Consider the following 288358-nt stretch of genomic DNA (forward strand, 5'->3'; position numbering starts at 1 on the left):
TATACCATGGGCAGTTTAGCAACAGGTATAATAGTAACTGCACTGGGATTTATATCCACAAGGTAGCGCTCCATACAGTTATAATATTGCAGATACAAAAAAAAAAAAAAAAAAAAAACTCTTCTTTCTGTGCTGCCAAGTTGTTCACTGTACACAGTTATGTAACATATTATATTTGTTCGGGGAATAGAAAATATAGCCCCTCATAGAGTATAACTGTGTTTAATTATGAGTAGGTTATATTTTAAAGCAGTGAAGTTCTAAAAATAATATGGATAAAATGCTAGAGAACCAGAGCTTCAATTAATGCTGAGTCACGAAAACTGTCAGCCTTGCGTCTACCGTGCCTTTTGAAAACTACACAGGGATTTGTGTTCTCTATCTGTCTGTCAAAAAAATAGCTTCCATTTGACTATCTGTTGCTCTCTCTCTCACACACACACCTACCTGATCCATCGAAAGCTTCGTAGTTATACATCTTGGAAACGTAATTAAGAATTCACATTTTTGTATTCTTTGACCTGGTTATTATCAATTACAACGCAAAGGAAATGAAGGTCAAGCTATTTAGGTTTAATCGTTTTTTAAAAGAATGAGAACAAAACTGATCCACCTTGCCAGTGTCCCTAACAGGTATCTGTAGGTTTCTATAATGAATTAATAACAACCCGAAACTTCACAATCGGTGTGGCATCACTCGGTTTCGTCGACAGGTGTTCAATTAGCCTACTTCATCTGCATATTTCCGTAGTTAACTCCGAAGATTGACATGCATTTTATAAATCAGTGTATTTAAATGTAAATCCTGCATCACGTATATCGATCGATCGATAGATTGATACATATACAATGCGTGTGGTAATGTATTTTCCAAAGTGGGTGAAAATGACTGATAAATTGGTAAAAACAGCAATATACAAGCTTGAGGTATGGAGCGCTCTGTGCCCAGTCCATAGCTCAACATCAGCTGTTCAGTCAGCTGGCACTGCGCCTATTGTCAGTAGAACTCCCCCTCCGTTCTAGAAGGCGGAAGGAGAGGACGGCTAAACCCGTGCACATGCGCAGTAGGGTTGTTTTTCAGAAAATCTCGCTTAAAGTGAGTCGAGAGAGAGGATCAGCCTGTCTTTGTACAGAGACCATAGATCCGTGTGGTGCGTAATAACAGCATCCAGTGCTGTTATTTAGCCTTCCGATCTCGATGAACTGTTTGCGGTGAAAGCACTGATCCTGCCTGTAGCTTTGGCACGGCAGAGGCATCGATCAGTGTGTCAAGATCACCTTTGTTTTCTTATGATTTCCCCCCCCCCATAGCATTTTATTATTATTCTCATCACTGTTTTTCTATTTTCTTACGACCATGGTGCTCGGGAAGGTGAAGAGTTTCACGGTGAGCTACGACTGTCTCAATGACAGCAATGTGGCTGTGTTCTCGAGCGGGGACGCGGTGTCGGGACGGGTTCTGATCGAGGTCACGGGGGAAATCCGCGTGAAATCGCTCAAAATCCACGCCAAAGGATTTGCAAAAGTTCGCTGGACTGAATCGAGAAATGCTGGATCCAACACTGCCTATACTCAAAATTACACCGAAGAAGTGGAATACTTAAACCATAAAGACATCTTAATCGGACACGAAAGAGGTAAGGGGAACACACATTTCCATTTGAAAAAGAAATGTCATGCAATAGGACTGTAAAATGTTGTCATGTCAAGATGCTGTGTTCTGGGCTCTTAAGAGGATGCTAGCTCACTTGCATTTCTTCCATGCTGTAGAGCAATGGCATTTTGCAGATTTTTTAAGAATTATTATTAGTGTTATTAATGTCTTCCAAAAATATGATAGGTCTGTCAGTAAAAACATCATAGCTTGTCTATTTCCTAAGGATTTTCTAATGAACAAGATCAACTGAATACTTGTGGTCCCTTCCACAGTCGAGTACCAATATTGTCACATCAACTACTACCACCGTCCTAACCTCCTATTCACAAATGAACCAAAAAGATGTGGAAACCTTGGAATTATAGACACCATGAACGAAGTTCAGTACAGAAGTCTTTGTCTGTGTTTCAAGACAAAGAACAACTAAATACACTTAATACAGTGAAAGATATCAAGCAAATGTGAATCTTGGAGTTGCATTTAAATCATCTTGGAAGTTTACATCTTAAAAAAAAACTTCAATTCATTAATGTTTTCGACACTGTAATGTTTTTAATAATTAATTAAAAACATGAAAACAATACTTGGTATTACAGAAAGACTAACCATATAACTGTTATTATATAGACGATATGCTTTCTACTTGTTAATGCGGTATAAGTAAAATACAATAAAAAGTAAAGACATTTGAAACACAAATACTTGACACAATGCGTCGTGAACAAATAAATTGGCTATACATTCTTTCTTCGTATATTTTCTTTGTTACATGTCATGTAAATTGTTTTTTCAAAGATGATTTCCTTAAGTTTCCACCCTTTTGTTAAAAGCGGTTCAATCCTGTTCAGAAACTGGTTGTTGAGAGAGGGGGGTGAAGGGCTCGCTGTTCTCTTCTCTGATTGGCTGAGAGCAGCCTTATGTCTTCAATGACCTCATGCCTTTGCAGAGAGAGACTGAAAAAAACATGCAACTTTGTAGCGCATCTGTCAGTGGAGGCTAATTTTCTGTTTTAGAAGTCTTTAGTCGCATATTTTTAGATGAGCTGCATATACGTCAGCATATTTGCACCTGCGACTCAAAATAGCCTCCTTAAATCCACACGGAAAAGGCTTCTATGATAAGTCTGGCATTAATAAATAAATATGCCATTCATTCATTATATATAGTCTTGAATCCATTATAAAGAGGCAGATATGAAACTAAATTTAATAATTTCATGATTGGTTTAGGATTAGTCTACATTTGATTGTTTTGAAACAATGTAATTAGGTAACTACCGGCGACATCGAACGTTTATATATATATATATATATATATATATATATATATATATATATAAATTGAAATATTCACCATTAATATTTTGTATATGATTTGTTCTGGACACTGAAGATCCAGCCCCATCTTCTTCGTGCTTGCAGATGTCTTGTATATATTTATATACTGAGAAATCTGCGCACGCAGTTTTTGTAATGCAAAGAAAAGTTGACTTGGAAGATTTTGTTCACTTTACACCCTCATCCTAGCTTAGTTACTGTCGCCCCGCCTCCCTACACTGCCATTGGTGGAGCCGGTTTGTTAGTCTGTTGCCAAGGTACTGCCAGACGCTGATTGGTCTAAGAAAACTCGGCTGCTTAGGTGGACGGAACATTGCACATTGGATTGCCTAGTTTTTACTGACGAGACTGCCTTCAACTTTGTTATTATAATAATTATACTTATTATAGTTATTGTTATTATTATTATTGTTATTATTCACTGTGACAGACTTCACACTCAAGCCGTTTTGCAGTGCTTAGTTAATGTTAATATTGTAAAACACTACATCGAACAGATAGGACCTACTCAAATTTACATCACTTTTTTGTGCCCTGCAAATGGACTATCCAGATGCAATTTGAGAGAAAAAAGATTTACCACACTTTGTTCAGTATGTGCCTTATTATATCATGCTGCTTCTGTCAGATTGCAACAATACACATACATAGTCTATATATCAATTCATTTATTTAAATATTCTATTTTTTATTTTCAAATGTCAGTTTTTTTTTTTTACTTTGTATGCATTTTTTTTTTTTTTGTTTGGCTTAATTATTATTTTAATTCCGTAATTGTATCCGACTTTCCTGTGTAAGTTTTGCTTTTCGCAAAATAATGATAATAAAATGAGATTCAATGAATTCAATCGCTTTGGTCTCTGTGTCTTTTTTTTTTTTCTTTCTCTGAACTAACGGTGTCCTTTCTTGCTGCTTAGGGATATCTAAAGTTGTTTCATATTGCTGCTCCTTTCAATTGCGACCTCCATGCTACAGTACGCGGGACTGGTCAGTAGGGGGCGCTCAGGTTAGGCTGCGCTGCTGCGTGACTGCAGCAGTGTAATGTATATGCATATGAGAGCGGCTGAGGAAAGCTGCTCACTCCGGTTTCGGCCGGTCCTCGCCTGCTCGAGTCTGCCTGTGATTGACAGCTCAGCGCTTGTTTACCACAGTTGTTCCGCTGCTGAGATTGTGTGGGATTGCTGAGGTGGCAAGAAAAGAACTTGAGCGTTGGGAAAAATAAAATAGAGCACGTATTATATTTGCCACAGGGATTATACAAACTACATCTATTTTCTGAAGGTTATGACATTTATGATTGTAAACCAGATTGATTTCATTTTAAATTTTATTTTTCTATTCCTCCTCCCTGTGAAATGAAAGAACAAAGGGTATCCTGTACAGATTGTTGTAAAAGCATGGGTTTTTTATTGTATTAATTTTACTGCATTCAAAAATCATTTTTTTTCCTTTTTTTTATGGAGGGGTTTGGGTTATTGCACTAAAATTAGAGGTTTCATTTGCAATGCGCAAATCCAGAACAGGCAAAAACAAGAACATTATGATGTCATTGAAAGGGAATAAGGGCAACTTGTTTACTACAATGTTTCACCCCTTCCCCCTCTCAGTGGTCCTAGGGGTTTCTGTGGTTTAAGGTGGAGCTTCTTGTTTTAAAAGGCATTTACTTGGAGGATAATGCTTGTTTTCCTTGCTTACTGACACACAAATTCGGGTTGCAAATATCCGTTTTGTTTAATTGTTTGTTTAACAGCGTATGTATTGCATTTTTTTGTACAATGTAAATAATTCAAAGTGTTGGTCTAACAAGGAAATGCTGGTCACGAAAAAAACCTTTGCTCACCTGTTCAGTTTTGCATTTGCAGCAGTTTTTCTTTCATATTGCGCTTAAATGAATAACGACATAATCTGTAATGCAATTTTGTCTCTCCCTTAATGTAGAAATGTATAAAGATTTACAGCAAGCTTCATATCATTTCACAGGTATGGTATACATGTATTTGGAAATCTGTTTTCCTTTATTTCAGATGAAGATAACTCAGAAGAAAGTCTCACCACAATCCATTCAGGAAGGCACGAGTATGCATTTAGTCTTGAGCTTCCACAAACGTGAGTGTAATTCTTCATATTATTATATTACTCGAAATAGATTTCAATGGTTTCCATTATACAATGTACACATCAAACGTTTAATTATGTTTAAATGATTGTACAATAAATGTTACAAGGTTGCATGTCTTTATATGGGAAACAACAATTTAGTTATATTTAAAATCTTTTTTTTTTTCTTCTTCTCTCACAGACCACTGGCTACCTCATTTGAAGGCAAACATGGTAGTGTACGTTACTGGGTGAAAGCTGAGTTGCACAGACCTTGGCTTCTACCAATGAAAATCAAGAAGGAATTTACTGTTTTTGAACATATTGATATCAACACTCCTTCATTGCTGGTAAGAGAATTCATGCATGCAGTGAGTGTATCCTACTGCATCCTATTGATTTAGTCCTTTGTTGTGGTACCGCAAAGGATAAGAGAACCGCCAATGAAAAACATGCCTGAGATGGAAATGTTAGTGTACCAGCCATTGAGATTTGATTAACGGCAATAGGAAACCGTTTTTTTTACACACATATATATATATATATATATATATATATATAATGTATGGATGTGTGTGTGTGTGTGTATGTATGTGTATATATATATATACTCTTATTTTGCACGTCACCTCTAGGTTGCACAAATCCTGTGCTCTACATCACACTTCTGAATATCCTATTGTACAACCCTCATTATTTAGCTACAACTAACCCAACTGAGTATATGTATTGTTTTATGTGGAACAAAGCTGATGTTTGGGAGACATTACATTTTCAATTGAAGGAATCATTTTATTTAATCCTGTAAGATTTTAATTAAAGATGTTTGATGTTTTCAAGAGATAAGCATTTTAACAGTAGTATAATTAACCTTTATACTTTTTGGGAGTTTGAAGTTAATATGCTTTTTGTGTTTGCTTTCTCAGTCACCACAGGCAGGCACGAAAGACAAGACTCTTTGTTGCTGGTTCTGCACCTCAGGCCCCATCTCCTTAAGTGCCAAAATTGAAAGAAAGGGCTATACACCAGGTAAATCCCTAAAAGACATCAAACCCCATTCAAAATAATGGGAAGTTATGATTCCACTTTCTGAAACAATTACAAGTAAAAATGAGAAGCAAATGATGATAGTAATCTAAAAAATCATTTATAATAGTAATTTAAATGCTCTTACAAAGAATTCAGATAAAACAAAAACATGTGAATGGTGGTCTTTCTTTGTCTATTGAAAATATATTGTTAAATTATTTGATATATATGTATACACACACCTATATATGCTAATTCAATCCCCAAGAGGATGTTTTAAAAATTGTGTAATATGTGCTGAAATAACAAGTACATAAAAGGTTCTGCTGGGCATCCTATAATTTGGATGACAGACTGTACAAAGTAGGCTAACCATTGTATGAGATGATCTGTTTTAAAACAAAAGCAATGAAAAGTATGCATTTATTGTGTCCCTTGCAGGAGAATCAATTCAGATCTTTGCTGAAATTGAGAACTGCTCTTCACGCATGGTAGTACCAAAGGCAGCGATTTACCAAACGCAGACCTTTTATGCCAAAGGGAAAATGAAGGAAGTCAAACAACTAGTTGCCAATCTGCGGGGAGAATCCCTGTCTTCTGGTAAAACAGAAACATGGAGTGGAAAAATGTTGAAAATCCCCCCGGTGTCCCCCTCCATCCTTGACTGCAGCATTATCCGAGTGGAATACTCACTGATGGTGAGTTTTTAATACAACGGCACAATCTGCTGGATTTTTGTATATGTGTACATGGGTGTTTATTTATCCATGTTACATTAAATGTTGTACAAAAGATTGTACAATTATTGAATAAGTAAGGCATTCATGTTCTGCTTCACTGGAAGATGTATTCATCAGAAGGAGATCAGTCTGAGATGTTCTCTAAATGTGTTTGGTAAAAGAATAAGCTAATAACACCTGGAGAAATCTAGGTCATAAATCCCTCATAAACTCTTTACCTAGTGAATTCATTACTTACTTCTGACTAAGGTGGTTCAAAGCACAACTTAGAAAGAAACCCCAGAGCTTGCTTACTCACACAATTGCTAGCTGTACAGAAGCCAGTGAATAGCATTTGAACAAAATATGTTCCATTAGAAAAACTTTGAATTTCTTTCTAAATTTGTTCCGTATATGTATATAGAACACAAGTGCTCCAGTGGCTTAAGTGGTGTTCTGTTTGTTCTGCAGGTGTATGTGGATATCCCGGGGGCTATGAACCTATTCCTGAACCTGCCCCTGGTCATTGGTACTATTCCCCTGCACCCCTTTGGGAGCCGGACCTCCAGTGTGAGCAGCCATTGCAGTATGAACATGAACTGGCTTGGTATGGCCCTTCCTGAGAGACCTGAAGGTACGGAGGGAGGCTGTTGTTTCTTCTGCAAAAGCGGAGTAATGTCAAGGTGTACAAAGACTTTAGTTTGCTGGATGCACTGTGAGGTCCTAGCATTTGTGTGCTGCCAGATTGTCGATCACCAAACTGCGTGATGATAAACATGCAAAGGACACGTTAATGATCACAAAGCATCATCGTATTTTTTTGGCCTTATTTAGGATATACAATTTGTCACCAAATCAAGTAATAACAAAAACAATTGGAGTCATTTAAGAAAAATGGAATGCACAGTGCAGGAATAATACCCACAGACAGTCAGTTGAGAGATTGTAAATATCATCATCATTATTGTTATTGTTTTTCTATTTCACTTATTGCAAAGGAAAGGAGTCCAAATAGGTTTTATAGCCCTTCGTAGCTTAAGTCGCATTTTAAGACAAGCTTGTTAATAACGACTCAAGTTCATTAGCTGGAACTGACTACCTTTTTTTTTCTGTATGCAAAACTTTGGTCACGATGTAGTGCAGAAGCAATGATGAAATATTTATATACTTATGTGTTGATTGATTTTGTTTCCTTAGCACCACCAAGCTATGCTGAAATTGTTACAGAAGAACAGAGACAGAACAGTATGGAGATTCCTGCTTCACGGGATGAGTTTGAGAGAGCTCTTGAGGGACCTCTGTTTGCATATATCCAAGAGTTCCGCTTCCAGCCTCCACCCGTCTACTCTGAGGTTAGTATACCATGATCTGTGCAATCAATGGTGCCAACGTGTGTCTTTGTATAAATCACATCAACTTTAGCATGAAATTGACGTGTGCTTTTACCATTTTCAATTAAACATTTGAGATAAAGTGTTTTGCATAATATTTTATACTAAATTAACCACAGCTATCCATTTTAATAATTTAGTGATATAGGAATTTAAATATTAAATACAATGAGGGTGTCTGCTAATATTATTATTAATGCTACAAGAGATTTAATATAATACATTAATAATTGAAACTGGCCTCCTGAGTTTTTAAGTTTTTACAAACTGTTTATGAGTATTTTAAAAATATGTAATTTTGTATTTTTTCTTTGGTTTTATCAGGTTGATCCCAACCCAGATCAAGGCAATGGAAATGAGGTGGGGCGGCCAGACTCTTGTCCTTCGCGTTGAAGGACACTTCCCTGCCCATTGCAGGTGGGCTGTAGTTTTTGTTTTTTTCATAATGGCGTCCTGGCTCTGTTGTGGACAGAGATCAAGGAGACGACATCCGCCCCAGCACAGAAGAGACTGTCAGATTCCTTCCTGCCTGGCGGTGGATGAATATAATACATACCTGTGATTATCGTATTGATGCCTAAGGCCTAAATGTCACAAGACTTCTCTGCCTGTCTAGAACATTTTTTGCTTTCTGTAACAGTGGCACATACAGTACGTGACTCTTTTATGGAGCAGATCATGTAGAGGGGAAAAAAGAAGCGAAATGGTGACCTAACAGCCATTCATGGCATTAAGGAGCATTCAGATTCAGAGGGAAGAATTGTGTCCTCCAGCCTCATTTGGGATTTTGCACATTTTCGCTTGTGTTGCGTGTTTCTACTTTTACTCACAACGTTTCATGTATGCTGGACTTGAGACTGCAGGCTTTACTCCTAGATTCTCTCCTTCTCTGCACAACTACGAACAAGATTATAGTACAGAATTTAAGAATCTGCAATGGAAAAAAGAAAAGAAAGGAAAAAAAAAATGCACTGACCTTGTTAAGTTGTTCTTTTTGTATTTGAGATTCCTTCACACATGTAGCCTGGACTTTACCTACATTGCACACCATTTATTTTCCTCTCAGGCTGAATTTTCATGGCCTCTTCAGTTTGGGCCTAATTGTGACTTTTTTTTTTTTTTTTTTTCCTCAAACATCAAATGCCTTTTAAGCCAATCTGTGTTTTATTTTGCAACCTTTGTAGTAGAACAGCAACAGATCATAAACGATACTTTAATTGAAAAAGGAAAAGAAAAATGGAGATGACAGTGGAAGACATTTAAAACGACTACACTTCATTTCATTTGTTGCCTTTCTACTATAACAGCAGAGTAGTGTTGTTCCATACTGCCTAAACACTCAATCTCAGGTCATTCATTCTCTCACTTTGCCAAACGGTTGGAAAAGCTAATGTGTTGTTTCAATTGCACTGCTAAAAATTGAGAGAGAGAAAAACAAAACATCAAAGAAACAAACAAACAAACAAGGGGATATGTATAGGTGCAAGGCAGCTTTTAAAGACTAATAACATTCCCTTTTTGTCCTGCTGCACTTGCAGAATCCATTGACCAACTTTTTCCAGTCTAGTGAAGCCAACAAATACAAATAAAAAAGTGGAAAGGTGCTGATACAGTTGCCAGTTAGGGCACAGAGGCCAAAGTGGTCTGGTTAGCTGTATGTAGACTGAGTGCTGCTAAACTAGTCCTCAGACAGGACTCAACACAACACGTTTAAATGAGTAAATAAATGTGTTCATTACAAGTTAATTGAAAAGTAATTTTAATACAGCCAGATGGAGGAAAGGGGATTCTGTTAACAGTGCTGGTTTAGCAGAGCCTTAACTTAGAAGCACTTTTTTATATTTATATCTATATAGATATATAGATAAATGTAAGCTGATGGACTGGTAAAAAGTTTGGTAATCATACAAAAAATGTTTTTTTTTTTTTTTAATTCTCAGTAATACACCAGTTTTTAAAATGAAATGCGTGCATTTTAAAAATCGGTTTACAAACCTAGGTAAAACTGATGGCATGGACTGAGAACCAGCATACAACTATAATGATCCTGCTTTAAACAATGTAAACCAGGGGACTTAATGGGGGAAAAAAATATAATACAGAAGTGATCTTATCTGAGTGGCCTTGAAAAAGAACTGACCTGATTTATTATTTTCATAAAATAAGTATAATTTGCAGCCAAGTTCGGTGTTATGTTGTTGCGCTGAATGTTCGTTTTATGTTCATTGGGACAAAAAGGGAAAGAATGAGTCCTTCAAAGCAAGACAGTTTCCTTCTGACAATCCCTGATTAGCTTATTTTTTTCTTGTTCTTTTCTTTCCTTTCTTCTATATTTTGCCATTATACTTTTATTTTACATGACTGGGGTATTTGGTGACTTAGGGCATTTGGTGTTTGTTTTCCAGCCAGACAACCCCATTACTTTTTTTTTCTTCTTTTTGTTTTCCTTTACTTTTCCAAACATAGGGAACAATTGCTGTAGTGCTACAGCAAACGCCTTCAAAGGGTATAAAAGTTGAGAGATCATGGAATTGACCAATTGGACAATTTTGTATGTTGGTGATCAGAATGTTCGATGTTTGTAAAGCTAAGTAAATGCAAAAACAAACAATGTTTATGAACTTTTTTTTTTTTTTACATTGGTCAATACCATAGTCCATTACATGCGGCTTACATTATAGTCCAGTGTTTAAGCTAAATTCCTGATTTCTACGTCGGGAACCAAAATGTTTGAAATAGGGGAGTGGGATCCAAAATGTTTTAGAAACACAGTGCAATATTACGTTTGTTTTAACAATTTATTTTGTGACTGTTTGTACAGTTTCTCATTCTTTTTTTTTTTATTATTTTATTTTTTTTTTATTTTTTTTTATTTTTTAGTTTGGTGCTGTTAATTGTCTGTAGATTCTGTTACGAAAGACATGTTCTGAATGATTTTGATCTTGTCTGGTTCTTCCTTGTGTAAAATAAACAAGGCTTTTTTGTTAAAAAAAATATATATATAATAGTGGTGGTGTTTTTTATACTGAGCTGAGGTGCCTGATCCCAGAGGTCTGTCTATTACTCTTGGTTTACAAAGCCTGAACATAATTGAGAAATTGTGACGCTACCAGTGAAAGACAATTCCATGTTTTGCAGCCATGGTTACCTATGTTTACTGTGACACTTAGTTGTCAATGTTAATATAAGTCAGTTGTTCCGTATACAGTTGTCTTAACTGTGTGTCTAGGGAGGCAGGTGCAGATCTCTAAACGCAGTAAATAAGTTATGTATGACAAGGCTTTTGTTGAGTCCTTTATTTACAGTGTTTAAAGCCTGAACTTAGGTAAATGTAAGCCCAAAATGCTGCCTTTTCGCCTATCTAGCCTAAGCTGCTTTTTCAATTCCTTGATTTAATGGATTTTCATTTTGGTTGGGCTTTGTTTTCAGTCATCTCTGACAAGACCAAGGCAAGTCCATGGGACAAGAAAGTACTTGTTATCACCGATCGAAGCAGCTTCTGCTTACAGGATGAAAAGAGGATCTAGAGTTTACTAGGTTTGTTAGGTTTCTGTTTACAGGTTCTTTCTAATGTAGCAGAGCTCAACATACAAATGAGAAGGCAGGAAATAATACATTCATATTTTGTTTTTGAATTCCTTTTAAATGTATCACTCAGTTTTAAAGGCATCCTTCAGTTTATATACCTCAGTTTATGAGGCCGATTTGACTTCTGTAAACCCCACCTCCAGGGAAGAGATGATGTTTCCTTGACCCACGCTCCATTCTACAGACATTCCCACCGTTCTGAGCTCAGGGGAAGACACCTGTTCTACTGAGGTGTGTCTCTTTAACCTATTTCTCCGTTATAGAGTGATTTTGGTGTGATCCTCATCATTTAAATATTATTTGACTAAATTGTATATATTTTTAAACTAATGGCACTGGAGCTGTGTACTTTATTGCTTGGGTGTTCATTTTAAATATAGTATCTTGAAACTATGCAGTACTGGCATTTCATTAAAAAGGATTCTGGCTCGACGTGTGTGTGTGTGTGTGTGTCGGTGTGATAATACTGAATTTTCAAAGGCTCACCTATGGAGAGTCCTATTTTGTGCAACAGTGTCCCTGTGGTCATTCACTTGCAATTGCACTGCATTCATGTAAGCTGGCTGATTGGGTCACATCGGTTTAAGTGAATACTCTCATAATATGCTGCTGGAACTGGGGAATTTATTGGGGTAATTGTAAACCATTATTTCATGTGGAGTTTTGATGGTATGTTACATTGTGCTACTTAAATTTTTCACTTAAATGTTCCACTTTAAATTAAAATGTGATGTGACATACATTTAGGTAAACCCTTAGAAGAGAGGATTTGAGACTGAATTCTGGTAATCCATGTGTATACACCTGTGTGTCAGTTTATGGAATTTTGTTCTTAACACCAGTAACCCATACATTTGGAGATTCGGGGGGATTAAAAGGAAGTGGGGGGCATTTCCTTAACTAATTCATAATCCTGTTTTGACTGTGTAGAATAGATAATATAATGACATAGAAACCTAAAGAGATGTTTCTAAGTATTCCCTGCCAATATTTGACATGTGGGCAGTATCTTTGTTTGCCCACATTTTTATGACTGGAGTTACAGAAACTCAATCTGCATTGATCATACTGATAACAATTTCACATTGTGTCTTATGTCCTACAAGGGAAACTTAATAATTGCCTTGAAATGTCACCTTACACAACCATGCTCTCTGCTGTAGGAGGTTCTCACTTTAGTATATAGGATCCTAATCAGTTAACATACCACTTGTTTCTTTCCCATCTCTCTATAACTTCCATCCTGTTACAAATAGATTCTACTAAAAACTGAAATTCATAATAAAAATCACTATTATCATCTTGTGCCTTTCAGCTACTCCAAGTGTCCATTTCAAGTTGTAGTTTTTAGTAAACCATTTTTACTGATTTGGGTCTTCTAGATCTTGAACTTGATGCTACCACCCATGCTTGCCTCCACAAAGCAGTGTTACCATGTGTTGTAGAGATGGCCATCTGCAGGTCTTGATGGGCACAGTGTCCTCTGGTTTTCATTCCATCTCAGCTCTTACTTTTTCAATTGAATTAATGATTTGAATGTGAAATCCACCTGACATTTCCCAGTTATTTATCAGCTGCTAATTGAAAGTTACATCAAAAGCCTGCAGAAACAGGACCCTTGAGAACTGGAGTTGCCCGCCATTGGGGTAATGCCTGTCAGAAGGTAAGTGATCATGAGGCTGTAGGACCTGGTGTCCTGAGCCAGATTTCAAGCACGTTCTCTAGGTTGAGTGTTGAGTTAATTGAGTTATTTTATATAGCCGTAAATTACACAAGCTGCTAGACGAAACTACAAGCATCACCCGGTGGAATTCTCTGGTTTAAATGCACTTGCAGGAAGAATTGGCATAGGATACTACATTCTGTAGGATACATCTGCAATGCTTACCTAAGAAAAGAAACTGGCATACATTTTTGAAAGAGGACATTCACAGTCAGGATATGTCTGGATATTTGGTTACTGCACAGACTTGCCATCTGAATTCAATTCATTCTTCTCATGATGTCATGAACTACTGACCATTCTCAAAAGACTCATAGCTTTGTTCCTCTGGGTCTACAGTCAAAGGAGGTTTATAAGAATGAAATGTAAGCAGCATTTTTTTTAAACGGAGGTCTTTGTGCCCCTAAATTCCTGTCCACTGCAAGTTTCATCTGAGCGAGTAAATTGGGTTAAATTGCATAAATTAATTGCTTAAATTAAGCAATTTGCACCCTAATTAGGAGCTCTGGCAGAATGTTAAACCCGATGACTGTGTGGCCACCATGAAGCAGGTAAATTGGTGATGGTATAGACCTTAACACTCAGGAAGTTTACATTATTAAGATCCTTCAATTTCAGTTAGTCAGTGTGTGATGAGGAAGGGAAGGAGACAGACAGTGTGAGGGGTAATAATTTAATTCTGAGTAATGTAATGTAATATAACTGAAGTCACTTCAGACTTGCCTCGTTCAGCACCTTGCTTTTAAATGTAATGGGGCTCATAGCTATTATTATTATTTATTTCTTAGCAGATGCCCTTATCCAGGGTGAACATAGTGTATGAGTTCATAACGCTGATGAAATGGAATGTACAAATGTAGGTTTCAGATCCATAGTACACAGTGATCAAATGTTTTTCTTTTCAGGTAAATGGGTAGATTTAATGTGGGGAAGCAATAAAAAAGGCAAACAAAAGGGTATATTGTAAAACGTGTAGAATTTAAAACAAGGGCAGTAATGTTCAGACTGTACAATGCACTAGTTAGACCTCATCTGGATACTGTGGACAGTTCTGGTCTCCACACTTCAAGAAAGATATTGCTGCTCTAGAGGCAGTTCAGAGGAGAGCAACCAGACTCATTCCAGGTCTGAAGGGAATGTCCTACTGAGAGACTGAGGAACTGAACCTTTTCACCCTGAAACAGAGGAGACTATGTGGGAACTTGATTCAATTCTTCAAAATCATGAAAGGCATCAACCACATCAAACCAGAGGAGCTTTTCCAGATCAGCAGGGACACACGCACCCGGGACACAAATGAAAATTGGTCTTCTAGGCATTCAAGACGGAAAACACAAGACACTTCTTCAAACAGAGAGGTGTCACAATCTGGAACAAACTCCCCAGCGATGTGGTTGAAGCTGAAAATGTGGTAACAATCAAACATAGACTGGATAGTTTCTTATGATCACTTACTTATTAATGGACACCAAACGAGCACGATGGGTTGAATGGCCTCCTCTCGTTTGTAAACTTTCTTAAGAGCATTCTGTTTCTTCCAAAGGTATTCCATGCCATTTTCACTCTTCTTTTGATTTCTTACATAATATGTCCATCTGCGCTGATTTGTTGTGCAATGTGACAAATCTTTCGACTTCTTCAAAAATCTGGTGATCTACTTTTAATTTTCTTAGATTTAACAAAGCTGTTAAACATGACTGGTTTATACGTTTATTTTATATATATATATATATATATATATATATATATATATATATATATATTTTTTTTTTTTTCACTGATCCTGAGTTTTAGGGCTGAAACTAGAGTGCATAAAGGAGAGATGTTTTGTTTTGAACTCTGTGCTGTGAAAGTCTTGTGGGATTTTGCCAGCATACCAAACATTTATCATTCAAACCCCAAAGCCCAAGCGTGGTCACTGTGGTCTGTTTGTCACCCAGTAATACAGCAGAAAATGTGTTACTGTATGTACATTAATCATGCCATTTATGGGTTTTGTAAAAATTATTATTACAAACTGCAACATTTTACAGTTAAATTGATTTGGTTTTAGTGCCTTATATGAAGGGGTATTTTTGTTGTAGTTGCTTTTTTACACAGTGCAGAGTTTGGGTAATTATAGCCTAGATTTTGAAGATAATCAGCTATTATTATTATTATTATTATTATTATTATTATTATTATTATTATTATTAATTGAGTTGTTGAGTTATTAATAATAATAATTTAAAGGGATATTTTTATTTAAGGGGATGGCACAACGGTTAGCACTTCTGCCTCACAGTTCCTGGGATCCGGGTTCGATTCATATACGATCAAGCCAATGTCTCATCCAGGGTGTACCCTCCACCCTGAGCATCACAGCATTACAGTTGTAGTTGCAATACAGCTGCCCACCACTACATTATTCTGTGTCCTATTACAGTACTGACAAAAAGCGCACGTTTTACAAAGAGCATCCTGGTCACAGCACATTAACCCTGTAGAGACCAAACCACTGTCTTTACTCTTTATTATTTACTCTTTAAAACAACTAGGATGACTAAAAAAAGAAAAGAACAATAATTTTTTGTGAAGTGTCCTTTATTGAAACATTGTATGGAAAAGATTGCTTTCCTGAGGAAGAGAAAACTATACACTTAGGGTTATATAAAGTATGGAAACACTTGTATACTAATATTTTAAAAATAATGTTTTTATTGTACTTGCTCCAACTCTGCCATCCTCATGGTCTTTGTTTTGCTGTGATGTTGTGTAACTCCCTGCCTTACACCCCGAGCCTGCCGAGCTAGTCTTCAACTCACCGTGACCCTATACTGGATGTAAGGAAAAATGCAATTGCTGAAGCTGGGCAAATTCCACCATGATAAATTCCACAGTTTAAAGTCGACTCACCAAACGTTCTTGGGTATTGTCCTAAGGTAAATGCAGATGGCTGAGCAAAGGTGGGGTCCCTGGTATCAATAGGAACAGAAGGTTGATAAGGACACAGCATATCAAAAGCTATTGATAAGGACGAGTAAGGAGACAGTCTGTCTCTGTTGGGAGGGATGAGTTAATCAATGCTGAGAAAGGTATGGGTGAGGGGAACGGGTGAGCTGTTACCCTGGAATCTGGGAGAGCGGGGTGAGGGCTCCATTGTCACTTGGTATGCTAATAGGCAGCTGCCATTGGATACTCTGGTGGGTGGGGTGGTCACTCTGGAAGGTGGAGTTGGACAGGGGCTGACTTGTCCATAAAGTCTTTGTATTAGTTTTGCCTTGCTGTACCCGGTATACTTGTATGCTGTGATCTATATTCTGGACTCTGTAATAAATCACATTGAACCTGAATTGTCTTAGTTACAGTCACTGCTACAGGAGATTCCATTTTCTTACACTGGATGAAGTGGTTATTGAAATAGAAAATCATTGCATTCATTGCTAAGGGTAAGACAGACCCTGTTATTATTATTATTTTTATTATTTTTATTTCTTGGCAGACGCCCTTATCCAGGGCAACTTACAACATAAGTGCAAAAATACAGAGAAGTACAAGGCATCAATCATTACAAATTAAACTTAGCTAAAACATAGCAATTCAAAATAATACATTTTACAAATTACAATTACAATTTATACAAGTACAGTAAGGGACTTCCTACATCCTGGAGGGTGAAACCTAAGTGCTGTCAAGATGTAGGGTTACAGACGAGGGCTACGGGAAAGGGAGCAAGGAGGAAAACAATCAAGAATGTGAGGAGCATAATAAGCTGAAGTGCTATCTAGCCGGGATAGAGGACTAATATTACAAGTGCTGTTGGAAGAGATGTGTCTTGAGTAAGCGCCAGAATGAGGTCAAGGACTCAGCTGTTTTGACTTCGGTGGGCAGGTCGTTCCACCATTTAGGGGTCAGGGATGAGAAGGAGCGGGCTCTGGAGGAAGGAGAGTGGAGAGGAGGCAGAGTTAGCCTTCTGGCACTGGAGGAGCACAGTGATCTGGAGGGGATGTATGGAGAGATGAGAGACTGAAGGTAACTTGGTGCAGTGTGGTTGAGACAGCGGTAGGTGAGGGTCAGTGTCTTGAACTGAATGCGTGTCGGTATCGGGAGCCAGTGGAGGGAGTGGAGCAGTGGAGTAGTGTGTGCGAAACGTGGCAGAGAGACACCAGATGAGCCGCAGAGTTCTGGATGAGCTGGAGTGGGCGGGTAGTGGATGCAGGCAGGCCGGCCAGGAGGGAGTTGCAGTAGTCCAGGCGGGAGATGACCAGTGACTGGACGAGTAGATGAGTTGAGTTGTCGGTGAGGAAGGGACGGATCCGGCGTATGTTGCTCAGGAAGAATCTGCAGGTGCACGTCAGCGTGGTGATGTGCTGGGAGAAGGAGAGCACAGGATCGAGGGTGACTCCTAGATTTTTAGCGGAAGAAGAAGGAGAGAGTGTGGTGGATTCCAAGGGGATCGAGATGGGGAGGTCAGCAGAAGGTGAGGAAGAGTGGGGGAAAAAGAGGAGATCTGATTTGGGGAGGGTGAGCTTGAGGTGGTGCGAGTGCATCCAGGCGGAAATGGCAGACAAGCAGGAAGAGATGCGTGAGGGGATGAGAGGGTCAGAAGAGGGAAGAGACAGGAAGATCTGGGCATCATCAGCGTAGAAGTGGTAGGAGAAGCCATGGGAAGCGATGAGGGGGCCCAGGGAGCGAGTGTAGAGAGAGAACAGGAGCAGGCCCAGGACGGAGCCTTGGGGAACACCTGTGAGGAGAGGTTGGGGGGTGGATGAGGAGCCTCGCCATGTCACTTGGTAGGACCGGTCGCTGAGGTAGGAGGAGAACCAGGTGAGAGCAGTCCCAGAGATCCCAAGGTCAGCAGTCCCCTGTGCTCTTGTAGGTTTTTGGCAGTCTGTTTCACTGGCCATTAAGTAATGAAACCTCACACTGTGAAACCCCAGAACAGCACCCCTTTGGACTTTAAACATCCACCAAGGTTTTGATTAACACTTTTAAGTGTTAAGAGTTGTTTATATGCTATAATTGAACAGAATTATGAGATATTTTACTAATACACACAACACATCTGGACTCATAAACAAGTCATTTTTTAAATGTCAGTGTATGTCCTTTAATGTAGTATACTGTAGATCTATCTACATCCATATATTGTATTAGGTGTGTGTGTGTATTATACTATTGTTACAAGCGAATACAAAAATCATGACAAATGTGTTATTTCAAAGCCAGTAATTTGAAACTGAGTCAATCAAGTGCAAGGTACTTACAGTGGCTATCAGAGTAGTACGTGGTGTTGATAAACATCTATTTTAACATGACACTATTTAACTGTAAAAGTGCTGTATATTAAAATATTCCTCTTGGAAAACATAGCCTGGGGGCTCAAAAATTTTGGAGATCCCTAAAGATCATAAAAATAGACTAGATAGGATCCTTGCATCACTTAGTTATTAATGGACACCAAACGAGCATGATGGGTTGAATGGCCTCCTCTCATTTGTAAACTTTCTTATGTTCTTATAAGTGGAAGATTTATGAGGCTCTTTCCTAAGCTGTGAGCGGTATCAAGCTGTTTGAGCCTGGAGACCAAAAAGACTCCGAGCTTGTTTTTTGTGATGAGTCAGCGAGTTCCACAATATTGACTGAATTGTTTGCCTTTCTCCACTCTTCCTTTCTCCATCCCCTGACACCTAAATATACAGACTATTGTATTCTTAACTTTCACTGGAGTAAAAAGGGAGGGGCAGTGAGTGAGAACATGACTGTGCTGCTTTGGACTGGACTGGTTTCCCCAGATGTTTCCCCTCAGTTACTCATTCCCCTTCACTCTGGTGTGTGTAACAGGAAGCCGTGGGTTGATTTACATTCTACAAGTCTCTGTAATAACTTCAGAAATAATCCCTTTAGGTTCCCGATTGTGTCTTTATATTTCTTTAGGGAGCAAATCTTTCACAGTGCCGTAACTAAAACACATGCTTGACTAGTTTATTTTATATATTTTTTATCTTTCACAAGAATTAAAATGGGGTGTGATTTTTCTGGGTACAAAATTATAAATGCTAATAATTTATGTTTATCGATTTCAAGGGTGAATGTGGCATTATTTTTCACCAGTTACAATAAAAAAGGAACTAATTTAACTGAAAGGAAAATGTGCCATTTGCATCATTCAAAGGTGGGTCTGTTTTGTTCCCAGATTGTAAAGAACATCTCACATCTGATGCTCAGTATCAATGTTGTACGAATGACATAATGAATTGTTGGGTCTGCTAAGAAATACTATGCCCCAAAACAATCCTTTTGGTTTACAAGCTCAATGATTGTGGAAGCATATCTGTGTATGTAAAATAACACATTCACAATGAAGGGTCTGTTGAAGCACAAAGATGCATTTAATGCATTGTAAGGCTGAAAGATTGTTATTCAAAATGTATGGAAAGTACAACGAAACTGTGTGTGTTTGTTTAGACTCTCAGTAGCTATGACTTGTACTGTAGTGAACTGTAAATCTATTTTTGTGTTTCTAAATACGTTTAATGTGAGTCTGCATACCATGTATCTGTTGTTATTCAATGATAGTCAAAACCTTGTATATTTGCAATTATTCAGATATTAATAAATACATATACATTAACTCACAAATACATATAAAGTAAAAACAACAAACCAGTTAATATGAGAAATGTCAGGATAACACATAAGCCAGCAAAGATGTGCACACAAGGACTGGTCAATTTTGAAAAACTGCAGCAGCTTTCAGATCTGCCATAGGTTTAAATGATCCTAGCAAGAATGATTGAATGAGGGGACACAGAGCTACATGGGTTTAAAACTTCACAGAGAATGGCCAATTGTTATCTTTTCAGTATTTTTACAAAATATATGCAACAGAAACATAGCTCCCCCCTAACATCAGAAACATCACCTCCAGGTGTCTTCAGAGTTTGTTAGCTGTTTAAAGAGGAATTTTGTTTTCCAGACAATCTGCATAACGGTTTAACTGAAACTCATACCATCATCTCTATAGGATTCTTTTCTGAGGGAAAAGTCTCAAGTGTGCGAAAATTATTTATTTGGGACATATTTAATGTGAAACTAATTAAGTTGGATTCTACTAATCAAATATTAACCTTCTGTGAGTTACAGAAAAGGAAATGGAAACCCTATTCTTCTCTGCTCCTCAGAGACCTGTGAGGTCAGTCTCGTTTGGCAGCAGGCAGCCTGGTGTGTCTTAAGCAGTTTTCTTCTGGTCTTCTGCCTTTTTCTTCTCCTTCTCTCCTGGTTTATTTGTTCAGTTCCAAACAATCATATTTGCACAACTCATGCCATGAGCTCAGATCATGATCAGACCATATAACACTATGGATCCCTTAGACTAGCACTAATACTTCAGAACATGGGTCTCTTTCTGCCTAGGCCTAAGGTCATAGGTTGAATAGAGAATTCAATGAACTCCAAATGTTTACCTGAGTTCATACTGTATAGGTATATTAAATGTTTAAACAAGAGGTAGCAAGGAGAATACAGGCTTGCATGAATAAAGAATCATCCATGGTAGAGAAATATGACACATCATAAGTCTAAATTTAGGGGGGGTGTTGGGGACATCATATTGCCTATAGGTTGTCGACAACACCCCTCCGCCCCCGTGCTTGACAGCTCTGTGGCCAGCTCGAAATGCATATTTTACAACAATGTCAAACATTGAACTCTACGGTTTATATATTCCTATATTCATATTCAAATACATGAACAATCAAGTATTTTCAGCTGTGCACCCCCAGATACCCTGTGAAACCCATTGTTCCCTAATTATTCTGTCAAACCAAAACACAAGAGAAGATTTTGATCTATCCACAGAGAACACCAACTACACTTTATTGAGAAAAAGCAGATGCAACATTTCCTGCTTTATCTATTTGCTCTCATAGTAACAATTTGCATGTGTGACCATCCTATAACAATATTGCCTTTACAAATGAGCTAGCAGCTGTAGAAGATAAATTTAATGAATGTTTAATGAATATACAGATGTGGACATAATTTCAAACATCTCCAATATGTAAAAGAACATTTAATATAAGGTATGAGCTGCCTGATCACCTTCAATGATGAAAATGAACAAAACGCTTTTGTATATTAAATAAAATAAGTCACATTGTATAATTGTGCATAATATAGTTTACAAATATCTGGTGTGTGTGTGTACTTAAGTATGACTAGCATTGTTTTGTGAAAAACAATAACTTTCCGAGAGCAAAAACAATTTTTGGTTTGTGAGAAACATTTCTGGTCATATATTCTTAATTCTCTTGTGTTCCATATCAGTGGTTCCCAAACTTTTTCACACTGTGGCCTGACGTTTTGTGAAAGTATTAAGGTATCGTGGACCACCACAATATGAACTATACAGCCAACATAATTGTATATAAAACATACACATGCACTCACACAAAGAACAAAGTATAATTCCCAATTAAAATGCAATACCAATACAAAACACAAAATTTTTTGATTGATTTTTACATTTGTATATGAGAATAAAATGATAGGGTGCAGGATGATGCTACTGTACAGAGTACCAATTGTTGTAAAGACTGGCAACAATCCATAGTTTGCTGTTTGGAAACCACTGTTCTAGATTATTATTATTATTATTATTATTATTATTATTATTATTATTATTATTATTATTATTATTTCTTGGCAGACGCCCTTTTCCAGGACGCCATTATACACTGCTGTTTCGGTGTCTATATTGTTCCTTGGTTCTTTCTCTATGGGTTTTCATTGCATTTTTTTATTTTTGATAATAGAAATTTCTGGAGCTCATACATAAATGTGGTTTTGGCTTTAGCTTCATTGACTTGTAATATTGGGCTAGCCGAGAAGCTGAATATTTTTGTTGCAATATATATACTTTTTAATTTATTATTTTAATTTTGGGCTACCAAGTTTTTATTTGTTTATTTAATTAGTTGATCAAAGTTTTGTTAATCTATCTTTCCTGGAGAGTCCTCTGCCTATATCTGTCTCTCTCACTCCCATCTACATTGAGTCTGAGGCATCCACGTAACAATTCTGTTTATTTAAATGTAGAGATAGATACAATAGGAAAGTTACACACCACTAAAAAAAAAATCAGCTCTTCAGACATTTTGCTATCCGTTTATCTGTCATTTTTTAAAAACAGCAGGTATTCCTTCTGTTTTAAGAAGCTGCATATAGTAACGTCATGCATTGATACAATTAGTTGTTGAATTAGAGAGAAGATACTATAAACCAGAGTCAATAAACTTTATTACAGCATCTAAAAGGTTTATTTTTTCCCCTGCTTTGCAACATGGTTTCCAGTCCTCAGGGGGTTCAGCTTGGACTGTCACTATAGTTGCATTGAAAATGTACTGATCCAAAGGATTCAACTGATGGGTTTGCTTTATTAGTCTTCAGAGGAACATGATTCAAAGTAAATTTAAAAAGTGCAAAGTTAAAAACTTTTGCATCTGTGACACTTAAACTATGAACTAAGTTTTGCTCAATGGGGTTCATTTGGCACCATGATATTTATCCATAAACCACATCCTTAACAATCAGCTGGTGTCCACTGTCAGTAATACCACTTGTAACTGAGTCTATTAACACTTCTCCTTCTAACACAAGCTTCAAGCTAAAGGTCGTTTCAGATGCCCAAGTCAAAATGAAAATGTATTTTGTATAGACAAAATTATAAGAATTGATTAGCTGGGTGTATAGCACTTTGTGGCGTTGTGAAATAAAATGTATATTAGGAAGCCCTTTGGCTTTTACATGGAATCTGATTTAATTCTGTCCGTCCTTAAAATTCAACAATAATACATTTAATGCAATCCCAAAGCTGGATATGCCAGGAAACATACAGATTATTAGTTGACAAATTAGTCGACATACAGAATCAGTCCCATACATATACATAAAATTGTGGCTTATTTTTTCCCTGCACAAATACACCTCCACAATTTTATGTATAAATCAATGGTTTGGCAGCAGTACAAGTTTTTTTATGTAAAATGACCTTAATATGAATTAGAGAGCAGCAATAAAAGAGAATATGTATGCAGTCAACAGCAGACTGGGACCGAAAGCAGAATGTTTTCCACACTGTAGGTTTGAGTGTGTTATCTTTACAGTAAAAGGTGTGGCACATTTTACAATGCATTGCACCATATTATGTCTGCATTGTAAATACCTGTAATATGCTTTTATCCTTACAGTACCCTGTCAACAGTTAACCTTTATTGCAGATGACAAAATGTGACTTGATTATCATAAATGCAGACAGTAATTAAAATGCATGCCTGTAAAACAATATCTTAAAATGCCAGGAAACAAGAGTCAACTGAATGAATCTAATTGTGTTTTTTTTTTTTCCCTCACACAAAAGGAAGCTTAGAATTAGCAATCTCTACACTTTTGAGCCAGGAATGGGTATGGTAATATTCTCTCTGCTCCTGAGTGACCATGAACAATCTTTTTTTAATCTCTGACACAGATTTCTATGAGAGACAGTTCAATGACTAATTCACATTAAATGGTTGAAAATAACAGCTTGAATATGCCTTTTTTCTATATACAATTTTACACTGCTGTTATATAATTCATAACAAATAATTGAATACACAAAACAGTACTGTGGCAAACATTTTGTCATGGTTATAAGCTGTAACTGTTACTTCACTGTTAGGAATTTGAAATTTCTTTACTGTCTTACGATTTCTTCAGGTGTCATCCAGTACCAAAAACACATACATTAAATTAATGAAAATACAATAGTTTTAGTTTGCATATGTTGGAAACACTTTACAACAATGGGCACCAATTCTTAAATGATATATGAATCCCACAGGAAAAACAAATGAATGAGTTCTGATGTTGATCACATATATAAGCTGTAACCCTAAACCTAGTCTATTACTCTATCCCTACCTCTGACCCTAACCTTGTTATACACATAAGTGCAGAAGGTATTAATGTGTTCTTCCTGTGGTATTCAAACATCATTAAGAATTGGTACCCATTATCACAAGTGTGACCCATTCTTTGGTTCATACAACAATTCAGAATAGCTGACAGAGATTACTAACAGGAATGTCTATGGTTCTTTTTCATCCTCTTTCCTCTTTATGTTGTGAATTCAGTTCCCCTGAGGAACGGATTTCCTTTTTTAGGCACAGGCTGAATCATGTCTGCCCAGAGTATTGTCTGTCCTATTGCTCCTGAGTCATGGCAATCCTTGACCCAGCACTTATTGCAGCCAGTAACAGGTGCTGCTCTTCTGACTAGCCTGATACTCACTCAGTCTAAAATGTAGCTGCATCAAGTTCCTAGGCCCCCAACTCATATACAACCCCCACTAGCAGACACACACACACACACACACACACACACACACACACACAAATACACATTCGACAGATATTGCAACCAAAGCAAACTACAAAAAGCTCAGAGTGACATGCATAACTTCTAAAGTCTGCACTGCTTACAAATTATAGTGCCTTCTGGGGCTGAATGGATCTCTAATGGCCGTGTTCCTGGGTGTGTAGAGGACACTACTACTATGTATGTACTCAATTTTGTTACTTACATTGATGTACTGTGCAAAGCAGCAGAAGAAAATGTAAACTTACAACACCAAACAATTACTCACACGGGCAAGCAACCCAGAATTACGGTAAGTCAATTTTCTTTCAACTGATGCGTCACAAGGAGTTTATTTTAAAAATACTTTTAGAAGTCTCTTCGGCGGCATCAAATGCAGGGAAACAATGTGAAAGGCATTTGGGTTCACAGCGTAATGAAAAACAGATACACAAACAGGGTATGCTATGGTTGCCAGTAGTTTAAGATTTTGTAAGGATTTAGTGATTCAGAAGGCAATGCAGATGACACTTACAAGTAAAATACAATAACATTTCTTACAACATCAATGAATACAGCACAAAACATCTCCATATATTTATTCAATTTCATTGGACCTCTATGACATTATACCTGACCTTTATACTGGAGGTTTTCAGAGGTATAAATACTATTTTCCACAGCCTAGGCCCTTTCTTTACTCCTGTTATGTGTTAGATCTGTATTTTAACAGAACCGTAATATATTTCTGAAAGTAGATCAGTATAATATCTTCTTTCCTTAAATTAAATCTATAACTTAAATCTGAACCATTGAATGTGGTTACAACAACTCACAGTCCCATGAAGGAAACTTAACTGAACATTTCCCTGAATAGGTTCTTTATATAGCTACAAACCATTTCCTACCAATTAGGTCACTGGCATGGCCATTGTCCTTGGATATCCTAGATGATAAGATTCTATGATATTGCATCACATATGGAGTGAACATTTCTTAAAGGAAAACTTAGATAAATACAGTATTTTGAATGACCAGATGTCACAGATGTCTTGGTGAAAGCAAAATTCAAAGCTTGGATATTCCTACAGAATCAAATTGTTAACATTTTAGTACGAATGCAAAGATGGTCCACCACTACTGTGTCTGTGAATCTTTTCTGAATTCCATTAAATATGGAATATGTGTGGCAAATAAATGTCAAGTATATCTACATTGATGACTAAATGCTCTATTTGAACCTTTATCAGTCATGTAAGTTCCATTAAGTTTTTTCTATTATGATTGTATGTTGTAAAGCATTTCTCATTGCTCATATCATTATGCAGTATAACCACATTCCAATTCTCATTGCACTTCATAATGTTTCCACCTACTACATTTTTCAGGAAAGGCTTGTTGTACTGTGGAAGATAGAACGTGTCGTACAGATGTTTATTTTCTGGCTCAAATTCTTGGAAAACAAAAGATGTAGTCAGGAATTATTTTATTGTTTATTTTCTCCAGTATGGTAAACAAGAATAATACAACTTTAATTTGAGTAAATACCAGTTTCTATGTTTATTCATTAAATTAATTTTATTCTAACTTATTCAATACCCCATTTTACTTGACCTTGACTTGACAAGTTTTATTTTAGGAACAAAAAAAAAAAAAATAGGGCACACAGGTGAAAATGTATTTTTTATATGATGAAACACAAGCATAATGTGCTGCATGCTTTACAACTTTGGTTTCTGTTTTGCCATGCACGCTTTCTCCAGTCTTCAGTTCTGCATGTGTACAGCAGCTGTTCCAGCTGAAGCTCATAAAATCCCCTGTGGACGGCCTTAAAATAGAACAGGAATTCCTATCTGGGGAAAGAACAAAAGTAAAACCTCGCTGTGGGCTGAGTCTCCAAAGAGACATGGCATTAATAATGTAATTCCTCAGGTTCACAATCCTACAAGCGATATGGGAGATATTTGGATTATTTTAATTAATTTGTGACAATCAATCGTTCACTTAATTGAAAACCTTTTGTGTCTCCCTCTTGGTTGTGTTGATGATCCTTCATTGTATGATGTTCTTCAGATTCTAATGTTTTCACAGTGTTTCCACAAGGCCCATGTACAGCATTAATCCTACAGTGCACAATGCCAAAATTGACAATATATTTGACTAATGCAAAATATATATAATCATGAGATTATTTTCTGTTGAAACTACAGCTTCTTTCAGAAAAAGCAGTTCAGTTATTACATAATGAAGTCTTATTGAGCCCAATACTGAGTTCTATACTGACTTACCATGAACAGCCACTGCCCAAAACCCTATGCAAATCCATTTAAAAAACAAACATTGTCATCTTTAAAATGGGAAATGTAAACGTACAGGGGATACAAAGACATACAGATATAAAGAAGAGCCAATCTTTATCTAGGGGAGAGAGCGCACTCTCCATTGTTATTAGCAATGATTGATAAAGAAGTAGCAGGGATGACCAGAAATGATCTTTCTTTTCTGTTTTCCACTTTTTCTTCTGCTCACCTGCTATATAGTGCACGGATCCTCAGGCAGTAATCAAAGAGAAATGAAGTCATTTCTCGGCAGTAGGTGTATAGCAACTGAGATTTGGTAAGGGAAGAACCCAAAAAGACTATAACACTGCAAAACCACAGTGAATGAATTCCAGAAAGTGGAGGCGTACAGTAGGTAGGTGTTTTAATTTCAGTTTTGTGCCAGCACCCATCTGTAGAATCTTATACTGTACCTCCACATAAGAGCAAAACACGTTGGGTACAATCTGTCCATCTTTATTCATTTAACCCAGAATAGGCAGTTTGCCTGGATTGAAAATAACAAACATCTCAAAAATATGTACATGTAACCCATATGTATATAGACAGTACAACAGTTTCTTATGTTTCTTAAATGCAGTTTTTTCCAGGTGCTCTGGTGTACTTCCACATCACAAAGACATGCTGCTTAGGTTGACTGGATATTCAAAATTATAGAATATATATATGTATAGTCTTGTTTGATGTTTTCCTTACTTAAAAATATGATATTACACAGATCGTCACCAGCTCAGTGTTAACAGTAAACACAGATAGTCATCTCATTTCAGGGTAACAGTAACTGTAACAGAAACACTGAGGTTGTGACGGCATAATGATGGTGAAATATCAGATGGGAAACCACAATGACTTTATGGTTAGTGTTTCTTAAGATCCCTTAGCAACAGAATGAGCTTTAATGGCACTGGGAAATGTCACTGTTGGACAGATCTTCCTGTTTAATATCAGATTGATGAAGACCATTACTAGGCACAAACACACTACTACAGACTTTCTTTACTTTTTGAATTACTTTGAAAACGAGCTGAACCGACAACAAAAAAAGTTAAAAAACAATTTTCAAGTTAAAAACATTTATGTTGGTCGCCTCAGATTTAACTACCTTGAGTCACTAACATCAGTAATCACCAATTTCTTTCTAATTGTTTGTGCTTGGTCACTTGGTCGATTTTTGAAAGTGAATGCTTTGTTTGTACCCACATATTTTGTGAGTTTATTTTACATCTGCTCTTTGTTCTCAGATGCTGTAGGCACCTAGATCCTGGCCAGCATCATAAAGATGTGTAATAACCTGGTAAAAGAACTTGATTGCAACAGCTGTCCATTAAGGCCCACTCATAAAAAGCTTTGCATCATACCTATTGGAGTGAGAACTATTTTAATAACACATAAACATCTTGAATGTTATCCTGAAAATCCTGCTATCCTAAAATGTATTATATATGCACTTTAGTAGCTATACAAACATTTTGAATGTTTGTGTCAGAGTACGTCTTATCTTGAGTTCAATCTTTTCATTTACAACAAATTCCATTATGCAAGGGCACAAGCATATCTTTGTGACAGCATTTTCTGGTGTGGTGTGGGAGATATTTGATTTTGAGACATTTCAAACATTCTCTTTTGAGTGAGGCACCTAGACTTCAGAACTTATATGGTGATATTTATTTCACAATGAGGGTTTTTGTTTACCATTTCCATCAAAGAAGTAGTGTTGGCCCAATTATTCACAGATATAGCTCACCAGGCAACCTCTGGGCCTGTAAGGGAAAATCATTCTGAGGTTTATGTGCTCTTTTAATATCACATAGTGTAGGCTGAAGCAGTTGTATGCTTTGTAGTCAAACATAGAGAATATCAAATAATATATTAGACATACGATGGACGTAGATACACATAGTTAAATATGTCTGTGTGTGCGTTTGTGTGCATGCACCTTGGCACTTGATATGTCTAAATACATACATACTTAAATGCATACACAATTACAATACCAGACAAAGATATATGGCTATTGGAAAATGTTTACTTATGCTTCTAAACTTTTGGATGTGATTAGCTAGAATCACGTTTTACTTGTGTTTTAATGAAATCTCACCACATCCAATGTAATATCTTTACATAACTTTTAAATATATTTTTACATGTTCGAATCACTATTAGTACTGGTAGCCTAATAGCATTTATAATTTAGTTGTTCTATAATTGTTACTGTTTTGTCACTCTTTGCTTTTTTTTTTTTTCTTCACCCAACCACAGAATATCATGACAGACACAAGTGTACAGTGCCCACAGTGCTGATGAGATCAACACACTGACGGAAAAATAGTGGCTGGGGCTTTTTCTTTTCCTTTTCCCCCATCAGCCACTGAACTGCCACACAGTTGAAGACCTGGCTGTTTGTACTGTAATCTCTCTCCAACTGCCACACTAAACTCACTGCACCCTAAACGACACGATGACTCAGTGCTGATTAATGCAATCCTTGGGCAATGGGCTTTCCCAGTCCTCTTCAGCTCAGCTAATGAACCGAGCAACAGCCAATAGCCTCCGAGTCCATAAGCCACACCTTTGGCTTTATTCTCTTGCCAACCTCCCCTCCTCCATCCGCAGCGCCCTTGCCAGATTGCCCACGACATTGTATTGTGGAGGTCAGTGGCGGTGCTCATTAGTTACGCCTAATTGTGCTTTTACAGGAAACTGACGAAGATCTTTTTTAAGCCTTTAGTATCTATAGTCGCTGCTACATTAACCTGTTAACATCTCGCTGCCCTGATAATATACGTACGTGTTTGCCACACAGCAAATTAAAATGCTTGTCAGAAAGACACCTCCTTTGCCTGTGCCTAGTCTACTTTGCAATATACCAAGCGCCCCGACAATTGCAATTAAATGGTTAGTACTGCTGCTACAGCTACTACAATCCCACTACCATTGGGACCACTACGTATATAGAATAATAATATTGTAGTGGGATTGTAGCCCTTGTAATTGCAGAAGTAATTTGTGTTGGTTAATGAGATGCCCTCTATGTGTGATGTGTTCCTTTTCTACTTGCAAAATGATTTTGTGTAGAACTAATGTATTAAATGGATATAGCTGGGGGCTGCAGTAATATAACTCTACCTATAATAAAGTCGATCTGCTTTGCCTAATCCAGGTCAATATGCGATTGACTGCTGGTAAATCGGGACAGCAGCATAATACATTGTTGTGCTAGCTTTTTAATTACTGGTAAGCCGATTAATTATGAGATGTGGATGATCTGCCTGATAGCCTGCCACTCGCAGTGGTATATGTATATGGTTCCATAAACTTCTGCATCTTTGGCGACACATACAGTGATGAATGATTACACAAAAGCACTTATTTATACAGCCACCCACAAGCAGGGGGTATTAGCAGCAGATGTTGAAATAAGACTGGATATTCAAATATTTAGTTATTCATTAATGAATGCATTCATAGACATTAGTCCATTGTTTCTTAACTCTGGTCCCTTAGTGTCCAAAACAACAAGAACAAGAACAATAATAATTATAATCAAAATAATTAATAATACATAGTATAGTTCCCAGCCAGTCTCCTATCAAAAGCATCTGTTATGTACTGTTGCTCATGACACTCAATTCTAATAGCTGAGTGAACCTGCTTTTTTCAACAATTAAATAAATACCTAATTTGTCCTCTATTATTTTCCAATTGTAGAATACATGTTCTAGAAAGCAGTTTCTTTTCAAGCCATCCTTTCAAATGAAAGTGCCACGAGCCCCTCAGGGTTTAATTAGAGATGTGCTGTCTCAAATATTAATAGTGCTCGTCTGAGGAGAGATTCTTCTGCTCCAGAGTGGTGTAAGAGCCTAACTGCAGCAAGTGATAAACAAAACTGGTTTGGACTGGATTGGGTACTACAGCCATGTAACTCTGTGTACTTCATAACACAGATAGTTGTGAGTACTGGAATGCTTTATCAGTGCTTTGCATGTCATTAACACCCTGCAGTTGAACCCCTGCCTCCAGATAGAATTCCCAAGACTGAGAGGAGGTAGAAATGTGAAAGAAGACATCACACTGCATTTTGTTGATGGCTTTTATTAGATATACACTCACCTAAAGGATTATTAGGAACACCTGTTCAATTTCTCATTAATGCAATTATCTAACCAACCAATCACATGGCAGTTGCTTCAATGCATTTAGGGGTGTGTTCCTGGTCAAGACAATCTCCTGAACTCCAAACTGAATGTCTGAATGGGAAAGAAAGGTGATTTAAGCAATTTTGAGCGTGGCATGGTTGTTGGTGCCAAGACGGGCCGGTCTGAGTATTTCACAATCTGCTCATTTACTGGGATTTTCATGCACAACCATTTCTAGGGTTTACAAAGAATGGTGTGAAAAGGGAAAAACATCCAGCATGCGGCAGTCCTGTGGGCGAAAATGCCTTGTTGATGCTAGAGGTCAGAGGAGAATGGGCCGACTGATTCAAGCTGATAGAAGAGCAACTTTGACTGAAATAACCACTCGTTACAACCGAGGTATGCAGCAAAGCATTTGTGAAGCCACAACACGTACAACCTTGAGGCGGATGGGCTACAACAGCAGAAGACCCCACTGGGTACCATTCATCTCCACTACAAATAGGAAAAAGAGGCTACAATTTGCACAAGCTCACCAAAATTGGACAGTTGAAGACTGGAAAAATGTTGCCTGGTCTGATGAGTCTCGATTTCTGTTGAGACATTCAGATGGTAGAGTCATAATTTGGCGTAAACAGAATGAGAACATGGATCCATCATGCCTTGTTACCACTTTGCAGGCTGGTGGTGGTGGTGTAATGGTGTGGGGGATGTTTTCTTGGCACACTTTAGGCCCCTTAGTGCCAACTGGGAATCGTTTAAATGCCACAGCCTACCTGAGCATTGTTTCTGACCATGTCCATCCCTTTATGACCACCATGTACCCATCCTCTGATGGCTACTTCCAGCAGGATAATGCACCATGTCACAAAGGTCGAATCATTTCAAATTGGTTTCTTGAACATGACAATGAGTTCACTGTACTAAACTGGCCCCCACAGTCACCAGATCTCAACCCAATAGAGCATCTTTGGGATGTGGTGGAACGGGAGCTTCGTGCCCTGGATGTGCATCCCACAAATCTCCATCAACTGCAAGATGCTATCCTATCAATATGGGCCAACATTTCTAAAGAATGCTTTGAGCACCTTGTTGAATCAATGCCACGTAGAATTAAGGCAGTTCTGAAGGCGAAAGGGGGTCAAACACAGTATTAGTATGGTGTTCCTAATAATCCTTTAGGTGAGTGTATATTGCCTATAGAAAGTTTTTTTTTTTTTTTTAATGAAGTTGCCTAATAGCCTGGAATTCAAATTAATTAATTCATTTTCATTGATCTGCACATCCTGCTCCTCAACTTTCAAGTGAATTAAAATATTCTACAAATGTGTAGAAAATGAATAAAAAATAAAAAATGAAATAGCTTGGTTTCATACACAACCACCACCCTTGTAATAGCAATCCTACATTACCATATGATTCTGAATTTTGCAGTGCTGTGTAGTTTTGCCTTTGATTTCTATATATCAGTTTGAAACTTCGAGAATTTGAAACATTGTGTATTCAAAACATTTAGACTGCACTGTATGGCGCATTGCTGTATCGGATATATCAGATCATTTGTCTTTTCATTTCTGTTCCCATCATTTTTTTGCCATTTCCTTTAACTGCATACATACTGTATTCTGAGTACTTCTGCTTTTGATATTCACTTCTGCTTTACAAAGGGACATTTCATAACAAGCAATTTCAGTTTCATTATTACAAAGACGAAATTTGAACTGTTATTGGTGAAATTAGTTTAATTCCGATGTTTACTGATGTAGTTATATCACCCTTATATTTCTTCATTATTATCTTAGAATTAGAAGGTGCAAATGACCTTTAAATACATTTTAATTAAATATTATGAAAAGGACTGTACATACCTCATTTTAATCAAACTTGAACATTGAAGACCATCTTATCATGCTGGCTAATTCATGTCGCTGCTATTACACTGCAAACCACAAAGGTTGAATCAAAAACATAATCAACACATTTACCTGATTATGAAACATAAATAGCTTCAAGAACAACAGAAAAGACCAGAAAAAAGAGAGTGAATAATCAAAAAGCTTATGGCGGCATGTTTAATGAAAAACAGGCAATGCAAATGGTAAAATAAGATTATCAGGGTGTTAAAGCAAGTAAAACTGGGGTAAAACAAGAGAAACCCATTCACCCTGTTTTTGTTCATGAATTGATTGGAGCCACGTTGAAGGTTAAATTTGATTTCTGTGGCTTTTTACATTGTTTCTTTTAATTTGCTATGCAGGGAAGAAAATGTTTTCACCCAAGTCACAGCAATGCCTGTGTAGAATTAGCTAGACAGCTATTTTCACATAACATATTCCAATGACGTTTGCTATATTCAGACTTCAGAGACCGTCTTGGGTTTCATGACGATCCAAGACTGCTGGGAGAGGGTACATGGTCCAAAACATGCCATCTGAGTAATGAGTCATCTGGATTTGATTCCTGTGACCTTTGATGACTGGCAGAGAATGCCAAAAGGTTATGAAACTGGGCAAGTAATGTGTTTCATATTAAATTGCTTTCAAAGTGGTTTGTGATTCTGAATGTCCAAAAGAATGATGGATTTGTTGTTCCGGATACGATAGATATATATTTTCCTTTGGTCATGGTATCTCTTAATGCAGTTACTGACATCAAAATTAATTGCTTTTGCTTAACAGTTACTTAACCTCACCACACAGAGTAATCCAACAGTTATGAGGGAGGTATTAATTACATCAAATGTCAGGTCCTATTCTGCTGCTAGTGACGTCCCCTCCTGTCCTGTCCAGCCAGTCTAGCTCCTATCCAGGTCAGTTCTTTCCCTCCAGCAAAGCTCTGGGCATCGGCCAGGAGACAGCTATGCTGTTCTCTGTCTCTGAAAGCTGTTATGTAGTTTTGAATGCACTGTGGGCTAAGCTTAGACCAAACACATTCCTCCGGGTGTCCCAGATGGATTCAAACTCAGCCTTCTGAGTCTATTAAACAATAGAACCCAGCACTCTGAACTATTGCAATATATATATATTTTTGGTGTAACCATTGAGAATTTTGCTTTCTCTTCTCAGTATTGAATAGCTACTCAAACAGATGCTTAACTCTTAGTGCAAATCACATGGCTCTAAACATGCTGACTCATACCTCTTTTCCACTGGCATATACGACGTGACCCAGAACCAGGCTGGCACGGTATGGTACCAGTGCTAGGTGGAGGAGTTAACTGAACTCATCATCATGTAGCTTCAGTCTAATTTTTCATAAGGTGTTTAAAGAATTGAAATCTCCAAGAAGCTTGTCTTGCCTCTCTTCATAGTCGGCATGTCACCAAGCCAGTTTAATTTTACCAGAGAGTCTGCCTATTTTATACTTAAGGATAAAAAGTAGATTTTTTTTCAAACTCACTAATCATTCGTCATCTCTACATTTCAATAGCAGGAAACCCTCCCATCCCCTGCATGCAGTCTAGCCTTGTCACAACCTTCAAATTTCCCCTTAAACTGTCATTTACAATACATCTGAAAAGCATGGTCCTCTTAATGTGTTTTCATGGTATGCACTACCATGAACATGCTTTTAAGTGATGCACGATAATGAAGGTATTATAGCTGCACAATTGGTGCAGTAGGGGTGTAATTCTTGGTGTGATAATGTTGCAAGTGAAGGTGACAGACTGACAGCAATGCTGGACATTCCCACAGTCAGGTTTAAATAATTAAAACCGAAAGTATTGGTCTTAACACTGTGATATTATGGTGTGTTGGTTTGTTTTTCCAGGGATATATAGACCAGAAAAAAGCACATGTGTTTGTATAGACTTCAAAAGTGTTGACTCAGTATTGATAAGGACATATACAATTAAATCTACACCAAGAGATACATGAAGATGATTTCTTATATTCCTGCACAAATTAATATTGTGCATATCCCAGACACCACATGGCAGATCAATATGTAACTGTCCAAAAATCTATTTTTAAACTGTGCCTTAATAACTCACACTAAGTACTTGATGACAACTGTTCTCTTGTGGTTTCTCATCTTTGGAAAGTGTACAGACTGTAAACCACAAACCTGTCTAAACTGAACTCACAAATAGTCTATGGTCAGTGGTGGTAAGGAAATTCATAATACAAAAATGCAAACAAATGTGTCTTAAAGAAACATAATATATTATGATACTTATTTATACAGTATCAGCAAAAAGAGTAGCTGCTTACAACCCCGTTTTATATACTTTGTTCGTTTGTTCGTTCATGCATTCTTGATTTTGAAAGCATATTAGGAGATTATAATAGATGACACATAAACAGAAATGAAAGTTGTTATTTTATTTTAATGTTGTGTGGGCTGAGACAGTTCCTGCAAGAAATACACAGTAGCCACTTGCCATATTTTACACCTAACTGTTTGATGTATTTTGATGTGTAAATGCTAAATGTTCCTCTTTTGCTGTATTTTACAGCACAACTTGAGTTGTGGTATGAACATAAATCATTCTGATATTCAATAGACCACCTTAAAAATAATAATTTGGTGTTGTGTTTTTTATCTGGGAGACATTATACCCCTGTGTTATTTGATGCTTAATTTATTTATTCTTTTCATTAAATTAATGTTTTATTTTCCAGTGACACCACTTCAACAACTCTCACAATCTATTTGTTTATTGCTGTATTAAATGGTTAAATCAAAACACAGATATTGTAATGTAATCAGCTATTTCAGTTAGACCAAATTAATAATTCACTTTGACCCTCTCCAGCAGCTGTTGAGTCAGGCATCACCAATAATGAGGTGAGATGTTGAGTGGTTGTAAACTGACACATGAGTAATGAGCAGGTCCCAAGGGCATTCATTTACCTACACCACATTTACTGTAGTATTAAGGATTCAAACACATCTGCAAATTAAAAGAATTACACGTCTCACTTGTACTCCTAAGCCAAGAATTTACAGTGCGAGAAACAAACATTTAAAGTTTAGTTAAACTTCACAGTTCACCACACATGTGAATGCCTTTTAACTTTCTACCCCTGCTGTTGTCGGTTGTTACTTTTTGCCTCGGTCTAATATTTAACAGGTAACTATACACCGATGAGCCATAACATTATGACCACCTGCCTAATATTGTGTAGGTCCCCCTTTTGACTTCAAAACAGCGCTGACCCGTCAAGGCATGGACTCCACTAGACCTCTGAAGGTGTGCTGTGGTATCTGGCACCAAGACGTTAGCAGCAGATACTTTAAGTCCTGTAAGTTGTGAGGTGGGGCCTCCATGGATCAGACTTGTTTGTCCAGCACATCCCACAGATGCTCGATTGGATTGAGATCTGGGGAATTTGGAGGCCAAGTCAACACCATTAATTCGTGATTCATCAGACCAGGCCACCTTCTTCCATTGCTCCGTGGTCCAGTTCTGATGCTCACGTGCCCATTGTAGGTGCTTTCGGCAGTGAACAGGGGACAGCATGGGGACCCTGACTGGTCTGTGGCTATGCAGCCCCATACGCAACAAACTGTGATTTCTATCAGAACCAGCATTAACTTTTTCAGCAATTTGAGCTACAGTAACTCGTCTGTTGGATCGGACCACATGGGCCAGCCTTCGCTCCCCACGTGCATCAGTGAGCCTTGGCCGCCCATGACCCTGTCACCGGTTCACCGCTTTTCCTTCCTTGGACCACTTTTGATAGGTACTTACCACTGCAGACCGGGAACACCCCACAAGAGCTGCAGTTTTGGAGATGCTCTGACCCAGTGGTCTAGCCATCACAATTTGGCTCTTGCTCAGATCCTTACTCTTGCCCATTTTTCCTGCTTTTAACACATCAGCTTTGAGGACAAAATGTTCACTTGCTGCCTAATATATCCCACCCACTGACAGGTGCCATGATAACGAGATTATCAGAGTTATTCACTTCACCTGTCAGTAGTCATAATGTTATGGCTGTTCGGTGTATACACATATATATATTATGTATTAAACAATGGTATTTTTCCATCCTTAATGCAACTACATGTTCAATGTTACTGTTTATGATTGCTTTGTAAAGGTCTTTTTTTGTTTTTGTTTACAATATTCCCTGCAACACAAATTAAAATCGAATGAAGACAGTTTCAATACTTTCTGCTCATTGAGGACAGCAGAAAGACAGATTTCCACTAATTCCTAACCTTTTTAGGCCACAGTGCGTGCAGTGTGCCAGATTACTTTCCAAGTGATGTAACCAGGCTGAAATTTCCCAGCATTTGCACAAATCCCCCCTCTTATTTAAACTGTAATCACTCAACACGTCATTTCTCACTAGTCTTCTAACACAGTGCAGATTTATGTGAATTACTATCCTCTGTTGTACTCGCTTTTCAAGACAATGCCAGCAGAAGAAAGTTTTAAAACAAAAATAAGCAGAAAGGATACAAAATACCCATTTAAAATGGAAGGTTTGAAAGGCTGATAGTTTACCATTAGATGAGAGGATGTCACTGTTGGGGGCAGGAATGTAGTTAGGTCCATAAATATTTGGACAGAGACACAATTGTCATAATTTTGGCTCTGCACACCATCACAATGGATTTGAAAGGAAACAATCAATATGTGCTATAAGTGTAGACTTTCAAATTTAATTGAAGGGTAGTTACATCCAAATTGGGTGAACGATGTAGGAATTACACCCATTTTTATATGTGGTCCCCCCAATGACTGTCTGAAGTCTGGAACCCATAGACATCACCAGATGCTGGGATTCTTCCCTGGTGATGCTCTGCCAGGCCTGTACTGCAGCTGTCTTTAGTTCCTGCTTGTTCTTGGGGCGTTTTGCCTTCAGCTGTACCTTAGAAATCAAAACAAACCAATCAGAGAGAGAGAGCAAAAACATTAGGTGTGGCCAAATCAACTATTTGGTACATTCTTAAAAAAAGAAAACACTGGTGAGCTCAGGAACACCAAAAGGCCATGGAAAACGACTGTGGTGGAAGAAAAAACCCTTCATAACAGTTGGCCAGATGAAGAACACCCTCCAGGAGGTAGGCATATCTGTTGATTCAACAATCAAGAGAAGACTTCACCAGAGTAAATACAGAGGGTTTACCACAAGATGTAAATAGGAAACAGGAAGAACAGATTAGAGTTTGCCAAAAAATATCTAAAGAACTCTGTACAGTTCTGGAACAACATCCTATGGACAGATGAGACAAAGATCAACTTGTACCAGAATGATGGGAAGAGAAGAATATGGAGAAGGGAAGGAACTGCTCATGATCCGAAGCATAGCACCTCATCTGTGAAGCATGTTATGGCATGGGCATGTATGGCTGCCAAGGGAACTGGTTCCCTTGTATTTATTGATGATGTGACTGCTGACAAAAGCAGCAGGATGAATTCTGAAGTGTTTAGAGCTATATTATCCATTCAGATTCAGCCAAATGCTTCAAAACTCATTGGATGGCATTTCACAGTGCAGATGGACAATGACCCGAAGCATACTGCGAAAGCAACCCAAGACTTTTTTAAGGCAAAGAAGTGGAATGTTCTGCAATGGCCAAGTCAATGACCTGACCTGAATCCAATTGAGCAGCATTTCACTTGCTCAAGGCAAAACGCCCCAAGAACAAGCAGGAACTAAAGACATCTGCAGTACAGGCCTGGCAGAGCATCACCAGGGAAGAAACCTGCTCTATGGGTTCCAGACTTCAGGCAGTGATTGACTGCAAAGGATTTGCAGCCAAGTATTGAAACTCACAATTTAATTCACGATTATGTTAGTTTGTCCAATTATTTTTGAGCCACTAAAACTGGGGGGACCACATATAAAAATGGGTGTAATTCCTACATCGTTCACCCAATTACCCTCAAATTAAATATGAAAGTCTACACTAAAAGCACACCTTGATTGTTTCCTTTCAAATCCATTGTGGTGGTGTACAGAGACAAAATTATGACAATTGTGTCACTGTTCAAATATTTATTGACCTAACTGTATATGTATGGGTAGGGAACTTGGACAAGTATCATTATCTGATTGTTCTAAAGAGAATCCATTCAAAACTGATTTATTAAAACAATGAAGATTTACCTTTTCCAGCTTGGAATCCATCCATATTACTGTGACTATGTTCTACTAAGCCTCATCTACACATGGACACAACATGGGTTTCAGTAAGGTTTGAGCTTCAGTCAATATGTTCAATATTGCAGTAAATAATTACTCCTTTAGAGCTCTGTCTAACCATCTGGTCAGCATAAGAATAGTGTACACATTTTGTATAGCACAAAAACTACTGAAAACTTCTCATTTCTAAGATCTATAGTTTCATTCATTTATTATAGATTTGAAAACAGTATTTGCTCAATGAGAACTGTAGTTGAATTGGCTTGTTCTCACTGGCAGAAAGGATACTTTTGAGAGATTAGGTCAGAGACTAATCTGTAATTGAAAACAAAATCAATATCCTGTCTCTCATACCTTGTCTTTAACTATTCCAGAAACCCACCTTATCCTATGGCAGACAAATCTGTTCTGGACTGTATTTCAGACATGTATCTTTTGTTATTAATAAACAAATTCCCTTTGCTAATAAAAATCTAACATTTAATATCAACTGAACCCGAAGACATCAATAGGGAGTTACAAGGAATGTTGTTTATGAATTAAACTAACCTTCACATTTGTGATTTTGAACTCAAATCATATATAAATATTTATATGATTATATATATATATATATATATATATATATATATATATATATATATATATATATATATAGTTTCTATCCTTGTTTTAACTGAAAATGTGCCTGTGACCCATGTGCATGAATTCTCTGGAATATATAGTTCATAAGATAAAATCAAATGAAAACGTTCTTTGCAAAACAGTTCTTGAATTATTTATTGACAATGTTACACAAACTCAACATTGTTAATGAAGTATACCATACTATATAACCTATAAATGCTACATAAAATTTACATCCAGTCAAGGTAAAACTGCCTTCATCTTCATTGAGGACTGTCATGATTTAATTTAATTTAGTTACAAAAATCATCAACTTTCACGGTTCAAAATCTTAATGATTTTTTTTTTTTTAATTGTATACTATCCAAATAACATAATGTTTTAGTGCAAAAGCAGTACAAGTATAAAAATACTGATTTTTAAATTTTTAAAATTAAAAAACAAAGAAACAAAATAACTGGTTAGAGGTGTGTATCTGCTATGGGTATCCTTCTCAGCTCTACAATCTGGGAGTTTGCCACACTGACACCATCCTGACTCCCATGACATGATTCATTGTCACTGATATTAAGGCCGGATCCTGCAAAGACAGATGAAAGTTCATAAATCATTCTGTGAAGCAATATAAGCTTTGTTTCCAGCTTCATCTAAAGAAAACAAACATATTAAAACATTTAAAAAAATTAAAATACCAAAACCAATGTTATCATGAAATATATGGCATTCTCAGGTGCTGGCACAGAAGCAGCCTCAGGGAAATACAAGGAATATCTGTTAGTCTTCTGTGCTTACTGAAGCCTAACCTAGCAGACACTTTTAGCAAACTAAGTGCTGCATTGCATATTCCATATACCTTAGGGCCAGATTTAATACAAAGTTAGACTCACCTGCTAATAGAAAACCACATGTATTTGAAAAGTTATATTTTTGAGTAGAAAAATAAGTATCTGACTAAATATTAAGCAGCCATTGAGTACAGAATTGTAATTCTCTTTAAGCATGTGGCTCAATGTTTTGTTATACTCTTTGTTTTAAAACCACTATTTCATAATTAATTTTCTTCAGTGCATTCCCTAAAGGAAATGCTAACTACAGGTCCCTTCTGCTGAGGGTGCCTACATTATTGCTATTCTCAGTCAGTACTGAAGTCCAGCATTCTTGAACCCTGCCCAATTCTAAAGCACATTTGTTGGGAGCGTAAGGTGACCACGATGTTTGTTCCTGCAGGAAATTACAGAAACTGTTGACAGCTCTTCTTCTGTCTGAAATGTATAGTATCAACTTCTCATCTGCTCAATGTGTTTAGAAGTAGGCCGTCCTGATTCCTTACATGAATTACTCTAACTGCAACACAGCTGTTCTTTAAAGTGTAGGAGGAAGTAGCAAATGTGAGTGTGTATATCTCAGCAACCCCCTCACAGCCCTCCTCCTCCCCTTTAGCTAACATGGCATTGTGAAGTATTCAATTTTCTAATTTTTCCCTCAATATTGAATGATAGAAAGGGGATATTTAAGCTTCAGGGTTTGGCTGTGGAATTGTACACAATGGGATTAATTAACTGGGTTGTGCTTTGTAACTGGGAATGAAATTCTTATGTTGTATGAAGGAAAACAAATGATCAGGGTGAGGCACACAACTAAAAGTTATTGCAGAAGTATTCCCAAAGTCCAGTCTAGGGTTTTGTGGTTTAATCTTACAGTATGTCTATATAGGAAGTAATGTAATGGATTCACATTATTTAAAAAAAAGTTAAACAATTCTTCTTTTCATTGAATCTAAGCTCTTAATTAAATGGTGCAGTTAGTTATTCAATTAAGTGGAATACTTTAACCCTTTTCCAGGGTCAAGGACAGGTAATGACTCAGTATAGTTTAGTGAAACCTGCTCAAAGTTGTCCCTGGAAGACTGCAATCGAGGAACACTGATGTCTCTTTATTGTTTGCCTGTTTTGTCAATTTCAGTTTTGCATTGTTCTGGACCAATGTCCTCCAGACCTGGTCTCAGGGAACTTCAGTCAAGATTAACATAATCTGTAACCACTTTCTGACGATGCACATGAAAACACCTGTCATGGATGGGAAAAATGATTACACAATGGAATGTGATGCCAGCTGCAAAAGGAGCATAGCATGATTTAACTGATAATTGGATTGTGCCATGCTACACTTAACCCCCACCTGGTTAGCTTGTTATGTCAAACACCAGTGTTTCTGCAAATTACAGGGATTTTATAATAACCCAAAGTGGACACATTAAAGTGTGCTGATGTTTTCACCACTGTAGACAGTTGCAGACAACTGCATCACTGAAATCACACACCTGCCATAGAAACAACAGACTGCAACATTCCCAAGCATTGAATCTTAGGTCAAAGTAATAATTGTATTCTTCTTGCATTGTTAACATCAGCATGCTAGATGTGTTTTCACATACACTGCACTGTATTCTAATACAACATTTGTTCAAATTAGTTATATATCATAGTGGTGAAGGTTATTTGTCTTAAAACATATTAAGGGTTGACTATAGAGTACGCCTGTAACCCTTATAAATCTAGTGAGAATTAAATTAGCTAAACCTCTCGAGTCATCCATGGAAAATGCCAACCAGTTTAGACTGACGCCACTTGTTTATGTTGTTTTGTTTTTTTCCTTGACAAGAGAAAACAATTAAACTACTTAAATAACAAGCATATGAGCTGAGGAAGAAAAACATATTTTTTTCCCATAGGTTTTTAGTTCCTTTATGTATTGCTGCTATAATGAAATCCAACAGCATCTTAAAGCCATATAGGTGATTCACATTCAGGGATTCATATTTCTACATGGGCTTCACACTTACCGGTCTTTAAGGCAAATATAAGGTCATCAAACTCTTGGGATTCTTCATCTGCCACCAGCGAGGTGTTGATGAAGGCACCCTGTGTGTTCAAGGCATTCCCATTCTGAGGGCTTTGTTTGAATACACTGCTGGCCTGGCTGCTAGGCCTCAGAGACGCTCTCTCCCAGTCTGCAGGCACCTAAACAAACAAACACACACAAAAACATACATGGTATAAATATTTCACCACATATTTCTACTATTCTACTACAATAGTTGAAAGGAAGAGTGTAAAGTTTAAAACTGTGTAAATGACCTGCTTTACTTTTACTGGACACCATTTACAAAATGAGGGTACAAAAAAAATAAAATGATTAGACAGAAAATAGAGGAACATCTTAATGAAAACCATATTCTTGGAGATAGTCAACATGGGTTAAGATGAGGCAGATCGTGTCTTACTAATTTATTTGAGTTTTTTGAACATGCAACTGCAGCTGTAGATCATGTGAAAGCATATGATATGATATACTGAGATTTTCAGAAAGCTTTTGACAAGGTTCTGCACCAAAGACTGATCCTCAAATTGGAAGCTGTAGGCATTCAGGGTAATGTAAGTAGATGGATTATGAGCTGGTTGATTTATAGGAAACAGAGGGTGTCGATTAGAGGAAGCAATATAAAAGGCAAACAGAATGTTAGGGTATATTGTCAAAATAAGAGAACTGAGAATTGAGAACAAGGGCAGTAATGTTCAGACTGTACAATGCACTAGTTAGAGCTCATCTGGATACTGTGTACAGTTCTGGGCTCCACACTTCAAGAAAGATATTGCTGCTCTAGAGGCAGTTCAGAGGAGAGCAACCAGACTTATTCCAGGTCTGAAGGGAATGTCCTACTGAGAGACTATGGGACCTGAACCTTTTCACCCTGGAACAGAGGAGATTACGTGGGGACTTGATTCAAGTCTTCAAAATCATGAAAGGCATCGACCACATCAAACCAGAGGAGCTTTTCCAGATTAGCAGGGACAAGGTACACAAATGGAAATTGGGCTTCAAGGCATTCAAGACAGAAAACAGGAGAAACTTCTTCACACAGAGAGTTGCTACAATCTGGAACAAACTCCCCAGTGATGTGGTTGAAGCTGACAATTTGGGAACATTTAAAAATAGATCGGATAGGATCCTTGAATCACTTAGTTATTGATGGATACCAAACGAGCACGATGGGTCCAATTACCTCCTCTTGTTTGTAAACTTTTTATGTTCTTATGTTCTTAATAGTTTTCTGATTGGTCAGCCCATCAATAATTTTACCAATAAATCTACTGATTAGCAGCAGAGTTGATTTATGTTCTTGCTCTTTGAGCTAATCTGCTTGGGTTTGACATCAAAACATATTTAGTTTGTACACTCTTGAGGTATGTTCTGTCCTTGCTGATCATCTCTTTCACAGAGAGTGAAGGAGACCAAGTGACACAAGATTGGTGTACCTCAGTCAACCAAATAGGTTTAGAGCTCAGCAAAACATAACCATTCCTTTGGTGATGACTATGGCTAGGCATAGGCATTTCTAATTCACACCAAACTATAATATGTCATGTTACATGGTTGATGGAGCCATTACAGTGATACTGTGGCAGATCACCAAGTGCACAAGAACAAGGGCAGGAACATAAAAGACACAGTATATATATATATATATATATATATATACAGTATAGTACATGATCTCCACCTTCTCAGAGGCTCATTCAAATTAACAACACTCTGAAAGACGGCAGTCGCTTTCTGGGGAGACAGACGCCATACAGCTAGACATGTAATCCAGATCAAACATTCCTCCCCGAGCGGATCAGCTTAATCGAAGTCAGATCCTCATTACAAAGTGGCAGCCACATGCTTGCCCTAACATTTTTCCACTGACTTCTTGCTATATGTTTAAGAAAAAAACGAATCAAAAAACATCCCTTTATTTTATCCCCTTCTTTAAAAGGCCCAGCAATACACAGAGAGAAAAGGAAAAAAAACATCCCCATTAAAAAGAAAGAAAATTGTTAAATTGCAAATTGAGCACTCCAACTGATTATTTTCCCAATTTTCTGTAACCAATTAGGTAAAACAAAGACAAAGTATATATTTAGGATTATCTGAGATTGTACACAGGGTTTGGAAATGATAATGTGTAGTATATGTGGAAAAAGGTTGAAAATCCATAAGATGGTTTGCATCTTAAACATACAAAATCATTGTGTTTGACACATAAAATATCTTAAGGGTGATATATTGATTTTTACTATTGATTCTTTTGTTGTCTCCTTGTCGTTCCTTTGACTGATGTATACATTTAAGTATGATTTGGATTTTATTTTATAGGAACCTTCTAACGACAGCACCTAAAACAGATCAAAGCTGTCCCATCAGCCCTTACAACCACCCTCACAGCGACAGTTTCGTGATGGTGCTGCTCATTGAAAAACTTTTGGTCTAATTGGTTATCAGAGTTCTTAATCTTTACTGAAAGTCCAGTTAGGCAAATCGTGCGTTTGCTTTGTTTCAGCTTATTTGTCACGTCCCACTTAGGAGTTGAAAAGGTTTTTTAGTCAGTAAAAGACTTCTGATCTGAAGGACAGAGTACTAAATCCTAAGATGTGCTCTCATGAATATAACAGGATTAGTGGATTTCATTGTGGAACAGGGCTGTGCCAGGGCAAAACATGAAATCTCTCTTGTGTTGGGTCTGGTACAAACACCTACCCTGCTGTGCAAATAGGAGCCTCCAGGCCACAAATGGAAAAATGAGTTTCATTACAGCTGAGGTGGGGTGGGGGTCAGTAAGCCGCTACAGTATACTCTCAGTTTGAAATTTCTGGCAAAAGAAAACCAACTGTCACCAAATACAGAACTTCCCTGCTGTTTAACTGTATTCAGCTCTGGCCAGCTCTGGCCTGGCTTTGCTAAGTGTAATTGGGGGCACATAGGGACTGCCAAACATGTTTTAACCCTGACCTGTGCCAAACGTCAGAACCCACAGAAAGTGGGTGCATTAAAACAATTTATCCTGAGGCTGAAAAATAAATCTAGTTCTTGCATTCTGATAACGAATATTTAAAGAGTACATTTGGACTATGTCATAGCCAGCAATGATGGTGAATGTCCATGGAACAGCACACCCTTGGCTGAGTGCTGTCATAGTTGGGCGCTTGACTCCGCTAGGGACTCTTTGGCTTGTCACATGGCAATGCCTCCTGTAGCTAAACAGGTATCTGTGAGCTCTGCATTGATAACAGTGCAATCTACTCCTGTCCTTCTCAGGATGCTATAGCTCTGCCATGGAATCTGTGAGTAAAAACAAGCAGATATCATGGAGGTGACTATTTCAGAGGATACATGGGAACTGTCTACATCCCCCCCACAATAAATAGTACTGGTTAGATTGATAGATTAATCCAATTGTGACAGGTCACTCCTGTCAAGGCCCAGCTATTAGACATCAGCTGGGTTGCTTCTCATCAGCGTTGACAGCTCTGTCTCATTCAGGTGCTTTGCACGAGTTATTTACGTGCAGCTGTGGTGCTGATTCAGATGGCAATCAGTGCTCTCACCACAGCTGTGCTTCACCTTATTTAACCTCTCTGTTGTGTCTTCCAGAGTTCCCACACCACCTCGGCCAGTGTTATTCCTTGGAATGTGACAGAGATTCCCCATGCCTGTTCCTTTGCATTTCTTTTGTTAGTTTGGTGTTTTTTTGTGTGAACTCTCCCTGGGAGTTTGAAGACTTCTGTGTAAGGAGGATATCATTTTTTTATTTTGATTGTGAAGGTGCTGAATAATAAAAGCCTATCAACTAAGACCGAACCCTCTGTGTCCTCCACTCCCTGTTATACCAATAAAAAATAAAGAGTCACTTACAGGTATATACCCACAGGACAGTGCAAAGATAGTCAAAATAATTAATGCCATGGGGTAGATCGGATTTCTTCAAATCCAGTCCGCTGTAGACCCAGAAGGTTTTATGGTTCTCTTTAATCCATCACCTGCATTTGAGCTAGGAGGTTGAATTGGTTTAATTAAGTTCAATTAGCTAATTTGAAGCTCAAGTGGACTGAAAAACAATAGTTTTGGTCCCAAAGACCCAAGCTGAAGAACATTGGTGTCGGGGTTCGCTATGTAAGACATGGCATCGCTGCACTCTGACATTACCTCCTCCATGGCGCTGATGAGATTCTGGGTGGATTTGCTGATCTCTCCCCCCACCGTTGGGGTACCGCTGCCTTGGAAGGCGGAGCCTGGGCTGCTGTGGCCATTCATCTCCACTGTGTAACTGGATTTCACCGGCCAGCAAAACTGATTATGCATTATAAAATAGACAACAAAGACATAGAGACCCTGAAAAAAACAAAGATGCACAGTAGTCAGTCACACAACAGAAAGTATGATGAATGCAATTACTTCAGGGCACAACAGTAATCATGAAAAAAACTCTGTAATTTTATGTCTATAGATTTTTGTGTTCAATTCACAATTCACTCCATCACAAAGTTTACTGCTGAGCTGTAGATTATGTTGCTAAGGAGAACTTTTACATGTCTGATTTACAGTTGAGCCTTAACTTGACCTGTGATCTTCTACGGCTTATGTATTGTTTAGATGTAGGTGACATTTTCATTTTTTGTTTGGCCTCTTTTTCCCTTGAAGGCTCTTGTTCCTCAACAGGAGAGATACAAACTGAAAACAGGGATTCATCCATTTGTACCAGTGTGTGTTCTCCAACACATGGGATATCGGAGGAAGCCATGACACCTTTAAAGGCTCAGTTGTCCAGGCTCCTGTTGCCTTTTTACCTGCAAGACCCAGTGAAAGGGAAATTTGAAATGTAATCTAGTCAAGGTCAGATGAGGAGCAAGTACAGTAAGATTGATTAGGCTCAGTGAACAGTGAACAAAAAAATGTGTTTCTGTAGTCTGTACTTGTGACACTGTCACTAAGATGTTAACATCTTTCATTACGTTTTGTCCACTGCTAATAGGCTGTTAAGATTTAGGCTGATAGGCTGATAAGTTTTCTGTACTCTAAGATGGAAAATATCACACCATACATTTAATTTTTTTTTTTTTAACGAGTATTAAAAAGAAACATAGGTTTGGTTGATGCATGAGATGCATCCATGGAAAGTAGTGAGGCAGGGGGTTGATTAATTGTTGTAGCAATTCTCACATCCATTTGGAGTATAGGTCAATGTGTTTTGGAGCCAGGATTAATTCAGCTTTGTTGTTTGTCACACAGTTTGTCTCCCAGTTCTGTGTCATGCAGTCATGAGTGTGATTCAGCTCATACAGAGAGCATATGCAAAATTATGAAAATCTATACTATATGGATGCACTTAATGGTGTCTTAGTCCTTTGCTTAATCAGACTGCATGTGCAGGTCTAACTTTTATCTCAGCAGAAAACACGGTAAAACTTGCACTTCTATTATGTTTGAAATGTCACTATATAAATATAAATCTAACCATTTTAGAAACTTCCCCTAGAAAACTCCACACCTTGATTCCTATAGGAAATGTCTTTGCCATGAGGTCCCCATAACAAGGTCTGATGGGTAGGAAGGGGTTATACAAAGGAGTTGAATGTACACAACTGTCACCTACCATGTGATCTGATTAACAGCTGACTATGGACAACCTTTATTAACAATCTGATACAGTTGAAACAGAGACGCATTCTGTGATGGTACTCCGTGGCACAAATGCATCAACCAGAGCTGCAAATCCAGCACAATACTTTTGCTTATTGCTTAATGTTATGTAACTGTTTTCATTTGATGCTGGGTACTTTTTTCCCAGTTGTATCTCAGTGTAAGAATCCCATAGGCAGTGTAATGTAATCAGGTAACACATAATTCACTTTTAAAACATTTAATAGGGAGAAAATGAAAAGGGTCCTCTTGACAGATGTACAGTATACTGTGTTGCATTTATTATGTGTAGTTTTCTTAAGCTGAAAGGAGATCCACAATTTCGTTTTTTGATGTTTCCCCACACAAAAGCCTTTTCAAAACCCAATTGTGAATTTTTCAAGTGGCTGCTATTACTCTGTAATGCTTAATTCTATTTATATTTATTTTCTTACTTAAATATCAGTATATGTGTTCAGGATTGCTCACTGTTTTTATTTAAACTGGTGTTTGGGATGCAAACCTATTTTTTCCAGAAAATAATAATAAAAAAAACATATGAAAGGGCTTTTCAAAGCTTCCTGTGTGGGTGTGTGCAGAGGTAGTTAATTAGCATTGCACTGCAATAACAACAAATGAACTGGTGAGACAATGTCTATGTCTCAAATAAAACCAAGTACTGTTTTGCCTATTATCTCCTTATTTCTCTCCTTCATTTCATGCATTGGAGATGTACATCAAAGCTAAATACAGAATTCCAGCACCACCAAGAAAGTTAATGACTCAAGTACCCTTCAAATCAGGACAAATGAGTACTTACAGGGCATCAGAAGTACCCTTGTGTTCCAAGGACTGGGACACACATACAGCATAAACACTGGCCAGTCCAGAGACAGATTCTGTTTGATTTTAATAGAGTCTGATTTGAAATGCAGTCATGTGCCCCAGTAAAATTCTTCCCCCAGTCAGTTCCTGTGTCTCAGCTTCAAGAGAAGGCTTGAACTGATGTGCTGGAATGGTAAGTGGAAGTGTGCTGTGTAACTACCTAACAGAAATTAACAGCTGAAGAGAATTAGTCTATCTAGTTCTAGTTAATGAAACCCATTGAGAGCAGATTCAGCATCAATAATATATAACAGATTTCTATCAAGAAAATGGTTAATGCACAGAATTGTCAAGCCACATTATTGTGGTGAAAACTTTGGGGTCTTTCAAAATTCTGCTTGTTGTGGAATCATCTGACTTTGTGTGGGAAACATGACCATTATGCTGTCGCCATAAATCTTACATATGCATAGTCACAGACAAAAGTATTTGCATCCCTCAATTAAAAAAACTGAAAAATTATTCACCTGTAATATCACTCTTCAGGATGAATTGTTGTTCTAAACCTTCTACAGTAGGTATAGTATGCATAATAATGAAGTTCAGATATCCAACGTTTCATGATTAAAAAAAAAAGTTCTTACAGCATGTGGAAAATTAGTTGGATCATTTAAATACCCCATGGTTTGAATGCTTGCTGTTATTTTTACCACAATTACTGGCAAAAGAGGAATATACTAATTGCCTGTTGAGATAAATAGCACAGCAGCAATTTGATTATTTTCACATTTGTCACGCAAAATTCATGTTGATAAAATACAGATGTTTAATCTAACATATGGAGGGCAGATCTGGTACCGGTGAGCAGATTCTGCAAAGCTGGCTGAAAAGGTGGCACTGGCACAAACCTCTACTGCAGCAAATGTATCTTTCAATGGACACCTAGGTGAACAATCTTGTCTTGTTTTCTTCTTAGATCTCACATATGAAAACATCTGTATTTGTTTACAAATTTCTCTTGGCAAGCCACAGGAAATACCAACAATAAACATTGAATTACAGTCAACATGGAAAAACTTACTAGAAGAAGGAAAATATTCTATATAAATAACGGAAAAGACAGGGGCACTGTGAAACACAAACACTCCAATAAGTTGTTAGACTTAACAAGACAATGTGTTATATACTACTGTAAATGCAAAGAATGACAAGTACAATTTATTTGTTATGTGTCCATATATTTATAAAAGTTAATAGTTTGGCAGATGCTCAATTCCTTGACACAATGTCAAGAACATTATTTATTCATTGCCTATGTCAGTTTCTTTTTCATTTTAAAACTCCTTTCTTGCTAGTGTTTCTGTTCTTCTGATCATGGGTTAAGACATTTGTGTAGCTCCTTTATTTTAATAGAAACTGTGGTTTCTTAGCTGTGTTTAAAATGGTAGTCTAATTTTATGAACTTGTTATTTGTTTCCCTGCTGACACGGAGACTAGGAATTATCCTTTGCATTTCTGCAATTGTGGTTTGGTTTGTTCGGCGCTATATGTGAAACCTCTGATAATGACGTAATGACACCAAACAGACTGAGATCTCTAGAAAGGGATGGTCTTTGTTAGTTTAAAAGCAAACTTTGTATGTATGTATCTAAACTGAAAAAAGAAAAGAAAAAAGTTTGTTTGCAAGTAAACCATGTTTTGAATGATTTCCAAGTTCACTAGATGTGAAAGTACCCTAAATCATTATGAAGGTACATTTAGGTTTGGATTTGTAATATATATATAATATATAATATATATAACACAAAGAGGTCATTATGTTATATAGATAAAGGCTGTCCAGGTGGTGAACAAAAACATGTACATCTATCTGTGTGTAGTTATTACTTCTGATTTAAACCACAGTAGAGGCTCAAGGGCTTTTCAGGCGCTGAGTTACTTATGGGCTTACACTAATGCCAGCACTATCTCCTACCCAGCACGTTCTGAAGCAGGACAGATGTGTCAAACTCTGCCTGGGCAAATGGTTACAATCTAGGTCAAATGTGTTTATGCATAGCTAATCAATAACAATGGACACTGTATCCGTTTGAGATTCAATTCAATTAATGGGATGTTGTGTTTTTACAGGATTATTTTCTAATTTGGTATTCGTTTCTTTGCTTTTATGGAATTGATTCTGCACCCCGCCTGTCTCAATTGCAAACACTTTTGTCACTGGCAAAGGAAGCAACTACTGCAGGATATTTACACGTGGACTTCCTGCACAGTGAAGGTCTGCCGTGGAGTTGATAGGAAATGGGTTATTTCCGTATTGGTGGATATATTGGCTTTGGCGGAAACAGTCTGTGTATCCTTAGCTCTCATGTATAAAATGTCCAATATAGGAAAAGAGTCAAGAATAGGCATTTTAAGGAAACAATTGACTTTTTGTATTCTTTAAAAGCCCCCCTGAGGTCTGTATCCTCACAAATTCCAGCAGTGCCAGAACACGTCACAGCACTCTTGCAAAGTTGTCTATATGCACCACGTGTACAGGCATAACACAGTAACTTTGCAAACAATCAAATTATATTCAAATTAAGGTGAAAAACAAACCAACAAACAAAGAAAAAAATATATTTGGCCACCATGTGGACCCCATATGGAAGACTCATATAATTACAAATTATATACAATGTTTTCATGTGTTTTTAATATATTTACACTAAATATCAATATAAAAATATTTACAATTATTAAGAGAATAAGAATTAGAAAAAAACTGACTTCAGTAATGCAGTCATTGCTATATCAACAATTTATTTGACTTCAAACAATATTTCAATCTTCCTCATGGAAGTGGAACACAATTGTAATGTCTACTGTAATATATTTTACACAGCAGCGTTACATATCATTGCTGATGGAAATGACGCAGCTGGGAAGATGAACATCTTTCACAAACGTGTAAAAACAATCTACATTCTGTGAATGACTCAAGACATTCCACGTGCTTTACAGACACTGTTTCATGCAAGAGAAGATTGATGCAATATTTTTCTTTCTTTTGAAATATAGATCGCCCTAATCTTTTTCAACACCACGAAAGCATATCAATAAATACAAAATACTTAACCATAGCACATCCATGTGTATTTTCCTGTCTTTATTGTAAAGTTTTTATTTTAACAATGGAAAATGAGCTCTGAAACATATTTTTGGTATTCTCAATTAATTCAATACCGCAACATTTAGTTTTTCCCTAGAACTGTTCCATTCTATGCTGCATGTAGTTTGTGATTTTAAGCTCAGGCAGTCCACAAGTACTTGGTTATCTTTCAAGTTGGAAGCACTGCCCAAGGGGGAGGGTTTTCTGCACACTTCTGTAGGAACATCACTCTATCAAAGCTGCCATTGGCCCCTGTGGACGCCACTCAGAACAGGTCCCTTCCCACTTCCTGTTCTAAAAAATGTGATATCTGTGCAGGTTTGTCCTCTTTTGCCATTTGCTGGACCCGAGAACGTGAGCTCTCTGTGTATGTGTTTGCAATAGACATTCAAACTGCGTATTTCGGCTGGTTGGCTTCACTTCATAGTGTTGTTCACTACCATTTTTTCACTACACATCGTCTCTGTCTTGTGTGTGTTTAGTTATTATTGATAGCTAATCTGATTCTGTTATGTCCGCGCACTGGAGGTCTGGCTTTCATTTTCGGTTCACAAGAAGTACCTTTAACAATAATAGTCGTGTTTATATAGTGACTTATATATTCCGACTGCTTGATGTGTTGGTTTTTTGTTCACAGGACCTTTTCCTCCACAGCCAAAGCGCTAGCAGCGGCAGTAAAATCCGAGGCCTGGCTGCCTGGCCTGAGCCTCGGTGTGTTGTAAGATATCTCGCCTGTGTGAGGTGCTCCTCCGCCGGCTTGCGCCAGCACTACAGCCCACAACTGTGGCTGTAGGGCATCTCGCTCTCTCAGTTCGCTGAGAATGAGCACTGCTAGCCCTCCTGGTCCGTGCGTGCCTCGATTTTAGATCCCGCTACAGCTGGTGGTCTACTACCCTCGGCCCCGCGGACCCCAGGCCCCGCGTCACCCGGTGTCCCCGGAAACCCAGACACACGGTGTGGTTAAGCCTACGGGCCTACATGGCGTTTGTATCCAGCACCTGGTGCTTGGTATACACAGTGTTCAGTCCGGCAACAGCAAGGTTGTGTGTGGTTGGTGTCGCAGCGCCCCCGTGTATATAAATGTTGCCGGGTGGAGACCCACTACAGCCCACTAAGAAAAAGCTCTGCTACACCTTCTTCCCCCGTGGCAGCCGCGCCCCCCCCGACTGACGTTCCAGCGGTGGTTGCTTATATCAACAGGTAAGGGGGTCTCCGGTCACGCAGACTGTACTGTCTAGCACGCCGTCTGCTTCTGTGGGTGCAGCCACGGCTCCGCTCCATCAAAGCAGTTCACCTCCCCGGCCTATCCAACACGGCGGCAGACCTCTTCGTCTCTGTGAGGCCCCCCGGTTTCGGAATTGCACCTCCACCCACAATTATAGAGACGGTTCGGCAGAGCGGAATTGGATCTCTTTGGTCTCTCGAGGTGACATTATTCCTAGCACTGGTGGACGTTTAGCACCTGGTGCCAAGATAGAGGTCAAGACCCAATTAATTGAACCATTGGGGTCATATTTCAATTTTTACAGGAGCTGTTGGACCAGGGTAAGTCCCAGTCCACGCTCAAAGTGTATCTGGCAGCCATCTCCGCATGTCATGTCTGGATTGATGGTGAGCCCCCTGGGTCTCATTTCCTGGCTGCGCAGTTTCTGAAGGGAGCTCAACGGCTGCGGCCTCCTCGCCCACCTTCACTGCCCACATGGCGCCTTGATGTAGTGCTAGATGCACTTTCCTAAGCAGACCACTGAACTCAGCTGGGCTGAAGCAAGTGTCACTCCATTTCATGTCAACAAGCCTATTGAGTTGATGGCTTTTCATCCTCCTCCCTTTGCTTCGGGAGAGTTGGCTTCACCTGCTCTGTCCTGTGCGGGCCCTCATGTGCTATTTGGAACGAAGGTCATGCATCTGGCTTGTACCCCGCTATGTATATATAACCTGTGTATACAGCAGGACTGGCTCTGCTCTAGCCTGTGTAGAATGAAGCTCACTGCCGCTGTTCCCAACTGATGGCACTCGTGTTGTTCGCTGCCTCGCTGTGTACATAGTTCCTTGGTCAGCAGGTCTGTGGCCCGCTCTGGCTGTGTGCCATAGAGCAAGAGACCACTGCTGCTGTCCTCAGCGGTAAGCACTTGAGTGGGCTCTCATGTTCTGCTATATACATAGTTCATTGTCAGCACAGTAGAGCTACAGCAGGCATCAACTGCTCCTGTGTTCCGTGGGTGGTGCATGAGTTGGTTCCTGTGCCCCATGGTGTATAAAGTTCATTTGTACGACATTTTAAGTTGTCAGCACAGTGGAGCTCTACACTGTTCAGCTGCCACGTGATATATATTGTTGTTTTCAGTTCATCTACTCTGTTGAGTAGCCGGCTGTGTATCATGTTGTGTTTCAGTGGGTCAGTGGGATCTATTGGATCAGGGGTCCACTGCCATGATAATGCGTGGAGGCCGCACAAGTTTAATGATTGTCCGCGTAGATTATGGCCTCGCTCCTAGCTGCACTAGTAGAGCAGACGGCCTTGCTATTGTAAGCGGAGGGCGTAAGAGTTAACCTCTATAGCCCTGCATTGTATATGCTGATTCTAGACAGTTCCCAGTAAGAGCATGACTGCGGTCCTTGCTCCTGGGCGGCTCAGGTGCGGCCCTATGGGGCCCCTGGGATTACTGTCTGGAGTTGTGTTGCTGAGGCCCCCTAGCGGTCACCTGGGGGCAGGCTGCCTTATCAGCTCGCTGCCTCCTCCTCTGCGACGGTTTTGTTCTACAGTAACCCCTCCCCCTTGGGCAGTGCTTCCAACTTGAAAGGTAACGATCGGCTGTGAATGCAACCCCAGTTATCTAAAAAAGGAAGCACTGCCCAAGGGTTGCAAGGTCACGCGGGAGTCCTAGCTCCCGGCAAAACAGGACGAACCTGTGCTGATATCATGTTTTATAGAACAGGAAATGGGAAGGGACCTGTTCTGAGTGACGAGCGCAGGGGCCAATGGCAGCTTTGATAGAGTGATGTTTTCAATCAGGTTCTTACGGAAGTGCACAGAAACCCCTCCCCCTTGGGCAGTGCTTCCTTTTTCAGATAACCGGGGTTGCATCCGCAAACTATCGATATGTCACTGGTTTGAATTAATCAGCTGAGAAGATTTGATTCTTACAGTTACAGATCTTGTTTTTAATTTAGCTATCAGCTATCATTTCTAAAACATTCATCATTGTAAGCTAATCTTCCATTGCAGTCGAACATTTATATACTCCTGATTTTTTTAAGGAGAAATTAAACCTCACTATCATTTCCAAAAACACCTATAATATTCTTATGATGCTAAGAAATAAAGGCACATATTTACCACATTTAAACAGGTTTGTTTACATAGAGTCTTGACAGACTGTTGCAAAACTGTAACAGATCAGAGTTTCTCACCTGGAGAACACTTGATGAGAGCCTGCTTTACAAGTCTGCTTGGCCTTAATAATCTTCTCAATGTTTGATTAAAGTTCTCATTGGGTCACTTAAATGAACATGGAGAAATTGAGGGATTTGCTATGGAATGATAGATACAAAAAAACATTTCCAATGTAGAATGTAGTGTGCTTTTTGTCTTTATAATAAGCGCAAGTGAAAGGGTTTTCTAGGCTAGGATGGGCTGGGTTAGGCTGGGTGGAGGGGGGTGCAGGATTGTATGTAAGGTTTTCTATCTGTATATTTTGTTTTCACCTCTTGTGGTTTTTCAAGGAATGTTTTGCAGGATGCCAGTTTCCAAGAACAGAGCTAAACAGCTATTACTAACATTGAGTCATTGATAGGTTTAATGGGCCACAACTCTCTACAGCATTTTCATGGATAATGATTTTTTTTTCCACTGTGTCACAGCAGCTTCAGAGTTCACGTACTTTAAGCATACAGTGTTTTCTGTTATATAGTTGTCATGGAATCATTTGACGTTCTTGGTATCCGGTGATAGAGTACACACTCTGCTGGAAACGCCTGCTTCACACAGAGATGTTAACATCCTCTCAATGAAACCATTTGACCAGCTCCCAAGTCACTTTTCTCCTGACAACAGAATAGCCTTCAGTGGTGCGTCACAAAGTGAAAAATTTGATTTTGAAAAATAAAAAATAACAATGAACACTCCAAGAACAAATGAGGTCGGAAAAAGAGTGAGTCATTTCCCCACAGCTCTCCTTTTCCACATTTTCCATTCTCTCTCTTGGAAACATTTACTGTAAAATTGTAAAACTGCAAAGAGTTATTAGTGATTGTACCACATTGCATTTTACATTTAACTTCACAACCTCACCACACTCTCACACACAAACCACACATAAAACAAACAAACAAAAACCTGCATTCAGGATTTGGGGTTGAGGATTTCTTATTCTATCTCTGTCACTCGACAAGTTCAATCACACAAGTGAGGGATGCCTCACACTGCTCTTCTGCATTTGAGTGTCATGGGATCCTTGATTGTGTTCGCTGTCTAGTCATTTGGCCTGTCGCTCAGGGTAGTAGCGGTATCGACCAACGTGTCAATCAAGAGAACCTGTTCTTTTAACCACTTTAGCTATAATATGATTCTTTGCCCTATCATGCATACTAACACAGCAGGCCTGGTCTGAAAGCAATGACAGATGACTAATGGGATGAACAACTTTTTTCTCACTCTTTGTTCTTTGTCCTTTATCCAGCATCTAATCTTATCCACAGATGCTTAGAGAGCAAGGCTAAAAAAAATGGAGGATCATTATTAACTTAAATTAAATAAATAAATTAACTCATCCTCCCTCTCTCTCTCTCTCCACATCACCCAGCAAATAGAAATAGCAGAAAGCCACTGCAATGTTTGTAATAGACACTGGAAACTAATACTATTACCAAAAACAATAACAAGAAAACAAAAAAAGAGGTAAGAAAATTGGTTCGCTTACCAACAAGCAGTTGAAGATTACAAATAACACCAGCATCCACAGCTGTTTGTAAGCCATGTGCAGGCCACCCCACAGCCACACCAGAGAAATGAGGGCAAACAGGTACAGCACCAATGGGACCTCTGTGAAATATAATAACCAAAATTGTCACAGTCCAGCAGCATCACTTTAACACGGGAGAGGGTTACACAGACAAATGTTAACCCCCTTTACCTTATGCTATGCCTGAGTGCAAAAAGAATAGTGAAAAGTATAGGCCACAAACTTCAGGTCAGCTAAAGTAGGTAAGGAAAATAAAATAAAATAAAATAAACCTTTATCTGACTCCATCTAAGTCTGAATGGCACACAACAACCGTAATCAAGAACAAAGTATAAAATGCTACCAATATGACATCTGTTCTCCCCTTATACAACCGGCAAAGCTTAAGGTAATTGCAAATATTAGTATTTTGGTATGGCAAGGGCTGTTTAAAATCTATGGAGAGGCTAGGCATTACTGTTTTTCTCTTAAATTATTTATTTAAGCATGTGAAATGTTAATGCAAAACAGTAGAGTGACTAGTAAGTCTTCATGTGTTCATATTTTTTACTAAAATGTATTTCTTACAATTAACATGTTCCACAATATCTGAATCAAATGATTGCATTATTTTATTAAAGTGCTGAAATATTAGAACTGAGTGGCAGGTTAATTTGTAATGAGTGCATAACATTTAAAAATTTGGGAACATTTAAAAATAGACTGGATATTAATGGACACCAAACGAGCACGATGGGTCGAATGGCCTCCTCTCGTTTGTAAACTTTCTTATGTTCTTATAAATCAAGGCACTTTGAATAGACTTCAGACTTTTACTTTGTCAAATTCACAAAATAGTTTAAAAAGACCAACGGTAAAAAATTAAATAAAGGAAAGATTTGCAACCTAAAAGCAGAGCTGCTAGGTTTCTAATTCCTTCGCTTGCTTTCCATAAATGGGCCGACTCAGTTTTTCCAGACTTCAGAGGAACCTTATGCAACCTTATGGAGCAACTTTATTGCTCCTACTCAGGCAAAGCACAAATGTTTATTTAACATTGGACAAATCAAAGGTGGTTGCAAAAGTGCCAATTCATCATGATACCGTAATCAGCATCTGCAGAACTGGCAGTTGACATTCCCAGTGGCTTGAGGGGGGTTCTTCATGGGCTTGAACTGGAGCTGATCCCAGTTTCTGGGAAACAAACACTAAGTGGTTCTGGCACATATCAGGGCAGGGAAAAGACTTGATCGCTTGCTTCTTCTTTAAAGCAAACTGTTAGCACCAAGCCATGTAAAAAACAGCACACTCAGCTATAGTATCCTGTGGTAAATGCAGTAGGTCTCCCAGAATATAAACTATTCACCAATTAAAAAAATATATGCACATTTCAACTTGAATGGATCACATTAATACAGGCAGACATATCAATCTAAGGATTTTACAAGTACTTCCTTTAAGGGAATAATTTACAAATAGAGGCCATCTGTTCTCCTTGTTATCAGTCTTATGATTAAGACACACAGTTTCAGTTAGGTCCATAAATATTTGGACAGTGACACAATTGTCATCATTTTGGCTCTGTACACCACCACAATGGAATTGAAAGGAAATAATCATTATGTTCTTTAAATGTAGACTTTCATCTTTAATTTAAGGGTAGTTTCATCCAAATTGGGTGTAGGAATTACACCCATTTTTATATGTGGTCCCCCCACTTTTAGGGGCTCATAAGTATTTGGACAAACTAACATAATCATGAATTAAATTGTGAGTTTCAATACTTGGTTGCAAATCCTTTGCAGTCAATGACTGCCTGAAGTCTGAACCCATAGACATCAGCAGATGCTGGGTTTCTTCCCTGGTGATGCTCTGCCAGGCCTGCACCGCAGCTGTCTTTAGTTCCTGCTTGTTCTTGAGGCATTTTGCCTTCAGTTTTGCCTTCAGTAAGTGAAATGCTGCTCAATTGGATTCAGGTCAGATGATTAACTTGGCCATTGCAGAACATTCCACTTCTTCACCTTAAAAAAGTCTTGCGTTGCTTTTGCAGTATGGTTTGCACATTGGGTCTGGGAACAGTATCTGTATGTTAAGATGAGTAAAGGAACAAACATGTACTTGTATATTCTAGCATACAATAGGGTGAGTCATCAAGGTACATAATGACATTTCTAATAAGTTACTGTATGATTTAGACATTGATATTTGGCTCCAGTGAGGCTGAATAAAAATGTTCCAGTCCTGGTAAGAACAGCGAGAAATCACAGTTAAGTTTCTCAGATTTAAAATTATTACCAGCAGTCACAGGTTCTTACATCCTCCCCTCAATACAACTGAACTGGCATGAGTTTTCTAAGGAGGCGATCCAAAACAATGGGTGGATGGGATTTTAATGGTTTAACTTAAACAGTGGATATGTGAAACTAAACCCCACTGGTTCTCTCAATAAGAGATTTAATCTGAAACATGTTTCCCTGTTTTTTCATAACCTTTTCACTTTTCTATCCCCTCTCCCTGTGTTTCTTTTGCAGACTGTGTTGGCTAAGAAGATTACAGATAAATGAAATACGCATTAAATTCTGCATCAGGCCTAACTCCAAAGCTAGCTGCTCTTTGTAGACCTTAGCCATAAAGCTAAGCAATGCAATTATATGAAACCACACATGATAAACTCTTATTTGTACCATCCAAGTCTCAGCTTCACTGGTGCTAAAACTACAGACAGATCCTGTCCAGTGTCTTGTGAGTGGTATTTAACATAGATAAAAGGCTTAAAATTAGCTAACAGGGCAAATCAGAACTATTTGCAGATAACACTGTGGAGAAATAATGATCACTATGCACCATTTTGTTTGGATTATTTCAAACTTTGAATCTTGACCATGCCCTGCTATGGTCAATTAGAATGTGTTCTAAAACAGCTATGCCACAACTGATATCAAAAACAAGATTTAAATAAAGAACACACTGGACTAGAAAAGCCAATCTAGGTATATTCTAGATACAGAAAGAGGAAACCTTGGATAATCATTTTTATTGTATTAGTATATACAAAAAAGAAAGCCAATATTTCAGTCAATGCATACTTTTATACACTTGGGGTACTATACTACATATAGTAATATAGTTTCTATTATATTAGTGAAGATATGTTATAATTAGGATCAATCCTTTTTAGTGTAACATGCCTGAAAAAAGTCAGCTTTGGTGTCACTCTCTCTCTCCCTGTTTTTCCATAACTCTAAGCGAATTCCATGTTGTGGTTTGGGACAGATTCCAATACCAGCAGGTTTCCCTAGACATAAACACTTCACCCACACAAAATAAGCCATTTGGTGTTGGTTTGGAACTACACAAAATATCAAAGTACAACACTTGAGGCAGTTCAGAGGAGAGCAACCAGACTTATTCCAGGTCTGAAGGGAATGTCCTACTGAGAGACTGAGGGGCTGAACCTTTTCACCCTGGAACAGAGGAGACTACGTGGGGACTTGATTCAAGTCTTCAAAATCATGAAAGGCATCGACCACATCAAACCAGAGGAGCTTTTCCAGATCTGCAGGGACACACGGACCCGGGGACAAAAATGGAAATTGGGCTTCAAGGCATTCAAGACAGAAAACAGGAGACACTTCTTCACACAGAGAGGCGTCACAATCTGATCAAACTCCCCAGCGATGTGGTTGAAGCTGAAAATGTGGGAAAATTCAAAAATAGACTTGATAGGATCCTTGGATCACTTAATTATTAATGGACACCAAATGAGCACGATGGGTCGAATGGCCTCCTCTCAATTGTAAACTTTCTTATGTTCTTATGTTCTTTACAAGAGCCAAGCTTATGTATGTACAGTAATACAAAAGCATAGACAATTCAGTAGGTTCTTCTAGTGTCATTCAGAGAAGGGGTTTATATAAAAACAGGCCACTGCTTAATTTGATTTAAACCTTTCTTGACTAAATTGTTTAGGTAAAACATTACGGCAAGACAGAGGTATGATTTACAAAGAATTAGGACTACTCACCAGCAGATTTCAAAACTAGCAAACACACACATCCTAAAATAATGATAAAACTAGTACTGCCAATCTGCACACACACACAAAACCTAAATAGATCAATCAATGGTGTATAATTATGCCATTTAAAACAGCATCTTACAAAAAAACCTTCATCACTAAACTGATGAACGATGACAGCATAGGTAATCAAAATACAAAAAAATACAACTGGTGTAAATGTGATTCCTGCAATTTGTGTCAGACTGTTCCCCTGGCAAAGAGGGATTTGTGGCTTTTTCACAACCATTTAACTGAATGCAACAGAGCTGAACTGCTAAAAAAAAGGAAAAAAATATATATAAAAAGAGATGCTTTGGTTCAGCTCACAATGGTTGATGTAATAATCTTCCAACATGTCTAAAGTCTTTATTTCAGCCTTATGTCTGCCTTATTTAGCATGTCCAAAAACTGACTTCATCCATTTCTCATGCCAGTCACACTGCCCAGTTAAGGACTGCTGCACGTAGCTTGTTAAGTTGTGGCTGCAAGCCAGACCAGGACACACTTGAGCTGCTAAAACTGAACACAACTAGGACAACCGCTCACTCTTCGCAAATCCTTATTTAATCACCCTCACGTTAATCTAAAAACCACTGAAGGATAAAATTCAGGGGGATCTGAATGCCTCTATTCTTTAATGTGATGTATCTTCTGAATCGCTCACTCTAGTGAACATAAAGGGGTTCTTTAATAACTCTCCGTCTTCTTACTTACTTGCTTATACACCATTGGCAACACTGTTATAATACATTCAATATAAAAATAGTAAGATCCAAAAGGTTTTTTGGAAAAATTAAGCTGACGTTCACATTTTCTTTCCTTGTTAACTATGAAAATCTGCATTTCCTGGGGACATGAAATTAAGTTTCTTAACTTAAGTAAAACAGACTACAGAAAGGTGTACTCTTTGTGTTACTTTGTGTTTGAAATCAAAAGGAGAGTGTGTTTCAGAAGAAAGTCTTGTCTCACTAACAAGGAGTACATTTCTGCTGCAAATATGATGAGAACAAATTGTGAACCACCTATGTTTCTAGTTCCTTTCACAAACCTCAGTGTGGTTTTATCAAGATCACAGACCTAGCCTGTTGTCTTGCATATGACAGCTCTTGCGTGCAGTCAAGCTAAATCCTCCATCCATTACATCTATGATACCAGACTTAGGGCTAGACCAAATACAACTCTTGACCTACCCGCAACAAATAAATTACAAACTAGTACCCTACTGTGTTTGTACTTTGCAGTTCAGGTATAGATCAACTTTTATTTTGGTCTAGCCCTTAATCAGGAAGTGAGCTAAAGGTGAACTCAGAAGAGTTTTCCATTTTCACTATATTTCCTGCATCCAAGATACTTGCAAAAACGATAGGCTGCGTATGCAACCCCGGTTATCTGAAAAAGGAAGCACTGCCCAAGGGGGAGGGGTTTCTGTGCACTTCCGTAGGAACCCGATCAAAATGTCACTCGTCCCCTGAGCCGTCCTGGAGCGAGGACTGTAGTCACGCTCTACCGGGAACTGTCTGCAATCAGCATATACAAAGTGGGGCTACAGAGGTTAACTCTTACGTCCACTGCTTACAAGAGCAAGGCCGGCTGCTCTACTAGTGCAGCTAGGAGCGAGGCCGTAATTTACTTGCACAATGTCTGGCGCGGGCAATCAAGCACTTGTGCGGCCTCCGCGCAATATCTTGGCAGTGGACCCCTGATCCAATAGGAGCGGGTCATAGACCCAATGAGATAAATACAATATAATACATAGCTGGCTAGTCAACAGATTAGCTGAGCTGAACAATATACAATATATACATATCGCGTGACAGCAAGACCTTCATGCTGTCAGCGCGCAGAACAAGAGCATCCAACTCAACTGAATAGTACAGAGTGGAACAGCTCCATTGTGCTGACAATTTAGATTTCGTACAAACGAACTATATACACCACGGGGCGCAGGAACGAACTCATGTACCACCCATGGAACACAGGAGCAGTTGACACCTGCTGGTTAGACCGGCTAACGCAGGGCAACATTAGCTCTACTTTAAGAAAGGAACTATATACACAGCGAGGCAGCTAAACTCAAGCGCCATCAGCTGGGAACAGCGGCAGTGAACTCCATTCTAAAATTTCGGAACGGAGCCACAGTCCTGATGTTTAACATATAATACATATACACTCACCTAAAGGATTATTAGGAACACCATACTAATACTGTGTTTGACCCCCTTTCGCCTTCAGAACTGCCTTAATTCCATGTGGCATTGATTCAACAAGGTGCTGAAAGCATTCTTTAGAAATGTTGGCCCATATTGATAGGATAGCATCTTGCAGTTGATGGAGATTTGTGGGATACACATCCAGGGCACGAAGCTCCCGTTCTACCACATCCCAAAGATGCTCTATTGGGTTGAGATCTGGTGACTGTGGGGGCCAGTTTAGTACAGTGAACTCATTGTCATGTTCAAGAAACCAATTTGAAATGATTCGACCTTTGTGATATGGTGCATTATCCTGCTGGAAGTAGCCATCAGAGGATGGGTACATGGTGGTCATAAAGGGATGGACATGGTCAGAAACAATGCTCAGGTAGGCCGTGGCATTTAAACGATGCCCAATTGGCACTAAGGGGCCTAAAATGTGCCAAGAAAACATCCCCCACACCATTACACCACCACCACCAGCCTGCACAGTGGTAACAAGGCATGATGGATCCATGTTTTCATTCTGTTTACGCCAAATTCTGACTCTACCATCTGAATGTCTCAACAGAAATCGAGACTCATCAGACCAGGCAACATTTTTCCAGTCTTCAACTGTCCAATTTTGGTGAGCTTGTGCAAATTGTAGCCTCTTTTTCCTATTTGTAGTGGAGATGAGTGGTACCCGGTGGGGTCTTCTGCTGTTGTAGCCCATCCGCCTCAAGGTTGTACGTGTTGTGGCTTCACAAATGCTTTGCTGCATACCTCGGTTGTAACGACTGGTTATTTCAGTCAAAGTTGCTCTTCTATCAGCTTGAATCAGTCGGCCCATTCTCCTCTGACCTCTAGCATCAACAAGGCATTTTCACCCACAGGACTGCTGCATACTGGATGTTTTTCCCTTTTCACACCATTCTTTGTAAACCCTAGAAATGGTTGTGCGTGAAAATCCCAGTAACTGAGCAGATTGTGAAATACTCAGACCGGCCCGTCTGGCACCAACAACCATGCCACGCTCAAAATTGCTTAAATCACCTTTCTTTCCCATTCAGACATTCAGTTTGGAGTTCAGGAGATTGTCTTGACCAGGACCACACCCCTAAATGCATTGAAGCAACTGCCACGTGATTGGTTGGTTAGATAATTGCATTAATGAGAAATTGAACAGGTGTTCCTAATAATCCTTTAGGTGAGTGTATACACATACAGTGAGGGAAAAAAGTATTTGATCCCCTGCTGATTTTGTATGTTTGCCCACTGACAAAGAAATGATCAGTCTATAATTTTAATGGTAGGTGTATTTTAACAGTGAGAGACAGAATAACAACAACAAAATAAAAAAAAACGCATTTCAAAAAAGTTATACATTGATTTGCATGTTAATGAGTGAAATAAGTATTTGATCCCCTATCAATCAGCAAGATTTCTGGCTCCCAGGTGTCTTTTATACAGGTAACGAGCTGAGATTAGGAGCACTCTCTTAAAGGGGGTGCTCCTAATATCAGCTCGTTTCCTGTATAAAAGACACCTGTCCACAGAAGCAATCAATCAATCAGATTCCAAACTCTCCACCATGGCCAAGACCAAAGAGCTGTCCAAGGATGTCAGGGACAAGATTGTAGACCTACACAAGGCTGGAATGGGCTACAAGACCATCGCCAAGCAGCTTGGTGAAATGGTGACAACAGTTGGTGCGATTATTCGCAAATGGAAGAAACACAAATTAACTGTCAGTCTCCCTCGGTCTGGGGCTCCATGCAAGATCTCACCTCGTGGAGTATCAATGATCATGAGAACGGTGAGGAATCAGCCCAGAACTAAACGGGAGGATCTTGTTAATGATCTCAAGGCAGCTGGGACCATAGTCACCAAGAAAACAATTGGTAACACACTACGCCGTGAAGGACTGAAATCCTGCAGTGCCCGCAAGGTCCCCCTGCTCAAGAAAGCACATGTACAGGCCCGTCTGACGTTTGCCAATGAACATCTGAATGATTCAGAGGAGAACTGGGTGAAAGTGTTGTGGTCAGATGAGACCAAAATCGAGCTCTTTGGCATCAACTCAACTCGCCGTGTTTGGAGGAGGAGGAATGACCCCAAGAACACCATCCCCACCGTCAAACATGGAGGTGGAAACATTATGCTAAGGGGACAGGACAACTGCACCACATCAAAGGGATGATGGACGGGGCCATGTACCATCAAATCTTGGGTGAGAACCTCCTTCCCTCAGCCAGGGCATTGAAAATGGGTTGTGGATGGGTATTCCAGCATGACAATGACCCAAAACACACAGCCAAGGCAACAAAGGAGTGGCTCAAGAAGAAGCACATTAAGGTCCTGGAGTGGCCTAGCCAGTCTCCAGACCTTAATCCCATAGAAAATCTGTGGAGGGAACTGAAGGTTCGAATTGCCAAACGTCAGCCTCGAAAACTTAATGACTTGGAGAGGATCTGCAAAGAGGAGTGGGACAAAATCCCTCCTGAGATGTGTGCAAACCTGGTGGCCAACTACAAGAAACGTCTGACCTCTGTGATTGCCAACAAGGGTTTTGCCACCAAGTACTAAGTCGAAGGGGTCAAATATTTATTTCCCTCATTAACATGCAAATCAATTTATAACTTTTTTGAAATGTGTTTTTCTGGATGTTTTTGTTGTTATTCTGTCTCTCACTGTTAAAATACACCTACCATTAAAATTATAGACTGATCATTTCTTTGTCATTGGGCAAACGTACAAAATCAGCAGGGGATCAAATACTTTTTTCCCTCACTGTATATACATCACCAGGTCACCGGGGCACCGGGGTCCCGGTGGACTCGTAGGCCACGGTAATGGTGTCCACAATCCAATGCGAGAGGTGCTGCTTTGAAAACGCCTGGCCCTGTGTCCGCGCTGCATAAGACACAAACAGTTGGTCTGAGTGCCGAATATCCTTATTGCGTTCCAAATAGCACCTGAGGGCCCGCACAGGGCAGAGCAGGTGAAGCTGACTCTCTTGCTCTGAATCGAAGGGATGAGGATGAAAAGCCATCAACTCAATAGGCCTGTTGACATGAAATGGAGATGGCACTTTCAGGAGGAAAGCAGGGTTAGGCCGTAGCGTGACCCTGGAGCCTTCTCCTGCAAAAGAGACACACGATGGGTGTACGGACAGGGCGTGTAACTCGCTCACGTGTTTTGCAGAGGTGATTGCCAGCAAAAACGCAGTCTTAAGTGACACCAGCTTCAGCTCAGCTGAGTTCAGTGGCTCAAATGGCGCTTGGGAAAGTGCGTCCAGCACTACATCAAGGCGCCATGCGGGCAGTGAAAGGGTTCGAGGAGGCCGTAGCCGTCGAGCTCCCTTTAAAAACTGCGGGGTGGGTGATGCGCCATGTTGCTCGAGGGCTCCGCCAGCTGAGCCAAGTACAAGGCTTTGATAGAGTGACGTTTCGATCGGGTTCCTATGGAAGTGCGTAGAAACCCCTCCCCCTTGGGCAGTGCCTCCGACTTGAAAGATTACCTGCTTATTTTCATTACAACATTAATATTAATGAGAAAAACAAGCATGTCATGTTTCCAATAAAACCTCAGATGAGCTAAAACAAGTCACATGCTCAAATTATATGTATATATCTTTAAAACAAATGTTTTTTTAAGTAACCACAACAAAGGATATTTATGAACAGCTGCTTTAGTTCTTTCTAAAGCGTGTTGATTTATTTTGTCATTGAGCTCACATATAGTTCACATGTAGCTCACATGCTTATCCTTAATATAAGATCCCGATCATTGAGTTTTTGTGGGGACACAAGGGTGTCATCTTATAAACAGAACAAACCCAAACACCTAGATTCCTTGAGGTCAAGACTCATTGATCAAATTCCAACAGTAACTATAGGTATAACTATAATTATACTACTACTACTACTACTACTACTACTACTAATAATAATAATAATGATATACAAGGATACTATTGCAAATGTGGATATTAAAGCTATGCTGTCCTAAGATCTGTATCCATCTGAGATTAAGTAATGCTGCTATCCAATACAGCGCTATTTTAAATCTCTCAATTTATATGATGACTAAGACAATTCATGGCATTTGCTAACTAGAGGACATCCATTGTCCATTTCACTGCCAACAAGCTGACAAGAAACTGTAAAGGGATGGAAGATCCGACTCAAATGGAGTGCACTGAGTCATAACCATGAAAAAACACAATCCTTATTAAGATAAACGCCTGCTCTGGTACTCCAGTGCTCCAGAATTCCTTTAATTCAGTGCCTGCAATACTGACAGCATGGGTCAGCTGTAAGTGTCCCCTAGCCAAGCAAATCAGCACACACAAACCAGTAATAACTGTTTTTCTTCTAGTGCCTTCAAGACTGCAGAAGGCTTGTTCTGCAGTGACAACAACAGCAAAAGGTAAACCTGAGGTAAAACTATATATAAAGGTAACACCTCCCTCAGAAACCCAAAATATAAAAGTTAAAACAGTCACATGCATTTCAAATTCAGACTGCGATCAACAGGGGGCTTGATTTTTTAAATGTAGTTTCTTTAGCTCTTTAATTTATATCAGCTGAAAAGGATCTGGATATTTGTTCTCACTCTGTTGCTTAATTTGAGATAGAAAGTGTTGCATAAATAAACTGTAAACTTGGAATTTTTAACAGTTAATCAGTCTTCTTGACACTCATGAACCACTTTTAAATCCCTAAGGGGTGCTGAGCATTTTTTAAGCAAGTTTTAAAACTACTTAGGCAGAATGTGTATGAAAATGCAGCTTTGCTTTCTGAAACAGAAGATTCTGTCCTAGTTGGACATTTAGAGCTTTAGTTCATTTGTAAGACTGCTCTTTGTACTAGGGAGAAGAAGTTGGTTAGGGAATGTATTACACTGACTGTTATATAGTAACAGTATCCAAATGTGATCCCATTGTTTGAAGGGAATTATCGGTAAGTCAGTATGAATATTGGGTGATAAAATCTATGTAAACCTCATAATTTAGGATAGCTTTGAATATTTTACGTGAATTATTTCTGCAGCTGATTAATAATTCTATGGACAGGGTTTCTATAAGTGTATTATTAAACAACATGTTTACAAAATATTTATGAAATGGGTACACAGCTGGTCTGCACTGGTCTGCACCAGAATATAAACCCTGAGCTAGGGTGTAACGGGGAGCTCCAGTCTCCCCCATTTCACTGTGATCCTGCTGGCTGCCTGGTACGATGCTGAGGTAAGAACAGACACAGCACAGATGGTCAACAACGGGTGTCCAAAGCTCCAGGGTCTCTCTCTGCAGTCACTTACTTTTCTGTTTAATCTGAGGATCATGGCCTCTCCAATCTGATTCCCGATTAGTGAGTTTCTCCTTCATCGCCAGATAGTAAGAAGAAGAAAATGTTCCAGTGGCTACAATGATGATATTGATGGTGGACCTTTGTGTTTAAAGACCACAGCTTGAATGTTTTGAGACATTGAGCAGTCCTGGGCAGTTTTTTGTTGTTATAGCTTCTACTCTGGGAGTAATTTTCTTTGGTTGTAACAACACCAATTCACATAAAATACACGAAGAGCAATTCATCAGGGAAAATGTAAAGGATCCTTCAACAAATAGATACTAACTAAAATTAATTTCATACAGCATGTCCACTAATGTTTAACAGGGTGTGAAATATTAGATCTGTGATTCTGTGCCACATGTATATCAGTTATTAATACCGACTTAAAAAGGGGATGTATACAGTGGCTCTCAGAAGTATTCACCCCTCTTGGACTTTTCCACATTTCATTGTGTTACAACATGAAATCAGAATGGATTTAATCAGGAGTTTTTGCCACTGATCAACACAGAAAATGTCCATAATGTCAAAGTGAAAAACATAATAAATTAATTAGAGCACCAATTTGCTGCCACCACCATGCTTCACGGTAGGGATGGTGTTCTCAGGATGATATGAGGTGTTAGGCTTGCACCAAACATAGCGCTTAGCATTGAGGCCAAAAAGCTCTATTTTGGTCTCATCAGACCATAGAGTCTTCCTCCACTTGGTCTCAGAGTCTCCCACATGCCTTCTGTTAAACTCTAGCTGAGATTTTATGTGAGTTTTTTTCAACAATGGCTTTCATTTTGCCACTCTCCCATAAAGGCCACTTTTGTGAAACACCCAGACTATCGTTGCAGCATGCACAGTGTGCAAGAGTTGCCATAGGCCTCTTGGTGGCCTCCCTGACTAGTGCCCTTCTCGCTTGAATACTCAGTTTTTAAAGAAAGACAGTTCTAGTCAGATTCACAGTTGTGCCATATTCTCTCCAATTCATAATAACAGACTTTACTGTGCTCCGGGGGATATTCAATGCCTTGGAAATGTTCTTATATCCTATCCCTGATTAGTGCTTTTGAACCTTATTCTGGATTTGATTTGAATATTCCTTCATCTTCATGATGTAGTTTTTGTTAGGAATTGTACTAACCAACTGTGGAACCTCCCAGAGACAGGTGTATTTAACCTGGAATCATGTGACACCTTAATTTTACAGAGGTGGACTCCATTCAACTAATTACGTGACTTCTAAAGACGATTGCATTCACCACAGCTCACTCAGGTGTGTCATAGCAAAGGGGGTGATTACCTATGCATTCAATTATTTTCTGTTTTGTATTTGTAATTCATTTAGGACAATTTAGAATGATTATATTTTTCACTTTGACATTATGGACATTTTCTGTGTTGATCAGTGGCAAAAACTCCTGATTAAATCGCACCACAGGTCCACATTAATGAAAAATATATGGTCTCTCTCTCTAAATACAGCTTTATTATACATTTTGTAAATATATGCACAATGCACACATATATAGCATAACAAATATTTCACCAACTTTTGAAAAACATTTATTTGGGTGCAGACATGAAACCAGGCCTTGAACGTTTATTTGTTTACTCGATAGGTGTTTTGCATGGAGTTTGCAAAACACATCAAGATCCTTAATACATGTGAGGTACAGTCTAAATTCTTAGTAATAAGAATATACTTAATTACAAATACAGCTTTTTGAAAGTAACTTTATACTTGTTGACACCGATCTAAAAATATATTTATAATCCAATCAATATTTAAAAAACTCATACAATTTACTAGTGGAATCAGGCTTGTGATGATATTATTGAAGTTGTTGCGTCGAAGCATCTTCATTTAAGTCTGCACACCTGTCTCGAACACACACAGGCTCTCCTCTCTACATCATGCTTTTCTTATTTTTTTATTCCCTATGCATTCAGAGGCCCAAAATACATCTTCCAGTTCTCCTCTAATTTGAATGATGCTGTGGTCATCAGATTCATTGAAGTAAAGCTCCATTCTCACTGCCCTGCGGCTGGGAGTTGATACGTACTGTTTCATTTGTCTGCTGACAGGCAGCTTTTAATAGATTCTTCCAACTACACCGGCCCATAAATAAAGAGCTTGAGAAGCTGTTGAAAACGTTTACACAGCCAGCTGTATGGCTTCTGCATTTGCAGTTTACCTAAACAGTCTCATGTAGCAGCTGTATATTTTTAGCACCAGACATTAAGTTACTATAAGGTTGTAATGGTGTGCCATACTAACCCAGACAGACTTATCTGAAAATGTTCCTATCCAAAACCAAAAAGCAAACAAACAGTATATTAATCAAAACTAAATGCCACACAAATTCTACCAGTCTGAACAGCTACTAAATAACAACATCCAATGAATGGTAAAGAAAGGATTAGAAATGGTACCTCATACTAAAGCTTTTACTCTGGATCTGAACTTGCCTTCTCCTATTCTGACAGATCTAAGCCCCCATGCCAGGGCTTCCTGCTGCTCAAGCTAGGCTAGGCATGGAAAAACTATTCTGTGGGCAGAAGTCCCTCCAACAACAAGGCCAGAGGCCACAGTACGCAATGCACAAGTGTAATGTACAATATGTGTCTACGTCATATTGTGGTTTTAAGTGTATGCTTTAATGAACAGCTTGTTGTATGAGCTATGCTGGCCCACTTGCTGTTGCTTTGCATTTCAAGATGCTTCTTTGCTGTAACAGACAGCTAGTATAGTAATGGGAAAATCTCCTTGGGAAACCTGAAAATTACCAAGCTGGTATAGTGATTTCAGCATAAAACATGTAATTTTATTTACCGATTAACCCCTTTCAATTATGTGATGTAGGTAATCCAGTGAAAAGGGCTGTGTTGTCATAGGTTTTACATATTATATGTAGACTTTAGATCGGCCGGTATCTGTCATAAACGCAGATCCTTAAATCACTAGTGAGCTCTGTAATGGTTTTAGAGGTTTACAAATATTCTAATTAAGTAATAGAAACTGTATATGTGGGCTCTAATGTTTGATAGATGACCACGACTGGGGTTATGCCTTTGTTTACCTTATATTTTGTCCAGTTAACCTTCTGCTTAGAAAAATAGTTCCCAACGTAATTCAAGTGAAAAAAATGATATACATGTACAGAAAATTATTATTTTTATTTGGCTATAATATATCCTTATTCATTTTAATTACTATTGTGCCATTAGTCTTTCTTATAGTTGATCTATACATTGCCAGAGTTCTTGAGTGACTTTTGGATCCTGCTGAAGTTAAAGCTGTGAACCAATTGCTTCTTTCCTGTGGATGTGCTGAAAATTCAGCTTTCAGCAGCTTTCAGCAGCTTTCAGCAGTCCTGTCACTGACATGATTTCCCTTGTCTCCAGACCAGCGTCAGAAAGAAGCTGATCAGCTTTTGCTCTTATACAGTGGTTGTTGTATCTCTTGCTAAGCCGCCATATGTGCATATTTATTTATTGTTTAATTCCATTGAATTTACAGTTGGGCATTCCACCATTTCAGCGGGCATTATTGTTTGATAAAGCTTGCTAGATATGGAAGCTGATTGGCCATTGGCACACATTCGTTTTCTGTTTCATATATTGTGGCCTGTGTTAAATTGTATGCAATATACAGTTAGGTCCATACAAATTTGGACAATGACACAATTGTCATCCTTTTGTCTCTGTATGCCACCACAATGGATTTGAAAGGAAACAATGAAGATGTGCTTTAAGTGTAGACTTTCATCTTTAATTGGGTGAACGGTGTAGGAATTACACCCATTTTTATATGTGGTCCCCCCAATTTTAGGGGCTCAAAAGTAATTGGACAAACTAACATAATCATGAATAAAATTGTGAGTTTCAATACTTGGTTGCAAATCCTTTGCAGTCAATGACTGCCTGAAGTCTGGAACCCATAGACATCAGCAGATGCTGGGTTTCTTCCCTGGTGATGCTCTGCCAGGCCTGTACTGCAGCTGTCTTTAGTTCCTGCTTGTTCTTGGGGCGTTTTGCCTTCAGTTTTGCATTTAGCAAGTAGAATGCATGCTCAATTGGATTCAGGACTTGGCCATTGCAGAACATTCCACTTCTACGCCTTAAAAATGCCAGTTCCCTTGGCAACCATACATGCACATGCCATAACATGCTTCAGAGATGAGGTGGTATGCTTCGGATCATGAGCAGTTCCTTCCCTTCTCCATATTCTTCTCTTCCCATCATTCTGGTACAACTTGATCTTTGTCTCATCTGTCCATAGGATGTTGTTCCAGAACTGTACAGGGTTCTTTAGATGTTTTGTTGGCAAACTCTAATCTGTTCTTCCTGTTTCCTGCATCTTGTGGTAAACCCTCTGTATTTACTCTGGTCTTCTCTTGATTGTTGACCTTGACACAGATACGCCTACCTCCTGGAGGGTGTTCTTCATCTGGCCAACTGTTATGAAGGGTTTTTTCTAAATAATTATTCTGTCATCCATCACAGTTGTTTTCTGTGGTCTTCTGGGCCTTTTGGTGTTCCTTGAGCTCACCAGTGCATTGATTTGGCCACACCTAATGTTTTTGCTATCTCTCTGATTGGTTTGTTTTGATTTCTAAGGCAAACCTGAAGGTAAAACGCCCCATGGATTGTTTCATTTCAATCCATTGTGGTGGTGTACAGAGTCAAAATGATGACAATTGTGTCACTATCCAAATATTTATGGACCTAACTGCATGTAATCAAACCATGTCTAACCAACAGTCATCATTTTTTTTTACCTCTAATCCCAAAAACAAAACATCCTGAAATCTCAAATGAAAAAATGCATCTGCTATAAATCATTTTGATTTGATCAATATTTTTTCAATTCCATGACCTGAAGACGTACTTGAAATTTTTATAACAACAGCGAATCAAGAAAGAATTTGCTGCTGAATTGCTGAATATTTTTAGTGCTGTTTTGAAGAAAGGAATAATTCAAAACTAAAAAATCATGATTTATGGAGAGTTGCATTGTACTTTCCTAATTTAAAAGAATAATAACGCAGTGAGGTACACTTGAGATTGGCCTCAATTACTATTAATGCATATGGAACCAAACCATTCTGGTTATGAGAAGAGGACATACTGTACTAAAAGGTGATCAGAGTGCCTTATCACTGCAAGTACACTGACTTCATAATAATACACACTGATAGCAAAGCCTGTACGACCTACCCAGTTAGTGCAGAGAAATAAAAAATAAAGTGCAATGCATTTGTATTAGTTGAATGCCCATCAAAATGTGTACCTTGAACTATTTGTGTCATTTGTGTTTAAAACAGCTGACTTTTCAAATAATTTAAAAACTCTGTCACAAATACATACATTCTGATGTAATTACAAAACTGTTATCAAGTTATCCAGTAACAGCAGTATAGGAAAACGCTGCCTTATCTCAGGATTGGGCCACACCCTTGTATAATATCAGCCAGAATTGAAATTGCATTGAAAGGTTGTAGCTGATAACTAGTTGTGTCAAGTTCACTGTGAACAGAATACATAATGCAATATGTATCTATTTATATAGCACATATTATAAAATTTAGCTGAGAAAGAAACATTGTAATGTATTTACAGTTGAAGAAGAAACCAGTTTTGCTCAACATTTACTGTACTGGTTTCCTAGAATGTGGAATTATACCAAAAATAAATAATTATATAAACAAAAACACAGTGGGAATCTTAATGTGAATGTGTGTCAATCTGGTTTAAAAACAGGCTATATTTATTAATCTAGATTGGGGTTTTGCATGTGGCAGTCCTGTATGCACAGAGTTATTATTTAAAAGTGCCATTTAAAGCACAGCCTGAAAAAAAGCACACACACTAGGAAGTGGTCACACAAAAGGCAAGTACCTGTGCTATTGGTCCTTCCTCTGAAGACATCGTCATAAGATTTCCACTGCTGTGTCACCTGGTACACATGAAAAAACACCACGAACACCCCCACCAGGCACACCAAGGGCACCAGGACTGCAGTGCAGAGGGCAGCATACACGTTAGGAATGAAACACCTGAGAGAAAAACACAAAGATAAGAATGTGATAAGTAAATAAATACAATTCAATTAAATAAATAATGAATAAATAAGTCTTGTTTTCATTATACTCCAATTAGAATAAACTACGGTGAAGAAATCTGCAGCATAAGGAATATCTACAGCAGATTATGGTAAACTTGGACAAAAAACAAAAACAAATTCCGACTGAATTTGCGTGAGATTTATTTCTTTATAGCTTGTATCATGCTCATGCGAGTGCACATATTTGACCATAGGTAGTATCCTAATTAAATTGTAAATATAAAAGGCTGATTGTAATAATAATTAACTATTTTTTAATTCACTCAACAGCAGGATAATCTATAAACAAATGCATCCATGAAAAGCTATTAGGACTGAATGACAAATACTCAATTACATGCTGATTGCGGCCATATTTGTTGCTGTGTAGAACATAATACTGAAGTGCATTCGTGTGCGGACTTGTTGAGTGGTGACAATGGAAATTGATAAGGAAAGAAAAAATAACTTTATGATAGCACAATGTAGATACAGGCTAGCAAAATCAGTCTGCTCTAGTACATGGAAATCTATTTGTGGTTTGTTAAATGTGGTAAGGGCTCAGTGTGGTAATCAAAATGGAAATGGATTACCACAGGTTCAACCATTCATTAGTTTTCACAAAGTGTACTAAAATGTAGTAATAGTAATTTGTAAAACTGAAAAAAATAAAGTTTCCATTGTGGCAGGCCTGGTACTTTTTTTTTCAGATTAAAAATTATAATGCTATTGAATTTAATAATTAGCCAACATCTATTCCACAAATGATAATGTACTTATATTTTCAGGTAAGTATAGTTGGTCTCTGTAATTATTATTATTATTATTATTATTATTATTATTATTATTATTATTATTATTAATCAGAAACATCTACACCGTGTGTAGTCCAACTACAAAATGAGTTAATTTGCTTAGCCATTGGTAAAGTAATTTCTGCTGGAAACAATGATGTGGCTGTGGGGGGCTGTCCTGAGAGGCCCCTGTAGAGCGATGAACAGGCCTATACCTGGTACAGAATCAAATTTTCTGACAGCTCTGCTTTCTTGGCATTCTAAGCAAAAGCACAAGGCAAAAACAACAACAAAAAAAGCTTAATGTTCAAAATCACATCTGTTCTTTCAACAATTATGCCAGATTCATGCTGAGACTTTTCACTTTCACATGCTTCCATATTCTGTTTTGACTAATACAGAACTATTATGTGTTGAAATACTTTGCTAGAATAAAGTTTTTCAATAGACTATAATAACCAATCTCATTACAAGCTTTTAACAGCAAAATAAGGAAGCAACACATTCTAGCTCAAACTGTCAATACTTTTACTTCTTAGTTGAGTTGAAATCTGTGTAACTTTCTATATAGTGCTTTCACAGGCTTTCCCTTTGTTTTTAAGCACCCAAGCTCTGGGCAAACTTCAGTTTTTTATCTAGGGAATTTTAAATGTAATCAACAGGATGTTCCTGTTATTCTCTGGCTGTACAATTAGGAACAGTAAACTCTCATGTTCGGCTATGGGAACCTGATGTAGAAATGACGTGCAGGTTATGGTACTGTGTGATAGGATATCTAAATAATAAAGAGAAGTTGTGATTCACAGGGTAACTCCCTCTGAATCAGTTTGAAACAAAACAACAAAAAAAGGAGTAAGGTCTCAAATATTTACAAAGCATCACTGTGAACAAGACTGACTTTCTCCACATTCATTACAAGGTAAACACATTCAAAGACATCTGCCTGATATTCTTGTAAGGCAACCTAGTGGCTTTTACAGCATCTGTCTGAAAATAAACACTGTGCTCATATGCCTGGCTGAATCAGCAGTTAACCTGATCAGCAGAGGTTATTGGCCTGTGCTTTGCATTCACAAACTTAGTCCAATATCAATAGCCACAGGAATTAATTTCCTGGTTTCAGACAGAGACATCATTGAGGTTTGGAACAAAAATGGACATAAAACCATGGACCTGATCTTTCATGTTACTGTTTCCAAATAGTAATACGACCTCAATTACATTTTTGTTTACACTGCCCTTAGACTTTATACTGGTGTTCCCGGTCTGCAGTGGTCAGTACCTATCAAAAGTGGTCCAAGGTAGGAAAAGCGGTGAACTGCCTACAGGGTCATGGGCAGCCAAGGCTCATTGATGCACGTGGGGAGCAAAGGCTGGCCCGTGTGGTCCGATCCAACAGACGAGTTACTGTAGCTCAAATTGCTGAAAAAGTTAATGCTGGTTCTGGTAGAAAGGTGTCAGAACACACAGTGCATTGCAGTTTGTTGCGTATGGGGCTGCGTAGCCGCAGACCAGTCAGGGTGCCCATGCTGACCCCTGTCCACTGCCGAAAGCGCCTACAATGGGCACGTGAGCATCAGAACTGGACCACAGAGCAATGGAAGGAGGTGGCCTAGTCTGATGAATCACGAGTTCAAGGTGTTGACTTGGCCTCCAAATTCCCCAGATCTCAATCCAATCAAGCATCTGTGGGACATGCTGGTCAAACATGTCCGAATTCTATATATACAAACTCATATAATTGCCAAGTCAATCTGCAATGGCCAAGTCAATCACCTGACCTGAATCCAATTGAGCAGCATTTCACTTGCTGAAGGCAAAACTGAAGGCAAAACGCCCCAAAAACAAGCAGAACTAAAGACAGCTGCAGTACATGCCTGGAAGAGCATCACCGGGGAAGAAACCCAGCATCTGGTGATGTCTATGGGTTCCAGACTTCAGGCAGTCATTGACTGCAAATGATTTGTAACCAAGTACTGATACTCACAATTTAATTAATGATTATGTTAGTTTGTCCAAATACATTTGAGCCCCTAAAATTGGGGGGACTACATATATCAATGGGTGTAATTCCTACACTGTTCACCCAATTTGGATGTAGCTACCATCAAATTAAATATGAAAGTCTACATTTAAAGAGCATCTTGATTGTTTCATTTCAAATCCATTGTGGTGGCGTGCAGAGGCAAAATTATGACAATTGTGTCACTGTCCAAATATTTATGGGCCTAACTGTACATAAATCTTATTAAATATATCTACAACAATGCCACATCAAACAATCCAACTCCACCAAGATACTGAAAAGATCAAGATCTGCAAAGGAGTATTTTACGGAGACACAATCTCTCCAAAACTCTTCATGACAACTCTTGAAGAAGTGTTCTAAACTTTGGACTGGAAAGAAAAAGCAATTTTTAGACATTGTCATCTTTGCTAAAATACCCGAAGACCTGCAGCTTGAAATTCGAGAACAATCAGATGCAAGTAAGAAAACCAGATTCAAAATTTACTTGAATAAGACCAAAGTGTCAAGTCAAAGTCTACCTTGGGCAGGAAATCAATGCAGATAGAGATCTTAGGGATGAAAATCAGTCATGGGAATGGGATGGAGCACATTTGGAAGAAATGTAAGACTACTGAAACTAAATCTACCCATTTGCTTGAAGAGAAAAGTATTTGATCAATACATACTACCAACGTTCACTTCTGGCTCTGAAACCTGGCGACTAAACACAAGAAATATACAGAAACTGGAAACAACATAAAGAAGCATGACAAAGACGCATGCTTGAAATAACAAGAAGAGACAGAAAAACAAATAAATGGATCAGAGAAGAAACAAAAATATGTGACATTATTGAAAGAGTGAAAATGTTAAAATGTCAATGCGCTGGACTCACTGCAAGCAGAATAGACCACAGAATGTATGTTTTCCCAATGTATTTGTGTTCATAAATTATATACATATTCTTCATAATATATTGCTTTACTGACCACTTTAATTATGTATTTATAATTTAATTATTTACATTCAAATAACCATTTATTCAAACATACACTGAGTGGCTACAGTACCGAAGTGGTATGGACTTTATGCATTAGATTGTGACATAAAATTCTCACTTATTGTGAAACCAGAAGACAGTGAAATATATACAGTTACAAAAATGGATGGTTGAGAGATTTTTAACTGCATCATAAAGTGTATGATGTTTCTGTTAACACTGACTGTTTAGAGGTCTTTCAGCATTAACAGCTGTAATGTTTAGTACGAAACAGTATATTATCTCATTGCCAGGATACTGTTTTCAGGCAAAAACTTAAAGAATAAAAACAAACCTCTGGGATTAGTTCACTCTCATTTATATTTAACAGCTTAACCTATTGTTAAATTACCTACATTTTTATTTTCCTACATCATAATAAGATTAACAGTATACTATTGTTTTCTGAATATACAAAACTGATTAAGTTCTAGTTCCTGCAAGAAATGACCAAAAGCATATTGTCCAGATTGCACTTGAAACTGTTGAAAAGATGATTTATGTTCATACTAAAAAAAGACATGCTTTTAGGAAAGAAATATTCTTCCAAAGAAATTGAAGAGCAATGATTAATGCTATTCCATTTCATCAGATTATAAGACAAATTGGCTGCTGATGAAAAGTGAACTGATTCTCTTATCCGGTAGCTCTTGGCATCTTAGCTGTTGTGGGGAGCCCCACTGAATGCTGAGTTGGAAGATGAGGGACAGCAAATGCAGCAATAGATGATATAAATGTTTTACAGATACAGGTTCATGGGACAAATGCTAAGTTAGAAGTGAACCATCCCAAAATTATAGCAAATTATATTTCTACCTTACCCTACCAATTCAAACAGTAGACAGTCTTGCTCATACTAAACAATGCCTAGTGTACTTCCTGTGAACTTTGAAAGTGGTCACCATGAGCGTTGGCCAAGTCTCCTGGTCCAAGAGGGCTGCAGTGCCTTCAGGATATTGTTCCACTTGAGCTCTTAACTAAATCAACAGAACCAGAGTACGTTGTCAACTATTTAAAGAGAGCTGGAAACTCTTGCTGGGCTGCAGGATCAGAACATTGGGCACCCTTGAGCTTAACGGAACGAACGCCAGGAGGACATTGACCAGAGCAGGAGTGGCCTACGTTAGAGAGAGCTGCATGTTTACTCACACGTCCCCATTGACGAGACCGTAGACACTGTGGATGCTCCAGCTGTGTGCGCCCAGCAGGATGATGACCAGCAGTGCGATGACCAGAGCAGGCAGGCCCCAGCTCAGCAGCAGGTACAGCAGGTAGCGCCGCTCCGTGTGCTCGTTGTTCATCACCAGCACTTGCCAGAAGTTCACCGCCTGCAGGGAAACACGGACCAGGCATGGGACCCATGACACACACCACACATAACACAGGCAACATAATTCTATAGAGGAGTGGTTCCCAACCCTGTGGTTAAAGAAAAAAAAATTGTTCCTGTTATTTTTGTAAATATAAAATGTAACCTATGATAAAATTATTTTAAACACATAAAGTGAAAGTATAAACCACATAAATAATGCTCATTCTATATTTGGCCTTTTTTAATTCTCAAATTTTATACAGAATCACAAATTTCAGTGAAATTTAGAAAGCCGGAAGTCTGCAGTGTTTTCTGCTTTTTGTGCCAGCTTATCTCTTAACTGTCTGATGGGACTAATAATCAGCTCAACTGGACCAGTTTAACTTAATGTCACAATTCTTAATTATTCTAATGATTTTGATAGACCTCACTGGACTGAGGCCCTCCGTGACCTGAGCTATCCGCTCCTGAGCTAAGGCAATTGTAATGCTACATTAACCTCCATACAGTGATTCTCCATTCACCCTGATGTCTGAGAAATATTTTGAAAAAGCTTTCTTTGACAGCATCTTGGCAGGTTGCAGTATCCTGTTATGTAATGTCAGGAAACACTGACTGAGCCGGCAGTCAGTTGCACTGGATTCAATTCAGACACTGAGCTCTGATTTAATTAAGGTTAATATGGCAGGGATCTTTTCCAGTATACTGTACTGTAAATGGATAGCAAAGTTTCTGATGGAATTAACAGTTAATTTATGCTCCATTTTGTAAGCAAAGTAATAGAGCATTAGCCCAAAGGCTAGCCCACTTAACAGAAAATAATTGTAATAACAATGTACTATAGTTGATCAATCAAATAGATAGTTTTGATTTTATAACAACAGGTAATTAACCTGCAAATTAGCTTGTGTTTCCTGAAACACAGGGTCATTAAAATATTTGATTACATATTTAATGCGTATTGCATATTCTAGAATGGTCATAAACAGTACTACATTTACTATAAATATTGAAAGGATACATTAGCAATAACCACAAAGGAGCTAGCACAGCATCTATAACTGGTATATTTAATAAATGGAACTTTAATAAGATGCAACACAAATTAAACCAGTACAGTATGAAGGAAGCATGAAAATTTTAACATGCAAAAAAAGTTAAACATGCAAATTATGTTTATTAAAGCTGAATACAAATATGGATGTTAAAATTATCCTGATATCCACAGGTAACATGATTTAACAGAGCCAGTGAAAGTTTTCTGAAGTGCTAATAACAAAGCAGAGTTTAGGCTTAAACTTAATTTAATTCATATAATTTAATAATAGATCTTTCTGCAAAGCCATAATTTCAGACTCATTTCAAAATCTGTTATTATCAGCAGAAAACTACAAAGCACATATCTGAATCATGTATTTACACATAGAAATACTTTCCAGTGAGAATCACAATTTTGTACTTCCAATTTGTATAGCATGGGTGATTTGTTTGTTTGGTTATTCATCCTGTCATTGATAATGCAGTGGAGGATAACTAGGGATTAAACTAAAAAGATCCACAGAATACAATCAGTAAAAAATATATCTAGAAAAAGAACTGAAATGTACATTTAATTTCCTGGTTCCTCAACACAAGCAACCACAAAATTCTTTAATGTTATAATCAATCTACAGTGAGGGAAAAAAGTATTTGTACATTTGCCCACTGACAAAGAAATGATCAGTCTATAATTTTAATGGTAGGTGTATTTTAACAGTGAGAGACAGAATAACAACAAAAAATCCAGAAAAACGCATTTCAAAAAAGTTATAAATTGATTTGCATGTTAATGAGGGAAATAAGTATTTGACCCCTTCAACTTAGTACTTGGTGGCAAAACACTTGCTGGCAATCACAGAAGTCAGACGTTTCTTGTAGTTGGCCACCAGGTTTGCATCTCAGGAGGGATTTTGTCCCACTCCTCTTTGCAGATCCTCTACAAGTCATTAAGGTTTCAAGGCTGACGTTTGGCAACTCAAACCTTCAGCTCCCTCCACAGATTTTCTATGGGATTAAGGTCTGGAGACTGGCTAGGCCACTCCAGGACCTTAATGTGCTTCTTCTTGAGCCACTCCTTTGTTGCCTTGGCTGTGTGTTTTGGGTCATTGTCATGCTGGAATACCCATCCACGACCCATTTTCAATGCCCTGGCTGAGGGAAGGAGGTTCTCACCCAAGATTTGACGGTACATGGCCCCGTCCATCATCCCTTTGATGCGGTGCAGTTGTCCTTTCCCCTTAGCATAATGTTTCCACCTCCATGTTTGACGGTGGGGATGGTGTTCTTGGGGTCATTCCTCCTCCTCCAAACACGGCGAGTTGAGTTGATGCCAAAGAGCTCGATTTTGGTCTCATCTGACCACAACACTTTCACCCAGTTCTCCTCTGAATCATTCAGATGTTCATTGGCAAACTTCAGACGGGCCTGTACATGTGCTTTCTTGAGCAGGGGGACCTTGTGGGCGCTGCAGGATTTCAGTCCTTCACGGCGTAGTGTGTTACCAATTGTTTTCTTGGTGACTATGGTCCCAGCTGCCTTGAGATCATTAACAAGATCCTCCCGTGTAGTTCTGGGCGGATTCCTCACCGTTCTCATGATCATTGAAACTCCACGAGGTGAGATCTTGCATGGAGCCCCAGACCGAGGGAGACTGACAGTTATTTTGTGTTTCTTCCATTTGCGAATAATCGCACCAGCTGTTGTCACCATCTCATCAAGCTGCTTGGCCGATGGTCTTGTAGCCCATTCCAGTCTTGTGTAGGTCTACAATCTTGTCCCTGACATCTTTGGACAGCTCTTTGGTCTTGGCCATGGTGGAGAGTTTGGAATCTGATTGATTGATTGCTTCTGTGGACAGGTGTCTTTTATACAGGAAACGATCTGAGATTAGGAGCACCCCCTTTAAGAGAGTGCTCCTAATCTCAGTTCGTTACCTGTATAAAAGACACCTGGGAGCCAGAAATCTTGCTGATTGTTAGGGGATCATATACTTATTTCCCTCATTAACATGCAAATCAATTGAAAACTTTTTGAAATGTGTTTTTCTGGATTTTTTTGTTGTTATTGTGTCTCTCACTGTTAAAACACACCTACCATTAAAATTATAGATTGATCATTTCTTTGTCAGTGGGCAAACGTACAAAATCAGCAGGGGATCAAAGCAAACTTTTTTCCCTCACTGTAGTTAATTTCCCAAGGAATACAATAAAACAAATATGTATGTATTGTACATCTCAACAAAATCTATTTTGATCATGCTAACACAATAACTAATTTCCTTTTAATTATGTGGTTTTAAAACCATGTCTAATGTGTTTGATATATGTATACATTTTTCTTCTTCTCACTCAGTGGGACAATCAGTATTAGTCGTTGCTCTGAAGTTACATCAGAAAGAGCTGCTTGAAAATCTCTCAGTTCACAGCTGTGTTGCTGCAGCTGCGGTGAAGAATGTGTAGTCTGTCAAAGACTTTCAACAGGATCAGAGAGACAGGGGTGACCCTTAATGGCACCTTCATCCGAGCAGCAGTTGGAGAAATCTGCACAGTCACACGTAGCAGTTTTGAACTGTGTTATATAAAAACCTTACACAAGACAGAATGCATCAAATAAGTCTCACTGGCAAAGGAAAAAAGAAAAAAAATATATGTATTACATAAAAAAGGAGAAGTAAAAATGCTCTCTGCACAGTGCTCCACAGGCCTACTTCTGGGGTTATTTCCACTCTTATATGTACATATCTGATATATATATATATATATATATATATATATATATATATATATATATATATAAACACACAGTCTAACTCTGCCTGAGAGCTATATTTAAACGTTTTGAATTTCCCCTTTAAACACCCAAACATGACAGTGAGCCATCGATGGTATTTTGCATGAATGTTGAATGCATCCCAATATTACGGCTCACGTAACTTATTAAGCCAAGAAACACTTCCCTTCATGAACAGAAGGCTTCATAAAACAAGGGCCATTACTTATGCTGAATGAGAAAGGTTAATCTTTTCATCATGTAACTGAAATTGAAAGTTGAGTTCCTTGAGATGCTCGGGCAGAGGAGTTGACAAGGATTTGTACCCGAAGTTATCTGCGTTGACAAGACCACAACTATACTTCTCTCTTTCTCCTCACACAGAGAGGAATACACCACTCTCCTTGACACGTACATCTCTCTGATCTTGACCTCAAACTTTAGAGAGATTTCACTTGTAAAAATAAGCCCTTTGACTGAAAGTTTTTTTTTCTCCCTCTCCTAACTGCATTTTTATTACAGCCAGATTAAACATGACTCACGGCAGAGCTTTCAGAAAAGATGCTCATCCTCATGTAAGTGTGCCCTATAAAACAAAAATAGATTCATGATTGTGCAAACAGGATGTACATTTTTGACTTCATGATTGTTAATCACAAGACTGGGCTTGAAGATGTTGCATTTCTCTATTGCTTCTGCAGACGTGTTACACCTTGACATCATTTCCCTGTCCTGGATAGGAAATTATTTATTTTAGTTTTCAAAGATAATCAGTTTGACAGGACCAGAATTCACTGGCTTCTAAAGAGAGGTGTTTTTGCTTGTGTGATTGACACGTCAATCCTAAAATGCAAAAAGTCAGAATTCTGAATTAAATAAACACTGTCAAAGGAAAATGCTCTGTCTTAGGAGAAAGAAATATGATGTATCTATTACCTTAAAAATCAACAAAAACAACAATTTAGGCGACCCAGTCCAAATCTAAACCATTTCAAAGCATGCTCAAATGTATGATCTGGCAAAGCATATTTATCACTGAAAAAATAAACAAAATGATTCCCATTCTCAAGCCAAACTATGGATCTCAAGGTGAAAATAAAATATTGTTTTCAATCACACTACACAGTAGTAGTTACTGATTGTTTCAGTTCCTTACAGTGTCAGTCAGGTGTTCATATAAGGGAAGTCACATTCTTAATATTATCAATAAACAGGCCTCAGTGTCTGAGTGTGATGTGGCCTGTTGCTAGAGGACTTGACTGCCAGTGATGTCAGTGTAATGACATAATGGTATTTAACAGAGTTACAGTATGGGATGCCCTTCCAGCTACAGCAACATCGGTCCAAAACTCAGTGACAGGTGCCATTAGTTACTACCTTGCACATGTTCTACTTGTTAAGTAAAGTCCCATCTGTTCTCTTAACATTTCTGTTAACCTGCTACTTTTCTTATTAACATTGAGTTGTTTTGGAAGATACAAACATACCAACTTTTTTGTAATCAAAATTCTTCATCTGGGCTTTTGCATATTCTTTAAACATGTTTTGTAACTGTGTTTTGTAAAACCTACCAGTCCTCCATGTAATTTCACGTTTGCTCTGTTGTAATTCACCCCTAAAACATGATTCCTAGTGTAAGTCATGATGACAATTACATTTGTGAGCTTGGTTCACTGCACTGAATGTTGAATGCATCCCAGTATTACGGTTCACTGGTTCTTATTTTGTTAAGAAGTGTCTTTGAAAACCTCATTGGACAATAATACAAAATGTGCACACCTAAATACACCTATATACAGACGGGTGAAAAAGTAATGGACAAACCTGAATAAATGAGTGGAGGAACATAACGAATGCAGATGCCTTCGTACTGCATGATACAATTAAGCAGTTAACATCTTATCATGCTCTGTGGCATGTATAAAAATGCTGAGCAGGCCCAGTTGACCTCGATTTTGGATCAAGATGGGAAGAGGAAAGGATCTTTGAAAGGGGTCATTATTGGGGCACGTATGGCAGGAGCTTCAATCACAAAGATGCTCAACTGGCTAGTGTTCTCGACAAGTGGGCAAGTGCATGTGTGGGACACCAAGAGAATGGTACAGGCCTGACTGCTAGACCCCTACAGTGAGGGGGTCCGGAGGCTCTGTTATGATGTGGGGGGCATTTTCCTGTTATGGTTGGGTCCACTTGTCCCCTTAGAGGGAAGGGTCACAGCAAATCATTACAAAGTTATTCTGAGTGATCACCTTTATCCTATGGTGAAACATTTCTATCTTGATGGGAGTGGTCTCTTCCAGGATGACAATGCCCCATCCACAGGGCACGAGGGCTCACTGAATGGTTTGATGAGTATGAAAATGATGTGAATCATATGCTATGGCCTTTACAGTCACCAGAACTCAACCCAATTGAACACCTATGGGAGACTTTGGACAGATGTGTTAGACAGACACCACCAACATCAAAACCCCAAATGAGGGAATATCTTTTGGAAGAATGGTGTCCATCCCTCCAGTAGAGTCCAGAGACTCGAAGAATCTGTGCCAAGAGCATTGAAGCTGTTCTTGCAGCTTGTGGTGCCCAACATCTTACCGAGACACTTTATGTTGGTTTTTCCTTTAATTTGTCTCCCGTCTGTATATGCGCTAACATTTTAAAAATCCTTTTATGCTCTTATAGCATAGCAAGAAATGCCTATATGCAAAGGACTTTACCATTATAATGTAAGCGTGGGTGATGATGAAAGGACTCCGAATTGACTTGACTCAGTTCAAGCTTGTCTGGTGGCTCGTGGTGCCCAAAACCTTACTGAGACACTTTATGTTGGTTTTTCCTTTAATTTATCACCCGTCTGTATGTATGACTTCATACAGTATATGAATCTTGAGCAAGACCTTGGGAAGCTTTACTTGCTAGTTCTGGGTCGCAGACAGTCGGTTCACTCACCTGTATGAGCATCCAGCTAAACTGACTGAGATGGAGGTAGTGAGAGAAGAGACCCAGAGCGGAGCAACTTTCTTCTGAGAGTTGCCTGCTCCGGGAAGCGGACACAAGGAAGGTGATCTGAAAAAGAAGGCAATGAGTCAGTGTGTCAGCAATACGGTGGTCTATTGTCAGTCAACTGGGTCACAAGCAGAAAAAACTGAGCATGCTTAAAGAAAAGGGGGAAAGGACTGCAATAATGTACTTAAAAAGCATCCACAGCAGCCACAAATGCCTGTACCAGTGCTCCCTGATCAATCCAATTAACTAGCGTCAGGCAGAACAGCTCTCAGACGCATGCAAATGCCAAACACACTGGGTTCGGAGCAAGCCTTTTCACTGCATAACAACAGAGAGGCCCAGATGGACAACAGACTCCCCTTGAGCAACAAAAGACACAGGAGAGGGGCCACCTAATTGAGAGAGAACATTGTGTCTCTTGAGAGAAACTGTTTTGCCTTTCATTTTCGCTTTAAATCAGGGCTGTGGGTGTCTCTTGGAGAAGCTGAGGTTGAGCCTGAAGACTGTGCTCCCTCATTATATGAAGTGCCAGTGATGTCAGCGCCGGGCTAAATTGCACTTGTTGCCGCTTCATAAGTTCTCCACTCAATGTTACTGACTCAGTTAAGCCCTGAGTCACACATCTCCCCCATGCTCTTGTCTTTGTTCTCCTCATCATTGCTACCCAGCAGGCAATATCAAGGAATGGATTTCAAAAAGGAATACATTTGAAAATGAAGTACCAAGTATATTGATTACCATATTTATTTTTGCTTTGATCCTACTCCAATAATACACAGATGCAATTCTGAACCTTTATTAAGGATCTCTTTATATATTGTTAAGACTGTTTAACTGCCTAAACAAAAACCTGCAATCAATAAAAACAACACACAAAGAGATGGGCCCTTCTTCTCAGTAGCCTTTTTCATAGGGAATTGCATAAGTTAATATCCACTTAACATCTACCACCAGGGATGATTGTAATCTACAACAGAAGTGACCCAGTTGGGTACAGTAAAGCAGGACAATACAGCTAACAGACTATTACAACCTGTCCACCTCACCATCCCAGAGAGACAGTCTGTAACCATGGCACAGATGGCTAGATCCTTATGCACAGTTTTTAAAATACAAGAACGTCAGCTTTATCTCCCTTCCTGACTAAACTGAACTGCAAAAACAGTATAAATAGCATGCAACTGGAAATACATTACCATGCAAATATAAGATATATAAGAGTAAATAATAATAGCATTGCGGGCACCCCACACACATACAGGGATTATGATTTAGGCAATGAAGGATGCAGTCTGATGGTTAGAGCCAGAGATGCAGTGACAGTTATTAACAATGTCGAGGAAAACAGGCTCCAAAACAGACTGGTTTGGAGTCACAAGGACAGCAATATGAAGGCAGCTGGCAATGAACAGAAGACCGAAGGCCACGCTGTGTAAACATTCCTCAACAGATCTCAATAACACAGAACTTGCAATTAATAATGCTTTTGGAGTTTCATTTGACTGTGTATCCCAAAGCAGACAGAAACATGCTGGGTCTATTAAAAGGTAAATTAGAAAAAATCAAAAAGAAAACTTTGGGTTTCTTCGATATGTTGTTTTATTATCAGCTTATCTATGTCATCGCTTTCTTTTATCGTAACATACCCCCGGTCTGGTTATGTAATGTCTAGTCATGCAGCAATTACACTAATCCCAGCTGCTGCAAGGGAATTTTCTGTAGGCCTCACAATCTATAAAACCATCCACAATCATAATCACTGTACACACCTTGACTCTGAATCCTGTTCAAACTATGAGACCTTATAGAGCAGATATGGTGAATAGCATATTGTGCAAACAATACTAGTTACAGGGTAAATGTACACACTTAAATCAAACATACCCAGAGTACAGACTCTATGGAAATACGAAGCTAATTAAACAGTTAGACTAACATACTTCCTTGTTCTTCTGCAAGAAAACAAAGATAACTTTTTAATTATATGTTTTTAATTGAATTATTTGCTTGTCCTTTTTTAAGAAAACATTTTCTAAAAATTACATTTTATTACTCGATTGTTTTAAATAAATGCATTGTAATATGCTTGATGTAATGTGGGTAAAGACTCCTGAATACTGTAAGATAGATATGTGTGTTACAATGATGACATTACTTTGCACAGTGAGGACAAGTACTGTCTTGGTACATATTTTCCATGTCTTTTCTTGGAAATTAAGTTAACGGTCATTTTACGACTTTCCAAAAAAGAAAGAGCTGCTCACTTTGATATACTTTTGGAATGCCTTGCTCTGAGCTAACTTTGCTGTTTGCAGTTTCCCACATACTGTATTTAGATTTTGGAGGGGGAAAAAAAAGAGTCCAGACATGATATTAAGCCTCACATTAAGAGCTTGACGTCAATGGAAAAATAAAGGCAAAAAGAGAAAATCAGTAATAAACAAACTGAAAAGGTCAATTAAAATAAATAAAAATTTCCCTGATGCATTTCTGTTTAAAGAAAGCATTCAGAACAAATCTGACGCCTGGCATGAAGTAGAAAGACATGTGAGAGAGACCGTAAGCCCTGTTCAGGCTGCCTGCTGTGGAAATCTATCGGAGGCAGGGCCACTGTTATCTCATGGTGAACTGAGAGACTCAGCACTACTGATCTGTGCAAACACAAGCTGTGAAATATCGAAATCGCAGCCTAAATTTAAACACTTCCTAATCCATTTTAGTAACAACGTGCCCTTGAGTCAGTGCCAACAGAACTATTGATGTGTTTTGCATAAGAGGAGCCAGAGGTAAATGTCAACCTGAGCTTTGACCTAATAGAAATATATACAAAAATATTTAACCAGCACAGTAATAGACAAGTATATGTGCACCTGTAATAAATTCCAATGATCATGCTTGTTAAGATTACATCAACTTTCAATTTCGAGACACAGATACTTTCATATCAGTACTCAACAGCTCAGGATTTATATCATTTACCTCATGATAAATCCTGTTTCACATTTCCAGATAAACTGAAAGCCCCTGGCTGACATTTTGTACTCCTTTGAACTAAAATAAAAATACTGGGGTTGTTACACCGAAGCAAACTGAGTCTCAGTGTCAACACCAAACATCTCCATTGGAGTCAACAGGGAGAAATAAAAGTGGAACATACACTGCAGGGTCTCAGTTTAACAAACTTGGGAGTTTCTAAGCTTCCATTATATACAAGGTTTTCTACAAATACCAAAACGTATCCATAAGAAAAACAACATTAACATAGTTGAACCATTCGCCCTGAACCATGTTAAATAATGCTTACTGCACCATATTAAAAGAAAAATCAAGACAAATGGCAAAGCCTGGGCAACTTCTGAGCTTTGTCAAGATCTGATATTGCCAACCTTAACAAGTTAGCACCAGAAAAGTCAGAACAGGAGCCACAGCAAAAAGAATTTCCAATCCAGTACTGAGAAAACTGATCCCCTCAGCATTAAATATGCCAAAGATTAAATAACTACTGTACACAGCAATGGAGATTTAATACAGCTGTTTGGTGTGAGAGGTCTATTAGGCATTGCACAGTTTGTCTCCTTTATGTTTTTTTGCATTTCAGTCCAGACTGGCGGCTCTGTCATTATCAGAATAAAACAAAACAAAGGGACTGTGTGCTGTCTGATGAAAGCTCCCTGCATTTAGAGCAAACTCTATAGATGAGGATCTGAAATAGTACACTCAATGTTTGTAATCTGGGAGGCTTCTCCTTGTTCTAAATCTTTTCTTTTTGAAATTCCTAACACACATGGAAAGATTTATCGATAATAATTAGAATGCATTTTCATATTCTGCAACTTATTCACTTGTGTATCTCGAATGATCAATGGGACTATGTGCTTGCAGGAAAAGTACAAATAACTGCATGCAAAACTCCAATATATAACAGACACAAATCTCAATGTCCTTACTTAGCATCCCTAACAAGGTAATGGCTGCAGCACAGCACCAATTTGCTTCAATAACAGGGACCTAAGTGTCACAACATGAGTTTGTCATTTCTATAAATAGACATACCAGTTTCAATTAACTTGCATTTTACCTACTAGGCGAGTCTGGCAAGGAGAGAACATGGTGTCTGTTCATTTTGGGCCATTTCTTTTTACATATTATCCATTAGACATTACAATCTGAATATATCCCTCCAAAAGTGGATCAACAACTAGGCTATACAATTAATAAGGTAGTAACTATAACTATATATTAGGCTATATTAATAGGTCCAAGGATCACCTAAATCACCTGAATTTGATCATTAACTTTTTTAAAACCCTTTAGATGCCCATGTCAATATTAATACCTCTGCACAAATAAATAAATAATAATAAAGAAAATTTGCAGTGAGAAAACTGACCCAATATTTACCTTTTAAACTCTGTTCTGCTAATGGATATAACATAAACCTATAAAATGGACATGTTTGTTGTACCCGTTTACTGCACTTCTCTCAATAGACATATGTATAGAAATATCTATATACATTTTAAAGGAACACCTTAAATACACATTCGCCCTTTCATGAATTACCATTGTCTCCTCTGAATATAATTTAGAAAAAACTAAAACGCCAAAACAAAACTTAAAATAATGTAGTAATTTGAAAGTATAGCATTAGGTGAACTCTAGTCATTTCTAACCAATAAATACATACATAAACAGATCTTATTTGATCACATTTACAAATGGGTATGTTCTTAGTTATGGTCACAAACTACACAAACTATGTTTAGATAATAACATAATTTAAAAGGAATTAAATTCCTTTCTCCTCTGAGAAACACATGGCAGGAAAATTATTTGTAGCATCTCGGCTTCTCCCTTAACAGCTAATTTTATTGTCAGACAATGGATTATAAAGCCAGAAAAGTAAACACTACGTTGCCGACATCCCAACAGAATGCACAAAATGTGTCATATAGTTACTGTGATTACAGCGATTGCTCCTGCTATTATGTGCACGGCAGTGACAGGTATAGTAGCTGGCTTGCCTGAAAATGTGCTTCCCCTTTTTATAGAACCCTCACACTATAAGGCAAGGTTCACGAGGCCTCAAGAGGCACAAATTCAGATAAAAGAGATACTAACAGGAGGGGAATAACCTGGAAGACAGGATATTATCTGTGTCTTATCTATCACACAGCTCTTGAAGCTCTTAAAAGAGCAACTTAGTAGCTTGCACAGACATAGAAAAAACAACCAAGCAAACATCAACGGCAACATATATATATAATCTTACACAACCATTTATGAATGTCTAAATCTTAGATTAGGGAAGCCATGACCATGTGTTTGTATACTCAGTATTGTGAGCAAGAAGCTCACTGCCTTCTGCCTTCATGATACAGTTAGAGCCTTATGCCTACCACACAGGTGCAGTTGTATTACTGCATGGTTTGCCTTTTGTGGTCATAATATTAATCAATCTCATAATGGCAGGGATACTATTGCACTTTCTTTAAGTACAACATTATATTTTAATTTCAAATCACATTCATCTTAAGAAAGAATCCTGAATCTCTCTGATGAATCCAACAGACACCTGCAATCCTGTAAAGGTTCAATTCCCAGAGAGTTGTGCTTCAGAGGCCTTTAAGCCCCTGAGATTTTGGGAGAGGGGCCAGGGAAGATGCCTGGACTCTTTCACAAATGTCATAACATAACAAGGTCTTAGGATTCCAGGATTCTCATTGGACACATAGTTGGTCAGATGCTTTCTCCCCTGTCTCCAGGCAAAGCAACTTGAACTTAGTCCTGGTCCCATACCTCTAAAGCCCTTGAGTGTTTTTCTGCTGCACCAGGTTTTTGCTTTGATAGATAAATGGAGTACCAGAAAAAGCAGACTGACTTAAGTGCGCCTGAAATGTACGCCCTATTCTTTGACATTTCTGAAGATAAGTGCCCGTAAATGTATAATTTCTTTTCTGGAACACTGTGTGTTTTAAGATCATTATTTAGTCAGGATGTTCACTTGGCTTTAAAGATAACCTAAAAATTAGCATGAAGCAAGAGTAATTTAAGTATAATTGAATCTATCTATCTATCTATCTATCTTTATCTATATCTATATATCTATACCTATATCTATCTATCTATTTAAATTTTAGAAGGAAGAGTACTGGAATGAATCACAACACTGTAATATATATATATATATATATATATATATATATATATATATATATTACAGTGTTGTGATTCATTCCAGTACTGTTGCTTCTAAAATATGAATGTTATATATTCTTTGTATACATTTCAGTGATATATAAATAAATAAATACATATGTAAATCATTATTAATAAAACCAATAAGAAGCAGTCACATAACCACAGCAGTGAGTGCCTGCCTGACATTTTGCAGTTATTTTGAATAAACGAGGCAGACTGAGATCAGAAATACTTATCTATCCCCCTCTCTCCCCCTCCTCCCTCTTCCTCTGCTAACAGCTACCGGTCTGAACTAGATAGTTCCAGCCCCAGCAGCATCGCATTCGTTTCCTCAGCTGCTTTTGTTCAGACAAAGTGTGAACCTGCACTGCTGCTCTCCTCACAGGCTCACAGCATCTCGCCTGCCTGTGCACTCACGCTCACGCAATTAAACCAGGAGCACATTAAGCATCCTGGCACCTAAGTTAATGAAACACATTTATATGCAGCTGATTCATGGTGTAGGGGCAAAAACAAGCCAGTGAGATATAATCCCTAAAAGCAATAAGTTATACAATAGAGGGGGGCACTGCCCTTTGAGCAGGATTTGATTGAATTCTCAATTCCAACTTCTGTGACTTCTTTTCCCTTATCTAGCTTGGCTGCATGACACTGAACAAGTAAAATATGCTGATGTGGACATTATGCTGCTTAGCACTTGCTCCGAGCTCTCATATGAAGCTGCAGCCATCGCAGTGAGGGCATGAATCAGTGCTGAGAGAGGCAATGGGAACTGTGTCTCCAGGGACTGGGTGACACAGGTTAGTGGGGCAGTGTGGGAAAGTTCACACTCAAGCAGCCCTTGCTGTGTGCAATCACTGGATAACCTGACTAGGTCAGTTTCCTGTGGCACAAACCAACAATGTCCATTAGGTTGAACATAAATTTCCAATTCCAATTTAGCTGAGCTCTCATCCACAAAAAAGGAATTAGAAGCATTTAAAAAAAAAAAGGTTCATGGAGATAATATATATTGCTTCCATGTATTCAATTCAGAATTAGATAGAATCCAAATTATTTTGGACCAAAAAACTACTTCAAACAAAACTAACACAAAATAACAAAATACTGTTTTCTGAAACCATGATGGCCTGCTGACTTAACCAGTGATGACAGACCTGAAACCTGAAAGTCGACAACCTTAATCTGTTTTTATTCAAAATCTGTAATATTCCCCAATTTCTACTTTGCTGAGAAATACAGCAGCTGAATTCTAATGAGCTAGAGTTATCTGAACATCTGTTGATCAGTCAGTGTACTTTCACTGATTTTCACATTTCTTTCTCAAAGTCAATCTGCATGTACACCAATTACATCTGCAAAACAGAATTGTCTTTGTTTTCCCTCAAAAAAGAAGGATTTCCTGATTTGAGTTTGCCCATATACAGGCTTTTATCCCTAGTGAATCCATAACCTTGTCAAGCCATTCAGATGGATTTGAAAACACAGCTTTGCAATCCTACTGGGTAGGACATCCACAGCTGTCTGACCAAATTGGGCATAAAGACATAAACCTTAACAACAAGGCCTTCTGAGGAGGCCTCAAAGACACAAAGGCACAAAAGAAAAATATAAAAGCTTTAAATCATGTCAAGATATCATAGTGAAACAAACCCTTTTTAAAATAAATTGTCCATTGTACTATTAGGATTACAACCATACAGTAAAAGACTGATAAATGCGTTGGGCTGCACAAAATATAATTTTAGAATGAAAAGTCACATTTTTTAGGAATGGCACACCTCAATCAAGAAATACTCTTGAGACAGTAAAAAGCAAAATCCTATATATTTTAAACCAAACTAATCTATGTTTTAAAACAAGCATGTTAGAGAAAATACTATCTCTATCTTTTTATATAGCTATTTCTGTAAACAATTATAAAACTATTTTTTTACATTTCACAACAAACTAAGAAGAATGATTATCATTAAGATCAGTGTACTTTTAAGTCAAAACAGTTTCAACAGTTTTATGTTGCAATTTAGTTTTTCAACGATGTACTGAACTGTGTATTGAACAAAAATGCAACAAGTAAAAACACAACAAAGAAAGTATCTCTATTTGAACTACCTCACCTTATTTACCACTATTATTAAGGTAAAATGACACCCTTGAAATATATTTTGCAAATCAAAAGTTCACTAACCACTCAGCTCAGGTGGAGAATACTGCATTACATAATGTGGACATGTTAATTAGCTAGCCACTGTTCTCTGCCAGCTGCAGTATCATTTTTCATACAAATGACAAAGACCAAGGAACACTAATTTGTCAAACAGATGAACTTCACAGTGTAGATTAATGGAAAAACCTCTAAAAAATTATATTTACTAAACAAACATTCTTATAAATATGATGTATCGTAAATAACATGCTGTTGGTAATAAAATCTCATGTAAAGGACACAGCACACCACTACATTTAATTTCTGTTTATGACAACATAACATCAAGGTCCATTTTGTTACCAAATAAACATCACAGTTTGTTTTTCCTAGTTCTTATATTGCTTTGCTTTTGACTTTTATTCAGCTGGCTGAAGGCTATAGTGGGTTCTTTCTGATATTTTCTGGAAGAATTAGCTTTTTCTGCACAAAGACAATGACATTTCAGGTCATTTGTTTGTCTCATATGTCTTTTATGTTGGGCTGATGTGCTGTGTGCACCAGAGAGTACAAGGGGGAAGCGAGCTGAGGGGGAAGAAGATTACAGGTAGACCAAACTTCAAAAGGTCAGGTAGTAGGAGGCAACCGTTTCATACTGTATGGAAACAAAAGCTGCATGGCTAAATTTATATATTTCAGTGGGCTTTTGCCAAGCGCTGTATTATAGGTTCGGTGCTTCGGTAACTTAGCATTTAACATCCTGTCATCTCAAAAACACACACAAACTGACAGCTATTTATGCTAATATAAACACTAAGAGGTAGAAAAAAACAAATACTGAATCTGGGTCTTGCAGAAGGAAGGACAGAATAACATTTTTAGGTAAACAGGTGCTATAATACTGTTAGATGACAAGAATAAAGCTAAAACTAATCCATCTACATTAATAGCTGGAACAATGCATTTGTGTCTGCTTTCTAAAACAATACATCTTTGTATCCCTCTGTCTATCTGGAATATTATGTAAGGTTATTTTATCAGACAGTACATTCAGGTTAAATAAAAGTTATAGTGTATAACTTTTTTTCTGGTATACACATTTTCTTGAGGATTACATTCCCATCTGCAAATGTTTACCAACATCAGTGAATGAGATAAAAGTATTTGTTCTTCTGCGTGACAAATGCCTTCAGTGTCATTTTATACACAGTTCTACTGCAGGTCAACAAACCAGTTCCACATTGAAAAGAATGGTCTCCTTATTTGTATCCGGCAAAACAGTCTTGCTGTTTAAAGTCTATGCACTCAAATACACAAACCTCAGACACACACTGAAAACTATATCAGTGATTTTAACCTTCAGAATATTTCTCCTGAATTTGTATAATGCAAAGCTGCCTTGGATTGTAACCTGCAGTCTTTTATAGGAACTTTATGGTACTTATTGGTGCACTGCTGAACTTATTCATATTGCTACTGTTGCACTAATGTTTAATTCTTTATTTTGAAATTCTGATGAATGTATATGAAAATGAAAGTGATTTGATTGTGAAAAGGATGTGACCAAAGACATCTGTTCAAATAATAGCTCAGGAGAAAGAGGAACACAATAGTTAAAAAACTTGAAGTGTGGCACTGATCTGAATTTCAAATGACAACCTATTTTCCTATTACCTATGTTCTCGAGGAAACAAACAAACAAACAAATTAATAAATAAACCAAGAAAGGGAAAGTCCACAGTTTACACAAACTACTGAACTCTAATTATATTTATGAAATCCTTCAGAGTCGTATAAACAAACAGTTAATTTGGTTAAAGCTCTGAATAAACAACAACACATAATAATAATTATTATAATACACAGGTCTGAACTTTAAAGGACGCAAGGTAACCCTTCATTCATCCCCTTGCACAGTTCAAGTCCATTGCTATTCTACATTGCCCGTTACTATGCTTCAGTAATTTATGAATGGCTTTAAAAATGCTGTATAATGTAAAACCCTATTAAGTAACACATTTTCAGTGCAAGGGATCATGGGTAAATATTGATCAGGCACTGTTCTGCTTTTTTTAGCAGTCTGCCTGCTTGCCTGTTCAAGCTGGAGGAGCTGGCATTCACTGAGGTCTGTGTGCAGAGGGTGACACCTACTGGACTACCACAAATTTCAAATATATATATATGTAAGTCAATAGTTAACGGAAGCTGCACAGCTCAGGGAAGTCCCATTTTGTCCAGTGCACAAACCACACATGTAGCGCAGACTGCTGCCTTGCTTTCTCTTTGCTTTCTATATTTGATTCCAGGAGATTCCAACTGAAAATAGAAATGTATTTGAAAAAAAGACATGCATCGATATTATATACACCTAAAGTACAGTATAAACTACATGTTTGACCCTTGTCTCTTGTCTACAGGTCATATACACATATACAAATAATATGTGTAAAATCTGCAAACCATCAATATGTTTGCAAGGAAGCAGACTTGCAGACTTACTTGTGGTAAATTTAGTACAGAAATGTAGCAGTTTCTCCCATGCTTTTCCCCATGATAATACTAGCCACTTATTTTTCTTTGCCACCATTTACTCTGGTTTGAATCATGCAGCTTTCAGATGTTTGCACTGTGTTTTACTATAGTGCCCTGTGCTTCTGACAGCATGCTATACCACTGTCAATAATTCCACTGACATATACTCTAATTTTACTATAAACTTACACTCCATTTACTTATGCATTTACGTATCTCTTAATCATTTCTGCTTTTATTTATCTTAAACTTTATATAAGGCCTGGATATTATGAATACCTGCACTGCTCCTTTTCTTCAAACAAACCTGTTACATACAACATTTCTACTGGAAATGTTAAATTAAAATCTGGTCATGTGTGAGATGCATGACAAAAGGTGTACTAAGTCCGTGCTTAGAATGGCTCATATCTGTTTGACTCTGTAAATGAAGAAAGGTCTATGCCCCCCTGTTCATCAGCACTATGGCCTTAGTGTCCAGTCATTCCAGTCAGCAGAGTTATCCACAACTGGAATGTAAACAAAAAAATGTAGTAGGACCACATGAAACGATCCTGACGGCCCCTGTCCACGAGATCTGAAAACAAACACTGTAATGACACCCCTTTTAAATTAGTTATTTGATTCGATTTTTTTAATTGTGTTTTATTGTTCTCATCTCTGGGAAGCGCAGTGCTTTTACAGAGAGTGCTGTTTGTTACTTTCCCTTTTGCAGTTCTAAAATGAACAATACTTCCTGTTTTGAAATGTCCTTAAGGAAACACTGACACAGGAGCACATTTTCTTTTAGATGACATCCTCTCTGGATTTTTTTTAACACTTCTACACAAAGGTAGGTGTAATTATAACGATTCCCATACATGCTGCTATTTTGGTTGCACCAAGAGAGTCCTTAGTTGTAACTTCTTCTGCAGGATATTGCAGTCTGCAGACTTTGTTGGTCACAATACAGCTGATAACAATACCCTTTACCTTCCTGATTAACATTAAAAAAGCCTAGGAATCCTTGTAGTTCTTCACTATTTAGTCTCAAAGAGGATCAGTAATTTGGACGTATTTTCTTTTTCTTATTGTCACAGCAGATTTGGTCATTTTGGTAGGAATAATATTATTAGATAGTGCTTTTACCCATACTTGACCTCAAGGCACTTTACAAGACCAAATGTTGAATGCTAATACTCAAGCTGGTATATACAAGTTTTTTAGTTTGTCTAATTTTGCAAATTTTGGAAAATGTCCAGATGGTCTCAGATTCCATAAATGGGTTACATAATGTACTGAGACATACAAACATGCAACGATGTTTACAGTGGGTGGGAAGAAATATATCTATTGCAATTTACAACAAGAACACTAAAAGAAAGTTTTAAATTGCTGCTTAATCAAATTGGCTTCCTATGAGGAAACACTAGTTTAATATTTTAAGTTAGTTGAGTTCTGTAAATTATTGAGCTGCTTGGGGGAAATAGGAAAAGTGGCATAATATTTACTTTTGGTTAAGTATAAATAATAGCATGCTCACAGTCAAGTTAATAATTACATTATTTTGTCTTAATTGTGCACGTGAGTTTAGAACCAAAAAGCACTTTTGGATTGACCCCCCCCACACATAAAAAGTGTAACACTAAGTTGGAAAGTCCAGAGGGCTGTTGAGGTTATCAAAGAGAGTGCCAGCAGCTTTGACAGAAGATAACATGACTTAGATAGCAATGTTAAGGAGATAGGAGTTGGGGAAGTCTGCTGAATCAGGCTGGCTACGCAAGTATTGAAGAGCTATTGATTTACACTGTGTCAATGCCATTTTCAGGCACAAGGTTACATACATATATAAAGTTAAATCAAATTATAGTCATCATGGGCCACTTCAAATGTAGTTAAATCGCACAATGTGGAAAAGCGTCTAAAAAATATCTCAAATAACTGTTATATGACCAATAAGTAGATAGGTACGGTATGTTCAGCACTGTCCAAATGCAATCATAATCCATGATGTGATTGTAATAACTGGGAATACCTGGGGTGCTGGACCCAGGTGCAGAGTGCAGGAGAAGGGTCAGGTCGGGCGAGAGGTCAGTAATCAGTAGATGGGAATAATAGGGGTAAGGCACTAATCGAAGGTAGTGGCTAATGGTCAGGCGATCAAGCAAACAGGATTGTTGGGAGAAGACAAGGGGCGTTGGTCGAAACTGAAAACATGGGTCTGATACACAGGAAGACAAACAAGGGGAAAGAATGCTCAGAATTGCAACTTAAGACAAAACACTACTTCACAATGGGTGAGTGCAGCAAAGTGATATATATATGGATCAGAGAAAGGCATTTATAAGTGGTTGAAAGGGCTGGACCAATGAGGAACAAGGGAAGCTGAGACATTTGTACATGGTGGTGAGGAATGGAATGTCTGGGATGCTGCTCAGAACTTATTGCATATTTATAAATTAGAAATATTGCAATCACCACATTAAACATAAAATAATAGTAAGCTTCTATATTTCTTTTCAGTACATTTATTTGATCATCTAGGATCTAAGAAAAAAATAAACGACTTTCTAATAAGAATAGGCAGATTAATTTGCCTGGATGAATAATACTTTTTTAAACATAAGGCATTTTATTTGATTTGGAACAGAACTAAACAATGAGGTCATGCTTGTTCTTGGCCAAAGACCACTGTCCATGCACACATGGGATTGTTTGGGGAGCTTTTTTTGGATGCAGATAAAAGGTCAGATAAGTGACCTCAACTGCTGAGCTGGCTTCCAGTTTCAGTCAAAAACACACTCTTGAGGTGACACATCTTCCCTATGCTAAAATATGAAGGTCTTTGCATGCTGTTTAATGCTTTACTGACCTATTAACTTCAAATGGAAAATCTGAAGTCATATATATGTTCTGGTATCGGAGCCAAGGAAATCAGAATCTCATTCAACAAATATAAGAGAGAGTATAGAAAGCCTACCATTTACAAGGTTTTCCATTATAAATACAGTTATTAGAAGTATAAATGTATGCATTTTCATTTTTTAGCCTTGCACACTCTAATACCACTCCAACTGATTTTAAATTGAAGCCCATTCAAGGAAACAAGCAAGAATCAGTAATAAAGAAAACATGTAATAGCTCTTCTCACTCTTTTACATCTGAGTGAGATCAATCTAGTGTGAAACTGCAGAGACTTCATCACAGATTTATGAACATAAACAAATAAAGATGATCAAAGTTGTCCAGTGTTGCTTGATAATTCAGATTTCTTTGTTTATTAGCCCTAAAGTGCCTTATCTTGCAATGGATTGTGGGTTACAAGCCATGTGCTCTCTGTTGATTGTTCTTGTAGCTGTATACTTGTACACTCTGAGAAAATTCCCTTTCATTTTGTAAACCTTCCTTCACTTGATAAAAGAGTGTGATAACAACACACAAAAAGATGATTATGGTGCTTCCTTTCATAACATGTGGTATGCATTTTCAAATTTTAACTGGAACTATTTAAAAGAGGATTTTGGAGAAGCACAAAATGCTTAATCCACATGGCATTTATCTGAATAGAAAGAATGATAAACAAGGCAACGTGGTTGACAAAGGTGCAATGTCACAAGCACTGGCTTCTGGATAATCATTGTTAGGACACTGGAAGAGGAGAATGTGTGTTGTGTTTGTTCTGGAATGGGTCCAGCTCTTCCCTCAGCATGTGTGTGAGGACCCAGAGCAGATACCATGAACTCAAAGACCGCAACTGCTGTTCATTGAAACGTGTTTCTCACTACATGCTTCTCTTCTCTGTATTTTCCAATGGTATGAAAAGATGTAAGGCAAACCAAATAAAGACATGATTAAATAAACTTTCCTCCAATTACACACACACATATACAGCCCATATCCCTCCAGATTTATTCATACACCTGAATAACAAGAAACAAAACCCACCAGTTTTCTGGAATCAAATATGGCTTTGTTTTTGTGCAATGCCAATATGATATAATAGTGTAGATTTGTTTTCAGCAGGACACATTAGCTAATACATAAATCTTTATTTTTATATGATGAGTTTGGTTCCTGTTTATTCAGGGGTATGCATACATCTGGAGGGCACTGTAAGCAAACATTCAGGTCCAACAATATGATGCTTCTTATACGTTTATAGTAACTAAATAGATTCTGTGATGATTTAAAATATTGTTTAGCAGGGACAAAGCAACAGGAATGCAGTATCTGGTTCCTAATGTGAGTCCGATCCGACTCCCTTCAAAATGATCAATCTGAATATGGGAAGAACGTGTATCTTTATTGATACTGGCAAAATTGATACTGTTCAAATTAATGAAAGGGGAATCCCTATTGCATGATGTGAGTAGATATATAATACTATCCATACTTCTGGGATGCAATGCGAAACAATTTCTTGTTTAACATATAGTATTAGACAAGTATTAAATTGTCACCGGGATGCTCAGAACAATGTCACACTGAATTTAGAAGACAAAGGAACCTATTCTGCTTTCTTCTCTGTCCTCAGTTGTACCTACTGAAACAACAGCATTCATTTGCAAAAAGAGCTGAATGCCACTTGATGCTTTAACTGTTGGAATGTCCCTTACTCAAATTACAGTGGCATATGAAAAACAACTGCATTTTTATTATGAAGGGGAATGGAAACATTTCAGAGAATACACAAAGAAGAGATATCGACTTCAAGCTTCAGAACACATTCAAATTGCACACAAACAGGTCATAAAGCCATTTTATAACCCAGATAACAAGATGGCAAAGAATGGAACCTTTGAATGCACCCACACAACTTTTACTAAAGTAAACTAGTATATTCAGATGTCATTTGTTCTTATTGTTTTTGCTATGTTTTTATTTTTTATTTGATGTTTTATTAACTATTTTTTTATTTGAAGTGCACAAAGAAGATAATGTAATAGGGAAGGAATGGTAAGCATAAAGTCAGAGTTTTTTATGTTTCTAATAATAATATCTATTCTTAAGCTTATATATGAACAGATAACTAAACTACCATAGTGTACAAAACGCATCTAGACTATGCATCTCTTCTGTGCAGGAGATCAAAGGGGATCAACACAGCTTCTGCAGTAGTTGTCTGCCTTCAGGGAACTAGGTTGTGCCTCATTGGTTATACTAGTACTACTTATATATGGTTATATCTCATTCTCCCTCACTTTGTTCCTCCTTAAAGCAATAATACATCATAGCTTGTAGGCGAGAGAGAGAAAGAAATCACATTGATTATCTGCTATTAGTTCACATGCAATCTGAAAACTGGCCACCATCCCTTACTCTAGCTACACCAACAAAGAGGGCAGCAAGCATTAAAGGCCAATATCTCCTTCCATAGTGCAGTACATGATTTTCAGAAGTACATGGTGCTGTATCAGTGCAGAGTGAGCAGGAAGGCCGCCCTCCCACAGGAAATGGCACACCTTCGTTCAATCCGAGACTATATGGGTACCATGGGTTTGAGAATGAAAATACGAAATTAATCCTTTCCTGTCATTGCTACCATTTGTGAGAATTTTTTGTGCTTGTGGTTGTAATTACAATAATAACATTGTGTATTAAGGGAAAGAGATAGCCTGGATGAGAGGAAACACATTCAGCCACAATGTACCCAAGACTGAGACACATTACTCAGCTGTCACATTGAATCCATTTATATCTCAATGTGGTACCTAATGAATATTTTAAATGGTGCATACATCTAGGTGTAAAAAGCTAGGGGAGTATTACATTTTACAGGTCCTTTCCAGATTTAAGAAAAGGCTACATGAAACCTTAATATACTGAAAGTAAATATTTTCATTTATTTTAGTAAGTGTCATTGTTAACACAACTTTCAAATAAGGGGAGAAGGAACAAATACAATTCATCATTACGCAGATGTTTATATTTTTTCAGGATTCTCCATTCTGAAGGCATCAATGTTCTTTCTGAGTATAGATACAGTCATTGTGAATGACAATGTCCCCACTTTTCCAAAAGCTTTTGATATGAGGTTTGGAAATGGAGTTCATGTACAGGTGAGTTTTGATTTGGTCTTTTGGATTAAACAGTAAATCACAGCACTTGCAAGCACATGTAAGAGACTGATCAGTAAGGCAAAAATGTAATTATCTACTCTTATTCGAGATACAAACCATGGCTGTTTTTTTCTGTTTGTATCTTGGAACTTGATTTTCAACGACAATGGGGAAAACACTTGGTCTTATCTTGCACTAGACTGAGAAGCTGTAGATTTCATATTTAAAAATAGAAAATTAAATCTGTATAGATGAGTAAATACTGTACCTGTATTTACATATTGATATAGATTTTTATTGTACAGTAATATTGTTTAGGTTTTCATTTTGTCCTTAAAATTGGAAATTGCCTGTGTGTTATCAATGTATAGCTAAGAACATATATATTTTTTTTACTTTACAGATTAAGGTCCACTGTACAAAACCATAGCTAATACTAGGCAATGTATTAAGGTCATGTGCTGTCCATCAGTTTCTATGGCATGACTTTGTATTGAAATGAAGTCCGTAACTGTAATTCAGTTTTAATGGTCAAGCCTGTAATTTTTTGGGGAACTTGAGTGGCAACTCTGCTGCCAGTAATTTGAAATGTATGTAATGCAAACATTTACTACTTTATTCAAAAATAATTTGATTGGCCCCAAATTTATTCTGCAGCATGACAACGACCCCAAACATACAGCAACAGTCATTAAGAACAAGGAGTCCTGGAAGTGATGGTATGGCCCCCACAGAGCCCTGATCTAAATCCACAGAAGAACTGTGGTTAGTTCTCCAAGATGTTTGGGCCAACCTACTTGGCGAGTTCCTTCAAAAACTGTGTGCAAAGTGTACCTAGAAGAATTGATTCTGTTTTGAAGACAAAGGGTGGTCATACCAAATATTGATTTGATGTAGATTTTTGTCAAAGTAACATCCACATGAATGGCAGGACCCAAGGTTTCCCAGCAGAACATTAACAAAAGCATTAACTTTTTCATCAATTTGAGCTACAGTAGCTCGTCTGTTGGATCGGACCACACGGGCCAGCCTTCGCTCCCCACGTGCATCAATGAGCCTTGGCCGCCCATGACCCTGTCGCCGGTTCACCGCTTTTCCTTCCTTGGACCACTTTTGATAGGTACTAACCACTGTAGACTGGGAACACCCCACAAGAGCTGCAGTTTTGGAGATGCTCTGACCCAGTCTGGCCCTTGTCAAAGTCGCTCAGATCCTTACGCTTGCCCATTTTTCCTGCTTTTAACACATCAACTTTGAGGACAAAATGTTCACTTGCTGCCTAATATATCCCACCCACTGACAGATGCCATGATAACAAGATTATCAGTGTTATTCACTTCACCTGTCAGTGGTCATAATGTTATGGCTGATCGGTATAATTTATATGTGTGTGTGTGTGTTAGTGAAGTGTGTTCCTAATGCTATGAGAACAGAACATCACTCTTTCCTATCCTTTGTTACAACTTCGTGTGTTTCAAACTATTACAGAGGTATATTTAGCTTTCATGCATGACGTTTCTCTCAGATTTCCTTTTCCAGTTGATACATGTGCATTCCTGTACTGATGCTGCGTTAATCGACAGCTGAGATGTTGAATTACTCCCAACAGTAAATCCTTCAACAACAATAACAACAATCACTACTAACCAGTCCTTAAACATAATCCTAAACCATTTAAGTAAATAAAACAACTTATTATAAATGGTGTTTAGCAAGTAATATCATGCTACAAGAACACTGTATTTCTCTCTCAATCCTGAGGTTCATTGTCTCTACTTTAAAATGCCCTCAAACTGCCCTGTGAAACTAGAACCAAGTTCACTCGCTCTGGCAGGTAAGAGTTAAGCCGTCTTCCTTCTCTGCTGACGTATATTGGGTATTACAGCATTTCCCCGGAGAATTTCAGCACAGCCGAGGAAGTGACTTGGCAGTGGTGCAGGGACTCGGAGGGGAAGTTAATCAAACTTCCAGGACAGGAACATGTGCCAGTATTTCTTCCTCTCACCACTTTCTCACACAGCTCCTGTACAGCCATTCCCTCATACTGGTCTCAAAAACAACAAACACAGAAAAGTTAAAGAGGGGTCCCCATGTTTTTCAAACAGCTGAACAAGCAAGGAATCCTCAGTCAAGGACGAGAACAGCAGTCAGAAAATTGACCCATGGGCTTTTGGCACTTCTAAGTTTACATACACTCACGATTGGGTTTATGTTGTATTAATACCATGAGAAGTTACAGAGAGTTACACAATTTTTTAAGAAGTAATTTTTTGAATGGGAGGAATAAAATAGTTTTCCATTAAGCTACTAACAGATAGAGGAATATTTCTATCGACTGTGCTTTTATGTCACTTCATTGGTAGGGATTTTACTCTACTTATTTTCTTGTACTGAAGATGGTGCTCACCCAGTGCACAATCTCACAGGCCATTCAGAGTTGCCATACTATGGGAGGTCTGTGTTTGCCCACACTCAATCGCCTGGACCACCGCCTTCTCCTCAGGCTGTAGCCTCAGCTCTACTCTGTCAGAGCAGTCCACCTCCCTGGCCAGTCCGCTGGCCTCAGAATGGCATCTCCACCCACTGCTGGTGCAGCATGTCTAGTACCGCTTCGGCAGAGTGGACATGGATCTGTTCATCACACGAGAGTCATCGTGTAGCCCCACTATGGATCTCTGTCCGAGACCACTCAGGACTGCTGGGGATCGATGTTCTGGCACAAAAGTGGCTGCTCTGTCTCCTCTTTGCATTTCCCCCACTGCTTCTTCTCCTGGCCGTGCTGGAGAAGATCAGGTGAGAAAGAGCGACAGTGCTTTTGGTTCCTCCCAGGTAGCCACGCAGACCTTGGTTCTCGGGCCTCATCTCCCTGATGAGTGCGGTGCCTGTAGGCGGACCTGCTGTCTCAGGATCAGGGCCTCCTTACCCAGACTTCTTGCCGCTCCTCAACAGAAACACTTAATGTCTGATGCGGTCAAGGCCACCATTCAGGCAGCGAGAGCTCCATCTGTGAGGCTGCAGTATTCTTACTGCTCACAGTCCTTCCAGAAATAGCATCCCAGATCTTGATGGGAGCACGTATGCAGTTCTCACTCTCCCTGCTTGGCTCCATGATGTAGTGCTGGAAGCGCTTTTTCAAGGCCTCATTTGAGCAGCTTCATTCAGCTGAGCCAAAGTGGGTGTCTTTGAAGACTGTGTTTCGTTGCTGGCCATCATACATCTTTCTTGTGCTCACATTGCTAGTGATGTCTCCAGGGTTAAGCTTCAACCTAACCCTGAGTTTCTTCCGAAAGATCTCTGCCCCTTCCATGAGAACAGGCTGTTGGAATTGATGGCGTTCCATCCTCCTCCCTTCTCTTTGGAGGAGGAAAGCCATTTGCACTTCCTTTGCCCTGTCCGGGCACTTTCTCAAGGTGCCCTCTCGACTGACATTTGTGCAGCTGCAAGCTGGGCATCACCGCACACTTTCATTAGGTCCAACATACTGAATGTTACGGGAAGGCTCCTTCTACAGTGAATCTGGTGCTGGATTCAGCTGAACTTAAGTAGCCTGTGTGGCACATGCTACTGGTGTTCTTTCCCATCTCCTCTGTTATACACTTGTACCTGTCTGCCAGCCTCTGTCTGTGCATCCTGTAGGCTGTGGCCTCGTCTGTACCTGTTATCAAACGATCCCCTCCCAAAAAATCAATGCACGCATTACTTGCATGCAATGAGCAGTGGAGCATGGCTTCTAGCCCTGGCTCCTGCTCTTGTCTGATTGGTGATGTGTGGACCTGTGGTCCCTACGCCTTGATCAGTGCATAATAGTTTTTTTCCCAGTGGAGCTTGACCTTTGACTCTGTTCCCGAGTTTTGGTAAGTATTCAGGCATCTATTGCTCCCTGCCTTCCCTTTTTCATTTTAAGTATTTTCCAGCAGAGCCTGGACTGGCAGTCCTGCTCCTGATGTTACTGACTGGTGCTGTGCAGCTGCCTGTTGGCCCCTGTCTCTCTTATGTGTTTGTTTTACATTCCAGTAGAGAGTGACCGTTGACCCGCTCCTGGCTTTATATTGCGGGGGTGTGGAGGTCTCTGTTGTCTCCTGCTTCCACCCCCTTTCACTTTATTCTCATTCAGTAGAGCTTGGTACTGTGGCCCTGCTCCTGTTTAACCGATGGTTGGTGTGCAGGTCCCTGTTCCCCCCTTTTGTCTATTGCTGTTAGTTGAGGCCTCTCCTAGCAGGCTGTGGCCTTGGGGCTGGCTTCCTTATCTGTCGGCTGCTGGCCTCCTTCACGATGGCTTGGGTATTCTGCACCCTATTCCTCTTGGGTAGTATTCTTGATTCAAAAGCTAAGGATAGGTTGTGAAGGCACCAATGGTTATCTGAAAAGAGAATACTATCCAAAAAGGAATGGGATGCAGAATACCCAAGCCATTGAGAAGGAGCCTGGCCTTAGGCAGCTTTGCTTTGCATTGTACTAGTTAAAACAGATTCTGCCCGAGTGACAATGCACAGAAGCCTATAGGCAGCTTTGTTAGACAATGTGTTCATGTGTTCCCATGGTAATGATAATATCCCATCCTCCTCTGGGTAGTATTCTCTTTCTCAGATAACCGTGGTTGCACACACAACCGATCAAGTTATTGTTTCACCAAACAGTAGATTACATGATTTCAAGCTTTATTTAACCAGTATTTATTTATATTACCTACTGAAAACTCACACACACGTTTACATATCTATATCTATGTAATGTAGATTTTTTTAAACAACCTCCACACCCACCCCCAAACCATAAGTTAACAAAAGTTAACAACAAACATAGAGTAAGACCATACTCATTAAACAGAAATATTCAGCAAGAACATAATGTCTTAATTCAGTAACAGACAGCTTGTCTGGAATCATCCCAAAGTTAATCCACGATGTCTCCCTGCGGTACAGAACACACAGACCCCCCAAGTAGATGCATACAAACAGCAAGGAGTATGAACCCTTTCATAGTGACACAACGATCCAGCAACACACAAGGACAGGAACTACAATACCAATGCCACAGCATTTTAACAGTACTCATTACCAATATATATATATATATATATATATATATATATATATATATATATATATATATATACTACTCATGTGGTTTACACAGAGATAAAGATGCAGAATGATCCCTGAAGTATAACGCCATTCTGAAAACTGTTTCATACACCACAAGTGAAGAAAGAAAGAAAGACAAAGAAAAGTTTATTAAACTGTGAGAAGTCCAGATAAACGCTCCTGCATTAAGCCTCATAACTGAAGGCACTGACTTCACTGAGGTCTTAAGAACTGAAAATAGAATCAAGAGCCCTCCACAGTCAACACCTAAAACTCAACAAAGTGGCCGAGGGCAGGACTCTATGTATGTAAATTTGCTGTAACTATAATCACAAATAAGAGGAATGTTACATGGAAAGGTTGTGAAGCCACATTATTACTTCCCAGCATTTGGCCTGTAGACAAGACTACATTTTCATAAAAAGAACAGTCCCTAACTAGTTTACTTTAAACTAAATGGGTCTCCATGCTATGTAATCGGCCTATCAACTCAGGGAACTGAGAGCACTGAAACAGCATTCTGTAACAGTGATTACTGTTAAGTCCACAGATAACTGTGTACTTCTGAAAATCACTGTTTATTGCTGTCACTTGCTGATTGCACCTAGTAAATATGCTTTATTGCCGCTTGTATGACGAACATCGATGTGGTTGATACACAAAGTGAAGGTGAGGCTTGTGCCAGGGTAAATTTCCACTGCATGCAATATTTTAGTTGTCATTGACACCCATACGGTGGTAACAAATGTGAACAATTGATTCTGATAGAAACAAACATAAAATGCTACAAAAATGACTATGTGTAAACACTGGTAAAAGCAAAGTGCAGTCAAGCAAAGTGAAATCAAAATCATGGTAAAGCATAGAAAACCGAATTTGATAAGCTTTGGAAAAAGCATGGGAAACTGCCCATTGCACCATGAACATTTACCATTTTAATGTTGTTTGAGCAAAGACATATAGCAATCAGTCTGATTACTTATACTTTAAACCATGTATTTACTTGTAAAGTGCACCATGTCCATAAGTGTCATTGCAGTAGCACCACTGTACATAACGAATTCCATGTTAAATACACTTACTGATTTTTGTATTTCAATATTTCTTTTGCATTGTGAAGTACTAATGTTTTCTTTATCATTAATGAAAACCATCCAAGTTTTCGTAGTAATTTTCCAGGTTACAGAACCATCTACTGGCCATGGTGAGTATTACATTTCGATACAACTTTAAAAAATGCGGAAAAAAACTGAAGGAAATTAGATGCAACAAAGGCCAGCTACCATCCCATTCAATTTCCTAGAAATGATGACTTGTTAATCTTGGCTATACAAAAGGATATATAAATGCGCAGATGATGTTGCTATGGCAAGGCAGCTATGACAGAGCAGGTGCTGATAATAAATTGATATAGTAATATGGTGTGTTCCACAGACTGACTCTGCAACTGGGAGGGAACACTGTTCACTAGTTTACTTTGTGCAATGATTCAGCAAATTGCTCCAGTTACTAACAAAGGAAAAAGTATAGTAAAGAATTTTCAATGCCTTAGATGTCAAGATGATTCACATCTTATATTTCTTGGACAACAGTGCCCCAGAAAAAATAGTTTTTCAACAGACAGAGATAATGTAATGGATATTGCACACAGGGAGGGAGGACTGTGCTGAGGAAATGGATCAAGTGTTTTAATTTTGACATTCCATTTGCTAGGAAGAGAAAATACATTCTCCACATTTAAGGTGAAATAAGTATACTCAAAAATACAACCTGGCTAAAAAAACATGCATCTATTTGAGAACAATATGTTATTATTTATTAACTATTTCCAGCAGGCAGATGAACAGTAATGTTTAATAAAATGTATGTAATGTAATCAAATGATATAAAAAGTTTAAAGAAACCAAAAAACAGCCTGAAAAAACATGTCGTACCTTTGCAAACCAAATCTGCTAATGGGCCGAGAGGTCTGTTCTGATTTATAACCTTCTTACAATGACAATTCACCTTCATTTTAGTGTTAAAAAAGAAATTTGCCCTTCCATGGCTTTCTGACAGTTATTGCTGTGGATTGACAGACAAAGGAATGCTCTTAAGGGTTATGAAATTAAATATAAGTAGTGAGAGGATTTACAGGTGCATGGGCCTGGAGGGTTTTAGACTGGAGGTTCAATCACTAAAAGACAGGCTGTGTACAGATGCCAGAAAAGTGGCTCACTCGAAAGCTTAGTGGCCAAAAAGGCTTAATTATAACCCAATTATTACTGTATGGATGTAGTTTGAAAGCAGACCACCTAACTAAGTATTCAGTATTAATAATCATATAAACATGTAGTTGTGCAGTTTCTTTCACCTGTTCCACTTTGCTGTTAGGGTTGGCAGCAACAAATAAGCATGAACTTTTTAACAGAATCTTGAAAATGAAGAAAAAATGAATGTAGGCAATGTAGATCTACAGGAACTCGTTATTTTGAAATATTCCATAGTTGAAACGTCATTGAGCATTTTGTGAGATGAAAACATATACTATTCTTTTCCATCATTGAGGTTCTGAGAAATAAAATTCATAATAACAATAAGAATATGAATAATTACTTAAACCAATTAAAACTACTGCAGGCCTTGAAAGAAGGTTGGGTCCTTATTTCCAAAAATGTACACACTGCTATTTCTAACAGCAAATCAATGTTAATACACAAGCCACATAGGACAAAAAACACCTATAGAATATAGAATACTTAAATTATATATAATATAATATAGAAATATAGAATTTTAAAAATTAAACTGTTTTGCTTTTTTCACTAATCTGATAACAGCTCTGGATTGAATAAACTGGTTAAAAAAACATCTGTGACCTGTTGGAAGAACCTCAACAGGATAGCTAGTGTCTGCAGGTTCCTCTCAAACAGAAGGGTCTTTCATGTGGCTCTGCAGGAGCCCTCTAAGCTATAGGAGTCTGTTTCCCTGCTCCTGATGAAGGCAGCACAGGATGTTTGTGTAAGAGAGGAACTCCATGTTTTAGGAAATGGTTTTGGCAGACCATGCTTGTCAAGCAGGGAGTGGGAATAACAGTCACTATAACCCATCCCTTTGACAAAACTATGTATATGCAGCGTTCAACACGGTATACCTGGCTTGCCCATACCACTTCAGGAATTTCACCTAAGCGAGATTTTACAGAACAGGCAGTTTTGTTAACACCACTATCCATTGTCTGGACTAGCCCAACAGGCAAACATGGATTATGGTCATGGTTCATATTCATCTTAAGAAGGTTCCTTTTGTAGAATGAAATGTCTATTTCTATAAATTGTAACATTTTAGTTTTCACTCTGAATATGATATGTTATAGGTCACATCCTACACTGTCAGAGGATTTTACAGAATGTGCCACTTAGCACAGTTAGTCTTAGCATGTTCAATTGATCTGCTTTTCCTTGTGGTGCATGTACACCTATTTACATTATATTGGAAGACTGATCTTGTGCATAATTCACCAAGCCAGTGATTAAGATAAAAACTACATTCACAATGAATGTGACTTTGTCCACAGTAAAAATAAAACAAAAAAAGCGAATACATAAATAAATAAACACTGTAAAAAAAAGCATTGGCAGCAGAAAGATCTTTAAAAATAAATATTGCATTCTATTAAGTCAAGGAACATCATGTGGAGGTTTAGGCAACAGTTTGTTTACTCAATTGGCAAGTTTAATTTTGGTACAGTAAGTTTTAAAACTCAACACTTTCATGAGCCCTAGCTTTAACATAATCCCCCGCAAAGACTACTGCGAAGGCCAAAATCTAAATGTACGTACACAGAAAGTAATGCTGGAATAGCAACTTGTTACAGAGAGAAAATTAAACTCCATCCTATCTATTGTACTTTATGCACATTTAAAAGGTTGGAATTTTCCATCCAAACCCATATGTGCCTGTGTCTTCAGCAACAGCTAAATTCTGCAATAAAAAAATAAAAAAACATAACAAAATAAGCCTTAGATTTGCCATCAGGAGCTGAGCTAAGTAAGCTTGATGTTTGCCTTGTCTTTTCCTCGATGAGTAATGTAAGTGGAAATTTCCAAGCACAAGAACCGACCCCATTAAAATTCATAGGGCCACACCAGATGAGCTTTCAGTCATAACATCTAACTAGCCACATTTTTCTTTCACCAGTTTAACAGTCACATCCCCAGCTTTTTATGGGAAAGGATGGTGAAAAATGGTTTTGTTGTCAGGGAGGACTCAAATCTCGTTAGGTGACCATACCCAAACTTGTTGTTTGTTTTGTTTTTTTTCATACTTTGTTATAACAATCTCTGCAGGAGATTCAGATATAGTGTTTCTGTGTGTGTATATTGGATAGGTGGTGAAAGAAGGTGAAAGTTTCAGAGATTAGCTTAAGACAGAGAAATTACACACACACACACACATATATATATATATATATATATATATATATATGAATATGTACATGTTTCAAATATAGTTTTTTTGATTATTTAAAGTTTTTTCCTAAAATACAATGTGTATAAATCAATTAAATATGTCAACAGCATATATTACCATATTTGTACAGCTTTACAGGTTGCGACAATAATTGGGATACCATGGGGTCCTACCTGAGTCCCTAAACAGGCCACCATCATGTGGGTGAGCAGTTTGGCAGCAAACATTGAGAATCTTGAACACAGCACATGGGACAAAATGGCCAAGGCGAATCCTGTAGAGAACATAGAAAAAGGCAATTTGGAATTATCTGCATGCGTATATTGGTTTACATTAATTTATGCAGCTATAATATACCTTTAAGGATAAATAGCTTTTGCTACAAATAAAGTAAACATTGCTGCAGTCTTAATTATTTCTATTTATAACCTGAGCAAGATAGGTGACCTTATGTTTGTTGCACAAGACCCTTTCTGATGTATCCAATCCATCTACAGTTTATGTATTTCATCCCCTGTGAAAATATTAATTTTTTTATACAGTCAGTATATTCAAACATCTCTTCACTCGATTGCAGCCATGTTTCATATTTAACTAGCAAAATAAGTAATATGTTCATTGTTTTTGCAGTTTACCTAAAGTATAGAACCATAACAATTCCAAAAAAAGCGAACAATTCACTTTGGATTGGAGGTAATGCTTAGAAAACTGTGCAAACAAAGCCACATTGCGTAACCTGAAAGGGATAGTGTCTACGTTGTACTACCAACCTGAAATGCAGATGAAGCTGGCAGTGAAGAAGGCCTCGTTGTAGGAGGAGAGGGCATCCACTTGGGCGTAGGCTGTGTAGATGGACAAATGAGAGCAGGCACAACTCACAAAGTTTGTAGTGTCATCCACCACCCGGCAGAACTGACTATCTGATAACCAGCTGCAAAGAAGCAAATACAGAAAAATTGGTGATATAGACTTAATAGGACAACAGTCTCTGTCTGAGGATTAGTTAACTTTACTATCACAATTACAGTGCATTGCATGTATATTGTGTACGGGGTGGTAAACATGCCACCTTTATGCAAGCTTTGAATACAAATCTATTGTAGACACATCACAGTTGGTACAGAATCAAAAACATCAAGAATATTTTTTCACAGAAAAATAGCTACGTATTATTTATGTCTGAAGTTAGCTGAATGAACACTTTTGCCTTTTTAAAGTAAATAAAGAAAACAGACAATTTTTACTAGATGAAGTTTATTGGAAACTTAGCTAGTCTTATTAAACATTATACAGATTATTATGATACCTTTACAAAGAAGTTATATTAAGTGATTTAGCTGGGGGTCTGCCAAACAAACAAAGATAAGATTTCAAAAAGAAAGTAAATATGAGGAAGGAGTAAAGCTTCCTCAATGAGATATCAACCAATAAAACAAAATTACAACACGATATGCAGATTCCATGCTTCCGTTTTCAAATTAATTTCCATGTAACTGAATCTGTAAATCCTATCCTGGGTGGGGGGGCATTTGATTAGACTGTTCCCTGATATGGAGGGAGTGGTCCAAACATGGCATCCACAGCAGGACTGAGGGTTAACCCATGCATCCGAATATACTGCTGGCACCATGCTGCAAGGACTCAGACACAAAAGCCCAATGCAAGACTAAGGTCTGGCTGGCCTGAGAATGGTGGTACCTCAGCAGACCCTCAAGTGCGTAAAGTGCTCAGAGGCTGCTGGTATTGACCAACCTGGCAGCCAGGGCCTCAGCCAAGTAGGCCTTGTGGAGGAGTCCTTCAGTGATCTTGCATTGCCTTTGGGGCAGGCACAATCCTGAGGCTTTGCCAAGACTGGTGGCAGAGAAACTATTTTGGCAATGGACGAGTCCACCACTGGGATGTCTCTGCCCCATGTATCCTGAAAAAGAGCTCGCCGCCTCGCTCCAGGACGAGAGCTGACACAGGCTTCTCCCATGTAGTCTGAAGCTCTTTGAGAAAATCATACAACATGGGGAGGGAGTCTTGAAGACACTGGTGGTGTTGTCTCCACACATAGAAGGACTGTGGGGAAATGGAGTTTGCGGTCCAGGGAACCTTCAGGTGTTCTGTGGCACACTCCAGGAGTGCTAGAAACTTCTGTTTGGTAGAGGGTGGGAGGGTCTCTTCCTCCTCTGTCATGCCTGATGCAGAAGACTGTGGTCTGTCCTCTTACTTCCAGTCCAGGCCTTCTGTGCCTGAGGTGGTCCCAAAAGCTGGAGTCTAATTAGTTACACCAACCCCAAAGGTAAAGAAGAAATATCTCTGTGCCTATCTGCAGCTTTATTGAGTATTGAGTGTTTTTCACCACTTCCCATTGCACAGGCAATGTCCCATAGTCCCCTTAGGGAGTTATTTAGGACATGAAAGATAACTGAACATTTTTAGGTAAAAGAACAAAGGTTTTCAAATGTGTTTGCAAAATATTGAGAGCCGATCAAACAAATTTGCAATTTTCAATTCAGTGGTAACTGCAATAGTACAACCACAAGTTGTGCCATTCATACCAACAGTATTATATATAACAAGTACAAGTAACAAGTAACTATTTTAATTCTAACCTTAATGATCCCAGCACATGTCAAAGATATGGATCAGACAAAAGTGTGTCCCCCGCAGTTATAAAGATGTGGTTTCCTGTGAGGTTTCAATAAGAGTTTTTACTTCAGAAGGTAGCTGCCACTCAACTCTGTTGCTGATTGAACCAGATCTGTTTGAATGTGTAGCCTTTTTATCTGGGTTACCAGAAAGAGATGCATAAAAGGCATGCATGCTGTTTTTTATCTTTTCATTTCAGTACTGAACAAAAGTGCCTGCACTGTTGTGCATCGTACATTCATAATACAGACTGTGTTCTTAAAATTTCAGCTTTAATGGATTTAAGAAAAGATCCATGTATTTATACATATATTTGCTTGACATATTTTTTTCTTTTAATCTCTATAGCATAGTGTTACCACATGTGTTGAGGCAGTCTGTTTGGTTGCTGTACCGTCTTTTTAGTGTCTATAATGTACTCAAACAGACATGTACTATGCTGTATCAGTTGTGACACTTTTGATAAATATACATTTGAATGCTTTGATTCAGGACCTTGCAAGTCATATCTACACTGGTTCAGGAAAAAAGGCCAGTCAAGGGTCCCACTTTAATCAATTCAATCATCCTTGGAATGCTGGACTGCCAGAGGGACAGAATGTACTGAACTAGCACACATTCAATTGAAGGAAGTTCAGGAAATGCCCGTGAATGGACAGCAAAAAGTACACAAGCTGTGATGGCCATAGATCTGAATCAATCCCTAGTATTTTGTAGGACCTCAGATCACCCAGTCAAAGTCAATGTACTTCAACTAGGAAAGACATAAACAAAAGCATCGTCCATTAATTATTAAAACAAAAAGTGGACACATGTACAAAGCCTTCAAGATTTTAGGAGAAAAATCATGCCGAAATAATTTTCATTGGATGGTGTTAGCGAGTCACAATCATAGTCATCTCTCCCCTGGTTTCTAAAGACTAAGAAATGTCAGCAGCTAGGTCAAGATATAGCTTTTATCACGTGTCATCAGTGAGCTATACAGGTGCAAACAGGTTTGTAATCAAGCTTTAAAAATATGTTGCAGAACGTGTATTTTAAAAATAAATAAAAATTATGAAAAGGGGTGAACTCAGGTAACTGACAGTAGAGCTGTCCAATGCACAAGAAAAAGAACACAGAAAAGAACTTTAGACCAAATGTGGCTTAGGACTTAATAGAATTAGATTACAATGCATTTTAAAAGTCTAGCCCAGTGTGCTTCAAATTCCAGTCTTCAAGGGCCAAAATCCATTTCAAAATTATCACTTACATTAGACCCTGGAGACAAGAGTTTTTTGGTCCAGGTATGTGTATAATTAGTTGCCGTTATTTAGAGCTCAGTGTGGAACAGATTTCAGGGACACTGGTCAGGGCTGTTTGAAAGCGCTACAAGAGTGATTACTACCTCTCAGCAGCCTGGTTCCACAAAAGGCACAGGGATTGCCGCAGCTTGATCCGCCGGTCAGTGGCATGGATGCGGTACTTCACCTCGTTTTTATTCGAGAGGGCTCTCGATCCTTGGCCCTGCACACTCACAGAGAAAATCTACAGTGTGGGGGTGGGTGGGGAAGAGACAAAGAGCAAACAAATCTTATACCAGCAAGGTGGACTCCATAACTGCCCGAGAAACGGAAAGCATTTTGTATAACACACTTTCACTGATCGAATAAAGCTGCAGTCTCTTATGAGAGTAAGATCAATACATATTACATAACACATAATGAAAAAGATATAGTGTTGAAAGAGCATAAAATCTGCATTTTTTATTTTTTCTAAGAAAAAGGCCTGGCTTTTTATTAGCACCCCACATTAAGTACTTGCCTTGTTGTTCAGTGCAGTATGCTTTCTATTGGTAAGAAACCACTGCTGGCTGCTGTACTCTGTGAATTGCACTTTCTCACAAGACGCCACAGGGACACGGTCTGAAGGTGGGACCTCCAATAGAGCTTCAGGAATCTGGATGGAGTCGCCATTCTTGCCCTCAAAAATGTGTCCGTTGATCTGCTGTGGATACCAGTGATAGGCTTCAATTTTGATGTATGGGCAGGTGTCTAAAATCGTGCCCCTGGAAGGTGAGACAAAGCAAATTTAATTTCACAATAGCACTGTCTTTCTGAAAACACAGAAAAGCAAAGCACTGTGCTGTGTCTGTAGTGATTCTTCAAATTAATTAATTCATTGCAAACTCACTGCTTATGATATCACCATTCAACCAGCGTCAGGCCATCACAGGACCTCTGGCTTTGATGTTTATGGAAATGACCTATTTCTTAGCTTGTAGCATACTTTTTATTGTATTTTCTGAGTTACAAAGTCTGTTACGTTAAACAAAAATATCCATTCTAGTTTTCTGTGTGCTTTGGCACTTGTTAAACTTAAAAATCCATGTGCACAGAAGCAATAATCTCCATGGTTCTGCCTCAAATGTTAATCAGTGGCTCCAAAGGGGTAAATCTTTGAATACATACAGGTGAAAGAAGGATAAGGGCAATTTGCATAAGGGGAACTTCAGCCTGAAAGAAAACAATCAAGGAATATTTGGCTTTAACAGTGCTTGCTGTTTCACTGTACTTTCAACCGGATCCAAAAATAATCTTTGTCTAATTTAATGACCATTTAAGTGAAAAGGATGCCAAGCCACTTCTAGCAGCCAAAAAGACTTCTGTTCTCAGGGTAAGTGTAGAAACCCGCACATGGCCCCTTGTGTGGTATCACAAGATTATTACAAAAACAGCTCATTAACAGACACAAATTGAAAATCAATGACCTTTATCTAATTCCACATGTAATCTTTAATCTCCCTGTTTGATTCTACTATAAAAAAAAACTTTTGTGTATTCAGTTATCTAAACAAGAAATGCCTGGCTCCTCTGTGTGTTGTGCTGCCCTGCCCTGTCCTGCCTGCTTTTCTTCCCCAACTCATTTCAAACATTCCTCCTGGTCTTCTCCCCGTGACGCACATTGTTTCACATCATAGAATATTTTCCAGCGTTATCAGCAGCTTTTGAGAGAACTGATTCAACCCAGTTCTTGGTGCCTCTACTTATAAATAACATAGCGCCTGAGGGTAAAATATTGGCTCATGTCAGTTCGACTGCAAAATAACATAAAATTAATTAGGAGTCTCAGTCAAGAAGAATGACAGGACTCTAGGTCTAACACCGCTAAAATATTGTACACTCTGGGCAACACTGCTTGTTTGTAGAGACTGTGTTGAATGTACTGTTGCATTACAAGGGTAAAACAGAAATTACTACAACTACTAAGCCATTCATGAGTCTGGTCCCTTTAGCTCCGTAGGTTTACTGTTCAGTCTGAAGCAGAAGAGGGGAAATGGATGCTGAGCAATTTCTTCTGTATTTGCAATACTACTACAAACGAAATGGTCTCTCCCAAACATTTTTGACCTATGAGCAACATTAACTGGATCATATGTAAAACTATCAGAACACAGAAGGAAAGCTCTGGAAGTACAATAAAAAAATATTTCCTTCCCACTTGCGCATTGTAAGGTGAAGTAAACAGCAGGAGTCACCTCTTGCCCTCTGCGTCGCACTCGGTGTCTTTGAGGAGGGAGAAAGCGAAGCGCTCCGTGATCTCGGACAGCTGGCTCACGCCACGTGTGTCCTGGCGGCTGGGGTTGGCCAGGGTGCACAGAAGTTCATAAGTTAGGTCCTTACTGCTGTTGGCCAGGGAGCTCTGGTCACCTTCCGCCACCACCTAGAACACAGCCAGAGCATGACAGGGGGTTGATCAGCAATACAGAGGCCTTCTCTCATTTCACAAATGCAAAATAAATAAAGGCAGAGCAAAATAAAATAGCATAGTTCTGTGGCTTATAATATAGAGATCATAATGTTGGCTTAAAAAATGAAGGAGTCTTACTTAAATTACATTTGATGGTGATGATCCTATAATCAATCAAATATAGCTCATAAAAGGTATTTATCACTGAATTTAAGTTTCTTGCCTGTTCATTATTTTGTTTCTTTGAGAATTGTGAAAGCTGTAGATATCTAATGGAAAGCAAGTTTTGGAAAAGTTGCCCCAAAAAATTATAGTAATAAAAACTAAATCTATACAATTATCAGCAAAAACAAACAAATTACATACAGCTCTGGAAATAATTAAGAGACCACTTAACATTGATTTTTGAACTTGGAATGGTCTCTTAATTTTTTTCCCAGAGCTGTATATATATATATACATACACACAGATAATCTGAATTATACATTTAGATATTTTTTATGAGTTATGTCCAAAAAAGAGGGAACAATCCAGGCTTAATGTGCTCAGCAAGGCAATGAAAATGATGAACAAACATCACAGAAGCTGGAGAAAGATTCCAGTCGATTTTTGATAACCATGTGCTTTTCGGACTAATTACTGTATCCTCTGTTTTGGGTTTTGGGTAAGTCAAGGGTAACATATATATATATATATATATATATATATATTATGACGAGCTGCGGGGCGTGGGATGTGTGCGTCTGGGGATCTGGGTTGCAAGTCACAGAAGAGAAATAAAAGGGGAGCCTTCACAAAGGCCGTGTATACAAAATAACACCTAGACTAGGTCTGGGCGTTAGTTAACACTGCTGGTGTTGCCTAGCCTTCTTCAGGCCTCTATTAATTTTTCCCGATCAAAATGCTCAAGTGTGGTTTCCGGAGGTTAGGCAGTCACGTGGGATAGTCTCAGGTTTGTAGTCCGGTGCAGGTTTCCAAGGGGTTGGGGTCTTAGTCATAATGAATAGAGAATAGAGAGTCATAGAGAAGCCAGACACAGAGAGAACAGCAGGTCAGATGTTCTCCCAGGTAATTTACCTCCCTCGGAGGTCCGGGGAGGTCCGGGGAGGGGCAGGGCAGTTCAGGGCGGTCTCTTTCCCTGCTACCCAGCACGGAATCACATTATATATAACTTAAAACATATAATGAAATGTTCTTAGACAGTTTAATCAATCATTAATGCTGATGATTTTATTTTTAGTTACATGCTGAACATTTTTTCTTCAAGTAGATGAAGAAAAATTCATTCAGCAATTTTCTATTTTAGGGTTCAGCAATATTAATAACCATATCAGAACCAGACTTGGAAACTGTACCGAGAATACAATACTTTGAGAAATTGTATTTTGAAATCTGAATGTACTCATCTGTCATTTCTTTACTCATTCTTAGCAGTTTGATACATGCATGTTTCTGCAAATTTCATGTACAGCTCTATGGAGATGATTTTTAAATGCCAAATAACTGACTTTTTTTCTTTTGCGAATGGGATTACCAGATGGCGAGGCACTTAGACTAACTGAGAATCCTGACCTTCTTCAGCCACTGCTGCATTCAGTCTTCATATTAGCTCCTAATAAAGGTAACAGCTGTCAAATCCCAGTCAACACATACTGTTTTCAGTACTAAAAACCTCATTAGTTCTTACTAGGAGACCAATAGGCAGGGGCCTTTTTCTTACCTTTTATAACATTCAAATAAAATGTGTCTGTATAAGCAATGATATGCATGTGTGCAAGGTTTAAAATAGTGGGGAACACATTTGTCAGATAAAGTGAGTAAACTCATTTTAAAGTCAACCAAAGCAACCTGATAATTTTCTTCAATTATGAGAAAGGAAATGATGGGTACTTGGGTGCCATCAAACTAACCACAGCTGCATATTTGTTTTCTTGAATGACAACTCGAAGAAGAACCACTGCACAATTCTAAGTTTGAAAGCATATCTATATACAAACTCTTTGTGATGGCTCTGGAAGCCCATACTTCTTGAGGAACAGAATCATCCCAGGGTTCTGTGCAAAGCTCTTACAAAGCCATGTGTTCCTTATCACGTTAGGGTAAGCTTGATCAAATTATAATCAAAGAGAACGTACGCTGCTCCTCACAGTTTTGTAAGATCAACTATATGAGATAAACACATTTAGCAAATTTCAGGCTGAAGGCAACAGGCCTGATAAAACTGGGAAATAATATTGCCTTGTTGGGGCTGCTGGAACAAAATGGTGCACATGTTAAAAAGAAAATGTGGTTAGCAAATGTTTTTGCTTCCATCATCGGGATAATGCCTTTAATCAGTTCTGGCTGCCTTCCTGGTTAGCAGCCTGGAACACAGTACATCTGACTCTCAATCCGTATGGGCGGACAGGCAAAAAGGAGTTCAAATGCAGCTTAATTTAGAACTGTCTTTCATTGCCATTTATTTGTTTGTTTGTTTATTTATTTAAATAAGTACATCTGCTTTACGTAACAGATAATGGTCTCTTTAACATCACAGAACATAATGTTTATTATTTATAAATAGCATTTTGAAAGGACTAATAGGCCTAGGCTCTGAAGTGCAGTACACATGTGAAAGGAGACCTATTGAAAGGATTTCACAGAACCAGACAGTAATTCCCTGCAGCACAACTACGTAGAATTTGCCCAACAAATCTCCCACAGTAAATATTTTAAATGTAATTGGATTATCTTATGCCGCTCTGTGTGCATATACAAAACTGTACTGCAGACCCAGTGTCCAGTAACATAAAACATCCTTAAGTAATTACAAACTCAATAATTAAAAACAGTGGATTTCCAGTAGTGTGTGTGGAGGTGTTTCATACAAAACCCTTAAAACTCAAAGCAATGGGAAACTAAGTAAGAAACTTATCTTTGGTCATTTGGGTCATTTGGCCACACGCACTCACCTTGCCCAGAGCCTCGTTCACAAAGCTTAGCTGCTCTGTGGTGACATTTGAGGCGACCTTGTTGAGTAGGTTCTGTAACACCCAGTCCAGGATGTTTTGGTCCAGGGGCTGGTGCAACTGCTCCAGCAGGTCCCACATGGCCTGCGCCTTGGGGTCGGACACGATCGTGATGTTGGCAATGCTGAACTCAGGGTGCACCTTGTCACCCACTGTGGGATTGGACAGCAGCACCTGGAATCTCTTGGGCAGTGGGTTGGACGAGGCCTGCTCGGGTGTGAGTGAGATGTCCAGGGCCACAATGCTCTTTCCCACCTCGAAAGTCAACATCCCCTCTGATCTCTTAAAATCCATCCCAGCCACTGCTGGCCAGATTGAAATATCACCCACCAACTCTGTTTCTTTCAGTTCCTGGGCAAGGTGAGAGAAATGGACATCATCAAGGGAAATTTTAAAAAGGGGAAGAACAAGCTGTGATAAGCTGCAAACGTGCAATTCAACATTCTAAACTTCCTCAGGTCACTTCTGAATCTTTAGTTATATCACAACATCACAAGTATCCACTTTCTGAACCTTTACACTTATACATCACACATTAATTCAATTACATGATAATTCTGTGATTAACAACCACTTTTACTGTAATCATTCTTAAAGGGGTAGTAAAGGAATGACATTGTCCAGTTTTACTCAATACAAAGGTTTAATTTTGCTAAATGTATTCTGAAATTCAAATGTGCTCAAGCAATTGTGTGTTTAGAACCAAAGGCATTACTGCATTACTAGTAAAGGAAAGGGTTGCTGTTATTAAAAAATATATTTGCATCGATTGGAAAAGGCTGTATTTGGATTGTTGTATTTATTAAAATAAAGTGGCCTTAATTAAACTGCCGTTTAAATAAGAAAGCAGTCCTCAGTAGACTTCAGTTTAAAGTACACAACCATTATCTCTCTTGAAATTGCTCTGCTTTGAACCTGAAGTGTCATCTCTGATAACAAAAGAAAACATCTCATTATGAATTGACATTGTTATACTCTGTATTCTTTTGTGTGAGTGCAGTCAGAACTGACCTACTTTAATTTCACAATATAAAAGCCAAAACAAGGAGATCTGTCAAAGAAAAGTATTCTTTCCTTGGTTTTTCAAAAATACAAAATTAATCAAGATAGTCTCTGGCTTTCATGCTGGAAATCACTTCAGATAAAAACAGACGAAAATATAAAGTTTCCAAACCACAAAGAAAAAAACAAAACAAATCAAACAAAGGCTGCGAATAATGTTATTTAAACACAATTCATGCTTTAAAAATGTTTCAAAGTGAGTTGTTTTTAACCATTTCATTATAAAACATCTAAAAATAAAAAACTCAACATAATAAGATTATATACAAATAATATTGAAGGCCCTTCTTTATATATTTATCCTCTATCACAAGCAATGAACAACAAATGAATACAGCCCAGAATTAAAAAGTCGGCTCTCAGTGAATGTAACGGTCTACAGAAAAGTCAACAGGAAGATCCAGCCCCCCTCTGAATCTTGCTGCAACAACAGGTTGCATTCCCCCTGATAATAGCCTCTTGAGTGATGGCCCACACAGGGACTGTGCGTGGAATAATAATCCATTCTTGCCTGTAGCACCCAGTGCAAAGCAGCCAACAAACAACTCTGACCTTCGCCAAGCAAGCTGTCAACACGTTCATCAGGCCTGGCTGTCTGTCTCTTTGAAAACAGCTATCAGTTTCCAGCGCGCCCACCAGCACATGCTAGCAAGGCCAGTGATATCTGCAAGCTTGGCTTTCACTAGGATTCTGTCACTAGGAGGCAAAAATAACAAGTTCAAAGCAGGAGATATTTTATGTACTTGCTGCTGTCACTGGTCGAGATATCACTTTGTTTTCAATATTCCCCAATTTGAAATGATATAGCTCAAACTACATGCTAAACTAATTTGTTTAGGAGTGTTTAACATTTGTTGTTCACTTTCTCTACAGTTAAGCCACTGCCCTAATCTGAACAGGCACTTTGTAATCTATTTTCAATTGCAAACTGTTGTTTTCAGTAGATACTAAAGCAAATCCAAATGGTTTCATCAAACCAGTGCCAAACATGAACACACCTTATGAGCAGCCTATGAACCTGCTGTTTCAGATACAACCTGAAACAACAGGCAACATTAGGTGGCAAAGCAGAGAGAACTTTAATACCCAGCCTGAGAGCCCTTTGATTCTATATGGTGATGATACAAACCAACAGAATATCAACCATCAACTGATTTCGGTGTGAATCGCAAATATGTTAGACTCTCAAGGGTTTTTGGCCTCACGAAGACAATGCCATACATACTGTAGAGATAACATAAGCCAAAGTCAATCTCTTAATTGAACTCTGCACTCGCATAAATTTAGTCACACACGTGCAGCCTATTTCTGTATTTAAGTTTGTTTGTGGTGCATCAATTCTGCCCTTTAGCAACGCACACCCTTTATCCACAGTCCAGCCATAGTTTAAGCATGGGGGAGCAGCTAAAGAAAGCATATGAGTGATACAAGACATAAAAACAAACAGAGATGTAAAGTTTTGTTTTTGGTCTGTAGTGGCGTTGAGAATGATTAGGAAATTTGTATTCTGTTTATCAATATTTGGATCAAATTAAAAATCCCTTGCCAAAGAGCAACAGCACTAGCCACATAAACCACAGAGATAGCAGAGAGAGAAGGCACCACATGCAAAGTAAAATCAAAAGGACTCAAACACCAGCATATATCATATAAAGAAAACCCTCATGATAAAAAAACAACTAAGAAAGACATCAACAACTGTTACACAATCTGATAAAAAAAGTGTAGGTTGCCTGAAAAAAACATGAAGACATAAAAATCCCATAAATGAGTGTGAGGTCAACTTCACTTCTCCTCAGTGATTATGCTGTTCCAGACCACAGCAGGGAAGTGTTTTAAATTCACATCTTACCACCAAGTTCAAATAAAAGGCCGTCTGCAAGTGTACAAAAGTCACGCATATATATTCTCTGAACTGCTGATCTCAAGAAGAGAAGGCAGTAGAGAGAATAATTTTGTAAACCTTGCTAGTCTTCTTGGAGAAAGGTGTCTGTCACCAAATTAATAATAATAATAATAATAATAATAATAATAATAATAATAATAATAATAATAATGCTGAAATTTGATTTCAAGTGTAACTGTCACTCAACTCTCACCTGCATGCTGTAGTGGACCGAAACAGCCAAGTCGATAATTCCTTCCCGGGCCACCTGCAGGGTGAGGAGTTTGGTTTTCGGAAGGGCCGCTGGCACTCGGGAGCCCAATTTGAAGAAGATCAGCGCATGGGGACTGTCGCTCTCCAGGATGGTGACCTTGGCGAAGCGAGCGCTGCCGTTGATCTTGGCGCCAGCCCCCACCTCGTAGATCTCAACCAAGAACCACGACTCGATCTCTGGCACCTGGGGACCAAAGAGAGGGTGCTGAGCGATAGTCACTGGTCTGGACTATGACTTTGTTTTTGCATCAGTGTAAAGTTTTACCACAATATGTTGGAAAAATAAAAAAAACATCTCTCTCATCCACTAATACAGAGCAATAATTATGAAGATTCAAATGGCTGTGTTCATTATTTCTACATCTAGCATTCAATTATCCAGCCAGTGACCCGTAGGCTGTGGGTTCATGGCCCCTATCTGGCATTGGCTGCATATCAGGGAGGCTGTGGTTGAACAGGCTACAGTATGTGAGCGATAGCATGCCTTGATTAACCTACTGGTGTTGTGTTGCATAAGTAATGCGGGCTGGGATATCAACTTCCATGAAAACACAGCACTGCCCCGAGCAGGTCCTGTGGTAAATGCTGATCCTCATAAACAGCTTCCCTCTCTGTGTGAGAAGAGGCATGCTGCCTGCTCTACTCGCCCTGCTCACATGACCTCTGTTTAACCTGCGTGGTCCATTCTGGGGCAATCTTTACAAAACCCTAAATAAGGCCAGCTGTCTGGTCCACAGCGGGCTGTAGGAGTGCTGGCCCATATGCTTACAGAAAATGGAGGGCAGATCAAAGCTATCAGTGCATTATACTACATACACATGTGAGTGTCTGCTTTCTGCTGACTAGAAGGTGCTTTATGGTTAACTAAAGTTATCCATCATTAGTATTCTATACTTTTAAAATATAAATATACACATAAAAATCTACAGGTATTCGTGTTCTGTTATGAAGGAACAAGCAAAATAAAGAAATGTAGGAAGGGAAACTGTAATTAGAAACTGCTGTTAAAATATGTCTGCAAAGAGACAAATGACAAGCCGTACTATTGGATTTCCTTACATTAGACAGACCTCTAGTGGACTATATTAAAACTGCATTTCAACATTTCTCTTGCTTGACTCTTTTTGATGTTTTCTTCTTCAAATGTTATGGCTTATATTGTTAGATGAGTTTAGGTTTTGGTATTGAAGAGAACTGCTTTATGTTAGGCCACTTTAGTGTTTACCCTGTTGGTGATGACCCAACAACTCAAATACAAAATACAAAAAGTATTTTTGCTAGGCTTAATATAATGTAACAAATTGGTTTTCTAAAAAATACTGGGGCTGACACCTCGGAATTCCTCAAAACTAAGGTAGGTAAAAAAATGTAATATATCATGATAAACTATTAAATAAATGAAATGTTCATCTGAATCTGTCATCTGATATTTACAGTTAGGTAGATACATGTTTGGACAATAACACAATTGTCATCCTTTTGACTCAGTATGCCACCACAATGTATTTGAAAGGAAACAATCAATATGTGCTTGAAGTGTAGACTTTCATATTTAATATGAAGGTATTTACATCCATTTTGGGTGAATGATGTAGGAATTACACCCATTTTTATATGTGGTCCCCCCAATTTTAGGGGCTCAAAAGTAATTGGACAAACTAACATAATCATTAATTAAATTGTGAGTTTCAATACGTGGTTGCAAATCCTTTGCAGTCAATGACTGCCTGAAGTCTGGAACCCATAGACATCATCAGATGCTGGGTTTCTTCCCTGGTGATGCTCTGCCAGGCCTGTACTGCAGCTGTCTTTAGTTCCTGCTTTTTCTTGCGGTGTTTTGCTTTCAGTTTTGCCTTGAGCAAGTGAAATGCTGCTCAATTGGATTCAGGTCAGGTGATTGACTTGGGCATTGCAGAACATTCCACTTCTTCACCTTCAAGTCTTGGGATGCTTTCACAGTATGCTTCGGGTCATTGTCCATCTGCACTGTGGAGCGCCATCCAATGAGTTTTGAAGCATTTGGCTGAATCTGAGCAGGAAATATAGCCCTAAACACTTCAGAATTCATCCTGCTGCTTTTGTCAGCAGTCACATCATCAATAAATACAAGGGAACCAGTTCTCTTGTCAGCCATACATGCCCATGCCATAACATGCTTCACAGATGAGGTGGTATGCTTCGGATCATGAGCAGTTCCTTCCCTTCTCCATATTCTTCTCTTCCCATCATTCTGGTACAACTTGATCTTTGTCTCATCTGTCCATAGGATGTTGTTCCAGAACTGTACAGGGTTCTTTAGATGTTTTTTTGTCAAACTCTAATCTGGTCTTCCTGTTTCCTGATTACATCTTGTGGTAAACCCTCTGTATTTACTCTGGTAACATCCTCTCTTGATTGTTGACTTTGACACATATACGCCTACCTCCTGGAGGGTGTTCTTGATCTGGATAACTGTTGTGAAGGCTTTTTTCTTCACCATGGAAAGAATTCTTCTGTCTTTCACCACAGTCGTTTTCCGTGGTCTTCCAGGCCACACCTAATGTTTTTGCTATCTCTTTGAATGGTTTGTTTTGATTTCTAAGGCAAAACTGAAGGCAATAACACACAAATAAGTCAATCACCTGACCTGAGTCCAATTGAGCATGCATTTCACTTGCTGAAGGCAAAACTGAAGGCAGAACGCCCCAAGAACAAGCAGGAACTAAAGACAGCTGCAGTGCAGGCCTGGCAGAGCATCACCAGGGAAGAAACCCAGCATCTGGTGAGGTCTATGGGTTCAGACTTCAGGCAATCATTGACAGCAAAGGATTTGCAACCAAGTATTGAAACTCACAATTTAATTCATGATTATGTTAGTTTGTCCAAATACTTTTGAGTCGCTAAAATTGGGGGGACCACATATACAAATGGGTGTAATTCCTACAGTGTTCACCGAATTTGGATGTAACTACCCTCATATTAAATATGAAAGTCTACACTTAAAGCACATCTTGATTGTTTCCTTTCAAATTCATTGTGGTGGCGTACAGAGACAAAATTATGACAATTGTGTCACTGTCCAAATATTTATGGACCTAACTGTATATTCGTGCACCAGAGATATGCAAGTTGTTTGACTTTAATGAACATAATGAAATTACACAAAATGTTTAGCGTTCTGCTGCACAAGATCGTTCTTCCTGCAAACAAAAACAACAACCTCATTGCAATCAAACAGCATTGTTGGGGGGAGTCTCAGCAGGAAGTGCAAGGGGAGAAAAGGGGAAGGCCAGCTCTACAGGTGTTTCCTGCAGCCCCACCAGCTCTGAAGACTGTGGCTCATATGCATATGAGCATCATATTAAAGTTACCACCCCTTTTTTGTAAAAGATACAAGAACTTACTTTTACTTTTGTTAACTTAAAGCACTCTGAAAGTTCTCCATGACATTTCCCCACTTAATTATATTTTCTTCCTCACTAGGAAAAACTGGTGCAACAGTAAAATGAATATTGGCCAAATATTGCCAATGAGGTGTAGCTACAGTATCCTTAAAGGATTTGTTTGCAGAGTTGTAAAGAACTGCAGGCAATTTAGTCTTGATTACTGAGCTGTATCACTCAATGTTTTGGTCGAACTACTTCTGCAGCAGCTACTGCAACAATTTAAGGTTGATTAAAGAGTTTTGTCTTGACCTGCAGAGGAGAAAATTGTAGTGCCATATCCTGAAAGGAATTCTATTTGAATGTGGATTCCAGTTATGATAATTATCACAGAGCAAAACAAATATACTTTAAGTCTGCCACAATCACCTTGAACCTTTCAATAGACTAGTAAATAAGCATGTTATATTGGTATCTTTTGCCTAGCTGAAAGCTAAGAAATAGCCAGACATGTTAATAAATCTTAGTTTCATTCAAAGGGACTAGCAATGTTAATATATGTTTCTGATTTAATTTATATTTACTAAGAAGTAAACACTTCTTGAGTTTCTCAATATTTTTAAATGTATCTTCACAATTCAAGTGCATTAGATACTCCTGCCTCCTTAGTCATAGATCTCCTCATATAGGCCAGTAATTGAACCACAAACGAAATGGCTTTTCTTTCAATTAAACTTGAGATTGTATCAGTTTCCTTCATTAAAGAAACTGAATGTTGTTTTTGGAAAGCTTTCATTAAAGAAAGATCTCTTGATTTTCTGTACAAAGGAAGCAATTCACTGACACATGGAAAACTGAAATTCTTATTCATCTCAACTCACATTGTCCGGTCTGATCTCCACAGTAAAGAAACACAGGACTTCTCCCCTCCTACACAGTGCTGTTCCTGAAGTGGACAGCAGCTCCTTGGTGAGATTCACTCCGTTGTTCACGAGAGAAAAGCTGCTTTGGTTAAACGTTGCTTTCCAAAACACTGTAACATCCTCAAAGGATCTGAAAAGCAGGAAAAATAACCATCTGTGTCACTATTTCAGTATTCACAGAGATCTGATTAATTTGAGCTGTGGCTTAGTCTAAAAACATCAACTGTTGGACACAAACCACATAATTCATTTTATTCCATTAAATATGGAGTTAGGTGTAGCGTTGGACTCATCACCATTTTGTCTTCATAGCTAGAGCACACGCCAGGTTTTCAATGAATTTCCCCTCCTTACCGATTCTCTTGCCTTTGAAGAATCAGCATGGCAGTTCTATTCTGGGAATCCTCATCCAGCACCATGTTAGTCTGAGATTCCAATGTGAACCCCACAATGCCATTCTGAAGATCACTCCCTGGAACAGAAATACATCTCACAATCTTTATAGTGCACACAACTTATACAAAATCAAAAAGCAACAAAGAAACAAGCTCTCCACCTACAAACTGTATATTCTGATCACTATAAGCTATTCCAGACTCAACTCCTATACAAAAATAGAAACAGTAGTTCTCTCATCCTGAAAACAAACATAACTATATTTAACACACTAACTGCATAAGACAACTGGATATCTTTTGTTGTTTTGGCCATCATCCTGTTGAACTAAGTGTTCAAAACACATTCTGCCTAATGAACGTTACCTAAAATGATAATTTTTGCAAAGGACAAGAACCCCCTGTCATCGGGCCCATCCACGATCTGTGCCCCTCCCAGTGGGTTGGTGAGGTATACGAAGAACACTTCCTGCCCCTCGGGGTCCTTGTCGTCCAGTACTTTGACCAACACCTCCGCCTCCTGCTGTCCCTCCTGCAACGTGACCACCACCGACTCTGGCAGGAAGTCCTCCCCCTCCATGGCCCAGGTGAGGTTCAGCTTGACCCGGTCCTCTTCAAACTGAGTGCCTTGCAGCCCTTCAACAAAGCTCCGTCCACCGAATGTCTTTACCGTGGCCTGCACCACCCCGGTGTCGCCCACTGTCCGCCTCACACGCAGCAGCACGGTCTGCTGGGTGGCATTTTCAGAGTCCTCCTGGGCCCGCACGAACGCGGGGCCGATGCTCAGGAAGCCGTTGATGGCATCGTTGGCGAGGATGGTGACGGAGGCCACGCTGAACTCGGGGATCAGCCGCGGTTTGAGGCCTGGGGCTGGAGGGATGCTGTTCAACACCTCGGCGCTGGTTAGGATGACGTAGAAGGATTCGTCCGTCTCGGGGATGTTGTCATTCACTATGGACAGCTGGATGGCCACTGAGGTCTGGTTGGACTCGAAGACGAAGTCACCGTTGTACACGTCCACAAAGTCCTCCTGGGGTTTGGCACTGCCTGGGGACATCTGGTAGGTCAGCCGGGTCTGGTTGCTGCGGAAGCCAAACAGCCTCTGGACGTACAAGGTGATCACTTGGACATCCTCATCGATCTTCAGCTGGCGGGAGCTCGGTGCGAACTGGAAGACTCCCAGAGGCTCCACTTCAGCAACAGTGAGTCTTGGACTGGGAATACAAATAGAGTCATCACTCAGTCTGGCACAGGCACTGAAGCTGGCACTTTCAGGGCTGGTGGTATAGATTAAGAGACTGTTATACACTGATTCAAAACTGGGACAATCTGAAGGGTGGTATTTCAAAGAAGGGGCAGTGTAAAGAGAGTGGTTATTGTTTTATTCAGTTACACCCACTGAATTAAACAAAGAGAGAAATGTATAACAATGTGTGTAAAAAAACAATAAAATAGTTAATTTCAGTGACAAAAACAAGCGTAAACAAAAATATAAAGGGGCACAATCAACCTGGGAGGTGAGGGATGCTGCTGACAGACAGCGAGGGGTACCTGAGCCTCGCTCCGCCGGGGGCATCTGAGTGCACAGCGCTGAGGTGCAGGGCGAGGGCTGCAGGGTCGGAGGAGTTGGAGAGGGCTGTGAGAGCCACGGCTCGGCTCCTCTCCCCGTTGGCTAGGGTCACGGTGCCTGCAGACACAGCAGTGAGCACAGTCACTCATAGACTGCAGCACAGTCAATCATACAGGTCACTTGCACAGAACATCACAGTCGATATTACAGTGAGAACAGTCATGTGGTACAGCGCCAGCTCCTTCTCAAAACCCTCCCCCGAGTCAACTATAAACCACTCACCTGATGATGGAGTCACATGGCCCAGCTGGAAGCCTGCAGGGGCCTGGGAGGGGGGGTAGCCAGCCATCCAGTCCACACTTACAGCCCCGTACAGCCCAGTCCTGGATATCACAGCCTGGGTGCTGCCAGTCGTGAAGTTGGATATCTGCAGAGCCACTGAGGCAAACCCAACCTTGGGGCAGCACAGCAGGACAGGAAAAGCATCATTACAGATTCATTCACATTGCACATGTACAGAATATGAAGAAGAAAAAAAAAAATGAATGCCAAAAATCTTCATACTTCATCTTTTCAGACTGTACCTGTAATTTATGTTTTTATTCCCCTGTGTGGCTCAGCTCTCCAGTAAAATTGCACTTATATAATGTTTTCGTCATAATTCTTGCTTTTGCATTGCTAGTACTTCCGTTAACTATGACTTCACACCTTGTCTGCATCTAGGATGTAGGACTTATATTTTGTGTTTACTGTATATTTGTGTATACTTGTGTAATTTGGAACTTGTTATTGCATTATACTTTGAACTGTAATGTATTTTTGCACTTTTGTAATGCTCTTATATCTTGTAAGTCACCCTGGATAAGGGTGTCGGCTAAGAAATAAACTATGATAATAACAATAATATAGGAAAGCCAGCTACTTGAATCCTGTTCTGAAAGTCTTGTGTATTGAAAAACTGCAAAGTTGAAAGTTGCATTAAGCATTTTTTTCTGTGATGCATTGTTTTCTATTATTATTGCTATAAACTATTATTTCTTCAATAAGTTTTACTGAGGTCAAAGTGTTACATATATCTCTGTTATAAGTACCTTTTTAAGAAGATTCTGAATTAATACAGACTTACAGTGAGGGAAAAAAGTATTTGATCCCCTGCTGATTTTGTACGTTTGCCCACTGACAAAGAAATGATCAGTCTATAATTTTAATGGTAGGTGTATTTTAACAGTGAGAGACAGAATAACAACAAAAACATCCAGAAAAACGCATTTCAAAAAAGTTATACATTGATTTGCATGTTAATGAGGGAAATAAGTATTTGACCCCTTCGACTTAGTACTTGGTGGCAAAACCCTTGTTGGCAATCACAGAGGTCAGACGTTTCTTGTAGTTGGCCACCAGGTTTGCACACATCTCAGGAGGTATTTTGTCCCACTCTTCTTTGCAGATCCTCTCCAAGTCATTAAGGTTTCGAGGCTGACGTTCGGCAACTCGAACTTTCAGCTCCCTCCACAGATTTTCTATGGGATTAAGGTCTGGAGACTGGCTAGGCCACTCCAGGACCTTAATGTGCTTCTTCTTGAGCCACTCCATTGTTGCCTTGGCTGTGTGTTTTGGGTCATTGTCATGCTGGAATACCCATCCACGACCCATTTTCAATGCCCTGGCTGAGGAAGGAGGTTCTCACCCAAGATTTGATGGTACATGGCCCCGTCCATCGTCCCTTTGATGTGGTGCAGTTGTCCTGTCCCCTTTGCAGAAAAACACCCCCAAAGCATAATGTTTCCACCTCCATGTTTGACGGTGGGGATGGTGTTCTTGGGGTCATTCCTCTTCCTCCAAACACGGCGAGTTGAGTTGATGCCAAAGAGCTCGATTTTGGTCTCATCTGACCACAACACTTTCACCCAGTTCTCCTCTGAATCATTCAGATGTTCATTGGCAAACTTCAGACGGGCCTGTACATGTGCTTTCTTGAGCAGGGGGACCTTGCGGGAGCTGCAGGATTTCAGTCCTTCACGACGTAGTGTGTTACCAGTTGTTTTCTTGGTGACTATGGTCCCAGCTGCCTTGAGATCATTAACAAGATCCTCCCGTGTAGTTCTGGGCTGATTCCTCACCGTTCTCATGATCATTGAAACTCCACGAGGTGAGATCTTGCATGGAGCCCCAGACCGAGGGAGACTGACAGTTATTTTGTGTTTCTTCCATTTGCGAATAATCGCACCAACTGTTGTCACCTTCTCACCAAGCTGCTTGGCGATGGTCTTGTAGCCCATTCCAGCCTGTGTAGGTCTACAATCTTGTCCCTGACATCCTTGGACAGCTCTTTGGTCTTGGCCATGGTGGAGAGTTTGAATCTGATTGATTGATTGCTTCTGTGGACAGGTGTCTTTTATACAGGTAACGAGCTGAGATTAGGAGCACTTCCTTTAAGAGAGTGCTCCTAATCTCAGCTCGTTACCTGTATAAAAGACCCCTGGGAGCCAGAAATCTTGCTGATTGATAGGGGATCAAATACTTATTTCCCTCAAATCAATCCCGATGCAAATCAATGTATAACTTATTTGAAATGCGTTTTTCTGGATTTTTTGGTTGTTATTCTCTCTCTCACTGTTAAAATACACCTACCATTCAAATTATAGACTGATCATTTCTTTGTCAGTGGGCAAATGTATAAAATCAGCAGAGGATCAAATACTTTTTTCCCTCACTGTACTTCTATTTAGCAAAATAGAATTTATAAAATGTATTTATTTTATTTAGGAAATAACATCCCAAATCCCAGGCAATTCTGAATAAATGAAGTCCACTAAAACACAGATGTATTTCTTTATTAACACTTTAACACTAGAATCGCCGACATTTAGAACTACCTTCAAGTGCCATAGCCAGTCATTGTAACTGATAGCTCTTTAACAGCTGTGATCAAAGGCAAACCATCGTTTTATTCATGAACTTCAAATCCAAAATTTACATAGCACAAATGCAGTATTTAAATTGAAATATGATCATAAAACATTAACATTATTGCTATAAATAACAACAGACTTTTTTCTAAAAGCACACACTGCAGTCAAAACACGAATAAATATATAGCCTACCATGAGCAAAAAGCTCAAAAAACGGCATACAATATTCCAGACTCAACTCCTATACAAAAATAGAAACAGTAGTACTCTCTCTCTGTACTATGTGCAGTAGCAATTGCGTATTGATCAGTAGAGTAAAAGCACTCGGTGCCATTTGGACCTGGTGTTTCACTCGCAGTGTTTTCACAGCACTGGCACAAACCCACAAATTATCTGCCAGTATCACTGATGCCCCTGAATCAGTCATGTTCATATACACGGCATGTCCAAAACGAGCTCTCTTCAGTCTCCATTTCAATATCCATGTTTATTTGCGGGTAATCACTGTATCCACTCAATCTGACTACAGCTGTAAGAAAACACCTGTAATGTAATGCTGTACAATGCGTGTGTTTTTCAAACACATGAAAGACTGTAGACAAGTAGAGATCACCACTTGAGCGCCAGACTGACAGTATTGTAAAGGGAAGGCAGTATTATGTGTTATATTTGATGTATTATGTATTTAAATGACCGGTCAAAATAACCTTATTTTGGCTATTCTAGATAAATGTGTTTATAACTTATTTATTTTTGTGTTTATGCAGCTAAAACACTGTAGGCATGTTTAATACATATATTTAGGAAAAGTCACAAACGGGTATGCGCAGTGTATTTAGGAACACACAGTAATTCAAATTTGAATAACCAAATCGGTCAAATTGACCAGCTCAGCGATTCTAGTGTTAATTCTGAAATTATGATTATGTTAATTAGATCAGAAGTCTGGGCACCACATTATGGGGCTACTTCTTGCACAATTGCACCATCTGGTGGTAAAGTAACATAACATTGTGGAAAGCCAGCCGTGACTCACCTCAGAATTGGCAGCAGCTTCAGGGACAGACGCCACTGCCATCTGGGCCCCCTGCATCAGTTGGGGAAGGGTGCTGAAAGCTGGACCTATAAGGGTCACGTAAGAAAGCCTGATGGTGAAATTGAATCCCACAGCAAGGAAAACCTGCAAAAAACATAAACATTAATATACAGCAGAACAGGTAGAGATAGACAGAGATAGTCAGATAATAGCTGTTTTTTAATTTGTTATTTTGTGCTTGTTTTCATTGTCCTTCAAGTCTCAGGATATTAATGTAATTCAAAACCTCTTCCTTATACAGTACCTGAGAACTGATTGGCACTGTGCTGCTTCCAAAACTGGCCCCGTCTTTCACAAGGAGGTTCCCATGCATGGTGTCCATGAAGGAGTCCTGCCCTGGGCCATCTAACGTGATATTGTACTCCACCGTCACGTTTCCAAAAGTTCCAGCGTGTCGGGTGACGTTGAGGACGATCAGCCGGTTCAAGCCCTCTCCCACGGCCATGGACTGCAGGCCAGAGTACAGGGCAAAGACACCATGGGGCTCATCATTGGCTAGCACCTTGAACCTTGAGGTGCTCCTATTGGCGTCCAGCTCAGCACCTCCTTCCACTGAGGTCAGCCGGAGAAGAAACTCCTCGTCCAGCTCAGGAACATCATCGGGCAGCAGGCGGACAGTGACCTCTGCTGACCGCTGCCCGTCCGGGATCAGCACTGCACCTCGCAGGAAGCTAAAGTCTCCCGTCATGTCAGAATCACTGAACAGCTCCCACCACACCTGTAGGGAGGAAGGCAGTGGTGAATGACATAGTGTACTGCAACTATAATTTTTCCTATGTATTTTTTTATATCAACATGAATTAGTTCATTCTGCAAGGTGTATTCATGTTGTCTCTGATCACCCTAGTGAGTTCGAAGCCCTTGCAGCTACACCCTTACCGTGATATTCCCCATGACTCCCTGCAGTCTGGTTATGAGGAAGGAGATGTTGAGAGGACCCTCTGTGCTAGGCTCGAAGTAGGTCCTCTCTCTGTCCTGCTGGGTGAACTGCACTATACCGTTGGGATCCCCAAACTTCTCAATCTGTTACAGGAAAACACACAATATGACTTTCAATTCACTAGTCTAGTACAGTAAGTATCAATTTTTTTTTGTATTATAATATGCAAAAGAAGAATTCATCTGGATGCTCTCTTTGGGATATAACAATAGAAATCAAAATATGATGTCAACAACATCTGAAACACATTTGTGTCTTCATTGTACAGACGATACCTGCTGAGCATCTGTCTGTTTTCTGGAGCTCAAGGTGTTGATGCAAAGAATAATCTGAGTCCACCAGGTGGACGACATTTGAATGTCCTAATCTGGTTAACTCTCCTGTCATTGGAAGAATTATGTTAAACGTGGCACAAGGTGACACTTGTTTATACCTATGTGGTCGTCCTGTGGCATGGGGGTTGTCATTCTCTCTGACTTACTGTGAGCGTGACAGTGTTTGTCTGGGAGTCAATGTCTGTGTCCCCAGACAGGAGGCTGAGCGTGACAGTAAAAGCCTCCTGCACCTCCACCTCCCCATGGGGCAAGACCTTCAGAGCGATGGTGCGGATCCCTCCCTCCCCATCTCTGAAATGGAATGATCCATTCACAGGTTCACCAATGTCTGTGTTTAGTGCAGGCAAAACCTCTTTTGAATTGGGACCTAGAATGTTCCATTTTATCTGAGGAAGGTAATCAGATTTCAGGTTAATTGCGACTGGTCAATGACCTGTTCTACTGTAATTTAATTTTAATCAAACACTACAACAACAAAACAAATGATAGTAGGAAGAAGAAAAATAAGATGAAAGAATAAGAATAAGAAATTGCTGCTATGTTAAAAAGTATGTCAATTAGTAAATTAATAGCCATCACCTGCTTTCCAGTTATATATTTAGCGTACACAAATATTACTCATTATGTATTAAACATTCTCATACAGCAAGTGACACCTGAATAGCAAACAGCAAATGTTTCTCATGCAATTAACTGTGTGAAGTTAACCATGTGTTCAACATTGAAGCCATTGCCTCAACTAGCTTTCTCCAAGAATAAAAACAGATGGCTATTGTGAACCTACCATAGATGCTCCGATAAGTCCTCCAGTCCTCTCCAGGACCAGTGTGAGTATCTGTGTGCTGTTGGGGTTTGGTATGGTCAGTGTACTCTGGTTGAGGAAGCGAATGAGCCCATTGGGAGAATCACTTTTGGCTATGGTTATCCGAGCGAACAGATGAATCCCGAGCACAGCTCCCCCTGTGGCTCCCGTCAGCTGGATCTCAAACAGCTCTTCGTATTCACTACAAAAATGAACGAAGGCTTAGTACATAATATTCTTCATAAATTACTCACATGATTAATCTATTAATTTGCGGTCGGTGAGGCTGTAGTACATTCCATCTGGGATATACACACACACACACACACACACACACACACACACACACACACACACACAAATGTATGCATAGATACAGTGCTAAAATGTAGGGGGAACGGCATTTCCTTTGGTAACAAACATTCTAATCCTTGTAAATTGAAATTTAAAAATCGTTCCACTGGTTACACAGGAGGCAGACATGGTTTGTTACATAAATGAAATGTTAAAGAGGAAAGCTTAGTATGTTTCCAAAGACCTTTGAAGAAAAAATGGGACTTGGAGATATATTTACTGAAATGTGAATATGAAATCTTTACACTCATGTGATGCTTCATCTTGATTTTATCCCATAGTTCTAATAGTTTATGTTTCTAAGTAACTTGGCTGTCGAAATTAATAAGAGAAATAGAATTACATGTTTTTTTATTAAGATCAGTATACTTGCCCATTTTAAATAACTTACTGTTAGTATCTCTTTACATGTTCCAACTATGATATTATGGTATTATATATGAAAAACAAATTAGATTTTACATTGAAGTTTGGACCTTGCTCCAACAAATATTTTTTTTTATTGACCAAGACTGGTGAGCGCTCATTATGTTTGATTTTGTTGAGCAAAAAGACCTCAAAGCTAACAATGTGAATTTTACAGAGCAGTGTCAGGAGGCTACAAGAAAAATGTCACTGATCAGAAGATTGGCTTCCATTAAAGTATAGAATAAGGTGCTTATTGCTTAATGAAGTGAATAATTAATTATTTTTGCTTTTTTTCCTAAACGAATATATCAAAGGGCCCAGACAAACTGTAATCAACAAATTTGTGGTGTCAACAGCAGACTGTGAAAGGCGATTCAGCCATTTGATTATTATTAACAGTGACAAATGTGCTTCAATGGAGTTGGGAAACCTTGATTTTTATTAAATGCATTGGTTCTCCTCCTGGAAAAAATCTCTCCAGTTGGTTGGCCATATATTATTTAGCAACAGATATGAAGGCCAGGATTCAGAGTACTAACACTGTGGAGCAGTTATAACAAGATTTGGAAAATAGTGTGATGGCATTTTTACTTTTATATTTATTTCTGATAGAAACCCATAATCACTTGGTTTGCTTAGTAAAGATGCATTTTAACAATTTTGACACAAAAATTTTAAATGGTCTTGAGCTGAAACTGATCGCTATATCCACGGTATTGGGGACTTGCATTGATAAGTAATTTTTAATATATTTCAATATGGAACTTCCAAAGTTTGTTAAACACGGGTTCAGCCTAGTTACAAGATTGCAATTCATTGAACTGAGTTAATTGTAAACCTTGGACTGTAACTGATATAAGTTGTATAGAAAACAAACTATAATGATTAAGTATACATTTAATTAAGAATCATTATTACACTAAATTAACCACCAAATAACATTGTTTCAAATTGATATTATCAACTGCACATCCACTGTCTTTTCCTGCTCCTACCCTGTGGCAAGACTTTGGCAAATATGTCATTGGCGATTTTGCAGACTGTAACAATCTTTTTGGGCATTTGATAATGAGACTGATATAACAGCACAAACAGATATTTGTGTCAGACTAACAATATTAATTAAGATTAAGATTAATCTTCGTGTTCATTAATCATTGTTGTCACTAAACTTCTAAGTACATTAGACACGTTAGTATCTCTGATTAACTACTTTTCTACCTCTTGTATAACCAGTTGTTGCGTTAATTAAACCTGTTATTTTATATTTATGTGAAAATGTATTCTGACAAATTTAGGTTCTACTGACCAAGGAACTGCTATTTTCAAATATAGTTTGTGGAAAACATTTCGTGGCCACCGACACCACAGCATGACACAAGCTCATGAGAAGAGTCAGGAAGGTGCTGTCACCTGTCAGTGTCATCAGTAATAGACACGTTGATGTAGCTGCGGTTCTGTCCATCTTCAAAAGTGACAGAGGTGTTGGCGAGGCTGTAGTCTATTCCGTTCGGCAGGGCGGTCACACTGCGGGAAGCAAAATCTGCTGTCACCTGTCCAAACAAGCCTCCTCTTCTCAACACTGGGATGACAACTGTACCAGCATCCTCTTCAACTGCGGAAGTAATACAAAAACTGTATCACAGGCAAACAGAAGACATGAGCTGCACTTGAAGACCATGCACTTGAAACCAGGCAATCCATTTACAAGGGCATCTACTGCTCCCCCAACCCACAATTTCCTTTAGGTGATCTACTCTTTACAGCTGGTTTCTGATCTGCACTCACCTGTGACATTGATGTACTGGGGGTCAAACTCAATGATGCCTTCTGCGTTGTCGTTCTTCTGGATGACAATTATGGCAGAGGAGCTATTCCCGATTACTGGGGGCTCATCCAGCTGGAGCCCATAGTCCAGCAAGGTGAAATTAGAACCACTGAAGGCAAGACAAGGTCCAGATATTAGTTCCTGTTTCACAAAGGATCAACAAAAATCAAAATCGACAAAAGGTCTTACAGCATGTACCTGGCATTTAAGAGCTCCACTCTGGTGATATTCAGGTAGAATTCTTCAGGACCCTCCGGCAGATCATCATCTAGGATATCCACAGAGATGTTCTGGACAGCGACCCCAGAGCCAAACACAAGCTGCCCAGACAGTGCCCTGAAGTCAGAGACATTCTTTGCAGTACCACTGGAGGTCTGGTACCAGAGCTGGACACTCCCAAAGCTGCCTCTGGAGCGAACCACTGTGACAGTCACCTACAGGGGCGAAAAATATTAAAGCTGAACTCACAAATGTTTCTAATAGTTATTAGAATTAAAGTAGGTTGTTAGGTAAAGGTTTCCAAAAGATGCAGAGAACCATGTTTGCTGTCCACAACAGTTGATTTAGTCGGTCACTACTGAGCTGTAACAAAAGCTATTAAGCACAATAGACCTTGAACCTCCATTCAAACCAGTGGGAATTATACAGAATTAACTTTCCATACAGACACAGACAAAAGTACTGGCACCCTTCATTTGAAAAAGTGTTATATGTTAATTTAATACAAAAAAATCATGATATAGTGTTGAAGTTAATTGAACGGTCATTCAGCACAGTGAGTACTAGTTCACCAATGAGTGAAGATGGGGTTCCAGTAATCAGTCTCTGTCACTTAATCGATATTGCTTCAAATAAATGGTGAAAATTAATTTGTATGTGACTGCACCTGTGACCCTGCATTAGCTTGTGTAACACTTGAGTATTCTACTTCCCAGTATGCAGCTCACCTTCCCCTCTTTCTCGGAGGCTTGCAGAAGCTCCTGAGCAAATGAGAAGCGGCCATGAGGGAGGTCGCTGGCTACCATGGTGATGGTGGCTTGTCCACTGGTCTGGCTGACCTCCGCACCTTCGCTCACTCCACTTAGAAACAGGCGGAAGACACGCCTCTCCTCGGGAATATCATCATCCAGTGCCTGCCCCAAGACAAGGAGAGTGACCAAAAATACATAACATAGGATAAGAAACAGCTGGATAAGGTCTTCAGATTAATGTACTACTGTCAACCAAACGCATGGTCTACCTCTCATTTGTTACACTTAGTTTTGAAAGTTTGTTACTACCTAAAAAAAACTAAATCAGTGCTGATAACTTATCAGGAACACACATATGTGAATTACATGTAGCCTTCTGATTGAAATGGCTATTCTTGACTCCAGTATGAACTGGTATTTTACTGGCCAAAAACTCTGACTGGGCTGCTTTCCCTGTAATCAATTGTGTTAGTTCTTCTATGTTAACATCCACATGTTCCTTCCTTACCTGTAGTCTAATAGTAGCAGCTGACTGCTGGTCCCTCATCACCAGCAAGCCGGATGTCTCCTCAAATTCAGTCTTGATGGCTGGAGTGATGTTCCAATAAACCATGATCTCGCCAAAAATCCCAGGGCCACGCACTATGCTGAAAGACACAGTCATTCTCTTTACAGCCTTCATCACAATTGTACTGCTACTGGACTAAATGATAGAAAACAGGTCAAGCCAGGTATTCAATTTCAAGAAAGACACTGCCAGACTTTTGAAGATTGGTTCACAATCAGAGGGTCAAAACAGTCCCAGGTTTTGAGGGAGAAGATGGCACTGTACCTGACAAGAGCGGTCCCATTATAGCCTCCCTTTGGCTCTCCAATCAGAATGTTTTGGGAGGTGGCAGCAATGCCCACTGTTCCAAAAGCACCCTGATCTCCCTGAATAATGATGGTGGCCATGTCTGGAAAAGCAAATTACCTTTTCAGTTGAGAGATATGTAACATATGTAAAAAATAAATAATAAAAAGAAAGCTATTGGTAGCCATGTCCAAGTATTTTATTGTAACACTGACCGTTAATGGGACTGATTACTGGATCATTAGTGGCGGACAACAGCTTAATGGAGAACTTCTCGTCCCCCTCGAGCACTGCATCAGCTAGAGCACGCACCACTATCACCTTCCTGGATTCAGTCTGGCGGGAGAAAAATGGGTTTGAAATGCTGAGAAGCTTCATGAATGCATTCAACCTATTCGCAGCACATGATGAGAAATGTACAGCAGAAGTTGTGTAATAAGCTTTAATTCAATAAAAGTACAGATCATTTTTAGCACCTTTTCTTTCAAGTTTAAGTGAAAGAAAGTGTGAGTGTTCAATATCCACTTAAAAAACCTTACTGTAGTCTACCATGGTAAAATAGGAAGGCAAAGTGAAATTATGGAAAAGCATGGAAAGCTATAGTAAACCATGATACAAAACATGGAAAATCATAGCAAAAGAAAGTAAATATGTATTACAAGTGAAACCATGGAAAAAAACTGTAGTGCAACCTTACTGTGGTAAAACTCCAAAAAGAAACCATTTCCTGGCATTACTTTGTTACTCTAATGAGATAAGATGCTTTGGAGCAATACCTCATTGAAGTGAAGTGTGCCGTTGAGAGATGCAAGGTCATTTGCGGCGGTCTCCTCCACAAGCCACACGATGAGGACTGACCCTCTACCCACTGGGCTGCGCACCACAGTCAGATTCGCCATGGCAGCGGGGTCATCACTGAACTGTGGTTCCCGCACAGTCACCTGGGTCAAAGCACAGTGCATTACTGAGTAGCTTGGCACACAATATAATTGACTGGAAATAATACAATTTACAATAGCTTATGAATACATTCAGGAAGATACAATATAATATGTCCAAATGGTTACTGGATCTACAGGGAAGAAAAACTTGCAGAACTGAAAGCTTGACTGGTTTGGATCAGTTAATATGAGATACTTAGGGACACTTCTTGGCTCCAGGTTCCTACCATTTGCAGCTCGAATCCGAACAAGCCCACAGGGGAGTCGTTGGGAGGGATAATCACAGTGACATTGGAGTCGTTCCCCAATCTGGCTCCTCCTGCCACTTGAGTCAAAGCAACGCTGAACGTCTCCATAAACTCAACAATGTTGTCATCTATGATGGTGATTTCAATAAAGCTCACAGCCTGTGGAGATAGTTCAGGATATTACCTTAAGATTTTTAACAAATGTTTAAATTGTATTGTAACAGGTGGACATTTGCAACAGACATGTTTGGTTTAAATACCTAACTGTTTATAACACGACATTTTAAGTTAAACAGAAAGGATAACATAAACCTATAACCACCTGCCCATCGCTGAAGGTGATATTTCCAGCAGGAGGAGCAAAGTCTTCAAGGCTAGCAATGATTGGCCGAGCTTCCCAGTGCACCACCACTCTTCCAGTCAGACCAGACAATCGCACAACTGGTAACTGAAGGATATTCCCCGGAGGAAAGACCTCATAGGCCAGCACCCGACCAGTCATGTCCTGGGGAAACAGCAAAGGAATACTTTAACTTCTCAGATCTTCCTTGAATCACACCTTGAACAGGTGCTGGAGTATGACAAACACATTCAGATATTAAGCTTCCTCCAGCATTGCCTCCATCCATCAGTCTGGCCAGCATGCACAGTACCTTGGAGATGTTGAACTGCACCACTCCTCTGGGATCATCATTCTCTAGGATGGTGATTTCCACAATCTCCTTCCACAGCCTTTTCACACTGGGCAGCCCCGCACCTCCCAACCCACCCAGCAGCTCCACTCGCGTGATGTTGACCAGGAAGGTTTCTGCAAGTTCAGGAATGTCATCCTGAGGAGAGAGAAGCACCCCAATACATCATCTCTGCACACCAAAGTGCCGCTGGGCGAGAACAGAGGGAGATCCACTCCCATCGTGCTCTGGGGTCGTCTTCTATAAGAGTCTGCTTCTTACAAAAACCTGAAACAGATAATTCTACTACTCAATGTACAATGTGTAGAATGTGTTGATGTCATAGCAAATTTTCCGCAACAATCAGAAGAGCAAACTTACGGGCAGTATAGTGATGTAGACTTGGACCACAGTCATGTTCTCCTTTATGATCACCATCTCTTCTTTGGCCACATAGTCCTTGTTCTCAGTGGCCTGGTTCATAGGCAGCTGTGACAAAGCTGGTTTAGTTGTGAAGTGAACCGCCACATCACCAACGAAGCCCTGCTCTCGGACAATGCTTAAAGTGACATTGCTCTGATTTTCTGCAAAGACAGAGGAAAGTAAACAAAATTTAATACAGTCTGTATATTTATGTATTTACTTTCATGAACATTTTTATAATTACTATGATTTATGACAAACCAATTAAAACATGTTGTATCCTGAGGTAATGTAATGTATAGTAATTGTTATACATATATGAATATATACAAGTGGAAAAATAGGAAGCCCTTCATCCTTGCTGGTAATGATGATATGTATATGAATATGTATGTATGTATATATTTGGTGTATATATATAGTGATAACTTTTTTTTTCAAGAAAATAGGACAAACCAGAACAACATATATATGTATATAAGGAAGCAGGGAGATTACGCTCTGGCTCCTGTGTGCTGATGAAGAGGGAGTCTGGTCTCCAGCTGATCACCCCATAGGGAGAGTCACTGGGCAGGATGGTGATGTGGGCCTGGTTTCTGTTCGGGTCGATGACAGCGCCACGGAAGGCTTCCTGCACTCCGATGGTGGTGACCCCAGTGAGTGTGACCGTGACGCTCTCTGCCAGCTCGGGCACACTGTCAGCCAGGACTCTCAGAGAGATGGTCGCAAGGGCCTGACTCCCTGAAAACGTCACCTGGTGGACATAAATTGTATGATTATTATTAGTCTTTATTATTAGTTATAGTCTTGTGTGTTTATATGCATTAGTTATTACAGATGATCAATTCATCCTAAAACAAAAACTCCATACTTAAAAAAATAAAAAAGAGAGATTTATTAGCTCCACAACCTTGTTGATTGCAGCTGTTTTACTATGGAACCACAGTGTAAACCCTTACCACTCCAGAGGTTGGGACGATGTCACTCAGGCTCCCGTTGGCTGTCCAGTGAACTGTGATTTTCCCAAACGTCCCTCTGAGCCGCTCCACATTGAGTGTGATCAGACTGTCTTGTTCCTGCTCATCAACTTCTTTTCTCACGGAATTCTGGGAGGGGGAAATAACCCTCATCATATGAAACATAAAATAATAAACAGAGCTGTGGACTGGATCAAACTTCCTAGCCATATTGTTGAAATGTAAAAAAAGATTGGAGTAGTCTGTAGCTATTAAATGAGCACAAAGAGTTGATCAGCCTCCTCTCATTGACAAACTTTTCTTGAAGTTGTGAAGTAAAATAATAGTAATCTATTTGCTGCTTTTAATTTACCTGTTCAAAGGCAATGATGCCATGGGCGTCATCGTTAGACGGGATGACTACAGTCACGTAACCATTGAGACCGATCTCCGCTCCTCCCCTCGGGTTCTTGAGTAGCACCCTGAAAGACTCCTCCTCCTCAGGGGTGTTATCATCGATGACATTCACCGCGATCACCAGCTCTCCATCTCCCGCCTCAAACCGCAGCTCACCTGAACTGAGAGCAGGACGACAAAGACCCACTGAAGACAAATTGTGGAAATAAGCACAGGCAGAGTATTGTTTAAAGTCACAGGGATGCTGTACCTTGGTATGAAGTCAGACTGGTTTGAGACGAATGTCAGCTCATACACAGTTGAGTCAGAGTCTCCTGTAGCAACAATCAGGCTTCTGGTGGAGTTGAGGTCCAGGGCAGTGAGAGAAAGAAGCTGGTGTGCAGGCTGGGTCTCCAGCACCGGGGAAAACACACTCAGCTCAGAACGCCAAGAATACAGCACCGACTTGTTTCTGCCCGCAAGTAGGAGATGGGCTGAAAGATACAGAATATAAAGTTTAGAGGCCAAAGACCATTGCTTCTAAGGCAGACAAGAAATGTTCATGTTCAGTAACACTTTAATCATCCTGACTGTGCAAGGAAATTGCAGTTCTTTACTTACTGATGCCTGAGGGAGGTGTGAAGCTGTGGACAGAGTTTAGACCACTAAAGTCTATGGACTGGGAGAGCTGAAAGAAGGGCTGCTGGGACCGCCACACAAACACCTTGCATGTGGAGTTGTTTCCTGTGGTAAAAAGGAAAAAGAAAAAGCGTCAAAACAGACCCCATACATATTTGTTTTTCAACAGCTGTACACATAATCAGTTTAAATTCGGGATTTCTTTAGGAGACAATGTTTATGAATGGTATACCTTCAGTGACTAGCAGGAGGTAAACATCAGCTCCCATCCGGAAAGTCTCTACTTGCTTCGCCAAACCTTCGCTGTCAAGTGGCTGAGGGGTCCGGAACTGTCCGTCAGCCCACTGATACACAATACAGCTATTTCCAGGGGTTCGGAGAGAGACGGCCAGGTACAGAACGCTTCCTCTGGGGAACAAAGACAGGCTTGTAGCTTCCCGCGGGTCCAGTTTATGATGAAAAACAAATATGTCTCCCATCCGCTGAAAAATCTGTGGAGACATTTAGTTAAACATGTTTTTTTTATTGTGTGTACATCTGACTGACTGACATCGCGATGCTTTCATGAACACTAGCTGAGGAATTCATATGGTGTACTGTGCTGATAAGCTTAAACTGACCACCCTTAGTAGTGCAGCACATGCAGTTTCTAAGGTTGGTGAAGCAGTAGTCATTAAATCATAATTACTGTAACTGACGTTAATTAACTTGCAGTTCCTGCACACTCACCTGGTTCAAAATGATCAAATAGTTCTTATTTTCCACTGAAAAGTATTTTATGTCGCCACTTTCAACCGGTATAGATTGTTCCTGTAAAGAAAAATAGGATTATAATATGTAAAAGATTATAAAAATAAGTAGGATGTTATTATAAATACATGAAACATATTTATTTTGAATATGAATATGAAGAGAGAGATGAACAAGATTTACAGGATACACAGAAGGAAACCATACAGACTGTAACCAACTGTTAAACCTTAAAGCATATATTGCTTATATACACCCTTAACATGTGATTTACTGCAACAGTGTATCTTAGCATTTTCTGGATTGAAGTATTTATAAGTGAAATAAAATAATTTTAAAAGACAGTATGAAGCAAGAAAAGTGTCAATAAATTGTGTCAGTCACCAAGGTGAGATTGAGGTCCGGACCCAGTTTGAAAAGGCTACTGTTCGACGCTCTGGCCTCGCCCTGCCCCCCGTGAGTCACAGCTACATATGAGGAGCCATTCATTATGAAAGTAATACAGTGCTTGGCATCTGGAATATCCAGCGTCTGAAGGAAAGAACAAAAATACAAATAATAATAATACCACTGGACATGCTGGAATATTCTGCCACAATTTCCAGCAGTGCGTGTTTTTTGGTTGTCATCTACAGTTTTGTTTCTGAACATGGTAAGTAGATTTGATTCGAGAAATATCATTTTTTCAAAGGATCATTTGTAAGAATTTCACATGTAATGTATTCTAGGTGGATTTGGTGATGTAAGTGCAATAATTCAGGACCAAATAATTCTAACCAGTGCAATTAAAAGAACAATTATTGAAATAGATAGTTAGAATGAAGAATGAATGAAGATGTGCTAACATTGTGGATTCTCAGGAGCAAAACTGTGAATGCCTTTTCTCAAGTTATTATTTGAAGAGATAAAAACAAGTACTGATTTAGGCGAGGTTACCTGAAGGGGTACAAACACACCCTGCCATCGGTATAGTGTGGAGCCAAGACCCCTCCCGACACGCAGGGCCAGGGGGTCACCACCCTGAGAGGGTAGGATGCACCAGGCCGATGATGCTTCCCCTGGGAAAGTCTGGAACACAGACAGCACTGGGACATCCCCCTCTGAAACACAAAGGAGCCCAGGAGTGATTATTTCTTGTACGTCATACTGAAGATTATTCTCATGTATTGTAAAGAGAGTATGAGGATAAATAAGGAACACTAAGGTGAATTCATATTTTAATTTCAAATGCCTGTTCCTAAACTCTGGAATAGGTTCTGTCAATGCTGTTTGTCCAACAGGAAATTAAAGAACTCATGATGTACATGATTGTGAAATGTATTCTGCTATCAGATATACAGTGAGGGAAAAAAGTATTTGATCCCCTGCTGATTTTGTACGTTTGCCCACTGACAAAGAAATGATCAGTCTATAATTTTAATGGTAGGTGTATTTTAACAGTGAGAGACAGAATAACAACCAAAAAATCCAGAAAAACACATTTCAAAAAAGTTATAAATTGATTTGCATGTTAATGAGTGAAATAAGTATTTGATCCCCTATCAATCAGCAAGATTTCTGGCTCCCAGTTGTCTTTTATACAGGTAACAAGCTGAGATTAGGAGCACTCTCTTAAAGGGAGTGCTCCTAATCTCAGCTCGTTACCTGTATAAAAGACACCTGTCCACAGAAGCAATCAATCAATCAGATTCCAACAACTGCACCGTGTCAAAGGGACGATGGACGGGGCCATGTACTGTCAAATCTTGGGTGAGAACCTCCTTCCCTCAGCCAGGGCATTGAAAATGGGTCGTGGATGGGTATTCCAGCATGACAATGACCCAAAACACACAGCCAAGGCAACAAAGGAGTGGCTCAAGAAGAAGCACATTAAGGTCCTGGAGTGGCCTAGCCAGTCTCCAGACCTTAATCCCATAGAACATCTGTGGAGGGAGCTGAAGGTTCGAGTTGCCAAACGTCAGCCTCGAAACCTTAATGACTTGGAGAGGATCAGCAAAGAGGAGTGGGACAAAATCCCTCCTGAGATGTGTGCAAACCTGGTGGCCAACTACAAGAAACGTCTGACCTCTGTGATTGCCAACAAGGGTTTTGCTACCAAGGTCTAAGTCGAAGGGGTCAAATACTTATTTCCCTCATTAACATGCAAATCAATTTATAACTTTTCTGAAATGTGTTTTTCTGGATTTCTTGGTTGTTATTCTGTCTCTCACTGTTAAAATACACCTACCATTAAAATTAGAGATTGATCATTTCTTTGTCAGTGGGCAAACGTACAAAATCAGCAGGGGATCAAATACTTTTTTCCCTCACTGTATGTTTGGAAGTTGTATTTCATGTCATATTTTTGTATTCCTCAAATTACAGCATAAGCTTAATTGTAGAAATGCAACAAGGGGGGAAATAATTCTAGTCAAATTAGTCTATAGCTAGTCAAACTATCATACATTTACACTCTTACTCATGCCATATGCCGTATGTGACTCTGTTTCCCATTCCACACTGACCGCCATCTCCAGACCGTTACTGCGAGACACGCGGAAATACAGCGTACTGTTCCCCTCTTCCACCGTCACTGAATTAATCCTGAGGGAGGAAGACATTGACTTCAGCACAGAAGTGTGAGGTACAATAACCACATTGAAACTGATTTGAAAGCAGATTAACACACAGATTACATCTAATTACATCTACTCATGTCCAGTTCTCAGACCTATTTTGGAGGGGGAAGATCCTGAAGAGGCCTAGTGGAGCCTGGTTCTGCAGCACAGTGATGAGTGTCTGCAGGCTCTCTCCCAGCCGGGCCCCCCCGCTGGGGTTAGACAGTGTGATGGCGAAGGTCTCGTTAATCTCTGGCTCCTCATCCAACACTGCCGAGATCTGCAGAGTCTGTGGAAACAGAAGGACCAGGAAGCTCACTTTTAAGCCACAGAGCACTGCTATCACTGGAAGGCCAGGTTCAAGTCCTTATTAATCTTATTAATCATAAATAATCTGAGAGTTGATATCAAAAGGATTTCTAAAGGGACTTGTACTCTGAGCTGTTGAGAAGCAGGAAAATAACCTGTATGCAGCTCCATCAATCTGGGTTCATATTTCTTCCATTAGCTGCTGTTCCCCCTCTATATTAACTCACCCTTAATCTTAATCTGAAGTCTGTAACACCAATTATGCCTACAGAAATTCCCTACAGAAAAGCCCTTCAGAACATCCAGCAAGTTCTGATACCTTGACCCTCACTCCGTCCTCCAGGACTATGAAGCCCTGGGTTGGAACCAGGTCCTCAGTTGCATTTGAGCCGTTGAGAGGGGTGATGTGGAACTGAGCAGTGACCGTGCCGAAGGTGCCTTGAGGAGGGTCACGGACAATGTACAGGGTGGCCACATTCTCAGACGGAGCGGACATGGAACTGGGCTCCCGCAACAGAAAGTGCTGGCTGTTGTTGAAGGAGATAATGCCATGCCCGTCATCATTCGCCAGGATGGTCACTGTGGCTGTGACAAGCAGAGAGAAATACAAGAAATACAATACAAGACTGGCTGGAAAGGATTGACATTGTATACTGAATATTTAATGTGTTTTGTAAAAAGTGCACATTTACAGACAACTGTAAATCACCATGGGTAAGGGCAGGATACATAATAACAGACATCAATAATAAATAGTTACTGGTTGCTAGCTTGCTGGCTTCCTTGAAATGTTGCTTTTTAAATTTCCAATCGTTAAATCACAGACACATGATGCAGAGATTAAGATATATGTAGGTACAGTAAACCCAATTGGATACATCACAGTATTGCTGTGGTAAGAGAGACTACGTTTCTGTAGATCAGAGATACCTGTTGTGTTGTCTCCTAGCTCCAACCCAAAGGACGGATTGACAAGAATCAGCTGGAACTTCTCATCACCTTCAGGTAAGTCATCATTGAAGATCAAGACCTCAACGAATTTATGCCTCTCACCATTGGCAAAGTACAGGATCTGCAAGATATTGGGGAACCATGAAACAACATTTAGGGACCTTTTTCTTTTTAAACCTGTGCATTGTGTAGTATTCCTGTAATGACTGTGTGACAGGATAACACAGACTTTAAACACCTTGAATAAAACAGAACATGTATTTATTTATTACACTAAAAAGATTAACACTTTTACGTAAAGTACAGCCTTCAATAATGTTATTATTCTTCCTTGTTCAATAAGTGCATACTGGGCTTTAAAATACATCTAACTGTCTGATAGATGTCCATAGAAGAGACACATAGATATACAGAGGCTTAAATTCTGCAGGTGCATTCAAAAAGGGAGTGGAGCATTCTTACCGAAGAAGTGGCATTGAAATCAACTCCCAGATGTGCCTCAAGGTTTTGAGCGTAAAAGAACACAGACACATTCCCATAGGTCCCGCCATTCCTGTAGACTACCAGAGTCAAGATGCCTATAGTCTCGTTAACTTCATAACTAGAAAAAAGGTGAATGTTCATGATGAATATATAAACATTGTTTTTAACCAGTGGAGCACTTTATATTCTCTAAATTCAATTTGTCCACAGATGCAATTTTGGAGACATTATTAAAAATATATATTCACTACTGCTGCATGTGTACACTTGAACATTTTCTGGAATTGTTATGAGCTGTATGAGCTTATGAGTACGTATTAAACATTAACGAGATGATGTGCTCACCTTGTGCTCTGCCACTCAATGATCCCTCTGATCCCATCATTGCCATCAATAGTGACCTGTGCCACAAGACCTTGGATATCTAGGGAAATGCACTTTATTTATTCCTACTATTTTAATCACAATGCTTAATATTGCTTGGAAATAAACTTCATGACATGTATGATAGCTACTCCCTGCTTAAAATGAAGCCATAGAAATAGATTCCAGTGGGTGAACATGCAATGTTAGACTGGGACTTTGTGTTTTGATGCCGATATTGTTATGCTATAGTATTGCACATTTCTGTCACCTGTTTCACAATTGTGCTTTAAAATAATTCTGTGAAAAATCTATAAATGAGTCTGTATGATCCAGAATAAATATGTTTCATGTAATGCTTCATATAAGAAGCATTATATATATTAGTACTGTGTACTGTGCAAAGCACTGTATATAACTAATAAAACAGTTGTTCCTTTAGAGTAGAACAACCAAATCAAATGTCTATTGAACTGCTGAAAGGATCTTCTCAATAATAACAAACAATCCATACATGTACACTTTAAAGGTTAAATATGAATTTAAACTTGCATTACAATGCAGTTGAGCTCAAACCTAAGTCATTCAATATATATATATATATATATATATATATATATACAGTGAGGGAAAAAAGTATTTGTACGTTTGCCCACTAACAAAGAAATGATCAGTCTATAATTTTAATGGTAGGTGTATTTTAACAGTGAGAGACAGAATAACAACAAAAGAATCAAGAAAAACGCATTTCAAAAAAGTTATAAATTGATTTGCATGTTAATGAGGGAAATAAGTATTTGACCCCTTCGACTTAGTACTTGGTGGCAAAACCCTTGTTGGCAATCACAGAGGTCAGACGTTTCTTGTAGTTGGCCACCAGGTTTGCACACATCTCAGGAGGGATTTTGTCCCACTCCTCTTTGCAGATCCTCTCCAAGTCATTAAGGTTTCGAGGCTGACGTTTGGCAACTCGAACCTTCAGCTCCCTCCACAGATGTTCTATGGGATTAAGGTCTGGAGACTGGCTAGGCCACTCCAGGACCTTAATGTGCTTCTTCTTGAGCCACTCCTTTGTTGCCTTGGCTGTGTGTTTTGGGTCATTGTCATGCTGGAATACCCATCCAAGACCCATTTTCAATGCCCTGGCTGAGGGAAGGAGGTTCTCACCCAAGATTTGATGGTACATGGCCCCGTCCATCGTCCCTTTGATGCGGTGCAGTTGTCCTGTCCCCTTAGCAGAAAAACACCCCCAAAGCAAATGTTTCCACCTCCATGTTTGACGGTGGGGATGGTGTTCTTGGGGTCATTCCTCCTCCTCCAAAAACGGGAAGTTGAGTTGATGCCAAAGAGCTCGATTTTGGTCTCATCTGACCACAGCACTTTCACCCAGTTCTCCTCTGAATCATTCAGATGTTCATTGGCAAACTTCAGACGGGCCTGTACATGTGCTTTCTTCAGCAGGGGGATCTTGCAGGCGCTGCAGGATTTCAGTCCTTCATGGCGTAGTGTGTTACCAATTGTTTTCTTGGTGACTATGGTCCCAGCTGCCTTGAGATCATTAACAAGATCCTCCTGTGTAGTTCTGGGCTGATTCCTCACCGTTTTCACGATCATTGAAACTCCACGAGGTGAAATCTTGGATGGAGCCCCAGACCGAGGGAGACTGACAGTTATTTTGTGTTTCTTCCATTTGCGAATAATCGCACCAACTGTTGTCACCATTTCACCAAGCTGCTTGGCGATGGTCTTGTAGCCCATTCCAACCTTGTGTAGGTCTACAATCTTATCCCTGACATCCTTGGACAGCTCTTTGGTCTTGGCCATGGTGGAGAATTTGGAATCTGATTGATTGATTGCTTCTGTGGACAGGTGTCTTTTATACAGGTAAAGAGCTGAAATTAGGAGTACTCCCTTTAAGAGAGTGCTCCTAATCTCAGCTCGTTACCTGTATAAAAGACACCTGGGAGCCAGAAATCTTGCTGATTGATAGGGGATCAAATACTTATTTCCCTCATTAACATGCAAATCAATTTATAACTTTTTTGAAATGTGTTTTTCTGGATTTTTTGGTTGTTATTCTGTCTCTCACTGTTAAAATACACCTACCATGAAAATTATAGGCTGATCATTTCTTTGTCAGTGGGCAAATGTACAAAATCAGCAGGGGATCAAATACTTTTTTCCCTCACTGTATATAAACAAAACAATTTTTTTTTATTTTTTTTTTGTTTATTATTATGTATTTATCATTGACACAGTTGTTTTTTGTTCTGTTCTGTTGTATTATACTAATCAATTTAATTCGCTGAGTCCTAAATATCCTACACTGATCACTGGCAAATCAGCTAAAACTCACATTATGACCATTAATTGCTGCATTGAAAATGTATTGGAGCACTGCTGTGATATTATAAAAGTGGACGATGTACTGCCACTTGCATAGGATCTTTTTACTGTGTTAAATTTTGAATGGCTCAATGCAACAGTAAGAGCAGCATGGTGCCTCAGACATTACCTTTAAGTGTGTAATGAACCATATCTAGTGGTCAAACAGGCAGGAAGCAAACAGATCAGTGGAAGGAAGGAAAAAGAAGGAGGAAGATTTACAAGGGATGGGAAAAGAAGAAATGATACACAATAACAGTGAGTAGTACAGCAGACACACATTTACTTGACAAATTTGAGATGATTCTACACTCTGTACACAGAAAACCTCTACTATGGACTTATTGTTAATTAAACTATATATATTGATTACAGAGTGATATATCGGCCCCCACACCCCCTGGTAAAAAGGGGGTTTTAAAAAAAGTTTTAGTTAACTCCACTGTTAAGGGAGTGTTTTTACAGCATCTGAACATCTTATAAAAACTCATTCAAGCTCAGTCCATGGTGACATTCACATTGAGGGTACCAGAAAGATGAAATTTCCAAAGTAAAATTAAACAAAATGCAGATTTGGTCTGCATTAGTCTAAAGTCTTAGTCTAAAGCAGTTTGTTCACCTATTCATGCTGAATGAAAGTCAGTCTGTGAATGAAACAGGCCTTACCAAACTTGGGAGCTGTCGGGAAGTATGTCATGAGAACTGCAGATGTGATGTTCACAAGAAAAAACTCCTGTAACTCAGGGACATCATCCTGCAACAAAAAAACGAACAAACTTGGAAGGTGCAATGAAAAACTGAAACTGAACTTGGAACTGAGAAAAATATATGTTTTTTTCATATGTGCCACAGAGAAAAGAGATATATTTTTGTTGCTTCAAACAAGTACAGTACTACTTTTACAAGTACAAGTATATGATCCTGTATATGCTTGTATTTTGTTCTTACTGTAAACTAATAAGTCAGTTTCTGGGCTGTACTTCTGCTTTACTGTATTGGAGAATATTGTATTTCTTTTCTCAGTTTCCACTTAACCAAAAGACTATATTCATACCAAGTCTCATAATTGTAGATTCAGAAAGTGTCTTCACTTAGATGCATATAATTGTACATACAACAACAGGAATGTTCATATGAATCAGAACGTGATGTCTGACACCACAGTCATGGCTCAGTCGCATGTCCAGTACAGTATTCAGAGTTTATGGAGAAAGCAGGTAGATGGACAGGTGGCTGTCTTACGTCCAGGATGGTAATAGGGATGGCGACTGAGGTCTGCCCCTCCCGCAGCAGCACAGAGCCAGACTGGGGCAGGAAGTCCAGTCCCGGCTCAGCCAGGGCCCCTTCTCTGAGGGCCGGGTCTTGCAGGGCCCCCCGCACCGTCTCATAGCTGACATTGATGGCTCCTGACAATTGTTTTAGAAATCAATGAACAATATTTGTTGATTTCAGAATTCTGTTTCAAAAAGGGTATCACTTTACCTAATACCATGTCTCTGACTTAAAGAGTTCATATTGACAGCTAGTAATAGTTGTGTGTGGTCTGAATTTCAACAGTGTACTGAAAATGTACAGACACTTCGTTCAAGAATGGACTTGTGTCTTTTGGGAATTAAGTCCTCCCTCAATGAATACCCCAAGTTTACCAAAGCCAACTGCATTTAAGCAGTTGAAGAACCCAGGAATAAAAGGACCTTATTAAAAAAATTACATTTAAAAACAAAGAATGACCTGAACTCTAGTTTAAAAATGAACCCTGCTAACAACCATAATCTCAACTATCTTGATCACAACCATCAGTGCTGTGAGAACTGACCCAGTGAGCCGAACTCCCTATTGATGAATATGTGGATGGTGGTATTGCCCTCCGGAGTGGATAGCAGCTTTGAGTAGGGGGCGAAGGTCAGGACACCATAAGGCTCATCACTGGCCTCAGCAGTTAGCATGGCCTCAGACCCCTGTCTATCCAGCACTGCTATCCCAGTTGTGGGAACACCTAACAAGGGATGGAATAACACAGCTCACATTACCTCTCATTTACTAAAAATCTAAAAATAATGATAGATGCAGATAGATAGATAGATAGATAGATAGATAGATAGATAGATAGATAGATAGATAGATAGATAGATAGATTGATATACAGATTAGGCTCAGTTGAAACACAGTGAAAGTTAAGTGCTGGATCTCAGAGTAATACTGAAACAGTCAATTTCTTCTCCACCAGCTCACTCCATCAGTGGTACCTCGAGTGCTGATGTCAGACAGGATGACTCTGTATTCTTCCTTCTCCTCAGGAACCCCGTCATCAAGCAGCTGCACAGCTATGGTCTCATTCAAGGAGCCCTGCAGAGGAATTAAGAATACTTTAACCCCTCTCAGATATGTCAAATCAAATCTAACATTCGTGGGAATTAGAAAGAAATTAATAAATAAATTCATACATAAAAAAAAAAATATATATATATATATATATATATATATATATATACAGTATTTGATCCCCTGCTGATTTTGTATGTTTGCCCACTGACAAAGAAATGACCAGTCTATAATTTTAATGGTAGTTGTATTTTAACAGTGAGATACAGAATAACAACAAAAAAATCAAAAAACACATTTCAAAAAAGTTATAAATTGATTTGCATGTTAATGAGGGAAATAAGTATTTGATCCCCTATCAATCAGCAAGATTTCTGGCTCCCAGGTGTCTTTTATACAGGTAACGAGCTGAGATTAGGAGCACTCTCTTAAAGGGAGTGCTCCTAATCTCAGCTCGTTACCTGTATAAAAGACACCTGTCCACAGAAGCAATCAATCAATCAGATTCCAAACTCTCCACCATGGCCAAGACCAAAGAGCTGTCCAAGGATGTCAGGGACAAGATTGTAGACCTACACAAGGCTGGAATGGGCTACAAGACCATCGCCAAGCAGCTTGGTGAGATGGTGACAACAGTTGGTGCGATTATTCGCAAATGGAAGAAACACAAAATAACTGTCAGTCTTCCTCGGTCTGGGGCTCCATGCAAGATCTCACCTCGTGGAGTTTCAATGATCATGAGAACGGTGAGGAATCAGCCCAGAACTACACAGAAGGAACTTGTTAATGATCTCAAGGCAGCTGGGACCATAGTCACCAAGAAAACAATTGGTAACACACTACGCCGTAAAGGACTGAAATCCTGCAGCGCCCGCAAGGTCCCCCTGCTCAAGAAAGCACATGTACAGGCCCGTCTGAAGTTTGCCAATGAACATCTGAATGATTCAGAGGAGAACTGGGTGAAAGTGTTGTGGTCAGATGAGACCAAAATCGAGCTCTTTGGCATCAACACAACTCGCCGTGTTTGGAGGAGGAGGAATGACCCCAAGAACACCATCCCCACCGTCAAACATGGAGGTGGAAACATTATGCTTTGGGGGTGTTTTTCTGCTGAGGGAACAGGACAACTGCACCGCATCAAAGGGACGATGGACGGGGCCATGTACCATCAAATCTTGGGTGAGAACCTCCTTCCCTCAGCCAGGGAATTGAAAATGGGTCTTGGATGGGTATTCCAGCATGACAATGACCCAAAACATACAGCCAAGGCAACAAAGGAGTGGCTCAAGAAGAAGCACATTAAGGTCCTGGAGTGGTCTAGCCAGTCTCCAGACCTTAATCCCATAGAAAATCTGTGGAGGGAGCTGAAGGTTCGAGTTGCCAAACGTCAGCCTCGAAACCTTAATGACTTGGAGAGGATCTGCAAAGAGGAGTGGGACAAAATCCCTCCTGAGATGTGTGCAAACCTGGTGGCCAACTGCAAGAAACGTCTGACCTCTGTGATTGCCAACAAGGGTTTTGCCACCAAGTACTAAGTCGAAGGGGTCAAATACTTATTTCCCTCATTAACATGCAAATCAATGTATAACTTTTTTGAAATGCGTTTTTCTGGATGTTTTTGTTGTTATTCTGTCTCTCACTGTTAAAATACACCTACCATTAAAATTATAGACTGATCATTTCTTTGTCAGTGGGCAAACGTACAAAATCAGCAGGGGATCAAATACTTTTTTCCCTCACTGTATATATATATATATATATATATATATATATATATTCAATGCCTTTTCATGGTATATACAGTAAATTAACTTCTTTGCTGGGTTCAAATATTTGAAATAACATGACAGAACATCCCACTGTTGGCTTTCTTTACTCCGTTATACCTCAGTGAAGAACAGCACTCCAGACGTGTTGGCAAAGTTTTGCGACACACGAGGGCCTTCTATTCTCCAGTTCACCGTGACATTCCCGAATCCTGGAGGAGTCCTCATGACCAGCAGCGCCAAACTCTCTCCTTGAAAACACATGACAAGAGCTTTCAGAGTAGTGCCAACAGCAGGGTTCTCCAGACCGTGGCAAACAGACACAAGGAAACAAACCCAAAGTAAATACAATAAGCCATGCAAATAACACATGAACTGCAGCCATATGTATCCAGAAAGCAACACTGTACACAAAGAAACAAATATGACTCCCATTGCATTGCTGTCTGATCCATTAATTGATCCAAAACCATCCTGAAATCCTGTTACTGCAAACAACACAACCTTTAGTCAAAATATGATATACCTCTAGTATGTACGGACTTTGCAGGGACAGCAACCTGGCCTCAATGGAATAAATGCACCACTTTGGATAACCATTGGTTTATGAAACTGCACAAAAAATAAGGTAACAGGCTTCAGAAACACAGAACCTAGTTTTGGTAACAAAACACCCTGCAGCTTGTAGGACTTTAAATGAATTGCACTGCAATGCAATAAGACTATAGTTCCCTGTTTAATTATATATTTTTGAGAATCCCAATACCTGAAACAAACAAATATGCCCAAAGATTCCTTTAAAGGAAAAGGCATCAATTTACAGAATGCACATTATAGTCCTTGTACTCATGCATTGTAGGGTTATTATTAGAGATAAGGCCACTTTTACATTCTCAACATAATTACGCCTGTATAATTCTTGTGGTTAGGACTGCAGAACTTTTTGTTTGTATGTTTGGTTTTTGTGTTTATCTCCAATCCATCCATAAAAAGGACAGAAATCCTACAAGAGGTACATGAACTGTTGAAGGAGGTCTGAATTCACCAGCATGTCATGCACAGTAGGTTTCACCAAAGGAAAGCTTTGTGAGCTTTTGTCACCCATGCTCAAGCAAGTCCTGCATGCTGAATCCCAAATGTACCAGCAGTAGCAAATAAGTACGAAGTGCACAGTCCCACTTACTTTGCAGATGCATGCACATTTGCACTGAATACTACTGTTCACATCCATGGTCAGCCTTTAACTGAACACTGAAGAAAACTATCAGTAGCAGGTATCTTTTATTTACTTTAAGTATTTATAGAACATTAGTTGCATCTTTGCGGGAGTATAAACTTATTTTACATGTAAAACTGTGTATTACATTTGCAATTTATTTTCTTTAGCTATTTAGTAATGTATGTATGTATGTATGTATGTATGTATGTATGTATGTATCTTCTCACTCACATACTGAACAATATAAAGGTTAACCGTACCATTTTGATAATAAAAAAATTAGAAGTACATTTTATCCAGCCTTTTCTTTTTTCATTTTCTTTCTTTCTTTTATTGTTTTGCTTGATAAGCACAGACATACATCAAAATACATCCTATATACAACTCTGGAAAAAAATAAGAGACCACTTAACATTGATTTCTGAACTTGGAGTGGTCTCTTTATTTTTTCCAGAACTGTATATATAGGATCAGAGCTTCTTTTCCCTTTAGTGATAATTTCCCTAATTTTAACTACATAATGAAAAGAAAAATGAAAGCCACAGCCTACCCAATTAATAGAAAGCCAAGTACTGGCATGCTTTTCTTACAGGTCTCAATAGATGACAGAATACATTATATTTCCTAAAATGATGTCCTTATGTGTCTTTACATGTTGCCAAATAAGTAAGATATACACCACTCTTCCACATCAATTCAATTCCTATTGCTTTTCTCCCTTTTTGAATGTGGAATTGTTTACTTGCACAAACCATTTCCACTGCTCATGAATGTCCTGTTGTTGGAAAGGAGATTAGTAACTCCATCTTTACTGTTCTTCATGCAGCCATGGACACAGCAACACTTCATATTGTCTATGGAAACTATAATTACTATAAAGGAATAAGAATATGGACTAAGAAACATCGACACCCAGTTGACTTGATAATAATGACGCAAGAAATACAACATCTGGTGATTTTGTAGTTTTTCCCCTACACAGGAAGTTATGACACAACACATCCTGAAACTCTGAAGGAGCATACATGCTAACTTCTGACATCTGCCATTATTTAGTAAGTTTTTAAAAAAATAATACATGTTTTAAATGTCTTATATGATATAATTGATCCAGAAGAGTGGAATACATCTTACTTCTACAATATAGCAACATGTAAAAACATATAAAACCATAATTAAGGGTTGCAGTCCAGTGCTCTCCTTGACAGGAGCTATAATTTAAAACACACATCCTTCTGCATTGCAGGAAACACTCCCTATGAAATTAGCTAAAATCTTTATTAGGCTGCTGTTCCATTCCCCATCCCTTACAAATGGACTTAATTATCAACCCAATATAATATATACTAAGTATTTTTATTTTGCACTTTATGACATCACCATGATCTTTATTTTTCAGCAAATGCCCACTGAGGAAGTATTTTACACTCCATTTTATACTTGTTGTGTAACAAATGAACACGTCCACTCCACTCTCTCCATTGTGGTTAATGTCAATTCAAAGCCTCATTTTAAGCTCCCATTTTGACCAGTGTTCAGTCAACAGCTTTCACTCCCTGTCAAATTGGGAACCATAAATGTCAAGAAAACAGCACACACCAGCTCTGAATCAGTTTCAACCACAATGCCCCTTACTGTAAATTCATAAATATGTAATAAACTTAAGTATATAAGTGCACATGAATTGTACTGATGTACTGGATGGATGGATGCACGTACACATTCATATTATACTAAAGAGCAGTCTGTTTTTTCATACACTAACATAGAGATTTTATATTTCATGTCCAACAGGAATGTGGGAGTAATACAGGGACTAGTCATAAGTTAAAAAGTTTATGAAAAGTGTGATCAACAATTTGTGGTGCAGTCCTTTGCTTTAGACAAGGTTCTGGGATTGGGCCTATAATGGGGTGTCCTGTGATGTGATTATCTGGGACACTCACAGGGATTGCTTGACGATAGCCCCCATGTATTTAATGAGTTTAGCTTAATGTCTGCTTATGTGATGCCCTTCCTCGCTCTGCCTCCTTTAAAACACTGACCCTGTTTGGACAGGTGATCAATGGCAAAGACAGACAGAGGTCCCTCTTTGCATGTTCATGATGTTTTGGAACAAAAACAGCTCCCTAGCTGTGACCATGCAGTGGCCCAACTCACAACATACACAAAAGAGTCAGGGAATCACAATGCCTTGACACGTCCAGGTTAAACACAGCCATATGAACATCACTGAGCACATGCTGGCTATCATTCACTGATTCCACAACTTTCCAGAATTGCGTCAACACAATTTCCAGAACTCCGGGTTCTGTCCCAGGGATGGCCTGCAATCCAGCAAACCAGGACTGTCCATCTCAAATCTGTAAGCCTAGTTCAACAAAGTATTAACCTCATGCACAGTTTGTCTCTGACACCAAGTTGGGTGTTGAGAACAAAGAGCATTTATTTCTATTACAAACAGAGAAGCAACATCGTTTCATTGGTTTAAACAAAAAAAAAAGGCATGCAAAAGGTTTGTACAATTGAAATCATTTACATGATGTATTGGTAAGAATACATAAAAATTGCTTAAAAATATATTCAGCTCTGGAAAAATTTTAGACCACTCCAAGTTCAGAAATCAATGTTAAGTAGTCTCTTCATTTTTTCCAGAGCTGTATACTGAATCAAGCCAAAAATAACTGAGGTATATGACTTTTAATATCTAAAAAAAAAACACCTCAGGAGCAAGTTAAACTGTCTCAAGCAGATTCGGATGCAGTTTCAGTCTGGTAGAGTCAGGACTACAGACAGTGGGTTAGTATGGGCGCTGGACAGGAATATCAACAGTACTGTGAGCAGGCACAGGGACCCACCTTCTCGAGCAATGACCGATCTGGAGGCAGTGTGGAAGCCCACCACTCCAGCCACGTAGTCATTGGCCAGAATGACAATGGTCACAGAGTCAGAGCTGGGGAGGATGCGGCTGCCCCCTTCTGTGCTCGTCAGCATGACCACGATGCTCTCGTTGTCCTCGGGCTCTGCATCATCTATAATGGACAGCTCGATGGTCTTCCTCAGGTCACCTTTTCACACACACACAAACATAATAATAAAACAAATATAAAATAATCAGGTTCAGGTGATCAGAAGCAACTGTATCTGTTGTATCCTTTCATTTGGACTTTCTGCACTGTGCAATTATAATGTAATGGATAATGGGAGTGGGGATCATTCTTATACTATATGTTAGATAATGTTATTAAACTAAGGGTGGGATGTGTTTTTATATTGAGTTTCCCTGGGTAAAGGTGTCAGAAATGACAGACAGACAGACAGACAGACAGATAGACAGATAGATAGATAGATAGATAGATAGATAGATAGATAGATAGATAGATAGATAGATAGATATAGATAGATTGATACACAGGTATACAGACAGATAGACAGACAGACGACAGGCAGATAGAGAGAAAGATAAATAAATCAAAGAAAATCCATGAGCCACAATGAACTCTCAAAGACTTGCCTTCCTTAAAGGTGAGAATTTCCCCAGTGCCATTGAAATCAGCACCAGGGGTGGCTGTGCCCCCCACCACTCTCCACTCTACCGTCACCTGACCCAGACTCCCGCCCCGCCTCTCAATCACCAGCAGCACTGAGCTCCTTGCCTCCTCCTGCACCTCCAGGTAGGCACCACTCTTTGTGGCATTAGGACTGGTGCTGTAAATCAGGAAAACCCCGAAGGCATCTCCATTCATGGCTATAGTGACAACGGCCCTGCTAGGCTGGGCAATGGTGGGTTGGTTCTGGGGAGTCGCGCTTGCGTTCAGAAGGTCGACTCTCAGGAGGTGAATGCTGAACTTCTCGTCCACCTCGGGCAAGGAGTCAGTCAGGATAGACACAGTGAGGTTGGTGGTGTCCTGTCCGTCCATCATGGTGGCCACCTTCCCCGTCACTGGCTCATAGTCACTCCCTGCGACAGCTTGAAAGCTGAAAAGGGAGGAGGCTGCGGTGACATTCTTTGTGAATGTCAGGAATCTCGAACTGCTGGTGCGCCCGCCGCCAGCAGAAGCTGCCCAGTCACAGCTGGGACTTCCAGAGGAGTTAGAGAAAGAGAAGGCCAGACAGGCCTGCTCTTGCAGGCAGAAAGTGGCACAGCCAAGCAAGGGGTCCTTGTGGGAGGAGACATTGAACTGCTTTGGAAAGGGGCTGGTGGGCATAGCCTGCACTGGAGGGTCATAGTAAGAAAAAATGTTCTGCCCCTCGTCCAGAACCTGCGTGACAATGTCAATCTCCTCTGTGCTGTACAGGATCTGGAGATGGCCAAACCGACCCCCCCTGGAAGGAAATAAAGAAGTCGATAACAAGAGGAATTACAAGAAGTGTGTGATTATTTGGGGAGGTTATATATTTGAATTTTCTAAGACTGTACTGTGTGGCTTTTAAATAATTCAGACAGACAAGCAAATGGTCCTTTGCAGATTGTGCTGCAGCATAAAGGAAAATATCATTTACCAGTGAAATAATTGTATAAAAAGGTACATTGCTTTAAAGTGCCGTTGCAAGGTAGAGTATAAACCAATTCCTTTGATGCATGATTTTGTTTCCAGGTTAAAGATCTGGTGGTAGTATGCTTAAACTGTAAAACATTATGAATACTCTTGTCTTTAATATTGTTGGTTCCACAAGATCCGCAAACAAACCTTCGGCTGATAGTGATGTTGGCTGTAAAGACTCCTTCAAGGGGTTCCTGGACGCGATACATAGACTGCCTGAAGAACACAGTACCGTGGGGATTGTCATTAGGAGGCACCACAATGTTTACCACTCTCTCAGACCCAATGCTACCTCCATTGGAGGCTTCTGTCAATGCCACAAGGATGACCTGAGAAAGGAAGCGAGAGGTACAGATTTAATCTCTGGCCCTTGGAACATATAAATGTACAATACAGTGCTCTATACATGCGTCTGCTCACCTCTTCGATCTCCGCAACATCATCTGCTAGAACATCCACAGTCAGTATCTTCATGGTTTCACCCAGAACAAAAATGAGCTGACCTGATACGGGCTGAAGGTCGCCGATGGCGGGTTTCCCATTAACGGTGGCTGCCCACTGCAAGGTTACGTTACCCACTGTCCCAGCATTCCTCACTATTGGTAAGTTGATCTGAGTGGAATTTACAGCGGGCTCTTCTACTGTTATGGGAGCAGCCTGGAAAACTAACAAACAAAAGCTTGTTAGCTGTTTATCCATTGCTATTCTGTTTTTCACTTTCACATTTAAAACAATGTAGTTTTCATTTGCACCTTAGTTTTCATTACAGCTATTTGTTGTTATTTTTTTCAGACTTGTCAAGCATTTGCAACTTGTGACAGGTGCAAATAAAAGTAACTCCTCTAGTAACTCATTTTACTTTTAGACATCAACATTTGAGGAAAAAAAAATACACACAAGCACTTTATGAAGCCTGTTAAAGGAACACTATACGCAATGCATAAAACACAGAGGTAAGGAAACCTGTGGAAACTCACCGAAAGATCCGAAGGGGTCGTCAGAGGGCAGGATAGTGATTATGGTCTGGGTGAGGTCTCCCAGCAGGGCGCCCCCAGTGGTCTGATTGAGGAGCTCGATGCGGAACATCTCCTCCAGCTCGGGGCGATTGTCGTTGATGATGTAGATCGGCACAGGCTTGCTGGTCTCTCCTTCCAGCAGCACCACATCTGAGGAGGCCACGCTGAAGTCCTCTCCTGCATTAACAGCGCAAGAATGGCAACACACAGACAGTCACCACTGAGACACACATCAAGGCCTGCACTGCTTAGGGGATTAGGAACATCTATGAAGGGCACTGCAAGACATTGATGTGTTAAGTAGTTTTCAGTAATTATAGAGGCTTTTCATCATGTGGCTTTAGGGTACACATTTTTGTTTTTCTGTCATGAAGTCTCATATTTGAACCGGTATCTAAGCTATGTTTAACACAAGAGGGAGCCACTCTATTAGTTTCTAACATGAGTCATATATTCGTAACATTAGCAGCATGTAAATAATACCAATATGGATGTTATAGATATACTCAATATACCTTCACCAAGGTATATCTAATTAGAAACATTATTTGCATGCTTTTCCCTGTGTGTCTGTGAACAAGTTCACTATCTTACTGTGCTATGATATTGTGCTATAGTTCAGCCCTGATACCCAGAAGAATAGGGTCTGATAAGAACCAATTTTCACCAGCAATTTGGCCTTGATATGTCATACAATCCCCCTTATATTAAACACTATGGTACGCCTTAATTGTACCCTGCTTTGACCGAACTTCCCAAACTTCCACTCATCACAGGACAGACATGTGGGCCTTGTTATCTTTCTCTTCTGTCTGGTCTGCATAAAAGTGTCTGTACTTCATACATTTTCTAAAACTCTTCTTGAGATTGCCTCTTGGATCTCTTCCATGCAGCTGCTAGTAATAAAAAAAAATTGATTGACCATGCATCTCTCTCTGGATTATTTTCGACTCTTTTAATTAGAAAGTGCTGTTTAAGGGCACTCTGGGCTTACCAACCCTCGCAGTCATCGGTACTGCCCGAAACTTCACAGAGACATCTGCGAAAATACCACCAGTACGGGTCACGTTGACGATGGGCCCTATGTAGGACTCTGCGACACTCACGGCAGGGGCGGACAGGCGCAGGACCCCAAAGGCATCATCACTGGCATCAATAATAACCTGGGCCACAGTGCTGTTCTGTGGGCCCAAGCGAGGGGAAAGGGGAACTGAAAATCAAAGACAATAAAGGTTATGACACATAAGCAAGTGTCTATGCATGTCCTAAATAATTATTAGTAGTCAAATGTGCATCAAGTGCAGCAAGAAAAACTATGCAGCAAAATGTGTGATAATCAGAATATTTCATTCTTTCACACACACTTGGTTTAAGAATGCATGCATGTTCCATTTGAAAGATTAATCAATTTTAATCCATTTTAATGACACAGACTTGTTTTGATTCCCTCCAAAGTATTCTGACTGTGTTATGTGCTGAACTGTCTGTGTCTCACGGTGTGTGGAACCTGACTGGAACCAAGCCTACTGGGCTGAAATGCTCTTTAATCCATTATGCTGTTATAATTTCCAATAAATATTTCAGAATCTATATATGAAATTGCTTTTAAGAAGCACAAAAATATTCACTCCAAGAATATTCAAATATCATACCTTCCAATCTATTCCACTGCAGGTTTTTGGTGCAACCAGATACTTAATTATATAATTGAATGAATAGTTATGCTATTTGACTATCCCTGCTCTAGTCCTCACTTGACAGGTTTCTAAAATAAAGACTAAAATACATCTTACTTGGCCTGCCCTGAAGTCCCTTAACGAGATGAACGCTGAGCAATTGTACGAAGACTGACTCGGCTCGCTCGGCATCCTGGTCATCCAGCACTTGAAGGGTTATGTTGGCTTCACTCTGATTTGCAGCGAAGATCACAGAGGTCAGCAGGGCGATGTAATCACTCCCCTCTGTCGCCTTGGCAAAGCCTTCAGCAGGGAAGACAGCCAAGGCCTCATTGTCCTTTAGGGTTCCATACGTCACCTGCACTGTTCCCATCAGCCCCATCTGCCTCTCAATCTTAAGCGTGACCTCGCGGTTAGCCTCTCTCACAAGCATGGACCGGCTCTCGTTAGAGAAGACAAACAGTCCATAAGGATCGTTGTTTGCCAGGACGGTCAACATGGCTTGAGTCAGGTTCCCCAGCCGCCCATGGGACACATTGGAGAGGACAATGGAGAAGTTCTTGTCCAACTCTGGGATGTTGTCTGACAAGACCTGCACAGTGATATTCCCTCTGGTCTGGCCGACCTCAAAGGTGATGTTGCCAGTCCTGCTGACAAGGTCTCCCTCAGAGCTCAGCTCCACCTCCCAGAACACGGTAACCCTTGACAAGGCACCAGCATTGCGCACCACCTGTAGCAGCAAAGTACGGAGCAGAACAATAGTACGGAAGGAAGGAACCTTTTGGACTGCATAAACATTAACATTTAGTCAGCTTTTTACTTGATTAAAGAGGCACTTATTGGATGAGCGCAGCCATGTATTCATCACAGCATTGAGAAATTACTGAAGCAGGCTCTCATGATGCTAATTACCACCCATTCCAGTACAAGTAATTATGGCCATCATAATTAATCAGCTGAATTAAATGTCAATGAATCAAACAACTATAAAGCTGCTTGTGTCTGCTATATAACCTTTCCTTAGAAACTCTGAGTAGTATGATGCTGAAACCAAAAAAAGAGACCTCAAAAAACACAATCATTGTAAACAAAACTTCCAAACACACTTCAAAACTTTATGAATTTATTTAGATTTACTAAGATTTATAAGGCTTATTAAGTGTCTGACCTGTAGCAGGACAGAGCTGCGACCTTCCTCTGGCTCGGTCCCATTCACACTGAGAGAGTCGCTGCTGAACTGAAACACACCGTGGGCATCGTCTGAGGCTGCGATGGTCACAGTGACATTTGAGGCGATGCCTAGGCTGGCTGTGGAGAGAGATCTCTGTAAGGTTCTACTTCTGGAACAATTTCCCTTCAGTAAGGCACGGAGAACACATATAGACAGGGGGAAGAAGCGCAGCATCAATGCACTTTTTCCCATTCTTTGTTTCACTTCTATAGTTGCCTGTAGTATGATTTATGACATTTGGAATACGTATGCTGGAGAATGAAAAGAAAGAAAGAAAGAAACAATGATGTGGTATGAATGATGGTATGAATATGTTCCCAGAGATGTCCGCCAAAAAAGAAATTTAAAACCTGCCATTAAAACCGATTGCCTGAGCACAGCAGAAAAGTCCGGTAATGAGAGTTGAAGAGGCCAGGCGCACCAGACAACAGTAAAATGGCCCTATTTTTCTATTTATTTTTTCTTAACCACTTTCCATTTCACACACCCGTCTCCTTGATATAATGGCATTGTTTGCTTTTCCCACATGACCTTGGTCACTGTTCTTTTACACTATACCACTTGACTAGCCACAAAGTAAATTACAGTCCGCAGTCTCATTTATATAAATATTTTGGAATATAACTGTAAAAAAGCTTCAAATTGACAGGTCTTTGAACAGAATCAAAAAAGAGAGGCTTACAGGCATCTTTGATTCCCTTTATTCAAAGCTGACACATTGAGACAACCAATCAGCTGTTCAATAGCTGCTGATTCCATTTTACGAAGGCAAAAAACAGCTAATAAATAAATTTCTTGCTGAATCCAAGAAGAAATTTAAGAAAGGAAAGCGTTCCAAAAGTTGAAATCTTGGTTTAGCATCCACAAATCCCATGGCTGCTGTTAGACAACACAGTTAACAGAAAGACTGGTTTTGAGGGATGGCAGATAACCCAGAATACCATATGGTGAGCAGAAAATTTCATGAGCAAAACAATTCTAACTTGTGTGGACTGGCCCATTGAGGAATGCCCCACCTCTTATATTGAGTTTATGAAAATATGGAACCTTCTTAAGATGAATGACCTCTCTTCTTTTTCCCATGGTTAACTGCATACAACTTTCTTATACAATAAAAGCTGAAAATCCAGGTCTCTCTCTGGATGGGGATGTGAAGAAAAATACTCAGGGATTCTTACCACACTGGTGCAGAGATGGGAGGAAGAACTCAGCATCACCTTCCCCGCTGCCACTGCCCTCACTCCTAAAGAGTTCATCAACTTCAGGAGCACACACAGACACACACATTGACAGATACAGACAGCAGCCAGAGTTACCAGGAGTGAAATAGAGGCCAGCAAGCAGCCCAGATGTTGAGGACAGTGCTCGGGACACAGACCATCCCCACACAAACAGATACAGTACAGTGGCAATGTAACAAAGAGAGATACATCTGATGATTAAAACAGTACAGGATAGCAAGAAGTTAAAGGACAAGTCGGGTAGTGGAGTAGTTCTAAATAAAGAATATACCAACCAGTACATATACAGATTAGTTATAATAATCTTGTTTACAAACAGAAAGACACTACCGGTCTGGAGGAAAAAAATAATACAATTCTTTTATTCAAGGATTCAAGCCATGGACAGAAAATAAACATCTGTAGGACACGTTCAATCTTCTAAATTTCAACCATCATTTCCTGAAAAATGCTATAGGTGGCAGCACTATGAACAAGTGCAATAAGCTTTAGAAATCCAAATACGAACCTTCAGGTAAATACAAATAAAATCGCTGTCTACAATATAGAAATACTTGATTTTTATTAGTCTCACAGCTGTAATGTTATTTGGAGCTCTGAACACAATCCTATAATTTTCTCATTTTTGGGATTTATTCAAAAACAATTGACTATTATTGTCCTATATAAGGATTATTATTATCCTTTTCAGCTTCACAATCTGAGTCAGACTCTGTTACAATGTTCATTCACATTGTACTTTGAATATATTATACTAGGTTTCTGTGGATCAGTAAGATTTTATTTCAAGTGGTACAATGTTTTGGATCATATAATAATAAATAATTATTATTTAAGGTTTCCATTACATTTACAAAAAAAGTTGTATAGTTTTCTCAGCCACAATACAATCATTCAAACACATCATCCTTATTTAGAAAAATTCAGAAAACATTAACACATTCACATCATTTTATTTTTGATGTATTTAATTTGTTTGGAACTGACAGAGCACTGGCAAATTATTTTTGCACCCATACTACAATATCAACAATCACTTGTTTCTGTAGGGACACCATAGCTTGAGGAACAAAGAGTTTTGAATTATGTTTTCATCGACATTAGGCAGTTCAAAGTACTGTATTTTGTAATATCGTTATTACCATGTTGGAGTGGCTTTCACATAAACTCTTATGTAAAGTGTTTTTATATCATAGTTTTGGTTTAAGATTATGATGCTATGGGAGTAATATTACATACACAACGTGCCACAAAGTTGAAGATTCAAAACCTTCTAATGAACATTAAAGTCCTTTTCTAATACTGGAGGTTTAGCACTGAATTCTGGTGTCTCTATGGCATCTATCTGAATACACTGATATCCAGGAGATGGTTTTGAATACTAACATTTGTGGATCTGAAATACGACCAATGTGTAGAAATAACTGTTAAAATTATATTTTCCTTGTTGTGACTATGAAGCAGAGAGTGGGGTAATGTGTGAAGTGTCTGCTGATGTTGTCCACGAGTGTGTGTGTGTGTGTGTGTGTGTGCAATATCGCTCACCTCCTCCTTCAGGGTTGTATAGCTCCACTCTGAACGTCTTCTCCAGCTCAGGCACCGAGTTATCTGTGATGTTCACGCTGATGTATTTGTACCGCTCTCCGGGCATGAAGTCCAGCACACCTACTGTTTCCTGTACATGAAAAGGTACGATTTAACCAATGTAAGTCATCTGTGCTTTTCTTATTTTGTCATGTTTTTTTCAGCCACATGTAGTTACCTCAAAATGGTCAGGACTGACTGCAGTCAAAGGAACAGTTCGGTAGCCCACCATGACCCTTTCCAGCAAGCCTTGCGCCCGCACCACAAGCAGCCTGACCTCTCCCTGCTCCTCACGGACAGCAATGCTAGGCACTGCCACTGCAGGTCTGACCATTCGGTCATCGGGGCCAGGTGGAGCCCCCGCCGAGAACTGCAGCAAACCTGAGAGAAAATTGTGAAAAAACAAATACATACGTGAGTGTGTAGTCCTGAGGATCTGGAGCCATGTCACTTTACTCTAGCATGTCACTTTAGTAGCCTAGTGTTCGCTGTCAGGGGCCTGCTGTGTACCATTAGGGTGGTCACTGGCTCTGATGGTGACGGTGGTTGCCGCTGCATCAGGATCGATGCTGGCGCCGCTCGTGGGGGTGGAGCCTGGCTTCCGGTCTCCTGACTCCGCCGACACCAGAGTGACCCGGAACTTCTCAGCAAATTCCGGAATGTCGTCATCCAGCACCAGAAGGTTAAGGACCTGGGAAAAGTCAACATGTGACACATGGTTAATAAATAAATACATAAACAAAAGATAAGCATTATTCTCCCTTTCCTCAGTAATTCCAACAACCATATTGTCAATCAAACATGAACACTCAAAGGGGTTATGTGGAGCTTGTTGCTTTTTTGACATGCATTTGTTTTGTTATAAGTCAAATTAGTCCACTTTGAGTTAGTTTTGTTGGCTTTCTAGACATCAGTTTACAAGAAATACTTGAACTGAGACTTCACAGGAAAATCAGCAATGACAGCTACCCAGTAGATGGTGCCAGAGGTCAATTACAATTAAAGGAACAGGCCATGTATTTTAGATCACTGATGACAAACTAAGTATTGCAATTTTAACATATTATGAACATTCATTGATATGTTAAAGACAACAAAATGTATATGATAATAAAACAAGTACAGGAAAAAACTAAATAAAATATAGCTAAGTAAATAAAAGAATATACTAAAAAATGAGGGTGCACATACGAGAACTATTGTAAGTCATTTAACTGTTTACTGCACAAAGGTCATTCTGCTTCAGAAAGATAAACAGCATCATCTGCAAAGCATTCACACATCTTTTCCACGGTCTGGCCATCTGGCAATATGCTTCGGCGTTATGTTTGTCTGGACAGAGAAAATGCTCGGGCAGTGTTGACACAGACCAAAGCAAAGAAGAAAACACGAAAGAGAAAAGGATTCCCACACAACTGCTGCTGGGAGACACTTGCTCTTCACTCACCCATGACAGATAAGACGAAGGTCTTTCCTTCATTCCTACTTACCTCCGATCGATGCCAAGGCAGGAACATGATAGCCCCGCTGGAGTTCGCAAAGTCCGGAGCGTCACTACTGGACTCGATCTGGGTGACGGTGTAATTTACATAGACGTGGTCCAGGGCTCCTCTGGTGCGCTCCACTACACAGGACACTGTGGAGCCCTCCTCTGATGACTGATGACAAGAGAGCGAAAGTGACTGTCCGCTGCTATACCCATAGATCTAAAGGTGTTGCAAGGATGACGTGAACGTGGATAGACTTTTCCATGCCTCCCAGCCTCTGTCAACCATCACTGCAATTTGCATTTAAACTAAACTAGCAATTCAAAGTACTGGGACACCACAAATAGAATCAGACAACCGTTTGCAATCTATTGTATAGTATAGTTTAGAACAATCCTTTACCTTATTGACTGCTGCTGTCATTTTCATAGATTGTAGGAATACTGGACCATTATACAAATTAACCCATTTTCTAGTGCACTGAGAGAAGTTGGTATCTTCCTGATTTGCCATTCCAGTTAAACTCTCACCAGTAAATAATCATAATAATACAATATAATAATTTCAACTCTGATTATTAATTTCATGCCACATTACATGCATTGAAGATTAAAAGTATGCTGAACTATCTGTATGTCTTTGGGAGCGTACTTTTACTTTGTAACTGCAATGTTAAATATTTATTGTATGATATAGTCCGGATCTGATTTAAAGTGAATTTGAAAGGTACACTCCATTGGCCCCTTTTGTTCTCAGTCCAGGGATGACTGTATAAAGGAATGCTGGGCTGCCATCTGCTGTGTTAATAGACTTAGCCATCAGAGAAGCCAGTGGTGCAACCTCATCCCGTCCTACCTTGCACCTCCTCTCCAATCAGGCATGCAAACAAATTAAATATATATGGGACCTACACACACTCATTTGGAGATTATATTACATCTGTGCAAATATAAAAAAGAATGACAGCCCTGCAAAGTTAAAGTCTTTGCGAATTGTCTTAGTCCTTTCTTTTCAAACAGGTCTCCGCAATTACTGTCTTTTGTTTCACTAGAGCTCTCAATTTCTTAATTGGTTTGATTGTTTGATTAACTGGACAAATTACAAACTTCCCTGCAGGCTCCACCAAATGCTTGACAAAGCTGCTGTACCTTGAGTCAAGACAATATTTTAAATTATCATCTGTAAAAATTCTGCAAAGTAATGGCATTAATAACTTAATGAGTGGATAATTAGAATAATGAAGCAAGTTTCATTTAGCTCTTCAGGGATTTGAGACCCCTGTTTTAGGATTTTATTAAAAAGCACTGCTAACTGAAGCAAACCTCTGTGCTCTACAGAGACAGAAGTGTGTCTTACGTCGGGGATGCAGGCGCCTGTAAAGCCAAACAGCCCGTTGGCGTTGTCGCTCTTCTGCACTCGGAGCCGTGCGGTGGGGTTTGGCTCAGGCAGCCTCGCTCCCCCATGGGTGGAGACAAGCCTGAGGGTGAAGACTTCCTCGCCTTCCTCCTCCTTGTCATCGCGCACCTCCACGATGAAGGACTTCTGCGTCTCCCCTTGCTGGTACTCCAGATACCCGGAGATGTTCCGCAAGTCTGCCTTGGCGGGCTGGGTGTGCAGCTCGTGGATTTGTGCGTGGTTCAGTCGGCCTGTGTACAGCCGCACGTCCTGTAGCAGCCCCATGTAACGATCCTCACCGCCTGGCGCTGCCCCCACGTTCAGCTGCCCAGCACCTTAAAGACACAAACCAATCAGAGTACCACACACATGCACATATATATGCACATCCCAAAACACATTCAGAAAAATATAATCTGCAGCCACTGCTCTGGCAAAAATAAATACTCCACAGACATACACACACACACACGTATTATGATAATAATATAATCTGCAAAACACCTACAGTTTTAGCCTCTTGGTGGACAGAGTACAGCATATAAAAAATGAATTAACTTAATAATTGATTTGATGTCAATGCAAGAACCATTAGGAACTACACCGTAAGGAGTGAAAAAGTATGAGTTGCTGACATAAAATCCTCTCCACAGTAAACTTCCTATATTGTGTTTTTAACCATATCCATGAGAAACAAGCAGCCTATAGACAGGTAACTCCAGCATTTCCTTTGCGCATAAAACACTGAACAATGGGGACGTCTGCCTTGGATTTCATAACAATGAGTAGAATGGTTTACAACAGACCTGCAAAGTAGGAAGAACCACAAGGAACAATAAAGAAATGCCCCTGCTGGTTTTACAGACAAGTGTCTTCTTAGTTCCACTGATTTGATTAGAATAGACATTTACGAGGCACCCCGTCTCTCATGTTTAACAAAATGCCACACAAAGCAGGAAGACAATAAATATGTGCATCTCGACAACTGTTGAACAATTCCATTCTGGTCAGAATGGTTCCTTGAACAATCCTCTTTAACAAAAGAAGAACTATAAAGATCTATTCACTTTCTAGAAGTGCCAAAAGGCTGTTACTGGATAAGGGCTGCCTGGGATAAGGGCGTCTGCTAAGAAATAAATAATAAAATAATAATAATAATATTGTCATCACTTTTATACAGGTTTTTGTAGAATTCTTCCACTATTCTGACCAAATCAGGAGTACATCAAGGAGACACAAGCTGTCCAAATCCTGTCTGCTATCTGGCAAGAAATTAAACATCCTGTGTTGAAGCAGCGTTCCCTTGGCCTTTTAGACAGCCACTGTGCTTTTGGTGTGGATTACATTTTTAGGTGTTAAAAGTTGCTTATTGTTTTTAATTAAACAGAAAAATCGCATATACTTTCCTTTTACATTCCTTAAATTTTTGACGCTGACATAGTCGTCCTTTAAGCAAATATGCCAGAACAATTCCAAGGAGAAATATGAACTTGTGCTGCAGTCACATTAGAGGGAGTCAGTTTACTGATAATGAAAGAAATCAATAGAAGATTAAAAAGAAAGATTACGATTTTTATACAAATTCCTTCCTATATTGAAATTTGCAAAATTGTCATAAGATGCATTTGCAGCCATTCTGATAACAAATTTGAACGTGGGAATGATAAATAACAGAGCATACATTTAATTATTTCCAAATCACAGCAGTAAAGAGGAAACTTAAGTGTATTCTGTGACACACCTACCGTCAGCAATGGCCTCCCCTTTCAGACTCTTTATACCGCCAGGAATCGGGGTTCCATCCAGGTAGAACTGGATGATGCCATCATCCAGGGTGATGATGATGTGCAGCCATGCGTTCTCCTCCAGAAACCTCTCTGCTGTTACCTTGGCTACCTGAGTAACACTGGACCCCACAGGTGTGTGGTATAGGAGAAGGGTTACATGGGATTGATTGGTGTGGACCTTGATCCCATAATACAAGGTCCCATTGTCATTCCCTTTTGCCACAATGAATCCATTAGTGTCGGGCTGGGGGATAAGCCAGGCTGAGAAGGTGAAGTTGGCCATGGTTTCATTCATGGCCAATTGATCCTCTGGCCTGATGATACCGAAGGCTCCCAGAGCTCCACTGAAATACAGGGCATCTGTGCCGGAGTGATGTCGTCTCATGTGTGGCCTGAGTTCCACCGCAGTGGGAAAGGAGGCCATCAAAATCAGATCCTTCATTGGTGGCAGGCCCAAGGGAAAGGCATCCGAAAGGATTTCCCAGCCTACACGGACAATACCAAAGGTGCCCTGCTGTCGGAGCACAGTGAAGCTGGCGACATCAGACATGTCTTCTTCTGTGAGTATGTCTTCTGCCACCTCCTGGTCTAAGGTCCTAGGGTCGATCACAAACACACCGAAGGGATCGTCATTGGGAGGAATGAAAACTGACACGTTTAAGTTCACTTCAGCCAACCTGCCTCCTTGGCCCGGATCACCACCTGCATGAAAAGGAAGAGACCAGCCCATCATTATCATTGGTAAATTATACAGACAGGCTCATGACATTCATTTTCACATTTGTGATCTCCAATATCTTCAATAGGAAGAAAGAAAAAATCAGAAATTGTAATCTGCAGTCAAATCCCAGGGTTTCTCGTAGCGCTATTCACCCCTTATTCAACAATTCAGTATCAGACTGCCTTACCTATGCAAAGTTCTGCAGGAAACCCTGATCCCGATATTCAACAGACATTCTAAACAAGTGTAAGTAATGATACTGTGTCGTAACTGATATTTTCTTACCAAACTTCTAATGGAAAACGCTATTTTTAGTCCCTGATATCACACTTGGATAGATAAACTTTTCGCCTTCAGAATATATTTCCATGATATTTGAAACTTAAAAAAAATGTATATCCTGAAAGTAGGTTAGGAATTATTTGATACAACAATTGTGATTGAAATTCAAGTATTTAAAAAAAACATGTACCTATCAATTCAAGTATCAATTAAAATCTCATGTTTGTTTGAATATTTTTTATGTTATCACTGAACAAGGTACAATAAACAGTATGTTCTTGTTACCTGAAATATTAATCAGTCTCAGATCATACACCTCGTTGAACTCGGGGACACCGTCGGACATGGCTTGCAGGGTGATGGGCTTGGCTTGTTCTCCAGTCTTAAAAATGACAGCCCCAGAGGTGTTGGTGAACTCCTGCCCGGGTTCCAAGGCTGTGTCATTCCCAAACAGCTGCCAGTAGACTTCAACTGTGCCAAACAGACCTCTGTCTCTCTTAATGCTAGAGAAATCAGAAGCCTCTGCATTAAACATTGTTGATATCTTAACAACTAATAACAAAGCAAAAATTACATATTTATATAAAGTGATAACCTAATTATTTGTCTAAAGTTCAAAACCATTCTTGCATGGAGTGACGAGATTTCTACCGTGTTTTATTTATGTTATTATTATTCACACTGAGCAATGCATTATATTGATTATCTCTTTTGCTATTTTCTGGTAAAACCTGTTGCCTCTGCGTGAATCACTGCCCTCCCCCTAATTTCTTTCTCAATGCTAATTCTTCACTTCCTGGGTGTTGACTCATTAGAGTCCAGTATTTTCTGAAAATCTGGAGCACATTACAGAGCTCCTCAAAGCTCCAGCTGTGATTAAAAGACTCTCTTACTAAAAGTAATTGGAGTGCCCTTCCTCAACAGCCTTCTCCGTGGTTTCCAGTGAGAATATCCCATTGGCATCGTCATTGGCCTCTATCACCACTGTAGCCATGTCTGCCCCATGGACAACAGCATCACCTGGAACACCACAGACACACAGTTCAACGCCAAACACACAGACAACTCATCATCACAGAAATACAAATATGCCCATCTTCTGTGGCTCCACTTCCTACAGTAAATTACGTAAATGTAACTCTTTGTTTTTCTTTTTTGTGGCACACAATGGCCTAGTCAGGCACGCTTAAGAGCTTTGAAGTAAGATTTTGGAAGGGCTTTGTATTTACGGTGATTTGTAATTTCAACGATGGCTTTTCATGTCTTAGGAAACGTTCAGCTGAAAAACATTGCGGAGTCCAAAAGCAGTCTTAAAGATTAACGTGCAGCTAATGGCTGCCTGCTTTCATCTCAATTCCTGTTGCACAATGCTAGGGTTTAAAAGGGCCTTTTCTGGGTCACTAAATTCAATGAAACTACAGTTCCCCTTTTAATGTGGGCTTATTACAAAAAAGGAAATAATGGAAACAGAATGGAATTTCAGTTCATATAACTCATTTGTATCCAAAATTAAATTATGTAGATTCTGTACTGGTCAACTATCAAATGCATCTCATATAAACTGAATAAGTCTTTCTGGAAATTGGAAAACATGTTTACTGTGTGACTGTAGGGAAGTTTAGGACAATAAATACAAAATATTAGTTAATACACATTATTACTATTATTAGTTATTTTATTATGGTTATTTTTGTTACAATGACACTAAAATCACTTTACGTTCACGCCTTTTTGTAGCAAAATTGAAGTAAAATAATGTTGAGGAGATATTTTCAAAAGTGCTTTTAAACACTACGTTCTATTCCGACCTGTGGCATTGTAGAGAATGATGTAAAAGTTCTCGTCAGTCTCAGGTATATTGTCATCTACAACAGCAACCGACATGTTCTTCATCCACTCCCCAATTTCAAAGATCAGGATGTTGCCGCTGTCCTCAGATATGAAGTCTCCAGCTGAGGCGTCACCGCCGGCAATCTGGTACATCACTGTGGCAACAAAGTCAGCTGAGCCATTCCTGAGAACGGAGAAGTTGGCCACATCTCCCTCCCGCAGCCTGACGGCCACTGGGTCTGAGGAAACATCATAGTCAGGCAGAGAGAAGTGTCTCGATCAGAGGCCATCTCGATATCAATACCAGTAACACACACCTTTCTCAAAGTAATTAATCAATGAAGTATCCAAATATATATGTTGCTTGTTATTTTTCCCACCGAAATGTGGACCATGTTTGTACTGCATGTACTGCACTACATTAATCTTCATCAGCAATGTTAATGGAATGATGCTTGCTAATCCCTTTTAACTTTTTAATTTAACAATTATTAAACTACTTCCAGGATGATTTGACCCTGAGCCTAATAAAATATAATACCTTCAGACATTCCCAGCTTCTGAAGTAACTATTTGGTCTGCTTTCACATACTAGTTAAGAGAAAATTCTGTAAATTGGCCTCTGTAAATGGCCATGGTTTTTCAAGAAGTTTATAACATGACTGAATTTCCAGGCTGTACTTTACTGAATGCAGTCGGATAGTAAATTACACCTGCAAGTGCCCAAGGCAGCACAGACCAAACAAGCATCAAATCTCCTACATCAAAATCCTGGGCAAAGTTTGAACTGAGCACTCCGGCGGACCCAGGAAAGTGACATCAGCAAAACAGGTTCCCATGAACAACACACCATAGACGCATACCAATAGTACCACACTACTACTACTACTGCTACTACTAAGCAAGACTACTGAAATTCTACCTGCAAAGTAAATGGGGTCATCGTTTTTTCTGATCTGTAATGTTGCCTTCAGAGCTTCTCCCAGTCTGGCACCACCCGTGACATTCAAAAGAGTTATTGTGAAGTTTTCCACATCTTCTGGTAACTATTTGTTTGGGAGAAAGTGATATAGACGTTTAAATGGATAGAGTGATTTTACATCAATAATATTATAACACAGAGAGTGTTGACTATCAATAGCAGTGGATACAGGTTTTCATCTCAAACTCGATTAATTGCAATTACACAGCATAAATCAAAAATAAATTAATACCAAAACTGATTAGATGTGCCTACTGTGTGAAAAGACCACCTTATTCACTTGCTATTGTGTAAAGCCAGATAAGTGTTTACATCATAAATGTTTACACAAAAATACAGCATTACCTCATCAGGTAGGGAGAAGATTGTGAGGGTTTTGGAAACGTCTGCCTCTGCAAAGATGAGAGTTCCCTGCACCGGAAAGACATCTCTGGTGACGGCTGGGGCCAAACTCCACGACACAGACACCTCGCCAAAGGTCCCCCTCTTTCTCACTATGGTATAAGTAGCTGTAAAGTGTTGCAAAGCACAATGAAAATGACTTCACAGCATTAGACAGAGAATACAACAAGAAAGCATTTTACATTTTACACAATTTAGTCATTTCACCATGTTTAATAGATTTTAAATAGTTTGGCCTTTTTTGGCTCAGAAACTGTTGGAAAAAAGCTTTCACAATCTGAGGAACTGTAAAGAGCCTTCTGATTGTTGGAAATGGAGAAAGTGTGTCCAGACCCACCCGAGTGAGTGTCAGCACCCTTGCTCTCATTCACAGATTCCAGCAGTCCGGCATGGAGGAACTCTATGACTCCAAAGGGGTCATCGTTCTTCCGGATGGTGATGTTGACCTCCCTGACAGCCCCCAGTCGGCTGGGGGGGGTGCTATGGCTGCTGAGCACCACAGAATACACCTCATCTAGCTGAAAAGCAAGGGCAAATATTAGCTCTTGAGTAGGACAGGTCAAGGGGGAGGAATTCCGATGTCCCAGTAACGGAAATCTCCCAGATCTTGTTCATTTCTGTTGATTGGGAATTTAATTGAGTACTTGATTGATTAGCCTGAGAAATTAAGATTCCTGCGTGTCTAGACCGATCTTTCATCTGGGCACCTTTGACTGGACTGGTTAATGCCATCTGACGCCATCTTTTGAAGCTCCACTTGTTCAATGCTTCTACAGAGTTTAATGCCGTGTGTGTGTGTGTGTGTGTGTGTGTGTGTGTGTGTGTGCATGTGTGTGTGTGTGTGTATGTGTGTATGTGTTAGGAGGGGGGAGACTTGCTGGTGGTCTACAGTTGTACAAGGAAATAACATCCAATGACAAATTAAACCCACAATACAAAGCACAACCAAAAATTCCAAGACGAACCTCCGGGATCCCATCTGGCTGAGCGACCAGTGCCACCACCACCTCCCTCTCTCCTGGCATGAACTCTAAGATGCCTGTGGCCCCATAGAATTCAGAGGTACCGGGGGGCCTCACTTCATATCGAATAAGCTGCTTCAGAAGCAGTCCCTGGTTTCGAACCACTCTCAGCTCCACTGCATCTCCTTCCTGTTTGTAAAATGGTCACTCTACAGTTTCATACAATATAAAATAATATAACATAAAACATAACATAATATAATATAAAAGCCAGCATTTGTGATGCATGTACCTGGAACCCTACATCACTGATAAGAAAACAAAAGGGCTATTACTCGAAAGAGGCTTATTTAATTGACTTTTGTTTCTATGAAATAAAACAACATAAATATATTACCACAAATCTGAAATCAGGTGGTTTGTTAGCTAAATATGGCAGCTGAATTTCCCGCAGAATTGCACAGAATTCCCTTGCACTGTAACTAGTATTCAAAAAAAAAAAAAAATACAATAAAATAAAACAATAAGACTCACATTCATATCCCATGGTCCCCTGGAGCGAGGGGAGAACTCAAACACTCCCCCAGGATCATCATTTTCCATGATGACAATTTCCCTGCTGGTGAACCCTGGCTTCAGGATCTGGTTCTCAACATCAGTCCTAGGGAATAAGAGGGCAAAACATCCTAGAGTATATCTTTCCCATTAGTATCATGCACAAAGGTCTACTGTGGCCTTAGAAACAAACATATGAAGCATACTTTTCAATTTGAATCGTCTTTTACTGACCTACCACACAGATCCAACATGTGTGTAACTGAGTGAGTGTTTGTTGTTGATCTCACTCACTCAGATTTGAATGGCAAATATGATTCTTTGAAAAGTAAAACAAGATTCTTAACGAATGCAAGTGTGTCAGGCTTATATTTTCATATCAGGTGCAGAGTTGCGCAGAAAACAAATCACACTTAAAGATATAAAACTATTGCACATTCAAAGTATGCATCAAACTGATAACACAGCTGCACTGCTTCCATTATTGTGAGGGCCATCACTGTCATGGATAAAATAGGGGTTGTATAGAGGACCTTGGCCTGAAAAAAGTTATAAATCTTAAAGGCATGAAATTTCTGATTCACTGTGGTGCTCCGTGACATGTTACTGACAGTGTCTAGCAGCCTGATTTGCAGCTTCCAGTGAAGGAGTGTGTGCTAGAGGGTCACAATGCCCTGGCTGTTGGCAGCTGCTACAGGAGCAGGGCTGCACAACGGCCTCCCGGCTCTCTCTCTCAGCAGGGGGCTCAGGGAGGTAGTGCTGGCGGGGGCTGTCTCGGGATGAGCCAGAGGGGGGGATTGGGGAAGCTACACATAATTGGTAAATTAAAAACAAAGGCAAGACTTGAGAAAAGCATTCCAAACAAATGCTTTCAGTAAACTCACTGCATGCATACAAACACTGATGTCTATAGAGAAAAGCATAAAGCCTGGTCCTAAATTAGGTGCTACACATAAAGAACGCCACCCCCAACCCTGTTACATACACACTCACACACACACACAAATACCTCCCCCCCCCAGTTCCCCATACGGCAGCCCCCCAAAAGCAGGCGCTTCTTAGACAAAGTCTCAATTCACAGCACACAAAGGCCAGCCAAATTTTCTCCACTTACCCAAAGTACACTACAAACCTTGACGTATTTACCCTGCAAGCAGAGTGAGAGGGAAAAAAGTGCCATTCCCTTCAATGTTCATGAATAACAAAATAGCTTTGGAGAAAGGGAGGACTGAGAAAAAAGCAGATCCTCTATGTTATCCAACCCCCCCACCCCCTCCTTCTTCCACCTCTTCTCCCGACAGCTAACAGCGTTCACTTTATGGGAACCCAAATGGTTGAGTTTGTCCTGTTGACAAATTCAAGCAAGAGCTTTGCTGCTTCCCACTTATGAGAGGTGACCCCATGACCAATTGGGCTGCCAAGGCCTATTCACAGGACTCCTTGCTAACCTCAGCCCATAAAGGAGATGATTGCCTAATACTATGCACATACACACACACACAGCTGAGCAAATGCATTTCAGACACATGTGAAATTTGTCAGGTTGAACCATTTAACTAGGAAAACCGTTTCAAGTTCTCTGAGTAATGTATGGTATTGTCATTTCATCAATAAAAAAAAAGTCCTTGTTCCATTCATGGAAGCAAGTTGCATTCCACAAACTATGTCTCTCTAATGGCGATCATTTGATTTGACCCCAAGGCTCAAGAGGCTTAACATTTTGCAAACAAAATACACTAAGCACAAAATCAAGCAACACAGCAGCTTTCTACCTGTCTAGGGTCACAACGAGAGTCTCGTTGATTTCAGGCACGCTGTCAGCTCTCACAGTGATGTTGATGGAGGACATGTTCTGTCCGGACAGGAATGTCACAGAGCCGTTAAAGGGTCCCAGGTCATCAGGGGTCACGTCTCTCTGATTGAAGCCGGTGGGTCTGATGCTCCAGAACACGTCTGCTTGGCCATCAGTTCCATCACGCCACAGCGGAAGGGAGATCTAGAACAGACAGTCGGGATGTACATGTATGAACAGGGACATGGATAGGGACAGGGAAAGGGACATGGACAGGGACAGGGACACACAGACACATGTACACGAATGTGCAGAGATACACAAGAAAATACACACACATACACAAAGATACACACAAAGACAGACAACACCCATTGATTACCTCAACTGGTCAGGACAGATTCTACCTAAGCAATGCTTCAAGCTTCAGACATGTTGACTCTAAAATGAACTTCAGTGGAAATCCGTTTCTGAAGCATGGAAACATGAAGACACCTGCCCTTCACCTGTGTCTCGTTGGGCTATACCATGATATTTTCCTATAATTTCCACAAACAGATTAACTGGGAGAAATGTGAAATGCCTTACCAGGTTAGAGTTAGTATCTTCAGGTTCCAACACCACAAGAGTCTGGTTGCTAGAGAAGCTAATCTCTCCATTGGCGATGTCATGGGTGATGATGAGCAAGATGTTGAGGTCCCCTCCCAGTCTCGGGCTCACTGGGGGGATGGGGGGACTAATACTGACCAGCTCTACACTGTCCAGCTGAAACAAACATACAGAGTAAAGGAATTATTTTATATGAAATAGCTACAAAAATGTCCCATGCATTGTTGAAGACTTAGCCCTTCTGTGTGGCACAAATACAAAGGAAATTTTTGCATTTAGCAAACTTCCCAATAAAGGCTCTACTTTATTCACTCTGAAACTTATGAACTACCTAGCCATACATAGATGTAATTATGTATTCAATAATCTGAATTACAGAGGATTCATCTGGTTATCTCACATTTAAGGCTTCTGGTGAAGACAAAGACATTGCCACACTTCCTGTGACCAAAGTATACAAAATAAATAACACAAACTACCCACTTCACATTTCACAAGTCAAAGCAATCTCAAATATGAGTCCTGGGGTTTGACCATTATAACAGGGTGTCAAACTGCTTGGCTTGGAAAGCACTGAAATGTTTCAACAGCACAATCCCAGATCAACTACTACTCCATAACTTCAGCAGGAAGTGAAGAACACTAATAAACCGGGCAGGATGTTTCTGGGTTCAAGCTGTATTTCATTGTATGCGAAACAAAATGACTGTCTGAAACACATACGCAAGTTTAAGTGGCACATGATTCTCTCTGTGAAATCAACACAGGCCAGAGAATAGGGAGATGTCGAGACCTTATCCTCAACATTCAAACTTTCTGATCGTGTCTGTTTGCACTTTGGAAGGGGCGCTTTGATTAACCTAAACATAATAATAATAGAAACTCCATGGCAGTTGCATAGTATACCATTGTCTCTTTCTCATTTCAGGGAAACCTTTAGCTGCTGTGAAAGCACCCAACTTGGGACCAGACAGGCTTGGTTCAATCCCCAATTCTTGCCTGTGGGACAAAGAGAGCTACACGTTCCATTGAGGCAGCTCCTCACAGAGCGCCTTTGTTTCCCCATCGTCTGTGCACGAGAGCAGCGGTGAGATGGGAGTAATAATAAGTCTATATTGGGGTAAAGAAGGACAAAAACAACTGTTTGCAGATCATAATTTCTGCAAAGGTCACATCTCTGAGCGCTCCATGGGACCTAGCACAATGTTCACTTTTTGGATATCGAAGGTTCACAACCTCTAGGAGAAACAAGGCGAGTTTCCCCATTTCAGCACAGAATGCAATAGGTTGAATCTACTTTGTGCACTTCCCTGTCTATATATTTTCTGCAGTTGATTGGGTTGAGACACAGGGTACCACCATTGGCCCATTCCTTCCACCTTTACCACCACCAGAAGTCACAACAGACCAGGATATTTCACAGTAAAAATATTGAAGAGATATCAAAATAGCATAACATAACCATAATGTTGTAAAACTATTCAAATCCTGCATAGATATCTTTAGAACATCAGTTATCTGGAAGGTTTACTTTGACCACCTAATTATGTTTTTTCATCCCCTCTCCATTTAAGGGTCCTAATGACTCTGCATAATAACAAGTTCACAAAAAAGTACATCTGAAATGAATGAGTTTGGGTAAACATGCTAAAAATCAGTTTAATGAGACCAGACAAAGACGTTTCAATGCAGTGATACACATTGGTATTTCTTTCTTGCAAGGATTTTCCAGTCTGTTTTTGTTTGCTTTTACATGATACCAATTAAATGGTCTTTAATACATCCATAAATTAAACTGAACTGCAGAGACCTAACTCTATTGCTGCTGGTTTCTTTCATTCACTCATCTAAAGGTTTAAACATAAGTGCAGGCCCAATTAAATCTGAAGGAGTGCTTTAATTTTCTGTTTGTTTGTTAGCATGGCTTGACAGAGGCAGTTTGTTTATATATGGCAACAAAAGGAATGGCACTTCTCCAATAGTTCACTTCACAGGACACTTAATTGAAGGCCACATTTATCAAAATCACGACTTCTACTATCCTGATGCTAACAAAGTGCACAAAGAACTTTCCTGAAGACTTTAAACCAGGTAAGCAGTCCTCTGTATAAGAAAAAGGAGTCTTGCTTCATCAAAGACAGACAGATTTGGGATTATAATGCCTCAATGTAAAGAATTTCATACCAGTGTTAAAAATAAGCTGGCCAGATCTCCACTTTCATTTTCCACCTGCATGATTAGTATGTAAAGGACAGCCTGGGAACTGGCAAAAGTGACTACGGTTGGCAAACCTTTGCCACATTTAAATGTAATGACACTAGAAAGTGAATAAAGTAAGGTGGAGGAATATTTGTATCAACCATTAGGTGCCGACTACCTACATTTATGAAGATCTGAGAGCAATGATAGTGAAGAGAAATTAGGCTACTGAATTATTTTCAATGATCCTACATCAACGTTGGTAGACAAAGACAAATAATATGTCTGTGCACTCAAGTGTGAATTGCCCAGGAGAGAAGACAACATAATTTTACAGTACTGATTAAACCATGACTTAATGACAATACAGATACGCCAATTTACCAGACATTTGTCAAATTTCTACCTGTTTGTTACTTTGCACCACAAGTGCTGGCCAAGTGGCAAAATGTGACAACCATAGAGCCAAAACTTACATCCTACCAGACACTAAAAGCAAACAAGGTTTAAAACATGCGCTTGATCAGAATAGTGCTGATCGAAGGCACGGCCACCTCACCTGAATGACAAAGTGTGCTCCATTCTGAAGGAAGGCATCATTGCGTATGGGCAGGGTTACTCGGGCCTGAGACTGGCCTGAAAGGAAGACCAGGCTGTTTCTGTGAGTAGAGTTCAGCACCCCGTCTCTGGCTCTGACTGGCTCTACCGGCCCGGCAGGGATATAGAGGGCAGTGTAGTTCAGCTGAACATCTCCCAGAGTGCCATTCTGGCGCAGGAAGCTGAGAGACAAGAAGCGCTCTGAAGGATGGCTCTCTATCTTCTGGTTCTCAGCGGTATTGAACCTAAACAGGCCATAGATGTCATTGCTGTCCTGAATGTAGAACACCATCTGGGAAAAGACACAAGGATGTAGTCTGTTTGCTTCGAGATGGATGCTTCTTGAGTAAATCATGCTGGCTTTGCTAAACTTCTGTTTAATTACACCTCAATTACATGAAAAAAACATTTACAGGCATTTTCTATCACAACTTAGTCATTTATGCACCACCAAAAGATGCAGTAAAACAGTGGTGAGTTAAGGAAGCTCATTTGTGGAAAACAAAATGATCTCTTTGATCATTTACTCCCCAGAGCATTGCATGTTTTCCAGAAAACTAAACTGTCTCGATTGCAGCCTGTAGAATAAAGCCCAAACCCCTACTTTTATTCTGTTATTCTTAAATATGTGATCCATTGCATTAATACAATTCAACTAACAGAGTTCTAATAAAAAAAAATATGTGAAATTTACATTCCATCATTGAAAACACAAAGGATAGGAAACACTCTCTTGCTCGAGTACAGCTAATCATTTCAGAATCTTACATTTCATGGCTCAAGGTCACATTATGTCAGCCTTCTTGTTTTATTTACCATAAATACTTTCACACAGAGACATGAAATTAAATCCATTAAACACATATTATATCAAAAACATCATGACATGATTTTTGGGGGGATTATTATTATTTTATTTAACCACACACACAAAAAGAACACCCAAGCAACCCCTGTGAATATAGAAACTACTCTAATCCTGTGGCCAATGCTGCACATCTGTATCCTTCCTGTCTACATCCTCCTCAACTCCTGCAGTCCAGATGTTACTTTTAAAACTGTGGATTTTACCAACCTCCCCAGTTAGGCATGGGAGGATCTGGTTTCGGTTAGAAAAGGTGCTGTCTGGCATTTGGTGTTGACTGGCAATCCTCATTCAATTAGTGTCAAATCAGGTACACTGCTATACGGAGAGGCCCATAAAGTGCATAATGCTTTTAGCCCCAGTCCTGTTTGGTTAATACAAGCTGACAAAATAAGGAATGCAATCAAAAACTACTGTACAAGATTAATGAGAAAACAGGGTACAGATAGGGCCTGATCTAATGCATCAAATTATATAGAATTATACAGTAAATGTGACAGCTTCCCATCTTGGGAAGATCAACTCTAGAGCAGATATAAATGCAATAAAATCGGATCACACATGCCCGGTCTGCTTCGTACAGCGCTTCTTTATGATCCAGCTCAGATCCGATCTGAATTTTTGATCTCGTTAATACAACTGGCCCCTGGAGTCCAGTCAAGAAGTGCCATAATACTTAAAATACCCAAATATTTTCTTGCACAGTACACTGACCTCCATCGGTTCATCGACCGTGGCCCCGCCCTGCACCGTGAGTGGCAGCAGTCTGAAGAGATAGGCCTCCGCTTCCTCCGGGAGCTCATCAGGAATGATGCGGATTGGCACGAGGGCGGACATCTGACCATCAGTGAAATGGAGGGTCCCCTCAGCCGGCCCCAGATCCTCCGTGACTGCGGCCCGGTCTGTGCCATTGCGCGTTATCACCCAGTTCACAGACACGCTGCCGTGGGTGCCACTGTTTCTTATAATGGAAATCCCCTCAAAGCTTTGGTTTTGTCTGTGAAAAACAGACAAAAAAAACAAATTCACAAAACATGCACAAGATGATTATGGAGTCATGCCAATCAAAGGGCCAATCAAAGTTACAGATACTGCTATAAATACCTCAGAAATGCAGCCTACCTTAAAGTCATGTCTTCATTGATTATGATTGGAGTCAGAATTCCACTGTTGATTGACAGCACTCCAAAGGGCTTGTCGTTGGGCTCAATGGTGACCTGAAACATACTGGGGCTGAGTAACACCCCGTCTCCTCTGAGAGACTCCTTCACCAACACCACCTGGAAGGACTCGGCTATTTCCGGGTTTATGTCGTCTATGATCTCAAACTTCAGTTGGGCCTCATACACCCGGGGAGGGAAAACGATAATGTGGTTGGGCTGCAGGTCGATAAAGTCAGTGATAAGCATGGCGCTGCCCGTGTTATTGCCAGTAAAAATCTCGTAATTGATGGAGATCTCAGTGGCATCTGAGCCGATCAGCCTGTACTCTTCATTCCTGCCCCGGGTCACGGTGACAGTGACTATGCCTGCTGTTTCGGGCACCAGCAGCAAGGACTGGGCAAATTTGATAGGGCTGTCGTTCTTGTTGATTCGGATTTGGATGCTGCTGTGGTTGGGGTTGATCGTTGCTCCTCCTTCAACACTGGTCAGCTGCACGGTGAAGACTTCATCATCCTCTGGTAACTGGAAAAACATCAATCCCTTGTTTATTTCTCTAAAGTGTTGTATGTAAAGTCCAACTCTTAAAAGTGGATATTAAATAGTGGATAAAAGTAAAGTAATATCCACTGTAATCTGCAAAACTTTTAACTTAATAGAATACAAGAACACATTTGCTATGAAAACCATCTTTACTGATGCATACATAATTGATTTGACTAATGGAATGGAAGATTAAGTTTATTGGAAACTATAACCCTAAATTCACGACTAAAGTTTATTTCAGGACCAAATGGAGCTATGTTACTCACAATAATACTCCTAATATATAATATATAACTTTAAGACCATTACTGCCTTCATTAGTATCTCTAATTAACAGTTGCCATTGCCAAATTAGCTAATTATGGAATTTCAGTAGATTTTTTTTTATATCAATATTTCAAACATCCAAATCATTAGTTCATACAGGATTAACAACTTAATTAGCCTTAAAACTTTCAGAATCTTTATTCTGAACTGTGACACTTCAACTGTGATACTTTTACAACTGATTCATAACAAAAGTAGAAAACCAGCTTTAACCTTAACAGAAGACCATGTAGGCCTAACCCTTACCTTTGTCAAGACCAAACTGTAATCCTAATTCCATCAGTACATCATTGTAATGCATAATTTAACTGAACTGCTGAGTACAATACATTAAAAATAAATCAAAAGGTAAGACCATTACTACCTTAAACAGTATCCATAATTATAATTTTTAGTTGCTATATTGTAAATATTATATAAATATTAATAACCCTACATAATATTCTGAATTATTGAATTGTACCGAGAGACTTGACACTCTACACAATTGTATTACGTCATTATATTATTTTCATCCTTGGCTTTACATGGTTGTATTACAATAATAGGTAATCAACTCCAAGTCCAAGCAACAGCCTCTGTAAAAAAAATATGTTCATCTTTTGTTGGATTATAGCCTGAATTAAAATGCAGTAAAACTGTTGTTGTTTTTTCCATGTATCTGTACATCCTACCCCACAACTTCCAAGTGAAAAATATATCTTAGAAAGTTATAGAAATGTAATTAAAAATACAAACTGAAATAGCTTGGTTGAACTGTGTGGAAGTGTCCACCCCTCTTGTAATAGCGATCCAAAATGAGCTCAGGTGTAAGCAATCATCTTCAAAATCACACACCAAGTTAAGAGGCCTCCACCTGTGTTAATTTGTAGTGATTCATATGATTACAGGTTTAATTGAGAAGTTCCTCTCCTGGGTTGTGCATTACAAAGCCAAGACAACAAAGCCGTGATAACCATGATAACCATGATAACCTCACATTGAAAGGCACATAATGGTTTAAAAAAATATCAAAGGCTTTGAATATCCCTTGGAGCATGGTCAAGACGATTACTAAGAAGTGGAAGGTGTATGGCACCACCAAGACCCTGCCTAGATCAGGCCAACCCTCCAAACTAGATGACCGAGCAAGAAGAAGACTGATCCAAGTGGCTACCAAGAGACCAATGGCAACTTTGCAAGAGCTACAACAATGTCCCAAGCCCAAGGAAGCCATTACTCAAAAAAGCCCACCTGAAACATGCAGGAGATTCTGTAAGTGTCAAAACGTTTTGTGGTCTGGCGAGAGCAAAACAATGTGTGTATCTATATTATATCACTCTTTCAGATTTAGATCAATGTATTTTTTTATTGATCTAGTGTTGTTAAAACATACAAAGTTTTTCCCTAAGATGTAGGAATCTTAATACTATAATATACTTTCTATAGGCACTGTACACCGACACAAGTCTGAAAGTCTTTCATAACCAATGCAAGTATCAGTTCATAAGGTTGTAAGGGGACGAATAACACAATATTGTGCTATAGGTGTAAGGTTTTCTTACTTTTTCTACTTTTGCAGTGACACAATGTAAAAAAACTTTAACACATTCCTTCAGAAATGTTTTCACACCTATTGAACTTGTTAGTGAATTTGACTCTAACGGTATAGAAGCCCAAAGTGTACCTGGTCATCAATTATCTCTAAGTTGAATACCATCAAGGCCCTGCCAGGAAGAATGGTGATATTCCCCTTGGCAGGAGTGAGGTCCTCGCCAGCCGGGTTTGGGCCCCCAATTATCTGTCATGAGAAACATTGTACATTTGAGAACTTTGAAAATAACCCCAAAACCATATATTATATATATTGACAAAACTTTGAATAACCTTGTACATATCTGTACCATTCCATTTGAAAGTTGTTTCAGTGTTACTCCCTGGGCATTTCTCTTTTATAACACTAGCACAAAAAAATAATAATAATAAACAGGATGTTTTATAAAATATGTATGCAAACTTTGCTACCACAGGTTGTTCTCCATATAAACAAGCTGCAGCTTCCTCTCTACAGTGTTAAAATATTATCTTAGAGGCCATTTTATATGTAGTTATATGTTACATATTTTCACCGTCCAGGATGTAGGAAGTCACTTACTGTACTTGTGTAAATTGTAAATTGGAATTTGTAAAATGTATTATTTTGAATTGCTGTTTTAGCTAAATTGAATTTGTAATGATTGATGCCTTGTACTTCACTGTATTTTTGCACTTTTTTTGCACTTATGTTGTAAGTCGCCCTGGATAAGGGTGTCTGCCAAGAAATACAAATAATAATAATAATAATAATAATAATAATAATAATAATAATAATAATAATAATAATATTTATTATATTTTTGTGGTGGTTGTTTTTTTTTGTTAAGTACTGTAAAAATGTATTATTTTTTAAAGATTTATTAGGGATCTAGTACAGCTGTACAATAATAACATATAATTATTAAAAACAGACCTTATAAGGGGAACAAACACAAATAGCTCAGCAGTTAAAACTTGCACAGGAGTGTCGATTTCTCACCAAGGACACTGAATCACTGATGCCAGGAGGGCCGCAAGTAAAATCTGCTTAAGAACAGCCAGCTCTGTGCTTTTCCCTCTCAATACTACAACAAGCCCTATATTACATCAGTTTCCACAATAAAAACATGATGAAGGGTCAGCTGACACACTACTACTACTTCTACTCACCTCATAATTTACAGTCACATTGCCATAAGTCCCTTTTTCTCGGATGAGGCTCAGGGGCAAAAATTGGCTTCCATTCCTGGTCTCATTCACTGTGATTAAGGAGGACTGCAAGAGAGGGGAGACTGGCACTTAATAACCAAGCATCTGAGCACTACTGTGGGTCTGGGGGTGTATGGTGTGTGTAGTAGCAGGGGCACAGGGAGAGAGACAGAGAGCAAGAAATGGTTTCCTTGGAAACGCCCAAACTCCCACCGACAAGTTAATCCATTCTGTAAACTGGTCCCGTGATGGCATTACAGCCCCTTGGCAACCAAAGGCCTTCTCCTACATTAAAACCTTCAAGTAAGCTACTCAGAAGTATTTGGCCTACGAACCCAGAAGTGCAGTTTAATCAAAATTTCCCTTTATGTTTTGTTTTTCCTCCTCCTTGAAACTGAAAGGTAATTAACTTCTCTACAAGTCACCTAAACAAAAAGCGGAAATCATTATCCACAGGGGGATTTTTTCCACAGATTAAATGGTGAATGGTTTGATTACACACAAACTTCAAATTTAGATCTATTACAATTCCTACATGGGAAGGCATTTGTTGAGAAGATTTAAATACAAATCATTTTAAGATTTAAACAAAAGTGAATACACAAGTGTAATTTACAGAAGATGCTGTAATTCAGCATTTGTTGATCCACTGCCTGCCCAAGATGCTTCCACTTGTGTTAGTCTGATCTCATCTTCCCATCTTCTTCATGGTCTTCATCTTGGTTATATTTTATGTCCTGGGATCCATTCTATCGTTTCTAGTCCATCTCTGATCTGTTCTCTGCTCAGCCCAATGCCTCTTTAACATCTTCACTCTTTCAACATCACATACCTTGTTTTGTGCTTGGATCAATGTATTGTTTTTCCTATCTCTTCTTTTTAGTGCAAGCATAAATATTTCCAAGCTTCTTTGTGTGTTTCATTTTCGCATTTAATGCCCAGGTTTTGGAACCATCAGTGAGTAGAGACAAAGGAAGCTATTGAATGGATCCCAATAAAGAAAACAACCACATAGAAGATGGGAAGATGAAATCATAAACTTTGCATGCGTGATGTGGAAAAGAGAAGCTGTAGATCGAAGCCAGTGGAAACATCCTGGGGAGGGCTGAATATAATAGTGATTATACCCTCTGATTTGCTTTGCAGCAGCTGAAATATATTTACATTTATATTGCTATACGTAATAGAATTTTTAAATGACCATGACTGATCTCTTTCAAATATTACAGATAACCAGATGTCTCTGAAATTGTTTCATGATTGAATGTTAATAGGTATGCCTACAAAAGGACAATTAGAGCTTGACATATCCAGACTTTCAGTATTGCATTCTTGTAGGTAAAATAATGTTTATTCTATTGTGATTAAACCCAAACATTTTCTGTTACTTGTTATGTGTTAATTAGTTAATTAATACATTGTGATTTGAACTCTTGACAGTGGCCACATTAATGAGTGAACTATTGCATTGTTGCTATGAAATAAAGACACAACAAAAAACAGTAAACAATAGATCTATAACACTCTGTTTGTGTGATTGCTAGGATGCATTAAAAGAAATGGGGGTAGAAAAAATCTTGCGTTTAATAAACCTAAATGGTTCCATGTCATGTTTAATCAACCGATTTCCTGTTTACTGTGAAGTAAATATGAGGGTGAACAAGTGAAGGCAGTCTGACATATTTATTTCGACCCATTTCCAGATGACATACTGCATTTTGTTGAGTTACATCTGAGAGATCTTTACATCTGATTATAGCACTGTTAAGAAATTTGGTAACACATTATAATACATACCCTTGATCAAGTATAATTATACTAAGTAACAGATATTTTCCCATAGAGTTAAAATTAAATACATATGAAATACGCATATTTTAGTCATTTTTTAATCATATTTGTTTCCCATTTTTTAACATGACTAACTCATGAACTCATTGATTATTATGCTGTGTCTCCTAACCAAAACAAAAAAAAAAAACAGAATCATATTTCTGGCTCATATGACTAGAAAACAAAATGAAAACTATATCCCAGTGTGGTCCGAAACTGTAGGATGTATTGATTACAGTAGGCAGTTTCAACATTTAAAAATAATCAAATGTTTTGATCGATTTCCAGAATGTATGAACTCTCTGCTTTTATTTGCTGCACAAAAAACAAAACAATAAAAAAACAAGAACATCACGATGCATTTTGAAAGCAAGGTTTATAAAGGGAAAGCAAGTTTGAGAATGCTTACGGTGTTGAAGGAAATTATTCCAAAAGCATTGTCATTAGACAGGATGGTCACGATGGCCTTGTTTGGGGTTCCCAGTCTCACAGTGGGGCCGGCGTTCTGAAAGGATAATATTAATAAATGAGCTTTGTACAGGTGAATTAACCCTAGACCTTTGCTACCTCCCACTCCCCCTGTTCTCAATGCTCTTTTCTCTGCCTCCACTAGGCAGTAACCCACACTGAGAGTCTATAATGACCTACAAATCAACACACAATTAAGGTTTCTGTCAGACGTCTGAGGCGGCCATGGCTGTTTGATGTCAGGCTCTACAGACTCTCCAATATGTGTCCCCTAATAAAGTCAGAGAAAGGACTCACATTTGTTCCATCTTTAGAGCCCGTGAAGAACAAGGGACAGGAAAACGAGACAGACAACAACAAAACACACGCAGACACCAGAAAACTAAAGTGAAACCCAGGATACTGTCTAGTGCTTTCTGCTGCAAATTTCTATTACTCTTTTTATAGCACACTTCACAATGAGTGAATTTGGTTTTCTTCAGAACAACACACACACACACACACACACACACACACACACACACACACAATAAACTAACCGTAATAGCTAACATTTAGGTCCTGATTAATAAGCAAACTCAACAATCAAGATGGATCAACTTCATTCATTTATTCATTTTCTCCTGGGTTCTTATGTGTTTGTGAAAGTGCTTTACTGTCACTTGTGGCTGCTGGGATCTCACTGTTGGCTTTCTTGGCTTTTGTTATTGACTACATTACAACTGTAATACATATACGTACTTGGAAAACACATGACATGTGGGGTTTGTTAAAGATGCTTATTATCTGACATTAAAAAAGCATTAAACGGAAAAAATATGTTTTCCATTCTGAATATTACATTATATTGAAGTGTAAACCCACCAAAACGATAATATATTATAGTACATGCAAACTATTTGTTATCCTGATATATACATGCACATATACATAATGAATGGCACATTATTAACAATGAACTATATCATATTTTAGATTTTGATATTTCATGTTTAAAAACATAAAATTGGACTAATTAACTGCTGTCCTGGCTTCTCTTTAACTGATAATTATGACAATTATCTGTAAACAGTCAGTCAGTAGTCAGTCACACTATGATAAATCACAGCGCAATGAAAATGTCAATTTCAGTTCAAAGTTGTAGATGAGAAATGGCTCAAGCAAGGTTACTTGGGAGCATCCAGAATTTTCCAGGCATATTTTAACATTTGGTTCTTGTCACAGAGCAGACATCTGAGATTTATCTCTCATAGAAGTGAGTGAGAAACATCCCAACCCATGTCACTCCTGGAACAGTCAGTCTGAGAGCTTACTGCTCCTTGAACCCCCCCCCCATTCAACCTCTATTCAGTGGCAGCTTTTCCCAGCTTTAACAGAGCTTTCTTTCAAGCGGTTTGTTCTTGTAGCTGCAGACACACAGACACAAAATACACACGCTCTCACAATCCCCGTGTGGCACTATGAGCATTCTCAATCCGGATGTAAACACCCCCGACTATTCAGAGTTTGGCCTCTCCCAGCTCCACCTGCCAATCGGCCTAAACTTTGCCAGGCTGTGAAGTGGCTTTGTGTTGTGAAGGAAACTCTCGCCTCTTATTCGGCACCAGCAACGCTCTATTATGGGATGCAAAGCATCTTGGAGACAGACACCTGTTTCATTTTAATCTTTCAGTACACCAGTTAGTTAAGGCGTTACAGTACACCTTAGTCATTCATTGTGAATTGGCTTGTTTATCTACAAATAGCACAACCGAAGTTCAAAGTGGGCCCTGGAATGCTGAACTTTTTAAATGCATGATGAGTTTGAGTTAATCCAGCCATATAAAATGGAGGTGTAAACCACACCCCCAAAACAAAAAAACCTTATTGGAAAAGTTCAGACTTGAATATACTAATACGCATCTGCTGTGAAGGGTCAACAAAATGTGTATATCTGTCTAAAATAATCATAAAAAGGGCTGAAAAAATCAATACACAAATATGTTTTGCTGATGCAGAGAAACTAAATAAACCCCAATTAACCTGAAGTGTCTGCTTTAGCAAAGGATAAGTACCACTATGCAATTTATATATATATATTTTTTTTTAATTAAAAAAAAACTATTTTGCTTCCAAGATCTTCCTTATCAATTAATAAAAGTGGTTTTGTACATTTGATTTAGATGTCATTATCTGAAATTGGAACAGCAATCTTATGGAGGGGAAAGCAAAGTCATTAATCATGGGTTGACAAACTGTTAATGACACCATAGCAATCAGAAGCTAGGTATAAGGCATGCAGCTCCATCTCAAAATGGCAAATCCTTTGTTTTCATTGTGTGAAGAATTTAATTTTGAAAATCTGAATACAGTTTCATGTCTACGGGGGTCAAAGGTTGTAGCCAACTAATGTTTTCATGTGTGGGAATCTTCCATTTAAGATGCATGTTTTTTTCTCTTTCATAAGAGGTTTACCACTTTTGGTGGGAGAGCTTTGTTCCCGACACTTTTCGATGTATTATTTTAGTTTAATCCTCTGTCAAACTTTTAGTTTCTTGTGTGATGTGGTCTTGCTCACAAAGGTGTCTTTTAACACTGGTTCCTCCAGCAGCAGTGGGGCTTCACACAGAGATGTTTCAGGGAACATCAAAGAGCCAAGCATACAAGCCTTTATGTTAGAAAGCTGAAAAAGCAAGTTAAAAAAAAAATATATGTGGGTTTATACTTTTCATGGTTTTCTTTGTGTGTGGTGCACACAGTGCTGCATGCTACGTCTTTTAAGCATTTCATCAGCAGTGATCTTTGTGCACTGCTGACCAGCTTTCTAGACTATAGGAGGGACGACAAATAACAGAATTGTGCTGTAGAATATTGGATTTAAGACAGAGTTATAAAGATTCAAATGGAATAAAGATCTTTTATGTCCCCTCAAGACAACTATACACGGAAACAGTAGCAGGCAGATGACTTTGATCCTTTCCTAGATGACCTTTCTGAAAAAAAATGACATACAGCATTCCTAGTATTTTCAGGATGGTGAAGGAGAATGAATACATTCAAAATTCATACTTATATTTATTTTATTCATACTTATGTTAAACTACAGTTATTTGGGAGTGATATTGTATCATTTATTTTATTTTGTCTACTGTAGCAAACATGAAATAAAAAATACAACTGATGTCATCATATTTTGATTCAACTCTCTTCAAGGGGTAGATTTGGGATATTCTCTTATGTTATTCAAGGAATATAAATGAATCATAAGTTCATAAATTCCAATCACTACTCAATGACAGCTGAGCAATGGGAAGAATGAAAAACCATATGGCAGACCAAAAGCTGCTATCAAATCCTGGGTTTGTAATGGCAGGTGGATGGGAGTTTTTATTGAATCCAGGCCTAAATCTAATAGAGTGCTCTGTGATCAAATAAAACGGTAGAGAATTTATAATACAATATTCCCAAAATCAATTATTATAATTCTATGAATGATTAAATGCAAGTTTAGCATTTCTATACAGATTTCTGCTGCTTGCCTTTAATGAAATTCTGACATAGTGGGAACAACATGTTACTAATAAATTACATCATACTGTATTCAGGATCTAATCAACTAAGGATTTATTTTTGTGTGTAATATTGCTGTGTAAAGTTAAGGCTAATCACAGTTTTCTATTAAAAGGACTAAGAATATTTAAAACATTTGAAACAATATTAACATTTCGTGAGATTCGGTTTCCGCTGTCCTTCCCAGCCCTTCAGTACTTTCCCACATTGTGGAATTCAGTTTGTGAGACAAATGAGGAAACAGAGACATAAGTAATCAAATGTAGATTTCTATTTTGATTGTAAAGTTGCCATGGGTCCTCAAATACACGAGACACAGCTGTTTTTTTGTGGGACTGTAACCAACCCAGTTATTCACTTTGAGATATCCAAGGTGGTTTTCATATTGGTTGCATGGTCTACTAAATTTAGACTTTGGAAGGCTTGTTCACGCTGTTTTTTGTTAAGCATATGTCCGTGCTTATTACAATCATGCTTTTGATTAAGCAGAGATCTGCCTGTAAAACCGAGGTTACCCAGAACTTGTAGGCTGCGAATCCTACCTGCAGTAGAAGCGAGAATACAAAGGTCTCATCAGCCTCAGGAAAGTCGTCGTCCATCACGCCGATGTGGACAGTCCTGTTCGTCTCTGATGCCAGGAGGAATACTGCTGCCGAAGCGGCCACGAAGTCGTCCTTGCCATTTCCATCAAGCTATATGAGGAAACCAAAATGCATTTTATTATTTGTTGACTTGATTGTAGCACCTACAATCTGGAACAAACTCCCCAGCTATGTGGTTGAAGCTGAAAACTTGGGAACAATCAAAAATAGACTGGATAGGATCCTTGGATCACTTAGGAATTAATGGACACCAAACGAGCATGATGGGTTGAATGGCCTCCTCTCGTTTGGAAACTTTCTTATGTTCTTATGTTCTAAATCTAACAATAGACAATACCAATTTCCCTTAATCAATCATCAATCAATCAATTTTTATTTGTATAGCGCCCTTCGCAGGGTAGCCACAGAGCGCTTTACAGACTGGTAAACATACAACAAACGTATAGCAAAATAAAAAACATAAATACAATAAAATCAAATATAGACCTGTAAACATTTTACATGATCTAGAATAAAGTGAGTGAACATTTAAGTAAATAAACCATTTAGGCACGGAGGAGAGAAAAATAAAAATCTCCTATGGATGGCATGTAGGAGAAAATGAATCTCTGGGGGTCCACGGCTTAGGGCCTATGCCTAATGGTTGCCTTAGATGGTTATTAAGACTTTTGAATTTTTGGATCTTGCAATGTCTACAGAATTTGACAAACGCACACAGTGTTTGAATCAGTACAGGAGAGATTCTACCAAAGGTGAACAAAGTTCCAGTTATTCCTGCAGCAGTCATGCTGATAATAATAACCATCTAACCAAAATATGTTTCTCATCGGCTGAGTGTATAACTGAATTACTACTGAAATATAACTAAAATGATAAGGATTTAAGCAGCTCGTTGTGTTGAATAAGGGAAATACCAGTTATAATGGTGGAATTGCTCATAAGTACATGTTTACTTAATCTGCCATCAATATTAACTCAGTGGGATAAGTTTTTAGTTCACAAAACAGTGCACTGTAATGAAGAACACTTGAAGATGAAGAAAAAGTGTAAATGATAAATCAATCAGTCGATCTAAGAAATAAAAAAGTATTTGCAAGCAGAAACATTAATATATCCTAGCCCTCTGACATTGCTGCTAATACCCTCTTACCTCACACATACTTTGACTGTTTATCACAAGCATTAAAGGATAGGGAGGAATGAATCAATGTGTGTGACAATTACAAGTTTAGCTTCCTTGCCACCCACAATATCCCACAATAAAACAGTCATTTATCTTTACCAACCAACACGTGTGAGACAAGAAGCTATCGTGCCATCTGGTGACGATGCAACAGCAGCACATAGGCATCAAGGCTTCCCCTTTGGTTCTGGGAATGTTCCAGAACACAAACTGCATCCAGATGCTTGTTTCAACATTAACAACAATGCAGATGTTTTTTTTTTTAAAGATACTCCAAGGAAAACACTATTGAAACTTCTTGTGTCAAACATAACTCAAAAAAATAGAATGCTAAATATAAAATATAATATAAAATAGTAACTTTAATGAATACAATTCAAAATATTTTGTTCCTCATACTTTTTCATGAAAATGATGCGGATGCTATCATTTGAGTTATTAGAGCACCACAATTACCTGCTGGAAAAAGCAAGGCATTTCACATATCCACCTTTTCAACTATTTGCCCTCTAAGAACCCTGCTGCCCTGCTGCTCTTGCAGGATTATGAATTAGTATATCTTTCACTCCCCTGGGAATTACTCCTACCAGGATTATTGCTGTGACGTTGACAGGGTCTCCAGTCCTCTCGACGGTCAGCCGCACTACTGTTGTGCTGCTTTCAATCACCTCAAACTCCGTCGGCCCCCAGAAACGTAGCTCTGTCTGTCCGATGGAGAATGGGGTACACAGTGCGAGAAGAAGCCCTGCTAGGGTAAATGCAGCGGGCATTCCTGAAACAACAGCAGCTGAGAAAAAAGGCAAGGGTCAAAAACATTGTTTGGGAAATCAATCTGGGTATATCGATCAATTAAAATATGTTTCTAGGGAATACTGTTGTGATAAAAGGGAAAATATCCAAATCCTCTACCTGAATAGTTCCACCATGTTGTGTAATCTCCTTGGAGATCACCATTTGTGATTTATATTTCATTTTGTGGTCTGTTATATTATTTAAACATGTTTTTCATAGCTTCCAAAAAAGAGGACAATGTAAGGAAAACAAATGGAGAAAAACAGGAACTACTGGAAAAACAAGAGCTCCGTCAGAGGGATGATGTGGGAACAGTTGTATCTAGTTCAATATGTGTCTTAACATTACATGTTTTTCTGAGACCAGATATCGATATCGAAAATACATGAACTCTGGAGTCAGATGTTAACCCACAAACTGAGTAATTGGAATCTCAAGCATTAATCCAATTGTACACTCTGTGCTCCACTAATTTTAGGTTAAGTTTCTGTATAATAAATTAAAAAATTACAAAAAATTACTTTTTTGAGAGGCAGGAATCAGGCCAGGTGGCAGTCTGAAACCAGCACTCTGTCCATGTGTGTCCCTCTTCAGAAACAATGTGACTCGTCAGTGCTGTGTGACCTTCAAATTGGCCTCAAAACCAGCAACAGAATTTGGCTTGATGGCAGCATGATCTCTGTGCCAGGGCTTTGCCACAGTAGGTAGTTCACAAACCAGAATGTAATCGTCTCAACTTCATATATACCTACATCCATAACTGTTATCTGATAAGTGGAAAATGTGGTGAGTTTAGTATTGGAAACAAACAAACAAATAAATAAATAAATGTTAAAAAAAAAACATAAAATGATCAAAATTAAAAGGACAGAAAACAAAAGCAATCTGAAAGCCTTTCATTGCAGAAATCAGTGTGGAGGCAGAGCTGCTTTGGAAGTGAGATTCAGCCCAACCCCCAGAGGAGGGTTTGTGAAAGCTATCAAAACTGGATTAGCGGACACTGACTGTGTGCAGAGAAAGAGAGGGACAATGGGAAAATAAAGCCTGTTATTTTTGCTGCACTCACTCATGTGCTGTTTTAAAGCAGTGCTGATGGGAACTTCCTGACTTGGTGATACAGATCAGAGATCCTCAAAACAGTCTGACGGCAGGCACAGAAGACTCATTGTCTTTGCTCAAGATTTAGACTCACTTGCCATAATGCATTTATGTTTAAAATTCATCTCATGTTAACAAGGTAATCAGCTTAGGCCATTCAAATAGGACACCTTTTAGAATATATTACATATTTCAGTCCAATGGAAAATAATTTGTTCCAAAAGGAGAATGTGAAGTGCAATACCAGTGTAACAGCAAATATAATAATATTATATATTGCAATATGTCACAATGGACTGCATTGCTAAAACTGATACCATAGAACACAAACATTGAGAACCACACATATTCCCCTGACTGTTCACACAACTTTACCTCACTAGCTCTGCATTAAAAGTAATACATTCTAGATGGATTAATTCTAGTTACCATGTTTTATGTTTTCTTAGCCTAAAACTGAGCTGTACAAATGACAAAAACTAAATGCATACATAAGCAAAATAACACCTTTGATTTCAAATCCTTTTCTTATAGTTCAAAGAAAGAAAGTCCCTGCTTGGGAAATACTACAGGGTTGTCCTTCATAGAGAAGGCTCCTGATTCTACTCTACGAAGTGCCAAATCTTCTGTCAGAAACACTGATGGCTGTCAGTTCACACACGAGTGGTCAATCCGCAGATCAACGCTTTCATCTCCCTGTATCGGAAAACCACACAAACAAGGCTGTCACACAAAACACAGTCACAGGCGGATATTCCCGAGCCTCCCAACTCCACAGTGAGTGTGTACACATGTGCTCCACACAGCCAGTTGCACATAAGCATTGGTGCAGCGTTTCATGTTTTCTCAACTGCTTTCCTTTTAATTATCCAAAGTGCATCAAGATGCCTTTTTGATGCTTATGCTTTGGTATCGTGGTTTGTAAGAGGACCGAACAACAGGGTCAAATGAACTTAGACCATATTACCAAACTGACCAAAAATATAATTTATTTGGATGAAAACAAGGAGGAAGTATGGCATTTGTAAAATGTATATTAAAAAGAAAAAATATCTGTTCTCTTATCGAACTATGAGATCCTCTGCCCTGTGCTGAAATAAAAGTAGGATTTAAAGATTGGGAGTCAAAGTAGAACAATTATTGCTAACAGTAAATATTATAATGTGCTTGGAGAGACTGCTTTATATACGTTATTGTATTGGTGCAAAGGATCTACTGAAAATGTTATTAACCAGTCCAATTATCTAATAACACAATACTGTAGAAAAACAGAACCTAATTACTTTCAATAACCTCATGGAGCAGACCATATTAATCTTATTAGAAGTTTATATTGGCCTTGTTTTCTGAAATTATTGATCTTCTTAGGGTTATTTAACACAAAGGAGAAACCAGTAATTACTGGTTAAGTGTTGTTTGAAGATGACATTCCTCTCGGCTTACACAATATACTAAAAAGTTTGACTACTCAATATAGAACTGAATGTCACTTTGTCGAAAAGGCTTTTGTTCAATTCTCCCTCTACTAACTGAATACATATTTTTTGGCAATAACATTCATAACTGCAGATTGAAATAGCAAACTGCAGAGTTCTGCAAATCTAGACTGTTACCTATCAACAAATGTTGCTTCAATTATGAAGGCTACATAAAATGCTTGTAATTTGCATTTGAACATGGGTTACATCCTCAAGCCTGCCTTCCATGTGGCATCAAGCTCAGCTGCTAGAGAAATGCTAGAGAAATCTCCAACCCAGAGAGAGGCATTCAGACTTACTGCTGCCTTGAAGATAGACATGCACTAAAGTCCTAAGTGTAACTGCACGAAATTTATAACTTAAATCTCATTGGAATTTGAGCAATTATGAGCAATGACTGGCACAAACAGCAGAAGCAACACATGTATAACACCAAAAAGATGACACATTGTAAATCCACTTCATGCTTATTTTAGTTTTAATATGAAACGGCAGAACTACATTTATATATTCATTCACAACATTAATATACAAATTTGTCAGGAAATGGAAAGGAACAAGAAGAAAATCCTGTGTGTAAGAAGTGCTACAACATTATACCAAATCAAAAGTCTCTGAATATATTACATCTAATGGTAAAGGAACACTTTGGTGACTTACAAGCTTCTGAAAACAATGTTCAAAGTAAGAATGCTGAACGAGCTCTTCTAAAGCACTGCAAGAATGGCTGCCCACACAGCTGGGGACTGCTGCACAGCTGTAACCAGCCATGTTTCTGCAAGGGACTACAGTTTCCTTTTTATCTTTTTTTAAGTGGAAAAGGACAAATTAGCAGATCTGTTCCACCTCACACCTCCTTTATCTGCGATCAGCTCACAGGCATTACATTTTAAACCAATGTGCACAACATGACCAGAAACAAAAAGCCGACACTACAGTTAGACAGATGTTTTCCGGACACCGACTGAAGAGAAATGCATGATAGGTTTTTACATAAAAGGGGTGTTCACAGTTTTATTCCTCTCTTAATTTGTGTCTACCTTTTTCTTATGCATGATAAACACTATGTTGGGCCTGAGCTTAATGACTTAACGGACAGTGCACAAACACTTGCACCAAAAAAAAACTATTTTTATTTACTTCAAAGAAGATTAAGAAGATTACAGAACTGCCTCACCCCAGAAAGAAAACTTCTTTTCAACAGCCCAAATTTCCCCTGTTCACATCTTTTTTTTGCAGACTTCTCTTTTTGTAGCTACAGTACATTGGAATTATTGTCCTATGCAATAGTGCTTCAATTGCTTGGCAGGAAAGGTGTTTGGAAGTTTGAGCTGAGTATTGTACTTGATAGTGATTCAAGCTTCTGGATACAGAAGCTTAATATGGGAGTCTGTGAAGCAAATGTGAGAAAAGGTTATTTTGTTTTAATGAGATTCGTTTGCACTGAATGCAATTATATATATTAAAAAAAAGAAAATTCTTGACCTGGTCACCACACCCATGACTTAGCAAAGGCTTTTGCACAACAGTGCTATACCACGTAACTGAGACTTGGCATGCTACATCTGATCCTGCCTAGCCAATGTGACAAAGTATACTGTTACCTGAATGAACTGTGGGTCATTCTGAGGCTCTAGGGTTTCTAATGCTGGGAATTCTGGGAGTCAGATTCATAATCTTAACATCAATAATTCAGCAGTTAAGAATTCACAGCCAATCTAATGAAGCTGTGAGTGTCTATGAAGTAGGCAACACACTTATGACTTCTAATAGGTCACAGATGGAAAAAAAAGTAATGCTCCTGGTTCTTAAAATCAGTTCCCAAGAAACTATACCATGGTATCAGTATGTATCAAAGTCACCCTTTTCGTCTGGCTTAGTATGGCTTCCCAATGGCTCTTATAAAAGACAAACAAACAGAGTCATGCTGGCTGCTCTCTGGACCTTTTAAATAATCCAGGAAACATTCACTCCAAAGACAACATATTAAAAATCACATCATATTAATTTTCAAACAGTTTTTTTAACTTTTGACGCATTTGAAACATTCCAAAGAAGTAAAGCACTGGAAATGTGTCAATAGGTAACCAAAACCTAAGTTGTAAAGAATAGGAGACTCTAATAGTAAAGGTTTAATTGATTTATTTAATTTGATTTTTTCAGGCAAAAAAAGCAAATCTGAAACTCATTAAACTGCTTAGGTAAGTAAAATCCATTAATAGTTTTCCTTTTAAGAATATTATAACAAGAATCTAGTATAGTAAATTGCTTTGTTTTTCCATATTCAGGTTTCCTGTCATTTTACAGAATGCTTCTGAAGGATCTCAAAAGCTTCAATTAAAAATAAAAATGCAGTTATCAAAATTACCGGGACCCTCATTCTGGAACCCTTGCTTTCATAAAAACAAAAAGTGCAAAACCAGCACTGTGCTAAGCATTAAAGACAGCATCCCACCATACAGGAGTAGGTTTGTTTGTGTTTTTATTAAAGATGGAGCAGGATATTTCTGTGATGCTCAGGTGAGTAGCTCAAGTGCACCCATGTCTGTGGATCAGGTTACTGACGACACAAGAGGAAACCTACACAGTAAGCGGTCAGAAAAAACACACAAGGGTGAAGGTGAAGGCAGTGGGGCAAAAAATATTATTTATAGCTTACAATGGCCAGGGCACCTAAGGGCTAAGAGGTGAGACACATCAAAGGAAAAAGTAAAAAGCATAGGTATTAATTTACTATACTTAATAATATATTTATCAAATACCTTTAAGGTGAAAGATGTTTATTTTTGGTTCTTTTGTTATTCTTATTTGTTATTTTGTTATCATCAACATACCAGTCTGGTAACTCTGGTAAAAATACAGATTCATTCATAGATAAAGGCCAAAAATATATTTGCAAAGTTATGAAGACAACCAGGAATCATCAATACAGGAAAAATACAGTATTTTTTAAGTATATACTTAGTTCAATGACATTTTAACATATGACATATCCTCTAGTTTCAGTTGAAGTGTGCACAACTTAATACTGTACAGGCTGTTGTGACAAATTAATCATACATGTCCTGACGACTATTTTAATGCAAGAGTCTGCAGTTATGACAGTTTGGGAATCACTGTGTTTACGCACACCATGCTAGGAAAAATAAGAATCATAGGGTGTATGTTTATGCCCATACAGTAGGCTATATCATTATGTGGGCCATGTGGTCCTCTTTTTTCCCCACACAAAGATAGCAAACATTGAAAAATACTCATTATACAGGCCAGTGCTCTTTTCTGCATTAACAGGATATTGCTATATATATATATACAGTAGTTATATTAAAAATAACAATACTAACAATGTTCTACAATCCTTTATGCTTGAGCTCTTTTTGATGTTTACAGTAATGTATTGATGTGTGTGAGGTGAGATGTCAAGCCAAAATCTCCAAGTGAAGCATTGAATAAGGTGGTTTTTCACCATTTCCTGAACGCCCGGTGGCTTGTAGCTTGACAAAGCTCCTGACAAAGGTTTGTCTTTTATGTTTCAAGATCTACATTAATTGCCAATAACAGAGCTACATAGTCACCTGCCACAGGCAAAAAAGACAGTCAATGGCCAGACTGACACCCAAAAGACTGGCCATGACTTTGTATTCAAGCATAGGGGTAAGACCCAATCAAAAACTGCATGCAGTCATAAACAGACACAAGCACACATGGTACTTCGGCTACAGTTTCCAGCAGATTTTCGAGAATTCTGTACAAGATTCTTACATTTCCTTACATAACAATTATTGTAGTCGACTGTGCTAAACTAAGATCTACATATCAACCTGGATAATCATCTGTTCTGAGAAAACTGACCCCGTTTTCTAACATGTAAATGGAGACCTTTCAAGCTCTACAGCATTGAAGACGCCTGGTGATTATATGTGTAATTCTCTTAAGATCAAGTACTTATTGAAAAATATTTAATAAGGGAGTCTGGATATACCATAGAAAAACACAATAAACCATAAAATAACCCAGGCCCATATTAAATCAAAATTTGGACCCACCCACCTATCACAAATTACAAACCGAGTCCATGATGGAATGTTTCCACAGGGTAAAAGCAAGACGGCTCTGGCGAACATGAACTATTTGGTATGTAATTTGCGATTGACTGGTGGATAGGAGTTTAATTGAATCTGGGTCCTAGCCTAGCATATTGATTAAATGTTTCTTTGAATGGGAAAAAAAAAATCAATAGCTCACCAGACATCTTTTTTTCTTGGACACAGCTATACAACAAAACCTTTTGGCAAAATCTGTATTATTATTATTATTATTATTAGTAGTAGTAGTAGTATTATTATTATAGTTAGGAACTAATCAGAAACTTAGCTTGAAGAAATACAGCACTGCATCAAAATATATATCCTAGACTTTCATGACAGGAAACAAACCTCCAGAATGCATGAAGTATAAAATAATATAATATCAGATTCGACTTTCATTCAAATGGTTAAGCTCCCAGGGGGTGAACGCCAATCAAGTGTGGATTTGCCACTGAATTCATCTTGAAAAGACCTTTCAGAGACATTGTCTGAGGATTCCTATCTGTTACTCTTAACTTGTGCCAACTGCATCTTGCGTCCTTGTACCAAAAAATACAATGATTTTTTTTTTCCTTCCAAAAAAAGGGAAAAATGGCCCATTGAATTTCAGATACGGTAAGTACTCAACGACTGGCCGGTCTCCTTGCTGATTAGCCAGGCTTGTGACAATGGCTGCACTGCAAAGAAAGGTACTTTCAAGGGATTATACAAGAGCTAGTTCTCAACAGCACCAAGCCGAGAGAAGCAAATTTTAAACCTTATTACTTCATTGCATGTAACCAATTGGGGGGTAGTTGAAATGCTAATTGCCTTTCAAAAGAACTGAGGGGGACAAGAGAGATCTTGTGATTCACAGACTAACATGCATTTTTTTCTTCTATTCTTTTTCTTTTGACATTGTTTTTTTTTTATCTACAAAACTCTCCCCCCCCCACCCCCATCCATCCTGTCCCACCCACCATACTCAAAAACCCATTCAGACAGATAGTTCTGTACCCCCTTTTTAAAAAAGAAATGTGGGAAATTCCTTCTGCCCTACCCGCACCACTCCAGACGCCTGGTTTTGGCCAGCTGATGACAGATGGCTGGATTGAGGACATGGCAAATCCCTAATAAAGTTCAGCCTCCTCCGCAGTTCAAAGACTCGAGGATGACAAGGAGTTTCCAGTAACTACCAGGTAATTGAGTGCAGTACACATCTTAACTGAATGACTGCAGGATCATAAATGTATTTCTTTTCCAGCGTGGCTTCAGGACTATAAACCAGTTGAAGCAACAATTAATACACTGAAGTGCAGCCTCCATTTCAGATTTACAGATTTACATATAGAAGATCCGCCACTTTTCTGTTCATTTACTGAAAAGTTTTACTGGGGAGATCTGCAATGACTCACAGTATAGCACTCCGTGTGGTGTAAAGTTTCTATTTCAAAGAGCAATTACTAACATAAAATATTTGTGTCATAAAGTAAATAACTATGATTATAAAATTGTGTTTTACTTAATACAGGATATTGCTGTATTTTTTTATTTTGGCAAAGCTCAGGAAGCCTTAAAGTCACTAAATTTTAGTTTCCATACAGAAGTGGCACTAGAATGAAAACAAAGAGCTACCAATACACTCTGGTCCTTAGGATCTTCTAAATGTGAACTCTGACAAAGATGTATTAAAAGCTGATTGATTCATATCAAAATGGAATTAAGGTTTCTGTCCACCTTCATTCACCTTCACAAAGGAAAAAAGGCCTTACAAATACAGAAAGTCATGTATTTTTATATATTTTAATAAATAAAATAGAATAGAAGCTGACCAAGGACATTTCTGATTAGCCTACGTCAACAAAATACACTGAATTTTTGAGGTGGGTGGGTGAAGAAAGCAAAAAAGAACAAGATGCAGTTAAAGGTTTAAAAAAAAAAAGTAAGAAAGTAAGAAGACAAGAGACCGGTTAAGAGGCTACCTTGAGACACTGAGAGAAGCCGAGAGCGCGGGTTGTGCATATGGCTGTGCTTACACATGGCCGTGCAGAAGCGCTTTCACGCAGTCTGTCTGCCACCAAAGCTGACAAAGACATTGATCAGGGGTGACTAATAGGGGGAGGGGATGAGGCGATCTGGGAAGCAGGCTGTCTTCCCCCTCCGTGACCCTGTGCTTGTAATTGTTGCGACTCTCACTCCCTGCACTACCACTGTGTTCCCGTTCCAACGGATGCAATAAAATGGAGAACGCCACAGAACTTAACAAGTCATAGCTAATGAGATTTATAATCTGCCTTAAGACAAGGATTGCAAGTGAATAAGGATACAGCTACAGTAAGGCCGGCCACTACAGCCTTCGGGTGGCACAGTATTTAGTACAGGCTGACATGTAAACACTATAAAACAGAGCATTGCTTGGAAATCAATTGACAGTATCTTGTTTAAAATTGAAAATGTTTATTTAAATTCTTTTATTTTTATATAATTTAATTTTACATAAAAAACAAAACAAACATTAAACTCTGAAATGATATTGACACATTTCTTTAACAGTATGTTCTCAGGGGAGGAAAAACAATAGGAGCCGTGCTCACTGACATGGTAGGAAGCTGTGCCAATGCTGATGCTATTGGGGGTCAAAGGTCAAGTTCACTGTTCTGGAAGTTGACAATGAGGACAGATGAGAGGAAGCCATTTAATACAAATTTTAAAGATCTGGGAAATAAAATAACCTGCTACATGCATATGGTAAATCTGACAAATACCTTAAGAAAAAAAAGGTTTTTCACCTGGCAGAAGCAAACGTGTTTCACTATCTTCTCCAGTAACTGGAAGAATTTGAACAGAAACAGAAAACCTTGTGTGAATCAAAGAATGGCTGTTCAACAGAAACATGTTGAATAATTCATGTCGAAACATTTTCCAAAAATAACTCAAAATTCTATATATTACTTCTCCTTTTATTACATATCATCCCTAACACATCCCCTAAAGAGCTCAATTGCTAAGTTTCCATACCCATCCTCTAGTCTTATGTAGCCAAATGTCCTGCTTAGTGAAACAAGGTGATTAATTAATTGTTAACTGTCTTACAAAACAGGCAAACAGAAGATAACTTCCCAAGACAGAGATGTGTTCGGTTCTAGCAACTTAAAATGGCAACTTAAACTTGATTTATCAATTTGTGGCACGTGGTCAGTTTTAGTTGTAGCCAAACAAATCTTTTTAAATCCATCTCTCTGTATCTCTGTACCTGAGTCATCAGTGGACTACCTCACAGTCCAGCACTGACGTTTTCAATAGGGACTTTAGCTCCTCTGACTGACCCTCACCTTAACGAGCATCTCAGGTTTGCTTACCAATGTGTCTGGACTGTAAGCAAAACCTATCTAGACACCACAATCTATTTTTGCTCAGTCATTGCATTAAAGGCAGCCCTGTAACAGAGATGACTTCCTTCATCGCATTGTATTCGTCTTCTCAAACATGAAGTCATAGAATTGGCTCTCAGTATATGCAAGACAACTAACTAATTTATTGGCTTTCAAAATCGAATAGCTGTTAAAGAACAATTTAAAACAGACTTTTTAACCAGTAGTGTTTGGTGTTGTTTATGAGAGGATATTTCTACTAGTGTTGAAATATTGAAGTACTTTCTCCAAATAACTCAGGTAGTGTGGGAATAACTGGGTTAAAGTCTCATGTCTAATTCTGATTCTGTTATTTACACTATATTATATATATTCAATGAAAATGGCTTGCACCTTGCTATGCTCTCTCCTCTGTGACTATCTTTAACATTTCATTTGGAGAACAGGAAAGGAGATACCAAGCAATTAATTAAACACAGTACAGTATGGTCACTGACTGAACCTCTGCCAATGCATTGAAAGCAACAGTGACAGTTTGCTTTTTTAATTTATTTCGGTAGATATCTGAAACATCAGGCTGCTGCTTTTTAAGAATTTCAGATTGCACTTCAACTAATGAACAACGAATTAACAAGACAATGCCACTGAAGTCATTCACTCCTGGAGGAAAAGGAAAAACATGCATGTTTCAATCTTTTAATCGGAACTACTATGGAACATAATCAGTGCATGTGTGGATGTTCATCGTAAGTGCCTCTATTTACGAAATAAAAAGCATCACTGGTTTAGAAAAGGAGCGAATTTACATTTCTCACTGAGCTGTGCAGCATATTGGGGTTTGTATTTCTGGAGAGACATGCACCTCTCTGTCAGTCATGCTTCGTCTGTGCAGGAACCATTAATAATTCTCCCCAACTATTCCCAGACTGTAACTGCTCCTATTCCATTACGCACTCCTCTCCTTTTCACTTTACTCTTATACCCACCCTTCACTTTTTCTTCAAATGTTGACTTTATTTTCCCCCAACCATTATAACATGTTTGCATGTTTAATTAAATGTGACAGAAACAAAATGTTGCTTATGCTGAACACCATACTTTTGGCAGTGCAACTAATTCACGGCTCAGCATTTATTTAATTAGCTAATTAGCTAGTTAGTTAGTTAGATTGTTATCCAAACATGGTAGCTCTGTAGCTTTTTATCTATTAGTTTCATCATATTATGGTGTTAATTGTTTATGGTCAAAACAAGCAGAAAAACAGACTTTCCCACTAAGGGTGTGTGTGTGGATAACTTTGTTATGTTGGGTCGATTCTGTGCCTCTGTCTCCGGAGCAGGGAATCTCTACACTAACCTTTAGAAATACCCCCACTGAGTCATAATTACCGTCCCCGGGCCTTCTCTTTATGTGCCATTCTGTGTGGATGAATTACGCACTCTTAATATTTATTGTTACGTACATGGATACTTTTGTGCAAAGCGCCTCGGCTTAGTGGGGAAACGAGCTGAAGTTTTGAGGACTAGAGCCCTGCTATCAGCCCTCTCCAGGAGCTGAAACATAACCCTGACCAGAACTAATCTAAATATGAGTTCTGCATTAACGGTCACTTTCCCACACTTCCACATTGGATTTAAAAAAAGAGAGAAAAAAAAGAAAAGAAACTACCACAACTTTTCAATGCAACAAGTGCACAATAATTCACATGCACTCTTGTGGAAAGAAATATCACAGTATTTAATTTCGAGTCAATTCATCCTCATGTACCTCAGAAGGCTTTGGTCATCCGATCAATTTACAAAAAGGAAAACGGTGTACAACTACAAATATTTCCGTTGCAAAAAGCTAAATCACAAAATTCCTCCCATAAGATGAATTAAAATATAGAAAATTACTTAATAAAGAGCAATTATAAATTTACACTTTTATTAAGTGTAAATTGTATTTGACAAAAAAATAGTGGAGTACCAAAAAAGATCATTAACTTTGAAACAAAACCCTTATAGACCTGAAAATGAACACACACTACAATAATCACAGCAGCTAACTTGTAGAGATTATAGCAAGATAAGCTTCTTGTCCCTGTACCGAAACGCAACATGCATTGCCAGTTATTATTACACAGTATTAACTGGTCATCTGGGCAACAAGTTACCCAGTAAAGTCTGTTTACACTGAGGAGGATTTCCATACATGTTTTCTACAGAAGCATGAGATTATATTTTGAAAGCAGACTCTATTTATTTGATGTGTTTGTTTCTTAGTCACAACCTCAGCAGCAGCATGCAGAAGCTAAACTGTGTGCCAGCAGCCCTGTGTAACACATCTGACATCTAAAGTAAAAGAACTGAAGATGAACAAAGCTCTAATTTTCACAATCCCTTTTAAATATAATTAAATCAATGCTCTGGACATATGGGCAAGGCAGCTGCTGCCTGGTTCTTGTGCATGCACTTTGCAGACACTGTTTAATAAAAGACAAAAGGATACATTCACTGCATCCAAAAGAAGTGGTCAAAAAAGCACAAACAAGGGATTTCCACTACAACGGCCATTGAGTTACTTAACACATCCTGAGCTTTTGCTTCAATCTCAAATTGCTAGGTTATTGTTTTGCAGGCTATCCTTTGCAGGCTATGTGTAACAAATGAATGGTGCTGACTCACAATCGAGTCTTTGTCTATTTTCACACCTGCCTCTGCTTTTTACTCTTCTTTCACAATGTGTATCCGCTTTATTACCCTGCAATCAATCCAGAAAATATAATGGGAGATTTCTGGACTGAGTACAGATTTGTATGTTGTAATTTTTGTGTCTCTAGTGATTCCAACAGCTATGACATACTCAAAAAGATTAATCACATATACGTGAAAAACAAACAAAAAAGTAAACCTAGCTTTTATGGTTTTATTAAATATTTTAAACCAACAACACATGTGAGAGATGTGTTTTTGCTGTTTTTGATTCAAAAACATATATTACTATGACTATAAAAAATTGGTATATAAGTTAATTGATTAATTTGATACACGCAAAAATATCTTTATGGTATTTGAAATGTGTACGAAAGTCAAACACAAAAATGCTGTTCCTTCTTTAGTCCTTCAACCATAATATAATCAAACAATTCCAAATATATGTAGTTATTGATGTATATGTTTATTTATTGAAGGAGTGTTTTGCTTATGTTAAAAAAAAAAACTTAAGTCTGATATGTAAAATCTGGTTTAGAAAAAAAAAGAAAAATATATTGCAGAGACGTTTCTATGTATCAAATATCTACACATATTTCTTAATATAAGCCTACAAAAAAAATCCTATTAACGATTCTCTGCTCTGCAGCTGTGTTAATAAAACACAGCTGTTTAGAATACCTAGATACTTCATTTTTTTGTATTAGTAGTAGTAGTAGTAGTAGTAGTAGTAGTAGTAGTAGTAGTAGTAGTAGAAGTAGTTGTTTTGTTGGTGTTGTTTGTGTTTGTTTTTCTTTTGAGTTGTTAAGAAATGCAAATGAATGTTTGGCAAACAAGGATTTCCTTTAAGAATAAATCTATCAAGAACCGTATGGCATTCCCATCCAGTCCCCAGGTCTGCACCAGCATTAGCTAAGGGGTGCGTAAATCAAGGGGAACTAAAATACCAATAACCCAAAGTGTAAAGACTAATCAACATGGCCTTTTAAAGTTGGTCCCAGTTTTGTGCGCACCATGTGTGGCAGTTCCCCACGGATTGTTATTTTACTTCAATGGCAGGGGGAGGAAACACACAAAGCACAGTGTCCACAGTGAATATCCAAAAAGTAACCATGGAAGCATTTGTCCACTTGTCAATGGGCACCCCAGCCATTCATTTAATCATTTCACAGAATCAATATTTGAGCTTTTCAGATTTATTACTCCTGGGGAAATTGGCTTATGGCAAAAAAAGGCTTTATTTTACCCCAATGCTTTTAATTTTAATGAACAATGAAAAAAAAAAAACTACTCTCTCTGGGAGCCGTCTAGCATCTTAAACAACACAACAACAAAAAAAGGCACTCGGACCTTGCTGGTGTAGGGATGCTTTGGTCGCGCATCTTAGCATATTGCTTTGAAAACATCATGAATGAGTGCACTGGGACCATCAGACAAGAATGTGTATTCACTACAGAGAAACTAGCTGGAGATCAAATTAAAGCAGCTGCTTCCAAGAAGAGCTTACATGCGCAAAAGTGGGCATTTGTGGGGAAATGTGGGCATGCATATAGTATGAACAAAAACAAACAAAAAACAGCTCCCCGTTGACATTCAAGCAGCTTAAAAATATCATTATATAGTCACAACATATATGTGCCAGCTGAGGCACCTGCTTACAGTGTTGTGGAGAGAATTACTCACCTGACGCCCAACTGTGCTTACCAACGCAGGACAAATTAGGGGTCCACTGCCGCCGACGGGATCATCTAGGATCAGTTCCCAAAAATACCTCCACCAAGTTTTGTCAGCAGACTGTGTCGGTGGGCACACGCATCGCTGTGCAGCCCGGTGTTGCGCTCATTGCCTCCGCACTGCGCCGAGTGTGTGCTGCGCTCTCAGCTTATCTGCATGTCTGCGCAAAACCCAGCAGCCAGGACGCGCTTGGAGTAACACAACGGCAGATGTGTTTCTTCTGTCTGGGTGAGCACTTTCTGGCCTCGGTGACCTGGTGCGTTTGGCTGAATGATGAAGCGCTTTGGGGATGAGAGAGGCTCGTCCCGCACAGGCTCGCTGCTCTCCAAGCGCAACTCTCTCAAGATGTGCTCAGCTCGTCTGCCTGGAGCCGCTTGACAGTCCAACCCCGTTTGGGGCCGAGTGAACAGCTCCACCCAGCGAGCCGTTTTCTTTACCCATTTATTTGGGACAAGCAAATCGAAATTAGCTTTCTAAAAATGACCTGTGGTGCGCCACAATTAAAACACACACATGAGTTACCATCCATAACGTGCAAATAATTCCATCCTTACAGTACTTCAGGCTGGAGTAACATAATTAAACTGCCATAAAACCGTCAATAAATAGTCCAAGCACGTAAATCTCTAAGACAATGATTACTCTGCAGACACTATTCAATGTCAACCATATTACAAAGTCCAGTTCTTATTTTATATGATGGTGGTTTTGTTTTGTTTTGTTTTGTTTGTTTGTTTCTTGTTTGCTTTTAGCACTAGGGAAATATGTATGAACTGGACTGATCAAATAAATGCAGAAAGTCTTTATAAGTCTCACTTTTCAAAGGTTTTCAATCATAAATCATAAATGACACCCCAGGGAAAGCAGATTTAATCATTTATTATGCACAAAATATGTTTTGTTTTCAAGAAAAACTATTTATTTTAGCAAACAGTTTTATAGTCTAATAATATAGCAATAAATACCTACACAGTGGATCAATACAGGCTTGACCAGACTAGATCTTTCTTACTGAAAAAGTGTTATCCAAAGAAACCTAAAAATAGGGACTTTCGAAATCCTATACCTCATATTTCCGAACTTGGGTTTAGAGAATTAAATATATCGAAAGCAGAACTGTGGAACCACGGGTGTCCCTATTTAGAAACATGTGGTCTCACACTGAACCACTACATAGTAACCTTTGCTGTGCAGTGTATGAAGGAGCATTTATACACAACTCACAAGAAACCAGGATTCTGAAGAGCTTCGCAAGGAGCTGCTTCTGCACTTAACAGAATAACAGTATAACCAGTCATTTTCAGCTGATGTAAAGTATAGGTTTATAACAGCAAATGACTGCTCGAACAGTCCTCAGTCAGATGGACTGCTGGGAAAAAGAAAAAACATGAAATATCTGACTGAAACCATTATTCCTACAGATGCCATAATAAATAACAAAAAAAAAAAACAATACAAAATATACATATCTTTAATAATATGATTTAACATAATAAAAAACACCAAGATCTGGGGATTCAAGTGTAAATAGTAAATTAAGCACTGCAGGAATTATACTAGATAATGCAGGAGGCTGGCCAGCTAATCCAGAGGTTACAAAAATACAAACCCTGTTCAAACCGTGACTCTGCTACTGAAAAACTGTCAGTCACATGAATTACGCTACTATAAGAGACTCTCCAGCTCTAACTGTTATTGATGCCTTGTCTCTGAGTTCCTCTGGATAAAGGCACCTGCTGAAAGACTAGCTGTTAGTTTATGCACTATTATACGGCACAACATGCGTACTGGTGTGCTAGGATGCCAAGGACATGAAGTAAAGAGCTGAGGTACAAGAAAGAGAAATACCAAGGCGGCAAAGTGACCACCTATCATTTGTCACCCTTGTTGTTACAGTCACATATTATTAAGGGAAGCTTAAAGGGGGTTTTGGGAGGGGTGAGCAATTCTGTATTCATTGATCTGTGACTCATTACAGTTTCTGCTTCACAGGATTTAATTAAAGACTTTAAGCTGGACTTTAAGTATCAGGCATCTGTGACTATGACTAAAAATTTGTTGAACTTTGTACATAAATCAATCACCTTAATAAAGCTTTAACATCATACTTTTTTTAAGGCTGTATTTTATTAACTCTGCTACTTTGGCTTTATTTATTTTATATTTATTATTTATGAATTTGTTGATTTGTCTTTCAAATGTATGTGAATGATATCCAATTACACTTTCTAACAATAACTTATAATCGGTGCTTTTTTTTTCTGGGGTCTGAAAAGAACATTATTACACTACTATTAAATACAAAGTAACTGTAAAATTAAAATACACACTTATATAATTTTTTAAATAGGGAACAAATATTTAGGTTTTAATAAGAAAGGACAAACTGGCTAATTTTGTGTTAGATGCTCCCTCTGGTGGGTAATGAGTGGAACTGCACAATTAAGGAAGCAAATACTTGCTTTGTGCTTTGACTTTGCTTGTTCTTGTCTTTTTTCTCTCGTTTCCTCTGGTGCTGATATATTTATTCCTTGCAGCTTCTATGGTGTTATTCATGATTTTGTCACACATCTGGGAGGTGGTGCAAGTAGATTTTAATTCTTACCTACATGCCAACTTCCCGGGTTGCAGAATTGGCCCTTCTGTGGCTCCGTGTGTTATCCCATCTGACTGTAGCTCATCTTTAGTTTAAATTTTCGTTCCACTTCCTGCACATTTGTCTTCTTCTCTACACTTTAATGTTTATAGAAAGCTTTATTGCATCGTTTATTGCCCCTTGCTAAACACCGTCAATGTATGGAATCATCCCCCTTCAATTTCATTTTGTTGTTTTTAATTTTTTTTACCTCCTTTCGCGCCATTCCAACGTTCATACATTAACATGACTATCAGGATCAGTGTAACCTACAGCAGAGGTTCCCAAACTGTGGGGCACGCCACCCTGGGGGGGCGCAAGACCCTTTATGGGGGGGCGTGGGAAAAGAGTTGAATGTGTAAAATGTCAAGACGAGACACAAGAAATCCATGGGGGACATGAGAAAACATGATAAAAATAAAGCCTGTGATACAACTGATAATGTAATACCTCTACAATAATGTAATAATTTGCAGTTTATAATGCTGATAATGCAATAAATGTACGTATAAATAACGTAAATAAATAAATAAATATTTATATATAAATAATGTATTACAATTTCCCTACTGAAAACATAATCACTTTTTTACCGCATTTATTACATTATCCATATGATTTAAATGTTTTGTTAGGATAACATAATAATTATACCCATAATGTAATAACACTCACAAATGAGCACACAGTTGCCAGCTATTTACATATTTGTTTTATTATCTAATGTGCTACATGTGAAAAGAGATAATTATGTTGGATTACAGTATGAAAGAAGTCATTGGTCATTACTGTATATATAATTATATACCTGTTGTAACTCTTTAGCAATTATCATTGTTTGCCTTTGATGAATTATCAATATGTGTAAATAATTTAAATCTGTCTTAACAATAATGATGATACTGACAGGAAGGAAACTTCCATGATTTTGTTCATCTTGTATAATCCACAATTTTAAACACTTTTGATGTTTTTTTTTTATGTCATCAGTGGTCTTTGACACTGTTGTCTCTTTGATAAAGGCTGGAGGTTTGGTCCTGGTCAACTATATCTTGTGCCTCTGTGACGGTGTGCTTGTCTATATCACCTTGTTTTGCCTATACATTGGTATTGTAAGGTGATACAACATGGAGCAAGAAGTAGCGATTAACTGTAACAGATAATATGGTCAAGGTTTGAATGCTCAGAGAGGAGTCCTAACTAGTTTACTTTTTCTTTTCCTTGTCCAATATACATTTTCAAATCAATGCATGAATTTTTGATAGAGTGACTAAAGCAGTAAGAACTACTATCAAATATTGTGTAGTTAACACAATTTTTTTAATTGTTTCTATCAAAAGAAGAAATATATTAAACACAACTTAAAAGACTACAGGACAGTTCTCTGTAGAATCCAAAAGCTAACTCAACCCCCCCCACCCCCACCAAAACTTATAAATAAATATATCTTAAACATTAAGAACTAGAATGTTTTTAAACCTATCACACAATTGATCAATTTCCAAAAAACTAATAAATTGTATAGCTCTGACAAACTACCAAAAACTATTTAATCCCATAATGCCCATAGATGACCAAATTGTAATTCGTCTATAGAAATATACATGTTAAAGGTAATCCAAATTAGTACAAAATACCCTATTCAATTTGAGAAACTATGTAACAGAGGTCAATAACATCTATGGTCTCTTCACAGACATACAGTTGCTCTCAAAAGTATTCACCTCCTTTGGACGTTTCCACATTTCATTTTGTTACAACATGAAATGAGAATGGATGTAATCAGGAGTTTTTGCCACTGATCAACACAGAAAATGTCCATAATGTCAAAGTGAAAAAAGTCATGTGCTTCATTGAATGGAGTCCAGCTCTGTGCAATTAAAGTGTGTCACATGATTTCAGGTTAAATACACCTGTCTCTGGGAGGTTCCACAGTTGTTTAGTACAAATCTAAACAAAAACTACATCATGAAGACGAAGGAACATTCAATGCAAATCTGGAATAAGGTTCTTCAAAAGCACCAATCAGGGGTCGGATATAAGACATTTTCCATTTAATATCCCCTGGAGCACAGTAAAGTTCATTATTAACAAATGAAGAGAATATGGCACAACTGTGAATCTGCCTAGATCAGGCCGTCCTCAAAAACTGAGTATCCGGACAAGAAGGGCACTAGTCAGGGAGGCCAGCAAGAGGCCTATGGCAACTCTAAAGGAGTTACAGTCTTTCTACGGCTGAGCTGGGAGACACTGTGCAGACTGCAGTCCTTTTGTTTCACAAAAGTGGCCTTTATGGGAGAGTGGCAAAATGAAAGCCATTGTTGAAAACAATTCACAGCAAATCTCAGCTAGAGTTTGCCAGAAGGCATGTGGGAGACTCTGAGACCAAGTGGAGGAAGACTCTATGGTCTGATGAGACCAAAATAGAGGTAGTTGGCCTCAACACTAAGCGCTACATTTGGCGCAACCCTAACACTGGACATCATCCTGAGAACACCATCCCTACCATGAAGCATGGTGGTGGCAGCATCATGCTATTTGGATGCTTCTCTGCTTCAGGGCCTGGAAACCTTGTAATGCAATTACAGAGAAATCCTGGAAGAAAACCTGCTGAAGTCTGTAAGAGACCTGGGACTTGGGAGAAGATTTATCTTCCAGCAGGACAATGACCCCAAACATACAGCCAAAGCCACACTGGAGTCGTTTAAAAACAAAAAGGTCAATGTCCTGGAGTGGCCCAGTCAAAGTCTGGACCTCAATCCAATTGAGAATATGTGGAAAGAGTTGAAAATTGCTGCTCACCAAAGGTCCCCATCCAATTTGATGGAGCTTGAGCAATTATGCAAAGAAGAATGAACAAAAATTGCTGTGTCCAATGCTGGTAGAGACAAAGGTGCTTCTACCAAATATTAACTGAAGGGGGTGATTACAAAGTAAAACAAGATAAAGGCACAATCACAGAAACACTTTACAATTCAAATTTTGAGCGCAATAATAAGAGCGCATACAATGATTAAAAATAAAAACAATGTTATTTTTTGGAAATAACAAGGAAAGTGCTGAATAAATAAAGATTATTATTATTATTATTATTATTGAACACCATGGAGTGCATAGATGATCACCCAGCGGACCCCATGTGTGACTTGCGCAGGACACACAGACAATTGGTCTGATGTGCTTGATAACCGATTCAATGCATTGATTACAGATGGTTTTCATACTGTTCTCACTGTGTGTAAAATTGTATAAATGTTTGGTTTATTTATGTGTTTTGTAATGTTTCATACTGTTCTCAATGTATTTTTAAACAAAATAACCAACTGAAGTGTTTTTTGTTTGTTTTAATTGCTTTGTCAGGTAGCCTATATAGATTATTAAAACGTGATTGTTAATAGTGATACCGAGGTTTTTACATTACAATGCTATCAAACAAAATGACTTAGGTATTTGTTTTTCATTTAAATTGTTCACCCTATTATACTAGGGATGTCTGAGTCACATTTGTATATGTGTTTGTTCTGACATTCTTCTTATTTTACTTTACATTAAGGTGTTCTGCCTGTTATTTAAAGGTTATGTGGTAAATAAAGTGTTTAATAATAAGTGGGATCTTTTAAGTGTTGGAGTAAAGTGTTATATGAAAATGGAGATTTGTTTTAATATTAGGTTTATTAATGTGCATTGCAATGTTTCAAATGAAAAAGCATTTCTTGAAAGCAATACATATATTGTTTTCTTAATATCTGCGTTATTGATTTAATGATAAAAAAAACAATAAATAAATCTGTGTAGACTAAAGTGACCAATTTCCATTCAACCTGTGTGAAATACTCTCTCCTTCGATACCGTGTTGTTATGTTACCTGTATGGGGTTACATTTACCTGTTAATAGCAGGTTCGTAAAGCATCATAAAGGTGAGTAAACAAGATAGTGTGACATACAAGGGTAATTACATGGAAATGACTTTGTAATCCTTACAGTTACTTATTGGAAGCAGAGTTGATATTAAGTTACTGTAATTTTTTTTTAAATATGGGTGTTAAATAGATTTTACTGTACAGATGTGTTTAGTGTTATTCCAGTATACTATTGTACAATCTGGTTGAGATACTGAATTATTAGTGTTGTACAGATACACAATGCAGTTTGGGTGGGTTTTGAATCACACACATGTCCCACTCCACTCCTGGATAGCTCAGTGTATCACTTATTTCTTTCTCTTTATTTTTCAATAAAACATTTAGTGCAATCCGGAGCAATTTAGCATAATGAAGCCTAAAAAGGTCACATGGTATTTTACGGCAAAGAACACAGTAATATACAGGGGATTGTACAACACGTGGAGTGTAGTAACATACTGTAATGTTTGCAGTGCTTTACTGTAAATTATATGGTAAATTATAGAGATATTTACAGCATTTGTTTACAGTATACTTATGCTTTCCTTCATCACCATTTTTGTGCCTATTGTAAATGCCTACTGATTAGGCAATGTATATATATATATGGGAAGGCAGTGGGCTGATTAGTAAAGTACAGGGAACATTGCAGTACGAATGCCTCACATCTGTCCAGAGTGCCATCAAACTTCTCAGGAATAGCTAGGTGAACTGAACGTGGTGCTGATACAGGCACTGTGGGGGGAGCTGCAGCCGCTGCCGGATGAGGTGCAGGTACAGCACTCAGTGGTGTTCTCTGAAACAGTTGATTGAGTACATCAGCAATCTGTTGCAGCTTTGTGTTGTGATCTCCTAGCCGAGTGTCCAGAGCTGCTCAGTAGTGATATGAAGCTCGAAGCAGGTTTCACGAAGCAGTGTCAACCCTTCTGAAGCAAATGTATTGAGACAATGGTTCACAGCCCCATGACACCTTGCCAGAAACCATGTGATCACTGCAATTGAAGCTTCATTATGTCACACCAGCAACTGATACGTGTCGGTGTATCAAACCCCCATAATGCTTAAAAGAGAACCACCTCAAATCCGAGGGTTAGAGAGGAGACATTTATTGAAATATCGAATTAGATAGAGAGATATATTTAGAGATATTTATAGACATTGATTTAGTGATAGATAGATATATACTGTGGTAGTTACAGAATAATTTCCCTCCAACACATTTACCTCTTCAATACAATCACTATTCTGGTTTATGCAAGCACATCTCTTTCCACTTCCCAAAATATAGTCTTCTTTTGCCCTCTGTGCACAAGCATATCTGTCTGATTAACACAATGTAGGCTATACTCTATATCAGCATCACTTGGATCATTACACAACCACATCCCTAGATATATGAATAGGAATTACATATAACTGGCTATATGAAATGTAACTATGTCACAGAGGAGTTTATATGTGTATCAGAGTGGAGCAGAGGGCCGTGAAGGAGAGTGCTGGTCCAATGAGAGCTGAGGATGATTTGAGTAAGTGCGCATGGTGTTGAGGAATGTTGATTGGGTAATTACAGGAGTGGATGAGGAATGTGACAGAGTCAGGTAGCCGCGTTGACCTGGCGAACGATTTGAAGGGTCCAGTGAGACATGGACCGAGTTTCCAACAGGGGAAACGGAGACAGATATCCCTGGTGGAGAGCCACACCTCCTGTCCATGAAGATATAGGGGAACAGGCCGATGCCGGTGATCTGCCTGGACCTTCTGACGGCGAACAACAGTCGTCAACAGCAGGAACTTGGTGCGTCTACCCAGAATCTGGAAAGAGGGGAGGTTGATATCCCAGGACACACTGGAATGGGGTGAGGACGGTGGAGGAGCTGGTGAGGGAATTTTATGCATATTCAGCTCATGCTAAGTATCGACTCCAGTCCATTTGAGAGGCGCAGCAGTAGGACCGAAGGAACCTGCCGATCTCCTGATTCAGTCTCTCATTCTGTCTGTTGGATTGTAGATTATTGACAAATGTGAGGCTGATTTTAATGTGGAGAGACCAGGAAGGCAGACCAGACCCGTGAGGTGAACTGTGGACCCAGATCCGAGACTATCCCATAAACATGAAAGACCTGGTTGAAAAGGAACTCTGCAGTCTCCAGTGCTGTGGGAAAGCCTTTCAACTGAACAAGCTGGCATGCTTTTGAAAATCAATCCACAGCCACAAGGATGGTGGTGTAACCTTGGGATCTGGGAAGGTCAGTCAGTCAATAGCAATATGGGACCTGCTGGTAGTTGCTGGGGTGTTTTTGATTGTGCACACGTCTCACACACCGCCACAAACTGAGCCACCGGGCGATGGCGACCTCTGGTGGCGAACTTGGGAATTGTGCGATATGTGGGATGAAACCGTGACACCTTCTCTGTATTGTTTGCCTGATCTCTTCCTGATCCCCAGTTGTGTCCCGCATGACATATAGGCTGATGGTGAGATATATTTATAAATTAATATATACATATTTGATAAGTCAAAACAATATTTTCTCTCTCTTAAATCATGTACAATTTGCACAGAAACATATGATGGTTTTGATACCTATCACAATGACAAAATCTGTCTCTAATATTCAACTTTTTGTACTATCTTCCTTCCTTCCCTGATAGTATATGCTGCAAGAAATATTACTTTTGATGTTTTGTTAAAGAAATAGGCTAATGTTTAATACTTCTATCTGACAATTCTTACATTCTTAAAGTGTCCTATTCTGTCTTGATTTTAATGAAACAGTACTCGAAACTCGAGGACACTATTTATTTTCAAAATATTACCAAAGAAAATAACATTTTAGATTCTTTCACATCTGAACCTGTCAGTTGTTACAGTACACATAGAATTCCAGGTGCATGTTGAGCTAAGTCACTGAAAGAAAAACATGACTTGTGTACTATAATTAGCCTTCAAATTAAATGACTAAAACAGAATACAAAAATATTATGCATATCTTGAATCCTTTTCATCTACAATTTCATGCAGCTGGACAGTCTGGAAGGCAGGAATAAAAATGAAAACCAAAATGCCAAGATTACCTACAAAGAGCAATCTTTCAAGCTTCTTACAGAAGGGCATATATTAACAAAGACTTGGAAGTGGTAGCAAGAGGGTAATCATTACAGATGACGTGTGTGTGTAAAAGGCAACTGTCCAAGTGAACTCCCAGGTTTCTGACTCTTGTGGCTGGCAGCAGTTGACAGTTTCTAGACTGAAAGAGTGAAGGAAAAAGCTGTGGTTTGGAGCCCAGCAGTGTGAGCTCAGTCTTTATTGCCCTTCAAAGGGGGTAAGTTCTTGGGACCTTAATGCTGAAAGAAACTGCCCTGACAAAACAACATGGGCACATCCAGACAGGAGTAATCCTCCATATAACATCTGAATGACCCCACATAGCTCTGCTGTCAAACAGGAGAGGCACAGGTTAAAAAGCAGGACCCCAAAGAGCAAAACTCCTGATAAATGCAGAACACACAGCCAAGCAGGGACTCCAGATGTATTCTGCACTGTGATACTGCCTCATCACTATACAGCATATATTACATCAAAAGACAACCTACCATTTTTAATTGTAACTTAACCCTAGCCAACACCAACATATGAAGCTGCGCATTCATTTCAACACTAAACTGAATTTTAGTGGACACTTTAACTATCCCTCAAAAATAATACCCCAAACATAACCTAAATGTAAAAAGAGAAATCTATTTAACTGTGTCCAATTAAAACGTTTTTTAATCATCCAAATCTCAATTTAAATGTGTAATTATACCCAACTAATTAATACCATTATTTAGTGTGAAAATACATTGCAGTTTGACCAACAGACTAAAATACAAATCAATGTAATAAAAAAAATATAAATAAAATAAATAAATACAAATATATGAAGAAAAAAAAGTGGCATTTATTTAAAGGAAATAAGGCACATCCTCGTTTACATTGACAACAAGAGAACCCTACGCCAAAAAACGTCATTACGTAAGTGGCTGATGACGTGGCGTGGCTAAACAAACGCGCAGCACTTCGGGAAGCAGAGATGAGATAACGTTGGGACAGCTGAGCTCATGTATTTAAGGTAATTTAAGGTCTCATGCTGAATTCACCAGTCGTTTTTTTTTTTTTTAATTCAGGGAACTGCCTTATTGCGTGGAGGAAATCCTGTTTAAAACAAAGAAAACGGGAACGTTTCTTTCGAAGCTGCGGTGTGGTGAAGCACTTAACTGCTGTGGCACTACAGAAGCTCTGCAGATATGGCGGTGTGGATTTGGCTGGAGCATTGTCACACGTTTCTGCGTGGTTTACTTGTTTCGGCTGAGGTTTTACGGTAAAGATAGCACTGACTTTCCGTCTTACACGCACACGGTTATCGGTCGGGGGACACACAGCCTCTGATGCACACAAGGGTATGAGAGCCAATGCGGACAGATTCGTGCTCGGAGTCTTTGGCGAAGCGGGTTGTTTTGGTTGCTACAGAAGAGGAGTGTGTTTGATGTCTGTATCCTGAGATTAAATCAAATCCGTCTGCGTTTGTATGTGTGGGTAGGTCGTTAGTGTATGTTTTTCCCTGAAGTTGAACATATAGGCTAGATAGAGGGAGTATGTACTATCCACGACCCTGCTTCACCCAGTACATGGTCGCGCAGGGGACACACTGGACGGGGCGCTACTTTCTGTATTTCAGTCTTTCATTAAACCTGTTTGAAAGACTTTCCATGATGCTGGTGCACTTGATGCACAGGCGATGTTAAAGTCATTTAACTTGTACTGCCAAATCAAGTGGGTGAATCGCAATATGCAAAACAAAAGTGCCATGTGTCAGACAAATTATTTGAATACAGTACAAGTGCTATATATTTTGCAAATATCCCTAGTTTCTCATATGAATGCTCAGTCTAAAATGCCTAAAACTAATTACGTGCAATTGACATATTGACACGGCTCCGGTTAATTTAATTAGAGGGCTTTCCTTTACTATACACTTGATTTATTGTGAAATAATTTCTACTAAGGGTGATCCAGGACAGTTTGCTTAGTTTGGCATGTGTTTACCTCCATGCCATCCGGATTAGGTTGATGTCTGGTGATTTCAGTCAGCCACCATAATGATCTCCAAAAGCATTTTGGATCTTACTGTAACTATTCTAATAGCTTTGCAGTGGAAGGAATGATACTACTTTTAATTAGCCTTCTACCTACCAAGCTTTATCCCTTCTGTCCTGCAAATATGTCCCCCTGCTCAAAGCATACAACTGCTAATGCATTTGCCTGTATTTAGTTTACTTGTTTAATCTTTTTTTGTCACATAATTAATGTATTGTCTGCAAAGTCGTCTGGTTTCATCAGAACCTGGGTTGTTCACACAGATTTGTAAAATGTATTTTATTTTTTATTATTGAGTACTATCTGTGCACGGATGCATCTGCTAAATCAGAATATTCCGTGCCAAAATAGTTCCGTTTTCTGAAACTCACTGTAATGACTGTTGTGCATTTATGAAGCAATTTCATGCTTGACTGTGATCTAGGAAATAAAGTCCGCTTTGTAATTGTTCAAAGCAGAAAGCCTAGGACTGTACTTCCAAGCAGAGGACAGTTTCATAAATAATGTTCCCCAAAAGTGTCCATCCATTATTCGTATCAAAACAAATCCTACAATTGAAAATAATCAGTTAGTTAGGCTTAAACTACAGCAGTGGAAAGTTAATTGATGCACAGGAGATTAAGGTTACTGCTCTGAACTTTAGGTCAATGTCAGGGTTCATTTGCCAGGCAATCCAGAATCCATGATAATAAGATCTACGTGATTGGATGACGTATTTAGACTGATGATGGACATATACATTGAAAAATAACTTGACAGCTACCAACTCACCTTTAAAACTAAATTAATAAATCCATATGGGTTAAACACTTCTAGACACACATTGAGAACAGTGAGAGACATGGAGAACAAAGTGCAGAACCTCGCAGTATCTGTCACTGTGTACAGCCTGGTAATGATGTTCTTTGTAATGGTGTTTCTTTTCCTTTTCACTGAAGAGAAGATGACAGGAAGAAGCCAACAACATGGTTTCCAGGCAGCCACAGGGGTACAGCCAGCTAACGGAGGGGGACACACGTACATGTTTGCGAACAACACGACCTCCGAAAATGAGTGTTCGGAAGATGACAGCGATTGCTACGAGCTGCGGCCGAGAGGGAAAGAGCGCCTTCGCAGGAGCACCTCCAGGGACAGGATGGATGACATTGTGTACCTGGTCAGAGACATTAAAGAGGGCGACACTTTAAATGCCATCGCACTTCAGTACTTTTGCTCGGTAAATCAGCAACTGGTTATTTTTGTGTTTGTATGTTTTCACTGTAAAATCTGTAGATAGTAGTGAAGTTTATATGAATAATAAACTAATGGCCTTTTGTTTTTAGCAATAACTCCTTGGTGTGCAACAGCGATCACTGGCCAATGTATAACCTTTTGTGTTTGTTTTATTGCATCACAAGTAGCTATAGTAGAACTGATCCCATGTTGAAGGTCTGTTAAAACAAAATGCTGTTTTGTCTCTCAGGTGGCAGATATAAAGAGAGCCAACAACCTCCTGAAGGAGCAGGACTTCTTTGCACTGAGGTCTATTAAAATCCCTGTGAAGAAGTTCAGCGTGCTGACGGAGACTCACGGCCCCACGGCCCTCAAGCCGGGGTCCCTGGGGGCTCAGCGTCAGTCAACTCCAGACGCAGAGACCCTTACAGATTCCTCCTCGTCAACAGAAAGCGTCGGAAGTTTTCTCCAGGAAGTGGATAAGGACATTGAGCAGCTGGTGAAGTCCACCGACCCCTCCAGGGGCAGCTTGAACGAGGTTGTTTCCTCACTGGCCAGCCAGCGGCAGCTCGGGGAAGTGGATCGCAGGCCTGCCCCGCGCAAAGACCCTTACTATGGGGCCGACTGGGGCATGAGATGGTGGATGGCTGTTGCTATAATGCTGGTGGTGGGGATTGTGACTCCTGTGTTTTATTTGCTTTACTATGAGGTCTTGTTGAAAGCAGATGTCAGTCATCACTCCACCACTGAGACTGTCGGGCTGCCCAATGGGATTCCCACACCGTCCCAGAGCTCCCTGAACAGACCTCTCACAGCACAATAAGAGAGGGAAGATGCATATCTGGTTGCTTGGAAACATTTCAACCTAAACAAGCCCGGCTGCTCTGGAAGAGACGGCTGAAAAAAGCAAGGGAATACACTTATGTGCAATCTCTAAACACTCCAGGCCAATTATTTAATGTAATTGATTAGAAAGACAACCAAGAAATAAGGAACAACAGTGCAATAATCAAGGATTCTTTTTCCCAAACATTTTGGCAAATATTCTCATCATGGGACAAAGTTGTTTTAGAAGTTTGAACTATACTGCAAAGCTGCCACTATTTTATAATCAGGAATACATTAGTACTGTAATTTATTCAGGTGAAAACCTTGTGTATATATATGTGTGTGTATATATGTATATATATATATACACACACATGTATAAATCAGTATTGTTGTCTTTTCATGTTTAATGAAAAGGATGCTTCATAACTGCGATTTATTTCTTGAAGGTCTTAAATGCTTGAATTTATTAGCTTGCCTGGGAAGGAAAAAAAAAGCATTTAAACGGCAGAAACACAGGTTCTTCTTTTAGTGTAATAAATGCATGGTAGTGATATTTCCATTTTTTTATAATGGACACGTTACATTAAACTTCGAAGTTAAGTTGTAATATCTCTCAAATCTCCATAATATAGATTCTTATCTGTTGCTTAAAGCAAACGATATTCTCTCATGTGCCTTCTCCTTTTGGAAAAATAGCAAGTTAATGTTCAACAGATGTAATAAATATATTTTGGTTACACTATAGTGCTTCAGTGTTGTAGTTTCAGGAGGTTTTCAATGAAGATTTATCCAGGTTAATAGATACCATAGTATATTCAGCAGATGTTCATAAATATACATTACTGTAGGTAAATCATTTACTAAATTCTAATGGGAGTAGTTTATTGCATCTAAAAAGGATGGAAAAACATTTATGCAACATTTTAAAACTACTGTACTACACCATACCTTTTCAGTGCTTAGAAGAAGCACACACAAAAAAAAAGTATTTTATTAAAAATTCTCATCCTACACATTTCTGCTGCATAAATATACAAAATTCACATGGCTATGTAGATAAATAGATGTTTATCTTTGGTGCAGTAGCTTGAACAAAAAAATGTAACTTCATTTTGGTAGCATAATCATGCCATCAAGCCTGACACAGGAAGCACAAAGTGTACATATATACATAACTAGACCTGTATAATAAACTGCAGCAGTTTATTTTCGCATTCAAAAAAGTTGAATTGCAATTATTACTTTAAATTAGAAACATGTCTGGGATTATTTAATTTAAAATTAGACAGGCAGCTGCTGAATAATAGTGCTAATTGTTACAGATTAAACAATCCCACTGACAAATAAATCTTCCTACCTTTAAAAAAAAAAAAAAAAAAAATCCTTAATCCTTGACCACTTATGCTGATACAATTTAAACAATTTAACCATCATTACTATAGTCATTCCTTGCTTATTCCACAGTTACTGCATACATTCATTATTTAAGACATAAACAAGTATTACTATTAAATATTTTAGACTTCCACAATAACTGGATTCCATGTGGAACTATGCCTTGGATTCCATGTTACCTCATAAATTTGTGGATTGGAAATAAGTCATTTTAATATATATTTTTTTCTTTGTGCATGCATTCTAACAACTCGTTGCTTTTCTCTTAAATAAGGTCAAAATCAAGAGAGACAATACACACGGGCATGTATTGAAAAATTATAAAGTGTGAGTTATGATAGTAACCTTATATGCACAGAACTATTACCTGAAGGTATTAACTACTTTAGTAGAAACAACCAGTATTTACCACATTTCAAGCACTGATATCCTCATTCATTTTACAGAAACTAAACGAGGTGACAATGTTAAGGATAGATTTACTCCAGCTAAAGTTTCTAGCTTTACTTAATCTTTTTCAGTCCCAGAGACAAACATTTTATTAACAAATTATATCCCTAAGTTAAAACTGGCAAGCCTTTCCTGAATCAGTGTAAATGTACTGATGGTTATAAGATGATCTCGCTTTAATTACACCATGCTGCATTTAAACCAAACTATTCTAAAAGTATATGGTTACAGATTACTGGAAAGGATATCAAAAGTGAAGATCCTGCTCTTACGTGTCGTCTCTTGCATAGGAACAAAGTGATCCAAGTTGATATTGTACTGAAATTGCTCTGGACTGGGTGGAACCTTTTTCATTCTCCAGCATTGGCATGCAAATGATTTCGATTTGAATATGTTCAAGGCACATTATTTCTTGCCTTGAATTAAGCATTTTCATTAAATTCAAATAAAAAAATTATACTGTAAAGCATCCATATAAATGCTTGTTTGCTACATAAATGTGACATCCTGAATTTTTGTGTCAGTCCAATGCTTATGAAGCACCCTGAAATTCTCCATGAAGCAGATTATGTAAACGGTTGATGCAACAGCAGGTTAGTATGTTCCTTCATCCATGTTTTCATCGCTGCCAGCACCATAATCATCACCATCTTCAAAGTAGGAGGCGATGTAGTCATTATCCTATTCAAAAACAACAATCCCAAGAAAACAGCCATTACATTCAAATATATAGCTGATGCTAAATGATGTTCAATTCCCACCCTCCATTTCATTTTTTATATATAGATTTCTCTCCTTAAACCTGCACAAGACATATTTGATCTGGAATGGTTATTTTAAGGAAATGGAGAAATGTTTCAAACTCAGAAAAACAGTAATACAAGACAGTATACCCTCTCCTGTCCTAGACTGCAGTTTGCAAGTAGTAACACAATAGTTTAATCAATCACCAATTTAGCACTGGATCAAAGGGGACTAGATGCATTATTCTATTTTGAATTTCAAATGCCACTATGTGGGAACCTGTGCCACTCAGCAATATGACTTAGAGCTTAGTCTTACAGAATTGTCATATTATTATAATTATAACTTACAATTGTTATTGTACCATCTTTTAAGACCTGCATATTGCATGTGTCTGAAGACGGGAAAATTACCTCTTCAAACTCCTCCTCGTCATATTCTTCTCCCTCTACACCTTCTTCCCCCTCCTCTTCCTTCTTTTTCTTCTCAGCTTCCTCTTCATCAGATTTATGTTCGGCATCTTTCTTCTCAAGCTCCTAGACCAAAAAATGTGTATAGGCAGAAAAACAACACATAGCTGAAGTGCTGGAAAGTACAGAGAAAGAAACAGGACTGTTCACTCTACTTAAAGTGAACATCTTTGTTATCTGGAACACTTCTCTAATTCTCTAACCGCCCCCCCCCCCTCCATTCTCTTTCATGTGCAAAGGTTCCTGACAAAAGTGTATCTATGGAAAACACTCTTACCTCTAATTTACTCATAATTTCTTCTTTTCCTGCAGCTGATTTTGTTTTTCTTTTCCCTTTCTCACCTGAAAATATCAAAGATTCATGACTGTGTTTTTCTTCAGTTCTAACACCATTCTAGTACAAAACCAGTTTCTTGAAAGATAATCCACATTAAATGTATACCCATCACTAATGCACTACAAAAACACAGAAATTGAGAGTTTCTGCAATATCTGGTGGGATACGCCAATTCTATCTTAAATATTTAATCCAGTACAATTTTGTTTCTCAATTAAAACTATACATGGTGTTAAGCAAGTAATTGATTGTCCCCAGAAGTTAAAGACACTTTTGTTGTATGTGAATTGAAGATTCCACATTAAACACAATTCTGAATTCATGTTGTAAATAGTTTGTTTGTTTGTAGGATTTTACAACGAATTTAAATGATCAAGGCTTACATTTCTTTGGTTTTATTGGCTTTTTCCTCATGGGCATTAATTCTCTTGGAAGCCGCCGCCAATCTGCAAAATGAAAACAGCCAAGACTTTTAACAATGTAATATCTTCAAATCAATGTGATGAAATGTTCTGGGTTTGGGCTGCATTTGAATGGCCTTTTCCTCTACAGATGTTCAACACAAAAGAGAAAAAGTGGACTCAAAAAGGAGCAATGATAGAACCTAGTACAATTATTCACAAAAATAACATTTTAAGTGGAAGAGCAGACAGTACTACTCTATTGGGCCTAACAACTGGCACACAATGTATACTGTACTTAGAAATGTGTTTAGTTGGCTCATTATAAAGCACACAAGTTTGATACGCATTGTTAGAGAGGTTCGGACCAATCATAGAGCAAAAGCTAAGCCTTAGTGCAAATGAAATGCAGATGCTTGTGATTTGTACTCCTCTTAATTCAAAACAGTCATTGCATGCATGAGAAAATAATAGAAACTTACAGTCCAGAGTTCTTATGTCAAGCATACCTGGTTTCCACATGCTGTCCAGCTCTTGGCTGCTTTGCTGCGTGTACATTTCTTTGTATCTTTCCACAACTAAAGGACACAAAATACAAAACTGTCTCCTTGTATGGATAAACATCTAGAGTAAATCGTTTTGTAAAAACCTTTTATAAAGGCTAGTATATCAAATACCACTGTGCGACAAAAAGAGTTTGATAAGAAATGTAGGGGGTATATAATGTGCTTGTAAAAAAAAATGTTTTTAAAATCTACTTTGTATTGATTGTGTAATTTCCTATCCCTATCTTCACACCCCCCACACACCCCCTGCTACTGCCACATGGATATTTCTGTGTCTCTTGCTAACTCTGAATGTCATCCTTTCTACAGTTCTTTTCCCTTAGTTATTGAATTGTCTTGTTTCAACCAAAAGAAAAAAAAGGATAATCTCATCAGACGGAAGCAGCAAAAGCCTATGGATCCAATTTGTAACTACCACTTTGTGCTGATTTGTGCAGTGCAGGGTAATCTGAGGCCATATTGGTAACTCCACCTCTGATCGGAGGCAAATTAAACAGTGGACTAATATAGTTACTTTGGAACTAACCATTTTCTTTCCAGATTGTTCATTCAATATCGAGGAAGAACCGGAAGACAGTTGAGAAGTACATTCAATTCAATTCATGAAACGGATTTTCCGCTCACCTTTCTTTTCAGTGGGTGTCGGTATATTGTAAGGCAGGCGTTTCATGGTTTCCCTCATCTCCTGTTTCAGGGCCAGCATATAGTCTTCCTCTTCCCCAGTTTTCAAAGGCACGGGTTTGTTCTCCACATTCTGTAATCCACATAGTTTTTGTTTTATGTGGTCAAACATTACAACTTTATGAATACAGTTTATGGCAATTCCACACAATTGGCGGGCTTACACAGCAATTTCATAGTGAGCAACACCAAAGATGCAAGGCCAAAAACCATTCTCTACTTAAAATCGGAGGAAGAGAACAGACCTACGTGCACAATTTGGATTTTTTCCTTCATCGGTACAGCCTGTTTTTGCTACATATAGCACGGGCAAAAACACAAAGAGAGGCCATTACCAAAGACAAGGATACGCACCGGGAATATGGGCCTGGGCTTCAGCGTTGCTTCTGGTAAAGCTTCCCCTCTGGTGAGACCCAGAGCTTCAATATTGAATGTGAAGGAGGCAATACCCCGACCGCGCCCTCTTCCAGACATGGCTGCTCTGCCACACAACTTTTAGGGCAATACTTACGATCGGCGGTCTTCCTTCCCCACCTTTATGACCACCCTCGGCCTGAATCATCTATCCTATCAGAAACAGATGCAAAATATACAACTATTATTACTCTGCTGTAAGTTTGCATTTTAGAAAACTACAATTCTGTGAGGCCAATACAGAGAAGATACAGAGCTAAATGTACGTCTGAATAGGTGTGAAGAGAGTGTCCCTTTTGAAAATGGGACACTACAAGACCAGTCTAATGAAAATGTATGTTTATTTTGAATTTGTAGACCAAGTGTAATTTATCAAGTCTTTTCTGTTAATTAATTGGAAATCAGCAAACTCCAGTCTTGATGAACACTGGAATGGGTCTTGTGTTCATGCCAGTAAAGTCAAGGAGTTCACAGTCACACCCTGCTAATATTGACCACTACCCACTACTTCTAGGTCCATGCCATGTTCATCAAGTAAAGACAGACAGTTTTTAACACTTGTTGTTGTACCATAATAGCAACTGTCCATGACTGTATCTACAAACCATGGATTCCAGGCACTCCACCATTGCATAATCCTGAAAACTACAATTTAACTCATCTGCCTTGAAACAGGGCTAGACTGGCCATTTGGGTCTTTTAAATCCAATTAATTGTATCAAGTATATGTACCACAGTGTAGGGGGTTAATTTGCATTACTTGTGTAAAAGAAAGAATGAATGAAAGAATGAATGAATGAATGAATGAATGAATGAATGAACAAACAAAAACAGACTTCTTTAATGTATGGCGAGATTAAAATGTGGTATAAAGTCACAGATTTGTATGTAGCCTATCTGCAGTGTTTCAGTATTGTTTCGTTGTTGTTGTTGCATTCTTTATACAAAAACCTGTTAAAAGGTAATTACAATAATGCTGTTTACATAATACATAAATACAATATTATGGTAAGAAAACCACAAAAACAACAGACAATCACCGAATCAAATCTGGCACTTACTGCTAGTAAAATGCAGTACTTCCAGTGTGCCACTCTACATGCTGCAGAAATCCTGTCCACGCATCTGCACGGTGCCTCGGGCGCTCCCGGCGCATGCTCACTGCGGTGCACCACGGATATAGCGTGCGCTCAGGGTAACACGTGGTGTAAATCAACAGTAAGATCGCATAGTTTTTCCCAATAAAGTCATATTTTTACAGTTTTTTTTTCCCCATTCCTAATGTCAACACGGCATTCTTTTTTCCACGGGTCTGGTTCTTTCGCTCGGTTTTTATTGCGACATGAATCAATGTATACACGTATGCATTTGCATTGTATAGAACCAGCCTAATCTATCACGCTACATAGGCGATGAGTTCACACACACATTCAAACAATACTGATTCTCAGTGGACATGATGCACGTCAACGTGGCCGATTTACTATGTTTGAATATATTTAGAAGGGATATTATTACACTAAACAAAATGTGTGTACGGTGTTGCTTGTTTAGCAAATAACAGTGTACAGTGCAAACAAAATAATACTATTAAGGCCTGTATAATAAGATCATTAACTAGGTTACATACATAGCAATGTTATAAAGTCAGCGAGGTTTACCTACTGTTGCAACACTGAAATGATGTTTCCTCCGCCCCCAGCAGTTGTTCTGGACGGATTTGCAATTTAGCAGCCGCTCGTTCAGACTGACCACACATTCTGCAAAACACACACACACACACACAGGGCTACTCGCTGCCTGAGTCGAGGGCTGATTTCAGTCCCGTCAGCAAAGCTAGGTTTTGTATCTCACTTCATACATTGTCATTGTATCAGATCTGTGCTAGGTGTAGCCTGCAACTGTGGAGGACGGGACCTGTACACTGCGTGCCCTGCAGGGTGGGGGATCGTTTCAGTTCAAACGCGATAATGATTACAGTCTGTGAAATTGTGTTATTATATGAATCCGAACAGTTTATCACAATAATTATTAAAATATGGTAACCTTCTTAAAAAATAAAAGCAAACAGCATATTTACATTGCTGTCCAAGTTATTAGAATAAAAAAAACGTTATTTATACAAATTATGTATAAACAATATATATATAACCAAATATAATCTGTAGTCGCTTCCGATTTGAGAGTTTAATTCAAACATTTCATTAAAACTGGGTGACTTAAACTGTTTTATCACGTCCATCTATACCATTGATAGCATTTGCTTTAGTAGCGTTCGTGTGCCGCAGATGTCCACAGGTCTGCGCTGCTCCGCCAATGGCATCGGAGGAATTCTGCAGATCTGCGCAGAACTGCGGGAATCTGCGCTACAGAACGCGAGCAGGGACGTGCCCCATGTAGTGGGCGTGTCTAACAGTGCCTCGAAGGCGGGCAGTGTGCGGTTAGCCAATCGGGCTGCTCCTTGCAGGAGCGCCGCTCTCAGATCTGCGCGGCGGCCGCGGCTGGCGTGGGAGGGTCTGTGCGGCGGACGCGCTAGTGCGTATCGTATGTCCGCATAAACAAATAAGTTTTAGTTCGCGTCCGCCCTGGCAGCTCGGCTCTACTTGCTCAGTGCTGGGGGTCCAATATGTCTGCGGCCGTGGACTGGTACGCACACAAGTCTCTGGGCGAGGGGGTGTTCTGGATACAGGAGAGGTTTTACGAGTCCGGCAACAGAGCAAACATCTGGCTGGTTCGCGGCTCGCACCAGGACGTGGTCATCGACACCGGGCTGGGGCTGCGCTCCCTGCCGGACTACCTGCACGCCAAGGGGCTGCTCGGAGAGGAGTCTGAACGCAAGAACCCGTTGCTGGCCATCGCGACCCACGTCCATTTCGACCACTCCGGGGGCCTGTATCAGTTCGGCCAGGTGGGGGTTCACCGGGCGGAGGCGGACGCTCTCGCCAGCGGAGACAACTTCGAGACGGTCACCTGGCTGTCGGACAGCGAGGTCGTGCGCCCCCCGGCCCCCGGCTGGAGAGCCCGGCACTTCCGAGTGCAGGCGGTGCAGCCGACGCACATCCTGCAGGAAGGTGAATATGTGTGATGGGATTGTGATCGCTTACATACTCTAATGGAGATGATGATAAGATTAGCGCCTGTGATGTAATGCAGTAAATGAAAAGCAAGGGAGCTTGTGCAAGTGTCAGTGATGATGTGAGCTAATGCGCCATAACACAGCTTTCACATTTGTACAACCAACAATTCAACAGGTGTAATTTAAGTTTGTTATACATTGGGTAAACACGACTTTGTACTTAATAATAATATTATTGCAATTATCCAAACCTCTGTATAGTCAGCTGGACAGGGAGTTAGATGTATGGATAGTTAAACTGGATGAGGAATACTGGGAAGGAATGCGTTATTTTAATTCGTTATCGCTTTTCATATCGCTTAAAATACACAAGAAACAAAATTACATTAAACTAACCTGAATTCTAAATACGCTAATGTAACTGAACTATTTGAAAGCTGTTGATGGTCAAGCACCACATAAATTAAAGCTGCTTAAGACAGCACATCTGCAAAGCTGGATTGCAATTATTACTTAAGTAGAGTGGAGGCAGAAGAAGTCAAGAGAACATGGTCAATACCAAATGTGATTATTGTCGTCTTTACGGATCCGTCTGCATCTTGGTTACCGGAAATCATCTTGTGTGCTCTACCTTTTGCATATTTCAGACAGCAGAGATGTCATAAGCGAATTAATATTGCATTGTGGTTCTGGCAGCTCTCCAATATATTCTTCTCTCTCCCTGTCCTGGTGGATCGGCAGCATTGTAATGTTTAGCAGCTGTACAATGTCCTGTAGCATTTTCTTCATAGAGAAACACTTAATCTTCTTCTTAAATATGCTAGAATCACTTAGAGAATCTAAGTATTTAATAGCCTGATATATGTATATGTGTGTGTGTATATATATATATATATATATATGTATGTGTGTGTGTGTCAATTGCAAGTGGCTAACTGGTATGTACACTTGCACTGTTGTATTATTTTGTTCATTTTTGTCCTCAACCCGTAGAAAGCATTGAGCAAACATTATGGGAAAGGATTTCTCCTAAATTGTTGATCAGCCCAGTGACCATATTTATGCATTGCCTCATCCTGATTAATATTGTCTGTGCGAAATGAGACCTGCAGTGCATGCAGATGGGTCACAGTAGCGTGTCTCATTTCTGTCTGGAAAGCCGGATCTTTCTTTCGATTTTGAGACACTGAAGTGGATTGATTTCAGTCAGGAAACTGGTACAGGGAGGGCTGAGTAACTGAACGCCAGAAACTGTGCCCTCACATTTGGGCACATAACCTTCACAAAGTTTTTATTCTGTCCCCTCTGCAGGATGCAGCATATAGCCTAAGTATTATATTTCTTTCGATATTGACTGTCCTTATCTAACAGACACATAAGCGTTGTGCATTTCTGACACTCATTAATGGCTTATTGTACATGTACTGAAAACCTGCAGTGAGTGACAGCAGTTTTCTCTCCTGTTTAGCATTTCAGATTTAAGGCAGTGAGAACATACCTTTCTGTTAGACCAGGGGTTTTCAAACCGGTCCTGGAGTACCCCCTGCCCTGCTGGTTTTTGTTCCAGCCAAGGTCCTAATTACTTAATTGAAAGGTATATTGCTTTGTTAGGTCAATTAAGGGTGCAATTCAGCAATTAAGACCTCAGGTGGAACAAAATCAAGCAGGGCAGAGGGGGTACTCCAGGACCGGATTGAAAACCCCTGTGTTAGACTGTCCAAACATGAATAGAGAATTATATCTGAAAATAGCCCACCAGTGCTTCCATAATCCAATGTAATGCTGAATTCAGAAAGTTTTCCACATAAGCCAGATAAGTATTTATGTTTGTTTCAGTGTGACATTACAGGTTATGAAATAACCGACCGCACTGATGGCATTGGCCATGCTGCCTAAGACTGCAATATGTATGCTGTATGCTGCAATATCGTTCCATATTTACAAAAACAAACACACATCTGATTTACAACCCATTCATTGTCCGGTTCTGTCACAGTTCAGTTTAATTCTGCATCATTGGACGTAGAAAAAATGTAAACAAACAGAATCACAATAACATCACAAAGTACTTTTGTTTTGAAGGTTGTCTAACACCAAACACATGAGGCTAGTGGCAGGAATAGATTATCTTAAATTTAATTAACAGAACAATGATGTGTGTTGTACAGGACACTTAAAGGACTGAACCTTCTTTGTCACAGATTCCAATCAGCAGAAAACTTGACAGTAAAGTTAAACTAGAGGAACATTTATTCACTAAATCCACACATTTTATTAAATAAACACTGTCTTGGCAGCCCAAAATTAAAATAACAAGTTCCAAACTATAAAAACTGGTTAAAGCAATACTCAACTTCTCTGCTAGCCCAGGTATTACTGGCACTTCTATCAGCTGCTATTGTTGCAGTTCATACAATGCAGTGCAACTGGCCCTTCAATTCCATTCACTTCAACCACTCAACAACAAACAACTCTCCCCACAGTCCTGAATCTCTTCTTGAATACCTTTTTCAGCTAGCGTGGTGTTGTCATAACAGCACTTCATTTTCAGTTGGCAGCTGCATGTGGTCCCAAGCAAAGGAATTAAATCTCTCCATCTGTGCCCTCAATTCAGTCACATATTGTGTAGGACTGGATGTCTCTTCCTCTTCGGCTCTCTAAAACACCAAGGCCAGGGCTGCATGGAGCGCATGCCCAATTATCAGCTAATCTGGGGTATAACCACTGGCCTCCTGATTCGGCATGGTAAAAGCTGTAGCTACTTATCACCATTGGCTCTTTCAGGTAATTGGTTCATAACATCCACAACTGTCCTTTCAATGGGAGCACCAACATTGTACCGCTGGAATGGATTGTGTTGTCTCTTAAGTGGACCTTTCTTTGCTGCATTCATCACTCTCGCAGAAGCATTCTTCTGTGGAGTTAAGTCACATAGCATTCCTTCTCCCTGGCTAAGGTCTTGTTCACTTCTAGATTAACAACTTTAGGTTTTTATGGAGTTCCCTGAGTGCCTCAGTCTGCATACTCTTAGGGAGAAGTGCTGAGCTTCCATTCTGTTTTGGTCCTCTCGACACCTGCACAATACTCCCTGTAGTAGTCCTAAGGAGTGCCACTAGGATGAGTAGGTCTTTGCTGCTGTAGTGTGACAAGTCATGTAGGGTGACGGCTGGGCTTACTTACTAATTTTCTTCCTACTATGTACACCCCTGGCAGTTCATTACCTGACTTGGTCTCCTTGACAGCCCAAGAGCATTCCTGTGGCTGTGGCCTTCATGGTGTTTAATGGTAAAATCGTACTCCTGGAGCTTTGGCAGCCATCCTACATATCCTATTGATTATTCACAGAAGTATGTGAGGTTTAAGCCATTAGCAGCCACTTCACCAGAGCTGACTCTCCATTTTCCATGTACAGTAATGCTGCTAAGAGTGTTCTGTACCTCATACTTCATGTTAACACATTTTTTCCCTCCTAAAAAGGCTGTGCTGTTTATATTGTGTACTGTTTTATGTAGGGGACGTCATTGACCTTGGCGACAGGCAGCTAACGGTGATGCACATGCCTGGCCACTCCAGAGGCAGCATCTGTCTCCATGACAAGGAACGCAAGATGCTCTTCAGCGGTGATGTGGCCTATGATGGGTCCATGATAGACTGGCTGCCGTACAGCCGCATCAGCGACTACGTGTCTACCTGCGAGCGGCTAGTGGAGCTGGTGGACAAAGGTCAGGTGGAGCGGGTGCTGCCAGGCCACTTCAACACGTTTGGGGCGGAGAGACTGTACCGCATAGCGTCGAATTACATTTCCAACGCAGGAGCCTGCCACCGGCTCTCCATGGGAGCCATGAAGTCAATCGCCAGCCTGGCACTGCGGGCAGCAAATTCCAGGAGTGGATGCTGACTGAGCAGCACAGGGCTGCAACCTTTGAGCCTCAAAGAAGGAAAATGCAGTAGTTTAATTTAGGAAGAGCTCAGTATCATAAATGCACTAATTGTAATTGTTTGACTGTATAGCTTTAAACTTCTGTTTTGTTTTTTTGGTCTCTGCTAAAAAAAAAAAAAATCACAATACTAATTCCAGGACTCTTGTGAATGCAGAGAAATAGAGGAGATTTATTTTTAATATTGTTCCTAATAAGATTTTTGCTGATCCTTTTTGGAAGACTTCAAAAATGCTGTTTAAGTGCAATATAAAACTGGGCATAAAAAGGACATTAGGTGGTTCTTGATGAAATTTTGAATTTGTATTTGAAAAATAACAAAAGGATCCAATTTTTTATACACCAGGTTGACAAAGACGGAGGCTGAAATGAAATTAACGAAATTGGTGCATAATTATTGTGCAAATCATATTGAGTTGAGTGGGTGAAACACTGAAGGATAATGCTAAACGTTTTCTAGTTAAGCAAGCACTTATCCAATATTGCACTTTTTGGGAAATCTTGAAAAGTGTTTTTAAAACAATGTCCTTATTTTGCAGATTATCCTTAATTCAATGGTTTGATTGAGTTACATCTACAGTAACTCTGGAAAAAGGTAGCTCTGGGGAGCCAAGCCTGCCAGCATGTGAAGTAAATTATCTACTGGCTTACAGATTCCTGTAAACTAAAATTTCACATCATAATTATCAATGAACTTGGATGGTAATTGGCAGCATTTCAGTGAACCAAATATGAAAAATGAAAAACAGGCCAGGAGAAAAAGCTATTGCACTGAAAGCCAAATTGTATTACGCGCTTAACATGATTACAGCTCAGTACTTTGGTGACTTCAGATGTGGAATGGAGGAGCATGGAGGGACTATGGACATGTGTGATTTGGAAAACTATGTGTATTATTGAGCTGCTGCCATGTAGAGTGGTTGATGATGGATGCTGCATGATTTCCTTGGCATCGTACGTGGTTATTAAGCAGCCTATAGTGGTATTCCTTTGCTTTTATTGTGTATCTACCTTAATGTTGCTCAATCAGATGGTTATTCATACAGATCAGTCTGTGAGAGACCCATCTTCACTGCCTGGGTCATCGGTGTTCTTGAACAGGAGAAAGGACCTGACCAGAGGCATCACGTCTCCAATCCTAAGTGTTATTGAGCAAATGTGATCTTCTGCCTCTCCCTTTATTAAGAAAAGCACCAGAACTGCCTTGATTGCCTCTTGATTACCCCCCTGATTCAGGTACAGACCATACAGAATGGACAATAATACCAAAGGGTTTCATTCCTGATTGTACAATTTAGAATGATAATGTGTATGAAAGAAAATGCACTTGCATAAATGACTGAATGGTATGATTAATCTGAAAACGTATATAATGTATGGGTTTATTAGGTTATGAGATGATAATGCATACTGTAAATCCTACAGTATATAGTTTCGGTAATCAATGAACCTATGTAAAAAAACATATCTATTTTAAGCATTTAACTACACATTCTTAATACTTAGCAACTGTAAATGTGCTTAATATTTAAATGAAAGAGAAATACAAAACCAAGGTATACACAAAATGCTTTCTTGTTTTACTGGATGAATCTGTAATTTCACAGGCTCATGTACAGATGAGAGAGAGGAAAGCATAAGAAAAAATGACAGCTGCTGCAAAAGTGCAGGCAATACCCACTAGAAATTAAAGTAATTCTGGGTCTTGTTTATGTTTATGACTGCATGACCTGAATGTGTGATTTATCTTACTGTCAAACTTATTGCATCGGTTTGAGTGTTCCAAATGCAAATCTGCTTCTGTTACTGAATAATTTATTTTTACAGTATTGTTTCAAACCTTAATGCTGGTAAGCTACTTAAAAAAATTATATATATATATATATATATATATATATATATATATATATTTGTTTTCTTCTACAAACAAGTGTTTGGAAGTGATCAAATAGTTTTGTTGAAAGATTCAAGGAAAAAAGCTTTTTTTGTGTTTTATTTAAATGTGAAAATGTTATGAAGATTCCTCATGGTCAGATTTGAATGTTTATATGAATCTATTTATAGTATATTAATATATTTTTTGTTGCAAGCTTATTTTGTGCTCTGACAAAATACTAAAATAATGAGCTACAGAGTTTGTCTTCAAACCAAATTTGTATTCTATAATATGTGAATTAGTAAATTAAAATGTCATTTGTTAAATGTTATTACTTTATATCAGCCAGATATTGTGAATAAAGTAGTGATTATTTATATTAAGCTATGCGTTTTAATTAACATTTGCTTATGGCACAAAAGTACAGTATGTTTTAATTGAATGGATTGGATAGTAAAAAGGAAAATGTATTGAGGATAGGCTACTCTTTTAACATACATAAACCAATTCCATTTATTCTTCCCACGTTTGAAGAAGGGTTGGGCGATATGACCTAAAAATAATCTCTCTTTTTAGATGGTTGAGCGATACACGATATATATCTCTATTTCTTGTTTTTCTCCAAACAAGCTCCAAAATAAGACCAAAGATGTCTTTCTTAAATCATGAAACAATAGATAAATTACTCTACTATTCCTCTAAAAACAATGCGCAAAATAACAAATGCTTGCTGTCAAACTACATGTTGACGAAAGAGCACGGAATACACTCAAGCCTGCAGAATACACTTCATGAAGCCTGCAGAATGCAACCCATTTCAGCGCATGTGTTGCATGCTTACTATTAATTTTGTTGTTGTTATGTGATGTGCACACACAGTATTTACTATCACATAACAACAACAAGGCAAGTAATAGTAATCATGCAACACATGCGCTGTAAAATTGTATAGATTCAAGTAGATTTACCACATCTGGGTTTATAGTGCTGCATTTAATCGGTTAATGATCAATTTCTTCACTATGACAGACGAGCGGGGAGGAGCTTATGCGCTTGTGCTTTAAAGTTTATTTTTGTTATTATTTTTCTATATGTTTGAACCGGGGGGGGCCTGGATTGAATAGCGCTGCGGGAAACCCTGTATATGTATATGTATATGTACACCGATCAGCCATAACATTATGACCACTGACAGGTGAAGTGAATAACACTGATAATCTCATTATCATGGCACCTGTCAGTGGGTGGGATATATTAGGCAGCAAGTGAACATTTTGTCCTCAAAGTTGATGTGTTAGAAGCAGGAAAAATGGGCAAGTGTAAGGATCTGAGCGACTTTGACAAGGGCCAAATTGTGATGGCTAGACGACTGGGTCAGAGCATCTCCAAAACTGGGCAGTACCTATCAAAAGTGGTCCAAGGAAGGAAAAGCGGTGAACCGGCGACAGGGTCATGGGCGGCCAAGGCTCATTGATGCACGTGGGGAGCGAAGGCTGGCCTGTGTGGTCCGATCCAACAGACGAGCTACTGTAGCTCAAACTGCTGAAAAAGTGAATGCTGGTTCTGATAGAAAGGTGTCAGAACACACAGTGCATCAGAGTTTGTTGTGTATGGGGCTGTCAGGGTGCCCATGCTGGCCCCTGTCCACTGCTGAATGCACCTACAATGGGCATGTGAGCACCTGGACCACGGAGCAATGGAACAAGGTGGCCTGGTCTGATGAATCATGTTTTCTTTTACATCATGTGGATGGCCGGGTGCGTGTGCGTCGCTTACCTGGAGAACACATGGCACCAGGATGCACTATGGGAAGAAGGCAAGCCGGCGGAGGCAGTGTGATGCTTTGGGCAATGTTCTGCTGGGAAACCTTTGGTCCTGCCAGTTATGTGGATGTTACTTTGACACGTACCACCTACCTAAGCATTGTTGCAGACCATGTACACCATTTCATGGAAACAGTATTCCCTGATGGCACTGGCCTCTTTCAACAGGATAATGCGCCCTGCCAGAAAGCAAAAGTGGTTCAGGAATGGTTTGAGGAACACAACAATGAGTTCAGGGTGTGGCTTGGCCTCCAATTCCAGAGATCTCAATCCAATCGAGCATCTGTGGGATGTGCTGGACAAACAAGTCCAATCCATGGTGGCCCCACCTCGCAACTTAACTTGGTGCCAGATACCACAGCACACCTTCAGAGGTCTAGTGGAGTCCATGCCTCGAGGGGTCAGGGCTGTTTTGGTCGGCAAAATGGGGACCTACACAATATTAGGCGGATGGTCATAATGTTATGGCTGATCGGTATATATGTGTATATATATATATATATATATATATATATATAACCAATCTGTAATCGCTTCTGTTTTTAGTTTCTAATTCAAACATTTCATTATAACTAGGTGACTTTATGATTTAGTTCATTTGCTTCCATTGCTTTAAAAAAAATCTTAATATAGCAAGTATAGCATTCAAGATCATAATGCCACGAACCCATCTGTTTGTAAAATAAACATGCAACTTTATAAGCAGTTGCTTTTCCTGATTAGGGACCTCAAAACAACTAATTGACTAACATCAACACAAATTATTCAACACTGACACACATTTGCTCCCTCCTCTTCATTCCGTCTCCCGCCTTACCTTTATAAATGAAGAAGGCGATTGGCCGAATAAAAAATTACTGATAAGTGTCTTCTGCAAGTGATTGGCCACAAAGTTTGACAAGCATTTCCTGCAAAGTGATTGGCTGCATAAAAAATGAGTTACTCCTCCCACATTCCATGGTTTCTGGGGCTGCAGCTATACATACATTTGCATAAAAAATTAAAAAACGTGATACTTGCGATATAAGCATTTTTAATATATCCCAAAAACTCGATATATTGACCAAACCTAATATGAAGTATCATAAATCCACCTGAACATGCATCTTTATGACACTACGTTTAATTAATATGTGTTAAACTCAGTGATTTCCTAAATGTATATAAAGAGACTAAGGATTTTGGTTTGCTGCAAAAGGAAACAGATGGGTAAATAAAAAATGGGTGTTGAAGTTAGTGTGTGGAGGAAAACTGAGCATTAAAGTAACAAGTTGCAATACCATTTGTTTCCTGTATGATCATTTTTAGTTTTGATTCACCTTGTTTAAATTTATGCAGTAGAAATTGCACTTTAAACGAATGTAAACAGAAACAAGCAAAGAAACAAAAAATCCATACAACCCTAATATTTCCATTCCTGTAAGAGAATTGGATGTTTGTTAATTATGGAAAGTTTGTCATTGTAAATTGCATGATTCATTGAGCGTGAAAGCATGGTTAATTACAAGAAAGCCATAATCAGTAACTCGGTGTAAGGCTTGTTCTGAAAGTGATGGATATTAAAGACTACAGAAAAAAATAAACCAAACTGTTTCTACTATATTGCTCTGATTGTATTTCATCTTTATGTAAAAAAAAATCTTTATAAAAAAAATATGCCATAGCACCATACTCTCTTAAGAGACATGGAGCAGGTCTTGCAAGTATTGACGTATTGTACCAACATATTGTAAGGACTGGTGTGGACATTCCCACCAAAGAAATATCATGCAGCTACTAATATATCCCTGTGGAAATCTTTCAAGTTTTTGTATTGTCTTACTTAGACCACTAAGGAGTTAAATGCCCTTTTCCTATATTACAGTGGAACATGAGTCTCAATTATATTAATAATTACTGCAATTAAAGTACACATGCATATATATGTAATAGGCAACTATTAATATATTACAGCAGTATAATGGTTTCACAACACTGGCGTTATGAAGGTGTTTTGCAAGATAATATTATTAGATGATAATTGCATACAGTCACAGCAAGCATTTTTAATGTAATTGTGTGTAATTTCAAAATAGATGTCTAAATACTTAAATTCTACAAGCTGATAAAGAGTAAATGCTGTAATTTCAACATGTCAAATCAACTGCTGTTTGGTCCTATTGTGCAAGCAGGTGATACAGATGCCCCCAGTTTTTCTTTGTTTGTTTGGTTTTTTTTTTTAAATCAGGTAATGGTACTATATTCACAGTAAACTATTTTTTTATTTTTTTATTAGGAAGTAATTCTGAAGAATAAATATGACAACTTATTACTGATGGTAAAATCATGTTTTGATTTGATTAAGTATTACAATGTAAACCCTAGATCAACTAATACTAACATATATCCCCAGCATATATGAATTCATCCCTCCTTGTATGAAGTAGCATGCAAAGATACACACAGACCTATGAGCACTTAGCTGTGAACAAAGGTAAAAGCTGAAAGTAGCCAGGGGCAAAACTTTTAGATGCCATTAAGGCTATCTGCTTGAAAGCTTAACCCAACAAATTGTTAAAAGGAATGCACTGGTCTCAGTGTGTTATAATGTAAAAGTATATATGATGCCTTTTTATAGTGTTTTATCTGTTCAAAATACAGTTATGTAATAATTATTATTTTCAGATGACAGGAGTTTTTATGTCAGATTTGATATGGGGGAATCATTGTAGCTGTTGTGATAGTAGTGAGGACAATCCTAATGGTCTTGCAAATTACAGTGAACTCTTATACATGATATGAACCCTAATTGGAGAAGCAAGGATAGATAATTAAACTATGATGGATGTTGAACTATCTATCATTTATATAATCTGGAGCACACCTTTTAAAAATAAACAAGCCAAAGTATGATATCTCCTGAATACGTAGCAAACATTTCTATTTGTGTTTAAACTTGGTATTAAAAAGAAGGGTAGCAGATTTAAACAGTATGGTTATTATTTTACCATTCTTATTAATATAACCCCTAAAGGAGTCTAAGTAAGACATAAACAACTGAAAGAAATGTATTATGATATTCAAGTGAGTAAGAAAAGAGACAATAATTGTGATTCCAAGTTGTTTTTAGGAGGCAGTAGTCGATATACGTGTCTAAACATTCTTCCCGCAAAACACTTTCAACCCAAGACACGTATTAGTTACTGCCGCACAGGCTGTCGGGTAAAACCGTTACTGCTCAACCAAACCCCAAGACACAGTAGAGACCAGGAATCTGTCCAATCACAACCGAGCTTCTTCATTATCCCACCCACAACTGTCTACAGTGGACCAATCAGAGAGCACCTTGTGGGAGTTCTTTGGGAGATTTGTTTGGGTCTTTGTTGCGTTACAAGACTGACAACCGGCGTAATCGTTTGTAGATATATATATATGTATTTTTAACTTGTCTTTGATAAGTCTCTGTATTGTTCATAATATACTATTAAAACCAATATAATGAGTCTGTCATTAAGGTATGTAATCCACACGTTTTACCAGTTTTCGGTAGTAAAAAGAGACAGGGACGTTTCATATTATAAATGCGTGTGATTTCTTGAAATGAATAGCTGGATTATTTTAAACATCGTGCCAAAACCTTTCTAAAACACAAGCAGATCCTCCGTTGTTTAGTTCACACATTATTAACGATTTATTATAATTGAATGCCTTTCTAAACACGAAGAAAGATGGTAGAGTTTGATTGTTGTTTTCGGTAGGCTATATTTATTAAAAAGTATGATCGGGATCTCAAAGGTGCACGCTAGTAACCTGTCATGTTTAACAATAATATTTGTAAAGGAAAATAATCTTAACAACGGGCTTTGGTTTGTAAAATTGCAACCACAGTAAGCGGTCTGCAATCTCTGTAGCCTAAGTATATGTAGCCACATTGCAGAAACATTGATGTTAAACCAAAGGATCGTCCTGTCACACTAGGTCACTAATTACAAATCTGATTTAAACCGTATTCTTTAACTTCATAACTGGTCATTGTTTTTTTTACATATTACATATACACGTAATCTCTTTCAAATACGTTGACAACACGTATAAATGCCCCCTGCACTGATTGTTCATATTTGGTTGTTTTTAATATATTCCGCCTGAATTATAAATAAAGCCCAATCTTTAAGAAAATCCTTTGTAAGAAGTCATTTGGAGAGATCAGCTGTCTGTATAAACGTGGTGGCATGTTTCAGGACCGAGCTTGCAGCTGACAAAACTAAACGGAAGAAAAGGAGAGAACTGACGGAGGAGCAGAAACAAGAAATTAAAGAGGCTTTTGAATTATTTGATACTGACAAAGACAAAGAAATTGACTATCATGAATTAAAGGTATGTAGTGGTGGGTTAAGTTGAAAGGGAAGATTATTTTCACGAAATTCATCTGCACTGCATCAGTGATTTCTGGTTTGCATATAAATAATACTTGTGTATGAAGATACGTTTCCATCTGATTTTAATTTCTAAAAGAAGTATATTTGAAACTTGCAGGCTCTTTACTGGATTGGAAAACATGAAATGCCTCTAAATTAATGAATGGTTTATTGATATATCTTTTCATTGTGTTTCAAGTGTTTCAAGTGAAACATGAAAAAGTGCTTGTAAAATTATATTTCTTAACAGACACTCTTATAAAAGGTTACTTACAATTGTTACAGTATATCTCATTATTTTTATATACAATTTCCCATTTATGCAGCTGGGTTTTTATTGGTACTTTGCTCAAGGGTACAACAGCAGTGCCCCTCACCGGGGTTTGAACCCATGACCCTCCGCCCAGGGGTCCAGAGTGAAATAAATTGTGTATATGTTCAAAAACCTACTGTACCAGGTAGATTTTGCTATCCATAATTAAAATTACTAATTCACGTTTTCATGATTTATTATTTCAAGGTTGCAATGAGAGCTTTGGGCTTTGATGTGAAAAAAGCAGATGTTTTAAAAATACTTAAAGATTATGACAGAGAAGGAACTGGAAAGATAACATTTGAAGACTTTAATGAAGTGGGTGAGTATTTATTTAAAATGCACACTTCTCTGGCTGAAATAAGACTCATTCAAAGCATTATGTTAAGTAAAAGGACAGTAACAGTAATTTATTGAAATTAAAAAAAAATCTTGAACGTGACAACTTGCATACTTAACATTTTACATGTATGCATTGAACAGTTTGGTGTAGAACAGTAGTGCCAAATTCTTACTGCTGTAAATACTGAAGGGCTTAAATGATCATCTCCAGAAATGTAAGGCATATTATGTTGATATGATTGTGGGATTATTTAATTAATGTAATCATTTTAGGATGACATGCGTGTCATTGGTTAGAAATCATGGGCAGGTGGAGGGGACAGATTTATGTTTCCTTCAGAATCTGGAATGTTGTACAACTTACAGTGACGGACTGGATGTTGGATCGAGATCCCCAGGAGGAGATTTTGAAGGCCTTCAAACTTTTTGATGACGATGATTCTGGGAAGATTAGCCTCAGGAACCTGCGGCGAGTGGCTAGGGAACTTGGGGAAAACATGACTGATGAGGAACTGCGTGCGATGATTGATGAGTTTGACAAAGATGGAGATGGTGAAAGTAAGTAGACAAACCATTAGAAGGTCAGGTATCGATGCTTACATTGTTTTTTAAAGAGCGGCATCTAATATGAGTTAATAGCTCAGCTTTGTGGTCCTCTGTGGCCCAATTGCATGAGATGACATGTTGTGATTTCATGCTAGTTCAATTTAAGCTAACTATTTATTCAAATCATAGGTGCATTGGAACTTTCACCACTAGCATTCAAGTGTCCTGAAAGAATGGTTAAATATTGATTAATTGTATTCACGGGATGACATACACAAAATAAGAGCTATATGATTTTTTGGAAATGCTGCTCTTTGATTGTCTTGTGATTCATTTCTTGTGATTGGTTTCCCTTGTGATTTATATTTTTAAATTGAGCTTCTTAGAGAGCAAACTGCAAAACTGATACTACTTCATATCCACAATAGGGCTGGGCAATATACAGAGTTTTTGCGATATAGTCGATATATTATTTTGTACGAAATGCAAAATTGAGTTTTTGTCATTTGTATGCATGTATGTATAGCTGCAGACCCGGAGACCATGGAATGTGCGAGGAGTGACTACATGTTTTATGTGGCCAATCACTTGCAGAAGACCCTTATCAGTAATTTGTTAAGCGGCCAATTGCTTTCTTCATTTATAAATGTGTTGGAGAAGGAATGAAGAGAAGGGGGCAAATGTGTCTCAATGCAGAATGTTTGATTTTCTTTTTATTTATAAAGAAAAGAAAACTGCAACCCAGTTTTTTATAATAATAATAATAACAATATTTTGTATTGACACATTATACAGTGCTATATCTGAAAGCAGAATTTCGAATTGAAATTCGACCGTCATAGCGAGGAAACGTATCTGACTAGCAAGGACTGATGTTAAATGCACCACTATAAACCCAAATGTGGTCAATCTACCTGAATCTATACTATTACAGTGCATGTGCTGTGTGATTACTATTACTCATGTTGCTGTTGTTATGTAACAGTAAACAATACTATATTATATATATATATATATATATATATATATATATATATATATATATACACTCACCTAAAGGATTATTAGGAACACCTGTTCAATTTCTCATTAATGCAATTATCTAACCAACCAATCACATGGCAGTTGCTTCAATGCATTTAGGGGTGTGGTCCTGGTCAAGACAATCTCCTGAACTCCAAACTGAATGTCTGAATGGGAAAGAAAGGTGATTTAAGCAATTTTGAGCGTGGCATGGTTGTTGGTGCCAGACGGGCCGGTCTGAGTATTTCACAATCTGCTCAGTTACTGGGATTTTCACACACAACCATTTCTAGGGTTTACAAAGAATGGTGTGAAAAGGGAAAAACATCCAGTATGCGGCAGTCCTGTGGGCGAAAATGCCTTGTTGATGCTAGAGGTCAGAGGAGAATGGGCCGACTGATTCAAGCTGATAGAAGAGCAACTTTGACTGAAATAACCACTCGTTACAACCGAGGTATGCAGCAAAGCATTTGTGGGCTACAACACGTACAACCTTGAGGCGGATGGGCTACAACAGCAGAAGACCCCACCGGGTACCACTCATCTCCACTACAAATAGTAAAAAGAGGCTACAATTTGCACAAGCTCACCAAAATTGGACAGTTGAGGACTGGAAAAATGTTGCCTGGTCTGATGAGTCTCGATTTCTGTTGAGACATTCAGATGGTAGAGTCAGAATTTGGCGTAAACAGAATGAGAACATGGATCCATCATGCCTTGTTACCACTGTGCAGGCTGGTGGTGGTGGTGTAATGGTGTGGGGGATGTTTTCTTGGCACACTTTAGGCCCCTTAGTGCCAATTGGGCATCGTTTAAATGCCACGGCCTACCTGAGCATTGTTTCTGACCATGTCCATCCCTTTATGACCACCATGTACCCATCCTCTGATAGCTACTTCCAGCAGGATAATGCACCATGTCACAAAGGTCGAATCATTTCAAATTGGTTTCTTGAACATGACAATGAGTTCACTGTACTAAACTGGCCCCCACAGTCACCAGATCTCAACCCAATAGAGCATCTTTGGGATGTGGTGGAACGGGAGCTTCGTGCCCTGGATGTGCATCCCACAAATCTCCATCAACTGCAAGATGCTATCCTATCAATATGGGCCAACATTTCTAAAGAATGCTTTCAGCACCTTGTTGAATCAATGCCACGTAGAATTAAGGCAGTTCTGAAGGCGAAAGGGGGTCAAACACAGTATTAGTATGGTGTACCTAATAATCCTTTAGATGAGTGTATATATATATATATATGCACACACACACACACATATATATTTAATATATATATATATATATATATATATATATATACACACACACAGTAAATAACACTGATATATGTAGTTTGACAGCAAGTATTTGTTATTTTGCGGATTGTTTTTACAGGAATACTAGAGGCATTTTTTATTGTTATTTTTTATTTAATTAATGTACTCATATTTGTACTAAAAATGTATTCATACATTATATTTACCATGATGGCCTGGCAATTGGTATGTTTTAGTTAGTATTTCTTTATTAAAGAATTACTTGTTTGAATTATAATGTCTTGTTTGGAGAAAAACAAGAAATATCCAATCATGCATCACCTAAACTAAAAATGTAAAAACAAAAATGTTGAGATATTTCGACCAGCCCTAATTCACAAAATTTTCTAAGCCTGCTTTTATCTGCTTTAGAGCAGGTACAGAACTCTCTTCATCAGACTTCTTTTTTGTAACTTGTAAGAAAAGCTGTATTTTCTAGTGTTGAGCTTTTGTTTGCGAGCAAATTAAACTGAATATTCACAAACTATCACAAATGATACCTTGTGCTGTTACCCATCGGGAAAGAAAGTCTGTTTCCATGTTTAGTGTGAGTTGTACTAGATTTATTTATGGTTCATATTCTACATTTATTTATCATAATTCTTTCTTTTTTCTCAGTAAACCAGGAGGAGTTTATGTCCATCATGACGGGAGACACCTAAAATACATTTTTCTGAACTTTATAAGACTAGCGGTGGGCCTACAAAACCAAGAGATTGTAGGTTGTTGCTGAACAAATTGTCCAATGGGTAAAGGAGCAATTTTCTTCAAGCAGATTAGTGAATAGCAGATTAAAAGTGCATACTACATCAGCATTGCAATGTTTATAAACTGTTCTTGAAGTGTTTTTCAGCATCAAACCACATGCACAAGGAAAGATAACATGTTACAAGGTAAATTAAAACAAATGTGCATATTAATTTAAACTGAGTAAATTAAAATAGATGGTATACTATTTAAATGCATAGACTATTTGGTTTGGTGCTCCCAAGACTGAGTGCATTTCAAAATGTTCAATTTTTGTACGTATGCCTCCAGCGCTAGGTTCCATTTATGATATTGCACCTTGCCTGCTTTGTAAATCAGTTGATTAGGCTTAGTTTTATCTGTAAAAATGCTTTACATTCATTGCTTATGTAAATGTCATTTCAGTATCACAACTGCAAAAACTTAAATTTCTTGAATTAAACTGCTTTACAGTTAATTTTAAAATCAGATCTGAAACTTAATTGCTACAAACATCCCTTATATTTTTTCATAAAAATAGGTCACTGACCTAAAACATTTGATATGGAGAGCAGCAAATTGCATTATTTATTTCTCCCAATTTTGAAATTCAAAGTTTGATGCTTTTAAAAGTTGTGAATATTTTTTTATGATTCTATACAATATTTTGTATTTTTGCTAGGGGTTTGATGGATTGTTTATGTATAGTACAAATGAAAAATGTAATAAAAGTGACTTTATATTAATTTATTTCTTATGATTTTATTCCAAGCAACTTGAGCACTTGAAAGCAGTAGAGAACCTACAGTCAAATTAAATACTAATGTGCTGTTTTAGTTTATACATTACAAATATTTTAAAACTAAAAGGGGCATTTGCTAAATCAAATCAGTTGAATCTCTTGCAATATATGTAATATAGCTTTGATGTATCTACTGTCATACAAATCAGAATAAATTCAACAGACGTGATGCAATAAAACCATTCTCATAAAATAAAAATAAACAGTGAAAGAATGAAAGCCCAGGAGTATTGCAGAAGCAAAGGAAATCTGAGATTTAAGATGCAGGAAGGGAAAAGTTCCATTGCGTTGTAGAAGTCATTAAATCACCTGAGAGTTTAACTTAAAATCTTTGAACATTTACAAATTTCAGAGAAGTGAATTGAAGGTCATTTTTCTATACTAGCCACCAGATGGAGCAATTGCTCCTATCTTTGTGACTTTGGGAAGTACCAGTGTTTAAAATTGTGTATAGAAAACATATATCCTATTTAGGGGGAATTGTGAAAAGAAATCAAGACCTTGAGACACAAGACACACTGTGTATTTTGGCTGACTAAAAGCTCTAATGGTTAACTCCTTGTTTTTGATAGTTGAAATAATGATACCTCTAATATGATTGCCTTACTACTAATATGGGATAATTGTTTTTGACATTTCCTTCTTTATATAACCCTTTGGGGAAAAAATATAGATATAAATATGGCTAAGGAAAGTCATGCCACTAAATTACAAATGACCAGTTTTTTGGCAGTGAAACAGGTTATTGCACCCTGTCAATCTGTATTAGTTGTAAATGTAGCAGCTATTTTTATATGTATTTCTAATAATCATGTGTTTCCAAGGTAATTCCTCAGTAATACAAATACACTTAATATTATTAAAGAAGTTTATAGCAAGTAGCATACCCTGTAACACAATTTCAATTTAAGTTCTTGAGTTCAAAAGTTTTTGCTTTTATTGGTTGTCCACCATTCACTCTGCATTTGTCAGAACTATGTTTAAATCTGTCCTAATTAAATAAATATTAAAACCTTTTTAAGATTAAATATAATTTTATATTAACAAATATATTTTTTTTGGTATTTTAAAAAAATACAGGCATTATGCTTTAACAACAATGTGGCTTGCTATCTGTGATGTGCTATGAAATCCTGTTAGTAAGAAATGAGCATGCCTTTGCAGTCTTAAAATTTCCCTGAAGTGGCTTCTTATCAGGTGCTGGGGGCACTTTTTAATTCTTTGTTTGGCATTTATATTCAACCCTATAATCCTTTACATCATTATTTAGTCAACATCGGAAAGACAGAAATATGAACAAAGTTTGACATCTGTTTCCCAGATATCCTGTAATGTACAAGATATGAATTTGAGCATTGGAGACACCACCTTGCGTTAATCAATCCGATACCCTCAAAACAATGTAACTGTCGTGTCGTTTTGCATTAAAAAGCAAGAAGTGGCTTAGAGTATTGCTCTAGCATTTGTCAAGTTTTGTTTCCTATGGCGTGTTTTTTTTTCTCTCTCTGTTTTTTTAAATAACAAGACATCATAGCCTTGGGAAGAGACTAAAAGAGGGCATTTGATGTATTTCCACTTGGATAACAGCATTATTTGACATCTAAGCACACTTTACATTGTCTCCTAATTGACAGTCTATATCTGCCTGGTGGAAGAGAAAGCTGACAAGTGTGGGAAGGTTGGGGCGAAGTTAAGGGGAAAAAATGCCAATCATTGCTGGATTATCTGCACAGAGGCCAACGACATACCAGTAATCTGACCTGAGTTCAGCTTGCTTGTGGTTCACTTTGTTTCTGTTTCAACAGCCCTTCCTTGTAGTTTCTTTTGCCCCCTCCCCCTCTTCCTCATTTTAATGCTTTGTGACAACTTTTAGTGATTAATTAAGTGCTTGCGAGAGGTGTCCAATTCACTGGAGACTGAAATCTTGCCTTTATCCACAGCCTGAGAATGGCACAGGCAGCTCCACTTACATCTTCCTCTGCTGTAAACTGCCCAGTCAGGGTGCTGCAGGCCTGCCCTTGTGAGGGGAGAATTCTTCCTCATCTGTGGGAAGTCACTGCCCTAATGTTGGTGCTCATACGAAGTAAGCTTTACAGTCACACTTGCATACATACTTGTATATTACTTTTTTTTAAAACATCTTTAAAACTTAGATTTTCCTATCCTTTTGTAACAGAATTTCTGAAACCACAGTTTATATTAGTTTGTACTGTGAAAAAACACAGCATTGATCATTTTTACTGTGTGTCTAGAAAGGCTGAATTATCTTACTTCTTTCTGGGGATGTTTTTAATCTATTGTTTGCAGAATATAAAACAGTAGGGAGGTTTTCCTGTTTTTCTTGCAGTAGAACCAAAGCCCAGAACTGAAACAGAAATTAGAGCGAACGTGTCCAAACTTTCATTCATTTATTTCTCGAATTGACTACGTATATCACAAAAACATTGATGTGTATTGGCATGTGCTTCTGATATACTGATTCATTGTTTCTTAGGGTCATCTTTAGGAAAGCAGTGATTATAAGAAGTTTTTCAGTTTAGCAGCTCACAAAATAATCCATACCCAGGTCTGGGGTTTACTATATACGTTTCCTACAGTATAGGAAGGAGGAAGATGGCAAGATCTTGCAACAGAGGAACACACAGTATCGAAAGAATGTTAAGAGTTTAGCAGATGCCTGGCTTAATGCAAGTTCAAAACTGTGCATTCATACCAGACATAAAGCAGCTTTAAATAACCGGGAATTATGACTTGTAGGAGTCTTGATTAAACCTTTTTAAACGATTCACACGAGCTTGACATTTTCATCAAATTACATTTTTTTTCTTCTTTAAGATGCGATTAATCTTAAATGCAGTGTGAAATAGACATCAGAAAATGTTCTGTGCTCAGTCTGGGGGACTATTGCTTATAAATCAGAACTTCTGAAACCTTTTCACGCAGATCACACTTTTAAAACAGCTTCCATCAAAAATGTATTTGCTGTATGAATCCAGACACAGCGCAACAATAAAATGAAGGGATTATAATATTGCTCAGCTTTAGAGGAAGAGAAAAGCAAAATCTGGTCCCATCATTTGTCACGAATCGTTGGCAAAATTGTTCTTTGTGTTGTTTTATTTTTTACGGATTTGTGTTTCATGCTGTGAGCTCGTTCAGATAGTCTTTATCATATTGTTTTTTGATTGCTGGATTTCATAAAGAACATTTAATTCCCGATACTATTGCAGATGTACGCTAAAGTTCTGAAAAAGCATTGTGAGCAACTGAATAAAGGCAGTAAAATGAGATACCACAGCAGAAAATGTTTTAATATTTAGGCATGTTAAGGAAGAACCACGAGGCAAAGACAATGAGAATGGACATCCTGATAAAGCTCACTCTGCATTAGAAGTCTTCAAAAAATAATGCTCTCAAAAAAGACTTAATTTCTTAGTGTGATGCTTTTACTACATGATTAGAACCGGAGAACCATTTGTAGTTATTCATTTTACTTCCAAAGTGCTTTTTCATTTTATTATTTTTTATTATTTCCTGCCTCTTTATATTTCTACTGATGTTTGCAGTCGCTCTGAGCCAATTTGTATGGAATTTAGTTTGCTGAAATGAACTTTACTGGTTACCATGGACACAATATTATGCATTGTAATCTGCCAAGAAAGATTCCAAACTAGCCAATTTCGAATGGCCCAGTGAAATCTGCCGGACTATTGCTACAACAAAATAAAGCTAAATTGGAATACTTGGGAAATGACATTTAGGTTTTCCTAGAATTAGTTTTCTTTCCATCGTGGCAAGGAAGGGGTGAAGGTGAAGCCAGAAACAACAACAAAATTCCCAACACATATAATACTGACTCCTTACAGGACACTGCTCAATTTTGGTTGCCACATTATAAAATCTATTTCTTTCTTTGTCTTGAGAGAAGAACATCTAGGAGTAAAATTAAAGCAATAGTACACATTCAAACTAAGTTATTTTAAAAAAGCAGTTTGTCCAAATGAAGGAGAATGTGATTGCAGTTTATGATATTCCTAAAGGGACTGAAATATATATTGAATATTTCTTGTAGACTCAATACAGAGGACACACCAATAAGCTTCCTAGCATTCAGAACTGCAGATAGACTCTTGTTTTAATGGAAAAAATGTCAGAAAAGGAATACATACTCCAATTTTGAGGCTGGTTCTTTAATAATAAAAAAAAATCTTCTTGACCATTTTTTTGTCAATAACAACATGTACCTAGATGGCAAGAATGTTCAGTATCTTTTCCTGTAACTTCATAACATCTCCTTTGTTTAGGTGGTATGAAGGGAAAATCAAGACGTATACATATAAATGTATCTACCTTTCTTTTGTGATTGTATAGAACCATTATACAATAATACTATGTTTCAAAATAACCTTCATAATGACACAATGTCAAAGTACCAAATCGCTCTTGCCAGTCCAGTCTCCTAAGAGCCGTACAACTTGTCTTGTGTATCCTCTCCCGCCTGGACTACTGCAACTCCCTCCTGGCCGGCCTGCCTGCATCCACTACCCGCCCACTCCAGCTCATCCAGAACTCTGCGGCTCGTCTGGTGTCTCTCTGCCCCGATTCGCACACGCTACTCCACTGCTCCGCTCCCTCCACTGGCTCCCAATAGCGGCACGCATTCAGTTCAAGACACTGACCCTCACCTACCGCTGTCTCGACCACACTGCACCAAGCTACCTTCAGTCACTCGTCTCTCCATACATCCCCTCCAGACCACTGCGCTCCTCCAGTGCCAGAAGACTAACTGTGCCTCCTCTCCACTCTCCTTCCTCCAGAGCCGCTCCTTCTCATCCCTGACCCCTAAATGGTGGAACGACGTGCCCACCGAAGTCAAAACAGCAGTATCCTTGAAATCCTTCCGGCGCTTACTCAAGACACATCTTTTCAGACAGTACTTGTAATATTAGTCATTTTAATCCCCATTAGATAGCACTTCACAGAGTTTTATTATGCTTCTTGCGTTTTTGATTGTTTTCCTCCTTGCTCCCTTTCCCGTAGCCCTTGACTGTGACCTTACATCTTGACAGCACTTAGCTTTTACTGTCCAGGATGTATGACCTCACTTACTGTACTTGCCTGTGTAAATTGGAAATTGTAAAATGTATTATATTTTGAATTGCTATGTTTTATGTAAATTGAATTTGTAATGTTTGATGCATTTACTTAATTGTATTTTTGCACTTATTGTTTTGCACTTATGTTGTAAATCGTCTGCCAAGAAATAAAAATAATAATAATAATAATAATAATAATACCGAGAGCTCATACTGATGTCGCGACCTAAAGTTTACTGACCACCTCCCAAAGCAGTGTTATGTCCCAATTTTATTACCGTGTGCAAAATATTTCTGGTTTGGTTAGGCCAAGTGCTACGGTAGTGATTGAAGACAGTAGATTGTTTTGCAATACTATAAATAATGACACCAAGTTGTGAAAAACATGCAGTGTGATATAAAAGCCTGTTCCTTGTCTTATCCACATGTGTGTAGTATACTGAACCTAAGAACTGTTGGAAATTTGGAGCAGATTTCAAACACTCTTATTCTGTACTTTAATTGCAGTAATTATTCATTCATTTTCGACTTCTGTGCCGCCCTAAACTTGGACAGGGTCCTTCACCTTTCCTCAACTTCCAGATCTAAGATAATACCGGAACTACAAAGATTTCCATACATATAATTAAGTGGGCACACAGCGTTGCTTTGATGGTGTGTCAATACCGTGCGTAACGTGCATTAGTATAATATGTCAGTACTTGGCTCTTGGGAGACTGCACCTACTGCACTGACATGGCAAGATGGGCATAACAAAGATGTTTAGCAGCTTGGAATTATATCATAAATACAATCTCAGCAGCAAGGTAGCGTGTTTTTTTATGTAGTCTTGATTTACCCTTTATGTGTCCTGTATTTAGGTATAATCTGAAGTACTTGGTTACTGGAGACAGTTTGAGCCTGAGGCCTAAATTGTAGCACATGACTTTATAGGGGTCAAACTAACTGACCCTTTTACCCCAACAGAACTCAGAATAAATCACCAGCAAAACAACTATCCAACAGCAAATAATGCTCTCTGTCATTAATCTCAAGAGGCAAAGCCCAAGGCCATTAATGCATTGAATAGAAAAGGCATTTAATGTTGTTAATGCAGCTGTGAAGGTGCTTACTTCATTCTAACTCTCCAATTGCTGCAGTTGAATACGTAGTGGAAGGATTTATGCATTGTAAGTGTTTTCTTAAGACTCTGGTGTTGAAAGCGGTTAAACCAGTCTGAAAGACTCAAATATCAACAGTAAGTAGCAGCAAGATAATTAAATATATTTTAAGCCTTTAGGTAATCTCAATGAAGCAGTCTAATTCTCTTAAAAACTTTCCCCCCAATCTTTTTCACTGCCATTTGGACTAGGTCTGATGGGCCCTGAAGAATATCCCTGAGCTTTTCGGTTAGATTAAGAATTGGATAATTAGCTGAAATATGATTTTGAATTATTTTGCTACAGTGTTTAAACAATCTTGTGTACATGTTTGATTAATTAGGAAATTTGTCAAGACAAATTGTTTTAGCCTGTATTACCCTGTATGTTGGCATGTTTCCATGCAGAGACACTCTTTTCACTTTACTCTTTGGAGTTTAATACAAAAAGGCCAGTAGTTTTATTCAAATTAGCAATGAGTAGGGCCAAATACAAGTTCTCAGTCCACCAGAAACATTCTGTCACAAATTAGTACAATACAATAAGTCTGTATTATTAGTGAGTCGCACCTAATTTACAAACATTTTCAAGGGAAAAGAAAACATCATCATTAACATCATTACAAATTTAAGATGTAAACAACTTAAGACAAAACAAACCTGGCTTCAAACTGTGGAGTTTGGATTTTTTTTTTTAATCTTCCATGTATTAAAGTCAATGAGTTAATCAGGCCTGTTGATTTTTCACGTCATTCTTACTTATAGCCAGGAACGCTTCCATGACAAACAATAACAGACCTGCTATACACAACTGTAGCTGAAAGTACTCATATTCACATTAAGTATCGAGAAAATGGCAACTGAGTTTAAATCCAGGCTGAATCAGTGTTCAAGCCACTTCGAAAATATATAATTGATAAATCCATCTAATTTAAAAATATTTATTATACTAAACAAACAACTGTTTAATAGTTTGAAATGAAGGGCGTAAAAACTTGACTACAAATGTACCTTATTGCCGGCATGATAAGGATAAAAAGATTGGAATCGGAGCATTATTACAGATGTTGTATACAATACAGGACATTTATTTTCCTTTCACATTGTAGTACCAGTATCCAGTATCAATCAACTGTATTTACCCTTCCCATATTTCAAATGTGCAGTTAGACAGCTCAAGATGATTGCTTTTAAGGGCACTATATAAAATAAAGTTTATTATTATTATTATTATTATTATTATTATTATTATTATTATTATTTTATTATTATTTATTACTGTATTCAGACTATAGCATCTGAGGTGAGTGCTTTGTCCTGTGTTGGAAAACTCAACCCCAGCCAGATCCAACCCACCACGGTGCCACAATATATAAAATTGCTGGGCTACAACAGTGTTAACAATTCACTTTAAATGCAGGTTGCCTTTTCCCAGGAAATACATAAGAAAATAGGTTACCCTCTAGTAAATAAACCAACTAAATGGAAAAGTCGACAGCATCTCCTGCCAGCGTATAGTCCATAGTCATAGATATAGTTTAAAACATACTTAATTTATTTCACATTATAGAGAGTGATTAATGTAGTAAAGACCTTTTAGTGTATAGTTATATATGTATATAAAATCTTCTTCAAGAGAATTGACCAAGAATGTTACTACTCTGCCAATTTTCCAAGAAACAAGCGTTACAATCTGGGGGCAGAAAGAGAAGATGTTGACCCATAGGGGCAATTTATCCATGACACACTAATGTGGCCTTTGGCACCAGCTTTACTGCCAGATGCTTAGGCTCCACATGAAAAGACACATTTCACAACTGGAACTAATTAAGCCCTTTGGTAGCAGCCTACATGCAGACAAAGATTGGGATAGGCATGACGAATGAACCAGCGTTGGCCCACTTTATAAATCTTTGACTTTTTTTTTTTCTTCATGACTCTAATTTATTGTTTGAACATACAGTCTCTTGCAAGAACCAACATGGTAAAAAAAAAAGCATTTAAAGATTTTTGGGGTACAATTTGATAAATAGCACCTTCTTTTTCAACAGAATCGAAGGTTTATAAGTTAATATTATTATTTCTTTCTTTCTTTCATTCTCCCTTATTCAGGGCACATTTTGAAGCCTTACAAAACTAATACACAATACAAAATATAATTTAAAGCATTACAAAAAATGCAGTAGTACAATCAATAATAAATGAGAATATGCTACAAATTTGTAATTTGCTTTTCACTGCTAGATGTTTTGATGTGGTCTGGGTCCAGGTATCTCTTGGGCAGGTGATAATAAGTGGAATAAGATATTTTCTCCCCCCAGTCCCTTGTGAGTAGCAGTGACAAAGTTTCACTCTGTGTGGTCCCTCCATGAGGACTATTGACAGCCTTCAGGAACATGAGTGAGTGACATTCCACACGCATGGCACATGTGACATTGCATGCACTGCATTGAAGCAGTGAAGGCTGTCACTGTGCACTTACATTTTTCCCCTCATAGTTCCAAAACGTAAATACCCACATTACCAAGACCATAAAAAGGCACTCTAGTTCTGTTTCATAAAAGTGTTTGCCCTTTTCCCAGGCCTCCACACCTGTGCTGTTTCCTAGTGATGTTTGCTATTCAGATTTATTGTAGTCTAGATACATATGCTATGACTAGGACAACATTCGTCGCCGCACACAGTTGCAGGGGAGATAATAAAGAGCAAACAGTAGATAATTAATACTGTGATTACACGGCAGGAAAACAAAAAGGGACGACCTTGTGGGAAAAAGCAGTGTCTGACAGAGACCGATAATAGTGTTGTAAAGACAGATAACATAAAACAACCCACTTCCAAATTCATTTTGAGAAAGTTGCAAGTCACAGCAGTAGACTGGGCTAATAAATAAGAGTAATTTATAGCCCTGTGAAGCATAACCCTGTCTACACGGCTTATCATTAGAGGATATCTCCTACAACAAGATTGGTACATGTGTTTCAGGTTTATTTCTGAAATGCTGTCCTATGGGAAAAAAAAGTATAAAACTGGCATGAACAATTACACTACACTGTACAGTTTACTGTGCAAAGAACAGAAGCTTCAGTCTCGGTGTGCTAGGTTTAGTGGCACAAAAAAACAACAACCCATATATGAGATCAACACAATCACAAAGGTAGCTAAGTGATCTCAAGAGCGGGCTTCTTAATTAACATAGGAAAAAAATAAGTCAATGTAAAATACATAATGTCTCAGTCACTCAACATTATTTTAGGATTATTCTTTACATTTCCATATTATTAAGCGGGTCCTGGTTAATTTAAACCATTGAGCTAAGAAACCAGCACTAATATTGTGCTGTACTAGTCTCTGGAGGGCTGAAAAGACAAAGTATGCTTTGCATTGAGATCCCATGGGATGAAGCAGTAACAGTATATAATGTGAAACGATGCACGTAAAACCAAGTGTAATTTATCCAACGCAAACACACTGGTCTTTAATTCAAAATGAATCTTGAAGTAAAATGGACCCAAACACGTGAAAGGTTTTTGCACGCCTTGAACATTGTTTGCCTGTAAACTTACTTGATAGCTAAGCAAGAACAAATACTTGTAATTGATTTGTTAACTTACAACTTCACAGTTTCTAAAGCCCACCCACAACAAAAAATAGTGTGAAAGTGAAAAACTGAGTTATGTGAGAGGGAACCCAGGACCAGGCAGACCAGTAATGATGAAAGATGTGCCTACACCCTGCTAAATACATTGTGAAAAGACATTGTAGTCTCTGAATACTTTTTTACTTTTACACATACATACACATATGCACACTACATGCATACACACACATATACATACATTTATAATGCTGTTTTCTTCTTTATATCTGCAGGAAGAATATGATTTTACTCCTGAACCTATATAGTTAAAACGTTTGTCTTTTAATTTCCATTCGGTACATTCATTCCTTATTCCCACCATCACGTTGCACAGGCTGAAAGTAATTTTTAAATGGTTCTGCTCTAGATAAGCAGGATTTCCTAGCATGTGAAGACAGGCAGTACTATTTATTTTGCGTGTTTTTCTTTCTTCTCTTTAAATACATATATAGGGTTCACTGTTTCATTTCATTCACTTTTCAAAGAGAGGGATGCCAAGTGCACTGCTTCAGTTAAATTCCACATCCTCTGCGATGCCACAATTTCCATTACCATTTGGAACTAACAATAAAAGCTGATGTGTGGATGTGTGGTCTACTGGTGTACCAGTCCTCCAAGGTTTTAACCCGGGAGATGGCTGCGTGTCAGGGTGACTCAGTCAGCAGGAGATTCATCTGCGCATTATTCTACTCTTACACCGGGAAGCATGCAGGAAACGTGAGATACAGATGCTTAAAGAGTAAAAGAGTTCAAACACAAATTCACAGTTCGCAATGCAGCATCTATCACAATTGCAAAATCTCAGTTAACTATTCAGTATTGTTGAACAACTTAGAAGATCGTTTATCATTCAATGTTTATAGATGTCTCTCTGAGGTTTGTTAAACTGTGTATGCAATTAATACAGATGGGGTATTTAGATATGTTTTGGAAGACTAACAATAGCTCTCCATGGACTAGTTTACTGATGGTTAATACTGATACACAGAAGAATTGCTGACATGAATTTGTCAAAATGTTTGATTTGTTTTTATTTAGGGTGCAAAGATGTTTTTGAAATTGAGTGCCATTTCTTCAGATTAACTTTCCTTGACTCACTGTTTTACTTTATTGAACTGTGTCACAATCTGACATCTGTTGTATTTGTTTTAAAGCAATTTTCAAGAAAAGCACAGTAAAAGTAAATCAATTGCTATTGCAATAGCTTGGAGCTAGAATCCAAACAAAACTTGCCAGGTCTTTCTCCTGGTGACACCGAACAATTGGCACGACTATGCTACAGTCAGATGGGGTGGAGTCAGTTGTTGGATCATGCAAAGTATGATTTATATAGTTATATATGATGTGTGCAAGTAGTGATGAGTTTAGCATTGGCTTAATGTAATTGCTTAAACATCCCTTCATTTCTGTTTAGCTCCCGCAATGACATACCTGCCAGCAAATACACTTGGACAGTTAGATGCCTTGAGACTTAAATTACACTACAGCTATGCATTGCACAAGTCCCTAAAGCGTAAGCAAAGCCTGTTAAATAAACTAGGATCCTACAACTTTATAATGGAAAGCAGTGCAGCTTAGTAAACTTTACAGAGTTACCATGATTTTTCTTGAGAACTGATAAGTTAAAATCTCAGAGCCTTAAGTTAAATTTGTTTACCTTACATGTTATTTGGTAATAAGCTCGATCTAATAGCATAGCGAAATATATCAAAGAATAAAAATGTAATGTTTATGTGCACTGGGTGAGCACTTGAAAAAAAAATCACCGTAGCCCTGAGAAGTGTAAGTAAGCTGCAGTAGTAGTTTAATGCAAAATGTGACTGGCGATATCCCAGTTAATGCACCACAGAGGACGAAAGCCAACTGTTAACTCACATATTGTTATATGGAATGAGGATATTTTCCTCTAAATGTCTGGGAAGTATATAGATAAATTATTGCCAGTACAAGCATTATGTTGCTAAGGACCTCAGGAGTATCTGCACACATTTTATTACCTGCAAAATCAATCCAAGCAGCAAAATCTAAACTGACTCAATCAAGACTTTAATATGCAATCCGCAACACTGTTAATGTCATTTCATTGTGTGGGTGCATCCATTTAAATGTAATAACCATGTTTAATCATTCTCATATGAAAGCATAAACTATGCATAAGATTTTCCATCCTATATATAAATAGATTGAATAAAAGGGAGACAATTATCAACAAAAAAAAAATTCATAATCTATTTATGGATGTGAAAAATCCCAAAATAATTCCTTTTGGTGGACATGGGAATTTCAAATTCAAATTTGCAACCAGACTTCCTTTCTTTACAGGACCACAGATCTCACCATCGTGGAAAAAAGCCCCATCAAAATACATTACTACTACTACAACTACAATTGCTACTACTACTACTACTACTACTACTACTACTACTACTACTACTAATGGCACATAAATAACATTTGTAATTGCTAATTCTGAAATACTATAGGTGGCAGGAATGTATTTCATAATTCTGACCACAGAATTATTGGCTATTATGTTTATCGCTTTGGTTAAGGGGTCCCCAAACCTCGTCCTAGAGAACTGCAGAGTCTCGACTTTTAATTCCATCCTCAGTTCTTTGTTTAAAAACCAACCACATTATTTAATTAGTCAAGATTAATGTGACCTTCAGCAGGCCCCGATTGTAGAATCTATAAATGCTGAAGACTGGGGCTGGATATTGTCTGATGATGATGGCATCTCACATGATGAAGGGTTTTGAGTTGAACATTATGGAATTATACAATGAGTTATCATTATTTGCATTTTTCTGAGCTTTGATCATTGCTTATATTCAAGTCAAACGCATATGTTTGGGAATTTTCAAGACAAGAGACTTTGGCAGATGATAATTTGTCATGTGACTCAATTATTGGACAAGAAACAAGAATACTTCAGAAATGTTTGGGGTTTGGAATAAAGGACAAATTGTGTTACCAGAATGGGTTCTCATGATAAAAGCTGTCTTGGTGGTCTGCAATGGGTTTTTGTAAATATCATAAAGTTGAAATGAGTGACATACCAAGCAGATGACAATAATAGTTGATCACTTCCCTGACAATTCCTTCTTATTATGATAGTTCAGTTCACAACTTTTCTTCCCAAATGTATTTTTTTGTTTACTTGTTTATTCATGTTCATGGGATTTCTCTTATGTTACATGAAGACAGTCTCCAAGCTGTGATAAAGTTACAGAATTTTCTATCTGTCAGCAATGCTGGTGCCAGCTCTGCAGCTATTTAAATATGTAAATGTGTTTAAATTGGCATGGTGGTTGCTATTCAGAACCTCCCTGAATTCTGTAAGTCATAGGCAATTCTTTAGAGTGTTTTTTTCATAAGATATTGCTCGGCCATATCAGAAAATACATAAACTGTGTTCTGTATATTTCTCTATGTCATGTGTGAGCTTTCATTTTCTTATAACGAGTTGCAGGTAGGTGGAAAAGTACTGTTTCTAAAAGCCAATTTATTTGTGCGCTAAAATGTAATCTTCCCAAGACAATAATGAAAAATAAATCAAACACGAACTGGACCATAATTTCTCATTAGGGCTTAGACCATTGTGAGAAAAATAAATTTGCTAAACAATTACTTGTAGTTCAAAAACTAGGTGCAATCACATACACTTGGAAATCCTGATGTCATTATAAGAACACATTTTTCTTAAAAAATATATACAAAATCTCATAATGTTCTCCAAAAGGACCTTTGAATCAATATCCACTATATTGCCTGGTAATTTATTTTAAACAACCACTGCTCTTGGGGAACAAAACCCAGAACAAAACAAATAAACAAACCTCAACAATAACATCACCAACAAAAAAACATATCTTACCTACTATATTTAATTTAAATGTAATTCCGCTTAATTTTCAAGTATGCTTTTGATCTCCATGATTAACCTGTAGATATTTAGAACAACAGTGTGAAATACCTCTAGTCAAACCAGGGTTCAATGTATTGAAAGAGATTATGCTTCATTTATATGTATTAAATACATATCAATCACCAAGTAAAGCATAATAATGAAATAATTGGTTAAAATCAGTATAAATTATCCCCTTTCTGTCTTTCTTGATGCACTGTGAATTTCCCCCTGTCTTTTAATAAACCGTTTTTGCCTGGGGATTGCTGTATTTTCAACTGGACCATTTTAAAAAGCATTTCACGGATTTTAAGAATGTCTTTTGTCTGTATTTTATATGCAATTTGCCTAAGGAACCCAGCTAAAAAGAGACTTGGGAGATAATAGGTCTTCATCTGTAAAAACAGTCATTTAGTAAATGTCCTCAGCTGCTTCAAACATTCAATCACACAACTGTTGGAATTTTAGTCTAGTATTATAATTTGTTCTTGTTGTATTTAAACAATTATTTTAGTATTAATCCTAGTGACACTTTAGGTGCATACATATTTGGACAGTGACACAATTGTCATCATTTTGGCTCTGTATGAAACGATTAAGATGTGCTTTAAGTGTAGACTTTCATCTTTAATTTGATTGGTAGTTACATCCATATTGGGTGAACGGTGTAGGAATTACACCCATTTTTATATTTGGGCTCCAAAGTATTTGGACAAACTAACATAATCATGAATTCAATTGTGAGTTTCAATACTTGGTTGCAAATCCTTTGCAGTTGATGACTGCCTGAAGTCTGGAAACCATAGACATCACCAGATGCTGGGCTTCTGTACTGCAACTGTCTTTAGTTCCTGCTTGTTTTTGGGGCGTTTTGCCTTCAGTTATTCAGTACATTCTTAAAAAGAAAGAACACACTGGTGAGCTCAGGAACACCAAAACACCCAGAAGACCACAGAAAACAACTGTGATGGATGATAGAAGAATTCTTTCCCTGGTGAAGAAAAAAGCCTTCACAACAGTTATCCAGATCAAGAACACCCTCCAGGAGGTAGGCATATATGTGTCAAAGTCAACAATCAAGAGAAGACTTCACCAGAGTAAATACAGAGGGTTTACCACAAGATGTAAATGGGAAACAGGAAGAACAGATTAGAGTTTGCCAAAAAACATCTAAAGAACCCTGTACAGTTCTGGAACAACATCCTATGGACAGATGAGACAAAGATCAACTTGTACCAGAATGATGAGAAGAGAAAAGTATGGAGAAGGGAAGGAACTGCTCATGATCCGAAGCATACCACCTCATCTGTGAAGCATGTTATGGCATGAGCATGTATGGCTGCCAAGGGAACTGGTTCCCTTTATTTATTGATGATGTGACTGCTGACAAAAGCAGCAGGATGAATTCTGAAGTGTTTAGGGCTATATTATCTACTCAGATTCAGCCAAATGCTTCAAAACTCATTGGACGGTGCTTCACAGTGCAGGACCATGACGCGAAACATACTGCGAAAGCAACCCAAGACATTTTTAATGTGAAGAAGTAGAATGTTCTGCAATGGCCAAGTCAATTACCTGACATGAATCCAATTGAGCAGCATTTCACTTGCTCAAGGCAAAACTTAAGGAAAAACGCCCCAAGAACAAGCAGGAACTAAAGACAGTTGCAGTACAGGCCTGGCAGAGCATCACCAGGGAAGAAACACAGTATCTGATGTCGTCTATGGGTTCCAGACTTCAGGCAGTCATTGACTGTAAAGGATTTGCAACCAAGTATTGAAACTCACAATTGAATTCATGATTATGTTAGTTTGTCCAAATACTTTTGAGCCCAAATATAAAAATGGGTGTAATTCCTACACCGTTCACCCAATATGGATGTAACTACCCTCAAATTAAAGATGAAAGTCTACACTTAAAGCACATTTTGTTAGGATAGTTTCCTTTCAAATCCATTGTGGTGGTGTACAGAGCCAAAATGATGACAATTGTGTCACTGTACAAATATTTATGGACCTAACTGTAAATTGCATTTACAAAATCAATAACCAGGACTGTATCAATAGCATTAATGGCGACATTGTGACATGGTAGTATTTCTCTGAAATATGTCCGGTACCACATGCATGGCCAGGGAGACAGGCAGAGATTAGAAAGTTTAACACATGGTTGAAATCTTGGTGTAGGGAAGAGGGTTTTAGTTTTATGGAGCATTGGTCTTTCTTCTGGGATAGATGGAACCTGTACAAACCGGACGGTCTACATCTAAACAGAAGGGGGGTAATGCATTGGGAGAGCGTATGTGCAGAGTAATTGAGAATCTTTTAAACTAGGAACCAGGGGGGCAGGGAGCTCTGACAATGGGAGATGTTCCACTAAGGAAAGAAAACAAAGGGAAACTGCTAGTAGGAAAGTCCTGAAATGTTTGTACCTCAATGCCCGGAGTATAAGGAACAAGATGTTAGACCTAGAAGCCACAGTGCTGGCATGTGACTATGATGTTGTAGGAGTGACAGAAACATGTCTTACAGAAAATGACGGATATACACACAGTTTAGGAGAGACAGGCAAAATCGAAGAGGTGGTGGGGTAGCATTTTATGTCAGAAATGACATTGAGGCACAAGAACTTAAATTAGATCCAAGTAACGAAACAGAATCTTTGTGGGTTAAACTTTTGAATAAAAGATCTGGAGGATTAGCGGCAGGAGTGTGTTACAGACCACCCAACTCAGATATTCAGAAAGATGCTGCATTGTACAATGTAATCAGGACTGCATGTAGCAAGGATGTGGCTGTTATAATGGGGGATTTCAATTTCCCAAACATAGACTGAGAAAGCCCAGTTGGGACTACAGAAGCAGAAATAGAAATGGTTGAGATGGTAAATTACTGCTTTCTAACTCAATTTGTCAGGGAGCCAACCAGAGAGAGAGCATGCATTGACTTGATCTTTTCAAATGACCAATATAGAGTCAGAGGGACACTAGTTAGAGAACCAATGGTGAACTGAGATCACAATATGGTTAGCTTTGAGGTATACTTTAAAAAAACAAGGACCAAGTCTAAAACAATGGTCTACAATTTTAGGTTTTTACCAAAGAAAAAACAGATAACATGCCACAGGTTAACAATCAGTCCAGTCAAACCCTAAGAGAGATCAAGATAAATGAGGAGGAGGTACTAAAGGGACTAGCAGAATTAAAATCAAACAAATCACCTGGGCCAGATGGGATATTTCCAACAGTACTTAAAGAAATTAGGGAAATTATCTATACGCCGCTAACTCAGATATTCCAAATGATACATAGAACAGGGAAGACAGCAAGTGTCACACAAATCCACAAGAAAGGGGACAAAACTGAGCCAGGAAATTACAGACCAATCAGTCTCACCTGCATCACCTGTAAAATGTTGGAAAAAATTATTAGACAGAAAATAGAGGAGCATCTTAATGAAAACCATATTCTTGGAGATAGTTAACATGGGTTTAGATGAGGCAGATCATGTCTTACTAATTTATTAGAGTTCTTTAAAGATGCAACTGCAGCTGTAGATCATGTGAAAGTATATGATATGATATACCTAGATTTTCATAAGGTTCCACACCAAAGACTGATCCTCAAATTGGCAGCTGTAGGCATTCAGGGTAATGTAAGTAGATGGATTATGAATTGGTTGATGTATAGGAAACGGAGGGTGTAGATTAGAGGAGTTGCTTCTAATTGGAGTGAGGTTGTTAGTGGAGTTCCACAGGGATCAGTATTAGGGTCTGTGCTTTTTCTAATCTATATTGATGATCTGGACTCTGGGATAGTTAGAAACTTGTAACATTTGCAGATGGAACAGATGAGACTACATGGACTTGATTCAAGTCTTCAAAATCATGAAGGGCATTGACCACATCAAACTAGAGGAGCTTTTCCAGATCTGCAGGGACACATGGACCTGGGGACACAAATGGAAATTGGGCTTCAAGGCATTGAAGACTGAAAACAGGAGACACTTCTTCACACAGAGAGTTGTCACAATCTGGAACAAACTCCCCAGCGATGTGGTTGAAACTAAAAATTTGGGAACATTTAAAAATAGACTGGATAGGATCCTTGGATCACTTAGTTATTAATGGACACCAAACGAGCACGATGGGTCGAATGGCCTCCTCTCGTTACTACAATTTCTTATGTTCTTATGTTCTTATGTTCTAATGCCAATGATAAAGTGCATTTTCATAATAAAATATATCAATTAGTGTCATACCTTAACAGTACACATTTCAATGTTAATAGACTTGTTATTCAACATTTACAAATTGCTATGTGTGTATCATTAACTGAAGTGCTATTGAAATGGTTAATGTCAATCACACTTCAAAGCAAACTTATAAGAGCATTGAAACCAAATTATTTGGGACATATTAAAACCCATTTGTCGGTTGGTTAACCATTAATACACGTTAAACAGTTTGCTCAGAAGTGCTTTTCAGGTTGATATTCTGTCTCTTGAAAGCCTTGTCAATTAGGAAGCCACCTGCTTAAAAAGATTAAACTCTTCAATTGAATCAGCAAATCGGATAATATTCTTTATTATGTCTTGTAAGTGAACACCTGGAAGAGATTGAGAGCAGATGTTTGGGTTAGTAAAGCCCATGGAAAACAAAAAACCCACAGATGTGAGAGACTACTGAGAATATGAAGTAGCAACATTTTCAACAATGCGATTCAAATCGTTCATATAGACCCCCCTATGGTAATCAGAGTTGCCAAAGGATTGATAGTTCAAAAGCATACGTGCATATACTAAATAAATCTTAATTTATATTTACCTAGAATTTAATAAAAGTGTATATAATGGTGGTATGAGCTAGGAGGTCGATTTCATATGGGAATTTACTGATTATGTTGAAAATCCATTGTTGCCCAAATTATTTTCCAAGCCCTTTGCAATAACCAATTATGTTATGTATTTGTATTCCAATAAATAAAGTGAATGATTTAACAAAATGTTAAATTATAAGGCAGAATCCCTCAGCAGCTGACAACACCCTAGTATAGGTCGTAGGAGACGTGGGGAGCAGTGACCTCCTTGATCAAACAAGGGAGTTCTCGAACTCCTACTCTCGAACCCTCCCTAGGGCTGCTGTCTTCTTCCACCCAGTCTGACTACAGGTTTCTTCCCAAGAGGAAACAGCAGGATTATAAGACTTGTCCTCGTTCACTCCTTCTCCAATACCAGACTCTTCAATCAGTGAGGCGTGCACAAGAATTTTACATGTATGTGTGCTCTCCTACAGACAAGATCAATCTATTTTTAGTGATTATTGCCAGTATATCTATTTAAACTTGAGATTACACTCCTTGCTTTTAACATGCACTACACTTTTTTTCTGTTGCATAAAATGTATTTATCACATTTATTTAAACAAATACATACTTTGCGAAATATTTGGAATTCCTAAAAATATTTAGAAATGTAGTTAATCTAATCTAACTATGGTTTTGAATCCGTAATCTCTCCATTCTGCCATTTCAAAGACTGATTATTATAATTTGACATTGTTTTTGAACTCATATTTCATTTAAAAACTCATATCTGATATTTTAATATTCTTTCTAATGTGTACCAGACAGAGCCTTTAATAATAGCAGTTTATTGCTTTACTGCATCACTGACTTTCACCACTAGGAGGCACCCTTAGCCTATCTCAGCCCTGTGGACAAATGAGAGGTCTGCGGAGGAGCACATGATGAGGAGCTCTGCTGGCCTGCCGGTACACTGTAACATGCCAGACTGTCTATAGGCAGGCAGGCTGACTCACTCTATTGTTCCATTCGATCACACAATAAGACCAGGGATGAAACAATGCGTACATCCGCCCCCGTACACCCCCCCACCCCCTCACCAACCCCCCATGGATCAAAAAACAAACAAACAACAACAGCCGCAAAACACACACACACATACACACACAAAGGCTGAATATGAAGCTGTGACTACACGGTTTTTGCCATAACCCTTGTTCATTCCTGTGGCGGTACAGGTTTTTAGTATCGCACAAGGCCTTTCATCCTTTGCAAATTAATGAGGCCCCTGCCTTGGGAGTCACATTTGTCATTTGAATTTATGCTAATGCTTAGGAGAGGTCCCCAGATGATAGTGTAAGGCCAGAGCAGCTGCTGCAACCACACAAAGTTCTGTCTCCTCCGCTCACCAAACCCCCCAAACCCTTCCCTCCGTTATGTTGCCTTATCATGGCCTTGTCTCCTTCTGGACTTTCTGACCTGTCACTCATGGGGGCACTAGCGGTGGCCTTTGCTGATAACGCGGCTAACTATCTGAGACTTCACAGTGCAGAGCGGATTCTGGGACACACACAGTTAGCTCCAAGTCCCACGTTCTGAGAGGCTTCATCTCAAAACACACTGATCCCCAATCTTGGAGGCCAGTGGGAATTCCTTCGATTATGAGTGACACTTAACCTCTCATATGGCTGAAATTATAGCGTTTTCAATAATGATAACCCACCCAATCTCAACAAAACAAAACATGGGACGCTTATTGCTTGCCTAACTTCTTGGCATCAAAGTTGACAGTAGACTCTCGTTTCCTGAGGTGGACCTTTTGCAACTGTGGAAAGAACTTAATTTCTTAAAAAAGGACGTTACACACCAGGTTTCACCTTCATTGGCTTGAGTTAGAAAACTTTCAGCTGTAATTGAAGCTGCTTTTGACTGAGTTTGTCCTCTCTTGAAAAATAATCAAACAGGGAACAGCTATGAGGTTATAGTAAGATTGCAGTTCTTACAGTGCTTCAATTACATTCCCTCTATGGTAAAAATTGTCAGCCTGGGATGAGTTTATGAGACTTACAGTGACATTTTGGTCTTTTTGTGTCTCTTTGCGTCCCTCTCTCTGCGCCCTCCTCCTATCCCACTATCCAATTTATGGCCCCACCTCCCCAGGTTAGCTTAAAACTCATCCACTGCAGAATAAATTTGTTTTTGTCTGTGTTACTTTCTTTTTTTTTTCTTTTCCACATTTAATAACTCAGACATTTCATATGTGAGCTGTTTTTCTTTCTCTCCAAGTTGTTCAGTAGTTTGCAAACACATACTCCCCTGCAGGACATCTTTATTTTAGAAACTAGACATATAGTTATTTAGCCTAAGGGGAAAACTAAACATACACACACGCACACACACGTATATAATGAGAGTTGAGGAGTAACAGAGTTCAAGTATTATGTATTCAGATGACACATTTTCAATAACTGTATTCCAGATAATATTTAGTCTATGAAGGATGACCTCTTTACAGTTTACAGGCACAAGGATTGGGTAAAATTTTTGCAAGAGTCTGTAGTGGAGCCCTTATAGTTATTTGCAATACTGTGTTAATTTACAGCCGAGCTAAAGAGCACACAATTAAGCACCATTCGTTAGCAGGCATAATGGAGGCGGCCTTGAACTTTGCCTTCATCACATTTAAAAGAACACAATTGGACACATCACAATCCAAATGTTTTTATTTTATTTCATGCAAGTCCAAGTCTAAATATGATGTGTACATTTACAGGTGTTTTGTTTCATGTTACGAAAACTGGTCACGGGAGACCTTCTGTATAACTGAAAGAAGTGATGAATAGTGATATAATTAGTGCATTGCAATAATGATGAAATACTTGATGAGGATGTAATAACTGAAACGTTAATTTTTTATGGAATAACGTGACATTTTGCACGTGTGTGTGTGTGTGTGGGGGGGTTAAATATGAAAGTGCAAAATGTGTCTCATGGGATAAATACTTTCTACAGACGCCTAGTGCTACCACACAGAAAAGGTTCTGCCAGGAAACAGATCTGTGCACAGCTAGATGAAAACACTAGGCTAGTTTAATGAATCTCACCTTTATATTATATCAGTCAATACACTCAAACTAATTATAAATAGTAATGATATTAGCACTAAGCAGTGATTTGGAGGAATAAAGTTTAAAGTTTTGGCACTGAAGAAGCCCAGTGTTTTGTTTGTTTGTAATATTATTATTGTACTTTGTTTGTATTCGAATCGTGAGACATTAATTTAAATAGGAGATATTTAAAGTTATGTTTAAAAGTCAGCTATTGGTAATATATAGTTGTAATCTCTTTTTACTGGTGGCAGAAAGCAGAATTTTACATAGTCTACCACTGAATTTCAAAAATATCCTAAAAACAAACTTATTTTAATTCTATCTTTGTTTTAGAAGGAACTTTTTTACCTACTGTAAATGGTAATTCTTGTGACTGGGACTGGGGAGTTAATATTGTCATAAAACTATGTGCATCACAAGTAGAATCAGGAGAGATGCAGTTTTTCCCTTGTGTTAGCACCTTGTCTATTTTTTCCCCCTGGGAGTGTCATTTATTATGGATTACTTTTTTCCCTAGCAAAAAGAAAATAAAACTTTTTTTTTTCAGTGTGGCAGCAATGCGCTTCTGTAGACCATCTGGAGGAAAGATTTTACTTTTAAATGTGTGCAACTATTACAATGTATTCTCAATATATGAGTAGATAATAACATTTCAGTAAAACAAAAAGAGTAAAAGTGAATTCAAACAGAAATATTTACTGTATTAAAAGAGATTGATAAAGCAACATGGCAGATACGCCCAGACAAATATCCAAACAGGTTACCAATGAAGCTCAAACAAGATAAATGAATGCAAAATGAAAAATACATTAAGGACAAATGATGTATGTGCATACTGGTTCCCAGACAGGCTATTTACTGGGTGATAGCCTTCAATGATGTGTTGTCTTCCTGGAAAAGTGAAAAGCTTACATGAGAATGTGTATAAATCGCCACACTTTGATTAATGCAAGACCCCATATGACTTTAATATGAAAGTTGCCACAAAAGCACACGTGATTGGATTTTAAACATAAACACATACAATCAGTCTTCGGTATTCATTGTTTTTTTACATGCATAGAAGATAGAAGTAAACTGAATGCATAACTGAATGGACATATTGGGCATTGAATATTGGACTAGATATACTGTATATATCCAAATTAGGGATATGTGATCAAGGAATTCTAAATTGTGAAAGCAACAGAGAAAGTTAAGCCAAAGTGAACACTGAGACCAGGACTGGAGGACAGCACTGGAAATTAAATTCAAGTAGATACAGGACTGAGAACAAACAGCAGGCACACCCTATCACTGCGACGTGGGCGTAGTGTGAGTCTCCCTGCCAAAACCATGCTGCGGATGTTGATACTGTAGGATCTGTTGGGAAAATGAAGGATTAGAAAACACTGATTATTTCTGCTGTCACTTTTGACTATATTTTTGGTATATTATTAGTTTTTAACAATGCCACTCAATTTCAAAATATACAGCATTGACATTTAGGAGTAGTACTTGTGGGGCATTTGAATGTGGATTGATCCAGTCAGGGGATACCTTCATCACATCAGAGAAGGACATATTTCTTAAAGACGCAACATTTGTTTACAAATTTTAGCTATTAAAAATATACATACAAAAATGCTACTGTTCATAAGAAACCAGGATCAAAGCAAGGTTTAATACTCTCACTCTACAAGCCGAGTGTAGCAGGAGAAGTCAGTGGTATAACTTGGCAGTATTTTGAGAGGCTAAATGCTGCACTCAAATCAGGCCTGAAGCCTCCCTATTTAGTGGACCAGACATAAGCACTTTGCTACTCTGTCTGTAATTTTCAAACACATAGCTGGGAGAAACTCTCCCACGTAATGCTTTGCATTGCCTATTCTAGCCTGAACTTGGCTTCAGCTGGGAGTTAAATAGCTTAGTCTGTGTATTATTAGACAAGCCAGTTGGCAACAGCGGCCGTTCAATATCCTTCCTTAAAATACTGTACTGCAAAAGACAAATTCATGACAACCTGCCCCTCTCTGATACATTGTTGTTTTTATACTTTTACATAAATAACACTTTGTTTGGTTTTGGAGCAGATTGCTACAGCAGTTTAAATTATGATGATAGGAGAAAAACATTATAGTTCATGTCATAGAAAAAAATATGTAGTGTAAAACCATAATAACAATAGTCAGTGTGCTTATTTCACACAAGCATCCTAGGTAAAAACATTTCCAAACTGAACTAAATTAAATATGTATAAATAATGGACAGGTTTCATCAATAAAACAAGATATAATTTCAAAATATGCCACTGAACAAACACTGGAAATTAAATCATTTCTTTGTATTTTTTTAGACAAACAAAAAATGAAATATTCAGAACCCTAACCAGTGCAAAAGTCTCTCCACTGCTGGGCTGAACCTTGGGAAGTCAAGATTTTGAGACTTGGGTGTGATAAAACACAAATCTTGATGTGACACCAAATTATACTATCATACAGAATAAAATGTAGTCAATCAGGAAACCATATTGAGACAAAGACAAAGAAGGAAAGAAACTGACAGCAATCACTTTGTTTTTCCCCTGGACTCTGTTTCAAGTTGCCGCAAGCGAGGGGTGGTAATTATGTCACAGCAGTATCGTTCTCAGCTTCTGTGTAGACGTCTTGACCAGAATGAACCCTGGTCAGTTTCTGAAGCACTATACTCTCCTGGTAGGATAAGCAGCAAGATACAGATGAGAGTGCAGAAGAATAAAGCAGATATGAAACAACAGGGCTTATTTAATTAAGTAGGTATCCTCTTCATAAAGTGAAAAGCATGTATTAATTATTTATCCAAATGTATTAATACAGGGCAAGTCTGTGGAGACGTCACATCTCGTTAACACTAACGCTCTGCAGCTGAGCAACAAACCTCTGTGTTCCCGACTTTTTAAATTCTGTGACAATCCAGCTTACATCCCCTGCTGAGCCAGTAGGAAATCGCAATGGGAGCCCATCTTTTTCAGTGTTATTTTAATGGCTGGCAAAGTAACAAGAAAATACATTTCTTAAATTTTGTGTGTCGCAGACATTGACTGCATACCCTTTCATTATAACCACAGGGGAAAAAGAAAATGAAAAAAATGAAAAGTTTTAAGACGAGGGCTTTTGATGTTTTGGTACGCTGACTAACACTGTTCTAACAAAAGGGGAATAAAAGTGGTTCCGTCTCCTTTCCTGCTGTCACATTCAGTGTGAAGCTAGAAGAGGGAGAAATCAAAAGGTACAGAATATGACTGAAAAGTTGCCATGTGTGCTGACAAAATATTTTTTTACCTTGGGCTTCTCGGTGCGGAATAGTTTGAGGTCAATTAGCTTCTATTAATGCACAGGTGTTGCAACACTCTTTCTATGCAATGCTAAATATTTTTTAAATGGCCCTGAGCAGCATGGATACATTGATGCAGAGCTAGAAAACTCACAGCACAGTCAAGGCTTAAAATCCAAACTTCGTATGCAGTTGTGACATGTTTAATGATGCAAATAATACATATCTCTCAATGAGCTGAAATTTAGCATTTAGAAAAAAAGGAAATGGTCTCTTTTCTCCCTCCAACATTCACTGCAATATTGCAATGTATTCTCCATTCAAAAAACAAAGTGTTGATCATGTTTTATTAAAATCAATTCAAATGGTGTGCTGAATTTTCCCTAATTAAAACATCTCTGGCATTTATTGAAGTTTAAATAGTGATGCAGTATAAGTGCATTCAAAGCAATTAGAGATATAATTTCTAAAAGGACCATTTACTAGTGTGAATTAATTAACTTTATTCAAAATGTATAGGAAAGTATACCAAATATAGTGCGGATAAAACAGTTATTGAAAATGGATGTCTGGATGCAATATAATGTCCCAAGAGTTCCTTTGTGCCAATCTAGGAATTATACAATAATATAAAATTGCCTTTGTGATGGCTCACTCTTTCTCAGAATGCTTAGCTGTTGTAGCAGTTGTACCATTTGGCTGCAATGCTAGTCAAGGCACTGTACCACACAGACAACTGCATTTGCAGCTTTTAATTGCATTTTTGCTACATACGCAAGAATCCATATTTATACTTCCTTTAATCAAATTACATACAGTATTAATGTCACACACATTTCTCACAATGTTCTTAGCACCCTACCGAGACTTCTGATTTAGTGGAAATAGATTCCACCTACTCAATGAGAGAAATAAAATCTGTTGCTAAAGTAATTTTGGAGGGATTATTATGTTTTCTGAGCTGTATATCTGTAAGAGGGGGATAGTGTACATGAGCCAGGAAAACACAGATAAATGTGCTGTTTTTGAAGTTGGAAGCTGAGTCAAATTTAACATCTTTGATTTCTCTAGAATCAAAAGCCACATTCTTTAATAAGTACCTAGTTAATTAGAAGCAACAAGAGTACTCCTTGCCTGAATTTGAAACATTATGATTATTGTATTGCTTGGCAGGTTGTTTAAAACATTGTAAATTGTTATTCATTTCTCTTTCGCTAATTCATCTTGTGTGAGAAAAGAAACAAGATTTATGCTATTTGTTATGTTTCAAATATTTTTGATGTGGCTGGATAACAACATTATACTGTAGTCTACTATAGGCTATACACTTATGTCATAGACAGATAAATGTCAGGTAATTCAATTGTAAATTTTTAACTTAAATAAGAATTAAGTAGGATACATACTGTGCCATCTGAAAGAGTATCTTGCTCAGCTCCAACCATTTTCTTTTCTGCAATAAAATACAAAGGGTTAGATGTATTAAGAAAGGTCAGGTGCAGCATAAACAAACCGCAATTAGCGTCTCTAATGTGTAGCAAAATACAAGAAATATAATATGTACTAAGAGAAAATATGTTAATGCAGACAGAAGTGCAACATTTTTTACATAATCAATACAGATTCAAGACAGAAATGTCATTCGAAAGGTGGGTTTTGAGTTGTTTTGAATATAGATGTTTGAGCGGCCCATCACTTACACAATCATTAAGCAGGTATATTTACCTAATATCTAGTCATTTTTATATTTTTAAATTCTTTCAGCTGGCTTAATACTTGACTTTTCTTAAAAATAAAGGAGTTACATTTCTTTATGAGGCTTGTAGTTCATGCATTCTTTTAGGGAAAAATAGGAGAAACCAGCAACTATTGCTACGGTCCCCTGAAAAGACCCAGAGGCAAGAATATTCAGGGTAGATAACAGTTTCCCCACTGTAGGGATAGCATTGCTTCTCTGGGTGGCAGGCTTTAGGTCATCTTTTAAATCATTCAGTAGCTCAATAATTGTGTGACTGATGCAATTGTAAGTTTCACTAAGACTGGCAGTTTTAGTACACCAAGTGTTAATAAATGTTACACCTTATTTGCACACAATCCATTTTGGCTGCTTTTGCAGAAATGCCCAGAATTACATATTCATCAGCAACTTAACCTCCTAACTGACTCATTTATGACAGGTTTATGATTCTTAAAACAAGCGCAATCCTTTAGTATGTCTAGACCATATTTTGAAATGAGTGCAATGCCCATCACAAACACAGAGCTATTTTCACTAAGCTCAGGGCCACAGCCTCTCTTAAAGGGGAATGTCACTGATTACTTGGTCAGACACATATTGGATGTAATTTGTTTATGGGCTTGCGTTCATTTGACTTTCCTTGCACAATCACATCAATTTGTTTAGCATGTATTGAAAATATCCCCTTTGGAGCAACCCCCATAGGGTCCATAAGTCCCATAACTGACCTTTGACATGATTCAGAGAATGGGATACAATCTTGTGAAGAGAAACATTACTCTATCACAGGAGGACCTATGAAACAAGGGAAAAGTAAAAATCAGACATTGGCCCTGCATTCACTGGCAGAAATGCAGTGTAAAGAAGCTGATATTAAAATTGCCAATGGAAAGCTATATATATATATATATATATATATATATATATATATATATATAACAGAGATCATGTTTATACGAGTTAAGGTATTTCATCTGCCAAAGACGTATGCATGATATGTTATTTATTTAAAGAATATGATGGCTACATAGCAGATAATAAATACTGTGCCTTGAATGAATGGTGCCTGAGAAACTTTAATCACATTTTGTATGTTTCATATATTTCCTTTAACAAACAGAACAAAACTAAATAAAATAAAAAACATAGCTCCTATCTGACCTTTGAATGTGCAGCTATATACAAAGAAGCTCCAAACAAGGACAGTATACCTTTTATGTCAACAAACTGACTCTAACAACTAACCCCAACTGTCTGTGTGTTTGTTCCTGCTGGTGCATGGCGTAAAACAGCACTGAACACGTTTCACACGAGAAAGCTTCTCGGCTCAGAAAGTAACTTACATACTTTTCCAGCCAAGCTGCCTTCACAATTTGTTCCCATGGCATTCCCTGGGTCGCCCCGGTGGCCTGTGTGCTGTGGCCGTGAGCCTGGGAGTGGGTGTGTCTGTGGCTCTGGGCTGCGGGCTGAAGCTCTCGGGAGTGAGCGCAGGTACAGTTCACATCAGATTTGATTTGTTCCCCGGAGTTTTCCTTATTTTTCAGTGCATTTATGTAATGCATTTTTAACTTCCCCAAAGAGGATTAATAATGTTAATATTTGACTTGAAATCAGAGAAGGCTTGTGAATATTGAATGTGGATATGTTGACTATGTGAACAAAATCACTATCAATGAAAAGAAATGTCACGAAATAGGAAATGTTGACCAAATATGTAGATAATTCATCTGTGATAACTGCTACCTGATGTAAAACTATAAACAAATTAAATGTCATATATATATATATATATATATATATATATATATATATGATGGATAGATTGCATATGACTGCTTTCAATGCGTCCATTCAACTTCTGACCTATTCTTGTAGGAATAAAATAAAATTATATCCAATACATGGCACTTTTCTGGTAAAAAGTGTGTGTTGATTCTTAACTGAAAGTCTAGTTGCATTACAAACTGCTATGATTCCTGCAATTTCCTTCTGTGCTCCTGCTTTCTGACAGTCCTGAAAGAACATTTGTTACCAGAGTAAAGCTTTGTTTAGTTATGGCAGCTCACTCAATGGAAAAACCTGAAAAGCCAATACAGGGTTCTTCTTTAATATTTAACACATAGAAAATATTAGTTTTATTGCACTTTCATCTCAGTGTAATCTTACGAAACCTCCCTGGGCTTTCTGCAGCTCGCTCCAGTGTGTGAGGTTAGGCTTCCTTTATTTTATTGCAGCTGTGAGCTGCAGATATTAATCTCGGCGAAGAAGCTGTCATTAATCTTTGGTATGGGTGTTGCAATAAAGCAATCACTCCTTTGGGATGTGGATAGGCTTTGGTTATGATATGGAGTTATAAAACAAATACAAAAAATGTCATTGGCTTTGTTCGCACACTATAACTTTCGATAATTAACCTGAATATTTCTTTATTTGAATTACATGTCTGGACTGGGGACTGTGCTAGCCAGTTAACCAGTTGATTTGAACTGGTTTGAATGGCTTTGCATGCTAGTAGTAGTAGTGCTAGTGTTGGATTCTGTTAAAATTGTATTAATGGGGTGTTGTACTTTTCAACATGTATTTTTAAAACCCCTACTTGCCTTTAATATACTGACTTAAAATAAATAGATCTGTTTAAACACAATACCAGTGACATTTGCTTTCAAGGACTTAATTTCAAGGATTTAATTTCATATCGAAGACTTACAATCAAAAGAATATAAATTTAATGGAAAGGGATTCTAAATAAAGGCTTAATTATAATCTGTATACATGTTTTAGAGGCATAATGAACTGGCTTCAGCAGCATACTTCAGCTATCCTTTGTTTCCTGGCTCAGCCATTTCATCCACGTGATGCACAGTATTCCACAATCTATGGCCATCTTTCTCGAGAGGAGCATGGGGCTGAGTGATTGAGATCATGATTTAAAGCATCATCACAGATCGATAAATTGTGTTTTCCTTCCCCTAGACCGTAGATCTGCCAGTGAGGCTAGCTCTCGCTCTGTGTTGGTTTTGTTCAGAAAAAATATCTGGAAAAAGTTCAGTGGGCTGAGGCCCCCCTCTGAGCTGGCAGATTCGGCTAAATGAACCAGATCAATCACCAGGAAGAGGCTGTGACAATGATGTAACATACACATTACGGCTTTTGGAATCGCATGCCCCCATTTTCTTTTTAGATAGGAGACTTTCATTCAGGGGGCAGAGAAGCAGATGGTCAGGCCAGGAAATCACTTTGCCTTCTATCAACTCACAAGCAAGGGAACAATTTTGGGGCACCAGGCATTGAGGACCCAACTGTGCAGAGTGGTCTTTATGACCTACTTGGCGCCAGGAATTGCAGGACTGGTAAAGGAGCAAGCTTGAGTTCTGTCTGGCAATAACCTGGGCACACTCTATCTCTCAGCATCACTGGCAGAGCGAGCAGAGGGCAGGGGGTTTGATCTGCTCCTGGACTTTTGATGGAGGGAAGAGGAAAATCAACATAATAGGTGAGATGACCTACATTAACATTCTCCAGAGCTCCCGACTCTCCCAGTTTTGATACTGGTTCTATGGAAACCAGCTAACATGCAAAATATGGCCTAATTACCTTTAATCGTGATGACTGCTGTTTTTCTTTCCACTGCAGAATGCAAAGCTGAAGCTGAAGCTGTTTCAGAAAGAGCGTGCCTACGAAATCATATTCTTATGCCTTCAATTGTTTCCCTGCCAGGATGTTTGCAGATGCAGTCATGCAATCAACTGCTCTTAGGATATGTTCGCAGCACTGTGTACACAAGTATGTTAATTTGAAAGAGCTTTTCAGTAAAAGTAATATCCTGACAAGTAAAAACGAAAATTGATTACCCCATACCAATCTTGAATCAGGGTTTGTAAGTTAGCAACAAAATCATAATTCACCTTAAACTTGAAAATCATCGTAGTTTATTTGTAATGTAATTATTCTTTATTACTAGAACAGCTGGTAACAAACACCTCAAAAATTTGGCTACCATGGGTTCTTTGCTTAATGAAACATTGAAGTTGTGTGATATCACATACGTTGAAGATTTACAGCTTGAAGACGAACCTGTTTCTGTTCATTTTATAACGTTGGGGGTTGCTTTTTTATCCCAAACGATGATGAACAACATAGAGAACACCAAGAGCTTTTTCTGGAGAGATGAAACCAAACAACATCCTCTGACCCGCATGCTGTCAAAACCAACCGCTTTCACACTGCAAGCCCGAGTGCCAACTGCGCATCTATTGCATCAATCGGAGAATTTCATGCAGACAGAACACCTAACGCCCCAAATCTGCAGGCGCCTGAGAAGCCACAGGGGTTTGTTGGTCTATGAAGAGCTGATTTATCCCCAGCTGGCATACACCCTCCTTCCCATGGCGGTTCTTGGCCATTTTTGTGCCACCCTTCAGGCACTCCCAACCAATGCCAGCAATTGCTCAAGCAGGATGCAAGGCCTGCTTGTACCAACTTGTAATGACATTGCATGACCTCCTTCTGAAGTTATTTACCCCTTCGCCACCCAGTTATTTGTTTAAAATGGGTTTACAGATTACATTAACTGCAAAAAACATTAACTGCAAATTATTTGTGCTGTATTGTACTGTTAAGTGTTAGGGTCAAGGCAACAATCATTTATATTTCAGAAACATACAGAGAATTATATTTATGAGGGCATGGGCCAGGTAAATGCAATAATTACATATTTTATCAACTGGTTTAATTTCTAACATCTACAAAAATGCGTATTTCTGTGTTAAAGAGAAGCATTTTCAAAGACCATAACTCCACACCCAAATCAAGCTCTAGAAATTGCTTTTCTGTGATTTTTCTCAAGTGTGTTAAGGAGAAGATGCCAAACACATTAAGAAGGTGATAGAATTTACTGTCAAATCCGACACTTTGAACTTGATTTTTTCAAAAGATGTGAAGTTGAAAATCATAATGTTTTATTCTAAATAAGACAGTCATTATTTACACAATATAGAATTTGCTTCTGGGCAGCTGATTTAAAAGTCACATGGTGTGAAAATGTAAAAATGCATATTTCTCAGTGTAGTTTTTCTTAATGTTTTGTATTTCCTACATTTTGAATAGTTTGTGTGGTCTACTATACCCCAAATGGCTCTCATTATTGTATTCAGTTTTAAGTTAACATCTAATTTGTACAAAATTAATTTAAAAGGGAACTTTACACTTAAGAACAAACACATATCTGCCAATTTGTATTATTTAGACAATGGCAGGATTACAAATATATTGATGTACAGGGATCCCTGGGATAATGACAATGACACACAATGGGTTTATTTGCCCCCTTTAAGTCTCTTTACATAACGGTGGATTTAGTGTTGTACCTACTGAGAGAGCAGGTGAGAGGGGGAAGTAGACGTAGGAAGATGTGAACGAGATGTGAAAGGTTCCAGTTAACTGAAGTGCTGTCCTTTGTGCAACATTTTTTGGATGGATTGCACCAATAGTCCATTTTCTGTGTTGTCCGCTTTCCCAAATTCTGAACATACTACAGTATTATTCAGTTAACTAATTGTGTTTATTTATTTATTTATTTGTCCTGTTTTTGTGTGTGTTTAGGTTGTTTTCTTTATCATTTCCTGGCATTAAACAAATACATCATGTGTCTATATTTACTCATGCTATCACCTCCAACTGTAATAGTCAGGGAAATTGGATAGGAGACCGACGTTTTTCCCAGTTGGTTCAACACTGGCAAAAAACAATGTCGGGTTCTGCCGCATTGATTGGGTTGGGAAATGTCTATACATTGCGGGGGCCAAGACTGACAAGCAATAGTCCCACGGGAGGCTTTTTATGCGTTTGATTTGGATCGTGGTAGGAGGTTGATGCCCGAGTGGGAGTGATAAAGGAACAGTCAGATAGGGAATCCCAGGATTAGCCATGTCAATTTAGTTAGATGGGAACGTGTTGACATCGTTGAGAATAAGCCAGTAATGTAAAAGCAGACCCACTAATATAGTTGGTAGTGGCACTGACATTACATAGTCCTGAGAGTCTCAGGGGATGGGGGGATACTGACTATGAGCATTTCATGATACTGGGAAGTTAGCTATAAGCATTAAAACAGGAGAAATATGTGATAGTGCTGTTGTATCTTTTATTTTATTTTTTGTGCAAATATCGTAATAAAAGACAATGAGGTGAGTGAGTTCTGATGGAACAATGTAAGACCTCATGTATAGAAATGTCCTGAATCTTGTTCTGTCCTTTTGCCAGCAGAGGCTAAGTACGCTTTGTATTCATTATGTGATTGTGTTCTGTAAGCCCTCTGTTCCTTGATTTAATGTGCGGGAGTCTAGCCCAAGGCAGGTATTGTGGGGATGCATTTTGACAACTGGAAGCACAGATCCCAATCACTCTGCCTACAGAAGGATACCAAACCTCCATTGTTTCCAGATGAGGAGCCTACTG

At 38.6% G+C, this 288358-nt stretch overlaps 6 protein-coding genes across 13 annotated transcripts; 4 read left to right on the forward strand and 2 right to left on the reverse strand.

Annotated features, from left to right (window-relative positions):
* Window positions 1-1112: 1112 nt before the first annotated feature.
* LOC136755347 (arrestin domain-containing protein 3) lies at window positions 1113-11226 on the forward strand. Its single transcript, XM_066711854.1, has 8 exons — window positions 1113-1637; window positions 5019-5100; window positions 5294-5441; window positions 6018-6120; window positions 6562-6818; window positions 7311-7473; window positions 8037-8191; window positions 8555-11226. Exons 1-8 carry the CDS (start codon window positions 1358-1360, stop codon window positions 8621-8623), a joined length of 1257 nt encoding a protein of 418 aa, XP_066567951.1. The 5' UTR covers window positions 1113-1357; the 3' UTR covers window positions 8624-11226.
* Window positions 11227-40255: 29029 nt separating this feature from the next.
* adgrv1 (adhesion G protein-coupled receptor V1) lies at window positions 40256-216140 on the reverse strand. The gene is made up of 90 exons (XM_066711856.1): window positions 215777-216140; window positions 201182-201381; window positions 199352-199501; window positions 195202-195297; window positions 192921-193025; window positions 191863-191976; window positions 189286-189848; window positions 188878-189148; window positions 187261-187590; window positions 184482-184658; window positions 183874-184097; window positions 182081-182207; window positions 181550-181735; window positions 180922-181102; window positions 180528-180691; window positions 180123-180246; window positions 179179-179439; window positions 178264-178390; window positions 177656-177873; window positions 176326-177069; window positions 174542-174915; window positions 173189-173356; window positions 172209-172389; window positions 171877-172079; window positions 171660-171789; window positions 170052-170132; window positions 168811-168950; window positions 167760-168372; window positions 166961-167176; window positions 165928-166143; window positions 165371-165615; window positions 165098-165279; window positions 163921-164732; window positions 163265-163474; window positions 159308-159438; window positions 157346-157445; window positions 156916-157095; window positions 156342-156505; window positions 155766-155853; window positions 152697-152775; window positions 152331-152469; window positions 151848-151989; window positions 151237-151502; window positions 150722-150897; window positions 150470-150594; window positions 148948-149111; window positions 148396-148542; window positions 147991-148071; window positions 147494-147752; window positions 147244-147366; window positions 146894-147116; window positions 146600-146804; window positions 146230-146376; window positions 145769-146024; window positions 145229-145431; window positions 144830-145006; window positions 144499-144681; window positions 144156-144335; window positions 143764-143928; window positions 143203-143323; window positions 142967-143090; window positions 142643-142781; window positions 142111-142296; window positions 141362-141597; window positions 141124-141272; window positions 140749-140950; window positions 138556-138775; window positions 137918-138157; window positions 137376-137519; window positions 136741-137214; window positions 136437-136580; window positions 132771-132942; window positions 132470-132605; window positions 131285-132132; window positions 130878-130995; window positions 130482-130653; window positions 126180-126422; window positions 122962-123369; window positions 119798-119982; window positions 118084-118327; window positions 117668-117807; window positions 114417-114577; window positions 113820-113920; window positions 87137-87253; window positions 80218-80396; window positions 75023-75180; window positions 57519-57640; window positions 47151-47336; window positions 42967-43144; window positions 40256-40704 (listed from the first exon to the last, which is right to left on the reverse strand). Exons 2-90 carry the CDS (start codon window positions 201362-201364, stop codon window positions 40586-40588), a joined length of 18585 nt encoding a protein of 6194 aa, XP_066567953.1. The 5' UTR covers window positions 201365-201381; window positions 215777-216140; the 3' UTR covers window positions 40256-40585.
* A 10230-nt stretch (window positions 216141-226370) lies between these two features.
* Window positions 226371-230287, forward strand: lysmd3 (LysM, putative peptidoglycan-binding, domain containing 3). 4 transcript variants are annotated; one of them, XM_066711858.1, is made up of 3 exons: window positions 226371-226477; window positions 228441-228718; window positions 228965-230287. In XM_066711858.1, the coding sequence occupies exons 2-3, from the start codon at window positions 228446-228448 to the stop codon at window positions 229535-229537; spliced, it is 846 nt and encodes a 281-aa protein (XP_066567955.1). In that variant the 5' UTR covers window positions 226371-226477; window positions 228441-228445; the 3' UTR covers window positions 229538-230287. The 4 variants fall into 4 exon arrangements, with proteins under 4 accessions (XP_066567955.1, XP_066567958.1, XP_066567956.1 ...); XM_066711861.1 differs by having other exon boundaries at window positions 226381-226477; window positions 228446-228718; XM_066711859.1 differs by lacking the exon at window positions 226371-226477 and adding an exon at window positions 226501-226726.
* Window positions 230288-230398: 111 nt separating this feature from the next.
* On the reverse strand, window positions 230399-237091 carry polr3g (polymerase (RNA) III (DNA directed) polypeptide G). 4 transcript variants are annotated; one of them, XM_066711863.1, is made up of 8 exons: window positions 236669-237091; window positions 234944-235156; window positions 234533-234662; window positions 233825-233920; window positions 233325-233387; window positions 232882-232946; window positions 232548-232670; window positions 230399-232071 (listed from the first exon to the last, which is right to left on the reverse strand). In XM_066711863.1, exons 2-8 carry the CDS (start codon window positions 235061-235063, stop codon window positions 231985-231987), a joined length of 684 nt encoding a protein of 227 aa, XP_066567960.1. In that variant the 5' UTR covers window positions 235064-235156; window positions 236669-237091; the 3' UTR covers window positions 230399-231984. The 4 variants fall into 4 exon arrangements, with proteins under 4 accessions (XP_066567960.1, XP_066567961.1, XP_066567963.1 ...); XM_066711864.1 differs by having other exon boundaries at window positions 236665-237091; XM_066711866.1 differs by having other exon boundaries at window positions 233852-233920; window positions 236669-237083.
* Window positions 237092-237404: 313 nt separating this feature from the next.
* On the forward strand, window positions 237405-243911 carry mblac2 (metallo-beta-lactamase domain containing 2). Its single transcript, XM_066711862.1, has 2 exons — window positions 237405-238074; window positions 241592-243911. Exons 1-2 carry the CDS (start codon window positions 237630-237632, stop codon window positions 241975-241977), a joined length of 831 nt encoding a protein of 276 aa, XP_066567959.1. The 5' UTR covers window positions 237405-237629; the 3' UTR covers window positions 241978-243911.
* A 5144-nt stretch (window positions 243912-249055) lies between these two features.
* cetn3 (centrin 3) lies at window positions 249056-260326 on the forward strand. 2 transcript variants are annotated; one of them, XM_066711868.1, is made up of 5 exons: window positions 249056-249210; window positions 249937-250072; window positions 250634-250748; window positions 251135-251326; window positions 259999-260326. In XM_066711868.1, exons 1-5 carry the CDS (start codon window positions 249194-249196, stop codon window positions 260025-260027), a joined length of 489 nt encoding a protein of 162 aa, XP_066567965.1. In that variant the 5' UTR covers window positions 249056-249193; the 3' UTR covers window positions 260028-260326. The 2 variants fall into 2 exon arrangements, with proteins under 2 accessions (XP_066567965.1, XP_066567964.1); XM_066711867.1 differs by lacking the exon at window positions 259999-260326 and adding an exon at window positions 254272-255125.
* The last annotated feature ends 28032 nt before the right edge of the window (window positions 260327-288358 follow it).

This window comes from Amia ocellicauda, chromosome 8, assembly GCF_036373705.1.
Source record: "Amia ocellicauda isolate fAmiCal2 chromosome 8, fAmiCal2.hap1, whole genome shotgun sequence".
In the NCBI taxonomy this organism is placed as follows: Eukaryota; Metazoa; Chordata; class Actinopteri; order Amiiformes; family Amiidae; genus Amia; species Amia ocellicauda.

Coding starts and splice junctions, on each gene's coding strand:
- LOC136755347 (XM_066711854.1), top strand. CDS start 1,358: ATGGTGCTCGGGAAGGTGAAGAGTTTCACGGTGAGCTACGACTGTCTC. Junction 1,638..5,018: donor CTTAATCGGACACGAAAGAG/GTAAGGGGAACA, acceptor CCTTTATTTCAG/ATGAAGATAACTCAGAAGAA. Junction 5,101..5,293: donor AGTCTTGAGCTTCCACAAAC/GTGAGTGTAATT, acceptor CTTCTCTCACAG/ACCACTGGCTACCTCATTTG.
- adgrv1 (XM_066711856.1), bottom strand. CDS start 201,364: ATGCCCGCTGCATTTACCCTAGCAGGGCTTCTTCTCGCACTGTGTACC. Junction 184,098..184,481: donor AAGATACTAACTCTAACCTG/GTAAGGCATTTC, acceptor TGTCTGTTCTAG/ATCTCCCTTCCGCTGTGGCG. Junction 181,103..181,549: donor AGCCAGATGGGATCCCGGAG/GTTCGTCTTGGA, acceptor CTTGCTTTTCAG/CTAGATGAGGTGTATTCTGT.
- lysmd3 (XM_066711858.1), top strand. CDS start 228,446: ATGACAGGAAGAAGCCAACAACATGGTTTCCAGGCAGCCACAGGGGTA. Junction 228,719..228,964: donor CACTTCAGTACTTTTGCTCG/GTAAATCAGCAA, acceptor TTTGTCTCTCAG/GTGGCAGATATAAAGAGAGC.
- polr3g (XM_066711863.1), bottom strand. CDS start 235,063: ATGTCTGGAAGAGGGCGCGGTCGGGGTATTGCCTCCTTCACATTCAAT. Junction 234,663..234,943: donor AGCCCAGGCCCATATTCCCG/GTGCGTATCCTT, acceptor TGTGGATTACAG/AATGTGGAGAACAAACCCGT. Junction 232,947..233,324: donor GCCAATAAAACCAAAGAAAT/GTAAGCCTTGAT, acceptor TGATATTTTCAG/GTGAGAAAGGGAAAAGAAAA.
- mblac2 (XM_066711862.1), top strand. CDS start 237,630: ATGTCTGCGGCCGTGGACTGGTACGCACACAAGTCTCTGGGCGAGGGG. Junction 238,075..241,591: donor GACGCACATCCTGCAGGAAG/GTGAATATGTGT, acceptor TGTTTTATGTAG/GGGACGTCATTGACCTTGGC.
- cetn3 (XM_066711867.1), top strand. Junction 250,749..251,134: donor TGAAGACTTTAATGAAGTGG/GTGAGTATTTAT, acceptor TACAACTTACAG/TGACGGACTGGATGTTGGAT. Junction 251,327..254,271: donor CAAAGATGGAGATGGTGAAA/GTAAGTAGACAA, acceptor CTTTTTTCTCAG/TAAACCAGGAGGAGTTTATG.